We start from the raw sequence: 286,457 nt of genomic DNA, 5'->3' as shown, positions 1-286,457 counted from the left end.
AGCAAGCTGTCCAGGCCCTGAGGCAGCCCCAAAACATGATGCTCCCTCCACCATACTTTACAGTTGGGATGAGGTTTTGATGTTGGTGTGCTGTGCCTTTTTTTTCTCTCCACACATAGTGTTGTGTGTTACTTCCAAACAACTCAACTTTAGTTTAATCTGTCCACAGAATATTTTGCCAGTAGCGCTGTGGAACATCCATGTGCTCTTTTGCAAACTTCAGATGTGCAGCAATGGTTTTTTTTGGACAGCAGAGGCTTCTTCCATGGTGTCCTCCCAAGAACACCATTCTTGATTAGTGTTTTACATGTTGTATACTCGTCAACAGAGATGTTAGCATCTTCCAGAGATTTCTGTAAGTCTTTAGCTGACACTCTAGGATTCTTCTTAACCTCATGGAGCATTCTGCGCTGTGCTCTTGCAGTCATCTTTGCAGGACGGCCACTCCTAAGGAGAGTAGCAACAGTGCTGAAATTTCTCCATTTATAGACAATTTGTCTTGCCGTGGACTGACTTTTAGAGATACTTTTGTAACCCTTTCCAGCTTCATGCAAGGCAACAATTCTTAATCGTAGGTCTTCTGAGATCTCTTTTGTTTGAGGCATGGTTCACATCAGGTAACGCTTCTTGTGAATAGCAAACTCAAATTTTGTGAGTTTGTCATGGTGTAGGGCAGCTCTAACCAAAATCTCCAATCTCGTCTAATTGATTCAACTCCAGATTAGTTGACTCCTGACTCCAATTAGCTTTTGCAGAAGTCATTAGCCTAGGGGTTCACATACTTTTTCCAACCTACGCTGTGAATGTTTAAATTATGTATTCAAAGTAGACAAGAAAAACACAATTTGTGTGTTATTAGTTTAAGCACATTGTTTGTCTATTGTTGTGACTTAGATGATGATCACATTTTTGGTCAAATTTATGCAGAAATCCATTTAATTACAAAGGGTTCACATACTTTTTCTTGCCACTGTATGTACAGTATGTATGTACTGTATGTATGTATCAGTGGAGGCTGGTGGGAGTAGCTATAGGAGGACAGTCTTATTGTAATGGCTGGACTGGAATAAATGGAACGGAGTCAAATGTTGTTTCTGTATGTTTGATACCGTTCCAATTATTCCATTCCAGCCATTACAATGAGCCCGTCCTCCTATAGCTCCCACCACCAGCCTCCATTGGTATGTATGTACAGTTGAAGTCGGAAGTTTACATACACCTTAGCCAAATACATTTAAACTCAGTTTTTCACAATTCCTGACATGTAATCCGAGTAAAAGTTCCCTGTCGTAGGTCAGTTAGGATCACCCCGATATTTTAAGAATGTGAAATGTCAGAATAATAGTAGAGAGAATGATTTATTTCAGCTTTTATTTCTTTCATCACATTCCCAGTGGATCAGAAGTTTACATACACTCAATTAGTATTTGGTAGCATTGCATTTAAATTGTTTAACTTGGGTCATGTTTTGGGTAGCCTTCCACAAGCTTCCCACAATAAGTTGGGTGAATTTTGGCCCATTCCTCCTGACAGAGCTGGTGTAACTGAGTCAGGTTTGTAGGGCTCCTTGCTCGCACACACTTTTTCAGTTCTGCCCACAAGTGTTCTATAGGATTTAGGTCAGGGCTTTGTGATGGCCTCTCCAAAAACCTTGACTTTGTTGTCCTTAAGCCATTTTGCCACAACTTTGGAAGTATGCTTGGGGTCATTGTCCATTTGGAACACCCATTTGCGACCAAGCTTTAACTCCCTGACTGATGTCTTGAGATGTTGCTTCAATATATCCACATAATTTTCTTCCCTCATGAGGCCATCTATTTTGTGAAGTGCACCAGTCTCTCCTGCAGCAAAGCACCCCCACAACATGATGCTGCCACTCCAGTGCTTCACAGTTGGGATGGTGTTTGTCAGCTTGCAAGCCTCCCACTTTTTCCTCCAAACATAACGATGGTCATTATGGCCAAACAGTTCTATTTTTGTTTCATCAGACCAGAGGACAATTCTCCAAAAAGTACGATCTTTGTCCCCATGTGCAGTTGCAAACCATAGTCTGGCTTTTCTATGGCGGTTTTGGAGCAGTGGCTTCTTCCTTGCTGAGCGGCCTTTCAGGTTATGTCGATATAGGACTCGTTTTACTGTGGATATAGATACCGGTTTCCTCAAGCATCTTCACAAGGTCCTTTGCTGTTGGTCTGGTATTGATTTGCACTTTTCGCACCAAAGTATGTTCATCTCTAGGAGAGAGACTGCCTCTCCTTCCTGAGCGGTATGACGGCTGCGTGGTCCCATGGTGTTTATACTTGCGTACTATTGTTTGTACAGATGAATGTGGTACCTTCAGGTGTTTGGAAATTGCTCCCAAGGATGAACCAGATTTGTGGAGGTCTTGGTTGATTTCTTTTGATTTTCCCATGATGTCAAGCAAAGAGGCACTGAGTTTGAAGGTAGGCCTTGAAATACATCCACAGGACTCAAATGATGTCAATTAGCCTATCAGAAGCTTCTAAAGCCATGACATCATTTTCTGGAATTTTCCAAGCTGTTTAAAGGCACAGTCAACTTAGTGTATGGTAACGTCTGACCCACTGGAATTGTGATACAGTGAATTATAAGTGAAATAATCTGTCTGTAAACAATTGTTGTACTTGCCAAAACTATAGTTTGTTAACAAGAAATTTGTGGAGTGGTTGAAAAACTAGTTAATGACTCCAACCTAAGTGTATGTAAATTTCCGACTTCAACTGTATGTACTGTATATATGTATTCATGTATCACAGGAGGTTGGTGGCACCTTCATTGGGGAGGACCGGCTCGTGGTAATGGCTGGAGCAGAATAGTTGGAATGGTATCAAATACATCAAACACATGGTTTTATTATGAGTCGTCCTCCCCTAAGCAGCCTCCACTCTTATGTATATATATTGTTTTTAAAGCATTGGATTGGTGTAAACCTTTCTTTAAAATCCAAGTCACATCGAGATTGACTTTATAATTTAAACCTAACCTAAAGTAACCTATGACCTGACCCCCCACCTGTCCCCCGGCCCCCAGTGGCAAGAAGAGGCATCCCAAAAATCACACATAACTACAGTATATAACACAAATGGACCCTCCTATGCTCCGACACATGCTTTCTGTCCCTAACACTAAAACCAAAAATATTATAACAACTAAAGATGTATTTGTATAGAACTAAAACTAAATAAAAACCAGCAAATCAGGCCTAAAAACTGAAACTAAACTGAATTTAAAATAAAAAAACAAATAGAAATAATAACAAATATAAAAACACAAAACTACACAAAACACTAGGAACACTTGCTCTTTCCATGACAGACTGACCAGGTGAATCCAGGTGAATATGATCCCTTATTGATGTCACTTGTTAAATTCGCTTCAATCAGTGTAGATGAAGGGGAGGACACAGGTTAGAAAAGGATTGTTAAGCCATGAGACATGGATTGTGTATGTATGCCATTCAGAGGGTGAATGGGCAAGACACAAGATTTATGTGCCTTTGAACAGAGTATGGTAGTATATATTTAACCTTTATTTAACTAGGCAAGTCAGTTAAGAACAAATTCTTATTTCGGGGACGGGGGCCTGGGCTTAAAATAAATAAATAAATACAATGTAAAAATAGGACAAAACACACATCACAACATTAGAGACAACACAACACTACATAAAGAGAGACCTGAGACAACAACATAGCAAGGCAGTAACACATGACAACAGCATGGTAGCAACACAACATGACAACAACATGGTAGCAACACAACATGGTAGCAGCACAAATCATGGTACAAACATTATTGGGCACAGTCAACAGCACAAAGGTCAAGAAGGTAGAGACAACAATACATCACACAAAGCAGCCACAACTGTCAGTAAGTGTCCATGATTGAGTCTTTGAATGGAGAGATTGAAATAAAACTGTCCAGTTTGAGTGTTTGTTGCAGCTCGTTCCAGTCGCTAGCTGCAGCGAACTGAAAAGAGGAGTGACCCAGGGATATGTGTGCTTTGGGGACCTTTAACATAATGTGACTGGCAGAACAGGTGTTGTATGTGGAGGATGTGGGCTGCAGTAGATATCTCAGATAGTGGGGAGAGAGGCCGAAGGATGTTTTATAAATAAGCATCAACCAGTGGGTCTTGCGACGGGTATACAGAGATGACCAGATTACAGAGGAGTATAGAGTGCAGTGATGTGTCCTATTAGGAGCATTGGTGGCAAATCTGATGGCCGAATGGTAAAGAACATTAGCCGCTCGAGAGCACCCTTACCAGCCGATCTATAAATTATGTCTCCGTAATCTAGCATGGGTAGGATTGTCATCTGAATCAGGTTTAGTTTGGCAGCTGGGGTGAAAGAGGAGTGATTACAATGGAGGAAACCAAGTATAGATTTAACTTTAGCCTGCATCTTTGATATGTGCTGAGAGAAGGACAGTGCACCATCTAGCCATACTCCCAAGTACTTGTATGAGGTGACTACCTCAAGCTCTAAACCATCAGAGGTAGTAATAACACCTGTGGGAAGAGGGGCATTCTTCTTACCAAACCACATGACCTTTTGTTTTGAAGGTGTTCAGAACAAGGTTAAGGGTAGAGATAGCTTGTTGGACACTAAGAAAGCTTTGTTGAAGAGCATTTAACACAAAATCCGGGGAGGGGCCAGCTGAGTATAAGACTGTATCATCTGCATATAAATGGATGAGAGAGCTTCCTACTGCCTGAGCTATGTTGTTGATGTAAATTGGGAAGAGCGTGGGGCCTAGGGTTGAGCCTTGGGGTACTCCCTTGGTGACAGGCAGTGGCTGAGGCAGCAGATTTTCTGACGTTATACACTGCACTCTTTGAGAGAGGTAGTTAGCAAACCAGGCCAAATACCCTTCAGAGACACCAATACTCCTTAGCCGGCCCACAAGAATGGAATGGTCTACCGTATCAAAAGCTTTGGCCAAGTCAATAAAAATAGCAGCACAATATTGCTTAGAATCAAGGGCAATGGTGACATCATTCAGGACCTTTAAGGTTGCAGTGACACATCCATAACCTGAGCGGAAACCAGATTGCATACCCGAGAGAATACTATAGACATCAAGAAAGCCAGTCAGTTGATTATTGACTGTTTTTCCAACACTTTTGATAAACAGGGGAACATAGAAATAAGCCGATAACAGTTAGGATCAGCTTTATCTCCCCCTTTAAATAAAGAATGAACTGTGGCTTCCTTCCAAGCAATGGGAACCTCCCCAGAAAGAGAGACAGGCTTGGCGATGATAGGGGCAGCAACCTTGAAGAAGAAAGGGTCTAAACCATCTGACCCAGATGTTTTTTTGGGGTCAAGTTTAAGGATCTCCTTTAGCATCTCAGACTCAGTGACTGCAGGGAGAAACCTTGTTGCGGGGCAGGGGGAAATGATGGAATAGCATCGGGGATAGTCGCATTAGAAGGGGTGGGAGATGAGGAAATGTTGGACGGGCAAGGAGGAATGGCTGAGTCAAATAGGAATCCTGACTTAATGAAATGGTGATTAAAGAGCTCAGCCATGTTCTTCTTGTCAGTAATAACCACATCATCAACATTAAGGGACATGTGAGGAGGAGGGTTTATTTTCCAGGTCTTTAACCGTTTTCCAGAACTTCTTGGGGTTAGACCCACAGAGAGAGAACTGCTCCTTAAAGTAACTAACTTTGGCCTTCCGGATAGCCTGAGTGCACTTTATTTCTCATTTGCCTGAACGATAGCAAGTCAGCTTGAGTATGCGTGTGCCGAGCCTTTCGCCAAATGCAATTCTTGAGGTGGAGTAACTCTGCAAGATCACGGTCGAACCAGGGGTTGAACCTGCTTTTAATTCTCATTTTCTTAATGGGGGCGTGTTTGTTAACAATACCACTGAAAATATAAAAAAAGAAGGTTCAAGTGTCTTCGACAGAGGGGATCAAGCTGATTCTATACCATTACACAGAGGCCAGGTCATGAAGGAAGGCTTGCTCATTAAAGTTTTTTAGCAAGCGTCTGTGACAAATCAGGACAGGTCGTTTCACTGAGCAGCCATTACGAACACAGGCTGTAAAACAGTGATCATTCAGGTCATTACAGAAAACACCAGACTAATACCTATCAGGATTATTTGTGAGGATAACATCGAGGAGAGTAGCCTTTTCTGGGTGTTTGGAGTCATACCTTGTGGATTGGTGATCACCTGGGAAAGATTTAGGGAGTCCCATTGCTTTAGGACTCAGGTGGTTTAAGCATGTCCCAGTTTAGGTAACCTAGCAGGACAAATTCAGACTTAGTGTAAGGGGCCAGGAGAGAACTTAGGGCAGGTAGGGTACAGGCCGGTGCTGATGGGAGGAATATAGCACCCAGCAACAGTCAACAAAGAGTTATTTGAAAGTTTATTCCTTAAAACCAGCAAATCAAATTGTTTGGGGACAGACTTGGTAGAGACAACCGAACACTGAATGTGATCCTTGGTAAAGATTGCCAATCCCCCACCTTTGGAAGATCTGTCTTGCCGAGAAAGGTTATAACCAGAAAGGTTAACATCAGTATTCAAAAACACTTTTTCTGAACCACGTCTCAGTAATGGCCAACACATCTGGATTGAAGCTGTGAACCCACAATTTCAATTGATCCATTTGAGGTAATAAGCTTCTAGTGGTAGTGTGCAGAAAACCCAGGCTTTTATGAGAGCAGAAATCAGTGAAGCAGATATCAGAGCACAAGTCAGAATTGGGGCTAGCAACAGTAGATGTGCCAGGGTGTACATGCACATTTCCAGATATCATCAACAGTAATACAATCAAGGCACGGCTTAGTACAGGGAGAACTCTGCAGTGCTGATTTATGACATCTGAATGTATATCAGATGGCAACAAGATCATATTGTAGTAGGTGCCAGGTGCACTGGTTTGAAGGTGTCAAGAACTGCAACGCTGCTGGGTTTTTCACACTACCTTTTGCATCAAGAATGGTCCACCATCCAGCCAACTTGACTCAACTGTTGGTCCACCACTCAAAGGACACCCAGCCAACTTGACACAACTGTTGGAAGCATTGGAGTCAACATCCCTGTGGAACGCTTTCGACACGTTGTAGAGTCAGGCCATGCCCTGACGAATTGAGGCTGTTCTGAGGGCAAAGAGCGTGTAACTTAATATTAGGAAGGTGTTCCTAATGTTTTGTACACTGTGTATAATAACCTTATTGGAAATGAAGTCATGTTTATTTACTTGCATCTTTATTGATTCAGTTTGATTTTACCCAGGAGTGATCTTCATCAAGCCATTACAGTAACATAAATACAAACCGTTAAAATAAGTACAAAAACATTGGTGGCAATTTCCCCTCTAAAACAATACAGTAATTACATTGACATCACCAACAACAAAAAAAGAAACTAACAACGGCTTTGGATATAGTTGATATTGTTAGTAGTTGATTTTCGACATATTCTTACAATATATTTGAACCATGTAGTAGATCTAAACTAGCATTCATACAGTTAAGAAACATTCAAGAAAAGCTCATAATACTTGTCCGATTCACAAGAATAATAATAACAATTGTAATAGTAATAATTTGATTTCTTTAAATATTCACACGCAGTATCTTGGTATGCTGGAATAAACATGAACACATAAAAGCCAAACTATTCACATCTAATCGAGTCTACTTTCGGTCTGATCTCCTCAATAGGACATAGTGCAGTAAGTCTGAACCCTACCTAGGGAAGGCAATGTCTTCCTTTGTCTGGCTCTCTAACTCTTTGGGATGCATCCCATTTTGAAAACTGGCACCCTTGCTGATTTGAAAGGGCTGGGTGGGGGAAAGTTATTTCAGCCTTTCTCTGGCCCAAGCCTCTCATTCTTTCACTACTGTACTCTCACTTGCCTCCTATTTTTACATATGAAGTCAGTTTCAGCTCTGTCCTCACTTTTTTCACCTCATTCTTTCTGCTCACTCTTGTCACTTGGTCTTCTCCTCTCCTCCCACTCTTGGGTCATAAAAGCATGATCTGAAAGTATAAATAATGACAATATCCGAGTAAAGCCAGTGTGTTTCCCGTGTCTCTTTCGCAGACCCCGGAATAAACAGTCATTTTCAAGTAATTTTCTCTGCTGGTGGGGAGGTCTGACACAGCTCAATGCGGACCCCTTGTGTTCATCTTCAGTCACCGCGGACAGTTTGTAGTGCCAGAGAGCCAGCCCACTGGGCACATACTGGTTTAATCAATGTCGTTTCCACATCGTTTCAATGAAATGACGAAGAACCAATGTCGAAGAGACGTTGAAATGACATCTGTGCCTAGTGGGAGGTTCTCCAATATCCCTGAATCTACATGAAGAATCATTCAGAGTTCGACTACATTTCATCTCAAGCCACTTCAGGAAATGAGCTGAAATGGAACCAACCAAACAACTACCAATCAACTATACTACTATTCTCCTAATTTCCTCCTATTAAAAACCACTTTGGATTTTTCATCCACAATTTTCACTTTCCGACACTTTCTCATCACAATCCTCTCACACACCTTCTGAGAGAAACATCGGCCCAGAAATGGAAAAGACAAGCACATTCTGCAAAACATCGCCCGATTATCCTCTAAAATATGATTCTGTTTTCCCCGGCTTCATGTCCCATTATCATAGACATGCAGTTTGGCAAACTACCCTCCAGGTTGGTACCGAGCCTTCCAGAACAATAACATGGTTATTTGCATTCAAACTAGAATGTTCTCATCTTGGAACTTTTGGTGCCAATCTTGCTTCCATCTGAGTGTCACTGCTTCCCACCAAGAATGCCTGGTAAGCAATGGATACTTTATCATTGACAGGATTTAGTAGTTTAGTTTTAATATTCAGATATAGTGTACTTTGCTTGTAATGTAGTTTATATTGCATTCTATAATGTAGCCTTTCAGTTTGTTTTTCTGTTGTTTTCTTTAATACTGTATCGTATTCAATTATAGTTTGTGTTCATAGTCTAAACTCTAGTGTATTGTTCTCTGCTGTTCAGTTTGCATTGGTTGTTTTAACTGTACAATATGCAATGGTACAGTTTGCGTTGCAGTTCTGTTTTGTAGTTTAATATGTCTTTTGTTGTTTGTAATCAAGTTGATATTCAGTAGAATGGAGCCTCTCTAAATCTCAGTGGACTCTATCCTCTCCAGGCGTGAGGGCCCTGCCCAGTGTGGGGGCAGCTGGAGGAGGGAAGGGGGGCCTTTCTGGTCCTCACAGTGCGGGGGTGAGAGGCTGAGTGCAATGGGGGCAGGGAGAGAGACGGAGGGCAGGGGAGGGAGGGTTGACAGGGCTGGTGGTGGGGGAGGGGAGCTGGAAGATGAGGGGGAGGGGGTAAGTTTGGTCCCCAGCTGTCCCACCTGTTGCTCTAGAGCCTGGTTTTTCTGTAGAGTCTCCACATAGCTGACCTGGAGCTGCGCCTGGTATTTCAGCACACGCTCCTTCTCGTCAATCCAGGTGTGTCGCTCCTGGTCAAAACTGTGGGCTTGGAGCTCTCTCTGCTGACGTTCTAGACGTAAGGCCCCCTGGAGCTGTTCCAGCTGCTCACGCAGGTTCCCTGATTCCTCCCACTGGGCCTCCTGGCGCTGCTGCTGCTGCTGGGCCTCCTGACGCAAGTAGGCTTCCTGGCGAAGTTGAGCTTCCTTACGCAGTTGGGATTCCTGGTGGAGATGAGCCTCTTGACGGAGATGGGCCTCCTGGCGTGGCTGCATGTCACACCACTGGGCCTCTTCACGCTGCTGCCTCTCCTGTCTCTGTGTCTCTTGCCTCTGGGCTTTTGCCTCATCACTCTGAAAGCTGAGCAGGGCATCTGAGGTGTGGGTAAGGGGGGTGGATGAGGGCTCAGTGGGGGTGCGGAGGCAGTAGAGAGCCCCCCAGGGGGGGAGTAGCCCTCCTGCTGCTAGGGTTTGTGTTATTGTAGGATCAACCGCTCCGCCCAGCTCCCCCAGAGTTCGTTTAAGACCCAGAACCTCAGCCTCAAACACACCCAGCTTCTCCCTCAGGATAGACACCTGACAAAGAGAAGGAGGATTTAGTGTGCATTAGTGCTGTCTCTGAGATTTTTGTGGTTGGTTCACTGTTTTCAATTTTGATTATTTGGCTTGAATGCTGTAACACACAATAAAACAATTCGTAAAAGTCCCATGATGGTATTACTGCATATCACTTATTAACCATAATTTATTCATAGTACTTAAAAAAAACAACAGTTGTTGTACATATTACATTTGTTTTATTTGATTCCAAGTCATCATCTCATCTCTATAGAGTAGTGCTGAGAGATTCGTGCTTTTTGAGGTTGGTTCGGTATAAAAAAATATTTAAACATTTTAAAATAATCCCGGTTTTCAATTTTGGTTCAATTATTTGGGTTGAATACTGTAACAACACAGAATAAAACAATTAATATAAGTCCAATGATGGTAGTGACTGGGTTTCAAAATGTTGGAAACTTTCTGGTCAATTTCCCTGATTTTTCCAGAAATTGTCCATGGGAAGTTAAGCCCGGGCAATTCTAGGTTTTGTAGCATATTTTGGTTAAACTATCCCCAATTCAATGGAATTGCAACCCCCTGCATGCACAGTGCACTCTTCCATCACATGTACAGCTGATTCTCAAGATCTTGCACACTAATGAGATGCTATTGAGCCCACACCACTACTATTTATCTTACAAAGGAGTTGTTAAATCTTACTGCTTAACTATTTATCTGTACATGGAATTGTATTTGTTTTTATTACCATTTTTTTCCCTAATCTTTACAGGAAAATGCCACGGGCACTATCTGATGTGTGGAGACATTTCACTGCAGCTAATATTGAAGGAAAAGCTGTGTACATTTGCAAATACAGTGCCAAATCATATGTGAAGAATGCAACAAAGATGCATAAATGCATAAAGTTCCCTCAGCGCCCACAACAAGCAACCTCTGACAAAAGTCCCTCTACTTCTATTTCAGGTGAAAATTATGACCTTATCGATAGCAATAGTTCATGGTCCTCCTGGAATTAGAAGTTTTTTTGACTCACTGGAGGAACGTAGTCAGAGAAATGCTGATAAATGTCTTGCTCGAGCTGTGTATGCAACTATGCAACTCTGATGCTCACAGGCAATGTGTACTGGAAGAGATTTCTGAATGTTATTCGCCCAGCATACACCACTCCAACCAGACATGCCTTATCTACTCATTTGCTGGGTGCAGAGTTCAACAGAGTTCAAGTGAAGGTCAAGCAAATCATAGAGAAAGCAGACTATTACAATCATCTCTGATGGGTGGTCGATTGTTCGTTGGCAAGGAATAATTAACTACATCATCTCCACCACTCAACCAGTATTCTACAAGAGCACAGACACAAGGGACAACAGACACACCAGTCTCTACATTGCAGATGAGCTGAAGGCAGTCATCAATGACCTTGGACCACCGAAGATATTTGCACTGGTGAAAGACAATGCTACAAACATGAAGGCTGCTTGGTCTAAAGTGGAGGAGTCCTATCCTCACATCACACCCATTGGCTGTGCTGCTCATGGATTGAATCTGCTCAAGGACATCATGGCATTGAAAACAATGGATACACTCTACAAGAGAGCCAAGGAAATGGTTAGGTATGTGAAGGGTCATCAAGTTATAGCAGCAATCTACCTCACCAAGCAAAGTGAGAAGAATAAGAGCATCACATTGAAGTTGCCCAGCATCACCCGTTGGGGTGGTGTTGTCATCATGTTTGACAGTCTCCTGGAGGGGAAGGAGTCTCTCCAAGAAATGGCCATATCACAGTCTGCCGATATGGACAGCCCCATCAAGAGGATCCTCCTGGATGATTTATTTTGGAAGATAGTGGTAAGCAGCCCGAAACTCCTGAAACCTTTAGCAGTAGCCATTGCACGAATTGAGGGACACAATGCCATCCTGTCTGATGTTCAGACTCTGCTTGCAGATGTAAGAGAAGAATTCCGTACTGCCATGCCCACGTCACTGTTGCTCTAAGCAGAGGAAACTGCAGTTCTGAAATACATAAAAAAGCGTGAAGACTTATGCCTGAAGCCCATACACACCGCAGTGTACATGTTGGACCCCAAGTATGCTGGCAAGAGCATCCGGTCTGTTGCAGAGATCAACAAGGCCTATGGTGTCATCACTACTGTGTCTCGCCACCTTGGCCTGGATGAGGGCAAGGTTCTTGGCAGTCTGGCGAAGTACACTTCCAAGCAAGGGCTTTGGGGATGGAGATGCAATATGGCAGTCGTGCCAACATATCTCATCAGCAACCTGGTGGAAGGGACTTTGTGAATCTGAGGTTCTTTCTCCTGTTGCCTCCATCATCCTCCAAATCCCACCAACATCAGCTGCCCCCGAGCGCATCTGGTCCTTGTTTGGGAACACACACACCAAAGCAAGCAACAGGCTGACCAATACAAGTGTTGAAAAATTGGTGGCCACCCGGGCAAATTTGAGTCTTTTAGAGCCTGACAATGAGCCATCCTCAACAAGGTTGGAAAGCGACAGTGAAGATGAGGCTTCAGAGTCTGATGTTCAAGAGGTGGACATTGAGGATGTCCAGGGAGAAAACATGGACGCCTGAGAGGCAGACAACCCAAGCTTTAGTTTCTAGACTATCATTTTACAGATGTATGTTGAAAACGTTTTTGGGTGATGCAATGGATCATTGGGGATCATTCAATATTCCCTTTCTTTTGTTGTTCAGTGAAATCATCCCATGTGAAGAGTCAACTGATTTAATTAAAGTTAAATTCATAACTAAATCGTTTTTAAAATTTATATCGGAAAGATTTAATCATTTGCAATTATGTCTACTTATGAGAAGGTAAAATGTTTATGTTTCTGTCTCCATATGATATGGTAAATATATCCAATGCAAAAAACATCTATATTTAAATGGCATTAATATTAGTTTGCATATATTTCCGTTAATTCCCATATATTCCCGTTAATTCCCATATATTCCCGTTAATTCCCACGGAAAGTTTCCACCTCTGAATATTCCCCAAAATGTGCAACCCTAGTAGTGACTGCCCATTACTGGTTACTACCATCATTTATTCAGTTTTACTTAAATAAAATTGTTGTGTATAGTACATTTGTTTTATTCGTTGACTTTATTATATCATTCCAATTCATCATCTCATCTCTATAGAGCTGCTGCCTATTCTGTCTGACAAAATCACTGTTTTGTAGTTCTTCAAAGTAAATAAGGCATACTTTTAAGACTGCTGAATACCAACTATCAATCACTTAGAGCATGTATTTTCAGGTACAGACACTTCGCGAAGCAACAGCTGCTCTATATATCACCTCACGATCACACATTCTTCTGTCCCTCTCCGTGTCTGCACCACACGGACCTAATTTAGTAGGCGTAAATGAAACGCAGACCGGACAAGTAGATGCACAATGGATTATGGTTATTGTAAATAATTACGACGTTTTATGCACTAAACTACGTTGAATATTGTCCTGTTGGAAACAACAACTCCCTACTACATCACACTGTTAAGTTTGGATCTCATTTGTCACTGAAGGAACTGTGCCATGTGCACATTGAGCTCACAGAAAAATAAATAAATAAATGTAATTCAAATAATTGAACTGACGTCGGTCAATTAGTGTTTAATCCCTCAGCACTAGTGTGCATATACTGTATGTGTGTGTGTGGTCCGGTTTCATTTGGATCCCTACCTCTAAAACAACAGGGTATCCCATCTAGTGTCACGTATTTGTCTCATCAGAAATGTGACTTTCAGGTTTGTATGTGTATAGCTACCTCAGTCAGCGTCCTCCTCAGCTCTCCCTGGCAGCGCTCCAGCTCCAGGCTCTTGTTGGTGTAGGAGTCCTTGAGGCCCAGCATGACCTCCTCCCGGTCTCTCAGCTGAGCGTTGGCCTCTTTCAGCTGACCCCTGAGGGCCACCATCTCTCCCGCCCGCTGGGTCACCTCCACCTGGCTCTCCCTCAGCTGCTGCTTCAGCAGGGAGATCTCCCCTGCTTTCTGACATACCTGGTCCACACAGCAGGGAAAGCATATAGTATAGTAAGGTAGAGCTGCAGTGTTATGGGGCTGTTCATACCGATGCACCATGCACAAACACACACACACACACACACACACACACACACACACACACACACACACACACACACACACACACACACACACACACACACACACACACACACACACACACACACACACACACACACACACACACACACCACCACCCGACACACACCTCCCACTTGGTCTCCTCCAGGCGTGGCAGTATGTCGGCCTGTTCCTTCCTGAAGTCCAGACACTTCCTCTCCAGCTCTTCTCTCTGGGCCAGCAAGGCAGGCATCTCCTCCTGCAGGCGCCGCTTGTCCTGCGACAGACGGGTGATCTGGGCCTGCAGGGCATTCTGGGAGCGCTGGGCGCGGCGCGTCACCTGTACACAGAGGAAGAGATGAACAACATTTGGTGGATTCTTATTGGTTAATGCCGCTGTGGAATGTGTGGTCACCTGCTGCAGGCGGGAGGCATAGTTCTGTCGCAGCTCTTCCATCTGTCTCTCCCACACGCGCTGCTTCTCCTCAAAAACCTGGACGATGGCTGCCTCGCTCTGGTCCAAGTTACGATGCATGTGCTGCACCTGGGAGAGGGGAGGAGAGGAGAGAGAGCTCAGGAGAGGAGGGAAGGATTGTTGGCACTGACCGAAGCGATGATAATTGCTACATCCATGAAATCTACTCAAATAAATCCCCCTTGACCACAAAATGACCTTTCACCTCTCACCTCTTGCTCCTTCTCCCAGAGCCGGTCCTCCAGGTCTTGGATGACGTCATCAGAGGAAGGCGAGGGGCGAAGGGGTGCTGGGGTGTCCCCCAGGTGGCTCAGCCTCTGATAGGATGAGGAGCTCTTTCCTGAAGAGGAGTGGCCACTGTCCGAGGCACTCAGCCCATTCTGGAATAGTCTCACATAGATTTATATACAGTCCACACTGGACTGGTTCCAAACTGGATAGGTGCAGATACCCAGAGCAAGTAAAAACAATGTATATGAATTGCTGCTGGTAAACTGCACTACGCTAAAAGTATGTTAACGCTTATCAAATGTGAACTCATTCGGAGTCGACTGCAGTGTCTGTAATTATGTTCAAAAGAGCCTACCCACCTGGTAGCCTGGTTTCTCCAGCTTGTCCTGAGCAGCTGCAGCTCCAGCGGTGGTCCCCAGTCTGTTGATATGGCTGGTAGAAGCACTGAGAGTACCCAGGGCCGCTGGGGGCACATAGCCCGACCCAGAGCCTGTGTAGGTGGGCAGGCTGGTCAAGGAGTTTCTACCCGAATCTGACATCCCCCCCTGGACCTCTCCTGCTCCCTGACCCCCTCCTGCTCCCTCTGCCCGGCAGCTGCCTCTTCCTGGGCTGTCCTGGTCTAGAATGAGGGCCTCTGGAACTGCCCCTGGTTCTCCTCCCCCTGCTCCTCCTTCTCTACGCCCCCCCGCACCCCTACCCTCACCACTAGTGGTTTGGCCTATGAGGTTCTGCATGGAGTGAAAGCTTTTGGGAACCACTGGTTTGAAGGCAGAAGGACGAACCAGCCCGGAGTTGTTCTAGAGAGTTGAAGGGAAAGGGGGAGGAAGGAGAGAGAGATTTGGGTAAAGAGCGATACGGGTAGAGATGGTTATAAAGAAACAGGAGAGGAAACTGTTAGCAAAACAACACATTAAAGGGGAATAACAGCACATTTCTATGTTCCTAAACCCCCCTCGTTGTTGGACTGTCTGTCAAAGTGCGAACCTCTCTCACTCAGAGAGAGCGAGGTAGAGACAGAGCAATGTCACAGGGTTATACAGCCCCCACTCACTGCAGCGCTAGAGAAAACTTTGTGTAATAACGCAAATCTACGAAAAATATAAACGTTCTGTCAAGGCAAAAATAGTACATTTGGGAAGTCCAATCGATTGTGAGATATGTCATATATGTTTTATGTGATACATTTGGGTCGCTGGTTCACAATTGTACCTTTTCTGAGTTCTCTGCCAAGCAAAGAGGAAAGGCGCCGACCTAATCCCGCCTCACACTTTAAGCTTGCAACTCCATTGGACATAATTTAACCTGCCTGTCAACATTGTCCATCTTCCCTCTCTGACTGTAGGCCACATCCCTCGTTGCATGGTGTGATCAGATCATTACAGCAAAGTATATTTACTAAAATGAGCGGGAAAGACTACTGAGTGTGCAACATAACGTCCACTTCCTAGGATGACACATATGGGCTAAAAGGCTCAATCATGTAACAAATGCTTAATTACATTGTAACTTTTCTACAGTAGCCAGCTGACAACAAATATATCATTGGGAGAAAAAAATTGTGCAGATATAATAGATACAGTAGATACAATATGTGATTGATGCTCATTGGTGTAGATCAAATATGATTTATTTACATTTATTAGGAACCTACATTTACAAATTGGTAGAATAATGACAATAATTGACAAAAATTATGCAGGAGATTCCGTTTGCAAACAGGGACAAATTGCCTTCCTCGAGCAAGCAAGAGAATGTGAAAATGTAGGCTAATTTTATAAAATGAAAAAGTATTCTTACAGCCTATGTTTGCATCAAACATGCATCAAATACCCTACTCCTTCAAAGTCGTGCATTGTTTATTTATAGCATATGTGTTGAATAATGATCACTGCAAATCAACAGCAGCAGTGTTGCTCATTGGATTACCCCATATCATGGAATAGGCTATGTACAAGTTTGTAAAGACAAAAGGCAGACACATGGAATTATTTGATTTGGATGGATGGTTGACATGACAGAAAGCTAGGTGGATATTTTCTTATCTAAAATGTGGGTGAAACGCCTCCCAAGTGGCACAGCGGTCTAAGGCACTGCATTGCAGTGTTGCGCCACCACTACAGCCTGGAGTTTGATCCCAGACTGTGTCACAACCGGCCGGGATCGGGAGTCCCATAGGGCGACACACAATTGGTCCAGCGTCATCCGGGTTAGGGGAGGGTTTGGCCGGGGAGGCTTTACTTGGCTCATTGCGCTCTAGCGACTCCTTGTGGTGGGCCGGGCGCCTGCAGGCGGACTTCAGTCGTCAGTTGAACTGTGTTTTCTCCGACACATTGGTGCGGCTGACTTCCGGGTTAAGCGAGCGGGTGTTAAGAAGCACGGTTTGGCGGGTCATGTTCGGCAGGATGCATGACTTGACCTTCGCCTCTCCCGAGCCCGTTAGGGAGTTGCAGTGATGAGACAAGATCGTAATACCGGGAAATTGGGGAGAAAAAAACGAGGTAAATTACAAAAAATATATTAAAATAATAAATACAAATTAGGGTGAAACTTTGCTTCAGCTGTGTGGTTTCGCTTATGGGACTCGAGCCTGGATAGACTCGGAACTGGTAAAAACCTTATATATTCCAAGATTCTAACAAAATACACCAGCAACATAATTTAGGAGATAAAGGTTGTGATCAGTGTTTCTGATGAGATCGACAATTGTCTTCTATTGTGTTTGTGTGGCTACAATACCATCTTTAGTGCACAGCATTTTCTGATTGGTTTCCAAAGCATTGAAAAAGACAAATTAAATAGGCTACTACTGAGGGGTGTTGTGTTGGGTCGGGTGATGTGCTAAAGTCTGATTTAGGCTATTTTGAAAACTGCCGGTGTTGTGTTTATGAGGAGCCCCTCGTGCGTGTGTTGTTGCATGAGTTGGCTGCTGTTACCGCCTTGCTTGGCAGAGATCTCAGAAAAGGTAAAATAGTGAACCAGTGACCCAAATTATGACATAAAATGTATATGCCATATCTCACAATAGACTGGACTTGCCGAATGGAGTATTTTCCCTGTGACAGAACTAAGTTCTATCTAGAGCTGAAGTGAGCGTTTTCTCCGAGTGACCGAGGTGTGCACTTTGACTTTCGAAATGTGCCGTTATTCTCCTTTAAAGCCTTTACGTCAATGTCTTAAATCAGTAAACACTAGAAATCATTATGATGTACTATGGCAATATATATTTGTAAGACCTTTTCACCATGTCAAATTCTATTTCATCAGCTGTTATAAGATAGTCAAGTACTTATACAACAGTGTAATTATAAAGTCTTTATGTAACTGCAATGATATAAGGATACAGCAGAGTATGTGTGTCCCATGCAGGAATCAAACCCACACAACCCTGGTTTTGCTGTAATCTAATTGTAAACTAACTCACTATACCAATAAGCCACATGACCCTAGCTACAAACATACTTGTTTGAGAAAAGGAACATACCTGCTCTAGTTTGCCAGAGACAGGCAGGATTTTGGGTGGGTTGTGGTTTGGAGGGTTGTTGTGATTGTCTGTATTGGTCCCTCCAGTGTCTCTTTGTTGGTGGGGGGTCATCCCAGTACCAATATCATTCCCCCCCAGTCCCACCAAGTTACTGCATACATCCAGACTCACAACCCCTCCTCGTGGCTCTCTTTCCCTCTCTCTCTCAACCCTCTCTCTCGTCCTCTCTACCCTCTCCCGCTCTCTATCCCTCTCCCTCTCTACCCTGTCTCTATCCCTCTCTGTCCTCTCCTTTTCTCTTTCCCTCTCCCACTCCCTTTCTCTCTCCCTCTCTGCCCTCTCCCTCTCCCACTCTCTACTCTCCCTATCCTCTCTACTCTCCCTTTCCCTCCCTCCACTCTCCCGCTCCCTCCTTCCTGCTCCGTTTCCGTATCCCACCCCTGTATCCCCCCGGTCACAGTTGGATGCAGTTGTAGCGGTACGGTCCGTGTCAGAGTCCGGGGGCCGGTCTTTCCCAGTTGCGGTCCCAATACTAATACTTCCTCGTTCTTCACTAGACGCAGTTCCCTCGGAGGCTGTCGCTGGGGGTGGGGGGAGTCGTTCGGCGCTGCAGCTACGGTCGGCGGGGCAACGGCGAGACAGGGGCGGAGCGCGAGGCAGGGTGGTCCTAGTGCCCACGGACTTCATGGCAAACTCCTGTTCCCCTGCCACTCCACTACCCACACTGCCCATGACGAGGGGTCAGGGGTGAGGGGTTAGAGGGGACAGAGAGTCACTCAGCCTCACACACTGGGAAGCAGTGTGGGTCATCAAGGGCTAAAGGAGGCACTGGAGGCACACACACTGAGGCGGAGGAGGAGGAAGAGAGAGAGAGAGAGAAGTTAATAATGTGCTCTTCATAAGTACCCTCATGCAAATAGACTGTTCATCCAGATGGTAGCAGAAGGCAGAGGCAGTAATATTTACACTGACGTCTATGAAAGAGGTTGGATCATCTGTCTAAACAATTATACTACACAGTGAAATACAAGGTGTAAAAATATAACAGTTCCGGTCAAATGGTGTTGTAGTACATTGGTTCGTCCTTTAAAAGTTGCAGCCTACTGCAGCATAGCTTGCGTGGTGCCGCAGAATTCTATGGCAGGTTATTTAAGTGCCAACCACTGGTACCACTAGTTAGTGCTAGTTTGACCACAAGAGGGCATCTTTGAGATGCATTTGATAGCCTTCAATAGTGGCTGTACTAGAGAATTTAAAACCTTTTTTTGTAAGAACATAGTATATGGGAGTGATTTTAACAAATGTTGCTTAATTAATTTGCTTAATATTATGGTGTTTCTATTCCAAGAAAAATGAAAAAACCTCTGGGTTTTAGGATAGAATGGAAAATATGGCCCTGTACAATGTGACGGTCGGGAGTAGGCTACAGTATTTGGCTATTTAGCTGAAGAATCCCTGTGTTGTGCGGGCATGTGGGAGACTGGGGTTCAATTCCCCAACAGGGAGGAAGGAGTAGGCTGTCCTTGTAAATAAGAATTTGTTCTTAACTGAGTTGCCTAGTTAAATAAAGGTTACACTAAGAGCATAACATTTCTACACCCTAATTTTATAATTCTAGTCTAACCAATACCCAAACGGAGATTCAGTGAAAATAAAAATCGCATTGATTTATCAAGACCAGTCCCCATGCTTGTCTCAGAGCACCGCGAAACAGTGCTAAAATAGTTGTAGGCTATTGCTTCAAGTCCTATAGCTTCTAACTGTAATATGCTCTTTAAATAAATAAGACCTACACCACTTTTAACAGCACATTACTCAACACTAGTGAGACTCATGTCGCCTACGGTAGGCCTACAGTATATCGAAAAATATGACGTGACTCCCTGCCAATAATTACATAGAGGATTGGATGATTCTAAATTAAAACCAAAAGCTGCTTCATGGGTCTCCTGGTGGCGGCCGGCACGGGTATCTGTAGCAAAGCATTTTGCATTGCGATGCGGTGACTTAGACAGATGCGCCACTGGGGAGGCCCCATTCACAAAGTATCAAAATACAGAGAGGTGTTGGTCAAGGTATATTGTCATGCTAATAGCCCAAAATGGGTTATTATAATACTGTACATGGTGTCCAGGTCAGGATAACCAAAACATTTCTTTGTTATAGACTATCAGAAAGAATGTTGGTACTTATTTATTTCGATCCAAAGCCATGAATGAGCGAGTCACTCAGCTTCATGTAGGTGTCACTATATGTAGGTGCCACCAAGTTAATAAACAGATCACTGACCATTTCGAATCCCACCGTACCTTCTCCGCTGTGCAATCCGGTTTCTGAGCTGGTCACGGGTGCACCTCAGCCACGCTCAAGGTACTAAACGATATCATAACCGCCATCGATAAAAGACAGTACAGTGCAGCCATCTTCATCAACCTGGCCAAGGCTTTCGACTCTGTCAATCACTGTATTCTTATCGGCAGACTCAACAGCCTTGGTTTCTCTAATGACTGCATCGCCTGGTTCACCAACTACTTCTCAGATAGAGTTCAGTGTATCAAATCGGAGGGCCTGTTGTCCGGACCTCTGGCAGTCTCTATGGGGGTGCCACAGGGTTCAATTCTCAGGCCGACTCTTTTCTCTGTATATATCAACGATGTCGTTCTTGCTGCGGGTGATTCCCTGATCCACCTCTACGCAGACGACACCATGCTGTATACATCTGGCCCTTCTTTGGACACTGTGTTAACAAACCTCCAAACAAGCTTCAATGCCATACAACACTCCTTCCGTGGCCTCCAACTGCTCTTAAACGCTAGTAAAACTAAATGCATGCTTTTCAACCGATCGCTGCCCGCACCCGCCCGCCCGACTAGCATCACTACTCTGAACGGTTCTGACTTAGAATATGTGGACAACTACAAATACCTAGGTGTCTGGCTAGACTGTAAACTCTCCTTCCAGACTCATATTAAACATCTCCAATCCAAAATTAAATCTAGAATCGCCTTCCTATTTCGCAACAAAGCCTCCTTCACTCACGCCGCCAAACATACCCTCGTAAAACTGACTATCCTACCGATCTTTGACTTCGGCGATGTCATTTACAAAATAGCCTCCAACACTCTACTCAGCAAACTGGATGCAGTCTATCACATTGACATCCGTTTTGTCAACAAAGCCCTATATACCACCCACCACTGTATGTTCTCGTCGCCAGACCCACTGGCTCCAGGTCATCTATAAGTCTTTGCTAGGTAAAGCTCTGCCTTATCTCAACTCACTGGTCACGATAACAACACCCACCTGTAGCACGCGCTCCAGCAGGTATATCTCACTATTCATCCCCAAAGTTAACACCTCCTTTGGCCGCCTTTCCTTTCATTTCTCTGCTGCCAATGACTGGAACACATTGCAAAAATCTCTGAAGTTGGAGACTTTTATCTCCCTCACTAACTTTAAACATCAGCTATCTGAGCAGCTAACCGATCGCTGCAGCTGTACACAGCCCATCTGTAAATAACCCACCCAATCTACCTACCTCATCCCCATATTGTTTATATGTACTTTTTTGCTCTTTTGCACACAAGTATTTCTACTTGCACATCATCATCTGCACATCTATCACTCCAGTTTTAATTTGCTAAATTGTAATTACTTCGCTACTATGGCCTATTTATTACCTTACCTCCTCACGCCATTTGCACATACTGTATATAGCCTTTTTTTTCTATTGTGTGTACGTTTGTTTATTCCATGTGTAACTCTGTGTTGTTGTTTGTGTCGCACTGCTTTGCTTTATCTTGGCCAGGTCGCAGTTGTAAATGAGAACTTGTTCTCAACTGGCCTACCTGGTTAAATAAAGGTGAAATATATATATATATTTTTTTAAATGACTGTGCCATCAATTTGATAATATATAACAATATTTTGGAGGTAATTTTGTTTTCAAAAAAACTAAAGTGAGCGATTGTAATCTGAATAATGGCCAAAATAATATTTGTAAAGGCAAAAACATTTATTTCTGTTTTTAGAGGGAGAGAAACGCTGGGCCAATTGTGCGCTGCCCTATGGGACTCCCAATCACGGTTGGATGTGATACATAATAATAACACATTTTGTTGTATTATTTGTTTGGTCTTTTCTGGTGGATTAAACTGAAATTGCAACCAATCACGGCCGGTTGTGATACAGCCAACCTAACTAAGAAATACATTTGACGATAGAATTATCCCCCTACCCTCCTTCTAGGCAGGTCTATTGTCCAACTACTTGCTCATAGCCATAAAGGCACTGTAGTACGTGACCGTGTGTGTTTGAAAAAGTATTTTCCAGTAATCAACCATTTGTTTACCTTTATGAGACAACTCTGTTCCAATATTTCTGTAATTCAGTGATATTTATTCCCATAGTAATTCATTATGGATCCATAACTAAATAAACATCGGCTTCTGAAAGAGTATTTTTGATCATTATTTAATTAACGAAAGCATAAAGATGCCATTATTAGTTACATTGTTTTAGTTTGACTAAGAACAGACTGGCACTAAGAACAGCGGGAACGTTTCCCTAGTCAGCTCCATTACAGTGACCCTTACACTGTTGCTCTGTGCTACCCAGTGTGGCTGGGTGGGGATCCACCCCCCCCCCCCTCCCTTCCCCATGGGCTAGGTCCATCTTCTGTGCGCGGCACTGCGGTCCGTCCCATGCCCCCTGCCCTCGTGCCTGGAACCTTGCGTGCTTTCAGTAGATACAGCTGGAGAAATGCAAGGCAATCCCATTGTGCGTCACTCGGGAGCCATGACCAATATGACCAATATATATTGTCCTGCTAATAACAGGATTAATAATATATCAATGAGAATATCCAAGGGGCTTTTATATAGTTCAAAATGAATAATCATCGCTTTATTTAAAAAATAACAATATTTTGGAGATTATTTCATATAACGTAAAATGAGTGAGAAAAAAAGCCATTCTTGAACATCGGGTGACATTGTTACTAATTTGTAAATAAAGCCAGTTTGCTATTTAGAATTATTTATTTATATCACGTTTCAGGTAAGACCCAGATGCAGACAATGTCGAATTAACAACAGTTTATTAATCCAACAGGGGCAGGCAAAAGACAGGTCAAGGCAGGCAGGGGCGCAGTAATCCAGATAGGTGTGGCAAAGGTACAGGACGGCAGGCAGGCTCAGGGTCTGGGCAGGCAGAAAACTTGAAAACAGGAACAATCGAGAGATAGGAACAGAGGGCAAAACGCTGGTAGGCTTGACGAAACAAAACGAACTGGCAACAGACAAACAGAGAACACAGGTATGAATACACAGGGGATAATGGGGAAGATGGGCGACACCTGGAGGGGGGTGGAGACAATCCAAAAAAGGCGAAACAGATCAGGGTGTGACAATATCTGTTTTTAGAGGGAGAGAAACCAAAAATCTACAGTCGTCTCATGAGTCTCCCAGTCAAGGCCGGCACGGGTATTGAACCAGCATCAACACAGCTTGCACTGTTATGCAGTGTCTTAGACCGTTGCGCCACTCAGGTGCTGTACAACGTGACCGGTCGGGAGTGGGCTACACTACTACAGTAAGAGCAAAATAATTCTAATAAAATAAAATAATAAAAACCTTAGTGTAACTACAGTTTTAGTAAGTAATACCGAAGTCGTGCACAATTATCAGTTTCTATTTAGGTTTATGTCACCCATTCATTGTCAGTTAGAGAGACAGTAGGCCCCAAAAGCATAATCAGTGCTCTAACTCCCCATTGTGCTGGTCTGGAACAATGAAGTGGTGACGCAGGGTACCGTACTAAACCATAAATTACCTCTAAGTACCGCAGCATAATCGCAAATATTTTAGTGGAGCAACCACGGTATGCAACGTCCTATGTTTATTTTGCCTTTATTTAACCAGGTAAGACATTGAGAACACATTCTCTTTTACAATAACGACCTGACCAAGATTGAGCAATAAACTGTGCAGAAAAGCAAACATTCAGTTACTATTCAGGTTGTTTCTGAACTTATAAATGACTTACGTGTGCAACATGTGTGTGTGTGTGATATGGGTGTGTGTGTGCGTATGTTTGTGCAGCTTGAGTGGGCGATTAGGCCCTGCCTACAAGGCAGTGAGTGAGAGAGCGGCAAAAAGGTATGTGCTGTTATGAAGTGTGGTTGTGTGTGTGTAGGTACACAATTGTTGACAGCTACATCAGGTTACATCTGGCTACTCTTGCACCTTTCAATCTGCAATGAAATGTAGATGGCGCGATTGCTGCAAAAGGGTGTAGGAGTATAGGCCTATATAGCCTTTTCTTCTCACTAACTCTCCCCTGTCGTCAAGACATTACAGGCAGTAATGTGTGACGGTATACAGTATTCAACAGTGCCCTCAATGCATTGACATGACAGAGAAAGAGAAGAAGAGAAGAAAAAGAGAGAGAGAGAGAGAGAGAAAGAATGAGTCGCTCCTGCCAGATAGGCTATAACCCCCACTCCATGTCCTTCTACACTATTTAATTCCACTCGGGTAAGCTATAGTAGTAGCCTAACTAACACACTGTCTCTCTACTGACATGGTCTCCTCTACTCTCACCCATGATTCTATCCACATCTCTCATCCCTCCCACCTTCTCTCTCCATCCCAACGTGACTATATCAGGATTCGAATCGCACAACTGCGTTTCCTGAAACATGAACAGTTATTATTAGATTGAAATGATTATAGTTGAAGTCAAATAACACGTATTTGTCATTGTCTGAGACGCTTTGATGTAGCCTGGGATACCGTATCGAACCATTACATCCCGTATGCCCTGTCTATAACATAGCCTACTCACTGTTTTCACCACCACCGTTGGTTTCGAGACACGACGACCGTAACAGCCGTTTATCCGTTAAACATACCCTTGGCCCCGTTCCGGTCGGTTCTGAAGGATAATGAAATGTTGTCAGTGGATGTTTTTCCCCCGATAATAGTCGCAGTCGGTGTCGTATTGATGATGGAGGCAGCGGAAGACGCGACTATCAGCTGTAACCAAACAACCCAGACACGCCCCTTCTTCTGCACGACAGAAACGCCCCTTTTTGCGCCACTAAACCATACAGGAGCAAAGGATATAGGCTACTGTCGTCATCTATCAATCAAAAGTATTGGAAATAGCTGTAATCATATTTTCGACCACCTATAGTCCTATATATACAATTTGTCTGGGATGGCGCAGTCTAAGGAAATTGGCAATATATTCCTACCAGTATTATTGACTCTAGGTGCATAAAGTAATTTGTGGTGTAACAGTATGTTGAAGAGAGAAAGTCAGAGAAAGTCAAGAGAGAAGCTCACGTCAACACTGAGACATGGACAGTGTTCATCAAGATGTCATGGCTGTTAAGAGGCTGTCCATACTGCTACACGGTTGAGAGGTTTATTGCTGTGTTCATAACACCTCGTAAATGTACAAATACCAGCATACCACTGGGAATAATCCACTTGAAGGCCCCTCCAACTAGAAAGTAATGGGAAATTTGTGCCATCGCTGAGCCCCACCCATAGAGAATGATAGAGGCCTCTAGTGGCAAAAATGCAATTTTAGCATGGGCAGTGCCACTGAGGGCTTCCACCATGCTTCCGACATTTTAGTAGTGAACTGGGGAGGGATTTCTATGAGTTGTAGCCTCCATGCGCTGCCCATGCATTCACAGATGATATAATGCACACAACTTGCCCAAGCCTCCCCATTTCTCCTTCACCCAAATCCAGATAGCTGATGTTCTGAAAGAGCTGCAAAATCTGGACCCCTACAAATCAGCTGGGCAAGACAATCTGGACCTTCTCTTTCTAAAATTATCCGCTGCAATTGTTGCAACCCTTATTACTAGCCTGTTCAACCTCTCTTTCGTATCGTCTGAGATTACCAAAGATTGAAAAGCTGTCAAGGTCATCCCCCTCTTCAAAAGGGGAGACACTCTAGACCCAAACTGTTACAGACCTATATCTATCCTACCCTTTCTAAGGTCTTCGAAAGCCAAGTTAACAAACAGATCACCGACCATTTCGAATCCCACCGTACCTTCTCTGCTATACAATCTGGTTTCCGAGCTGGTCATGGGTGCACCTCAGCCACACTCAAGGTCCTAAACGATATCATAACCGCCATCGATAAAAGACAATACTGTGCAGCTGTCTTCATCGACCTGGCCAAGGCTTTCGACTCTGTCAATCACCACATTCTTATCGGCAGACTCTCCAGGCTTGGTTTCTCAAATGACTGCCTCGCCTGGTTCACTAACTAATTCTCAGACATAGTTCAGTGTGTCAAATCGGGGGGCCTGTTGTCCGGACCTCTGGCAGTCTCTATGGGGGTGCCACAGGGTTCAATTCTCGGGCCGACTCTTTTCTCTGTATACATCAATGATGTCGCTCTTGCTGCTGGTGATTCTCTGATCCACCTCTACTCAGACGACACCATTCTGTATTCTTCTGGCCCTTCTTTGGACACTGTGTTAACTAACCTCCATTACAACTCTCCTTCCGTGGCCTCCAACTGCTCTTAAATGCAAGTAAAACTAAATGCATGCTCTTCAACCGATCGCTGCCCGCACCTGCCCGTCCGTCTAGCATCACTACTCTGGATGGTTCTGACTTAGAATATGTGGACACCTACAAATACCTAGGTGTCTGGTTAGACTGTACACTCTCCTTCCAGACTCACATTAAGCATCTCCAATCCAAAATGAAATCTAGAATCGGATTCCTATTCTGCAACAAAGCATCCCTCACTCATGCTGCCAAACATACCCTCGTAAAACTGACTATCCTACCGATGCTTGACTTTGGCAATGTCATTTACAAAAAAGCCTCCAACACTCTGCTCAGCAAAATGGATGCAGTCTATCACAGTGCCATCCGTTTTGTCACCAAAGCCCAATATACTGCCCACCACTGTATGCTCTCGTTGGCTGGCCCTTGCTTCATATTCGTCACCAAACCCACTACTGGCTCCAGGTCATCTATAAGTCTTTGCTAGGTAAAGCCCCGCCTTATCTCAGCTCATTGGTCACCATAGCAGCACCCACCCGTAGCACCCGCTCCAGCAGGTATATTTCACTGGTCACCCCCAAAGCCAATTCCTGCTTTGGCCGCCTTTCCTCACAGTTCTCTGCTGCCAATGACTGGAATGAATTGCAAAAATCACTGAAGCTGGAGACTCACATCTCCCTCACTAACTTTAAGCATCAGCTGTCAGAGCAGCTTACAGATCATTGCACCTGTACATAGCCCATATGTAAATAGCCCATCCAACTACCTCATACCCAGAACTGCTTTGCTTTATCTTGGCTAGGTCGCAGTTGCAAATGAGAACTTGTTCTCAACTGGCCTACCTGGTTAAATAAAGGTGAAAATAATAAAAAAATACAAATAAATAAAGAGTCCTCTATATATCTCTATGGCTCCGACTCTCACATGCTGAACTCAGATATCACATACTAAGGGAACATCATTTTCAGCAGTTATGTGCAACAACAAAACATTATTTATAAAAAACAATATATTAATATGTTTTTTGAACATTTGTTTACGAGCATGATAGCTATTGCCATTAGCCTAAAAGCCGCTCTCAACGGGTTCAAAGCACATGAACGCACACAACTCGTTACTCGTTGCCAGTTTACAGTAATATTTTCTGAGTTTCCAACTTATGAACGCAGCATATGGATGGATAACCAGAAGCTGAGCGCATGAGGGACAGTTTTGCCACAGATAGAACAATGAGACAGATATTTCACCAGATGAAGCATTCGGTTGGCGTTTCCACTCACTACCAAATATGGTGGTGAGAGGAAGCCCAGTGGCTGGAAGTGGTAGAAGATGGAGTGAGATGGATTTTGGCCGACATTCTGCAAATTTTCTCATCAGTGAATACAGTTTTCTGTTTCCAGGCCGTCATTGTAAATAAGAATTTGTTCTTAACTGACTAGATAGTTAAAAAAGGTTAAATACAAAATAAAAAAATCCAAAACTAGAAAATGTTACAAACAGAGTGGATTAAGTTTTGTAGACTTTAACCTTTGCCAAATTCTCAAAAAATTGCGTTGTTTAGGAGTACAAGGGCAAATGTTGTTATTAAAGGACATCATGCTAATTAGAAGCATGCTGGAAACCTTGTGGATGTAGCCTAATGTAGCAGAACATTCTGATAACTCTATGGAGCCCTAATTGCTCTTGGACAGATTCTGCGTGTAAAACAGGCCGTGCCAAACTTTCTGGAGAATTGTACTTCAGGGTAACAGAGATTAATGGAGCCCCAAAGATGACAATCTCTCTCTCTCTCAAATGATACCAACACGTTGGAGTTGCCATGGAAACATGCTTCATCTGCTCTGTGATCATGTCAAGGAGATGAGGAAGGGGTTGCAATGCAGCAAGGAAGAGGAGAGGGAAGAGAGGGTGTATGTAAAGAAGAACGTATTGCCCAGTTTTATCTCCATCCCTAAAGACCTCAATATCTTTTATGTAATCAGAAATGAAGGTGGCACTGAAATGTGACATAACAGGTGTCATAAGTTGACAGGAAACAGAGAGATCAGTGATAACCTGAATCCCAGAAATGATGCATTGTCTGACTGCACCATGTGTGGAGGCTGCAATCTGCATGGTGCCTAAGGCAGATTGGAGATGCATCCTAGGATGTGGTTATGGATAAGAACAGAGCCAAGTTAATGTTCTGCTATAAAAAAACATATTGTGAGGTCAACATTGTTATATATGTAGCCTACAGTAAACAGAGGCTGTTAAGTGAAAAAGTGAAATCCCATAATTAACTTAATTTGTTTCGTATCGTGTTACAGTCTAACTACATAGGTTATTTTTTGGAAGTTTGAAGTTGATGTGCCTCATGGTTTGCACTGGTTGTGTCAGTGCCCTCTATAGCTGGCAGCTCTGCTGTTAGTGTACATGAAGCAAGGGTTATGGGACAAGAGGAAAATGTGGAGATGGCACGTGAAAGTGAAAAAACTGTCTCAGCATCCCCCTGTTACTGTGGAATTGCCCATATAGGTCATACAATATGTTAATGATACCTTTAAATATGTCATATACTGTCAATTTCCTTCAAGTCTGAGTCCTTTTAACACATTCACAAAATTAAAAATATTGTTTGTCAATTTGTTTGTCATTGATAAAAATAATCATCATGTTTTCCCATTCCATGACCATGACACTTAAAATATTCCGTGACACAACATTAACTGACCAACTATCAACATCTAATCTATATCTCAGGATGTATCTTAAGACATTTAGTCATGAAAAATATAGCATCCACACGAGATAGCGTTAGTTCTTCCTGAGTGTAACGCCCACTCCATCATAAAAGACACTCATCTCTCATTGGCAAAACCCACAATCCCTCTCATTGCATATTCTCCTCTCATCAGCGCTAATCTCTCTTTCTCCTTGTTCCTTTCTAGTCCGAGGATGCAGGCTGATCTGATGTCCAACCTCCTCTTTTCTGACTCTAGGAGCAGGGCTTTGGCCGCAAAATGACCATGTCTGTCCGTCAATCCATCTGTGGAGAAACCAGACCATTGTCAGAAATGTACAGTAACTATAAATACTCCCCAATGTATTTGATCTACCAGGTGGTGTGCGAGGCTCCAGCCTGGCTCGGTCTTTCTCCTAGTGGCTCAGTCTGGGGACCAGCTAAGGATGCTGAGGGAGGATCTGGAAGATTCTGTGGTGGTTCAGGGGGGGCTGGTGGTCCTCTGTGTTCCTGCAGACCTGAGCAGGAGAGAGGGGGTGGAGGAGATTGGGTTGTCCGGGAAGAGGTCACTCGATATCGATCATGTGCCGCTCATCAACACTGGTGAGATGCCTTCTTGCTCTCTTCCTGTTTTTACTCTCTGCTGCTGATTGCTGGTGAGAGAGTGGTTATAATCAATTAGTGTTGAACACGAACTACAGAAGTTCACATGCAACTTGAACTATCACACAAATCTTGCACAGGAGATTTGCATGGATATTGGGGTAACTCATCTCTGTTCTCCGTGCAGGCCTGCCTCCATTGGTGCTGTACTGTACAGGGAAGGCTGCCTGAGAGATGATGTTCAGAGACTTGGCTGAGGAGGAACAAGGTCTCAGGGTGCTCAATCATGCTCCAGGTGATAGCACAGGGACACAACTATAGAATTAAAAGTTAGTGGAATAGACATTACAAAGCAATACACATTACAAAGCAATGACTGGCAGCTAATGTTGGGTGTTAATAATAATAATCTGTCAGAATTAGCTGCAATTCTAATTATTGATTCCAGAGATATCATCTGATTCCATTTGGATTCCCTACCCAAATCCCTCTGCAACTGTGTCTTCCCGCAGGTCCTCTGGACATGGATATGCAGGCGGAGGCATGGCGGGGCTCAGGGGATGTGCATCTGCGTCTGTCCTGGACCTCCATGAATGCACAGGGACAGCTGCTGACCTGGCCTTATGCCATCCTACTTGACACCCCACCCAGTCAGAGAGTCAGAGAGAGAAAGAGAGAGAACATGAAAGGGCGATACAGAGAGAAAGTGCCAGGACATGGTGGAGGAAAGGAGAAAGTGGGTAATGGGTTAAAGTTAAGGACAAACTATTGTAATTATACTGTAATAATACAAATTGTTTCATCACAGTATTGATTTATTAGTTACAGTATCTGCTACTACTGTACTATGGTTGCATTTACTGCAAAATATACAGTGCATTCGGAAAGTATTCAGACCCCTTGACTTTTTCCATCAATCTACACACAATACCCCAGAATGACAAAGGAAAAAGACGTATTTAGAAATCTTTGGAAATGTATAAAAAAAAAAAAACTGAAATATCACATGTACATAAGTATTCAGACCCTTTACTCAGTTCTTTGTTGAAGCACCTTTGGCAGCGATTACAGTCTCAATCAATCACATTTATTTATAAAGCCCTTCTTACATCAGCTGATGGCACAAAATGCTGTACAGAAACCCAGCCTAAATCCCCAAACAGCAAGCAATGCAGGTTTAGAAGCACGGTGGTCAGGAAAAACTCCCTAGAAAGGCCAAAACCTAGGAAGAAACCTAGAGAGGAACCAGGCTATGAGGGGTGGCCAGTCCTCTTCTGGCTGTGCCGGGTGGAGATTATAATAGAACATGGCCAAGATGTTCAAATATTCATAAATGACCAGCATGGTCAAATAATAATAATCACAGTAGTTGTCGAGGGTGCAACAAGTCAGAACCTCAGGAGTAAATGTCAGTTGGCTTTTCATAGCCGATCATTGAGAGTATCTCTACCGCTCCTGCTGTCTCTAGAGATTTGAAAACAGCAGGTCTGGGACAGGTAGCATGTCCGGTAAACAGGTCAGGGTTCCATAGCCGAAGGCAGAACAGTTGAAACTGGAGCAGCAGCACAGCCAGGTGGACTGGGGACAGCAAGGAGTCATCATGGCAGGTAGTCCTGATGCATGGTCCTAGGGCTCAGGTCCTCAGAGAGAGAGAAAGAGAGAAAGAGAGAATTACTTAAATTCACACTGGACACCGAATAAGACAGGAGAAATACTCCAGATATAACAGACTGACCCTAGCCCCCCGACACATAAACTACTGCAGCATAAATACTGGAGGCTGAGACAGGAGGGGTCAGGAGACACTGTGGCCCCATCCGATGATACCCCCGGACAGGGCCAAACAGGCAGGATATAACCCCACCCACTTTGCCAAAGCACAGCCCCCACACCACTAGAGGGATATCTTCAACCACCAACTTACCATCCTGAGACAAGGCCGAGCATAGCCCACAAAGATCTCCGCCACGGCACAACCCAAGGGGGGGGAAATTAAGTTTGCAATCGCAACAAATAATCTGCTCAGACCCCAACCAAGGATCATCAAAAGCCGTGCAATAAATTCTCGGAAAACCCAAAGATTCCTAGATGCCCTTACAGACTTCCTCCACCTACCCAAGGACGCCAGAGTACAAAAATCAGTTAACCACCTAACTGAGGAACTCAATTTAACATTGTGTAATACACTAGATGCAGTCGCACCCCTAAAAACAAAAAACATTTGTCATAAGAAACTAGCTCCTTGGTATACAGAAAATACCCGAGCTCTGTAGCAAGCTTCCAGAAAATTGGAACGGAAATGGCACTACACCAAACTGGAATTCTTCCAACTAGCTTGGAAAGACAGTACCGTACATTATCGAAGAGCCCTCACTGCTGCTCGGTCCTCCTATTATTCCAACTTAATTGAGGAAAATAAGAATTATTCAAAATGTATTTTTGATATTGTCGCAAAGCGAACTAAATAGCAGCATTCCCCAAGAGAGGATGGCTTTCACTTGAGCAGTGATAAATTCCTGAACTTCTTTGACGAAAAGATCATGATCTTTGGAAAGCATATTTTGGACTCCTCTTTGAATCTGCGTATTCCTCCAAAGCTCAGTTGTACTGAGTCTGCAAAACACTGCCAGGACCTAGGATCAAGGCAGACACTCAAGTTTTTTAATACTATATCTCTTGACACATTGATGAAAATAATCTCGGCCTCTAAATCTTCAAGCTGCATACTGGACCCTATTCTAATTAAACTACTGAAAGAGCTGCTTCCTGTGCTTGGCCCTTCTATGTTGAACATAATAAACGGCTCTCTATCCACCGGATGTGTACCATACTCAATAAAAGTGTCAGTAATAAAGCCTCTCTTGAAAAAGTCAAACCTTGACCCAGAAAATATAAAATACAATCGGCCTATATTGAATCTCCCATTCCTCTCAAAAAAAAAAAACTAAAGTTGTTGCGCAGCAACTCTCTGCCTTCCTGAAGACAAACAATGTACACAAAACGCTTCAGTCTGGTTTTAGACCCCATCATAGCACTGAGACTGCACTTGTGAAGGTGGTAAAGGACCTTTTAATGGCGTCAGACCAAGGCTCTGCATCTGTCCTCGTGCTCCTAGACTTTAGTGCTGCTTTTGATGCCACAGATCACCACAATCCTTTGGCGAGATTGGAAACCCAAATTGGTCTACACGGACAAACACACTAAGTCGATGATGGCTCCGAAAGCCTTTTGGAGTGGGTGTGTAGACTTTTCCATGTGAATATTAAAGTCACAAAAATGTTAATATTATCTGCCATGACTACAAGGTCCGATGGGAATTCAGGGAACTCAGTACCTATAAAAAGTACCTATAAAAAGTGATTGAGTAGGCTGCATAGATTTCATGACTAGAAGCTCAAAAGACGAGAACGCAGACGTAAAAAAAAAAAAAAAAAATGTTTTGAAATTTGCTATCGTAAATGTTAGCAACACCTTTGCCTTTGCAGGATGCGTGTGCTGAGACTGAACCAATTAGAGCTCCTGTAGTCCTGAGAACATGGACTCTTCCTCTCTATGTTAAAGACTGGTTTAACATAGAAATACACAAAGCAGAATGGACATGGTTGAACCTGGTGGAGGTTATTCAGAGACTTGACTAATGCATGGTATAATTGACATTAAGACTTATGAGTAGACATTACTTCTGAATTTAGTTCTATAGGTCTATTAATTATATTTCTATGATTCTGACCAGGTTATATCAATATTATATATCTACACCAATGTAGTAATGATAAAATGTTTTATCAAGGTTTTTATCTAAAACCCAAGGTCACTATCCCAGGGCCAGGCTTACTGCTACTGCATGGTAGACAGTGAGAGATCCAGCTGGTGGGTCAGACTTAAGGACACTTTACACCAGTTGCAGGATGTAAAAAAACTAAAATAAAAAAATAATATTAAAAGCTGATGCACAAAACATTAAAGCATATCAGTATATCATTGCATCTAAATTATGCTCCTTTTTTCTCCTTTTAGTGGAACATTTTAATATATTCCCTGATTAGATGTTATACTCTATACCTCGCTATAGAATTACATAATTACTAATTATGTAACGTGATGTCTATGGTTACTATGTAACATGATGTCTATGGTTACTATATGACGTGATATCTATCAGGACTGTCAGGATTTGGCCAGGATTGTTCCGGTTTTGGCCACTAGATGCCCCCATTGTGCTTTTTTGACCCTTTAGTTTTCCCTTGTTTCCAGTTATTATTTGCACCTGTGCCTCGTTTCCCTTGAATGTATTTAAACCCTTAGTTTTCCTCAGTTCTTTGCTCTGTGTTTGAATGTTAGCACCCAGCCCTAGCGATGCTGTGAACATTTGTTGCTCCAGTTGGACTCTCGTGGTACTCTGTTATTGTTCTCGTTTATTTTTTTTTTGATTATCTTTTGAGGTTTTTTCCTGCTGTACCTACTACCTTGTGGATTTACCTTTTGAATTGGAGGATTACCTTTTTCTCTTGGAATTACTTTTGACGTTGTGGATTTATATTTTTGCCTGAAGAACTTTCCTTTTTACTTTATTAAAACACCGTCTCAAGTACTGCTGTGTCTGCCTCATCTTCTGGGTTCTGCCGCCTATTAGTGGCTCAGTTTGCTAAGGGACTGTTTCTCACACCGGAGACCCGAGTGCGTAACCGGGTCCTGACAGTAACATGATGTCTATGGTTAATACGCAACATGATGTCTATGGTTACTATGCAACATGATGTCTATGGTTACTATGCAACATGATGTCTATGGTTACTATGCAACATGATGTCTATGGTTACTATGCAACATGATGTCTATGGTTTCTATGCAACATGATGTCTATGGTTTCTATGCAACATGATGTCTATGGTTACTATGCAACATGTCTATGGTTACTATGCAACATGATGTCTATGGTTACTATGCAACATGATGTCTATGGTTTCTATGCAACATGATGTCTATGGTTACTATGCAACATGATGTCTATGGTTACTATGCAACATGTCTACGGTTACTATGCCACATGATGTCTATGGTTTCTATGCAACATGATGTCTATGGTTACTATGTAACATGATGTCTATGGTTACTATGTAACATGATGTCTATCGTTACTATGTCTCTCCATGGGAATGGAGAGGGGTTGAGTGGAGATATCCAGCTCGGAAGCCAGGGCAGCATCCATAAAGCTCTCAGAGTCGATGAGGACCCAGAGAGATTTCGACTGGTTCCCCCACAGCAACATGGCATGAAAAGGGATGTGAGTAAAGGGAGAGAAAGTTCTTCGTATGGCCCACCAGAATACTCGTTCCTACAGGTGAGCTTGGTTTTTTAATGGACAGGTGGAGATTAAATAACCAGTAGTCTCGCAATACAGATAGCTCTTAGTGTGAAGACTGTAAAGCCGTTCAGCTGGAGGCAGCCTAGCTTTGCCTAGTTGCATGGGCTCGGGAAGAGGTGAATCGGCAGCCATAGGAGACTCTCTGGGAAACTCAGGTAGCCTCGGGTTCTCTCGGCAACGGAGCCGTCGGGGACTTACGGGATACCTCGGAGGCGAGGTGGAATCCTTAGACGGACGAGTTAAATCGATTCTCCTCTTCTTCCTTTGTTCCAATAGTCGCCCATCGATCCGAATGGTCAAGGCAATGAGCGAGTCGAGATCTGTCGGTAGTTCCCGGGCAGCAAGCTTGTCCTTCCCTTCCTCCGAAACTCCATGCAGGAACATGTCAAACAGTGCTTCCGGGATCCAGGCACTCTCAGCTGCCAACGTGCGGAAATCCACTGCTTAGTCTGCCACACCGCGGAAGCCTTGCTGAAGCTGGAGTAACTTCTGTGCAGCCTCTCTCCCGGGCAATGGAACATCAAAAACCTTCTTTACCTCTGCCATGAACTCCTCCAGACTGTTGTTCCCATACTGCCGTAGCCCAGGTGAGAGCCATCCCAGACATTAGCGTGATGAGGTACGCTAACTTCGAGTGGTCCGAGGGGACGGAGGAGGGCTGCAGCTCGATGATGAGTGAACACTGAGCGAGAAATGCCCGACAGGTGCCCGAGCCTCCATCAAAGCGCTCCGGGGGAGGTAAGCGGGGTTCCCGGGAAACCACGGCGACGGTGCTGCTAACAGCCGGGTTACTGAGGGGTTGGGAGTTTACAGTCGTGGTAGGCTGCATAGTAGACAACGCACAGAATTGCTCCAGCAATGTGTTCAATGCTTGGTTGTGATGTTAAAGCCAAGGTCTGGAACCCTTCCATAAGACCACAAAGCAACTCCTCGTGCCTTCCAATGGTGCCTGCTTGGGAGGAGAGGGCATTGTGGAGCTGGTCCGAGTCTGCTGGGTCAGTCATGGCCAGTTCCTATCACGCTTCAGGTATGACCCAGATGCAGACAGTGCCGAAGAAACAAACATTTATTTCTATAACAGTGACAAGCAACCGACAGGTCAAAGGCAGGCATGGGTCAATAATCCAGAGAGGGTGCAAAGGGTCCAGAACGGCAGGCATTCTCAGGATCAGGGCACGCAGCGGTCAATAATCCAGTAAGGTGGGGTAAGGTACAGAACGGCAGGCAGACTCAGGGTCTGGGTAGGCAGAACGGTCAAAACCGGGAAGGATAAGAAAACAGGAGAACAGAACACAGGTATAAATACACAGGGGATAATGGGGAAGATGGGCGACACCTGGAGGGGGGTGGAGACAAGCATAAAGACAGGGGAAACAGATCAGGGTGTGACATGTAGTCCACAATCATCTCCTTTGTCTTGATCATGTTGAGGGAGAGGTTGTTGTTCTTGCACCACACGGTCAGGTCTCATTGTTGTCGGTGATCAGGCTTACCACTGTTGTGTCATCTGCAAACTTAATGATGGTGTTGGAGTCATGCCTGGCCGTGCAAACATGAATGAACAGGGAGTACAGGAGGGGACTGAGCACGCACCCCTGTGGGGCCCTCGTGTTTTGTTACCTACCATTACCACCTGGGGACGGCCCGTCAGGAAGTCCAGGATCCAGCTGCAGAGGGAGGTGTTTAGTGCCAGGGTCCTTAGCTTAGTGATGATCTTTGAGGGTACTATGGTGTTGAACGCTGAGCTGTAGTCAATACATTTTCACATAGGTGTTTCTTTTGTCCAGGTATGAAAAAGCAGTGTGGAGTGCAATATCATCTGTGGATCTGTTGGGGCGGTTTGCAAATTGGAGTGGGTCTAGGGTTTCTGGGATATTGGTGTTGATGTGAGCCATGACCAGCCTTTGAAAACACTTCATGGCAACAGATGTGAGTGCTACGGGTCAGTAGTCATTTAGGCAGATTACCTTAGTGTTCTTGGGCACAGAGACTATGGTGGTCTGCATAAAACATGTCGGAATTACAGACTCAGATAGGGAGAGGTTGAAAATGTCAGTGAAGACACTTGCAAATTGGTCAGTGCATGCTCGGGAATACACGTCGTGGTAATCCTTCTAGCCCTGCGGCCTTGTGAATGTTGACCTGTTTAAAGGTCTTACGCACATCGGCTACGGAGAGCGTGATCACACACTCGTCCGGAGCAGCTGATGCTCTCATGCATGTTTCAGTGTTACTTGCCTCGAAGCGAGCATAGAAGAAATGTAGCTCGTCTGGTAGGCTCGTGTCACTGGGCAGCTCTTGGCTGTGCTTCCCTTTGTTGTCTGTAATAGTTTGCAGGCCCTGCCACATCTGACGAGCGTCAGAGCCGGTGTAGTACGATTCGATCTTAGTCCTGTATTGACGTTATGCCTATTTGATGGTTCGTCGGAGGGCATAGCGAGATTTCTTGTAAGCTTCCGGGTTAGAGTCCCGCTCCTTGAAAGCGGCAGTTCTACCCTTTAGCTCAGTGCGGATGTTGCCTGTAATCCATGGCTTCTGGCTGGGGTATGTACGTACAGTCACTGGGAACGACGTCATCGATGTGCTTATGAAGCCAGTGACTGATGTGGTGTACTCCTCAATTCCATCGGAAGAATCCCAGAACATATTCCAGTCTGTGCTAGCAAAACAGTCCTGTAGCTTAGCATCTGCTTCATCTGACCACTTTTTTATTGACCGATTCACTGGTGCTTTCTACTTAAATGTTCACTATGCATGACTGATATCAGTAAACGTTGGCAAAGAAACAAAATTCAATTGTTTCCAGCAGCACATTTACATTTACTAATGCTCTGGATAACATGAAAACAGCCTAACCAGCTCTGCTAGGTTGAGTAAAATGGTCAGAGTGAGGTGGGCCTGGTAGGGCATAGGCCCACCCACTTGGGAGCCAGTAGTACCCACTCGGTAGCTAGGCCCAGCCAATCAGAATGAGTCAATCCCCACAAAAGGGCTTTATTGGACATAATTACTCCTGTTTAATCAGCTGTACAGGTGGCTGGTCTCTGACCATCTTGGCAGGCAGGGAAGATAGACCTTACACATGCAATGTCCCACCTACGCCATCCTGCAGAGAACCCACACAGACCTTGCAGTAAGACATGAACCACACGAGATGATCTGCAAGATTAAAATGCATCTTTATGACCCCACCTAGGTTCTGAAGACAGTTGGAGTAAAGGATGTTTAAGTAGAATGAGTAATATTTTCTACACACACACAGGGCCCTGAAGGACTAGCCAATAAGCATGAACAAAGCTATGGCGGCAGGTGTCAAGAAACAAACAGCAGTAGTGACCTCACATTATACAAATATGTCAGACAAATTAAGCCTTCAATTCCTACATCCATGACACGTCAATTCAAAATGTGTCACAAGCACCAAATACAAGTGTAGACCTTACCGTGAACTGCTTACTATCAAGCCCTTACCCAACAGTGCAGTTCAAGATAAAATATTTACCAAATAAGTAAATAACGAGGCAATCGGTACCGAGTCAATGTGCAGGGGTACAGGTTAGTTGAGGTCATTTGTACATATGTGAGGTGACTATGCATAGATACAGCACGTAGCAGAAGTGTACAAAACAGAGGGGGTGGGGTAAAGGTGTTCTGCCCTCTTCACAACTGCCTTTGTGTGTTAGGACCATGGTAGTTCCTTGGTGTCCACATTGCCAGCAAACTAGCGAGCTGCTCTGTCGATGTTAATGGGGGCTTGTTCGGTTCGCCTTTTCCTATAGTCCACGTTCAGCTCCTTTGTCTTGCTCACATTGAGGTTGTTGACCTCTTTATAGACGGTCTCATCATTGTCGGTGATCAGGCCTACCACTGGTGTTGTGGTGCATCTCAAACTTGGTGTTGGAGTTTTGTGTTACCACGCAGTTGTGGCCACGCCATCGTGGGTGAACAGGGAGTACAGGAGGTGACCAAGTAGAGACCCCTGAGGGTCCCCAGTGTTGAGGCTCAGTTTGGCAGTTATATTGTTGCCTAACCTTACCACCTGTGGGCAGCCAGTCAGGAAGTGCAGGAGCCAGTTACAGAGGGACATTTTTAGTCCCAGGGTCCTTAGCTTTTCCAGCCACACTGTAGCTGGGAAACCAGTCACCCTCAAATGGTACACCTTTAGCCCTTTGTCAGCTAAACTGGGGTGGAACTAGTGAAAGCGATGTCCAAAAGCACAGCCACTAGAATGCCTGAAACTTGATTTTCTAAAGTAACTGGATATTGAGGAATCTGCTTTTAAAACTGACGCACCCAATGGTGGTAGGATTCTGACCCATATTGCAACACACTACATGGAACAACCAAAGCCTTTATTTCTACAATGCTGGGTTCACATTTTAACGTGACTGCTTTATAGCAAATGTAGATATCCATCTTGGCCATTGTGTACTGTTTACGGAACTACGCCTTTCTTCTGAATCCCACTGAGGTCGTCACTCATTCATGTCAAACCTTGCCTCATTATTACAAACCTCAATTTTCCCTGAAGTTCTACCCATTGATATAAAATGCTGAGACCAGACCATTCCATGCAATTCACATTTTATTAATCCAAAGAGTGCAGTAGATCTTCATATTCGTTTGCTGGTCCTCTTGTATGAGATGCCAGCCAGAGTCATGGTCTGAAAAGAGAAAGCATCATTAATCAATAAATCCATGCCAGTACACTATGCTGACCAAACCGGAAGCGCTCATTCGCACATTGATTTTGTTCACCCACACAAGTGATCAGGACACGCAGGTTGAAATATCAAAACATAAATATCAAAACAGTAACATTCATTTGGGGGCAAACATTTAGCCAATTTGTCCTGGTACACAAACATTGGGTTGTTATTTTACCTGAAATGCAAAGTCTACTCTGACAATTAATCCACAGAAAACCGAAATTGTTTATCGTCATCTCGCCTCCTTTATATGGCGGTTGACAACCAACTTTACCACAACTGACCAGTGTGGACCTCAAAGTCAATCTTTCAATTACTCACATGGGTATACGCTCCTAGAAACCATTGAGGAGATGGGAGAGGCCAGACTTGCAGCACCACAAATAAAACCAATTTCTATTTTAGCACCTGGCCACGCAGACGCTTGCTGAGGTGCGCGAGCAGTGTTGGTGTACATTTATTTTGTGACGCCAGCGGTGGGGTCAGCATGTAATTAGAACATTGGTGGCAGCAAACTGTTGAATTGCATTAACGACACTGTTAAAGACTACCCATTTTGTTAATGGTATAAATTAACCCTGAAATAGTGTCGCTTCGTGAACCCCCAGCAATATGCCCCGGACTCACATTGACGAGGATGTTTGTGTCTATAAGTTCTGTGACGTATTCGATCCCATTAATTAAGGACGTCAGCTTGTTACCTTCCCTCATCACCACAGACTGAAACACAGGAGAGGTCAATGGTTAGATCTGAAAGCAGTGGTCACCAACTACAGTCAACTAGCACCAATTTAATAGGCCCAAGTTGGATGGCCATATATGGAGGAAAAAAATTGACAGTTGGTTATGAGATGTAAACTGCTATAATTTTGCAACTGTGAGCCCAGTCCCTGGAGAGCAGAGGAGATTCTCTGACAATGAAAGTCAGTCCTCCCACAACATCACTGGGACCTGAAATAACCATAGTAACCCCACATCAGCTCAACTTATAGTTTAGTTAGATACTGGCTGTATATGTAGAGAGATGGATAAATCCAGGCTACATGTATGAAACTCATGGTTGGGTTGTGACATGCGCCACCCACAGTGACTTTCTCCCCGGTCGGCGACTCGAGCTCCGTCTCCTGGCCAATGGTGAAGGAGTTGGTGAGGACCCTTGTCCCCGTGGTGACAGTCATCTTGAAGTGGTCTCCAGTCTGCTCAATCTCAGAGATGCTCTTGATGTCTTTGCCCTCCTGGATAAGCTCATCAGGGAGACCTACATGTTTGCGGCAGCGAGAGAGTCATATACACTGCGCTTTTTAGTATTACAGAAAGTTAATGAAGTGGGACATGAACACTGAATTATTACAGCTGAAGTAAAGATCTGATGCACTATAATATGGCAACAATGAACTGAATGCAAACATTGAATGCATTCCCAGCTAGCACATAACGTTCTGAGGACCATACATTTTAGGGCTTAGTTATTTTGCATACCACATTCTGGCAATGGTGCAGGACAGTTGTTTGGCTTTGGAACATTCTCATTAAGGAATTCAACAAAATGTTATTTTCTTGGCATTTCATTATTTGATCAGAATATTTCCTGAAAGTTCAAACATTTAATTGAAGGTAAAGTAATAGGAACATTAGGAATTTTACATTGGGAATGTTCTCAAGTTGTTAAGCTGACTAAATGTTCTCCTGTGGGAATTTCAGTACTTCAGCATAATGTTCTTTAGGTTCTCAGTTCCAGTTAAAGTCATGTTCTCAGAACACTAAAAACTTGCCATATGAAGGCAAAAAATTACTGAAACACACATTCTGTTTTCAGCTTCAACAATCACCATCATCTGTTAAGTGTGTTGACCACAGTAGTTGGCCACAACTGATCTTAATGAGTGCTCGTTCCTGTTGAAATAGTGTTTGAATAAACTACTTTTATCCACTTTCAATGAGTTACAAAACTAATGCATGACAACTCCATCCTTGAAGCACAGTGGATTAATTCAATGGATAGAGGACAGAAGAGCATAGGTTTAATCTCACTGATACAATAAATAATTAAAGCCTAAACAAATAATTTTCAAACAAACCCATCTGTGCTGGAAGCTCAAAATAGTTAGCCCAAACAAAGTGTTTAGTCTTAAATTAAACATTCAGTGAAAGTAAAAAATAAATAAAAAATCACTATAGGTTATTTTCTGTTAAGAGAACAAACACCTCCCAGGAGAACATAGTAAGATGTTCTCAGAACCTCCCTGGAACCTAAAAAATATTAAAATTAAAAAACATTCCTACATCTCACTTCTATTCTCAGAACATCCAAGGAAACTAGTGTGCTACCTGGGTTTGAGCATCAAAAGTAACCATTGCATTCGCAATCACCAATGAACATCATTACTGAAAGGACTACGACTTCTGAAATTAACACCCAAAGTCTAATCGAACTTACCAACAGCCTCCATGAAAGACTCAAAGTTCTCATGTGTCTCCATCTGGTATATCCCTGAGAAAGACATGGTGACTATAAGGCAGTGACGGTAGAGACAGCCACAGCTCCCTGCTTGTCTTTATACCCTCATCTATCCAGCCCTGCACTCATTAACTAACTAAAGGTGTCTACAATTGAGAACCCCTCCCCCTCATATCTTCCCTGCTACTTGCCTGTAGGCACAGATCTAGGATCAGCTTCCCAGCCAAGGGCAACTAATCTACATAGCAATGGTCAACTTTATTGTGCTCCCCTTCTCATCCTCTCTTCTTCTACTTTGGCGGTGTGAGTGATCATTGATCTGTTTTGATAAGCAAGGCCTCCTCGACTCCTTAGAAAAATGATAAGCAGTCTCGTCATTGTAATACAAGTGTATGGATCAATCAACACATTTCAAATTCAACTTGACTTTATCTCGCTATACACCTGTATTGAAATTAAACTAGGCTACATTGCACTTTGAGTTGATTGAGTTGAGAGGTGTATTTTGTCTCCCTGCACTATAAAAAAGTTGAATCAATGTACAATTGTAGTGTGTGTGTTTGTGTGACATCCGGTTTGGAGCGAGCGGTCGCATTTGCATTCGCTCTGCAGGTAGTATAACTTTTCATTACATTTCATTATAGTACAACGGTTTAATTTGTCCAACCTTAGCAATTTCTTCTTAACTAGCTACATAGCCGTCTGTGTATCAAAGATAATTGCGTAATTATCGTATTTCGTCGTCTATCGTAGTCCACACTGCTATCTGCCCAGCAGCTAGCAAACGTCCACCGTCTTCCGAATAGTAGTATAACTTTTCATTACATTTCATTATAGTACAACGGTCTGATTTTCATTTTCATTACAGTACAACGGTTTGATTTGTTTGATCTTAGCTAGCTACATAGCCTTCTTTGTATCAAACATAATTGCGTAGTTATTGAGGTTCGCTAGCCAGCTATTTTCGTCCTAACGTAACGCAACGTAGCCAACACTGCTAGCTAGCCAGCTTGCCACCGAATAGCAGCATTGTAGAAACGAGTGCATTACAACGGAACGACTTGATTAGTGTAGTGTTAGCTGGCTACACAGTTGTCTTTGCTATCTTTGATTTGTTTGATCTTAGCTAGCTACTTAGCTGGCTACATAGCCGTCTTTGTATCAAAGATAATTGTGTAGTTATCGAGGTTCGCTGAGGTTCGCTAGCCAGGTATTCTCGTCCTAACGTAACGTAAGGTAGTCAACCCTGCTAGCTAGCCAGCTAGCCACCGATTAGCAGCACTGTAGAAACGATTACATTACAACGGAACGACTTGATTTGTGTAGTGTTAGCTAGCTACATAGTTTTCTTTGCTAGCTTTGTATCTAAGATAATTGTGTAGCTTTGAGTAATTATCGGTTAGCTAGCCAGCTATTTTCGCCTGCCGCGCTGCCGTCCTCCTACCTAGCCAACACTGCTAGCTAACACTGCTAGCTAGCCAACTTCTACCGAATAGCAGCACTGTAGAAACTTACATTACAACGGAACGACTTGATTAGCGTAGTGTTAGCTAGTTGTCTTTGCTGTCCTTGTATCCATGATAATTGTGTAGTTTAGAGAAATTTAGAGAAATTGTCGAGGTCACCTAGCCAGCTTCACTTTCAACAACGCAGCTACTGCTAGCCAGGCTACTTCACCAGCCAGCAGTACTATATCATTTTAGTCAATAAGATCTTTTATTTTATTTATTTTTTGCAACGTAAGCTTAACTTTCTGAACATTCGAGACGTGTAGCCCACTTGTCATTCTAATCTCCTTTGCTTTAGCGTAGCCTCTTCTGTAGCCTGTCAACTATGCGTCTGTCTATCCCTGTTCTCTCCTCTCTGCACAGACCATACAAACGCTTCACACCGCGTGGCCGCGCCCACCCTAACCTGGTGGTCCCAGCCCGCACGACCCACGTGGAGTTCCAGGTCTCCGGTAGCCTCTGGAACTGCCGATCCGCGGCCAACAAGGCAGAGCTCATCTCAGCCTATGCGTCCCTCCAGTCCCTCGACTTCTTGGCACTGACGGAAACATGGCTCACCACAGATAACACTGCTACTCCTACTGCTCTCTCTTCGTCTGCCCACGTGTTCTCGCACACCCCGAGAGCTTCTGGTCAGCGGGGTGGTGGCACCGGGATCCTCATCTCTCCCAAGTGGTCATTCTCTCTTTCTCCCCTTACCCATCTGTCTATCGCCTCCTTTGAATTCCATGCTGTCACAGTTACCAGCCCTTTCAAGCTTAACATCCTTATCATTTATCGCCCTCCAGGTTCCCTTGGAGAGTTCATCAATGAGCTTGATGCCTTGATAAGCTCCTTTCCTGAGGACGGCTCACCTCTCACAGTTCTGGGTGACTTTAACCTCCCCATGTCTACCTTTGACTCATTCCTCTCTGCCTCCTTCTTTCCACTCCTCTCCTCTTTTGACCTCACCCTCTCACCTTCCCCCCCTACTCACAAGGCAGGCAATACGCTTGACCTCATCTTTACTAGATGCTGTTCTTCCACTAACCTCATTGCAACTCCCCTCCAAGTCTCCGACCACTACCTTGTATCCTTTTCCCTCTCGCTCTCATCCAACACTTCCCACACTGCCCCTACTCGGATGGTATCGCGCCGTCCCAACCTTCGCTCTCTCTCCCCCGCTACTCTCTCCTCTTCCATCCTATCATCTCTTCCCTCTGCCCAAACCTTCTCCAACCTATCTCCTGATTCTGCCTCCTCAACCCTCCTCTCCTCCCTTTCTGCATCCTTTGACTCTCTATGTCCCCTATCCTCCAGGCCGGCTCGGTCCTCCCCTCCCGCTCCGTGGCTCGACGACTCATTGCGAGCTCACAGAACAGGGCTCCGGGCAGCCGAGCGGAAATGGAGGAAAACTCGCCTCCCTGCGGACCTGGCATCCTTTCACTCCCTCTCTACATTTTCCTCTTCTGTCTCTGCTGCTAAAGCCACTTTCTACCACTCTAAATTCCAAGCATCTGCCTCTAACCCTAGGAAGCTCTTTGCCACCTTCTCCTCCCTCCTGAATCCTCCTCCCCCTCCCCCCCCTCCTCCCTCTCTGCAGACGACTTCGTCAACCATTTTGAAAAGAAGGTCGACGACATCCGATCCTCGTTTGCTAAGTCAAACGACACCGCTGGTTCTGGTCACACTGCCCTACCCTGTGCTTTGACCTCTTTCTCCCCTCTCTCTCCAGATGAAATCTCGCGTCTTGTGACGGCCGGCCGCCCAACAACCTGCCCGCTTGACCCTATCCCCTCCTCTCTTCTCCAGACCATTTCCGGAGACCTTCTCCCTTACCTCACCTCGCTCATCAACTCATCCCTGACCGCTGGCTACGTCCCTTCCGTCTTCAAGAGAGCGAGAGTTGCACCCCTTCTGAAAAAACCTACACTCGATCCCTCCGATGTCAACAACTACAGACCAGTATCCCTTCTTTCTTTTCTCTCCAAAACTCTTGAACGTGCCGTCCTTGGCCAGCTCTCCTGCTATCTCTCTCAGAATGACCTTCTTGATCCAAATCAGTCAGGTTTCAAGACTAGTCACTCAACTGAGACTGCTCTTCTCTGTATCACGGAGGCGCTCCGCACTGCTAAAGCTAACTCTCTCTCCTCTGCTCTCATCCTTCTAGACCTATCGGCTGCCTTCGATACTGTGAACCATCAGATCCTCCTCTCCACCCTCTCCGAGTTGGGCATCTCCGGCGCGGCCCACGCTTGGATTGCGTCCTACCTGACAGGTCGCTCCTACCAGGTGGCGTGGCGAGAATCTGTCTCCTCACCACGCGCTCTCACCACTGGTGTCCCCCAGGGCTCTGTTCTAGGCCCTCTCCTATTCTCGCTATACACCAAGTCACTTGGCTCTGTCATAACCTCACATGGTCTCTCCTATCATTGCTATGCAGACGACACACAATTAATCTTCTCCTTTCCCCCTTCTGATGACCAGGTGGCGAATCGCATCTCTGCATGTCTGGCAGACATATCAGTGTGGATGACGGATCACCACCTCAAGCTGAACCTCGGCAAGACGGAGCTGCTCTTCCTCCCGGGGAAGGACTGCCCGTTCCATGATCTCGCCATCACGGTTGACAACTCCATTGTGTCCTCCTCCCAGAGCGCTAAGAACCTTGGCGTGATCCTGGACAACACCCTGTCGTTCTCAACTAACATCAAGGCGGTGGCCCGTTCCTGTAGGTTCATGCTCTACAACATCCGCAGAGTACGACCCTGCCTCACACAGGAAGCGGCGCAGGTCCTAATCCAGGCACTTGTCATCTCCCGTCTGGATTACTGCAACTCGCTGTTGGCTGGGCTCCCTGCCTGTGCCATCAAACCCCTACAACTCATCCAGAACGCCGCAGCCCGTCTGGTGTTCAACCTTCCCAAGTTCTCTCACGTCACCCCGCTCCTCCGCTCTCTCCACTGGCTTCCAGTTGAAGTTCGCATCCGCTACAAGACCATGGTGCTTGCCTACGGAGCTGTGAGGGGAACGGCACCTCAGTACCTTCAGGCTCTGATCAGGCCCTACACCCAAACAAGGGCACTGCGTTCATCCACCTCTGGCCTGCTCGCCTCCCTACCACTGAGGAAGTACAGTTCCCGCTCAGCCCAGTCAAAACTGTTCGCTGCTCTGGCACCCCAATGGTGGAACAAACTCCCTCACGACGCCAGGACAGCGGAGTCAATCACCACCTTCCGGAGACACCTGAAACCCCACCTCTTCAAGGAATACCTAGGATAGGATAAAGCAATCCTTCTGCCCCCCACCCCCCTTAAAAGATTTAGATGCACTATTGTAAAGTGGCTGTTCCACTGGATGTCATTAGGTGAATGCACCAATTTGTAAGTCGCTCTGGATAAGAGCGTCTGCTAAATGACTTAAATGTAAATGTAAAATTGTAAGGTAGCAGACTGCAATATGATTGGTCTTATGCACATCGGCTACGGAGTGCGTGATCACACACTCGTCCGGAACAGCTGATGCTCTCATTCATGTTTCAGTGTTACTCGCCTCGAAGCGAGCATAGAAGTAATTTAGCTCGTCTGGTAGGCTCGTGTCACTGGGCAGCTCTTGGCTGTGCTTCCCTTTGTTGTCTGTAATAGTTTGCAAGCCCTGCCACATCTGACGAGCGTCAGAGCCGGTGTAGTACGATTCGATCTTAGTCCTGTATTGACATTTTGCCTGTTTGATGGTTCGTCAGAGGGCATAGCGCGATTTCAAGGAACGAGCTTAGAGTCTCGTTCCTTGAAAGCAGCAGCTCTACCCTTTAGCTCAGTGCGGAGGTTGCCTGTAATCCATGGCTTCTGGTTGGGGTATGTACGTACAGTCACTGTGGGAACGACGTTGTTGATGCACTTATTGATGAAGCCAGTGACTGATGTGGTGTACTCCTCAATGCCATCGGAAGAATTCCAGAATATACTCCAGTCTGTGTTAGCAAAACAGTCCTGTAGCTTAGCATCTGCTTCATCTGACCACTTTTTTATTGACCGAGTCACTGGTGCTTTCTGCTTTAGTTTTCACTTGTAAGCAGGAATCAGGAGGATAGAATTATGGTCAGATTTGCCAAATGGAGGGCGAGGGAGAGCTTTGTACTTGTCTCTGTGTGTGAAGTAAAAATGGTATAGAGTTTTTTCCCCCTCTGGTTGCACATTTAACATGTTTGTGGGAATGACGTAAAATGGACTTAAGTTTCCCTGCATTAAAGTCCCCGGCCACTAGGAGTGCCGCCGCTGGATGAGCGTTTTCCTGTTTGCTTATGGCCGTATACAGCTCATTGAGTGCGATCTTAGTGCCAGCATTGGTTTGTGGTGGTAAATAGACAGCTGCCAAGAAAATAGACGAAATCTCTCTTGGTAAATAGTGTGGTCTACAGCTTATCATGAGAAACTCAACCTCAGGCGAGCAAAACCTTGAAACTTCCTTCGATTTCGCGCACCAGCTGTTGTTTACAAATATACATAGACCGCCACCCCTTGTCTTACCAGAGGTGCCTGTTCTATCCTGCCGAAAAGCACCTTGTTCCGCACCTGCTGTTTTCGACTCTCTCATTTGATTGATTTGAGTGCTCAGGGTCCCATCTAGCTAAGAATTTAACTCCAATATTTGACGTACATGAAATGTCAAAGAGTGAAATTCTGAGCTAGTTCCCTTCCAGTGATGTTGCCTATATACTGAAGAAGGAGGTCAGTAAATGGGTGGGTGAAATAGGTGGGCTGTACATGGAACTACAAATAGGTAGGTTATTTTGTATCTCAGAGGGCTGCAGTGTGGACCAATCTTGGAAGGCCGAGTTGGAAGGTGACAATCAAATCAGCCAATCAGAGGGCAGCAGCTCTGGTGACATCATCCTCAGGCTCCTGGACTTAGCTGACCACAGCCTTCCTTATCGAGTCCACCAATGAGCTGCAAGTGATGCTAGGGTTCCATGGGGGTCACTTGAGAAATTAGTTGATAGGATTTGTAGTTCCTAAAAGTTACCTATTTGTAGCTACAAGGTAGCATGTCCGGTGAACAGGTCAGGGTTCCATAGCCGCAGGCAGAACAGTTGAAACTGGAGCAGCAGTACGACCAGGTGGACTGGGGACAGTCAGGAGTCATCAGGCGAGGTAGTCCTGAGACATCGTCCTAGGGCTCAGGTCCTCCGGGATGGGAGGGAGAGAGTATTAGAGGGAGCATACTTAAATCCACACAGGACACCAGATAAGACAGGAGAATTACACCAGATATAACAAACTGACTAGAGTGGTGGGGGGGGGCAAGGCTGAGCATAGCCCACAAAGATCTCCTCCACTGCACGAGCCAGAAGGGGCGCAAAACCGGACAGGAAGATCATGTTAGTGACTCAACCCACTCAAGTGACGCACCCCTCCTAGGGAAGGCATGAAGAGCACTAGTAAGCCAGTGACTCAACCCCCGTAATAGGGTCAGAGGCAGAGAATCGCAGTGGAGATAGGGGAGCCGGCCAGGCAGAGAGAGCAAAGGCTGTTTGACGCTCCAGTGCCTTGCCGTTCACCTTCGCACCCCTGGACCTGACTACACTCAATCATAGGACCTACTGAAGAGATGAGTCTAAAGTAAAGACTTAAAGGTCGAGGCAGAGTCTGCGTCTCTCACATGGATAGGCAGACCGTTCCATAACAATGGAGGTCTATTGGAGAACGCCCTGCCTCCAGCTGTTTGCTTAGAAATTCTAGGGACAATAAGGAGACCTGCGTCTTGCGATCATAGCGTACGTGTAGGTACGGCAGGACCAAATCGGAGAGATAGGTAGGAGCAAGCCTATGTATTGCTTTGTAGGTTAGCAGTAAAACCTTGATATCAGCCCTAGCCTTATCAGGAAGCCAGTATAGAGAGGCTAGCACTGGAGTAATTTGATACAGTTTTGGGGTTCTAGTCAAGATTCTAGCAGCCGTGTTTAGCACTAACTGAAGTTTATTTAGTGCTTTATCCAGGTAGCTGGAGAGTCAAGCATTTCAGTAGTCTAATCTAGAAGTAACTAAAGCTCGGATGAACTTTTCTACCACATTTTTGGACAAAAGATTACTGATTTTTGCAATGTTACAAAGATGGAAAAAAGTTGTCCTTGAAATATTCTTGATATGTTTGTCAAAAGAGAGATCAGGGTCCAGAGTAATGCCGAGGTCCTTCAAAGTTTTATTTGAGACGACTGTACAACCATCAAGATGAATTGTCAGATCCAACAGAGGATCTCTTTGTTTCTTGGGATCTAGAACTAGCATCTCTGTTTTGTCCGAGTTCAAAAGTAAAACATTTGCCGCCATCCACTTCCTTATGTCTGAAACACAGGCTTCCAGAGTAGGACATTTTGGGGCTTCACCATGTTTCATCGAAATGTACAGCTGTGTGTCGTCCGCTTAGCATTGAAAGAGGTAGAATATATAGTGAAAACAATAGTGGTCGTAAAACAGAACCTTGAGGCACACCAAAACTTACAATTGATTTGTCAGAGGACAAACCTTACACAGAGATGAACTGATATCTTTCCGACAGATAAGATCTAAACCAGGCAAGAACTTGTCCGTGTAGACCAATTAGGGTTTCCTATTTCTCCAACAAATTGTGGTGATCGGTGGTGTCAAAATCCGGTCTGGGAGCACGAGGACAGATGCAGAGCCTTGGTCTGACGCCATTAAAAGGTCATTTACCACCTTCATGAGTGCAGTCTCAGTGCTATGATGGGGTCTTAAACCAGACTGAAGCATTTCATATACATTATTTGTCTTCAGGAAGGCAGAGAGATGCTGGAAAATAATATAATTGTTTTGTTGTTAGAGGAATAGGATATTCAAAATCGGCCCGGGTCAATGTTTTGTTTTTTCAAGAGAGGCTTTATTACTGCCACTTTTAGAGAGTTTGGTACATATACGGAGGATATGGCAGTTCTGTGCAGACTCAGGACAACTGAGTTTTGGAGAAATACGCAGATTCAAAGAGGAGTCCGTAATTTGCTTTCTAATGATCATGATCTTTTCGTCGTTGAAGTTCATGAATTCATCACTGCTGATGTGAAATACATCCTCTCTTGGGGAATGCTGCTTTTTAGTTAGCTTTGCTACAGTTTCAAAAATACATTTAGGATTTAGGATTGTTCTTATTCTCCTCAATTAGGTTGGAAAAATAGGATGATCGCGCAGCTCTTCGATATTGCACAGTACTGTCTTTTCCAAGACTTCCAGTTCAGTGGAGCGCCATTTCCGTTAACATTTTCTGGAAGCTTGCTTCAGGGCTCTGATATTTTCTGTATACAAGGGAGCTAATTTCTTGTGTCGTGGCTGAATCAGAATTAGTTAGGTAACATTGATAAATAAGATGTTTTATTTACTTTCATATTATGCTTATGTGGGATACTTGTCAGTTAGAATGTCTTCTTTTGGACTCTAGGGTTGGCAGTTGCAGTTATCCCTTCTCAGCTAGGGCTTAGTCACATGGGGCCCAGAGAGGGGATAGGTCAGTCTTGTCTTCATACACTGCTCAAAAAAATAAAGGGAACACTTAAACAACACAATGTAACTCCAAGTCAATCACACTTTTGTGAAATCAAACTGTCCACTTAGGAAGCAACACTGATTGACAATAAATTTCACATGCTGTTGTGCAAATGGAATAGACAAAAGGTGGAAATTACAGGCAATTAGCAAGCCACCCCCAGTAAAGGAATGGTTCTGCAGGTGGTGACCACAGACCACTTATCAGTTCCTATGCTTCCTGGCTGATGTTTTGGTCACTTTTGAATGCTGGCGGTGCTTTCACTCTAGTGGTAGCATGAGACGGAGTCTACAACCCACACAAGTGGCTCAGGTAGTGCAGCTTATCCAGGATGGCACATCAATGCGAGCTGTGGCAAGAAGGTTTGCTGTGTCTGTCAGCGTAGTGTCCAGAGCATGGAGGCGCTACCAGGAGACAGGCCAGTACATCAGGAGACGTGGAGGAGGCCGTAGGAGGGCAACAACCCAGCAGCAGGACCGCTACCTCCGCCTTTGTGCAAGGAGGAGCAGGTGTAGCACTGCCAGAGCCCTGCAAAATGACCTCCAGCAGGCTACAAATGTGCATGTGTCTGCTCAAACGGTCAGAAACAGACTCCATGAGGGTGGTATGAGGACCCGACGTCCACAGGTGGGGGTTGTGCTTACAGCCCAACACCGTGCAGGACGTTTGGCATTTGCCAGAGAACACCCAGATTGGCAAATTCGCCACTGGCGCCCTGTGCTCTTCACAGATGAAAGCAGGTCTGGAGATCAGTCTGGAGATGCCGTGGAGAACGTTCTGCTGCCTGCCACATCCTCCAGCATGACCGATTTGGCGGTGAGTCAGTCATGGTGTGGGGTGGCATTCCTTTGGGGGCCGCACAGCCCTCCATGTGCTCGCCAGAGGTAGCCTGACTGCCATTAGGTACCGAGATGAGATCCTCAGACCCCTTGCGAGACCATATGCTGGTGCGGTTGGCCCTGGGTTCCTCCTAATGCAAGACAATGCTAGACCTCATGTGGCTGGAGTGTGTCAGCAGTTCCTGGAAGAGGAAGACATTGATGCTATGGACTGGCCCGCCCGTTCCCCAGACCTGAATCCAATTGAGCACATCTGGGACATCATGTCTCGCTCCATCCACCAACGCCACATTGCACCACAGACTGTCCAGGAGTTGGCGGATGCTTTAGTCCAGGTCTGCGGGGAGAACCCTCAGGAGACCATCCGCCACCTCATCAGGAGCATGCCCAGGCGTTGTAGGGTGGTCATACAGGCACGTGGAGTCCACACACACTACTGAGCCTCATTTTGACTTGTTTTAAGGACATTACATCAAAGTTGGATCAGCCTGTAGTGTGGTTTTGCACTTTAATTTTGAGTGTGACTCCAAATCCAGACCTCCATGAGTTGATAAATTTGATTTCCATTGATAATTTTTGTGTGATTTTGTTGTATGCACATTCAACTATGTAAAGAAAAAAGTATTTAATAAGAATATTTCATTCATTCAGATCTAGGATGTGTTATTTTAGTGTTCCCTTCCTTTTTTGAGCAGTGTATGTCAATGTATCTGTTAAACCATGTGATGCTATGAAGAATATCAGAAGGGGAGGAGGACAGAATGGAGGCTTGTCTTCTTATGGGAATGTGTCTGTCCCTATTCTATGTCCCCTCTGAGGTTGACCTTATCTTGACCTAGTATATGACCTAAGAGGCTCACTGTCTTTTCTGATCTTGTCCACGATGGGGTGTATTTGAGATGGGAGTATCTAGAATTGACAATTGATATATGCCATTGGATGAGGTAATGTTTTGGTCCTAATTGGTACCAAGAACGAGATTAGAATCTTGTCTAAAGAGACCAAACTGAACGATAATTTATAGCTAATGCTATCTGGATGGGATACTCCTATTTCAAGTAAAAGGTTATTTGTAATGTTCCCAAGATCTGTTATTCGTCATGTGAGTTGAGAGGGGTGTGTCTTGGCTATAAATGACACTAAGAATTGTTTTGTAAGGACTCTCAGAGAATTCATTTATAGACACTGAATTGATCTGAGAGTCAAAAAGGGCTATGGTGAAGCTCATATGTAATTAAAGATGGACTTTATAATATAACTCTGACTTTTGTCTGGTTTGCTCTCTCAATGTTTAGTAATACAGGAAATTACCATGACACTTGTGACAAATGTCTTTTGTTTTTTGGGGTGCGACTGCATCTATGGTATTATGCTAGGTTAAAATTAGTTCCTCAGTTAGGTGGTTAACCGATTTTTGTACTCCGACATCCTTGGGTAGGTGGAGAGAGTCTGGAAGGGCATCTAGGAATTGTTGGGTTGTCCGAGAATTTATAGCATGGCTTTTGATGATCCCTGGTTGGGGTCTGAGCAGATTATTTGTTGCAATTGCAAACGTAATAAGTCTTTTTTTGTTGACAATAAAAATGTGCTGTCGTAAATATTAGAAACACCTCTGCCTATGTGGGATAAGCGGGGGATATGGTCACTAGTGTAACCTGGAGGAGAGGCCTTATTTAACACAGTAAATCCATCAGGCTTGAACCATGTTTCAGTCAGGCCAATCACATCAACATTATGATTAGTGTTTAGTTCATTGACTATGACTGCCTTGCAAGTGAGGGACCTAACATTAAGTAGCCCTATTTTGCGATGTGAGATATCACAATCTCTTTCAATAATGACAACAATGGAGGAAGTCTTTACTCCAGTGAGATTGCTAAGGCGAACACCGCCATGTTTAGTTTTGCCCAACCTAGAATGAGGCACAGACACGATGTCAATGGGGATAGCTGAGCTGACGACACTGACAGTGCTAGTGGCAGACTCCACTAAGCTGGCAGGCTGGCTAACAGCCTGCTGCCTGGCCTGCCCTCTGTCTCATTGTTTAGCTAGAGGAGTTAGAGCCCTGTCTATGTTGATAGCTTAGATGAGAGCACCCCTCCAGCTAGGACGGAGTCCATCAATCCTTAGCTGGCCAGGCTTGTTCCTGTTTGTGGGTGAGTCCCAGAAAGAGGGCCAATTATCTACAAAGTATTTTTTGGGGATGCAGTAAACAGTTTTCAACCAGCGATCTATCTAAGAGACGGCTGCCGTTTTTTCCGCTTTATTTGTAACTCATATTGAACATTATGTTTCTGCCATCCTCTCGTATGACCACAAAGAGCTTCTAGATATCAGGACAGCGATTACTCACCCCGTACTGCAAGAAGATATTTTTTTCTTTAACGAGTCGGACGCAAAGGCACCCGACAAGGCCCTCACCCCAGTCATTCACAGGAGAAAGAGATGGAGATATCGAGGACGTAGGTCTGGGTGCCTTGTAAGGTGGGTAATGTGGGTAATCTGCCTTTACCATCGGTCCTATTAGCCAAAGTACAATCATTGGATAATAAAATAGACGAGCAACGAGCCCGTATAGTATATCCTACCAACGGGACTTTAAAAACGGTAATATCTTATATTATATTTCACGTGGCTGAACGACGACATGAATAACATACAGCTGGCAGGTTTTACGCTTTTCGGCAGGATAGAACAGGCGCCTCTGGTAAGACAAGGGGTGGCGGTCTATGTATATTTGTAAACAACAGCTGGTGCACGAAATCTAAGGAAGACTCAAGTTTTTGCTCGCCTGAGGTTGAGTTTTTCATGATAAGCTGTAGACCACACTATTTACCAAGAGAGTTTTCGTCAATGTTCTTCGTAGCTGTCAATTTACCACCACAAACCAATGCTGGCAGTAAGATCGCACTCAATGAGCTGTGTACGACCATTAGCAAACAGGAAAACGCTCATCCAGAGGTGGCACTCCTAGTGGCCGGGGACTTTAATGCAGGGAAATTTATGTCCGTTTTACGTCATTCCCACAAACATGTTAAATGTGCAACCAGAGGGGAAAAAAACTCTATTCCACCTTTACTTCACACACAGAGACAAGTACAAAGCTCTCCCTCGCCCTCCATTTGGCAAATCTGACCATAATTCTATCCTCCTGATTCCTGCTTACAAGTGAAAACTAAAGCAGAAAGCACCAGTGACTCGGTCAATAAAAAAGTGGTCAGAGGAAGCAGATGCTAAGCTACAGGACTGTTTTGCTAACACAGACTGGAATATGTTCTGGGATTCTTCCGATGGCATTGAGGAGTACACCACATCAGTCACTGGCTTCATCAATAAGTGCATCAACGACGTCGTTCCCACAGTGACTGTACGTACATACCCCAACCAGAAGCCTTGGATATCAGGCAACATCCTCACTGAGCTAAAGGGTAGAGCTGCCGCTTTCAAGGAACGAGACTCTAACCCGGAAGCTTACAAGAAATCTCGCTATGCCCTCTGACGAACCATCAAACAGGCAAAATGTCAATACAGGACTAAGATCAAATCGTACTACACCGGCTCTGACGCTCGTCAGATGTGGCAGGGCTTGCAAACTATTACAGACAACAAAGGGAAGCACAGCCATGAGCTGCCCAGTGACACGAGCCTACCAGACGAGCTAAATTACTTCTATGCTCGCTTCGAGGCGAGTAACACTGAAACATGCATGAGAGCATCAGCTGTTCCGGACGAGTGTGTGATCACGATCTCCGTAGCAGATGTGAGTAAGACCTGTAAACAGGTCAACATTCACAAGGCCGCAGGACGAGAAGGATTACCAGGACGTGTACTCCGAGCATGCGCTGAACAACTGGCAAGTGTGTTCACTTAACCAATTGATTAATAATCAGTGTTTATCTCTCAATTTGATGGACTTTGTTCACTCAACAAACTTTGCTCACAGTGAGCTGAATGTATAAAAACTTGTTGAGTCTAATTACAATTTCATATTTGTTTTTGGAAGTCAACACTGTATGTTGGTTCAGGTATATTCCCAGATGTGGAGCAAACTCACAAACCTATTGCAGCTTGTTGCCTAACAATTGTACATTGAATTGTTTTTTTTAAGACCTGTGCTAGTTGGACTTTTTGCATATGTTACTGAGATGGCTGTTCCGGGTATTATTGAGACTACCTAAATCAAATAGAAGTATTTCTTGGCAGTCATTGTGAGTGCAGTTTGGGGGTGATTAACGTTCTCTGGCAGGATTCCAATTTTTCAAGTTGAATTGTATGTTCACTCTATGTAAAATTAAAAGTTGAGTGAACATTATGTTGGTGCAGCTATATGCCAAACATTTTTGAAAACTCACAATCATATTGCAGTCTGCTGCCTTACAATTGTACATTGATTCAACTTTTTTATAGTGCTTTTTTAAAATACACCTCTAAACTCAATCAACTCAAAGTTGCCTAGTTTACCACCTGTTTAATTTCAATACAGGTGTATAGCAAGATAAAGTCAAGTTGAATTTGAAATGTGTTGATTGATCCATACACTTGTATTACAATGACGAGACTGCTTATCATTTTTCTAAGGAGTCGAGGAGGCCTTGCTTATCAAAACAGATCAATGATCACTCACACCGCCAAAGTAGAGGAAGAAAGGATGAGAAGGAGAGCACAATAAAGTTGACCATTGCTATGTAGATTAGTTGCCCTTGGCTGGGAAGCTGATCCTAGATCTGTGCCTACAGGCAAGTAGCAGGGAAGATATGAGGGGGAGGGGTTCTCAATTGTAGACACCTTTAGTTAGTTAATGAGTGTAGGGCTGGATAGATGAGGGTATAAAGACAAGCAGGGAGCTGTGGTTGTCTCTACCGTCACTGCCTTATAGTCACCATGTCTTTCTCAGGGATATACCAGATGGAGACACATGAGAACTTTGAGTCTTTCATGGAGGCTGTTGGTAAGTTTTGCTGTTAGGTTGTACGTTTGATTAGACTTTGGGTGTTAATTTCAGAAGTCGTAGTCCTTTCAGTAATGATGTTCAATGGTGATTGCGAATGCAATGGTTACTTCTGAGGCGCAAACCCAGGTAGCACACTAGTTTCCTTGGATGTTCTGAGAATAGAAGTGAGATGTAGGAATGTTTTTTAATTTTAATATTTTTTAGGTTCCAGGGAGGTTCTGAGCATCTTACTATGTTCTCCTGGGAGATGTTAGTTCTTTTAAAAACAAATTATAGGTAATTTTCTGTGTTATAACTTTCACTGAATGTTTAATTTAAGACTAAACACTGTTTGGGTTAACTATTTTGAACTTCCAGCACAGATGGGTTTGAAAATGATTTGTTTAGGCTTTAATTATTTATTTTATCAGTGAGATTAAATCTATGCTCTTCTGTCCTCTATCTATTGAATTAATCCACTGTGCTTCCAGGATGGAGTTGTCATGCATTAGTTTTGTAACTCATTGAAAGTGGATAAAAGTAGTCTATTCAAACACTATTTCAACAGGAACGAGCACTCATTAAGATCAGGTGTGGCCAACTACTGTGGTCAACACACTTAACAGATGATGGTGATTGTTGAAGCTGAAAACGGAATGTGTGTTTCAGTAATTCATTTTTTGCTTTCATATGGCAAGTTTTTAGTGTTCTGAGAACATGACTTTAACTGGAACTGAGAACTTAAAGAACATTATGCTGAAGTACTGAAATTCCCACAGGAGAACATTTAGTCAGCTGAACAACTTGAGAACATTCCCAATGTAAAATTCCTAATGTTCCTATTACTTTACCTTCAATTAAATGTTTGAACTTTCAGGGAATATTCTGATCAAATAATGAAATGCCAAGAAAATAACATTTTGTTGAATTCCTTAATGAGAATGTTCCAAAGCCAAGCAACTGTCCTGCACCATTGCCAGAATGTGGTATGCAAAATAACTAAGCCCTAAAACGTATGGTCCTCAGAACGTTATGTGCTAATTGGGAATGCATTCAATGTTTGCATTCAGTTCATTGTTGCCATATTAGAGTGCCTCAGAGCTTTACTTAAGTGTTCATGTCCCACTACATTAAATTTCTGTAATACTAAAAAGCGCAGTGTATATGACTCTCTCGCTGCCGCAAACATGTAGGTCTCCCTGATGAGCTTATCCAGGAGGGCAAAGACATTAAGAGCATCACTGAGATTGAGCAGACTGGAGACCACTTCAAGATGACTGTCACCACGGGGACAAGGGTCCTCACCAACTCCTTCACCATTGGCCAGGAGACGGAGCTCGAGTCGCCGACCGGGGAGAAAGTCACTGTGGGTGGCGCATGTCACAACCCAACCATGAGTTTTATACATGTAGCCTGGATTTATCCATATCTCTACATACAGCCAGTATCTAACTATAAGTTGCGCTGATGTGGGGTCACTATGGTTATTTCAGGTCCCAGTGACGTTGTGGGAGGACTGACTTTGTCAGAGAATCTCCTCTGCTCTCCAGGGACTGGGCTCAGTTGCAAAATTATAGCAGTTTACATCTCATAACCAACTGTCTCTTTTTTCTTCTCCATATATGGCCATCCAACTTGGGCCTGTTAAATTGGTGCTAGTTGACTGTAGTTGGTGACCACTGCTTTCAGATCTAACCATTGACCTCTCCTGTGTTTCAGTCTGTGGTGATGAGGGAAGGTAACAAGCTGACGTCCTTAATTAATGGGATCGAATACGTCACAGAACTTATAGACACAAACATCCTCGTCAACGTGAGTCCGGGGTATATGGCTGGGGGTTCACAAAGCGACATTATTTCAGGGTTCATTTATACCATTAACAAAATGGTTAGTCTTTAACAGTGTCGTGAATGCAATACAACAGTTTAATGCCACCAATGTTCTAATTACATGCTGACCCCACCGCTCGCGTCACAAATTAAATGTACACCCACACTGCTCGTGCACCTCAGCAAGCGTCTGCGTGGCCAGGTGCTAAAATAGAAATTGGTTTTATTTGTGATGCTCAGCGTGCTGCAAGTCTGGCCTCTCCCATCTCCTCAATGGTTTCTAGGAGCGTATACCCACGTGTGTGATTGAAAGATTGACTTTGAGGTCCACACTGGTCAGTTGTGCTAAAGTTGGTTGTCAACCGCCATATAAAGGAGGCGAGATGACGATAAACAAATTGGGTTCTGTGGATTAATTTTCAGAGTAGACTTTGCATTTCAGGTAAAATAACAACCCAATGTTTGTGTACCAGGACAAATTAGCTAAATGCTTTTTGCCCCAAAATGAATATAACTGTTTTGAAATTTCAACCTGCGTGTCCTGATCACTTGTGTGGGTGAACAAATTTATGTGTGAATGAGTGTGTATGGTCAGCATGGATTTATTGAGTAATGATGCTTTCTCTTTTCAGACCATGACTCTGGCTGGCATCTCATACAAGAGGACCAGCAAACGAATATGAAGATCTACTGCACTCTTTGGATTAATAAAATGTGAATTGCATGGAATGGTCTGGTCTCAACATTTCATATCAATGGGTAGAACTTCAGGGAAAATTGAGGTTTGTAATAATGAGGCAAGGTTTGACATGGATGAGTGACGACCTCAGTGGGATTCAGTAGAAAGGTGTAGTTCTGTAAACAGTACACAATGGCCAAGATGGATTTTCTACATTTGCTATAAAGCAGTCACGTTAAAATGGGAACCCAGCATTGTAGAAATGAAGGCTTTGGTTGTTCCATGTAGTGTGTTGCAATATGGGTCAGAATCCTACCACCATTGGGTGCGTCAGTTTTAAAAGCAGATTCCTCAATTTCCAGTTACTTTAGAAAATCAAGTTTCAGGCATTCTAGTGGCTGTGCTTTTGGACATTGCTTTTACTAGTTCCACCCCAGTTTAGCTGACAAAGGGCTAAAGGTGTACCAGCTCCAGTGTGGTTGGAAAGGCTAAGGACCCTGGGACTAAACACATCCCTCTGCAACTGGATCCTCCACTTCCTGACTGGCTGACCACAGGTGGTAAGGTTAGGCAAGAACACATCTGCCACACTGATACGTGGGCCCCTCAGGGGCCTCTACTTAGTCCCCTCCTGTACTCCCTGTTCACCCACGATGGTGTGGCCACAACTGCGTGGTAAAACAACTCCAACACCAAGTTTGAGGTGCACCACAACACCAGTGGTAGGCCTGATCACCGACAATGATGAGACGTCTATAAAGAGGTCAGACCTGGCAGTGTGGTGCAAGGACAACCTCAATGTGAGCAAGACAAAGGAGCTGATCGTGGACTACAGGAAAAGGCGAGCTAAACAAGTCCCCATTAACATCGACAGAGCAGATCGCGAGTTTCAAGTTCCTTAGTTCGTTGGTAATGTGGACACCATGGTCCAAACAAACCACGACAGTTGTGAAGAGGGCACAACGTCTTTCCTCCACCCCCTCTGTTGTACACTGCTGCTATTCGATGCATAGTCACTTCACATATGTACAAATTACCTCAACTAACCTGTACCCCTGCACATTGACTTGGTACCGATAGCTTGGTCATTGCCTTTTCAATATATTTATCTTCTTGAACTGCACTTTTGGGTAAGGGCTTGTAAGTAAGCATTTCACGGTAAGGTCTATACTTGCTGTATTTGGCGCTTGTGACAAAGTTTGATTTGACGTGTCATGGACGTAGGAATTGAAGGCTTGATTTGTCTGACATATTTGTATAATAATGTGAGGTCACTACTGCTGTTGGTTTCTTGACACCTGCCGCCATAGGTTCGTTCATGCTTATTGGCTAGTCCTTCAGGGCCCCCTTGTGTGTGTAGAAAATATTACTCATTCTACTTAAACATCCTTTACTTCAACTGTCTTCAGAACCTAGGTGGGGTCATAAAGATGCATTTTAATCTTGCAGATCATCCTGTGTGGGTCATGTCTTACCGCAAGGTCTTTGTGTGGGTTCTCTGCAGGATGGCGTAGGCCTTACACATCATGCAGTGTCCCACCTATCTTCCCTGCCTGCACTGGGGCACCCCTGCCTTCATTGTTACCATCCCCAGAGCAGTGTTAGAATGGTATAGTTTACTGTCAAAGTAATACTGAGCCATTTATACTGCACAAATGTAAACGCATTGTGTCTAGTCTTTTCATATACTGAAAAAAAGGATCCCAGAAATGTTCTCAAAGTGCACAAATTTGTATACATCCTTGTTAGTGAGCATGTCAAATTTCAATAAGATAATCCATTCACCTGACACGGGTGGCATATCAGGACAATAAAAGGCCACAAATGTGCAGTTTTGTCACAATGCCACATATCTCCAGTTGAGGGAGTGTGCAATTAGCATGTTGACTGCAGGACTGTCCACCAGAGCTGTTGCCAGAGAATGAAATGCTCATTTCTCTACCATAAGTCGCATCCAAAGTCATTTTAGAGAATTTGGCAGTACGTCCAACCGGCCTCACAACCGCAGACCACGTGTAACCACACCAGCCTAGGACCTCGACATCCGGCTTCTTCACCTGCAGGATGATCTGAGACCAACCACATGGACAGCTGATTAAACAGTATTTATGTCTGTAATAAAGCCCTTTTATGGGGATTGACTCATTCTGATTGGCTGGGCCTTGCTCCCGAGTGGGTAGTACTGGCTCCCAACTGGGTGGGCCTATGCCCTACCAGGCCCACCCTTGGCTGCGCCCCAGCCCAGTCATGTTAAATCCATAGATTAGGGCCTAATTAATTGACTAAATTCCTTATATGAACTGTAACTCATTCCCCACATCAGGGCTTTTTAGGATTTATGCTGGGGGGCTTCGGGAATGCAAACGTGGTATGTAAGGGACAGGTGGAGTATTATGCACTCGTGGTTAGAAAAGTGAAAGTGCATTTCAGGGAGGGAGTTGACTTGTGTGTCCTGCTCCATACTTTATTTTGTATCTCAGAGGGCTGCAGTGTGGACCAATCTTGGAAGGCCGAGGTGGAAGGTGACTATCAAATCAGCCAATCAGAGGGCAGCAGCTCTGGTGACATCATCCTCAGGCTCCTGGACTTAGCTGACCACAGCCTTCCTTATCGAGTCCACCAATGAGCTGCAAGTGATGCTAGGGTTCCATGGGGGTCACTTGAGAAATTGGTTGATAGGATTTGTAGTTCCTAAAAGTTACATATTTGTAGTTCCTTGTACAGCCCACTTATTTCACCCACCCATTTACTGACCTCCTTCTTCAGTATATAGGCAACATCACTGGAAGGGAACTAGCTCAGAATTTCACTCTTTGACATTTCATGTATGTCAAATATTGGAGTTAAATTCTTAGCTAGATGGGACCCTGAGCACTCAAATCAATCAAATGAGAGAGTCGAAAACAGCAGGTGCGGGACAAGGTGGCATGTCCGGTGAACAGGTCAGGGTTCCATAGCCGCAGGCAGAACAGTTGAAACTGGAGCTGCAGTACGACCAGGTGGACTGGGGACAGTCGGGAGTCATCAGGCGAGGTAGTCCTGAGACATGGTCCTAGGGCTCAGGTCCTCCGGGAGGGGAGGGAGAGAGAATTAGAGGGAGCATACTTAAAACTTCTTATGGCTGCAGGGGCAGTATTGAGTAGCTTGGATGAAAGGTGCACAGAGGTGCCCATATTAAACGGCCTGCTCCTCAGTCCCAGTTGCTAATATATGCATATTATTATTCATATTGGATAGAAAATACTCTGAAGTTTCTAAAACGGTTTGAATTATGTCTGTGAGTATTACAGAACTCCTATGGCAGGCAAAAACCTGAGAAGTTCCACTTCCTGTTAGAATTTTTTTCTGAGGTGGCAGATTTTCAACCAAGCTCTCAATGAAATTACAGCGAGATATGGATGAGTTTTCACTTCCTACGGCTTCCACTAGATGTCAACAGTCAACAGAACTTTGTCTGATGACTCTAATGTGAAGGGGGGCCTCTCTATACTGGCTTCCTGTTAAGGCTAGGGCTGATATCAAGGTTTTACTGCTAACCTACAAAGCAATACATAGGCTTGCTCCTACCTATCTCTCCGATTTGGTCCTGCCGTACCTACACGTGCGCTATGATCGCAAGACGCAGGTCTCCTTATTGTCCCTAGAATTTCTAAGCAAACAGCTGGAGGCAGGGCGTTCTCCAATAGACCTCCATTGTTATGGAACTGTCTGCATATCCATGTGAGAGACGCAGACTCGGCCTCGACCTTTAAGTCTTTACTTTAGACTCATCTCTTCAGTAGGTCCTATGATTGAGTGTAGTCTGGCCCAGGGGTGCGAAGTTGAACGGCAAGACACTGAAGCGTCAAACCGCTTTTGCTTTCTCTGCCTGGTAGGGCATAGGCCCACCCACTCGGGATCCAGGCCCAGCCAATCAGAATGAGTCAATCCCCACCAAAGGGCTTTATTACAGACATAAATACTGTTTAATCAGCTGTCCAGGTGGTTGGTCTCAGACCATCCTGCAGGTGAAGAAGCCGGATGTCGAGGTCCTAGGCTGGTGTGGTTACACGTGGTCTGCGGTTTTGAGGCCAGTTGGACGTACTGACAAATTCTCTAAAATGACGTTGGATGCGACTTATGGTAGAGAAATGAGCATTTCATTCTCTGGCAACAGCTCTGGTGGACAGTCCTGCAGTCAGCATGCTAATTGCACACTCCCTCAACTTGAGATATGTGGCATTGTGACAAAACTGCACATTTTAGTTGCCTTTTATTGTCCTGATATGCCACACGTGTCAGGTGAATGGATTATCTTATTAAAATGGGAAATGCTCACTAACAAGGATGTATACAAATGTGCAATTTGAGAACATTTCTGGGATCCTTTTTTTCAGCACATGAAAAGACTAGACACAATGCATTTACATTTGTGCAGTATAAATGGCTCAGTATTACTTTGACAGTAAACTATACCATTCTAACACTGCTCTGGGGATGGTAACAATGAAGGCAGGGGTGCCCCAGTGCAGGCAGGGAAGATAGGTTTGACACTGCATGATGTGTAAGGCCTACGCCATCCTGCAGAGCACCCACACAAAGACCTTGCGGTAAGACATGACCCACACAGGATGAATTGCAAGATTAAAATGCATCTTTATGACCCCACCTAGGTTCTGAAGACAGTTGAAGTAAAGGATGTTTAAGTAGAATGAGTAATATTTTCTACACACACGAGCCCTGAAGGACTAGCCAATAAGCATGAACGAACCTATGGCGGCAGGTGTCAAGAAACCAACAGCCAGCAGTAGTGACCTCACATTATTATACAAATATGTCAGACAAAGCAACCCATCAATTCCTACGTCCATGACACGTCAAAACAAACTTTGTCACAAGCGCCAAATACTTGTGTAGACCTTCCCGTGAAATGCTTACTATCAAGCCCAGTGTGGGGCCCCTCAGATCAGTGTGGCAGATGTGTTGTTGCCTAACCTTACCACCAGTGGTCAGCCAGTCAGGAAGTGCAGGATCCAGTTGCAGAGGGATGTGTTTAGTCCCAGGGTCCTTAGCTTTTCCAACCACAGTGTAGCTGGTACACCTTTAGCCCTTTGTCAGCTAAACTGGGGTGGAACTAGTGAAAGCAATGTCCAAAAGTACAGCCACTAGAATGCCTGACACTTGATTTTCAAAGTAACTGGAAATTGAGGAATCTGCTTTTAAAACTGACGCACCCAATGGTGGTAGGATTCTGACCCATATTGCAACACTACATGGAACAACCAAAGCCTTCATTTCTACAATGCTGGGTTCACATTTTAATGTGACTGCTTTATTGCAAATGTAGAAAATCCATCTTGGCCATTGTGTACTGTTTATGGAACTACACCTTTCTGAATCCCACTGAGGTCGTCACTCATCCATGTCAAACCTTGCCTCATTATTACAAACCTCAATTTTCCCTGAAGTTCTACCCATTGATATGAAATGTTGAGACCAGACCATTCCATGCAATTCACATTTTATTAATCCAAAGAGTGCAGTAGATCTTCATATTCGTTTGCTGGTCCTCTTGTATGAGATGCCAGCCAGAGTCATGGTCTGAAAAGAGAAAGCATCATTACTCAATAAATCCATGCTGACCAAACACTCATTCGCACATTGATTTTGTTCACCCACACAAGTGATCAGGACACGCAGGTTGAAATATCAAACAGTTACATTCATTTGGGGGCATAAAGCATTTCGCTAATTTGTCCTGGTACACAAAACATTGGGTTGTTATTTTACCTGAAATGCACAAGGTCTACTCTGACAATTAATCCACAGAAAACCAAATTTGTTTATCGTCATCTCGCCTCCTTTATATGGCGGTTGACAACCAACTTTACCACAACTGACCAGTGTGGACCTCAAAGTCAATCTTTCAATCACACACGTGGGTATATGCTCCTAGAAACCATTGAGATGGGAGAGGCCAGACTTGCAGCACGCTGAGCATCACAAATAAAACCAATTTCTATTTTAGCACCTGGCCACGCAGACGCTTGCTGAGGTGCACGAGCAGTGTGGGTGTACATTTATTTTGCACCGCGAGCGGTGGGGTGAGCATGTAATTAGAACATTGCAGAAACTATTGAATTGCATTCACGACACTGTTAAAGACTACCCATTTTGTTAATGGTATAAATGAACCCTGAAATAGTGTCCCTTCGTGAACCCCCAGCCATATGCCCCGGACTCACATTGACGAGGATGTTTGTGTCTATAAGTTCTGTGACGTATTCGATCCCATTAATTAAGGACGTCAGCTTGTTACCTTCCCTCATCACCACAGACTGAAACACAGGAGAGGTCAATGGTTAGATCTGAAAGCAGTGGTCACCAACTACAGTCAACTAGCACCAATTTAACAGGCCCAAGTTGGATGGCCATATATGGAGAAGAAAAAAGAGACAGTTGGTTATGAGATGTAAACTGCTATAATTTTGCAACTGAGCCCAGTCCCTGGAGAGCAGAGGAGATTCTCTGACAAAGAATGTCAGTCCTCCCACAACATCACTGGGACCTGAAATAACCATAGTGAACCCACATCAGCTCAACTTATAGTTTAGTTAGATACTGGCTGTATATGTAGAGAGATGGATAAATCCAGGCTACATGTATGAAACTCATGGTTGGGTTGTGACATGCGCCACCCACAGTGACTTTCTCCCCGGTCGGCGACTCGAGCTCCGTCTCCTGGCCAATGGTGAAGGAGTTGGTGAGGACCCTTGTCCCCGTGGTGACAGTCATCTTGAAGTGGTCTCCAGTCTGCTCAATCTCAGTGATGCTCTTAATGTCTTTGCCCTCCTGGATAAGCTCATCAGGGAGACCTACATGTTTGCGGCAGCGAGAGAGTCATATACACTGAGCTTTTTAGTATTACAGAAATTTAATGTAGTGGGACATGAACACTGAAGTAAAGCTCTGAGGCACTCTAATATGGCAACAATGAACTGAATGCAAACATTGAATGCATTCCCAGCTAGCACATAACGTTCTGAGGACCATACATTTTAGGGCTTGGTTATTTCGCATACCACATTCTGGCAATGGTGCAGGACAGTTGCTTGGCTTTGGAACATTCTCATTAAGGAATTCAACAAAATGTTATTTTCTTGGCATTTCATTATTTGATCAGAATATTCCCTGAAAGTTCAAACATTTAATTGAAGGTAAAGTAATAGGAACATTAGGAATTTTACATTGGGAATGTTCTCAAGTTGTTCAGCTGACTAAATGTTCTCCTGTGGGAATTTCAGTACTTCAGCTTAATAATGTTCTTTAGGTTCTCAGTTCCAGTTCAAGTCATAATCTCAGAACACTAAAAACTTGCATTATGAAAGCAAAAAATTACTGAAACACACATTCCGTTTTCAGCTTCAACAATCACCATCTGTTAAGTGTGTTGACCACAGTAGTTGGCCACACCTGATCTTAATGAGTGCTCGTTCCTGTTGAAATAGTGTTTGAATAGACTACTTTTATCCACTTTCAATGAGTTACAAAACTAATGCATGACAACTCCATCCTGGAAGCACAGTGAATTAATTCAATGGATAGAGGACAGAAGAGCATAGGTTTAATCTCACTGATACAATAAATAATTAAAGCCTAAACAAATCATTTTCAAACCCATCTGTGCTGGAAGCTCAAAATAGTTAACCCAAACAGTGTTTTTTAGTCTTAAATTAAACATTCAGTGAAAGTTATAAAAACACAGAAAATAACCTATAATTTGTTTTTAAAAGAACTAACACCTCCCAGGAGAACATAGTAAGATGCTCAGAACCTCCCTGGAACCTATAAATAAATCTAATTAAAAAACATTCCTACATCTCACTTCCATTCTCAGAACATCCAAGGAAACTAGTGTGCTACCTGGGTTTGCGCCTCAGAAGTAACCATTGCATTCGCAATCACCAATGAACATCATTACTGAAAGGACTACGACTTCTGAAATTAACACCCAAAGTCTAATCAAACGTACAACCCAACAGCAAAACTTACCAACAGCCTCCATGAAAGACTCAAAGTTCTCATGTGTCTCCATCTGGTATATCCCTGAGAAAGACATGGTGACTATAAGGCAGTGACGGTAGAGACAGCCACAGCTCCCTGCTTGTCTTTATACCCTCATCTATCCAGCCCTGCACTCATTAACTAACTAAAGGTGTCTACAATTGAGAACCCCTCCCCCTCATATCTTCCCTGCTACTTGCCTGTAGGCACAGATCTAGGATCAGCTTCCCAGCCAAGGGCAACTAATCTACATAGCAATGGTCAACTTTATTGTGCTCCCCTTCTCATCCTCTCTTCTTCTACTTCTACTTTGTGTGAGTGATCATTGATCTGTTTTGATAAGCAAGGCCTCCTCGACTCCTTAGAAAAATGACAAGCAGTCTCGTCATTGTAATACAAGTATATGGATCAATCAACACATTTCAAATTCAACTTGACTTTATCTCGCTATACACCTGTATTGAAATTAAACTAGGCTACATTGCACTTTGAGGTGATTGAGTTGAGAGGTGTATTTTGTCTACCTGCGCTATAAAAAAGTTGAATCAATGTACAATTGTAAGGCAGCGGACTGCAATATGATTGTGAGTTTTCAAAAATGTTTGGCATATAGCTGCACCAACATAATGTTCACTCAACTTTTAATTTTACATAGAGGGAACATACAATTCAACTTGAAAACCAGAGAACGTTAATCACCCCCAACCTGCACTGACAATTACTGGCAGGAAATACTTCTATTTGATTTAGCTAGTCTCAATAATAACTGGAACAGCCATCTCAGTAACAGATGCAAAAAGTCCAACTAATAACAGATTGGATTACTTTAGAAAAATGTATGTTACTTATGTTGGTGTAGCATAAGATATATCCTGTTTGGGATAGGGGGCAGCATTTTCACTTTGGATGAATCGCGTGCCCATAGTGAACTGCCTCCTACTCTGTCCCAGGTGCAAATATATGCATATTATTATTACTATTGGATAGAAAACACTCGGAAGTTTCTAAAACAGTTTGAATTATGTCTGTGAGTATAACAGAACTCATATGGCAGGCAAACTTCCAAACAGGAAGTGGAAATTCTGGGGCTGGTTGATGTTAAACTCATTGCCTATTCAATTCCCAGTAAGATATGGATCTGTTCACACTTCCTACGCCTTCCACTAGATGTCAACAGTCAGTAGAACGTGGAATGAAGCCTCTAGTGTGATGTGGGGCCGGATGGCAGCTATCTGAGTCAGTGGTCTGGCAGAATGCTAGTTCCTGGTCACGCGCACTAGTCATGATATGACCATGTGTTCCATTACTCTGTAGACAAAAACGAATGCTCCGGTTGGAACGTTATTGGATGTATATGATAACAACATCCTGAAGATTGATTCTCTACTTAATTTGACCAGTTTATTCGACCTAGAATATAACCTTTTGAAGTTTTCGTCCGAGTTTGCCTGGACCGGCGCCAGCGTTTGGACATGTGAACAAAAAGTGCTAGCAAAAGTAGCTAATTGGAATCTAGTAATGGACATTATCGAACAAAACTGGAACTAGAATTCCTGGCACTGCATTCTGATGAAAGATCATCAAAGGTAAGGGAATATTTATGACGTAATTTTGTATTTCTGTTGACTCCAACATGGCGGAGAAATGTTGTGTATTTCTGAGCGCCGTCTCAGATTATTGCATGGTATGCTTTTTCCTAAAGTTAAAAAAAATTCTGACACAGCGGTTGCATTAAGAACCAGTGTATCTTTAATTATATGTAAAACATGTATCTTTCATTAAAGTTTATGATGAGTATTTCTGTTATTTGACGTGGCTCTCTGTAATTACTCCGGATATTTTGGAGGCAATTCTGAACATGGTGCCAATGTAAACCGAGATTTGTGGATATAGATATGCACATTATCGAACAAAACATAAATGTATTGGGTAACATGATGTCCTATGAGTGTCATCTGATAAAGATTATCAAAGGTTAGTAATTAATCTTATCTCTATTTCTGCTTTTGTGACTCTATCTTTGGCTGGGGGAAATGGCTGTGTGTTTTTTTGGATTTGGTGGTGATCTAACATAAATATATGTTATGTTTTCGCTGTAAAACATTTTAAAAATTGGACACGATGGGTAGATTAACAAGTCCAATACAGCAAATGAAAGATACACATCTTGTGAATCCAGTCAACATGTCCAATTTTTTTAATGTTTTACAGCGAAAACACCACATATATTTATGTTAGCTCACCACCAAATACAAAAAAGGACAGACATTTTTCACAGCACAGGTAGCATTCACAAAGCCAACCTAACTAACCAAGAACCAACCAAACTAACCAAGAAACAACTTCATCAGATGACAGTCTTATAACATGTTATACAATAAATCTATGTTTTGTTCGAAAAAATGTGCATATTTGAGGTATAGATCAATTTTACATTGCAGCTACCATCACAGCTACCGTCAGAAATAGAACCGAAGCAGCCAGAGTAATTACAGACACCAACGTCAAATACATAAATAGTCATCATAAAACATTTCTGAAAAAATCGATGGTGTACAGCAAATTAAAGACAAACATCTTGTGAATCCAGCCAATATTTCCGATTTTTTTATTGTTTTACAGCGAAAACACAATATAGCATTATATTAGCTTACTACAATAGCCTACCACACTACCGCATTCATTCATCAAGGCACGTTAGCGATAGCAATAGGCACGTTAGCGATAGGGAATAAACCAGCAAACAATATAAATTTTCACTAACCTTCATAAACCTTCATCAGATGACAGTCCTATAACATCAGGTTATACATACACTTATGTTTTGTTCGAAAATGTGCATATTTAGAGCTGAAATCAGTGGTTATACATTGTGCTAACGTAGCATCTTTTTCCCAGAATGTGCGGATATTTTTATGACACTCCAACTATTCTGACCAAATAACTATTCATAAACGTTACTAGAAAATACATGTTGTATAGGAAATGATAGATACACTAGTTCTTAATGCAATCACCGTGTTAGAATTCTAAAAATAACTTAATTACGACATCCAGCTTAGGTATAGCGAGAGAGTACCCAAAATCTGGGCGCAAACGACTAGTACAACATGTTCGACAGATATATGAAATAGCATTATAAAATGGGTCCTACTTTTGATGATCTGTCATCAGAATGTTGTACAAGGGGTCCTTTGTCGAGAACAATCGTTGTTTTGGATTTAGAATGTCCTCTTCTCCAAGTCAATTAGCACGGAAAGATAGCAAAGTGGCGCTAAGCTCTCCTTTTCTGAACAAAGGCACACAACGCAACACGCCTAACGTCCCGAATAAATTTCAATAATCTAATAAAACTATATTGAAAAAACATACTTTACGATGATATTGTCACATGTATCAAATAAAATCAAAGCCGGAGATATTAGTCGTCCATAACGACAGCTTATCAGAAGGCAAATCCAGGTCCCTTGACGCGCTCTCCAGAAAACAGGAAACTGGTGACACGTCATGCCGAGAGCTATTATTCGACCCCAGATCAAGTTACACACTCCATTTCTTCTCTCACTGCCTGTCGACATCTATTGGAAGACGTATGAAGTGCATCTATTCTAATAAATATCAAGGACATTAATAGGCAGGCCCTAGAACAGTGCATCGATTTCAGATTTTCCACTTCCTGTCAGGAAGTTTGCTGCAAAAGGAGTTCTGTTTTACTCACAGATATAATTCAAACGGTTTTAGAAACTAGAGAGTGTTTTCTATCCAATAGTAATAATAATATGCATATTGTACAAGCAAGAATTGAGTACGAGGCCGTTTAAATTGGGCACGATTTTCCCCCAAAGTGAAACCAGCGCCCTCTGTCCTCAACAGGTTAAGTGAACACACTTGCCAGTTGTTCAGCGCATGCTCGGAGTACACGTCCTGGTAATCCTTCTCGTCCTGCGGCCTTGTGAATGTTGACCTGTTTAAAGGTCTTACGCACATCGGCTACGGAGAGCGTGATCACACACTCGTCCGGAACAGCTGATGCTCTCATGCATGTTTCAGTGTTACTCGCCTCGAAGCGATCATAGAAGTAATTTAGCTCGTCTGGTAGGCTCGTGTCACTGGGCAGCTCTTGGCTGTGCTTCCCTTTGTTGTCTGTAATAGTTTGCAAGCCCTGCCACATCCGACGAGCGTCAGAGCCGGTGTAGTTTGATTCAATCTTAGTCCTGTATTGACATTTTGCCTGTTTGATGGTTCGTCAGAGGGCATAGCGAGATTTCTTGTAAGCTTCCGGGTTAGAGTCTCGTTCCTTGAAAGCGGCAGCTCTACCCTTTAGCTCAGTGCGGATGTTGCCTGTAATCCATGGCTTCTGGTTGGGGTATGTACGTACAGTCACTGTGGGAACGACGTCGTCGATGCACTTATTGATGAAGCCAGTGACTGATGTGGTGTACTCCTCAATGCCATCGGAAGAATCCCAGAACATATTCCAGTATGTGTTAGCAAAACAGTCCTGTAGCTTAGCATCTGCTTCATCTGAACACTTTTTTATTGACCGAGTCACTGGTGCTTTCTGCTTTAGTTTTCACTTATAAGCAGGAATCAGGAGGATAGAATTATGGTAAGATTTTCCAAATGGAGGGTGAGGGAGAGCTTTGTACTTGTCTCTGTGTATGAAGTAAAGGTGGTATAGAGTTTTTTCCCCCTCTGGTTGCACATTTAACATGCTTGTGGGAATGAGGTAAAACGGACTTAAGTTTCCCTGCATTAATATCCCCGGCCACTAGGAGTGCCGCCCCTGGATGAGCGTTTTCCTGTTTGCTTATGGCCGTATACAGCTCATTGAGTGCGATCTTAGTGCCAGCATTGGTTTGTGGTGGTAAATAGACAGCTACGAAGAATATAGACAAAAATTCTCTTGGTAAGCCTGGCCAGCTGAGGATTGATGGACTCCATCCTAGCTGGAGGGGTGCTCTCATCGTATCTCAATCAATCAATCAATCAAGTTTATTTTATATAGCCCTTCGTACATCAGCTAATGTCTCGAAGTGCTGTACAGAGACCCAGCCTAAAACCCCAAACAGCTAGAATGCAGGTGTAGAAGCACGGTGGCTAGGAAAAACTCCCTAGAAAGGCCAAAACCTAGGAAGAAACCTAGAGAGGAACCAGGCTATGAGGGGTGGCCAGTCCTCTTCTGGCTGTGCCGGGTGGAGATTATAACAGAACTATGCCAAGATGTTCAAAAATGTTCATAAGTGACAAGCATGGTCAAATAATAATCATGAATAATATTCAGTTGGCTTTTCATAGCCGATCATTAAGAGTTGAAAAACAACAGGTCTGGGACAGGTGGCGGTTCCATAACCGCAGGCAGAACAGCAGCAAGGCCAGGCGGACTGGGGACAGCAAGGAGCCACCACGCCCGGCAGTCCCGACGTATGGTCCCAGGGCTCAGGTCCTCCGAGAGAAAGAAAGAGAGAAGGAGAAAATTAGAGAGAGCCAAGATTTTCAAAATGTTCATAAATGACAAGCATGGTCAAATAATAATCAGGAATAAATCTGTTGGCTTTTCATAGCCGATCATTAAGAGTTGAAAACAGCAGGTCTGGGACAGGTAGGGGTTCCGTAACCGCAGGCAGAACCGTTGAAACTGGAATAGCAGCAAGGCCAGGCGGACTGGGGGCAGCAGGGAGTCGTCATGCCCGGTAGTCCTGACGTATGGTCCTAGGGCTCAGGTTCTCAGAGAGAGAAAGAACGAGAGAATTAGAGAAAGCATACTTAAATTCACACAGGACACTGGATAAGACAGGAGAAGTACTCCAGGTATAACCAACTGACCCTAGCCCCCCGACACAAACTACTGAAGCATAAATACTGGAGGCTGAGACAGGAGCGGTCAGGAGACACTGTGGCCCCATCCGAAGATACCCCCGGACAGGGCCAAATAGGAAGGATATAACCCCACCCACTTTGCCAAAGCACAGCCCCCGCACCACTGGAGGGATATCTTCCACCACCAACTTATAATCCTGAGACAAGGCCGAGTATAGCCAACAAAGATCTCCACCACAGCACAAACCAAGGGGGGGCGCCAACCCAGACAGGAAGATCACGTCAGTAACTGTAACAGGGTTAGGGGCAGAGAATCCCAGTGGAGAGAGGGGAACCGGCCAGGCAGAGACAGCAAGGGCGGTTCGTTGCTCCAGAGCCTTTCCGTTCACCTTCACACTCCTGGGCCAGACTACACTCAATCATATGACCTACTGAAGAGATAAGTCTTCAGTAAAGACTTAAAGGTTGAGACCGAGTCTGCGTCTCTCACATGGGTAGGCAGACTGTTCCATAAAAATGGAGATCTAAAGGAGAAAGCCCTGCCTCCCGCTGTTTGCTTAGAAATTCTAGGGACATTTAGGAGGCCTGCGTCTTGTGACCGTAGCGTACGTATTGGTATGTACGGCAGGACCAACTCGGAAAGATAGGTAGGAGCAAGCCCATGTAACGCTTTATAGGTTAACAGTAAAACCTTGAAATCAGCCCTTGCCTTAACAGGAAGCCAGTGTAGGGAAGCTAGCACTGGAGTAATATGATCAAATTTCTTGGTTCTAGTCAGGATTCTAGCAGCCGTATTTAGCACTAACTGAAGTTTATTTAGTGCTTTATCCGGGTAGCCGGAAAGTAGAGCATTGCAGTAGTCTAACCTAGAAGTAACAAATGCATGGATTAATTTTTCTGCATCATTTTTGGACAGAAAATTTCTGATTTTTGCAATGTTACGTAGATGGAAAAAAGCTGTCCTTGAAACAGTCTTGATATGTTCGTCAAAAGAGAGATCAGGGTCAAGAGCAACGCCGAGGTCCTTCACAGTTTTATTTGAGACGACTTTACAACCATCAAGATGAATTGTCAGATTTAACAGAAGATCTCTTTGTTTCTTGGGACCTAGAACAAGCATCTCTGTTTTGTCCGAGTTTAAAAGTAGGAAGTTTTCAGCCATCCACTTCCTTATGTCTGAAACACAGGCTTCTAGCGAGGGCAATTTTGGGGCTTCACCATGTTTCATTGAAATGTTCAGCTGTGTGTCATCCGCATAGCAGTGAAAGTTAACATTATGTTTTCGAATAACATCCCCAAGAGGTAAAATATATAGTGAAAACAATAGTGGTCCTAAAACGGAACCTTGAGGAACACCGAAATGCACAGTTGATTTGTCAGAGGACAAACCATTCACAGAGACAAACTGATATCTTTCCGACAGGTAAGATCTAAACCAGGCCAGAACTGGTCCGTGTAGACCAATTTGGGTTTCCAGTCTCTCCAAAAGAATGTGGTGATCGATGGTGTCAAAGGCAGCACTAAGGTCTAGTAGCACGAGGACAGATGCAGAGCCTCGGTCTGACGCCACCAAAAGGTCATTTACCACCTTCACAAGTGCAGTCTCAGTGCTATGATGGGGTCTAAAACCAGACTGAAGCATTTTGTATACATTGTTTGTCTTCAGAAAGGCAGTGAGTTGCTGCGCAACAGCTTTTTCTAAAATTTTTGAGAGGAATGGAAGATTCGATATAGGCCGATAGTTTTTTATATTTTCCGGGTCAAGGTTTGGCTTTTTCAAGAGAGGCTTTATCACTGCCACTTTTAGTGAGTTTGGTACACATCCGGTGGATAGAGGGCCTTTTATTATGTTCAACATAGGAGGGCCAAGCACAGGAAGCAGCTCTTTCAATAGTTTAGTTGAATAGGGTCCAGTATGCAGCTTGAAGGTTTAGAGGCCATGATTATTTTCATCATTGTGTCAAGAGATATAGTACTAAAACACTTAAGTGTCTCTCCCGATCCCAGGCCTTGGCAGAGCTGTGCAGATCCAGGACAGCTAAGCCCTGGAGGAATACGCAGATTCAAAGAGGAGTCCGTAATTTGCTTTCTAATGGTCATGATCTTTTCCTCAAAGAAGTTCATGAATTTATTACTGCTGAAGTGAAAGCCATCCTCTCTTGGGGAATGCTGCTTTTTAGTTAGCTTTGCAACAGTATCAAAAAGAAATTTTGGATTGTTCTTATTTTCCTCGATTAAGTTGGAAAAGTAGGATGATCGAGCAGCAGTGAGGGCTCTTCGGTACTGCACGGTACTGTCTTTCCAAGCTAGTCGGAAGACTTCCAGTTTGGTGTGGCGCCATTTCCGTTCCAATTTCCTGGAAGCTTGCTTCAAAGCTCGGGTATTTTCTGTATACCAGGGAGCTAGTTTCTTATGACAAATGTTTTTCGTTTTTAGGGGTGCAACTGCATCTAGGGTATTGCGCAAGGTTAAATTGAGTTCCTCAGTTAAGTGGTTAACTGATTTTTGTCCTCCGACGTCCTTGGGTAGGCAGAAGGAGTCTGGAAGGGCATCAAGGAATTTTTGTGTTGTCTGAGAATTTATAGCACGACTTTTGATACTCCTTGGTTGGGGTCTGAGCAGATTATTTGTTGCGATTGCAAACATAATAAAATGGTGGTCCGATAGTCCAGGATTATGTGGGAAAACGTTAAGATCTACAACATTTATTCCATGGGACAAAACTAGGTCCAGAGTATGACTGTGGCAGTGAGTAGGTCCAGAGACATGTTGGACAAAACCCACTGAGTCGATGATGGCTCCGAAAGACTTTTGGAGTGGGTCTGTGGACTTCTCCATATGAATATTAAAATCACCAAAAATTAGAATATGATCTGCTATGACTACAAGGTCTGATAGGAATTCAGGGAACTCAGAGAGGAACGCTGTATATGGCCCAGGAGGCCTGTAAACAGTAGCTATAAAAAGTGATTGAGTAGGCTGCATAGATTTCATGACTAGAAGCTCAAAAGACGAAAACGTCATTTATTTTTTTTGTAAATTGAAATTTGCTATCATAAATGTTAGCAACACCTCCGCCTTTGCGGGATGCACGGGGGATATGGTCACTAGTGTAACCAGGAGGTGAGGCCTCATTTAACACAGTAAATTCATCAGGCTTAAGCCATGTTTCAGTCAGGCCAATCACATCAAGATTATGATCAGTGATTAGTTCATTGACTATGACTGCCTTTGAAGTGAGGGATCTAACATTAAGTAACCCTATTTTGAGATGTGAGGTATCATGATCTCTTTCAATAATGGCAGGAATGGAGGAGGTCTTTATCCTAATAAGATTGCTAAGGCGACCACCGCCATGTTTAGTTTTGCCCAACCTAGGTCGAGGCACAGACACAGTCTCAATGGGTATGGGTATGGCTGAGCTGACTACACTGACTGTGCTATTGGCAGACTCCACTAAGCTGGCAGGTTGGCTAACAGCCTGCTGCCTGGCCTGCACCCTATTTCATTGTGGGGCTAAAGGAGTTAGAGCCCTATCTATGTTGGTAGATAAGATGAGAGCACCCCTCCAGCTAGGATGGAGTCCGTCACTCCTCAGCAGGTCAGGCTTGGTCCTGTTTGTGGGTGAGTCCCAGAAAGAGGGCCAATTATCTACAAATTCTATCTTTTGGGAGGGGCAGAAAACAGTTTTCAACCAGCGATTGAGTGCTGAGACTCTGCTGTAGAGCTCATCACTCCCCCTAACTGGGAGAGGGCCAGAGACAATTACTCGATGCCGACATATCTTTCTAGCTGATTTACACGCTGAAGCTATGTTGCACTTGGTGACCTCTGACTGTTTCATCCTAACATCGTTGGTGCCGACGTGGATAACAATATCTCTATACTCTCTACACTCGCCAGATTTAGCTTTAGCCAGCACCATCTTTAGATTAGCCTTAACGTCGGTAGCCCTGCCCCCTGGTAAACAGTGTATGATCGCTGGGTGATTCGTTTTAAGTCTAATACTGCGGGTAATGGAGTCGCCAATGACTAGGGTTTTCAATTTGTCAGAGCTAACGATTGGAGCCTTCGGCGTCTCAGACCCCGTAGCGGGAGGAGTAGAGACAAGAGAAGACTCAGCCTCAGACTCTGACTCGCTACATAATGGGGAAAACCGGTTGAAAGTTTCTGTCGGCTGAATGAGCGACACCAGTTGAGCATTCCTACAGCATTTCCCTCCAGAAGCCATGAGAAAGTTGTCAGGCTGCGGGGACTGTGCGGGGGGGTTTATACTAACGTTACTATCTGTACTTACTGGTGGCACAGACGCTGTTTCTTCCTTTCCTACACTGAAATTACCCTTGCCTAACGATTGCGTCTGAAGCTGGGCTTGCAGCACAGCTATTCTCGCCGTAAGGCGATCGTTCTCCTGTATTATTATGAGTACAGCGACTGCAATTAGAAGACATCATGTTAATGTTACTACTTAGCTATCACATAGGCAGGGCGCGAACTCCTCTAGCTCCACAATGAGATAGAGGGCAGGCCAGGCAGCAGGCTGTTAGCCAGCCTGCCAGCTTAATGGAGTCTGCCACTAGCACTGTCAGTGTAGTCAGCTCAGTTATTCCCATTGAGATCGTGTCTGTGCCTCGATCTAGGTTGAGCAAAACTAAACATGGCGGTGTTTGCCTTAGCAATCTCACTGGAGTAAAGACTGCCTCCATTGTTGTCATTATTGAAAGAGATTGTGATATCTCACATCGCAAAATAGGGCTACTTAATGTTAGGTCCCTCACTTGCAAGGCAGTCATAGTCAATGAACTAAACACTGATATAATGTTGATGTGATTGGCCTGACTGAAAGATGGTTCAAGCCTGATGGATTTGCTGTGTTAAATGAGGCCTCTCCTCCAGGTTACACTAGTGACCATATCCCCCGCATATGCCACATAGGCAGAGGTGTTTCTAATATTTACGACAGCACATTTTTATTGTCAACAAAAAAAGACTACATTCTTGTCTTTTGAGCGCTTTTAGTCATGAAATCTATGCAACCTACTCAATCACTTTTTAGTGGGTTTTGTCCACCATGTCTCTGGACCTACTCATTGCCACAGTTATACCCTGGATCTAGTTTTGTCCCGTGGAATAAATATTGTGGATCTAAATGTTGTTCCTCATAATCCTGGACTATCGGACCACCATCTTATTACGTTTGCAATTGCAACAAACAATCTGCTCAGACCCCAACCAGGGATCATCAAAAGCCATGCTATAAATTCTCGGGCAACCCAACAATTCCTAGATGCCCTTCCAGACTCTCTCCACCTACCCAAGGATGTCGGAGTACAAAAATCGGTTAACCACCTAACTGAGGATCTAAATTTAACCTAGCATAATACCATAGATGCAGTCGCACCCCAAAAAACAAAAGACATTTGTCACAAGAAATGATCTCCCTTGTATACAGAAAATATCAGAGCCCTGAAGCAAGCTTCCAGAAAATGTTAACGGAAATGGCGCTCCACCGAACTGGAAGTCTTGGAAAAGACAGTACTGTGCAATATCGAAGAGCCCTCACTGCTAAGCGATCATCCTATTTTTCCAACCTAATTGAGGAGAATAAGAACAATCCTAAATGTATTTTTGATACTGTCGTAAAGCTAACTAAAAAGCAGCATTCCCCAAGAGGATGTATTTCACATCAGCAGTGATGAATTCCTGAACTTCTACGACAAAAAGATCATGATCATTAGAAAGAAAATTACGGACTCCTCTTTGAATCTGCGTATTTCTCAAAAGCTCAGTTGTCCTGAGTCTGCACAGAACTGCCAGGACTTAGGATCAATGGAGACACTCAAGTTTTTTAATCCTGTATCTCTTGACACATGCAAATAGTCATGGCCTCTTAACCGTCAAGGTGCATACTGGCCCCTATTCCAACTCGGTGGTTTAAAGAGCTACTTCCTGTGCTTGGCCCTCAAATGTTGAACATAATGGATGGCTCCCTGTCCTCCGTATATGTACCAAACTCTCTAAAAGTGGCAGTAATAAAGCATCTCTTGAAAAAACAAAACATTGACCGGCCGATTTTGAATATCCTATTCCTCGAACAAAAAAATAAATAATAATATTGCCCAGCATCTCTCTGCCTTCCTGAAGACAAATAATGTATATGAAATGCTTCAGTCTGGTTTCAGACCCCATCATAGCACTGAGACTACACTCCTGGAGGTGGTAAATGACCTTTTAATGGCGTCAGACCAAGGCTCTGCATCTGTCCTCGTGCTCCCAGACTGGGTTTTGACACCACCGATCACCACAATTTTGGGGAGAAATAGGAATCCCTAATTGGTCTACACGGACAAGTTCTTGCCTGGTTTAGATCTTATCTGTCGGAAAGATATCAGTTCATCTCTGTGGAAGGTTTGTCCTCTGACAAATCAATTGTAAGTTTTGGTGTGCCTCAAGGTTCCGTTTTAGGACCACTATTGTTTTCACTATATATATTCTACCTCTTTCACTGCTATGCGGACGACACACAGCTGTACATTTCGATGAAACATGGTGAAGGCCCAAAATGTCCTACCCTAGAAGGCTATGTTTCAGACATAAGGAAGTGGATGGCGGCAAATGTTTTACTTTTTACTTTTTGTAACATTGCAAAAATCAGTAATCTTTTGTCCAAAAATGATGTAGAAAAGCTAATCCGAGTTTTTGTTACTTCTAGATTAGACTACTGAAATGCTTGACTCTCCAACTACCTGGATAAAGCACTAAATAAACTTCAGTTAGTGCTAAACACGGCTGCTAGAATCTTGACTAGAACCCCAAAATTGTATCAAATTACTCCAGTGCTAGCCTCTCTATACTGGCTTCCTGATAAGGCTAGGGCTGATATCAAGGTTTTACTGCTAACCTACAAAGCAATACATAGGCTTGCTCCTACCTATCTCTCCAATTTGGTCCTGCCGTACCTACACGTACGCTATGATCGCAAGACGCAGGTCTCCTTATTGTCCCTAGAATTTCTAAGCATACAGCTGGAGGCAGGGCGTTCTCCAATAGACCTCCATTGTTATGGAATGGTCTGCCTATCCATGTGAGAGACGCAGACTCGGCCTCGACCTTTAAGTCTTTACTTTAGACTCATCTCTTCAGTAGGTCCTATGATTGAGTGTAGTCTGGCCCAGGGGTGCGAAGTTGAACGGCAAGACACTGGAGCGTCAAACCGCCTTTGCTCTCTCTGCCTTTCCGGCTCCCCTCTCTCCACAGGGATTCTCTGCCTCTGACCCTATTACGGGTGTTGAGTCACTGGCTTACTAGTCCTCTTCATGCCTTCCCTAGGAGTGGTGCGTCACTTGAGTGGGTTGAGTCACTAACATGATCTTCCTGTCTGGTTTTGCACCCCTTCTGGCTCGTGCAGTGGAGGAGATCTTTGTGAGCTATACTCAGCCTTGCCCCCCCCCCCCCCACCACTCTAGTCAGTTTGTTATATCTGGTGTAATTCTCCTGTCTTATCTGGTGTCCTGTGTGGATTTAACTTCTTATGGCTGCATCCCGCTACCGGGATCGATATGACAGCAGCCAGAGAAAGTGCAGGGCGCCAAATTCAAACAACAGAAATCTCATAATTCAAATTGCTCAAACATACATGTGTCTTATATAATTTTAAAGCTATTCTTGTTGTTAATCCCACCAAAGTGTCCGATTTCAAATATGCTTTTCAGCGAAAGCCCTACAAACGATTATGTTAGGTCACCATCAAACCACAATAAGCACAGCCATTTTTCCAGCAAAAGATAGCAGTCAGAAAAAGCAGAAATAGAGATAAAATTAACCACTAATCTTTGATTATCTTCATCAGATGACACTCATAGGACTTCATGTTACACAATACATGCATGTTTTGTTTGATAAAGTTCATATTTATAACAAAAAATCAGAGTTTACTTTGGCACGTTACATTCACTAGTTCCAAAAACATCAAGTGATTTTGCATAGCCACATCGTTTCAACAGGAATACTCATCATAAATGTAGATGATAATACAAATTATACACATGGAATTATAGATATACCTCTCCTTAATGCAACCGCTGTGTCAGATTTCAAAAAAACTTTACGGAAAAAGCAAATCATGCAATAATCTGAGACGGAGCTCAGAATAATAGCCAAATTAGGGGCCATGTTGGTGTCAACAGAAACCAGAAAATACATGATAAATGTTTCCTTACCTTTGATGAACTTCATCAGAATGCAGTCCTAGGAATCCCAGGTCCACAATAAATGCTTTTTCTTCGATAATGTCCGTTATTTATGTCCAATTAGCTACTTTGGTTAGCATCTTTGGTAAACAATTCCAAAGTCACAAAGCGCCTCCACTATAACGTGACGAAATGTCCAAAAGTTCCGTAACAGTCAGTAGAAACATGTCAAACGATGTACTGAATCAATCTTTAGAATGTTGTTAACATACATCTTGAAAAACGTTCCAACCGGAGAATTAGATTGACTTCAGAAGAGCGGTGGAACGGACGTCCTCCTCATGTGAAGGCGCATGGTGAATGCGTGATCAGCTCGTGGCAGTGATTACTCATTCCTGTCTCCTTCGGCCCTTCACATTAGAGTCATCAGACAAAGTTCTGTTGACTGTTGACATCTAGTTGAAGCCGTAGGAAGTGAAAACTCATCCATATCTCGCTGTAATTTCATTGAGAGCTTGGTTGAAAATCTGCCACCTCAGAAAAAAATCAAACAGGAAGTGGAACTTCTCAGGTTTTTGCCTGCCATATGAGTTCTGTTATACTCACAGACATAATTGAAACAGTTTTAGAAACTTCAGAGTATTTTCTATCCAATATGAATAATAATATGCATATATTAGCAACTGGGACTGAGGAGCAGGCCGTTTAATATGGGCACCTCTGTGCACCTTTCATCCAAGCTACTCAATACTGCCCCTGCAGCCATAAGAAGTTTTAAGTATGCTCCCTCTAATTCTCTCTCCCTCCCCTCCCGGAGGACCTGAGCCCTAGGACCATGTCTCAGGACTACCTCGCCTGATGACTCCCGACTGTCCCCAGTCCACCTGGTCGTACTGCAGCTCCAGTTTCAACTGTTCTGCCTGCGGCTATGGAACCCTGACCTGTTCACCGGACATGCCACCTTGTCCCGCACCTGCTGTTTTCGACTCTCTCATTTGATTGATTTGAGTGCTCAGGGTCCCATCTAGCTAAGAATTTAACTCCAATATTTGACATACATGAAATGTCAAAGAGTGAAATTCTGAGCTAGTTCCCTTCCAGTGATGTTGCCTATATACTGAAGAAGGAGGTCAGTAAATGGGTGGGTGAAATAAGTGGGCTGTACAAGGAACTACAAATATGTAACTTTTAGGAACTACAAATCCTATCAACCAATTTCTCAAGTGACCCCCATGGAACCCTAGCATCACTTGCAGCTCATTGGTGGACTCGATAAGGAAGGCTGTGGTCAGCTAAGTCCAGGAGCCTGAGGATGATGTCACCAGAGCTGCTGCCCTCTGATTGGCTGATTTGATAGTCACCTTCCACCTCGGCCTTCCAAGATTGGTCCACACTGCAGCCCTCTGAGATACAAAATAAATGATGGAGCAGGACACACAAGTCAACTCCCTCCCTGAATTGCACTTTCACTTTTCTAACCACGACTGCATAATACTCCACCTGTCCCTTACATACCACGTTTGCATTCCCGAAGCCCCCCAGCATAAATCCTAAAAAGCCATCATGTGGGGAATGAGTCTACTCTTTAGTCATTATAGACTAGATAGCAGATTTTGGTTCATTTTTATTTTTATTTTTTTATTTCACCTTTCACCTTAACCAGGTAGGCAAATTGAGAACACGTTCTCATTTACAATTGCAACCTGGCCAAGATAAAGCAAAACAGTTCGACACATACAACAACACATAGTTACACATGGAGTAAAACAAACATACAGTCAATAATACAGTGAAAATAAGTCTATATACAATATGAGCAAGTGAGGTGAGATAAGGGAGGTGAAGGCAAACAAAATATATATATAAATAAATAAATAAAATATATAAAAAGGCCATGGTGGCGAAGTAAATACAATATAGCAAGTAAAAAAATAACACTGGAATGGTTGGTTTGCAGTGGAAGAAGGTGCAAAGTAGAGATAGAAATAATGGGGTGCAAAGGAGCAAAATAAATAAATACAGTAGGTAAAGAGGTAGTTGTTTGGGCTAAATTATAGATGGGCTATGTACAGGTGCAGTAATCTATGAGCTGCTCTGACAGCTGGTGCTTAAAGCTAGTGAGGGAGATAAGTGTTTCCAGTTTCAGAGATTTTTGTAGTTCGTTCCAGTCATTGGCAGCAGAGAACTGGAAGGAGAGGCGTCCAAAGGAAGAATTGGTTTTGAGGGTGACCAGAGAGATATACCTGCTGGAGCGCGTGCTACGGGTGGGCGTTGCTATGGTGACCAGCGAGCTGAGATAAGGGGGGACTTTACCTAGCAGGGTCTTGTAGATGACCTGGAGCCAGTGGGTTTGGCGACGAGTGTGAAGCGAGGGCCAGCCAACGAGAGCGTACAGGTCGCAGTGGTGGGTAGTATATGGGGCTTTGGTGACAAAACGGATGGCACTGTGATAGACTGCATCCAATTTATTGAGTAGGGTTTTGGAGGCTATTTTGTAAATGACATCACCGAAGTCGAGGATTGGTAGGATGGTCAGTTTTACAAGGGTATGTTTGGCAGCATGAGTGAAGGATGCTTTGTTGCGGAATAGGAAGCCGATTCTAGATTTAACTTTGGATTGGAGATGCTTGATGTGAGTCTGGAAGGAGAGTTTACAGTCTAACCAGACACCTAGGTATTTGTAGTTGTCCACATATTCTAAGTCAGAGCCGTCCAGAGTAGTGATGCTGGACAGGCGGGCAGGTGCAGGCAGCGATCGGTTGAAGAGCATGCATTTAGTTTTACTTGTATTTAAGAGCAATTGGAGGCCACGGAAGGAGAGTTGTATGGCATTGAAGCTCGCCTGGAGGGTTGTTAACACAGTGTCAAGAGAAGGGCCAGAAGTATACAGAATAGTGTCGTCTGCGTAGAGGTGGATCAGAGACTCACCAGCAGCAAGAGCGACATCATTGATGTATACAGAGAAGAGAGTCGGTCCAAGAATTGAACCCTGTGGCACCCCCATAGAGACTGCCAGAGGTCCGGACAACAGACCCTCCGATTTGACACACTGAACTCGATCAGAGAAGTAGTTGGTGAACCAGGCGAGGCAATCATTAGAGAAACCAAGGCTGTCGAGTCTGCCGATGAGGATGTGGTGATTGACAGAGTCAAAAGCCTTGGCCAGGTCAATGAATATGGCTGCACAGTACTGTTTCCTATCGATAGCGGTTAAGATATCGTTTATGACCTTGAGCGTGGCTGAGGTGCACCCATGACCAGCTCTGAAACCAGATTGCATAGCGGAGAAGGTATGGTGGGATTCGAGATGGTCGGTAATCTGTTTGTTGACTTGGCTTTCGAAGACCTTAGAAAGGCAGGGTAGGATAGATATAGGTCTGTAGCAGTTTGGGTCTAGAGTGTCTCCCCCTTTGAAGAGGGGGATAACCGCAGCTGCTTTCCAATCTTTGGGAATCTCCGACGACACGAAAGAGAGGTTGAAAAGGCTGGTGATAGGGGTGGCAACAATTTCAGCAGATAGTTTTAGAAAGAAAGGGTCCAGATTTTGCAGCTCTTTCAGAACATCAGCTGACTGTATTTGGGAGAAAGAGAAATGGAGAAGGCTTGGGCGAGTAGCAGAAGGGAGGGCAGTGCTGTTGACCGGGGTAGGGGTAGCCAGGTGGAAAGCATGGCCAGCCGTAGAAAAATGCTTATTGAAATTCTCAATTATAATGGATTTGTCGGTGGTGACAGTATTTCCTATCTTCAGTGCAGTTGGAAGCTGGGAGGAGGTGTTCTTATTCTCCATGGACTTTACAGTGTCCCAGAACTTTTTTGAGTTTGTGTTGCAGGAAGCAAATTTCTGCTTGAAAAAGCTAGCCTTGGCTTTTCTAACTGCCTGTGTATACTGGTTTCTAGCTTCCCTGAAAAGTTGCATATCACGGGGGCTGTTCGATGCTAATGCAGAACGCCATAGGATGTTTTTCTGTTGGTTAAGGGCAGTCAGGTCAGGAGAGAACCAAGGGCTATATCTGTTCCTGGTTCTATTTCTTGAATGGGGCATGCTTATTCAAGATGGTGAGGAAGGCATTTAAAAAAAATATCCAGGCATCCTCTACTGACGGGATGAGATCAATATCCTTCCAGGATACCTCGGCCAGGTCGATTAGAAAGGCCTGCTCGCTGAAGTGTTTCAGGGAGCGTTTGACAGTGATGAGTGGAGGTCGTTTGATTGCTGACCCATTACGGATACAGGCAATGAGGCAGTGATCGCTGAGATCTTGGTTGAAAACAGCAGAGGTGTATTTGGAGGGCAAGTTGGTTAGGAGGATGTCTATGAGGGTACCCGTGTTTACGGAATTGGGGTGATACCTGGTAGGTTCATTGATAATTTGTGTGAGATTGAGGGCATCAAGCTTAGATTGTAGGATGGCTGGGGTGTTAAGCATGTTCCAATTTAGGTCGCCTAGCAGCACAAGCTCTGAAGATAGATGGGGGGCAATCAGTTCACATATGGTGTCCAGAGCACGGCTGGGGGCAGAGGGTGGTCTATAGCAGGCGGCAACAGTGAGAGACTTGTTTTTAGAGAGGTGGATTTTTAAAAGTAGGAGTTCAAATTGTTTCGGAACAGACCTGGATAGTAAAACAGAACTCTGCAGGCAATCCTTGCAGTAGATTGCAACACCGCCCCCTTTGGCCGTTCTATCTTGTCTGAAAATCTTGTAGTTAGGGATGAAAATGTCAGAATTTTTGGTGGTCTTCCTAAGCCAGGATTCAGACACGGCTAAAACATCTGGGTTGGCAGAGTGTGCTAAAGCAGTGAACAAAACAAACTTAGGGAGGAGGCTTCTAATGTTAACATGCATGAAACCAAGGCTATTACGGTTACAGAAGTCATCAAAAGAGAGCGCCTGGGGAATAGGAGTGGAGCTAGGTACTGCAGGGCCTGGATTCACCTCTACATCACCAGAGGAACAGAGGAGGAGTAGAATAAGGGTACGGCTAAAAACTATGAGAATTGGTCGTTTGGAACGTCTAGAACAGAGAGTAAAAGGAAGTTTCTGAGGGCGATAAAATAGCTTCAAGGAATAATGTACAGACAAACGTATGGTAGGATGTGAATACAGTGGAGGTAAACCTAGGTAATGGGTGATGATGAGAGAGATATAGTCTCTAGAAACATCATTGAAACCAGGTGATGTCATCGCATATGTGGGTGGTGGAACTGAGAGGTTGGATATATAGTGAGCAGGGCTAGAGGCTCTACAGTGAAATAAGCCAATAAACACTAACCAGAACAGCAATGGACAAGGCATATTTACATTAAGGAGAGGCATGCTTAATCGAGTGATCATAAAGGTCCAGTGAGTAGAGGTTGGTTGGGGGCACGGCGATCCAGACAGCTGGCCGGGTAGCTGGCTATCGGTAGCAAGATAACATAGGATGGAGGTCTGTTATTTTATTTTATTTTTATTTATTTTTTTGTCACTTCGTTCGTTTCCGTCGGTAGATTAGTGGGGTTCCGTGTGGTAGAGGGGATCGATCCAATTGGCAAAATAGATATAGTGACCCAGGGAAAAAAAATAAAAAATTGTCCGGTATATTTATTTAGATAGCAGCCGATAAGACAGCTAATAATTAGCAGATGGGTATTCAGAAACGTCGCAATGGAAAAGCCTGTTGAAACCACCTCGGACAATTACGTCGGCAGACCAGTCGTGATGGATCGGCGGGGCTCCGTGTCGGCAATAAAGGGTCCAGTCCAATTGGCAAAAGAGGTATTGTAGCCCAAGAATTCGCTGGTAGGCCTCTTCGGCTAGCCGGCAGATGGGCCTAGCTCGAGGCTAGCTCAAGGCTAACTGGTGCTTGTTTCGGGACAGAGGTATTAGCCAGTAGTAGCCACTTGGTTGCAGCTAGCTAGCGACGATGATCCGGTGTAATTGTCCAGAGCTTGCGTCAGGAATCCGGTGATGTGGTAGAGAAAAAGCAGTCCTATATGCTCTGGGTTGATATCGCGCCTGCAGACTGGCAGGTATTGGCCCGAGCTGAAGCTGGCTGGTGTCCGAGTTAAGGGTGAAGACCGCAGCAGTGGCTAACTGACTACAAGCTAGTAGCTAGTTATCTGGCTAGCTTCTGATTGGGGTTACGGTTCTAAAGTATAAAAAATAGCAGATCCGTACCACATTGGGTGAGGCGGGTTGCGGGAATGTATATTCAGTTCCAAGATGGAAAGTGAAATTAAAATATATACGAAATGTATACAAAAAATACGAGGACTATTTACGCGGGACAAGACAAGACAAACACACATCCGACTGCTACGCCTTCTTGGAAATTTGTTCATAGGAGTGGTCAATAGCGATAAAGAGGCAAATAACTATACTAAAGAAAAATATCAAATTAAAACACGACAATTTCAACAATTTAACAAAGTTACAGTTCATATAAGGAATTCAGTCAATTAATTAGGCCCTAATCTATGGATTTAACATGACTGGGCTGGGGCGCAGCCAAGGGTGGGCCTGGTAGGCCCATAGTAGGGTGGGCCCATAGGCCCACCCACTTGGGAGCCAGTACTACCCACTCGGGAGCAAGGCCCAGCCAATCAGAATGAGTCAATCCCCACAAAAGGGCTTTATTACAGACATAAATACTGTTTAATCAGCTGTCCAGGTGGCTGGTCTCAGACCATCCTGCAGGTGAAGAAGCCAGATGTCGAGGTCCTAGGCTGGTGTGGTTACACGTGGTCTGCGGTTGTGAGGCCGGTTGGACGTACTGCCAAATTCTCTAAAATGACGTTGGACGCGACTTATGGTAGAGAAATTAGCATTTCATTCTCTGGCAACAGCTCTGGTGGACAGTCCTGCAGTCAACATGCTAATTGCACACTCCCTCAACTTGAGATATGTGGCATTGTGACAAAACTGCACATTTTAGTGGCCTTTTATTGTCCTGATAATCCATTCACCTGACACGTGTGGCATATCTTATTAAAATGAGAAATGCTCACTAACAAGGATGTACACAAATTTGTGCACTTTGAGAACATTTCTGGGATCCTTTTTTTCAGCACATGAAAAGACTAGACACAATGCGTTTGCATTTGTGCAGTATAAATTGCTCAGTATTACTTTGACAGTAAACTATACCATTCTAACACTGCTCTGGGGATGGTAACAATGAAGGCAGGGGTGCCCCAGTGCAGGCAGGGAAGATAGGTGGGACACTGCATGATGTGTAAGGCTTACGCCATCCTGCAGAGAACCCACACAAAGACCTTGCGGTAAGACATGAACCACACAGGATGATCTGCAAGATTAAAATGCATCTTTATGACCCCACCTAGGTTCTGAAGACAGTTGGAGTAAAGGATGTTTAAGTAGAATGAGTAATATTTGACACACACACGGGGCCCTGAAGGACTAGCCAATAAGCATGAACGAACCTATGGCGGCAGGTGTCAAGAAACAAACAGCAGTAGTGACCTCACATTATACAAATATGTCAGACAAATCAAGCCTTCAATTCCTACGTCCATGACACGTCAAATCAAAATTGTTACAACCGCCAAATACAACAAGTGTAGGCCTTACCGTGAAATGCTTACTTACAAGCCCTTACCCAAAAGTGCAGTTCAAGAAGATAAATATATTTAAAAAGCAATGACCAGGCTATCGGTACCAAGTCAATGTGCAGGGGTACAGGTTAGTTGAGGTCATTTGTACATTTGTGAAGTGACTATGCATCGAATAGCAGCAGTGTACAACACAGAGGGGGTGGAGGAAAGACGTTGTGCCCTCTTCACAACTGTCGTGGTTTGTTTGGACCATGGTGTCCACATTACCAACGAACTAAGGAACTTGAAACTCGCGATCTGCTCTGTCGATGTTAATGGGGACTTGTTTAGCTTGCCTTTTCCTGTAGTCCACGATCAGCTCCTTTGTCTTGCTCACATTGAGGTTGTCCTTGCACCACACTGCCAGGTCTGACCTCTTTATAGACGGTCTCATCATTGTCGGTGATCAGGCGTATTACTGGTGTTGTGGTGCACCTCGAACTTGGTGTTGGAATTGTGTTTTACCACGCCATCGTGGGTGAACAGGGAGTACAGGAGGGGACTAAGTAGAGACCCCAGTGTGGGGCCCCTCAGATCAGTGTGGCAGATGTGTTGTTGCCTAACCTTACCACCTGTGGGCAGCCAGTCAGGAAGTGCAGGATCCAGTTGCAGAGGGATGTGTTTAGTCCCCGGGTCCTTAGCTTTTCCAACCACACTGTAGCTGGGAAACCAGTCACCCTCAAATGATACACCTTTAGCCCTTTGTCAGCTAAACTGGGGTGGAACTAGTGAAAGCAATGTCCAAAAGCACAGCCACTAGAATGCCTGACACTTGATTTTCAAAGTAACTGGAAATTGAGGAATCTGCTTTTAAAACTGACGCACCCAATGGTGGTAGGATTCTGACCCATATTGCAACACACTACATGGAACAACCAAAGCCTTCATTTCTACAATGCTGGGTTCACATTTTAACGTGACTGCTTTATAGCAAATGTAGAAAATCCATCTTGGCCATTGTGTACTGTTTACGGAACTACACCTTTCTGAATCCCACTGAGGTCGTCACTCATCCATGTCAAACCTTGCCTCATTATTACAAACCTCAATTTTCCCGGAAGTTCTACCCATTGATATGAAATGTTGAGACCAGACCATTCCATGCAATTCACATTTTATTAATCCAAAGAGTGCAGTAGATCTTCATATTCGTTTGCTGGTCCTCTTGTATGAGATGCCAGCCAGAGTCATGGTCTGAAAAGAGAAAGCATCATTACTCAATAAATCCATGCTGACCAAACACGCTCATTCGCACATTGATTTTGTTCACCCACACAAGTGATCAGGACACGCAGGTTGAAATATCAAACAGTTACATTCATTTGGGGGCATAAAGCATTTCGCTAATTTGTCCTGGTACACAAAACATTGGGTTGTTATCTTACCTGAAATGCACAAGGTCTACTCTGACAATTAATCCACAGAAAACCCAATTTGTTTATCGTCATCTCGCCTCCTTTATATGGCGGTTGACAACCAACTTTACCACAACTGACCAGTGTGGACCTCAAAGTCAATCTTTCAATCACACACGTGGGTATATGCTCCTAGAAACCATTGAGGAGATGGGAGAGGCCAGACTTGCAGCACGCTGAGCATCACGAATAAAACCAATTTCTATTTTAGCACCTGGCCACGCAGACACTTGCTGAGGTGCACGAGCAGTGTGGGTGTACATTTATTTTGTGACGCGAGCGGTGGGGTCAGCATGTAATTAGAACATTGGTGGCATTAAACTGTTGAATTGCATTCACGACACTGTTAAAGACTAACCATTTTGTTAATGGTATAAATGAACCCCGAAATAGTGTCGCTTTGTGAACCCCCAGCCATATGCCCCGGACTCACGTTGACGAGGATGTTTGTGTCTATAAGTTCTGTGACGTATTCGATCCCATTAATTAAGGACGTCAGCTTGTTACCTTCCCTCATCACCAGACTGAAACACAGGAGAGGTCAATGGTTAGATCTGAAAGCAGTCGTCACCAACTACAGTCAACTAGCACCAATTTAACAGGCCCAAGTTGGATGGCCATATATGGAGAAAAAAAAAGAGACAGTTGGTTATGAGATGTAAACTGCTATAATTTTGCAACTGTGAGCCCAGTCCCGGGAGAGCAGAGGAGATTCTGACAAAATATGTCAGTCCTCCCACAACATCACTGGGACCTGAAATAACCATAGTGACCCCACATCAGCTCAACTTATAGTTTAGTTAGATACTGGCTGTATATGTAGAGAGATGGATAAGTCCAGGCTACATGTATGAAACTCATGGTTGGGTTGTGACATGCGCCACCCACAGTGACTTTCTCCCCGGTCGGCGACTCGAGCTCCGTCTCCTGGCCAATGGTGAAGGAGTTGGTGAGGACCCTTGTCCCCGTGGTGACAGTCATCTTGAAGTGGTCTCCAGTCTGCTCAATCTCAGTGATGCTCTTAAGTAGCCCTATTTTGCGATGTGAGATATCACAATCTCTTTCAATAATGACAACAATGGAGGAAGTCTTTACTCCAGTGAGATTGCTAAGGCGAACACCGCCATGTTTAGTTTTGCCCAACCTAGATCGAGGGAAAAAGACACGATCTCAATGGGAATAACTGAGCTGACTACACTGACAGTGCTAGTGGCAGACTCCACTAAGCTGGCAGGCTGGCTAACAGCCTGCTGCCTGCCCTGCCCTCTATCTCATTGTGGAGCTAGAGGAGTTAGCGCCCTGCCTATGTGATAGATACGATGAGAGCACCCCTCCAGCTAGGATGAAGTCCATCAATCCTCAGCTGGCCAGGCTTACCAAGAGAATTTTTGTCTATATTCTTCGTAGCTGTCTATTTACCACCACAAACCAATGCTGGCACTAAGATCGCACTCAATGAGCTGTATACGGCCATAAGCAAACAGGAAAACGCTCATCCAGGGGCGGCACTCCTAGTGGCCGGGGACATTAATGCAGGGAAACTTAAGTCCGTTTTACCTCATTCCCACAAGCATGTTAAATGTGCAACCAGAGGGGGAAAAAACTCTATACCACCTTTACTTCATACACAGAGACAAGTACAAAGCTCTCCCCCACCCTCCATTTGGAAAATCTGACCATAATTCTATCCTCCTGATTCCTGCTTACAAGTGAAAACTAAAGCAGAAAGCACCAGTGACTCGGTCAATAAAAAAGTGTTCAGATGAAGCAGATGCTAAGCTACAGGACTGTTTTGCTAACACATACTGGAATATGTTCTGGGATTCTTCCGATGGCATTGAGGAGTGCACCACATCAGTCACTGGCTTCATCAATAAGTGCATCGACGACGTCGTTCCCACAGTGACTGTACGTACATACCCCAACCAGAAGCCATGGATTACAGGCAACATCCGCACTGAGCTAAAGGGTAGAGCTGCCGCTTTCAAGGAACGAGACTCTAACCCGGAAGCTTACAAGAAATCTCGCTATGCCCTCTGACAAACCATCAAACAGGCAAAACATCAATACAGGACTAAGATTGAATCAAACTACACCGGCTCTGACGCTCGTCGGATGTGGCAGGGCTTGCAAACTATTACAGACAACAAAGGGAAGTACAGCCAAGAGCTGCCCAGTGACACGAGCCTACCAGACGAGCTAAATTACTTCTATGCTCGCTTCGAGGCGAGTAACACTGAAACATGCATGAGAGCATCAGCTGTTCCGGACGAGTGTGTGATCACGCTCTCCTTAGCCGATGTGCGTAAGACCTTTAAACAGGTCAACATTCACAAGGCCGCAGGACGAGAAGGATTACCAGGACGTGTACTCCGAGCATGCGCTGAACAACTGGCAAGTGTGTTCACTTAACCTGTCTAGGCTGAGGGTGCCGCTAGCGGCACTCCACCCCCACCCCCACTGAAAAGGCAGAGCCGCAAAATTCAAAAAATATATATTTTTTTAAAATATTTAACTTTCACACATTAAAGTCCAATACAGCTAATGAAAGACACAGATCTTGTGAATCCAGCCAACATGTCCGATTTTTAAAATGTTTTACAGGGAAGACACAATATGTAAAGATGTACATCTATTACCTAAAAACACATTAGCATAATCCACCATCTTTTATTTGTCCACCAACACCAGTAGCTATCACCAATTCGGCTAAACTAAGATATTTATAGCCCCTAACCAACAAAAAAACTCATTAGATGACAGTCTGATAACATATTTATGGTATGGGATAGGTTTTGTTAGAAAAATGTGCATATTTCAGGTAGATGGCATAGGTTACAATTGCACCCACCGTCACAAATGGACTAGAATAACTACATAGAGCAACGTGTTTACCTACTTACTAATCATCAAACATTTCGTAAAAATACACAGCATACACTAATCGAAAGACACAGATCCTGTGAATACAGACAATATTTCAGATTTTCTAAGTGTCTTACAGCGAAAACACAATAAATCGTTATATTAGCATAGCACAGGTGCAAACATTACCCCAGCATTAATTCTAGCCAAAGTGAGCGATAACGTCAACATCGCCAAAATATATTATTTTTTTCACTAACCTTCTCAGAATTCTTCAGATGACACCCCTGTAACATCACATTACAACATGCATATACAGTTTGTTCGAAAATGTGCATATTTAGCCACCAAAATCATGGTTAGACAATGGGGAAAGTAGCCCAGCTGGTGAGAAAATGTCCGTGCGCCATATTAGACAGTGATCTACTCTTATACATAAATACTCATAAACGTGACTAAAAAATATAGGGTGGACATCGATTGATAGACAATTTAATTCTTAATACAATCGCGGAATTACATTTTTTAAATTACCCTTACCAATACAGTTTGCGCCAAGCGAAGCTACGTCAAAAAACATGGCGTCCTAAGCCACTAACATTTTTCGACAGAAACACGATTTATCATAATAAAAATGTCCTACTTTGAGCTGTTCTTCCATCAGTATCTTGGGCAAAGGATCCTTTCTTGGGTCTAATCGTCTTTTGGTGGAAAGCTGTCCTCTTGCCATGTGGAAATGCCAACTGCGTTCAGCATGAACTGGAAGCGTGCCCGGCGATTCACAGCGTTTCAGAAATAAATGTCCCAAAATCGCACTAAACGGATATAAATTGCTATAAAACGCTTTAAATTAACTACCTTATGATGTTTTTAACTCCTATAACGAGTCTTAACATGACCGGAGAAAGATTACTCCCAACACTAATGCTTGGAACAGGTGCGGGTCGGTGTCCTCCACGCGCATAACGCAGCTGCAAAAGACTTACTAGCTACAGGGTTTTTTAATTTATAGTGCCTGTGAACGCGCAATCGACCCCATTCAAATCGTCATCACGTAAAGGCATCCAGGGGAAGACGTAAGCAGTGTCCGTATACTCATAGCAATAACAGTGGCCTTTTAACTGACTCCAGATCAGGGGCCAAAATTTCTGAAATCTGACTCCATGTCAGGGAAATTGCTGTAGAATGGGTTCTGTTCCACTTAGAGACAAAATTTCAACTCCTATAGAAACTATAGACTGTTTTCTATCCAATAATAATAATAATATGCATATTGTACGATCAAGAGTTTTGTAGGAAGCCGTTTCAAAAATTACAAGATTACCATAAATAGTGACAACAGCGCCCCCAGCCTCAACAGGTTAACCAATTGATTAATAATCAGTGTTATTCTCTGAGTTTGTTGGACTTCAGAAGGAAAATAAATGTAGCTAATGGGTGAACGTTTGTTCACTCAACAAACTTTGCTCACAGTGAGCTGAATGTATAAAAACTTGTTGAGTCTAATTAAAATTTCATGTTTGTTTTTGGAAGTCAACACTGTATGTTGGTTCAGGTATATTCCCAGATGTGGAGCAAACTCGCAACCCTATTGCAGCTGGTTGCCTTACAATTGTACGTTGAATTGTTTTTTTTTAAAGATCTGTGCTTTTGCATGTACATTGATTGGTTGATTATCCTTTAACACCCACGACATTCCGCTAGCGGAACACCCACAACATTCCGCTGAAAAGGCAGCGCGCGAAATTCAAAAGTATTTTTTTGAAATATGTAACTTTCATACAATAACAAGTCCAATACAGCAAATGAAAAATAAACATCTTGTTAATCTAACCATCGTGTCCAATTTTTAAAATGTTTTACAGCGAAAACACAACATATATTTATGTTAGATCACCACCAAATCCAAAAAAACACACAGCCATTTCCCCCAGCCAAAGATAGAGTCACAAAAGCAGAAATAGAGATAAGATTAATCACTAACCTTTGATAATCTTTATCAGATGACACTCATAGGACATCATGTTACCCAATACATTTATGTTTTGTTCGATAATGTGCATATTTATATCCACAAATCTCGGTTTACATTGGCACCATGTTCAGAATTGCCTCCAAAATATCCGGAGTAATTACAGAGAGCCACGTCAAATAACAGAAATACTCATCATAAACTTTAATGAAAGATACATGTTTTACATATAATTAAAGATACACTGGTTCTTAATGCAACCGCTGTGTCAGAATTTTTTTTAACTTTAGGAAAAAGCATACCATGCAATAATCTGAGACGGCGCTCAGAAATACACAACATTTCTCCGCCATGTTGGAGTCAACAGAAATACGAAATTACGTCATAAATATTCCCTTACCTTTGATGATCTTTCATCAGAATGCAGTGCCAGGAATCCTAGTTCCAGTTTTGTTCGATAATGTCCATTACTAGATTCCAATTAGCTACTTTTGCTAGCACTTTTTGTTCACATGTCCAAACGCTGGCGCCGGTCCAGGCAAACTCGGACGAAAACTTCAAAAGGTTATATTCTAGGTCGAATAAACTGGTCAAATTAAGTAGAGAATCAATCTTCAGGATGTTGTTATCATATACATCCAATAACGTTCCAACCGGAGCATTCGTTTTTGTCTACAGAGTAATGGAACACATGGTCATATCATGACTAGCGCGCGTGACCAGGAACTAGCATTCTGCCAGACCACTGACTCAAATAGCTGCCATCCGGCCCCACATCACACTAGAGGCTTCATTCCACGTTCTACTGACTGTTGACATCTAGTGGAAGGCGTAGGAAGTGTGAACAGATCCATATCTTACTGGGAATTGAATAGGCAATGAGTTTAACATCAACCAGCCCCAGAATTTCCACTTCCTGTTTGGAAGTTTGCCTGCCATATGAGTTCTGTTATACTCACAGACATAATTCAAACAGTTTTAGAAACTTCCGAGTGTTTTCTATCCAATAGTAATAATAATATGCATATATTTGCACCTGGGACAGAGTAGGAGGCAGTTCACTATGGGCACGCGATTCATCCAAAGTGAAAATGCTGCCCCCTATCCCAAACAGGATATATCTTATGCTACACCAACATAAGTAACATACATTTTTCTAAAGTAATCCAATCTGTTATTAGTTGGACTTTTTGCATCTGTTACTGAGATGGCTGTTCCAGTTATTATTGAGACTAGCTAAATCAAATAGAAGTATTTCCTGCCAGTCATTGTCAGTGCAGGTTGGGGGTGATTAACGTTCTCTGGTTTTCAAGTTGAATTGTATGTTCCCTCTATGTAAAATTAAAAGTTGAGTGAACATTATGTTGGTGCAGCTATATGCCAAACATTTTTGAAAACTCACAATCATATTGCAGTCCGCTGCCTTACAATTGTACATTGATTCAACTTTTTTATAGTGCAGGTAGACAAAATACACCTCTCAACTCAATCACCTCAAAGTGCAATGTAGCCTAGTTTAATTTCAATACAGGTGTATAGCGAGATAAAGTCAAGTTGAATTTGAAATGTGTTGATTGATCCATATACTTGTATTACAATGACGAGACTGCTTGTCATTTTTCTAAGGAGTCGAGGAGGCCTTGCTTATCAAAACAGATCAATGATCACTCACACAAAGTAGAAGTAGAAGAAGAGAGGATGAGAAGGGGAGCACAATAAAGTTGACCATTGCTATGTAGATTCGTTGCCCTTGGCTGGGAAGCTTATCCTAGATCTGTGCCTACAGGCAAGTAGCAGGGAAGATATGAGGGGGAGGGGTTCTCAATTGTAGACACCTTTAGTTAGTTAATGAGTGCAGGGCTGGATAGATGAGGGTATAAAGACAAGCACGGAGCTGTGGATGTCTCTACCTTATAGTCACCATGTCTTTCTCAGGGATATACCAGATGGAGACACATGAGAACTTTGAGTCTTTCATGGAGGCTGTTGGTAGGTTTTGCTGTTGGGTTGTACGTTTGATTAGACTTTGGGTGTTAATTTCAGAAGTCGTAGTCCTTTCAGTAATGATGTTCATTGGTGATTGCGAATGCAATGGTTACTTCTGAGGCGCAAACCCAGGTAGCACACTAGTTTCCTTGGATGTTCTGAGAATGGAAGTGAGATGTAGGAATGTTTTTTAATTAGATTTATTTATAGGTTCCAGGGAGGTTCTGAGCATCTTACTATGTTCTCCTGGGAGGTGTTAGTTCTTTTAAAAACAAATTATAGGTTATTTTCTGTGTTTTTATAACTTTCACTGAATGTTTAATTTAAGACTAAAAAACACTGTTTGGGTTAACTATTTTGAGCTTCCAGCACAGATGGGTTTGAAAATGATTTGTTTAGGCTTTAATTATTTATTGTATCAGTGAGATTAAACCTATGCTCTTCTGTCCTCTATCCATTGAATTAATTCACTGTGCTTCCAGGATGGAGTTGTCATGCATTAGTTTTGTAACTCATTGAAAGTGGATAAAAGTAGTCTATTCAAACACTATTTCAACAGGAATGAGCACTCATTAAGATCAGGTGTGGCCAACTACTGTGGTCAACACACTTAACAGATGATCGTGATTGTTGAAGCTGAAAACGGAATGTGTGTTTCAGTAATTTTTTGCTTTCATAATGCAAGTTTTTAGTGTTCTGAGAACATGACTTGAACTGAGAACCTAAAGAACTTTATGCTGAAGTACTGAAATTCCCACAGGAGAACATTTAGTCAGCTGAACAACTTGAGAACATTCCCAACGTAAAATTCCTAATGTTCCTATTACTTTACCTTCAATTAAATGTTTGAACTTTCAGGGAATATTCTGATCAAATAATGAAATGCCAAGAAAATAACATTTTGTTGAATTCCTTAATGAGAATGTTCCAAAGCCAAGCAACTGTCCTGCACCATTGCCAGAATGTGGTATGCGAAATAACCAAGCCCTAAAATGTATGGTCCTCAGAACGTTATGTGCTAGCTGGGAATGCATTCAATGTTTGCATTCAGTTCATTGTTGCCATATTAGAGTGCCTCAGAGCTTTTCTTCAGTGTTCATGTCCCACTACATTAAATTTCTGTAATACTAAAAAGCTCAGTGTATATGACTCTCTCGCTGCCGCAAACATGTAGGTCTCCCTGATGAGCTTATCCAGGAGGGCAAAGACATTAAGAGCATCACTGAGATTGAGCAGACTGGAGACCACTTCAAGATGACTGTCACCACGGGGACAAGGGTCCTCACCAACTCCTTCACCATTGGCCAGGAGACGGAGCTCGAGTCGCCGACCGGGGAGAAAGTCACTGTGGGTGGCGCATGTCACAACCCAACCATGAGTTTCATACATGTAGCCTGGATTTATCCATCTCTCTACATATACAGCCAGTATCTAACTAAACTATAAGTTGAGCTGATGTGGGTTCACTATGGTTATTTCAGGTCCCAGTGATGTTGTGGGAGGACTGACATTCTTTGTCAGAGAATCTCCTCTGCTCTCCAGGGACTGGGCTCAGTTGCAAAATTATAGCAGTTTACATCTCATAACCAACTGTCTCTTTTTTCTTCTCCATATATGGCCATCCAACTTGGGCCTGTTAAATTGGTGCTAGTTGACTGTAGTTGGTGACCACTGCTTTCAGATCTAACCATTGACCTCTCCTGTGTTTCAGTCTGTGGTGATGAGGGAAGGTAACAAGCTGACGTCCTTAATTAATGGGGTCGAATACGTCACAGAACTTATAGACACAAACATCCTCGTCAACGTGAGTCCGGGGCATATGGCTGGGGGTTCACAAAGCGACACTATTTCGGGGTTCATTTATACCATTAACAAAATGGGTAGTCTTTAACAGTGTCGTGAATGCAATTCAATAGTTTCTGCAATGTTCTAATTACATGCTCACCCCACCGCTCGCGGTGCAAAATAAATGTACACCCACACTGCTCGTGCACCTCAGCAAGCGTCTGCGTGGCCAGGTGCTAAAATAGAAATTGGTTTTATTTGTGATGCTCAGCGTGCTGCAAGTCTGGCCTCTCCCATCTCCTCAATGGTTTCTAGGAGCATATACCCACGTGTGTGATTGAAAGATTGACTTTGAGGTCCACACTGGTCAGTTGTGGTAAAGTTGGTTGTCAACCGCCATTTAAAGGAGGCGAGATGACGATAAACAAATTGGGTTTTCTGTGGATTAATTGTCAGAGTAGACCTTGTGCATTTCAGGTAAAATAACAACCCAATGTTTTGTGTACCAGGACAAATTAGCGAAATGCTTTATGCCCCCAAATGAATGTAACTGTTTGATATTTCAACCTGCGTGTCCTGATCACTTGTGTGGGTGAACAAAATCAATGTGCGAATGAGCGTGTTTGGTCAGCATGGATTTATTGAGTAATGATGCTTTCTCTTTTCAGACCATGACTCTGGCTGGCATCTCATACAAGAGGACCAGCAAACGAATATGAAGATCTACTGCACTCTTTGGATTAATAAAATGTGAATTGCATGGAATGGTCTGGTCTCAACATTTCATATCAATGGGTAGAACTTCAGGGAAAATTGAGGTTTGTAATAATGAGGCAAGGTTTGACATGGATGAGTGACGACCTCAGTGGGATTCAGTAGAAAGGCGTAGTTCCGTACACAATGGCTAAGATGGATTTTCTACATTTGCTATAAAGCAGTCACGTTAAAATGTGAACCCAGCATTGTAGAAATGAAGGCTTTGGTGGTTCCATGTAGTGTGTTGCAATATGGGTCAGAATCCTACCACCATTGGGTGCGTCAGTTTTAAAAGCAGATTCCTCAATTTCCAGTTACTTTGAAAATCAAGTGTCAGGCATTCTAGTGGCTGTGCTTTTGGACATTGCTTTCACTAGTTCCACCCCAGTTTAGCTGACAAAGGGCTAAAGGTGTACCATTTGAGGGTGACTGGTTTCCCAGCTCCAGTGTGGTTGGAAAGGCTAAGGACCCTGGGACTAAACACATTCCTCTGCAACTGGATCCTGCACTTCCTGACTGGCTGCCCACAGGTGGTAAGGTTAGGCAACAACACTTCTGCCACACTGATACGTGGGCCCCTCAGGGGCCTCTACTTAGTCCCCTCCTGTACTCCCTGTTCACCCACGATGGTGTGGCCACAACTGCGTGGTAAAACAACTCCAACACCAAGTTTGAGGTGCACCACAACACCAGTAATACGCCTGATCACCGACAATGATGAGACCGTCTATAAAGAGGTCAGACCTGGCAGTGTGGTGCAAGGACAACCTCAATGTGAGCAAGACAAAGGAGCTGATCGTGGACTACAGGAAAAGGCGAGCTAAACAAGTCCCCATTAACATCGACAGAGCAGATCGTGAGTTTCAAGTTCCTTAGTTCGTTGGTAATGTGGACACCATGGTCCAAACAAACCACGACAGTTGTGAAGAGGGCACAACGTCTTTCCTCCACCCCCTCTGTGTTGTACACTGCTGCTATTCGATGCATAGTCACTTCACATATGTACAAATGACCTCAACTAACCTGTACCCCTGCACATTGACTTGGTACCGATAGCCTGGTCATTGCTTTTTAAATATATTTATCTTCTTGAACTGCACTTTTGGGTAAGGGCTTGTAAGTAAGCATTTCACGGTAAGGTACTTGTTGTATTTGGCACTTGTGACAAAGTTTGATTTAACGTGTCATGGATGTAGGAATTGAAGGGTTGATTTGTCTGATATATTTGTATAATGTGAGGTCACTAGTGCTGGCTGTTGGTTTCTTGACACCTGCCGCCATAGGTTCGTTCATGCTGTCATGAAGTTGGGTTGGGGGTAGGTTTATGACAGTCATAAATATCTCTTTCCCCCCTTTTCCTTCTCCCTACTATAACTGATGTGACAAGAAAACCCCTTGGCTAACAGAGGTTCTGGGAACATCAGTGGGGGGAAATGAACTATATTCTGGTAGCTGACCAACTGAACATATGCGGTGGTACTTAAGGTATATTATGTCAGTTCGGTTGCCCTCTGACACTTTCTCATCAATGATAGAATGACAAACTCTACTGTGGAAAGTCTAAACGTCAGAGGTATCGGATTCACATGGAATTGTTTAATTCAAATGTTTGAATATGACATTATTTGTGAAGAGGTGAAATGTAAGTTTAGCTTCCAAATGAGAGATCTGGACTTTCATAAGTGTTCCTCAGCTCACAGTGGCCCGCCCCTGTGAAGAGGCATGGGTTAAAAACTTTTCAGACACACCACTCTCCCTCCACTATAAAAGCCATGAACTAGAATATAACTTGAACGGCAAGACACTGGAGCGTCAAACCGCTTTTGCTTTCTCTGCCTGGTAGGGCATAGGCCCACCCACTTGGGAGCCAGTACTACCCACTCGGGAGCAAGGCCCAGCCAATCAGAATGAGTCAATCCCCACAAAAGGGCTTTATTACAGACATAAATACTGTTTAATCAGCTGTCCAGGTGGCTGGTCTCAGATCATCCTGCAGGTGAAGAAGCCAGATGTCGAGGTCCTAGGCTGGTGTGGTTACACATGGTCTGCGGTTGTGAGGCCGGTTGGACGTACTGCCAAATTCTCTAAAATGACGTTGGACGCGACTTATGGTAGAGAAATGCGCATTTCATTCTCTGGCAACAGCTCTGGTGGACAGTCCTGCAGTCAGCATGCTAATTGCACACTCCCTCAACTTGAGATATGTGGCATTGTGACAAAACTGCACATTTTAGTGGCCTTTTATTGTCCTGATAATCCATTCACCTGACACGTGTGGCATATCTTATTAAAATGAGAAATGCTCACTAACAAGGATGTACACAAATTTGTGCACTTTGAGAACATTTCTGGGATCCTTTTTTTCAGCACATGAAAAGACTAGACACAATGCGTTTGCATTTGTGCAGTATAAATGGCTCAGTATTACTTTGACAGTAAACTATACCATTCTAACACTGCTCTGAGGATGGTAACAATGAAGGCAGGGGTGCCCCAGTGCAGGCAGGGAAGATAGGTGGGACACTGCATGATGTGTAAGGCCTACACCATCCTGCAGAGAACCCACACAAAGACCTCGCGGTAAGACATGAACCACACAGGATGATCTGCAAGATTAAAATGCATCTTTATGACCCCACCTAGGTTCTGAAGACAGTTGGAGTAAAGGATGTTTAAGTAGAATGAGTAATATTTTCTACACACACAAGGGGGCCCTGAAGGACTAGCCAATAAGCATGAACGAACCTATGGCGGCAGGTGTCAAGAAACCAACAGCAGTAGTGACCTCACATTATTATACAAATATGTCAGACAAATCAAGCCTTCAATTCCTACGTCCATGACACGTCAAATCAAACTTTGTCACAAGCGCCAAATACAGCAAGTATAGACCTTACCGTGAAATGCTTACTTACAAGCCCTTACCCAAAAGTGCAGTTCAAGAAGATAAATATATTGAAAAGGCAATGACCAAGCTATCGGTACCAAGTCAATGTGCAGGGGTACAGGTTAGTTGAGGTAATTTGTACATATGTGAAGTGACTATGCATCGAATAGCAGCAGTGTACAACAGAGGGGGTGGAGGAAAGACGTTGTGCCCTCTTCACAACTGTCGTGGTTTGTTTGGACCATGGTGTCCACATTACCAACGAACTAAGGAACTTGAAACTCGCGATCTGCTCTGTCGATGTTAATGGGGACTTGTTTAGCTCGCCTTTTCCTGTAGTCCACGATCAGCTCCTTTGTCTTGCTCACATTGAGGTTGTCCTTGCACCACACTGCCAGGTCTGACCTCTTTATAGACGGTCTCATCATTGTCGGTGATCAGGCGTATTACTGGTGTTGTGGTGCACCTCAAACTTGGTGTTGGAGTTGTGTTTTACCACGCAGTTGTGGCCACGCCATCGGAGTACAGTACTGTTGTGGCCACAACAGGGAGTACAGGAGGGGACTAAGTAGAGGCCCCTGAGGGGCCCACGTATCAGTGTGGCAGATGTGTTGTTGCCTAACCTTACCACCTGTGGGCAGCCAGTCAGGAAGTGCAGGATCCAGTTGCAGAGGAATGTGTTTAGTCCCAGGGTCCTTAGCCTTTCCAACCACACTGGAGCTGGGAAACCAGTCACCCTCAAATGGTACACCTTTAGCCCTTTGTCAGCTAAACTGGGGTGGAACTAGTGAAAGCAATGTCCAAAAGCACAGCCACTAGAATGAAAATGAAGTGTCAGGCAAAAGTAACTGGAAATTGAGGAATCTGCTTTTAAAACTGACGCTCCCAACGGTGGTAGGATTCTGACCCATATTGCAACACACTACATGGAACCACCAAAGCCTTCATTTCTACAATGCTGGGTTCACATTTTAACGTGACTGCTTTATAGCAAATGTAGAAAAGCCATCTTGGCCATTGTGTACGGAACTACGGCTTTCTACTGAATCCCACTGAGGTCGTCACTCATCCATGTCAAACCTTGCCTCATTATTACAAACCTCAATTTTCCCTGAAGTTCTACCCATTGATATGAAATGTTGAGACCAGACCATTCCATGCAATTCACATTTTATTAATCCAAAGAGTGCAGTAGATCTTCATATTCGTTTGCTGGTCCTCTTGTATGAGATGCCAGCCAGAGTCATGGTCTGAAAAGAGAAAGCATCATTACTCAATAAATCCATGCTGACCAAACACGCTCATTCGCACATTGATTTTGTTCACCCACACAAGTGATCAGGACACGCAGGTTGAAATATCAAACAGTTACATTCATTTGGGGGCATAAAGCATTTCGCTAATTTGTCCTGGTACACAAAACATTGGGTTGTTATTTTACCTGAAATGCACAAGGTCTACTCTGACAATTAATCCACAGAAAACCCAATTTGTTTATCGTCATCTCGCCTCCTTTAAATGGCGGTTGACAACCAACTTTACCACAACTGACCAGTGTGGACCTCAAAGTCAATCTTTCAATCACACACGTGGGTATATGCTCCTAGAAACCATTGAGGAGATGGGAGAGGCCAGACTTGCAGCACGCTGAGCATCACGAATAAAACCAATTTCTATTTTAGCACCTGGCCACGCAGACACTTGCTGAGGTGCACGAGCAGTGTGGGTGTACATTTATTTTGCACCGCGAGCGGTGGGGTGAGCATGTAATTAGAACATTGCAGAAACTATTGAATTGCATTCACGACACTGTTAAAGACTACCCATTTTGTTAATGGTATAAATGAACCCTGAAATAGTGTCCCTTCGTGAACCCCCAGCCATATGCCCCGGACTCACATTGACGAGGATGTTTGTGTCTATAAGTTCTGTGACGTATTCGATCCCATTAATTAAGGACGTCAGCTTGTTACCTTCCCTCATCACCACAGACTGAAACACAGGAGAGGTCAATGGTTAGATCTGAAAGCAGTGGTCACCAACTACAGTCAACTAGCACCAATTTAACAGGCCCAAGTTGGATGGCCATATATGGAGAAGAAAAAAGAGACAGTTGGTTATGAGATGTAAACTGCTATAATTTTGCAACTGAGCCCAGTCCCTGGAGAGCAGAGGAGATTCTCTGACAAAGAATGTCAGTCCTCCCACAACATCACTGGGACCTGAAATAACCATAGTGAACCCACATCAGCTCAACTTATAGTTTAGTTAGATACTGGCTGTATATGTAGAGAGATGGATAAATCCAGGCTACATGTATGAAACTCATGGTTGGGTTGTGACATGCGCCACCCACAGTGACTTTCTCCCCGGTCGGCGACTCGAGCTCCGTCTCCTGGCCAATGGTGAAGGAGTTGGTGAGGACCCTTGTCCCCGTGGTGACAGTCATCTTGAAGTGGTCTCCAGTCTGCTCAATCTCAGTGATGCTCTTAATGTCTTTGCCCTCCTGGATAAGCTCATCAGGGAGACCTACATGTTTGCGGCAGCGAGAGAGTCATATACACTGAGCTTTTTAGTATTACAGAAATTTAATGTAGTGGGACATGAACACTGAAGTAAAGCTCTGAGGCACTCTAATATGGCAACAATGAACTGAATGCAAACATTGAATGCATTCCCAGCTAGCACATAACGTTCTGAGGACCATACATTTTAGGGCTTGGTTATTTCGCATACCACATTCTGGCAATGGTGCAGGACAGTTGCTTGGCTTTGGAACATTCTCATTAAGGAATTCAACAAAATGTTATTTTCTTGGCATTTCATTATTTGATCAGAATATTCCCTGAAAGTTCAAACATTTAATTGAAGGTAAAGTAATAGGAACATTAGGAATTTTACGTTGGGAATGTTCTCAAGTTGTTCAGCTGACTAAATGTTCTCCTGTGGGAATTTCAGTACTTCAGCATAAAGTTCTTTAGGTTCTCAGTTCAAGTCATGTTCTCAGAACACTAAAAACTTGCATTATGAAAGCAAAAAATTACTGAAACACACATTCCGTTTTCAGCTTCAACAATCACGATCATCTGTTAAGTGTGTTGACCACAGTAGTTGGCCACACCTGATCTTAATGAGTGCTCATTCCTGTTGAAATAGTGTTTGAATAGACTACTTTTATCCACTTTCAATGAGTTACAAAACTAATGCATGACAACTCCATCCTGGAAGCACAGTGAATTAATTCAATGGATAGAGGACAGAAGAGCATAGGTTTAATCTCACTGATACAATAAATAATTAAAGCCTAAACAAATCATTTTCAAACCCATCTGTGCTGGAAGCTCAAAATAGTTAACCCAAACAGTGTTTTTTAGTCTTAAATTAAACATTCAGTGAAAGTTATAAAAACACAGAAAATAACCTATAATTTGTTTTTAAAAGAACTAACACCTCCCAGGAGAACATAGTAAGATGCTCAGAACCTCCCTGGAACCTATAAATAAATCTAATTAAAAAACATTCCTACATCTCACTTCCATTCTCAGAACATCCAAGGAAACTAGTGTGCTACCTGGGTTTGCGCCTCAGAAGTAACCATTGCATTCGCAATCACCAATGAACATCATTACTGAAAGGACTACGACTTCTGAAATTAACACCCAAAGTCTAATCAAACGTACAACCCAACAGCAAAACCTACCAACAGCCTCCATGAAAGACTCAAAGTTCTCATGTGTCTCCATCTGGTATATCCCTGAGAAAGACATGGTGACTATAAGGTAGAGACATCCACAGCTCCGTGCTTGTCTTTATACCCTCATCTATCCAGCCCTGCACTCATTAACTAACTAAAGGTGTCTACAATTGAGAACCCCTCCCCCTCATATCTTCCCTGCTACTTGCCTGTAGGCACAGATCTAGGATAAGCTTCCCAGCCAAGGGCAACGAATCTACATAGCAATGGTCAACTTTATTGTGCTCCCCTTCTCATCCTCTCTTCTTCTACTTCTACTTTGTGTGAGTGATCATTGATCTGTTTTGATAAGCAAGGCCTCCTCGACTCCTTAGAAAAATGACAAGCAGTCTCGTCATTGTAATACAAGTATATGGATCAATCAACACATTTCAAATTCAACTTGACTTTATCTCGCTATACACCTGTATTGAAATTAAACTAGGCTACATTGCACTTTGAGGTGATTGAGTTGAGAGGTGTATTTTGTCTACCTGCACTATAAAAAAGTTGAATCAATGTACAATTGTAAGGCAGCGGACTGCAATATGATTGTGAGTTTTCAAAAATGTTTGGCATATAGCTGCACCAACATAATGTTCACTCAACTTTTAATTTTACATAGAGGGAACATACAATTCAACTTGAAAACCAGAGAACGTTAATCACCCCCAACCTGCACTGACAATGACTGGCAGGAAATACTTCTATTTGATTTAGCTAGTCTCAATAATAACTGGAACAGCCATCTCAGTAACAGATGCAAAAAGTCCAACTAATAACAGATTGGATTACTTTAGAAAAATGTATGTTACTTATGTTGGTGTAGCATAAGATATATCCTGTTTGGGATAGGGGGCAGCATTTTCACTTTGGATGAATCGCGTGCCCATAGTGAACTGCCTCCTACTCTGTCCCAGGTGCAAATATATGCATATTATTATTACTATTGGATAGAAAACACTCGGAAGTTTCTAAAACTGTTTGAATTATGTCTGTGAGTATAACAGAACTCATATGGCAGGCAAACTTCCAAACAGGAAGTGGAAATTCTGGGGCTGGTTGATGTTAAACTCATTGCCTATTCAATTCCCAGTAAGATATGGATCTGTTCACACTTCCTACGCCTTCCACTAGATGTCAACAGTCAGTAGAACGTGGAATGAAGCCTCTAGTGTGATGTGGGGCCGGATGGCAGCTATTTGAGTCAGTGGTCTGGCAGAATGCTAGTTCCTGGTCACGCGCGCTAGTCATGATATGACCATGTGTTCCATTACTCTGTAGACAAAAACGAATGCTCCGGTTGGAACGTTATTGGATGTATATGATAACAACATCCTGAAGATTGATTCTCTACTTAATTTGACCAGTTTATTCGACCTAGAATATAACCTTTTGAAGTTTTCGTCCGAGTTTGCCTGGACCGGCGCCAGCGTTTGGACATGTGAACAAAAAGTGCTAGCAAAAGTAGCTAATTGGAATCTAGTAATGGACATTATCGAACAAAACTGGAACTAGGATTCCTGGCACTGCATTCTGATGAAAGATCATCAAAGGTAAGGGAATATTTATGACGTAATTTCGTATTTCTGTTGACTCCAACATGGCGGAGAAATGTTGTGTATTTCTGAGCGCCGTCTCAGATTATTGCATGGTATGCTTTTTCCTAAAGTTAAAAAAAATTCTGACACAGCGGTTGCATTAAGAACCAGTGTATCTTTAATTATATGTAAAACATGTATCTTTCATTAAAGTTTATGATGAGTATTTCTGTTATTTGACGTGGCTCTCTGTAATTACTCCGGATATTTTGGAGGCAATTCTGAACATGGTGCCAATGTAAACCGAGATTTGTGGATATAAATATGCACATTATCGAACAAAACATAAATGTATTGGGTAACATGATGTCCTATGAGTGTCATCTGATAAAGATTATCAAAGGTTAGTGATTAATCTTATCTCTATTTCTGCTTTTGTGACTCTATCTTTGGCTGGGGGAAATGGCTGTGTGTTTTTTTGGATTTGGTGGTGATCTAACATAAATATATGTTGTGTTTTCGCTGTAAAACATTTTAAAAATTGGACACGATGGTTAGATTAACAAGATGTTTATTTTTCATTTGCTGTATTGGACTTGTTATTGTATGAAAGTTACATATTTCAAAAAAATACTTTTGAATTTCGCGCGCTGCCTTTTCAGCGGAATGTTGTGGGTGTTCCGCTAGCGGAATGTCGTGGGTGTTAAAGGATAATCAACCAATCAATGTACATGCAAAAGCACAGATCTTTAAAAAAAAAACAATTCAACGTACAATTGTAAGGCAACCAGCTGCAATAGGGTTGCGAGTTTGCTCCACATCTGGGAATATACCTGAACCAACATACAGTGTTGACTTCCAAAAACAAACATGAAATTTTAATTAGACTCAACAAGTTTTTATACATTCAGCTCACTGTGAGCAAAGTTTGTTGAGTGAACAAACGTTCACCCATTAGCTACATTTATTTTCCTTCTGAAGTCCAACAAACTCAGAGAATAACACTGATTATTAATCAATTGGTTAACCTGTTGAGGCTGGGGGCGCTGTTGTCACTATTTATGGTAATCTTGTAATTTTTGAAACGGCTTCCTACAAAACTCTTGATCGTACAATATGCATATTATTATTATTATTGGATAGAAAACAGTCTATAGTTTCTATAGGAGTTGAAATTTTGTCTCTAAGTGGAACAGAACCCATTCTACAGCAATTTCCCTGACATGGAGTCAGATTTCAGAAATTTTGGCCCCTGATCTGGAGTCAGTTAAAAGGCCACTGTTATTGCTATGAGTATACGGACACTGCTTACGTCTTCCCCTGGATGCCTTTACGTGATGACGATTTGAATGGGGTCGATTGCGCGTTCACAGGCACTATAAATTAAAAAACCCTGTAGCTAGTAAGTCTTTTGCAGCTGCGTTATGCGCGTGGAGGACACCGACCCGCACCTGTTCCAAGCATTAGTGTTGGGAGTAATCTTTCTCCGGTCATGTTAAGACTCGTTATAGGAGTTAAAAACATCATAAGGTAGTTAATTTAAAGCGTTTTATAGCAATTTATATCCGTTTAGTGCGATTTTGGGACATTTATTTCTGAAACGCTGTGAATCGCCGGGCACGCTTCCAGTTCATGCTGAACGCAGTTGGCATTTCCACATGGCAAGAGGACAGCTTTCCACCAAAAGACGATTAGACCCAAGAAAGGATCCTTTGCCCAAGATACTGATGGAAGAACAGCTCAAAGTAGGACATTTTTATTATGATAAATCGTGTTTCTGTCGAAAAATGTTAGTGGCTTAGGACGCCATGTTTTTTGACGTAGCTTCGCTTGGCGCAAACTGTATTGGTAAGGGTAATTTAAAAAATGTAATTCCGCGATTGTATTAAGAATTAAATTGTCTATCAATCGATGTCCACCCTATATTTTTTAGTCACGTTTATGAGTATTTATGTATAAGAGTAGATCACTGTCTAATATGGCGCACGGACATTTTCTCACCAGCTGGGCTACTTTCCCCATTGTCTAACCATGATTTTGGTGGCTAAATATGCACATTTTCGAACAAACTGTATATGCATGTTGTAATGTGATGTTACAGGGGTGTCATCTGAAGAATTCTGAGAAGGTTAGTGAAAAAAATAATATATTTTGGCGATGTTGACGTTATCGCTCACTTTGGCTAGAATTAATGCTGGGGTAATGTTTGCACCTGTGCTATGCTAATATAACGATTTATTGTGTTTTCGCTGTAAGACACTTAGAAAATCTGAAATATTGTCTGTATTCACAGGATCTGTGTCTTTCGATTAGTGTATGCTGTGTATTTTTACGAAATGTTTGATGATTAGTAAGTAGGTAAACACGTTGCTCTATGTAGTTATTCTAGTCCATTTGTGACGGTGGGTGCAATTGTAACCTATGCCATCTACCTGAAATATGCACATTTTTCTAACAAAACCTATCCCATACCATAAATATGTTATCAGACTGTCATCTAATGAGTTTTTTTGTTGGTTAGGGGCTATAAATATCTTAGTTTAGCCGAATTGGTGATAGCTACTGGTGTTGGTGGACAAATAAAAGATGGTGGATTATGCTAATGTGTTTTTAGGTAATAGATGTACATCTTTACATATTGTGTCTTCCCTGTAAAACATTTTAAAAATCGGACATGTTGGCTGGATTCACAAGATCTGTGTCTTTCATTAGCTGTATTGGACTTTAATGTGTGAAAGTTAAATATTTTAAAAAAATATATATTTTTTGAATTTTGCGGCTCTGCCTTTTCAGTGGGGGTGGGGGTGGAGTGCCGCCAGCGGCACCCTCAGCCTAGACAGGTTAAGTGAACACACTTGCCAGTTGTTCAGCGCATGCTCGGAGTACACGTCCTGGTAATCCTTCTCGTCCTGCGGCCTTGTGAATGTTGACCTGTTTAAAGGTCTTACGCACATCGGCTAAGGAGAGCGTGATCACACACTCGTCCGGAACAGCTGATGCTCTCATGCATGTTTCAGTGTTACTCGCCTCGAAGCGAGCATAGAAGTAATTTAGCTCGTCTGGTAGGCTCGTGTCACTGGGCAGCTCTTGGCTGTACTTCCCTTTGTTGTCTGTAATAGTTTGCAAGCCCTGCCACATCCGACGAGCGTCAGAGCCGGTGTAGTTTGATTCAATCTTAGTCCTGTATTGATGTTTTGCCTGTTTGATGGTTTGTCAGAGGGCATAGCGAGATTTCTTGTAAGCTTCCGGGTTAGAGTCTCGTTCCTTGAAAGCGGCAGCTCTACCCTTTAGCTCAGTGCGGATGTTGCCTGTAATCCATGGCTTCTGGTTGGGGTATGTACGTACAGTCACTGTGGGAACGACGTCGTCGATGCACTTATTGATGAAGCCAGTGACTGATGTGGTGCACTCCTCAATGCCATCGGAAGAATCCCAGAACATATTCCAGTATGTGTTAGCAAAACAGTCCTGTAGCTTAGCATCTGCTTCATCTGAACACTTTTTTATTGACCGAGTCACTGGTGCTTTCTGCTTTAGTTTTCACTTGTAAGCAGGAATCAGGAGGATAGAATTATGGTCAGATTTTCCAAATGGAGGGTGGGGGAGAGCTTTGTACTTGTCTCTGTGTATGAAGTAAAGGTGGTATAGAGTTTTTTCCCCCTCTGGTTGCACATTTAACATGCTTGTGGGAATGAGGTAAAACGGACTTAAGTTTCCCTGCATTAATGTCCCCGGCCACTAGGAGTGCCGCCCCTGGATGAGCGTTTTCCTGTTTGCTTATGGCCGTATACAGCTCATTGAGTGCGATCTTAGTGCCAGCATTGGTTTGTGGTGGTAAATAGACAGCTACGAAGAATATAGACAAAAATTCTCTTGGTAAGCCTGGCCAGCTGAGGATTGATGGACTTCATCCTAGCTGGAGGGGTGCTCTCATCGTATCTATCACATAGGCAGGGCGCTAACTCCTCTAGCTCCACAATGAGATAGAGGGCAGGGCAGGCAGCAGGCTGTTAGCCAGCCTGCCAGCTTAGTGGAGTCTGCCACTAGCACTGTCAGTGTAGTCAGCTCAGTTATTCCCATTGAGATCGTGTCTTTTTCCCTCGATCTAGGTTGGGCAAAACTAAACATGGCGGTGTTCGCCTTAGCAATCTCACTGGAGTAAAGACTGCCTCCATTGTTGTCATTATTGAAAGAGATTGTGATATCTCACATCGCAAAATAGGGCTACTTAATGTTAGGTCCCTCACTTGCAAGGCAGTCATAGTCAATGAACTAAACACTGATCATAATGTTGATGTGATTGGCCTGACTGAAAGATGGTTCAAGCCTGATGGATTTGCTGTGTTAAATGAGGCCTCTCCTCCAGGTTACACTAGTGACCATATCCCCCGCATATCCCACATAGGCAGAGGTGTTTCTAATATTTACGACAGCACATTTTTATTGTCAACAAAAAAAGACTACATTTTCGTCTTTTGAGCTTTTAGTCATGAAATCAATGCAACCTACTCAATCACTTTTTAGTGGGTTTTGTCCACGGTGTCTCTGGACCTACTCACTGCCACAGTTATACCCTGGATCTAGTTTTGTCCCGTGGAATAAATATTGTGGATCTAAATGTTGTTCCTCATAATCCTGGACTATCGGACCACCATCTTATTACGTTTGCAATTGCAACAAATAATCTGCTCAGACCCCAACCGGGGATCATCAAAAGCCATGCTATAAATTCTCGGGAAACCCAACAATTCCTAGATGCCCTTCCAGACTCTCTCCACCTACCCAAGGATGTCGGAGTACAAAAATCGGTTAACCACCTAACTGAGGATCTAAATTTAACCTAGCATAATACCCTAGATGCAGTCACACCCCAAAAAACAAAATACATTTGTCACAAGAAATGATCTCCCTTGTATACAGAAAATATCAGAGCCCTGAAGCAAGCTTCCAGAAAATGCTAACGGAAATGGCGCTCCCCCGAACTGGAAGTCTTGGAAACGACAGTACTGTGCAATATCGAAGAGCCCTCACTGCTGCGCGATCATCCCATTTTTCCAACCTAATTGAGGAGAATAAGAACAATCCTAAATGTATTTTTGATACTGTCGTAAAGCTAACTAAAAAGCAGCATTCCCCAAGAGAGGATGTATTTCACATCAGCAGTGATGAATTCCTGAACTTCTACGACAAAAAGATCATGATCATTAGAAAGCAAATTACGGACTCCTCTTTGAATCTGCGTATTTCTCAAAAGCTCAGTTGTCCTGAGTCTGCACAGAACTGCCAGGACTTAGGATCAATGGAGACACTCAAGTTTTTTTATCCTGTATCTCTTGACACATGCAAATAGTCATGGCCTCTAAACCGTCAAGGTGCATACTGGCCCCTATTCCAACTCAGTGGTTTAAAGCGCTACTTCCTGTGCTTGGCCCTCAAATGTTGAACATAATGGATGGCTCCCTATCCTCCGTATATGTACCAAACTCTCTAAAAGTGGCAGTAATAAAGCATCTCTTGAAAAAACAAAACATTGACCCGGCCGATTTTGAATATCCTATTCCTCTAACAACAAAACAATGATATTATTTTCCAGCATCTCTCTGCCTTCCTGAAGACAAATAATGTATATGAAATGCTTCAGTCTGGTTTCAGACCCCATCATAGCACTGAGACTGCACTCCTGAAGGTGGTAAATGACCTTTTAATGGCGTCAGACCAAGGCTCTGCATCTGTCCTCGTGCTCCCAGACCGGATTTTGACACCACCGATTACCACAATTTTGGGGAGAAATAGGAATCCCTAATTGGTCTACACGGACAAGTTCTTGCCTGGTTTAGATCTTATCTGTCGGAAAGATATCAGTTCATCTCTGTGGAAAGTTTGTCCTCTGACAAATCAATTGTAAGTTTTGGTGTGCCTCAAGGTTCCGTTTTAGGACCACTATTGTTTTCACTATATATATTCTACCTCTTTCACTGCTATGCGGACGACACACAGCTGTACATTTCGATGAAACATGGTGAAGCCCCAAAATGTCCTACCCTAGAAGCCTGTGTTTCAGACATAAGGAAGTGGATGGCGGCAAATGTTTTACTTTTTACTTTTTGTAACATTGCAAAAATCAGTAATCTTTTGTCCAAAAATGATGTAGAAAAGCTAATCCGAGTTTTTGTTACTTCTAGATTAGACTACTGAAATGCTTGACTCTCCAGCTACCTGGATAAAGCACTAAATAAACTTCAGTTAGTGCTAAACACGGCTGCTAGAATCTTGACTAGAACCCCAAAATTGTATAAAATTACTCCAGTGCTAGCCTCTCTATACTGGCTTCCTGATAAGGCTAGGGCTGATATCAAGGTTTTACTGCTAACCTACAAAGCAATACATAGGCTTGCTCCTACCTATCTCTCCAATTTGGTCCTGCCGTACCTACACGTACGCTATGATCGCAAGACGCAGGTCTCCTTATTGTCCCTAGAATTTCTAAGCATACAGCTGGAGGCAGGGCGTTCTCCAATAGACCTCCATTGTTATGGAATGGTCTGCCTATCCATGTGAGAGACGCAGACTCGGCCTCGACCTTTAAGTCTTTACTTTAGACTCATCTCTTCAGTAGGTCCTATGATTGAGTGTAGTCTGGCCCAGGGGTGCGAAGTTGAACGGCAAGACACTGGAGCGTCAAACCGCCTTTGCTCTCTTTGCCTTTCCGGCTCCCCTCTCTCCACAGGGATTCTCTGCATCTGACCCTATTACGGGGGTTGAGTCACTGGCTTACTAGTCCTCTTCATGCCTTCCCTAGGAGTGGTGCGTCACTTGAGTGGGTTGAGTCACTAACATGATCTTCCTGTCCGGTTTTGCGCCCCTTCTGGCTCGTGCAGTGGAGGAGATCTTTGTGAGCTATACTCAGCCTTGCCCCCCCCCCCCCCACCACTCTAGTCAGTTTGTTATATCTGGTGTAATTCTCCTGTCTTATCTGGTGTCCTGTGTGGATTTAACTTCTTATGGCTGCATCCCGCTACCGGGATCGATATGACAGCAGCCAGAGAAAGTGCAGGGCGCCAAATTCAAACAACAGAAATCTCATAATTCAAATTGCTCAAACATACATGTGTCTTATATAATTTTAAAGCTATTCTTGTTGTTAATCCCACCAAAGTGTCCGATTTCAAATATGCTTTTCCAGCGAAAGCCCTACAAACGATTATGTTAGGTCACCATCAAACCACAATAAGCACAGCCATTTTTCCAGCAAAAGATAGCAGTCAGAAAAAGCAGAAATAGAGATCAAATTAACCACTAATCTTTGATTATCTTCATCAGATGACACTCATAGGACTTCATGTTACACAATACATGCATGTTTTGTTTGATAAAGTTCATATTTATAACAAAAAATCTGAGTTTACTTTGGCGCGTTACATTCACTAGTTCCAAAAACATCAAGTGATTTTGCATAGCCACATCGTTTCAACAGGAATACTCATCATAAATGTAGATGGTAATACAAATTATACACATGGAATTATAGATATACCTCTCCTTAATGCAACCGCTGTGTCAGATTTCAAAAAAACTTTACGGAAAAAGCAAATCATGCAATAATCTGAGACGGAGCTCAGAATAATAGCCAAATTAGGGGCCATGTTGGTGTCAACAGAAACCAGAAAATACATGATAAATGTTTCCTTACCTTTGATGAACTTCATCAGAATGCAGTCCTAGGAATCCCAGGTCCACAATAAATGCTTTTTCTTCGATAATGTCCGTTATTTATGTCCAATTAGCTACTTTGGTTAGCATCTTTGGTAAACAATTCCAAAGTCACAAAGCGCCTCCACTATAACGTGACGAAATGTCCAAAAGTTCCGTAACAGTCAGTAGAAACATGTCAAACGATGTACTGAATCAATCTTTAGAATGTTGTTAACATACATCTTGAAAAACGTTCCAACCGGAGAATTAGATTGACTTCAGAAGAGCGGTGGAACGGACGTCCTCCTCATGTGAAGGCGCATGGTGAATGCGTGATCAGCTCGTGGCAGTGATTACTCATTCCTGTCTCCTTCGGCCCTTCACATTAGAGTCATCAGACAAAGTTCTGTTGACTGTTGACATCTAGTGGAAGCCGTAGGAAGTGAAAACTCATCCATATCTCGCTGTAATTTCATTGAGAGCTTGGTTGAAAATCTGCCACCTCAGAAAAAAATCAAACAGGAAGTGGAACTTCTCAGGTTTTTGCCTGCCATATGAGTTCTGTTATACTCACAGACATAATTGAAACAGTTTTAGAAACTTCAGAGTATTTTCTATCCAATATGAATAATAATATGCATATATTAGCAACTGGGACTGAGGAGCAGGCCGTTTAATATGGGCACCTCTGTGCACCTTTCATCCAAGCTACTCAATACTGCCCCTGCAGCCATAAGAAGTTTTAAGTATGCTCCCTCTAATACTCTCTCCCTCCCCTCCCGGAGGACCTGAGCCCTAGGACCATGTCTCAGGACTACCTCGCCTGATGACTCCCGACTGTCCCCAGTCCACCTGGTCGTACTGCAGCTCCAGTTTCAACTGTTCTGCCTGCAGCTATGGAACCCTGACCTGTTCACCGGACATGCCACCTTGTCCCGCACCTGCTGTTTTCGACTCTCTCTTTTGATTGATTTGAGTGCTCAGGGTCCCATCTAGCTAAGAATTTAACTCCAATATTTGACATACATGAAATGTCAAAGAGTGAAATTCTGAGCTAGTTCCCTTCCAGTGATGTTGCCTATATACTGAAGAAGGAGGTCAGTAAATGGGTGGGTGAAATAAGTGGGCTGTACAAGGAACTACAAATATGTAACTTTTAGGAACTACAAATCCTATCAACCAATTTCTCAAGTGACCCCCATGGAACCCTAGCATCACTTGCAGCTCATTGGTGGACTCGATAAGGAAGGCTGTGGTCAGCTAAGTCCAGGAGCCTGAGGATGATGTCACCAGAGCTGCTGCCCTCTGATTGGCTGATTTGATAGTCACCTTCCACCTCGGCCTTCCAAGATTGGTCCACACTGCAGCCCTCTGAGATACAAAATAAAGGATGGAGCAGGACACACAAGTCAACTCCCTCCCTGAATTGCACTTTCACTTTTCTAACCACGAGTGCATAATACTCCACCTGTCCCTTACATACCACGTTTGCATTCCCGAAGCCCCCCAGCATAAATCCTAAAAAGCCCTGATGTGGGGAATGAGTTACAGTTCATATAAGGAATTTAGTCAATTAATTAGGCCCTAATCTATGGATTTAACATGACTGGGCCAATCAGCCAATGAGCCAATCAGAATGAGTCAATCCCCACAAAAGGGCTTTATTACAGACCTAAATACTGTTTAATCAGCTGTCCAGGTGGCTGGTCTCAGACCATCCTGCAGGTGAAGAAGCCAGATGTCGAGGTCCTAGGCTGGTGTGGTTACACATGGTCTGCGGTTGTGAGGCCGGTTGGACGTACTGCCAAATTCTCTAAAATGACGTTGGACGCGACTTATGGTAGAGAAATGCGCATTTCATTCTCTGGCAACAGCTCTGGTGGACAGTCCTGCAGTCAGCATGCTAATTGCACACTCCCTCAACTTGAGATATGTGGCATTGTGACAAAACTGCACATTTTAGTGGCCTTTTATTGTCCTGATAATCCATTCACCTGACACGTGTGGCATATCTTACTAAAATGAGAAATGCTCACTAACAAGGATGTACACAAATTTGTGCACTTTGAGAACATTTCTGGGATCCTTTTTTTCAGCACATGAAAAGACTAGACACAATGCGTTTGCATTTGTGCAGTATAAATGGCTCAGTATTACTTTGACAGTAAACTATACCATTCTAACACTGCTCTGGGGATGGTAACAATGAAGGCAGGGGTGCCCCAGTGCAGGCAGGGAAGATAGGTGGGACACTGCATGATGTGTAATGCCTACGCCATCCTGCAGAGAACCCACACAAAGACCTTGCGGTAAGACATGAACCACACAGGATGATCTGCAAGATTAAAATGCATCTTCATGACCCCACCTAGGTTCTGAAGACAGTTGGAGTAAAGGATGTTTAAGTAGAATGAGTAATATTTTCTACACACACACGGGGCCCTGAAGGACTAGCCAATAAGCATGAACGAACCTATGGCGGCAGGTGTCAACAAACAGCAGTAGTGACCTCACATTATACAAATATGTCAAACAAATCAAGCTTTCAATTCCTACATCCATGACACTTCAAATCAAACTTGTTACAACCGCCAAATACAACAAGTGTAGACCTTACCGTGAAATGCTTACTTACAAGCCCTTACCCAAAAGTGCAGTTCAAGAAGATAAATATATTTAAAAAGCAATGACCAGGCTATCGGTACCAAGTCAATGTGCAGGGGTACAGGTTAGTTGAGGTCATTTGTACATTTGTGAAGTGACTATGCATCGAATAGCAGCAGTGTACAACAGAGGGGGTGGAGGAAAGACGTTGTGCCCTCTTCACAACTGTCGTGGTTTGTTTGGACCATGGTGTCCACATTACCAACGAACTAAGGAACTTGAAACTCGCGATCTGCTCTGTCGATGTTAATGGGGACTTGTTTAGCTCGCCTTTTCCTGTAGTCCACGATCAGCTCCTTTGTCTTGCTCACATTGAGGTTGTCCTTGCACCACACTGCCAGGTCTGACCTCTTTATAGACGGTCTCATCATTGTCGGTGATCAGGCCTACCACTGGTGCTGTGGTGCACCTCAAACTTGGTGTTGGAGTTGTGTTTTACCACGCAGTTGTGGCCACGCCATCGGAGTACAGTACTGTTGTGGCCACAACAGGGAGTACAGGAGGGGACTAAGTAGAGGCCCCTGAGGGGCCCACGTATCAGTGTGGCAGATGTGTTGTTGCCTAACCTTACCACCTGTGGGCAGCGTGTCAGGAAGTGCAGGATCCAGTTGCAGAGGGATGTGTTTAGTCCCTGGGTCCTTAGCTTTTCCAACCACAGTGTAGCTGGTACACCTTTAGCCCTTTGTCAGCTAAACTGGGGTGGAACTAGTGAAAGCAATGTCCAAAAGCACAGCCACTAGAATGCCTGACTTGATTTTCAAAAGTAACTGGAAATTGAGGGATCTGCTTTTAAAACTAACGCACCCAATGTGGTAGGATTCTGACCCATATTGCAACACACTACATGGAACAACCAAAGCCTTCATTTCTACAATGCTGGGTTCACATTTTAACGTGACTGCTTTATAGCAAATGTATTAAATCCATCTTGGCCATTGTGTACTGTTTACGGAACTACACCTTTCTGAATCCCACTGAGGTCGTCACTCATCCATGTCAAACCTTGCCTCATTATTACAAACCTCAATTTTCCCTGAAGTTCTACCCATTGATATGAAATGTTGAGACCAGACCATTCCATGCAATTCACATTTTATTAATCCAAAGAGTGCAGCAGATCTTCATATTCGTTTGCTGGTCCTCTTGTATGAGATGCCAGCCAGAGTCATGGTCTGAAAAGAGAAAGCATCATTACTCAATAAATCCATGCTGACCAAACACGCTCATTCGCACATTGATTTTGTTCACCCACACAAGTGATCAGGACACGCAGGTTGAAATATCAAACAGTTACATTCATTTGGGGGCATAAAGCATTTCGCTAATTTGTCCTGGTACACAAAACATTGGGTTGTTATTTTACCTGAAATGCACAAGGTCTACTCTGACAATTAATCCACAGAAAACCCAATTTGTTTATCGTCATCTCGCCTCCTTTAAATGGCGGTTGACAACCAACTTTACCACAACTGACCAGTGTGGACCTCAAAGTCAATCTTTCAATCACACACGTGGGTATATGCTCCTAGAAACCATTGAGGAGATGGGAGAGGCCAGACTTGCAGCACGCTGAGCATCACGAATAAAACCAATTTCTATTTTAGCACCTGGCCACGCAGACACTTGCTGAGGTGCACGAGCAGTGTGGGTGTACATTTATTTTGTGACGCGAGCGGTGGGGTCAGCATGTAATTAGAACATTGGTGGCATTAAACTGTTGAATTGCATTCACGACACTGTTAAAGACAACCCATTTTGTTAATGGTATAAATGAACCCCGAAATAGTGTCGCTTTGTGAACCCCCAGCCATATGCCCCGGACTCACGTTGACGAGGATGTTTGTGTCTATAAGTTCTGTGACGTATTCGATCCCATTAATTAAGGACGTCAGCTTGTTACCTTCCCTCATCACCACAGACTGAAACACAGGAGAGGTCAATGGTTAGATCTGAAAGCAGTGGTCACCAACTACAGTCAACTAGCACCAATATAACAGGCCCAAGTTGGATGGCCATATATGGAGAAAAAAAGAGACGGTTGGTTATGAGATGTAAACTGCTATAATTTTGCAACTGTGAGCCCAGTCCCTGGAGAGCAGAGGAGATTCTGACAAAATATGTCAGTCCTCCCACAACATCACTGGGACCTGAAATAACCATAGTGACCCCACATCAGCTCAACTTATACTTTAGTTAGATACTGGCTGTATATGTAGAGAGATGGATAAATCCAGGCTACATGTATGAAACTCATGGTTGGGTTGTGACATGCGCCACCCACAGTGACTTTCTCCCCGGTCGGCGACTCGAGCTCCGTCTCCTGGCCAATGGTGAAGGAGTTGGTGAGGACCCTTGTCCCCGTGGTGACAGTCATCTTGAAGTGGTCTCCAGTCTGCTCAATCTCAGTGATGCTCTTAATGTCTTTGCCCTCCTGGATAAGCTCATCAGGGAGACCTACATGTTTGCGGCAGCGAGAGAGTCATATACACTGCGCTTTTTAGTATTACAGAAATTTAATGTAGTGGGACATGAACACTGAAGTAAAGCTCTGAGGCACTCTAATATGGCAACAATGAACTGAATGCAAACATTGAATGCATTCCCAGCTAGCACATAACGTTCTGAGGACTATACATTTTAGGGCTTGGTTATTTTGCATACCACATTCTGGCAATGGTGCAGGACAGTTGCTTGGCTTTGGAACATTATCATTAAGGAATTCAACAAAATGTTATTTTCTTGGCATTTCATTATTTGATCAGAATATTCCCTGAAAGTTCAAACATTTAATTGAAGGTAAAGTAATAGGAACATTAGGAATTTTACATTGGGAATGTTCTCAAGTTGTTCAGCTGACTAAATGTTCTCCTGTGGGAATGAATTACTGAAACACAAATTCCGTTTTCAGCTTCAACAATCACCATCATCTGTTAAGTGTGTTGACCACAGTAGTTGGCCACACCTGATCTTAATGAGTGCTCGTTCCTGTTGAAATAGTGTTTGAATAGACTACTTTTATCCACTTTCAATGAGTTACAAAACTAATGCATGACAACTCCATCCTGGAAGCACAGTGGATTAATTCAATAGATAGAGGACAGAAGAGCATAGGTTTAATCTCACTGATAAAATAAATAATTAAAGCCTAAACAAATTATTTTCAAACCCATCTGTGCTGGAAGCTCAAAATAGTTAGCCCAAACAAAGTGTTTAGTCTTAAATTAAACATTCAGTGAAAGTTATTAAAAACAGAAAATAACCTATAATTTGTTGTTAAAAGAACTAACACCTGAAAGGACTACGACTTCTGAAATTAACACCCAAAGTCTAATCGAACTTACCAACAGCCTCCATGAAAGACTCAAAGTTCTCATGTGTCTCCATCTGGTATATCCCTGAGAAAGACATGGTGACTATAAGGCAGTGACGGTAGAGACAGCCACAGCTCCCTGCTTGTCTTTATACCCTCATCTATCCAGCCCTGCACTCATTAACTAACTAAAGGTGTCTACAATTGAGAACCCCTCCCCCTCATATCTTCCCTGCTACTTGCCTGTAGGCACAGATCTAGGATCAGCTTCCCAGCCAAGGGCAACTAATCTACATAGCAATGGTCAACTTTATTGTGCTCCCCTTCTCATCCTCTCTTCTTCTACTTTGGTGGTGTGAGTGATCATTGATCTGTTTTGATAAGCAAGGCCTCCTCGACTCCTTAGAAAAATGACAAGCAGTCTCGTCATTGTAATACAAGTATATGGATCAATAAACACATTTCAAATTCAACTTGACTTTATCTCGCTATACACCTGTATTGAAATTAAACTAGGCTACATTGCACTTTGAGGTGATTGAGTTGAGAGGTGTATTTTGTCTACCTGCACTATAAAAAAGTTGAATCAATGTACAATTGTAAGGCAGCAGACTGCAATATGATTGTGAGTTTGCAAAAATGTTTGGCATATAGCTGAACCAACATAATGTTCACTCAACTTTTCATTTTACATAGAGTGAACATACAATTCAACTTAAAAATTGGAATCCAGCCAGAGAACGTTAATCACCCCCAACCTGCACTGACAATGACTGCCAGGAAATACTTCTTATTGATTTAGGTAGTCTCAATAATACCCGGAACAGCCATCTCAGTAACAGATGCAAAAAGTCCAACTAATAACAGATTGGATTACTTTAGAAAAATGTACGTTACTTATGTTGGTGTAACATAAGATTAATCAACCAATCAATGTACATGCAAAAACACAGGTCTTAAAAAAAACAATTCAACGTACAATTGTAAGGCAACCAGCTGCAATACGGTTGTGAGTTTGCTCCGCATCTGGGAATATACCTGAACCAACATACAGTGTTGACTTCCAAAAACAAACATGAAATTGTAATTTGACTCAACAAGTTTTTATACATGATGTTTGTACTATGATGTTAAAATGCTTATTTACTCTGTTTCATCCCACTGCACAGTCTACAGTCTCATCAGCCCAGCCAGGCAATTTATGAACTTGATAAAAAGCATCTACACACTATAAAAAGCATCTACACATTATCTTACATTTCATTTAGTGTAAAGTTTAGTTTTCAACAGCGGAGATGTGTATAAACTTTGCTGTTTGTCTCTCCGACATTTGCAACATTGTTTCAATATTCAAATTCGATCTCAAGCTGTTCCATAGTAATGAACGTGTTGGGAGTCGGGACGAGACAGAAAGACAGTCAACTTTTCTCATCCAGTCGAAATAATGAATCAGCTGGCTTCATTTTATGTATATATACTAAGAAATGTAAATTGAAAAAAGGTCAAAAGAAACAAAGTGCGGCTAGTTTGCAGTCTTTCCAGCTTCAGTTTGAAGTGATTCTTTTAGCTGTGTCGTTGGCTAGTTCCTCTGACTGGCAGTGTCCTGACGAGAAAGCACAATTTCTATGCCAGGCGAAATCGCACCTCATTAGCTCATTGTTATGGATGCATCCAAATAAATGTCACTAGAAAACAGCTTAAACAAATGCAAATGCAGCTACTGTTGTTATTCTGGCTGCACTGTTTGACGTGATTGTACGTTAGCCGTAGTTGGCTAGCTAGCAAAGCATGGAATAAGAACGTTGCTAGCCAGTTTGGCAATGGAACATTTAGAACGAACGAACGACTGGGTCACGTCCATAGATACAGAACAAAAAGACATGAAAGACTGGGAACCGAACCGATACCAACTCTGGCAACCGAACCGATAGCATGAATGACCAGCCAGCTTGGGTAGCAACCCTAGATTTGTGTCGGGACTATATCTTGTGGAAGGATGAAATAGTATGAATAAATTCATAAAAATAAAGTTTTTAATGAGAATTTGTCAGTCATTATATAAATTTGTTGGTAACCCGTTGTATAAAATTGATACTGCCCTTGAAGTCGGTGTTTGGAGGATATATTGGCACGGTTTGCTCTCCCTCGACTTCGTTTCGAGCCTAACAACCCCCGTGCCAATATATCCTCCAAACACCGGCTTCTCGGGCATTATCAATTAAATAGGGTAGATGTCTCTGTGTGTTCTCTGATCTGCAGTATCTCATTTTGATCTGTGTGCTGAGACTGAACCAATAAGAGCTCCTGTAGTCATGAGAACATGGACACTGCCTCTCTATGAAAAACATAAAGCAGAATGGACATGGTTGAACCTTCTTGAGGTTATTCAGAGAGAATTGACTACTGCATGGAATAATTAACATTAAGCCACGAGTAGACAGAATATATTAATTCTGAAGTCTGTAGGTATATTTATGATGTATTTTGGCGTGTATGTGTCATGGCCCTTTGGTTTTTTGGCTGGTATACGTTACATGAATATTTTGACACACTAATTGTAAGTCGCTCTAGATAAGAGCATTTGCTAAATTACTTAAATGTAAATTTGTAAACATATGTTCTATAAATTATATTTCTATGATTCGGACCAAGTTACATCAGGATTACATAAATATTATATATCTACACCAATGTAGTAATGATAAAAGGTAGTAGTAATCATAAAAAGGTTTTATCTAAAACTAAACGTCACTATCCAAGGCTAACTGCTACTCCATAGTAGACAGAGAGAGATTCAGCTGGTGGACCAGACTTAAGGACACTTTAAAACAGTTGCAGGATGTAGTGCAGAATGTAAAGAAAACCTCAAAAGAACAAACAAATAATATTAAAAGCTGATTCACAAAACATTAAAGCATATCAGTATATCATTGCATCTAAATTATGCTCCTTTTTCAAATTTTTTTTGTGGAACATTTGAATATTTTCCCTGATTAGATGTTATACTCTATACCTCGCTATAGAATTACATAATTACTAATTATGTAACGTGATGTCTATGGTTACTATGTAACATGATGTCTATGGCTACTATGTAACATGTTTACGGTTGCTATGTAGCATGATGGGTGCATTCGTAAATTCACTCTGGCTATCTACTCCGATTTCAGAGCACTCTCGTCTGACTGCCAGAGTGCAGAATTCATTTAAACACTCGCCGAACATGACCGATGCCAGTAAACGTCTGGGGAAAAAATTTAATAAATTGTTGCCAGCAGCACATTTACAGTCACTAATGCTATGGATAACATGAAAACAGCCTAACCAGCTCTGCTAGGGCAAGTAAAATGGTAAGAGAGGTGTTCTCTCATTTGTGTCTGGAAGTAGCTAGCAAGCTAGCCAACTTTAGCCAGTTAGCTTGGGTGCTTGACTGCAGTTGTGAGGTCAGAACGCCCTGATCAACCCTACTCCTCGCCCAGAGCGTCCACGTGTTGCTCTAAACGCCCCCCGAGAGCGAAACGCTCTGAATTTATGGACAGACAATCTGACAACGCTCTGAATTTATTCCAATTTGTAAGTCGCTCTGGATAAGAGCGTCTGCTAAATGACTTAAATGTAAATGTAAATTTACAAACGACCCAGAGCGCACCCTGACACACTGGAGGCAATTTACGAACGCAACCGATGCCTATAGATACAACCTATTTTGGATATCAAATCACAATCAGCATTTACATTTTATGTTTATGGTTGGTTCATCATTGGACATTAAAAACTCTAAATTGCCTACTGGAGATTCGCTCAAAGGTTTGTGTGATTTGAGACCAAAATAATGAAAGCCAGTAAGGGAGAGTAAAGTCCACTGAATTGGAACTATTAGAACAGACACACTGCTTTTAAAAGCACGGGCCAAAACACTAAGCCTGGTGTTACAGAAAATATGAGAACTATACGACGCACAGCACTCATGTTTCAGATGTGGATGTTGTTGTGCACTGGACAAGTGGTCATTGTTTGAGTCAGCTGAGAGAGAAACATACATACACCACGCATACTCGCACAAGCTTTATTAACATACACATTTGGACTCTTTACACGTGTAATAACTATTACAGCTATTTCTGTACATACAGTATATAGCTACAATATTTAAGTATGCAATATAAAGGCAATCTACAGAAGAGTGCTCAGGGTCCTAGCTAAGAATTTAACTGCTGTGTTTTGATATACATTACGTGTCAAACACAGAGATAAATTCTGAGCTAGATCCCATCTAGTGAGGTTGAAAATATACTGAAGAAGGAGGTCAGTAAATGGGTGGGTGAAATAGGTGGGTGAACTATGAACTACATCTAGGTAACTTTGAACTACAAATCCTATCAACCAATCTCTCAAGTGACCCCCATGGAACCCTTGTCTCACTTGCAGCTCATTGGTGGACTCTATGAGGAGGCGTGTGGTCAGCCAAGTGCAGGAGCCTGAGGATGACGTCTGCAGAGTCGCTGCCCTCTGATTGGCCGATTTGATTGTCGCCTTCCTCCTCAGCAAGACAAGATTGGTCCGCACTGCAGCCCTCTGAGATACAAAATAAAGAATGAAGGAGGACACACAAGTCAGAAAGCACATAATTTTATCCGCCACTCTATTAGAACAATTTCAGTGGTATATAACCACAATGATCATCACAGAAATATAGAATTGATGTGCCCTCACCTGAGTCACAGCAGACACCCGGTGCGGCGCAGCGTGCTGTATCAGATCCACAGGGTCTCCCTCCCGCCTGGCAGGGGGTGGGCAGGTAGTTCTCCTCCATGCAATGTGCCGTCTCCGGAGAGCCCATCCAGCAGCCCACATCCTCCCCACAGCAGATACTGGGGCCAAAGCAGCGGCCCTGCTCCCCTGGCCCACAAGACATGCACTGCAAGGGGAGAGAAGGGACAGTCGGGTATGAGGTTGTTCCATCATTCCAAAAAAGAGATTCTTATCGACATTCTTGCTCCCTTTTACAGGAGGAAGACAACGGTTCATTGTCAATTCTCCCAATTCAGTCCTATTACAGAGCCTCACTTTGCTCCTACTCATCTTGATGCACCTCTAAGACAAATCCTACCTGTTATCTACACATTATATTTAAAGAGTTTAGATATAGATGGATTCTGTTGCAGCTCACCTTGCGCTGTGGAGCGTCCATTATGGACCTCTTGCCCCCGATGGGACAGTTGGAGATGTAGCAGGCTGAACAGACAGACAGGACGTAAAGTAGACACACGGACACGGCGGCTCCAGTCATCTCTACTGGGAGAATGATAGATGAGGAATAGAGAGAGCGAAAGGGATAAGAGGGCTGCAGACATGGACGGAGAGGAGTCCGAATAGTACGTCTAACATTCCCATTGCGCTGTCAACTGAAAACATCATACAAATCTGAAACACTGAAATCCAAACAAACTAACAAGGCATACAACCAGAGACAGACAACACCTATACACATATCCACAGAGACAAGCTCACTTGCTGATCTCCCGGTGTACAGCACAAGGCGAATGCGTTTGCTCGTTCCGGAGGGACTCCCAGGTGAATGTTGAAGTTCTGTATCTTCAGTGGCACCCAGACCTCTTATACACCCTCTCCGGGAGTGACACGGACCCCTGACAACCACTTAAGGTGTGTATTAATGAGCCTCTCTTACTCCCCCTTCCCCCTGATAGTGCTGGGCTGGGCAGAGGCCTGGCCAGTGGTACAGCCATACAGTGGCCTGGAGTGGTCCAAGCCATAGCGACAGTCATTAGTGGAGGGCCTGTGTCCGTGACCATGCATGTGAGAGAGGAGAGGGGTTAAGAATGAGACAGAGCAAAGGTGTTTAGTATGTAGATGGAGATGGGGAGGAGTGTTGAACCTAGACCTATGGCCTATTATTAGACAGATGAGAGCAGTGAGCAATGTTTTTCAGTGAGCAGTTTTCAGTGTTAGCTGACTATCTGACAGACTGGCAGACCACATCCTATATGTGTTCCAGATCAAGGACTGGGAAGCAGTATCATAAAGTGGTTGGATAAGACCTATCTGGACATATTTGTACCCCTTACTGAGATTCTCCACTAGGGGTTCTCTTATCAATGCACTTCATGATCTTATTGGCTAAGGACTACAAGAAGTACACTGATGTACACTACATCACATCATCTTCTAAATCAAATTCATCTTTGTTTGGTTTGCTAATTAAAAAGCAACAATATGCAGCTAGTGTAGTCAACAATTACATAAATATGATTACACAATCTTTGTCAAATGTGTACAGACACACGCACGCACACACAAACACACACACATGCACGCACACACACACTCCTGATATACCTGATATGTCACCTTTAATAAACTTGCTAATACCTAAAAGGATTTAGTACACATTGTCGAGGTCTTAGGTTAATTGATTAAATGAGCCCATTAACACAGACAATGCTAATCAGCTTCCTATTAAAGGCTTTTCACTCTTCCAATGAGATGAGCTCAATTAGTGCCTTCCGGATTAGTAATCGGGTTATTGATGGAGAAAGGCAGGGTCAAGATTTATGCAAATGTAGTTCACGCCAGACAATTGGTACATACACGTGTCATAAGATGACATCATAGTTTTCAACCTTTCAGAGACAGTAAACACTCCTCTTGTATGATGAGTCACTGTGACGTAAGACAAGAACAGGCTAGGTGTTGCTGCCAGAAACCTGTCTATATGCTTGTGTATAGGCCTGACTAAGAGACTGATGATGGCGCAGTTCAAGTATTTTTTATATGCATCCTTCCTCACTTTTGAAGTTGATTTGAAGAGGCTCATTTTAAGTGATGATGCAGAGAAGCTGGCGTTTGGAGGATATATTGGCACGGTGTTGTTACAAAGTATCGATTTAGCCAGTCAACTGAAAAAAAAGTGGTGTATGTTGCTATGACAACCAGCTCAATTTGCTGTCTGTCTCCTTCGGACACATTCGTATTATATGGGACGTCTAGGACAAAAAGGCTTCTCAACAAGCCATAAGCCATAAGACTCCTGAACAGGTAATCAAATGGCTACCCGGACTACTTGCATTGTGTGCCCCCTCCAACCCCCCACCCCTCTTTTTACACTGCTGCTACTCTCTGTTTATCATATATGCATAGTCACTTTAACTATACATTCATGTACATGCTACCTCAATTGGGCCGACCAACCAGTGCTCCCGCACATTGACTAACCGGGCTATCTGCATTGTGTCCCATCCACCACCCGCCAACCCCTCTTTTACGCTACTGCTGCTCTCTGTTCATCATATATACAGTGGGGAGAACAAGTATTTGACACACTGCCAATTTTGCAGGTTTTCCTACTTATAAAACATGTAGAGGTCTGTCATTTTTATCATAGGTACATTTCAACTGTGAGAGACGGAATCTAAAACAAAAATCCAGAAAATCACATTGTATGATTTTTAAGTAATTCATTTGCATTTTATTGCATGACATAAGTATTTGATCACCTACCAACCAGTAAGAATTCCGGCTCTCACAGACCTGTTAGTTTTTCTTTAAGAAGCCCTCCTGTTCTCCACTCATTACCTGTATTAACTGCACCTGTTTGAACTCGTTACCTGTATAAAAGACACCTGTCCACACACTCAATCAAACAGACTCCAACCTCTCCACAATGGCCAAGACCAGAGAGCTGTGTAAGGACATCAGGGATAAAATTGTAGACCTGCACAAGGCTGGGATGGGCTACAGGACAATAGGCAAGCAGCTTGGTGAGAAGGCAACAACTGTTGGCGCAATTATTAGAAAATGGAAGAAGTTCAAGATGACGGTCAATCACCCTCGGTCTGGGGCTCCATGCAAGATCTCACCTCGTGGGGCATCAATGATCATGAGGAAGGTAAGGGATCAGCCCAGAACTACACGGCAGGACCTGGTCAATGACCTGAAGAGAGCTAGGACCACAGTCTCAAAGACAACCATTAGTAACACACTACGCCGTCATGGATTTAAATCCTGCAGCGCACGCAAGGTCCCCCTGCTCAAGCCAGCGCATGTCCAGGCCCGTCTTAAGTTTGCCAATGGCCATCTGGATGATCCAGAGGAGGAATGGGAGAAGGTCATGTGGTCTGATGAGACAAAAATATAACTTTTTTCCCAACCGTGAAGCATGGAGGTGGAAACATCATTCTTTGGGGATGCTTTTCTGCAAAGGGGACAGGACGACTGCACCGTATTGAGGGGAGGATGGATGGGGCCATGTATCGCGAGATCTTGGCCAACAACCTCCTTCCCTCAGTAAGAGCATTGAAGATGGGTTGTGGCTGGGTCTTCCAGCATGACAACGACCCGAAACACACAGCCAGGGAAACTAAGGAGTGGCTCCGTAAGAAGCATCTCAAGGTCCTGGAGTGGCCTAGCCAGTCTCCAGACCTGAACCCAATAGAAAATCTTTGGAGGGAGCTGAAAGTCCGTATTGCCCAGCGACAGCCCCGAAACCTGAAGGATCTGGAGAAGGTCTGTATGGAGGAGTGGGCCAAAATCCCTGCTGCAGTGTGTGCAAACCTGGTCAAGAACTACAGGAAACGTATGATCTCTGTAATTGCAAACAAAGGTTTCTGTACCAAATATTAAGTTCTGCTTTTATGATGTATCAAATACTTATGTCATGCAATAAAATGCTAATGAATTACTTAAAAATCATACAATGTGATTTTCTGGATTTCCATTTCACAGTTGAAGTGTACCTATGATAAAAATTACAGACCTCTACATGCTTTGTAAGTAGGAAAACCTGCAAAATCGGCAGTGTATCAAATACTTGTTCTCCCCACTGTACATAGTCACTTTAACCATATGTACATACAACCTCAATCAGCCTGACTAACCGGTGTCTGTATGTAGCCTCGCTACTTTTATAGCCTTGCTACTGGAAATAGCCTGTCTTTTTACTGTTTTATTTCTTTACCTACCTATTGTTCACCTAATAACTTTTTTGCACTGTTGGTTAGAGCCTGTAAGTAAGCACTTCACTGTTGTATTCGGCGCACGTGACAAATAAACTTTGATTTGATTTGGAGATCGCAATTCAATATTGAGACACAACTTCAAACTGAAGCTGGAAAGACTGCAAACTAACAACACTTTGTTTCGTTTGACCTTTTTTCAATTTACATTTCTTTGTATATACTATATCCATAAAAATGATGCCAGCTGATTCATGACTTAGACTGATTGCGAAACGCTGCCTGCCACTCTCTCTCGTCCCGACTCCCGACCCCGACACATTCATGACTATGGAACAGTTGGAGATCGAATTTGAATATTGAAACAATGTTGCAAATGTCGGAGAGACAGACAGCAAAGTTCATACAAATCTAAAACTAAATGTTAGTCTAAAATAAATGTGAGAATTTCTAGTTGCTTTTTATAGTGGATATCAAGTTTGTAACTGCAATGCCTGGCTTGATTAGACAGTGGATTGCGCAATCAGATGGAACAGAGTAAATAGGCATTTGAACGTCATAGCCGTTGGTAACTTGTGGAATAGACACTGGCTGGAATGCGCTTTTAACCAATCAGGCTTCAGGATTAGACCTACCCGTTGTATAATACCTGGTAGACTACCAGTCAGACATACTGCTCAACAACTGAGCTCTTCTCCCGTGTTTCAGCGAGGTTCTCCAACGCCATGTGGCTGTATTGACTCACTACATGTTACACTGTCCTCATATGATTCAACTCAATCCTTCTGTTTATGCTGCAATACACCTCCCCATCACCCAAGTGGGTAAAGCAGACCAGGTGAACAAAGGAATACCTTGAAATACTCTAATATTCCCAGTCATTACATTAATACCCTAATATACAATATGTCAAAGCAGACAGAGCTTGACTTTGATTTAGTTTTGTGTCTATACAACATCTTGAAATCCTGAAGTCATGTCATCATGGCACTCAAACTTTCTAAATAGAAATGATAACCTAACCAAGAGCATTCATCAGCTTCACAAAACAAAATATTTATTCCTAATTCAATTAAATCATATATGCATAAATTGTCTTTCCAGCATAATTTTTTTTTTGCACATTTCCTGAAGCCATTATTGCACTAACTTCATAGCTACGTACAGTGGTATTACGTTCAACCCTGCAGGATGGGAAAAGCAGACATGTGAAAGTGACTCCCAGAACTGTTGGTGTTGACAGTCTAAAACTCCTCTCCCAGACTTGCATGCCTTTTAATGAATGCACAATATCTAAACAACGTTATACTACTATTGAGTTGTTAAAAACGAGCCTCATCCAGTCACCCCCAAAGCAGTGTAAATCCTTATTTTGTAGAGAAATGAAGATGTCTATCTAGGGTTTCCTTATTTTTCTGCAGGAAGGCACTAGGCTTGTTGACTTCCTCTCCCCTCCCTTCCTTCCTTCTCTCCGAAGGTACTCATCTGAAAAATGAGAACAAAGTGATTGTTCCTGTTCACTTTCTTAAGTCACTTCAAATGCTGTCCGTGGACGGGTAGCTCATTGTCAGGACAGCAGCAGGGCGAGAGCGGAGCAGAGTAGCCAGAGAGATAGGTACAGGAGCTGGTACCTCAGCCTAATACACAGCTACTGCACTACTGCAACAGTACAGAGGAGAGGACAGACAGGCTGAGCTACACTGAGCTGGTGAGTCCCTCAGATCCAACAGAGGACTAACAGGGTAGGATATGGCAGGGGGATGAGGAGGGGCTTTTGTTTTAATGTGTGAGTTGTGTTGTATTCACTGGGGATGCAAACTAGCATGGCAGACAGACAGAGAGCGACAGAGGGGTCTTTCCATGCTGTACCATGTTCTGTGTATAGTATTGTAATGTTGTATACTTCACATCATGATATTCTTTTGACACTTTGAACGCAATAACAAATTGAAGCTTAGAGTAGACTATTTGCTGTGTCTTTCTATGAACAAGGATTGATTTGTGATCGAATCTTTATCCTTTATGATGACCATCATCACCCCGTTCCCTATCCCTATGAACATTGGAAGATCTTACTGGTCTTTCTCTGTAGAACACAGGAGGTTGGTGAAACCTTAATTGGGGAGGACTAGCGCATGGTAAAGGCTGGAGCGGAATAGGTGGAATGGTATCAAATTAGTGGTGTAAAGTACTTAAGTAAAAATACTTTAAAATACTACTTAAGTCATTTTTTGGGGTATCTGTATTTTACTTTACTATTTATATTTTTGACAACTTTTACTTTTACTTACTACATTCCGAAAGAAAATAATGTACTTTTTACTCCATACATTTTCCCTAACAACCAAAAGTATATTTTGAATGCTTAGCAGGACAGGAATATGGTCTAATTCACACACTTATCCAGATAACATCCTTGGTTATCCCTACTGGCTCTTATCTAGCGGACTCACCAAACACGTGCTTCGTTTGTAAATTATGTCCGAGTGTTGGAGCGTGCCCCTGGCTATCCGTAAATAAAATAAAAACATGAAAAGGGTGCCCTCTGGTTTGCTTAATATAAGGAATAAAAAAGTATTTCTACTTTAACTTTTGCTTTTGATACTTAAGCATATTTTAGCAAGTACATTTACTTTTGATGCTTTAAGTAAATTTAAAACCAAATACTTTTAGACTTTTACTCATGTTGTATTATACTGGGTGACTTGACTTTTACTCAAGTATGACAATCCGGGTACTTTTTCCACCACTGTATCATGTGTTTGATGCCATTCCATTCGCTCCGTTCCATCCATTATTACGAGCCGTCCTCCTCTCAGCAACCCCCCACTGCTGTAGGATGATAACAGTTCACAGAAACATCCCTCACACTGTATTTACACAAATAGCCTTATTATGAACAGTATTGTCTCATCCTCTTTTAGCTAATCTGCAGAAGTTGATCAGTTCCCCGTCACATTGTCTGATTCACTCTATCACAGCTAATCTCATTTGTCTGTCTTCCATTCATAACCACAAAAACTCCAACATTAGCCTGATCATACACAGGCTACTCTTTAGTGTATGTAGTTGATTGGTTCTTCAGAGAGAATACAGGGTATGCAGACCTACAAATTGTCCATGTGTTTGGAACATGTGGATCTCTAAAGCACAGTAAGATATCATATATCGAGCACTAGCGGAGGACAAAAGGAGAAGTAACCTTCCACCCATCCGTGCAAAACAATGAACAGAGCAGATAGAGAGGGAGAAGTGTAAAGTGTGCAGGAGGGAGAGGTAAAAGTTAGTTCCTGCTTTCAGAGGGGCAGCAGGTAACCTAGTGGTTAGAGTGTTGGGCCAGTTACCGGAAGGTTGCTAGATCAAATCCCAGAGCTGCCAAGGTAAAAATCGTTCCTATGATAAACACATTGTAATAGTTTAAATAAATAACTGGTTTCCTCTCTGTATTTCCCCATGCAGGTAAATGATGGACACAGATGTCCTAGGTTTCAGACCAGACAGGAGGAGTCCTCTTAGGGAAGACCTGAGACCTGTCTCTCACCCCAGTCTTTACCTGAGCCAATCTCCACTCTACCTGAACTCCCCCAAACGCTCCCTCTCCCTGACCAGAGAGGCCTACAGCACCACCTTCAGCCCTCTGACTCACCATCTCCCTATGGGCCTTGAGGGTATTCATTACACCCAGAGCGAAGGCTCCCAAAAATGCAAAAGAACTCCACTCAAAATGGAGGGTTCCGAATCCCCCACTCCTGGAGACATGGAGGAGGTGGAGCGTCGAGGCAACACCAGGACTGTTGATTTCTCCCACCGTCCGTTCTCCCTCCCTTCTCATCCGCGTCTCTCTCCCTCTCCCATGCCAATCCCAGGTATGATCGACCTGACCCGGCTCCAGCTGCACAGCAGGGCTCGGTCCAGGTATGATCCACCTATGGACCTCGCAGTGCAGGTGAAACAGGAACCAATCAGCCCCTCACCTCTGTGGCCTCCCTCTCCTCTCCTCCTGCACCACCCTCCTCCCCCATTCTTTCCCTCTCTCCACCCCAGCCTCCTCCCCTTCCCCTTTTTCATGCCTGGGCCTGTCATGCACCTCTCTCCTGGAGCCTTCTACCCCAGAGAGGCCCTCAGACCTAGTCGGTGTGGCCCAGACGGAGGCCCCCGAGGTGGGATGACCAGCGCTGAGAAGCTAGGTCTCAACATCCACGTTGACGACAGCTACTATGTAGACGTAGGGGGAGACCAGAAGCGTTGGAAGTGCCGTATGTGTGAGAAGTCATACACCTCCAAGTATAACCTGGTCACACACATCCTGGGCCACAGCGGGCTCAAGCCTCACGGCTGCCACCTGTGTGGCAAGCTGTTCAAGCAGCTAAGCCACCTGCACACCCACCTTCTTACCCACCAGGGCACAAGGCCACACAAGTGCCAGGTGTGCCACAAAGCCTTCACCCAGACCAGCCACCTGAAGAGACACATGATGCAGCATAGTGATGTGAAGCCATACAGGTCAGTACTGGGATGAGCTTTGTCTAGACTGTCTGTTCTGTTTCACACATCCAGGAGATACTGTTTTGTTAGTCGAGTTGATAACTAAGAAAATGATTGAATTAACAAGGACCTTACATTACATGCCTTCCGTCTTTGACTCAAACTTACAGGAAAACTCCACCCTTATGATGCAAAATGCATCATGCCAGCAGTATTTATGAAAATGTGATTGCAGGCATGCAAAACATGTTGGGACTGTATCAACAATGGACTAACGAAACAAATACCAGAATATTGCTTTTGGGTGGAATTTCCCTTTAAGAAGATAAACTAAAGTTCAGGAATAGTTATAAATATGACTATTCGTGACTCTTGATTAGTTAGTGTCTACTTTCTGCTAGACAAATAATCAATTGCTATTCATCTCTCCTCTCCAGTTGTGGGGTGTGTGGGAGGGGCTTTGCCTATCCTAGTGAGCTGCGGGCCCATGAGCTGAAGCATGAGAAGGGCCAGGAGAACGTATGTGTAGAGTGTGGTCTAGACTTCCCCACTCTGGCCCAGCTCAAGAGACACCTGACGGCCCACAGAGGACCCACCCTCTACAGGTACATATACCCAGAAACACCAGCTGGGGTTTAAACCAGAAAATGTAAAAAAAATAAAAAAGTGGTTTAAACACATTGCCTCATACTTCTGTTACCCTTATTTCTGGTTGTGGGTACGGCAGCAAAAAATTAAATGCTGATTATAACAGGAAACTATTACTTGTTGTCTCCAGACCAAGACAACCAAGGAGCCAGGGACATTTATTGTCGCTTTCAAAATAAAAGTCCCAAAAGACTCAAAAGACTTACAGTACCTAACACTAAAATAAAAGTCCTTATAAACCGAAGGCTACACGTCTACTACTGTATACATCTAATACAGTATGATTATACAGTTATACAGTCTCTGGTATTAGCAAACGCTCCGATGAAGGCTCCAATTCCGAAATGTGTAAGCTTTTAATAAATAAGAAGTACAGTTATGACTGGACCTACATGTTCATCAAGTGGCTGAATATCTCTTTCACTTTCAGTTTGAACTTGAATTTAAACATGTTATTTAATGCATGCAACTTTCTGTTGACTCCCAAGGTAGTGGAAGGATTTAGCTTTTTTGGATAAATCCAGGCCACTTCAGAGTGTCTGTTTTCTGTTCAGGTGTAGTGAGTTTGTGTTTTGTGTCTAGGTGTAGTGTCTGTTTTCTGTTCAGGTGTAGTGAGTTTGTGTTTTGTGTCTAGGTGTAGTGTCTGTTTTCTGTCCAGGTGTAGTGAGTTTGTGTTTTGTGTCTAGGTGTAGTGTCTGTTTTCTGTCCAGGTGTAGTGAGTTTGTGTTTTGTGTCTAGGTGTAGTGTCTGTTTTCTGTCCAGGTGTAGTGAGTTTGTGTTTTGTGTCTAGGTGTAGTGTCTGTTTTCTGTCCAGGTGTAGTGAGTTTGTGTTTTGTGTCTAGGTGTAGTGTCTGTTTTCTGTCCAGGTGTAGTGAGTTTGTGTTTTGTGTCTAGGTGTAGTGTCTGTTTTCTGTCCAGGTGTAGTGAGTTTGTGTTTTGTGTCTAGGTGTAGTGTCTGTTTTCTGTCCAGGTGTAGTGAGTTTGTGTTTTGTGTCTAGGTGTAGTGTCTGTTTTCTGTCCAGGTGTAGTGAGTTTGTGTTTTGTGTCTAGGTGTAGTGTCTGTTTTCTGTATAGGTGTACTGAATGTCTGTTTTCTGTATAGGTGTACTGAATGTCTGTTTTCTGTATAGGTGTACTGAATGTCTGTTTTCTGTATAGGTGTACTGAATGTCTGTTTTCTGTATAGGTGTACTGAATGTCTGTTTTCTGTATAGGTGTAGTGAGTGCCAGAAGAGCTTCCAGTACCCCAGTCAACTGCAGAACCACATGATGAAGCACAAAGACATCCGGCCATACATCTGCAGCGAGTGTGGCATGGAGTTCATACAGTCCCATCACCTCAAACAGCACACACTCACACATAAAGTAAGGCTGGGTGGGGTCTTCATACTGTCCAAGTACTAATGTCCACTAGTGTCAACATGTGTGTTCGGAGGGAAATGTCTTTACAGGGCTAGGTTGTGTTGTGGAGATGAAGCGTTTACCTGTGGGTCAGTGGGTGTTAAGGTAGACTATACCTGTTGGTGACAGGGCACTTTGCCTACATCAGGAGCCTTTCCATTTGGTGACTTGAAATGGTTTTGGCTGTTATTGTTTTTCATTTGCTGTAGGGTATTCATGACAGTACGATGGCTTTTACACTACTGGGCATCATTGCACATCATTGTTTCTGCTTCAAACAGTATTTTAGTACTACATGGTGAAGCCAGGACAAAGAGCAGCTATCCTGAAAAACAGACAAATGAGGCTTAAGAGAGAGATGTGAGTGCTGGTTACAGTAACAGTAGCTGCATGTTTAGGCATTGTTTTAATGATACAAGGCATCCACTCTCTTGGTGTCATGCTAACATCTTGCTGCGATGTCTTGCTTGTCCCTGACGGACTTGCTTGTCAAGACGTAAGAAAATGTTCCACGATGATGGTTATTTCTCTGTCTCACTTTCTCTCTCTTTCTCTTTCTCTATATATCAGGGGGTGAAGGAGCACAAGTGTCGTATCTGTGGTCGTGAGTTCACCCTTCTGGCCAACATGAAGCGTCACATCCTGATCCATACTAACATCCGGGCCTACCAGTGCCACCTCTGCTTCAAGAGCTTTGTCCAGAAACAGACCCTCAAGGCCCACATGATCGTCCACTCTGACATCAAACCCTACAAATGCAAGGTGAGTGTTCTGATGGGGAATGTTCTTATGATATTTGAATTGCCACATGCAACAACTCCTTTTAAAGCCAGGGTATCTGAAGATAATACATCTTGTAGATGCATGTCAATAGTATCACAATTGGCTATCTGCCTTGCGTGCCTTTTACATCTCTGACCAATTTAACCTGCTTGGTTACTTGAACACAGATGGTTGAACATGTGTTTTGGCAGGGGTTCCCAAACGTTTTCACTTGGGGCCCCCCTTCCAGGATTAGGGACCCCCCCCAAAAAAACTGTTCACACCCCTCTTGTTGTTGGAGAGAATTTAGCAGGTATAAATCTTATTTAATGCAAAACTACACACTTTGTCATGGGGTGTAAAGAACATTTAGAAGTTTTAAAGCTAATGTTCTTGCAATTCTATACATTTTGCCATGTCTAATGTGTATTCATGTGATATTTGACCAAAAAATTACAACAATATCTATGGGCTAAAAAACCTAAATAAAAAAGCGTTAGCTGACATGGGCTAGTTGATCTGGACATTTCTGACAGGTTATAAATATCTCTCTATGGTATGCAATGACTGACATGACAAGAGGAACTGATGATGCACCACCCAATTTCGTATTGCAAGAGTAGGTTTAAAGCCGGACTGAGTTCCTTTAAAAATATATATAATACCCGAATAAGGGTATAGTAGGGTTGTAACTATAATGTAAAGTCTCTGTTGTGTTAAGTGGGACCACGTTTAAACTAATGAAGCCAACTGACACTCTGAAGCAACTCCACACTAGCAAATAGCAGATAGACAGGGGATTTGGCAGTGAGGTCCATCCTCGTCCATAGGAAGGATATCGCTGCACAAACTGCCTCTCTAACAATGGCCCCCAGCCTCCCGGGAGAATGGGCCACACAAATAGATTTCATCTCGCTTTCTCTGTTGCTGGAGGGAACGCTTCCTGTTTTCTCACGGTCCTCTTGGACAGTTTACAGTCCCTCTCTCCTCCTGAAGGAAAGGACCACCCTAATAAAAAAGAATGCAGAGGAAGGACAGCGCAGGAGTTGCCCTGTGTGTGTGTGTGTGTGTGTGTGTGTGTGTGTGTGTGTGTGTGTGTGTGTGTGTGTGTGTGTGTGTGTGTGTGTGTGTGTGTGTGTGTGTGTGTGTGGGTGTGTGAGCGCACACGCGCACATTCATTCATGAGTACGTCCAGCTCCGGTTACAGCTCTGAGTGCAGAGAGGATTAGTCATCTAACACATTAGTTGTTTGATAAAAACGAAAGTTTGATCAACGGGCACAGTTTAGACTACATGGCGTGCAGTTTTGCCCTTGAATGGTGTTTACTACACCATGAATTGCCACGGATGTGGTTCGGGGAATAAAGGAATTCACAAATTGTAATCAAGGAACGTGTACACGAATTATTTCAATAGTTGCTATTTTATTATTTATTTGAGGAGAAATTACAGCACATCTTGGTTTTGGTTTATCAACTTATCTGTCTGTTGCTTTCAAGCACGTACAAATCTTTCCTAAGACCCTGGTGAAGTCTTTTTAGGCCGAAAATAAATCTGTTCCATAATAGGTTTGTTCTTTAATACATATTGGTTTGTCCGTGAGCACATATTTGACTGCTTTCTTTGCTTTTACTTGTTTTCAGCTGTGTGGGAAGGAGTTTAACAGAATGCATAACCTGATGGGCCATATGCACCTGCACTCTGACAGTAGGCCCTTTAAGTGCCTCTACTGCCCCAGCAAGTTCACTCTGAAGGGAAATCTCACCCGCCACATGAAAGTCAAACATGGGATCATGGATAGGGGCCTGGATGCAAGAGGTAATTACTATAGGCTATGGAGGAATTCATTATATGGTTCCTCCCTTCCTGCATTGAGACTTCCTACAACATTCCTACCCTGAAGCTAAATCAGAATCAGCCAGTCAGTTTGTAACATGAGTCTCTGTCCCTCAGTGTCCAGGCGGCAGGGGCGCTTCTGCCTGTCGGCCCCTCTGGGCCTCCTGACCCGTTACAGCCAGGAAGAGCCCTTTGACCTCTCCCAGAAGCCCAGGCGGCCACGGCCCTGCCTGCGCCTCTCCCAGTCGGACGGGGAGAGCGTCCCGGGGAGCTCCTGTCAGGACGAGGATGAGGAGGAGAGCCTGTACAGGAGGAGCCAGTACAGCCCTGAGGTCTACCAACACCACACTGGGGGACAGGCCTACAGGTCTGAGACAACTAAACAGATGTATAGACAGGACATGGAGACTAGTGGACAGGTGTACCCGCCTGGGGCAGATGGTGAGGTTTATCAGCCTGTTTCAGAGCCAGGTGATGCAGATAAGCAGTTGTACCAATGTGTGACAGGTAGACAGGTGTATGACTCTGACTCAGAGCTAGGTGACCAGCTGTACCAACCTAACCTAGAATTAGGTGACCAGATGTATGAAACGGAGTCAGAGGCAGGTGAACACCACATAGGTGGCAAGCTGTGTTACCCACAGTCAGGTAATACAGGTGAACATACGTACCACTCAGATTCCGAGGTAGGTTGCCAGTCGTATCAGCCTGACCCAGACCAGCTAGAGATAGGTGACCAGGTGTACCATTCTGATCCAGGCGAGGAGATGATGGACACACCTGAACCATGTGAAAAAGACTACCACTCAGACCCTGGTGTCTTAACAAAAACCATAGGGACTGATGAGGAGGAAGAGGAGGATTTGGTGAGAGCTGGGAGCAGGGTAGAGGAAGAACAGAGAAAGCAGTTTAGACGTTATCTTAGCAGGGAAGAATACAGACGTGTAAGGAGTTATAACGATAGTAAGAGTTCCTCTTCTACAGAGTAGTGACAAGAGGAGTAAAAGTAGTGAATAGGCTACTGTGCTGAAGAGAAGAGGGTTGAGAGCTATTGTAAAAGGGCGGGGAAAGAATTGAGTAGTAACTCGAAAAAGCCACTGGCGTAGCACACGCTCCCGCAAGACCTCAGAGTTTGCTTTATAAGTGTTGTTTTAAATCTAGAAAAACATGCCAAATTGCTAACAAAATTAGCCCTGTAGCATTTAATATTGCTATAAAACAAAACAAAAATAAGTTTGGAATTTGTATGGCATATTTGAATAATCAAATGTTAGAATTAAACAATGAAGGCCTTTAAACACTTGCTGGACAATAATTGTAAAAATGAAAGGCCTTTTATGGTGTCTGACGGAGTTGAACCCAGTTAGTTGCATTTTACATCTTTCAATATGTAAAATGGCAACATTTTCTCACAGCCCAATTGGCAAAATGTGTAAAATAGCATGTGATTAATTAATAAGCTGTGAAGTGCATTGTATTTCAGGCTGGTTGAACGGACAATACATGTGCATGTGAAAAGATGTGTCTTAAAGAAAAGCTTAGTTGAAATCAGGGTGAAATTGTGCTGTAAATAAAATTCAATTGTTTTGAAAATATATTTTTTCTAAATTGTTACTTTTTAACTAGTACTTGTCAATCTATAATTAATTAGCATGGGATTGCAATGTGATAACAGTTATTTCTCTTTTTTTAATGCTAGTTTCAAATGCTCTTCTACTGGAAGCTTTAATAGGTCTGTAAATGATGTTGTTTGTTGTGTGATATAATGAACGAACAAATGAGAGACTTTGAAATGAATAAAAGTGCTGTAAGAATTAAGAATTTTTTTTGGGGGGGGGGGATTTGTGTAGAGGACAGTAATGAGAAGGCACACCACAGCCCACTAAGCACTGACCAACGGACACGTCTTATGGATGTCTTTTATTGGTCGTGTCTGGGCTGGCCGCCTTTTTTGGTGCGGTCCGGACTGGCCTTGATTTCAACATCCACAGACGTAGATTTTTGGTCTGGACCAGACCAAATCTGAACCAATTATAGACGTCCATGCTTGGTTCAGATTTGATCTGGTCCGGACCAACCTTAATTTGGCTCAAACATAGACATCTATGATTGGTTCAGATTAGGTCCAGTACTGAACCAATCATGCTCTACTGTACTGAACTGTGCCGTACTGTACTGTGCTGTTCAAACTTGTGAAACATAGTCTAAATGTCTATGATTCGTTCAGATTTCGACCAGCCTTGATTCATTCAGATTTTTACTTGTTTGGGGGCGGAGCTCATGATAATAATACCCAGCATGCTCTGCAAGATTGTGTGTAAGGTGTGTATTGTTGTGAAATTGCTAGATATTACTTGTTAGATATTACTGCACTGTTGGAGCTAGAAACACAAGCATTTAGCTATACCCGCAATAACATCTGCTAACCATTTGTATGTGACCAATAAAATGTGATTTGATTTGAAGTGTTTGTTTTTACATTTACATTTTGGTCATTCAGCAGACCCTCTTATCCAGAGCAATTTACAGTCAGTGCACTCAATTAAGGTAGATTAACAATAACATATCACAGTCATAGCAACAACAAATAATATTTCTGTAACCATTGCTGAGAAAGTTGTTGTAGTTGAAGTGGTCTGTTTGTTTATTCTGTAAATTGTATTACTTAGAAAACCATAGTTGCTGGTTTTAAAGCTTTTGAGAAAGCTATCATAAGTGCATGTAACAGATGAGGCCAATAATAAATAGCATATTTTGCAATCTTCAGTTGGCTCCTCTTTCCTATATTAAATGGATAACAAATATGATTATTATACAATGCTTACTTCATTAGGAATGTACGTGCAGTAGAAAATGTAACCACATTATCATTGACAAAAAAATACATATTTTCAATGTCTGTTAGTGATGTCTTTCCAACTGTCATTCAGAACCGAAAATGAATCTGATTTCAACATCCGGAGAATATGTATTTTCAACGCCTGGAAAATACTTTATTTTGCTTACTGGGAGGGTATGAAGCCTAACGAGTTGAGTATAGTAGTCTGACCGTAGTCCTTTCCAGTCTTGTCAACTCCATCTCTCTGTATGACTCTGCTAAAGCATTGTGTATAGGGCTGAATGGCCTGATGATGATTGCCTTTGATCTACTGTATACATCCAAATGTGCCTTCTATAGCAACTACTGCATGCCTGATGATAAGAGAGAAACATGACTTAACACTAGAATAATGAAAAGTGATTTTTAGGTCTCGCATTGGGTGCTAGTCTGTCTCAGCTTTAGCCAATTTACAGTAGTCTTTATTGGCCAGGCAATGATGTACCGTTGTCGACTGCAGAACCAGTGAGACGCCCATACTAGGAGGTCTACTTAAGAGACGAATTACAACGTATGAGCGTGCAAGACTCAGATCTCCTGTTCCCCCAGGGACTCATCCAACTGCCACGTTTCCTCCTCTCTAAAACCACACAGTACAGCACCAGAGATGATCACAATGACTTGCGAACGAGTTGACTTTCTTCTTGGAGAACAGAGATCTCTCGCTTCTCTCATAAAGGAGAGAAAGCGGAAGAGAGAACGTCTCTCCCCATACCTCTTTTACGTCCCGATCAAACGGTCGTTCACGAGACTCTGTGGGTGTCCCAGACAACACGCCTCCTGAACACTCACGTGATTCAGAATAATGCATTTTATTGTTGATTGTAGGAAAGGAGGAGTGTGTGCATTGTCCTTGTAGGTTTGATCTAAAGTGTTATTTTTGTGATTAAAGAGCAATTTGTCATCCACTGTGCTATTTGACTTGAAGGTCACTGACATGTTGATAATTTGACATTTGCATCAGCCAACCCACCATTTATGTCATTGCAGGTAAAGTGGTAGACAATACTTTTAAAATGAGAATACAATGTAGCAATGCTTCCCTATTCTATCAAGAGAGACCACCAAATCCCAGGTATGAAACTGCAAACGTCAAGAGGAACTTCTCACATCCTCCTCTTCTTCTCTTCTCTCCTCACCTAAATGTTTCAACCCAAACCGTCGGCTAAATGGCACGGAAAGGAAGCACAGAGAAGGGAAGAAGTTACCCCTACTAGGCACAGATCTACGATCAGCTCAACTTCCCCCTATCCGAACCTTAGTCGTGAGAGGGAAAATTCAAAACTGACTATAGATCAGCAGTTAAGGGCAACGTCTACTTGCTCCAGATAGAGCACAGAGAGAAGACCTCTCAATGAGGTAGTGGTGTTCACTCTCACACAGGTTCTGCTGAAGTGAAACCGTTGGGGGGAGTCAGGAATAAGGGACTCTGGTAAATTAGTCATTCACTCTGATGGGAAAATGTGTCCTGTGGCTGAAAAAAGGTTGGTGTGGCCGTTAGTGATTGGTCTGAAAAGGTTGTGCTTTTACAAATCAGGCAGTATGGTGTTAATCTAATGATGAACCAGGATCAATCACCATAACAAAGCTGTATTCAATTTCAAAGACAGATATATGTTGGTAAATGTATTGAACAATAACAGCTAGAGCTGCAGGCAGTTACTACAGAGCACCATTTTGTATCCCTCTACCTAATGTGTTATGGTTAGGATGTTATCTAAAATGGTTGATACAACCTCTTCTCTTTTCAAAAATATACTCTTCCTCTTGCTTATTCAATGTAAATTATACAGTTCCTTTCTTCTCCCCTGGTCAGGTCTGTCTGTTCTCATGGGGATGTTACTGTCCTTGCACCTCGGGTTTTAACTGTCATTAGAGCCCCAAACTGGGTTGTAATGTTGCAGACTCTAAATTGGGTTTTGTAGTCTTTATATTGTTGAACCAATCACAGACATCAATGTTTCACAAGTTTTAACAGCACAGTACAGCACAGTAGAGCACAACAGAGTACAGTACAGTAAAGAAAAGTAAACTATAGTTCAGTACAGTAGAGTAGAGTACAGTGCACTACATTAGAGCACAGCAGAGTACAGCCCTGTACAGTTTGTCTGTTCTAATCGGGATGTTTGTGTCCTTGCACCACAGTTTTAACTGTCATCAGAGTCCCAAACTGGGTTGTAGTCCAGCAGGCTCTAAACTAAACTCAGCAAAAAAAGAAACGTCCTCTCACTGTCAACTGCGTTTACTTTCACCAAACTTAACATGTGTAAATATGTATATGAACATATCAAGATTCAACAATGGAGACATAAACTGAGCAAGTTCCACAGACATGTGACTAACAGAAATGGAATCATGTGTCCCTGAACAAAGGGGGGGTCAAAATCAAAAGTAACAGTCAGTATCTGGTGTGGCCACCAGCTGCATTAAGTACTGCAGTGCATCTCCTCCTCATGGACTGCACCAGATTTGCCAGTTCTTGCTGTGAGATGTTACCCCACTTCTTCACCAAGGCACCTGCAAGTTCCCGGACATTTCTGGGGGGAATGGCCCTAACCCTCACCCTCCGATCCAACAGATCCCAGACGTGCTCAATGGGATTGAGATCCGGGATCTTCGCTGACCATGACAGAACACTGACATTCCTGTCTCGCAAGAAATCACGCACAGAACGAGCAGTATGGCTGGTGGCATTGTCATGCTGGAGAGTCATGTCAGGATGAGCCTGCAGGAAGGGTACCACATGAGGGAGGAGAATGTCTTCCCTGTAACGCACAGCGTTGGGATTGCCTGCAATGACAACAAGCTCAGTCCGATGATGCTGTGACACTCCGCCCCAGACCATGATGGACCCTCCACCTCCAAATCGATCCCGCTCCAGAGTACAGGCTTCGGTGTAATGCTTATTCCTTCGACGATAAACGCGAATCCGACCATCACCCCTGGTGAGACAAAACCGCGACTCATCGGTGAAGAGCACTTTTTGCCAGTCCTGTCTGGTCCAGCGACGGTGGGTTTGTGCCCACAGGCGACGTTGTTGTCGGTGATGTCTGGTGAGGACCTGCCTCATATCCTGAGTGTATGGCAGTGTGCAACACACTTAACCCAAATTGCTCATGTATGTCATCCAGAGCATCTACTAAAATATAGCAATAACGTATTAATCAGTAATCACCATGAATGGCTCAGTTGAACTGTACAAATTCAGCAGTGGTACATTTAGCAGGCGCTCTTATCCAGAGTGACTTACAGTAGCGAGTGCATACATTTTCATACTTTTTACAGTACAGTGTACACACAAATCAGGCTAAATCTATCTTAAAATAAAGAGGAACCGGTTTAAGGGATGAAAGACAGTTTGGTACTGAAAAATACTACTTCTGGATTCTTTATCTCCACCTCACAGTCACTGAGATAAAACATTTTTAGACGTGGTGGGTAAATTCTCATAACCTGGTAGAATATCAAACTGCAAGGATAAATCGTATCGTGTCTACCTGAATCAGTGCATAATGTGTAGAGATGGTGTTGTAGGGTCTTTATGTAAATGTTGTAAGACTAACTGGGGTGTGTGGCCTCTGCCTCTCTTCATTCACTATTTCCAGGAACACACAGCTGGAACTCAAAGCTCTCCCTGTAAAGTTGCACAGAGGCCATAATGTCTCGGGATGAGGGACAGAGTTATGTCTGCAGCAACTGTGTTGCTAAAACACTTCACTTCCTGTGTGTTCTCTTTGGCACGGTTCTCAGGTAGGGACTTCCTGTTTTGGTGGTCAGTGTACTAAAGGGTGCAGAAATTCTTCCCGCTTTTGTTTAATAAAAGAGACCCACCCAGGACATGACCTGTCACCTGCCTAGACCTTGGGCCAAGAAGTTCACATAATCACGGTCAAGGAGCGTCCCGTAGTAAACAAATAGATTACACTATGTTTTGAATATAAAAACAATGGTTCAAGGTGAAGGACTAAGATCTGACACAAATACATTAGAAGCTACTAGCAGCCATATGGTCTTTGGTTAGAAAGGCCTGGCCTATGCATTACCTTTGTATTGGTAAAGTAAGTCATTTAAAGGATTCAGAGAAGATTAAGCCATTAAAGGGGGCGTTATCTCTTACATTTGAAGTAGCTTATATTTGAGTGGTGGAGTCAGGGTGGGATGCATTTTTTTGTTATTAGTTACAGTAACTCTTATTGTGTCAATTGCAATACAGTTAGGGCAGTATATCCTACACTGGCTGTACGACTGGCACAGTGATTAGTCAAAATAATGATGCACTGCACACAGCAAAATGCACTTCAGAATTTGTAGCCTAGTGGGCCTGATAAAAATCAAGAAGAGGATGTGTTTGTCTCCCTCTTCTGTTTGCTCTGGGTTTGAGGAGCGGTGGAAGGTGCACTGAAATAAGTTGGTATTGATAACTGCACAACTACCTTTTGGCTCCTTTTTTGCAGGGGAAGCAAAAGAGTCTTGCCAGGGCAGCTGAGATCTGTGGGAGGAGAGCCTACTGTTTCTTCAGCTCATCCGCACCCACAGTACCTGAACAGATGACAGAGGGCAGGTTATGACATCAGGGTCGTATTCATTAAGGCACAACATTAAAAAAATAACTGTTTTGAATCGGAAAAGAATAATTTATTTAACCAGCAAATCAGTTAAGAACAAACTCTTATTTTACAATGACGGCCTACCCCGGCCAAACCCTCCCCTAACCCGGAAGATGCTGGGGCAATTGTGTGCCGCCCTATGGGACTCCCGATCACGGACGGTTGTGATACAGCCCGGGATCGAACCACGGCCTGTAGTGACGCCTCTAGCACTGAAATGCAATGCCTTAGACCGCTGCACCATTCCGCAGCCCAAAAACTGTGGAGCCCAAAAATGTGTGTAACTCTAAGGCGTACTGTATCTATTGGTGCCTAATGAATAAGACTCCCATAGTCGCCCATCCTAACATTACAATAGTGTGTATTTTTTTAAATCAAAGTTTACAGTGTTTCCCATTCCCTTCGATTCAGTAGGGTATTATCAAATATGGTTTATAAACTGTGGTTTTATCATAGAGAATGATTGAGGCCTGTAGTGGCCAAAAGGCCGTTTTAGCATGGGTAGCGCCATTCAGGGACTCCGCCATGCCTGAGTCATTTTAAAGTAGTCACCTGGGTGGGATTCCTATGGGTTGTAGCCTCAATGGCGCTGCCCATGCTGTCACAGACGCTATAATAGCACAGATATAAAGATTCGTTTTCTATCTATCTCTATTGGTTTTATGGATCAATGTTGCCCATTCCTGGAAGAACTGGAAGAGCCATAAATTAACTGGAGCGGAGCCATCATCAGTCTGAATGACTATGCAGTCTGCACATAATATCTAGACATTTGATACGACTTTTTGATATAATCAAATAAATAAAATCATTGATGGGTTTGATCAGACAGGCCTACCTATTACCAATGAATTTGCCACTGGGACAATTGACATTCACCATAACAGGCACTTGAGGCCGTACCAATAGATATAAAGGGTTTCATTCTAATGTTATGTTTGATATTTTTTATTAAACATACATAATTATAGTATTTAGAAAAAATAACTCCGTTTCAATTTCAGTATTATATATACTGTTTTTCATGGTGTTACGGTTCGCATTAAACATGTATTTGAGCAAGGCTCTCTCTCACGCAACATTGTTGCTCCCCTCCGTCATATATTGGTATCGTCCCAAGATGGCAGCCTACACTTTGACGCGTTGTTTAGGAGCTGTCAAAGTTATCCAGAAGTGTGGAAATCACAGTTTTATAGGTACAGTTTTTTAATACTAAAAAATAGGTATTTAAATCAGTAACGTTTTCTATCATTGATTGATTCACTGTTTGTCCGAACTATTTGTGTTTTGCCAGGCAAGTAGCTAGCAGGCTAGCCAGGTGGCTACCTAGCTAGCTACGTATAATGAACCCATTTTGACCTAGCCTAACTCCTAACAAGCTAAACTAAATAAGATGCATCTTATCCCGTTTGTTCAAAGTTTAACTTAGTATTTGCTTGTACTGTAATCGCATTGTGCGTGTTACCTTCAGAGTCCATTGTCTACTCTATGCAACGTGTGGTCATTCTTGTTTATGTCTTACAGCCAGAAGATGTCTACTTTCCACACCATACACAGACACCAAATTATGGGACGCAAGAGAGAAAGATCATCAAAATCTGGGTAAGACAGCTATCCAAAGAAACTCATTGCTAACAATTCTCTTTGTCCCTACCCAGCACAACAAATGAAAGGTGGGCTTCAACCATATCTGTCACATGTTAGCTGTTAAGTGAACATGACATCAGTTACATTTTAGTTTTGGGAGACACAGTGACGTGTGAAAATATTTGTTATTCTGTGCATAAGTAGTACTGAAGATGTAACGGTCAAGTCAGTGACAATGTCTGCACTAAATTAACACAGGGGGGCAGTGTTAGCTACACATGGACAGAGACGGTACTGTGTTATTAGTAGTGTAAAGTCTTTTGAAGATTTAAGTCGTACATTTAAACGGCAGAAAGTTTCAGCAAGTCGAGCTCTTGTGAAATGTGAAAGTAAAGCTGTGTATGAACATGTCATCCTACAGCGTTGTTGGCCGCCTTGATGGATAGGACGTACGACCGAAACTTCCCTGTCAGCTCCCTGTCAATATCACGTGTAAGAGCATGTTAGAGTACCGAGAGATTTCATCCTTGTAGCTTGTATGTATGTCAACCAGTTTCTGCTGTAGAAAACGACTTCATTGTCATATCTGGTACACCAATGCCATGTTGGGTAAGATATAAATAATACGACTAATACGATTTAGGTTCTGATCAAACTGTAGTCAACGGGATGAAATAATAACCATATCTCTGCGTGTTTTTCTTTTTCAGTTTGTTGACAACGTATCGTCAAGAGAAGAGGTTGAGCAAGCAGAGTACTATCTGTATAAGTAAGCCTAATTTGCATGCCCTGTTATGTTATTTTCTTTGTTAGGGTGTTCACTTCCTGGCCAGTCTTCTGACCTCTGTTTTCTTCCCAAAATTTTTTTATGGTGTGTTTATGTTCAGTCACATGCATGTTTGTTCTGTGCTTCGATGCTGTCTAAGAGCTTCCCTGTTCTCCCCTCCTCTGGAATCTGTTTCTTATGTGATTACAAGATTAACAAGAATATTGCGTTGCAAGCCTATGGGTTAAGCGGTTACGCTTGCCTTGACCTATGCTGCATAAAAGCGTCAGAAAAATGACATAACAGAAGTCATAAACATTCATGACTTGTTTGTTCTTGTTTTTTATGTCTGAACATCTCTCTTCTCGCTCCTGTAGATTTCGCCACAGCCCAAACTGTTGGTACCTCAGAGACTGGACTGTCCACAGCTGGGTCAGACAGTGTCTCAGATACGGGGCCAGAGACAAGGCCCTGCACACAGTCAAGAACAAGGTAGGACTACATTATGCTAAACAGAGCCATAGTCCACTCGGTATTAGATAGAATGAAAATGGTGAAAACAACTTGTGGTTAGCTGGGTTACCCCATTGGCTCATTTCAAAAACTTGACATTTTCTTGTCTGCTTGTTTTTGTCAATTGCAAATTCAACTACATTTTAAGAAAAGTACAACATGTCAAAAGATGACTTTTCAACATTACCTGCTCCTGTGCGTTCTCAATACTAAAACACCTAATATTGTAGGGCTTCGCTCATGCCCTTTTCACGACGGTGCTAGCAGTTATGCGAGTTAGTGAGTGCTAGCTAGCTACCGACTGGAACATTAAGCTACCAAAGGTCGTGATTTTTTCATCTGGTTACTTGTACATTGAAAAATACAGCACCGTGTTTTTTTTGTTTCTGTATAACAAAAACTGACGACGAAATTGGCTTTTTTTTTTTTTTTTTTTTTACAATGGGTATCAATGTTTTACCTAATTTGAGGGGATGGTCAAGAGGAATTCCTTGAATGACGTGAATATCAACTCTGAGTATAGAAACACAGTGTCACAAACTGTCCTCCATGTTGGCACCCAATGTTCCATGACCATAACATTCTCATTAATGTTCTACCTAGAATGGTAATTGTCCAATACAAGGTGCCTTTTGAAAATCCACATTCTAAAGAGTTTGACCTCAATGTCTGAGGTTGACTATGATATTGTGATTATGGAACGTTTTTAACCGTTCTCTGTTTCTGTATTTAGGTGCAATATGGAATGTTCCCAGATGTTTTCACGTTCAACATTCTGATAGATTCCTTCATAAAAGATGAAGACTTCAAAGGTAAAGAGTCTCTGACTTCTGAAACTGTAATATCTGTCAAACTGTAAAGTTATCCCAGAACCCCTTTGGAAAAACTCAGTTAAACAAAACTAAGCCAATGTACACACATATGACATGTAGCTTAAAACCTCACAAGGTTGTTCCTCTTCTGCAGGTGCCTGTTCTGTCGTGGAAGAGGTGATGCTTCAGGAGTCTTTTGATCTGCCCACAACACAGATCCTGTCCCTGTATGCACTTAGCAATTACCTTGCAACCAAACCAGAGCTCAGCGTAAGTAAAGTAGCATTCACTGCTCTGTACTTCATGTGTATCAACATGTCCGGAGAAGTTATCGTGCCAAAGAACATTTGGAGTGTCTGGATTCTGTAGAAAGTAGTGATTGTTGGTAACGTAAGGAGGGCGTATGTGTGTAGAGAAGATCACTATGATCCCAGCACAACACCATCCCCCTTGATAAATATGGATATTTACATATATATATTTTACATATTTTTAATATTTGAGTCACTTAGCAGATGCTCTTATCCAGAGCGACTAACATTAGTGCATTCATCTTAAGATAGCTAGGTGAGACAACTTATCACAATCGCAGCAAGTAGATTTTCCCTCAACAAAGTATTTATCACCAGTCAGTGCTAGTAGGAAAAGGCGAGTGCAAAATGTATGCATTTAAATTTAGCAGCCACAGTTACTGTGTTTCTGTGGAAGTCAGTCATTATGCTATTTTCAAATGTTGTCTGAAGCATAAGTGTATGTTTGTGTTGGTTGACTGTGCAGATGTCAGAGGAGAGGGCTCTGGGAGCATCGCTGCTGATATCTGGTCTGAAGCAGGACGGCTCTATAGGCCTCAGCGCTCAACTGCTGGGCTGTGCATTACTAGGTATGTAATTCCCCCAGTCAGACCATACTCCTGGTCCTAAAACAAGCCATAGCCTTTCCTCATATTCCTAACCATTTGTTGATAGCAGAAGGATGAGGATTTCTCAGGGAACCCTGCTTTATCCTCTTGTCAAACATTTAAATCAACCTCTCCAAACCGCATGGTCTGGTTGTCATGTTGTGCTGATCACATCTCTGATAGTTTCCACTTCCTGCTCCTCTCTCGTTCTCTCTGTCTGTCTCTAGGTAAGGTGGAGATGGCGGCAGGGATCCATGCTGTGTTCAGGGGCATGCCTCTGATGTGGACCCCAGGGTATCTGGGCCGGGCCCTGGCCGTCATGGAGAGAGTAGCTGCCGCTCCTGGAGATGGCAAACTATCAAAGGATGCTGTATGTACTCACCAACACCTGTCTTAGTCCTGTACTTTTTACAATTACTAAATCAGTATCTAACACGAACAAGATCATTAGTAACACATTATACACGTATAAGACGAACTCATTATAAAGCATTATCATGAATAAGAAGCCTGTACAGTTTAGCTGATTGTTTACAAAAATGCTGCAAATAACACAATGAGCATATGACACCAACCTGGTGGCAGTAGAGAGCTGTTACTATCCAGGTACAGGGTATGAGACGGTCTGAGGGTTTATCTCCAGGGCTTAGTGTTGAGACTGTTCTATCTGGGTTATTTATATCCAGACGCACATTAACTCACCCTGATGCAGTGCTCCTTTAGCCCTATCTAGTTCAGTAGTTCAACTCTGAGCAGAGTAATGTGATTTAGTGGAGTCTGGAGACCAGGGGGAATCTGTGAGACTTTGGGAACCAAACCAGGTTTGCCAGAAAGCAGGACAGTGTCAGAACTGATGGCTCTGTGTAGATCAGGAAATATTAATTGTGTGTGCCATTGTCTGCGTGTGTTTGTTTTCGCGTCCGTCTTTTGTCCTGATGGACAAATGAGGTGATGGACAATGAGGGGATGCTCATTGCTCCAGAGTTATCGTGTCGGTCTGTCAGTGCATGTCCGCCTGTCCCATTTGCGTCTGTGTGTTTCCTTAAACCTGTGCTGTGTGTGTGTGTGTGTGTGTGTTTCTCCTAGGTGGATTACCTGGCGGGTCTGTTGCAGGACCTGTCCTCTGCCTCAGACTCCTCCTCTGGAGAGGAAGACGAGTCAGGAGGAGAGGAGGGGAAGAAAGAGGAGGAGGTGGATGAGGACGACCAGGCAGAGAGAGATAAGCTACCCCTCTATGCCAGCAGGTTTAAGGTACTGGGCAAAGGGAAGATCAATCAAACAAGGGAAGAGCCTGTATATGGACTGCATGTATGTTGTGTTACAGATTTCTTGTTTTGATCAGTTGAATAAATTGCTATTAAGCACTCATCTACAACGACAGTTACACTTAGGGCTCGATTCAATTAGATTGGCGCCAGCCGACACCCGCATAGCATGTGTTTTGACGGTGTCAGAGGTGGAACCGCGTTGGAGCTGTTAAATCCACAAGCGGCTTCCGGTATAACTATCGCGGACAATGCCTTTGGCAGCACGGAGTCTCATTAGTAGGAATCCCATGTTTACCCATGTTTACCAGTTCGAATGTGTGATGTAATCTAGGCCTACACCTTGATTAGGCTAAAATAAATCCTCATCGTGATGATCACAAGAGCAGCTGCTCACCGGTTTGATAGCAATTACACCGTCTGACACCAGGCTAAACATCAGCTATGCGGGTGTCGGCTATCGCCGTTTAACACTTGATCTGATTGAATCTAGGCCTTAATAATGCCTCTTTTTCCATACACCCCATCGCTCACCACCTCATCTCCTCTGGCCATGTGTAGGATCTGAGCGGGCAGCTCCAGTCCAGGGGAAAGGTGGACCCTAGTCCCCTACAGGTGCTGGTCTCCAGCCTGGTCCAGCAGAGCCTAGCCTCAGCAGAGGGCCCTGACATGGAGCAGTACCAGAGAAAGGTGGGGGAGTGGGAGGCAGAGAGGCAGCAGCTCATCAGAAGGGAGAAAGAGATGAGGGAGAGGGCTGAGGAGGATAGACGGGCCCATCAGGCAGCCAAGGCAGCTGCAAAGCAGGGCTGAACAAACAGCTGGATTGACCCCTTCCACTGGAGCTCACTCTACAACGAGGGTGCGTCCCCTGCAGTTTCTACCACCACAAAGCATCAATACATAGTACTGGTGCTTTTTCATAAACTGTTGGGTCCGTACAACGTCTTCAGTGCTTAGACCGACACAAGAAGCGTGGGTCATATCTGAAATAATATCATATGTACGTGAAAAGCAAAAAATCAAGTATTTGTCTGTTGGACAAATGCCATTCCCAGATTAGCAATATACTGTAAACAAGATCAAAACTCCCCATAATGGAAGTTTGTCTATTAAATTACTGTGATCTTTAAATAATGATTCTTTACTTGATTATTTATACACAAATATAAACAAAGCAAAGACTTAGTTTGTAGTTATAACTTTTTAAGTGGTTTTACACGTAATACTCATAACCTCTGTTTTGTCCTTAGCTTTGTTTTCTTTCGATTTTTTTAAAAACTTTTCTTGAAAGTATATTGTATTTCCTGTTGTGGACATCAACATGATGTTATTGGTCTAGCTCCAGTCTAGTGATTGTTAAGCCTGATGGTCACTATGACCTCATGTAAGCCGAAAATAAGAAATGCGGGGGAAATCCTCCCACTCCTTTTCCTCTCGTCTATCAGAATGAGGTGTTTGTGAGCGTACATGCAGGCTGTGTGCGCTGGTGTGTGCGCGTGCATGTGTTTTCTCCCAGGGGAATGAATCCCCATGTTATACAATCCTAGGGGAACTGATGAATGATCTAGGGGAAAACAAAATGTGTCCTTTACGCAGGCATGAATACAGTTGCATTTCTTAGCCTTATCTGTAGGCCACAACCACAAAGAAAAGCACACTATCATAGATCCAGATCGTAGGTGTATTGCTTGGCCCTGTTTTAGAAGTTGAGAGGTCTTTCTGTGACGTCTGGAAAATTGTATTGTGTATCAAAACAGTGGCATAACGGTAAAGTATGAATTATGTATTGAGACTTCAGTAAACTGCAACATAGCCTACTCAAGTACAACAGGCGAAAAACATTTCTGGCTAAGTTATCCCTGTTGTTTTTTTTCATTTGGGGGGAGATAAGTCATCAATGGGGAAAAATAACTGTTGTGGCTCACATAATGTGTTCATTCCACATAATGCTATAACTATTGAGCATTCATGGCATGGGCTTGGGAAACTGCCTGTTATGTAGACTAAGCTGAATAGACAGCACAAATACGTTTAAGTCACAAACAAGAGCCATTGTTGTGTGGAGGCTCCATATTGACTCCCTAAGAGTTAGTCAGAACCTTTTATTTGCTAAAAATAGTTATATCCTACTAGATCTGCCATTTGCAAATTCCCATGGATCGGATCTGTTTTTATGTTATAAAACATACAACATTCCATCAGACAAGCAGTAACTGTATGTCATCTGATTGAAACACATTTTCCGATTATGACATCAACGATTGTTGGCTACTTAAAAAGTGTGAGAAAGTCTCTGACTTTAAGGTCCAATGCGGCCATTTTTATCTCCGTATCAAATAATTTCTGGGTAACAATAAAGTACCTTACTGTGATTATTTTGAATGAAAATGGTCATAAAGAAACAAAAATAGCTTCTTAGCAAAGATGCATTTCTTATGCAAGAATTTTGCTTAAGCAAGAATAAAGTACCTTAAAACTAAAAACTAGCTGTTATTGGCAGAGAGGTTTGGAACTCTCTTATTTGTCTACTAATTTACCGCCTGGTGATGTCACCAGGCAAGCCAAAGCTCCATCCCACCAAAACAGTCTTTTCAAACAGCTCTTACACTAAAAGGGCATTATCATTATGTTCACAATTTCATAGTATTATTCCAACCTCATAGTGTGTAGATGTATATTAAACACAGGAAATCACGTTTTTGACTGCACTGGGCCTTTAAGAAGAGTGTTCCATCACCCCTGTGAAACGACCGTTGTGTCCTCATAAATGCTTGATCAACAAATACTCATGTTATTCTATTCCTCCCCTGTGCTGCTGCTTCTTTTCTGGGATTACAAGTTTAAGCTTTGGGAACTCTTCTCTGTCTCTCTCGATTTATAGATGTGATATACAGATGTAATGGGAACGGGAACATTTTCTGCAGCTGGTGACATGACAACTTTTCCCAGTATGTTGCTGTGTCTAAGTTCTTTAAAACAGATTATAGGATAAGATGCTGCTAGGGTGTGTTTTTGTTGGCTCGGGAACTGGCAGCACTGGTGTCTCGGGATACTGGGTTTATTAATCGTCCGTCATTCATCAAAGAAAATGCTGCATATTTAACATTTTAAAGCCTGCAAAGAGATTAATGAAGGCAAATAAGATCAAACTGATTTGTCATGAGGGCTTGAGGATGTGCGTATTGCGGTGTGTTTTTACCGAATATTGCACTCAGTAGTACACACGAACTCTGCATTTACAAATGAGATTACTCTCATTGCTCTCATTTCTCTCCCTATTCCCCTTCTTCCAAAAACAGTAGTCTACATGCCCCTTGCAACAAGTGCTGTGTGTGAAAATAACATTTTGCTCTTTGCCAATAGTTTTAGGTGAGAAACATTATGCAAACCCAAAGGACAACTTGCTGTTGTTGCATATTTTATTTCAGACCAGGGAAAGAAGAAGGTGTGAGTGCAATGCTCAGTCACAATTGAGGTCATTTTAGAGAGAAGCACTGTCCAGGACAAGAATCTCCCGTCTACCTGTGAGGAGTTCTCTTCCTGAGAGCCCAGCCACCTAAAACACCATCTCTGAACAAAACGCTGACATGGAGAGAACACTGAGGCAATGTTCAGATGATGGTGGAAGACCTACAGTATCTTCTGACTTGTTCTGTGTGGGTTAAGTAGGACCTGACAGAAGTTCCTTTAGCCTCCAGACTTGACTTGAACATAACACATACCTGTGAAGTCCATTCAAATCAAACTGAATAGCCTACTGCTGCTAAACCTGTGTAGTTACAGCTTTAACGACTGGATACACAAACAATGCTGTTTAGAGAGAGCTTTGCTGCAGATACTGTCTGAGTGACCCTACAGTAAGTATGGGTTACTAGGTAGCACCCCGCTGCCCTCAGACTCTCTGGGGAATGAGACTTAACATGACACAGCGATCCTACTGCCCTCCTGATGTGGTAATGACGTACTTCTGGTCTTGGCAAGCCGGTAGGAGTGAAATAGCTGTCACCAGATCCCACTGCAACATTTGGAGTGGGGTAGGCATACGGTAGCAGTATGTGAACAAATGAACCTTTTTACAATTGAGGAAGTACAGTGCAATCAAAGCACTCAACCTGACAAAGAGTAGAACGAACAAATATAGTTAAGATGAATTAAAATCATAAAATAATAAAAATGTATTATAGACAAATTGGACATAATGAGCAGTGAGATATGGTCTTGAAAGGGAAGAGCTGGGTGTAGTGAAGGGACCATACTGAAAAGGCATACTTAACTTGATTAATGGGTCTATTAAACTAGAGAGGAAATGGTTTTATGTTACAGTACCAGTTAAAAGTTTGGACACGCCTACTAATTCAAGGGGTTTTCTTTTCTTTTTTACTATTTTCTACATTGGAGATTATAGTGAGGACATCAAAACTATGAAATGACACATATGGAATCACATAGTAACCAAAAAAGTGTTAAACAAATCAAAATATGTTTATGTTTTAGATTCTTCAAATGTAGCCAGCCTTTGCCTTGATGACCGCTTTGCACACTCTTGGCATTCTCTCAACCAGCTTCATGAGGAATGTTTTTCCAACAGTCTTGAAAGAGGTGCTTTTCCTTCACTCTGCAGTCCAACTCATCCCAAACAATCTCAACTGAGTTGAGGTTGGGTGATTTTGGAGGCCAGGTCATCTGATGCAGCACTCCATCACTCTCCTTGGTCAAATAGCCCTTACACAGCTTGGAGGTGTGTTTTGGGTCATTGTGGTGTTGGAAAACAAATGATAGTCCCATTAAGTGTCCGTTCACCTACTCTGTGTCTCACAAAGACATGGCGGTTGAAACCGAAAACCTAAAAATTGGACTCATCAGACCAATATGGACTTGGTCTTTTACCAAATCTTCTGTATACCACCCGTACCTTGTCACAACACAACAGATTGGCTCAAACGCATTACGAAGGAAAGAAATTCCACAAATTAACTTTTAACAAGGCTCACCTGTTAATTGAAATGCATTCCAGGTGACTACCTCATGAAGCTGGTTGAGAGAATGCCAAGTGTACAAAGCTGTCATCAAGGTAAAGGCTGGGTGCTTTGAAGAATCTCAAATATAAAATATATTTTGATTTGTTTTTTGGTTACTACATGATTCCATATGTGTTATTTAATCGTTTTGATGTCTTCACTGTTATTCTACAATGTAGAAAATAGTACAAATAAAGAAAAACCCTGGAATGAGTAGGTGTGTCCAAACTTTTGACTGGTACTGTATGTTTGACAATATACATGCGTTCTGCATCTTTTCAACCTAACAATCGCATTATGACTCATGGTACAGCAATGGCCTGCCTGGATTACTCAACAGTATCACTTGGAGGACCATGTTATATACACTGTACCAAGTACAAAAATGTTTATTCACAATATGAAACCCCAACAATTAGGCCATCTCACAGTATTGTCAGTTTTGAACTAAAACATATTGAACAAAGCACTTTACAGACAAAATTCTGGATTTTGTACATTGTTTCCTAAAACACCCAACCACAAACTTAATGGTCATCCTCAGGTTGATACCATAAGCACCTATTTCCACCCTGTTCCAGTGAGTGTTCTGGAACATCTCAACATGTTAAAGTGAGACCTAAATGTTCCAGAAGGCTGTCCTGAGGCACTATCCATGTTAATAATTGCTAACGCTACATGCACTTGTTTACACGTTTAATGATCCTCAGAAGGAACACTCAGTCCGCACAATATAAACTAGGGGGCCGAATCCTAGCTTCAAATCAAATGGTATTTGTCACATACGCCAGATACATCACAGGTGTAGATCTTACCGTGAAATGCTTACTTACGAGCCCTTAACCAACAATGCAGAATATTAAAAAGTAAGAAGAATTTGCAAAGGAAAACTAGTAACATAAAATAACAATAATGAGGTTATATACAAGGGGTACCGGTAGCAAGTCAATGTGCGAGGGTATGGGTTAGTTGAGGTAATTGAGGTAATATGTACATGTAGGTAGGGTTAGTGACTATGCATAGATATTAAACAGAGAAAAGCACTAGCATATGTAAAGAGTGTGATGGAATAGAGGTCCTGGATGGCACTACCCTCTGTAGCGCCTTGCGGTCAGATGCCGAGCAGTTACCATACCAAGCGGGGATGGCAACTGCTCGGCATCTGACCGTAAGGCGCTACAGAGGGTAGTGCGTACGGCCCAGTACATCACTGGGGCCAAGCTTCCTGACATCCAGGACCTATATAATAGGCGGTGTCAGAGGGAAGCCCATAAAATTGTCAGAGACTCCAGTCACCCAAGTTATAGACTGTTTTCTCTGCTACCGCACTGCGGTGCCGGAGCGCCAAGTCTAGGACCAAAAGGCTCCTTAACAGTTTCTACCCCCAAGCCATTAGACTGCTGAATAATTAATCAAATGGCCACCGGACTATTTACATTGACCCCCCCCCCTCCATTTGTTTTGTACACTGCTGCAACTCGCTGTTTATTATCTATGCATAGTCACTTTACCCCTAAATACATGTACAAATGACCTCAACTAACCTGTACCACCACACACTGACTCGGTACCAGTACCCCCTGTATATAGGCTCGTTATTGTGTTACTTTATTTTTTACTTTAGTTTATTTGGTAAATATTTTCTTAACTCTTCTTGAACTGCACTGTTGGTTAAGGGCTTGTAAGTAAGCCTTTCACGGTAAGGTCTACACTTGTTGTATTCGGTGCATGTGACAAATACAGTTTGATTTGATTTGATGCAACCCGTTAGGATGTTCTCGGTGGTGCAGCTGTATAACTCTTTTCAGCCTCCTGAAGGGAATAGGCCTTGTCGTGCCCTCTTCATGACTGTCTTGGTGTGTTTGGACCACTAGGTCCTTATTGATGTGGACACCAAGGAACTTGAAGCTCCTGACCCGCTCCACTACAGCCCCATCGATGTCAATGGGGGCGTGCTCGCCCCTCCTTTTCCTGTAGTCCACGATCAGCTCATTTGTCTTGCTCACATTGAGGGAGAGGTTGTGATCCCCATGTGAAACTCAATGATTATGTAAATCTCCCATTGACGTCAGTGCATGATTTACCTGTTGCCTGTGAATATCTCAAGGTAGAATTTAGACCCAGGTGAATAGTGAAATGGCTGCAACATCCCTTCAATAAAAGGAACTTGACGTGCAGAGCTCTGGACGAGGCATTATTATGCCACTATCATGGAATGAGATTGCATGTGACAGACGTGTGGATGTAACCTATAGTTTTACAAAGGTAAACAGTCTGGTGGGTGGGATAACAGAGGCCTTTGCTTTCTCATTGGCATAATTTATCAAACTCCCAGTGGTGCCAACCCAAACAGTTTACTTCTCATTCTCCCTGTGTCCAGCTTTGTTATGTTGCGTGAGCCATCGCACAAAACCTTCTACGGATGTTATCTACAAGTTTACCAAACTGTAGAGCAGACATACACAAAGCCTTCCTAAACTAGGATTGAAAACAAAGCCGTTGTAGAGAGTACAACCCAGGACAACACCCTCCACCTCATCTCCGTGTCTGTCTGTCTGGAGTTTGGGCTGTGTAGACAAAGATGGCTGGGGATTCCCATAGAACGATTATACATCAATACACTGAACCAAGCCTCATGCCTTTACTATATAAACTTAACTACCTTCACATAATAGCCCTGAGGCGTTTATGCGACACAGTGCAGTCTGTTGCCTAATACTATAATTTTTAACCATTAGACATGGATTTTATGCTCACTTAAAACGTTTAGTTTATTTGGTAAATAGTCCTAGAGAGCATCCAATAGTATTTAGTCTAGAATGGAGATAACAAATGTTGTCTCTCTCGCGCGCTTCTCTCCCAAACAAATGTGCATGTACCTACTCATGCAGAGAAAGGAATCATTGTATTCTGGTTCTCTACTGTAGGTAGCTGTAAAGGTATTGACATGCGCGGTGTTGTGAGGGATGAACGTCACCCTGAGCTAAGCTGAAGCTGGTGGTGTGCACAGTGCATGCCACGTGTTTTTTTCCCGCTCTAATTATCCTACTCGTCCTTAAAGTCAAGGTCAAGTCGATGTAAACTGTCCTTGAGGAATAATTATCTGAGAATACATTTGGGGTTATTACTCTGTCATTTGTTAGCCCTGCTTTTAACCGTCATCAATCAAACACTGCAGTAGGCTTAATAATGTTAGACATTTCCATACTGGAGGTTATCTGACTTTCGACAAACAAATCCTGGTGAAGATGAACCATTTTCAAGTCTACTTACAGTAACTTACAGTATTGCTGGGCCTTTCACATTTTTCATGGTTATACTGTTGAACTATAACACACTGTCAAATTATACATTTTTTCTCATCTTTAAAAACAAATCTTCATTAAAAAAACTTGACTATATCACAATGTAACTTATGGTTGTAATGTAACTGGTTGTCTGTCTGTCTGTCTGTCTGTCTGTCTGTCTGTCTGTCTGTCTGTCTGTCTCCAGTGCATTCGGAATTTTGCTAAATAAAAAATGTTACTCATCAATCTACACACAATACCCCATAATGGCAAAGCATGGTGGACAGTGCATGTCAGAACAAAAACCAAGCCATGAGGTCAAAGTAATTATCTGTAGAATTCCAAGACAGAATTGTGTAGAGGGACAAATCTGGGGGAGGGTACCAAAAAATGTATGCAGCATTGAAGGTCCCCAAGAACACAGTGGCCTCCATCATTCTTAAATGGAAGAAGTTTGGAACCACCAAGACTCTTCCTAGAGCTTGTAGCCCAGCCAAACTAAGCAATCGGGGGATAAGGGCCTTGGTCGGGGAGGTGACCAACAACCTGATGGTCACTCTGACAGTGCCCCAGAGTTCCTATGCGGAGAATTGCCAAGTCAACAAAGAGATCCGCTGTGCAATCCGGTTTCCGAGCCGGTCATGGGTGCACCTCAGCCACGCTCAAGGTACTAAACGATATCATAACCGCCATCGATAAAAGACATTACTGTGCAGCCGTCTTTATCGACCTGGCCAAGGCTTTCGACTCTGTCAATCACCATATTCTTATCGGCAGACTCAGTAGCCTCGGTTTTTCTGATGACTGCCTTGCCTAGTTCACCAACTACTTTGCAGATAGAGTTCAGTGTGTCAAATCGGAGGGCATGTTGTCCGGTCCTCTGGCAGTCTCTATGGAGGTACCACAGGGTTCAATTCTCGGGCCGACTCTTTTCTCTGTATATATCAATGATGTTGCTCTTGCTGCGGGCGATTCTCTGATCCACCTCTACGCAGACGACACCATTCTGTATACTTCTGGCCCTTCCTTGGACACTGTGCTATCTAACCTCCAAACGAGCTTCAATGCCATACAACACTCCTTCCGTGGCCTCCAACTGCTCTTAAACGCTAGTAAAACCAAATGCATGCTTTTCAACCGTTCGCTGCCTGCACCCGCACGCCCGACTAGCATCACCACCCTAGATGGTTCCGACCTAGAATATGTGGACATCTATAAGTACCTAGGTGTCTGGCTAGACTGCAAACTCTCCTTCCAGACTCATATCAAACATCTCCAATCCAAAATCAAATCTAGAGTCGGCTTTCTATTTCGCAACAAAGTCTCCTTCACTCACGCCGCCAAACTTACCCTAGTAAAACTGACTATCCTACCGATCCTCGACTTCGGCGATGTCATCTACAAAATAGCTTCCAATACTCTACTCAGCAAACTGGATGCAGTTTATCACAGTGCCATCCGTTTTGTTACTAAAGCACCTTATACCACCCACCACTGCAACCTGTATGCTCTAGTCGGCTGGCCCTCGCTACATGTTCGTCGTCAGACCCACTGGCTCCAGGTCATCTACAAGGCTATGCTAGGTAAAGCGCCGCCTTATCTCAGTTCACTGGTCACGTTGGCAACACCCACCCGTAGCACGCGCTCCAGCAGGTGTATCTCACTGATCATCCCTAAAGCCAAAACCTCATTTGGCCGCCTTTCCTTCCAGTTCTCTGCTGCCTGCGACTGGAATGAATTGCAAAAATCTCTGAAGTTGGAGACTTTTATCTCCCTCAACAACTTTAAACATCTGCTATCTGAGCAGCTAACCGATCGCTGCAGCTGTACATAGTCCATCGGTATATAGCCCACCCAATTTACCTACCTCATCCCCATACTGTTTTTGTTTATTTACTTTTCTGCTCTTTTGCACACCAGTATCTCTACATGCACATGATCATCTGATGATTTATCACTCCAGTGTTAAACTGCTAAATTGTAATTATTCGCTCCTATGGCCTATTTATTGCCTACCTCCTCATGCCTTTTGCACACATTGTATATAGATTCTCTTTTTTTCTTTTTTTTCTACTATGTTATTGACTTGTTTATTGTTTACTCCATGTGTAACTCTGTGTTGTTGTCTGTTCACACTGCTATACTTTATCTTGGCCAGGTCGCAGTTGCAAATGAGAACTTGTTCTCAACTAGCCTACCTGGTTAAATAAAGGTGAAATTAAAAAAATTAAAAACAAAAAGGTGGGACCTCCCAGAAGGACAACCATCTCTGCAGCATTCCACCAATCAGGACTTTATGGTAGTGCCCAGACAGAAGTCACTCCTTAGTAAAAGGCACATGACAGCCCGCTTGGAGTTTGTCATAAAGCACCTAAAGGATCTAGGCAACGCTGCCAAAGGTGCTTCAACAAAGTGCTGAGTAAAGGGTCTGAATACTTATGTTAAATGTTATATTTCAGTTTTACATTTTTCATCAATTTTCACAAAAAAATTACAACCTGTTTTTGATTTGTCATTATTGGGTATTGTGTGTAGATTGTTGAGGGGAAAAAACGGTTTAATTAATTTGAGAATAAGGCTGTAACGTAACAAAATGTGGAAAAAGTTAAGGGGTCTGAAAACACGTAACAAATATGCACTGTATATTAAGCTTTTTGTGCACATTCTTACCACAATTCTGTGAATAATTTGTCATCGTTACATATCTGACACACCTTGCTCATTTGGTTGTGTATTCTACATCACTATCAACATTTAAAGATATTATTAGGCATACTACAATAATATTTCATATAAGATATGGTCATGCAAAATTGAACCAATAAGACCCCATTGAGTTGTTTGGCGGCCATATTGGGAAAAGGCTTCTGTGCAGTTAATACGTGAATCCTGTGATGGCCCTGTATCTACAAATCTTTTTAAAAGCCTGTTCTAGCTGTATGTGTGAAATGTGGTACCACTATCAACAAAGTTACAATGCAAAAACATAGGTGTCTCAGGAATTCTATGGCTAAGCTTCCAGCATTCTAATGTCAAACAATAGTTGTAACTGCTGCTTTCAAAGTTGGTTAAATTACATAGCATTTGAAAGGTAATTTCATGACCTTTCAGAACCACTTGTCAAACAAAGATTACAATGTATCAGGGTTTCCTTTTTTAAGCAATGTATACAGGTAACTCTGATACAATATGTACCCCGGAGGTCTCCACTGTGTAGATTGTTTATCTCTGACTTTCTTAGGGAAAAGCATTGTCAGAAGTCTGGTTCACCTCCATTCAGAGACCATTATACCCCTTTCTACTCCTAGAGTCTGGGCTTAGAACACTTGACATCTTGACAACTGCAAACTACCAAGCTTCTTATTTGTTTCTGACTATTCTGTAACTGAAAACTACCAAGCTTCTTATTTGTTTCTGACTATTCTGTAACTGCAAACTACCAAGCTTCTTATTTGTTTCTGACTATTCTGTAACTGCAAACTACCAAGCTTCTTATTTGTTTCTGACTATTCTGTAACTGCAAACTACCAAGCTTCTTATTTGTTTCTGACTATTCTGTAACCTAAAGTCTGAAATGTAGGTAAGCTACATGCTGGATTAAGGCTATTAATCAGTGCTTGACGCGGGCAGGAGCTTACCGGAGCTGACTACCAGCACCTCAAATGTTCTACTGCTTGAGCTCCTGTTTCTCTTATACAATATTAGCTCAAAAGTATTGTGGAGTTCCTGCACCTAAATATAAATAGTAGGACAACCAAAATGAGTACCGGAACCTATCGCAGTCTAAGTCAAGCACTGCTATTAATAATAAATTAAATAAACATTGAAATAAATATAAAATATAATTCAACAAATCTAATCAAAAGTTATTTGCCGAGGTGAGCGCATTTAAAAGTAGGCAAGATGACATACCCAAATCTAACTGCCTGTAGCTCAGGATCTGAGGCAAGGATATGCATATTTTTGGCACCATTTGAATGTAAACACTTTGAAGTTTGTGGAAATGTGAAATTAACAAGAATTTAAGCTTTACGCCCATATCAGATATGTATATGTCCTGGGAAATTTTCTTGTTACTTAAAACGACATGCTAATCCCATTAGCGCACTGTTAGCTCAACCGTCCCTTGGGGGGACACCGATCCAGTAGAGGTTAACTACTTCTAAAGCTCAAATTAAATACAACAGACAACCATCAGATTCGTTTCCAACAGCCCCACAACCAACTAATTGGAATGTCCCCACCCCATGCCCTAACTAGCAATTTAAACCAGTCCAAACGGTGGTCCCGACCGAGCGCAAAAGAAGGGGGGGCAGGACTCTTAATGTTAGGATGGTATTTTTCAATGTGCTCATCACTCTGCCTGTCCTGTGTTCGCAATGCATCAGTGCAAGAACATATTGATTCATTATCATCCGTCAAAGTTCGCCACACCATTGCACTGTGCTTTCTCTCTCTTTAAACGTTCACTGCAATTTGATCTATGTTGTACTTTACATTCTGCAATTTTTTTGCACAGTTATTAAAATACAACGTTCACTGCAGTTTACAGCCTAACATATAATGTTGTACTCACTTAAAAACAAAAATGCAATTATTATCTAGGCTAGTCTAGATAATTGTATTTTCCCTAAAGAATATCAATAGGGGAGGTTTTTGTACTCACCTGGCCTCTTCACTGCCTATCAGCTATTACTCCTTGTTATTGTTGATTTATATAGAAAATTGGTGCAGCTTTGAAAGATTTTATGTGTGGTATGATTGCTAGTAACCTTATTGCAGATCTGGACAAACGATCCCCCTACCACTATTGTTACTATGAATGATAGATAGAGGGCAGGATAGACAGTTAGACTGGTAGACTATATTGACCTGTGGTATAGTTAGCAAGTGGAAAAGCATAGTGCATAAGGGAAGTTCCAAAACATCTTGATAGGGGAGGCGCATGCAAGCAGATGGAGAAATTTGGCTAGGATGGAAGAAATTATATAGTAAAACCTGAAAAATAGTGAATGTAAACCAGGAAAAAAAACGTACAATCCTCCCCTGTGCCCCCCAACAAACTACACAGCCCTCCCCAAAGCAAAAATAAAGTTAAGACAACCCTCCTCTAGTTTGGACACCCCCCAACCCCCCCAGTAATTTTCGAACTGTCCCTTACGGATACTTCAGCAAAATCAACTGAACTCTTAAACAACCGTTTTAAAGGCGTTCTAACTTCTGTTGTGAGTAGATCGGTTCAGCTCACATTCAGCATGAATATTTCAATCATGTTTGATACGTTTAATTTATGTAGATAATATGCCTAAAGCATCTACAGTAGTCTTTACTTGTAAAAAATGAAGGATAGCTTATAATGTGAATGAAGTATTTTTTTTAAATATATATATAATCTGGACATACTACAATGAGTAACAATACTGTGACCGGGAGGACCATGGTCCCGACAATACCTTCCATCATGTTTATTTTCGGAGTGGTGGGAAATGTCATCGCCATCGTGGTGCTCTGCAAGTCCAGGAAAGAGCAGAAGGAGACCACGTTCTACACGCTGGTTTGCGGTCTGGCGGTTACGGACCTTTTGGGGACCCTCCTGGCCAGTCCAGTCACCATCGCCACTTATGTGAAAGGATCTTGGCCAGGCGGGGACCCACTCTGCCAGTATTTCGGATTCATCCTCCTCTTCTTCTCTTTAGCGGGGCTCAGCATCATATGCGCAATGTCCGTCGAGAGATACTTGGCGATAAACCATGCGTATTTCTACAACGACTATGTGGATCAGAGACTGGCGGGGTTGACTCTTCTGGCTATCTACGTCTCCAATGCGCTTTTCTGCGCTCTGCCTAGTATGGGTCTGGGACAAGTCAAAAAGCAGTACCCACAAACCTGGTGCTTCATAGAGTGGCGGAGCAACGTGAGTACTGATGCCACCTTTTCGTACATGTACGCGGGATCCAGTTCGATTCTAATTCTGGCCACGGTGATCTGTAACGTTCTGGTGTGCGGGGCTTTGATCCGGATGCACCGGCAGTTCGTTCGGAGGATGTCGTTGGGGACAGACCCAGGGCGAAACACAGACCCAAGAAGGAGACGCAACTTCGGGAATCTGGCCGGCGCGGAGATCCAGATGGTGATTGTACTCATATGCACCTCAGCGGTGGTGCTCGTATGCTCCATTCCACTAGTTGTAAGTTTCTCTTCTCACTTTGTGAACCATTTTACACATTTTCCCAATCGCACAAAGACTATTTTAATTATTTACGCACAAGATACACATGTACACACGAGTTGATATTTTACGCACACTGCCTGTAAGTCTAATTCTAACATTAGAATAGTTTACTCATAGCTGATTTGCATAGTAGTGTAGGCCTTTATTGCATATTCTGCTTTGTATACTGCTCACATCAGTCTCCATAAGGACAGGTGTGCCTTCAGACAGCTAGATCCATAAAATGGTTAGCCATGATTTGTTGAGCAATTTGGCAATACATCACGCGCACGCACACACACACACACAAACACACACACACACACACACACACACACACACACACACACACACACACACACACACACACACACACACACACACACACACACACACACACACACACACACACACACACTTCAATTAGATTCAATTACATTTATCTTGCAGGTGTCAGAAAGCTGTATAAAATATAAATATCAAGGTCAATTCAATTCAGCTGGGCATAATAAAGTGATTCAATTCCATTAATTACCTCTCCCTTGCAGGTGCAGGTGTTTCTGAACCAGCTGTATAAGACTCCGGTGGAGCTGAGACTGGAAAAGAACCCAGATCTGCGGGCGATCCGCTTCGCTTCTTTCAACCCCATCCTGGACCCCTGGATCTACATCCTCCTCCGCAAGGCCATGCTCCTCAAGCTCATTGAGCAGATCAAGTGTCTGTTCTGTCAGATAGGAGCACGGCGGCAGCAGAGACAGAACTGCCACCAGCGCCCCTCCATCATCTCCTCTCGAGAGTCACCCTCACTGGTGTCCCGTGAGCTGAGGGAGGTGTCCAGCACCTCTCAGACCGTTCTCTACCTGCCCGAAGGAAGTGAGACGTACACAGGAAGCTGTCATCACACAGGAGAGCAGTTTGGATTCCGCACTTCCTCTGTCCAAGACCCCCGAAGTTCTTATTCATCCGGGCAGAGCAATACAGAGGACGGGAGCAGAGAAGCGACACATCTAACCAGGGACCTTTCTGGTGTGGCAGGAAAGACCACTCAGTCATGTGTGAAAGACCAGGCTCTTCATGTGTCGCTAAGCAATGAGACAGTACAGGAGAAATGCATATAAGTCTTGTTTATTTGGATTCCCAGAAGCAGTTACTTTCTCAACAGCTACTCTAGTACTCCTCAGTCCTCATATTATTGTGAGGTTTCTGTGAGTCAGAGGGATGCCACACTTACATTGAAGGGACTGTCTTCAGACTGTCCAAGATGCCTTCTCTGAGGTAGACAGCTTCTGCTCTCCTAAGGGACTTATTTGGTTGGTGGAAGTGTTAGTAGAAGCAGAAATAAACTGGGACCCAGGCCGACTCATTTGACATTCTCTCAAGATGAGGTATTGCACATTTAAACAACGTTGAGACGCTTTTGGGAAGCTAAGTAGAGGGAGGGAGAAGTTAGAACAACAGAGACACAACTGGGGGAGAGAGAGAGGATGTCTGCTCTGCTTTGATGTCAAGCTACCTTGACCAGAAACATCAATGTTTGTTTCTTTTCCAGTCTTCTTGCACTGGTCAGGGAGCAAGGTTGTCTCCATGGCCTAAAGGCCCATGACTGTACACTGTAGCTCAAGAGTTTAATCACTAGCTTCTTTCAATCATTGAGTAAACTTTGTATTTAGAGCCCAGGTTGCCAGTAAACAAAAATTATTCCAATGTACAGAAGCGTTATTTAGATTGAATGTAGCATGGGGCCTGAAATAACGTGCCGTGGTTGCCAGGACCAAGGAAAAATCCGTTCTCACAAATACCTTTGTCTTTAGAAGCTTTGCTGTTTAGAGAGATACATTTAGACTGTTTTGCATCACAGAATAGATTTAGACAGTTTATAGGGCAGTAATATGTGTGTAAAAAACATTATCCATGTGTTTGTCCTTCAGGTGAGAAGTATGACAAATTATCCAATTAGAATGTTTTTTAGAACGCCTTTGTCATGGAATGAGTTGTGCCAACATGCAGGATAGTTAGCCAAACACAGATTCTCAGTGACCCACCGCAATATTGTCATTGTCATAATTTTGTGACCTATGCAATTTCTTCTCTGTGAGAAGATGCAAGTTATTTAATCATGTCATGAAATGTTACATCAGTGTAACATAAATATGGCATATCAGTTCTAAAATATGATGTTCCGGTATATCTGTAAAAGACTTAAAATTACAGAGGTTTTTCATTATAAATTCACTGTGCTTGCGTTATATCCACCCTATAGAATATTCATGTAAGCAATACGTTCTGAAAAGGAATAAAATGGATGAACAGTTATTGAGACCCACATTTTGGCTTCAAAGATAAATGCATGACTCCATTTCCTTTGGACCACCAATGAGACCGTGAATGTGTGCATGTGCAAAACAACATGCACTTAGGTCAGTGTCTCAGGTAGTAGTAGTAGTAGTAGTAGTAGTAGTAGTAGTAGTAGTAGTAGTAGTAGTAGTAGTAGTAGTAGTAGTAGTAGTAGTAGTAGTAGTAGTAGTAGTAGTAGTAGTAGTAGTAGTAGTAGTAGTAGTAGTAGTAGTAGTAGTAGTAGTAGTAGTAGTAGTAGTAGTAGTAGTAGTAGTAGTAGTAGTAGTAGTAGTAGTAGTAGTAGTAGTAGTAGTAGTAGTAGTAGTAGTGTGTGTGTGTGTGTGTGTGTTATATTAAACTACATGTCATCTAAGAACAAGCGGAAATCATTTATGTAAGCACAGGAGGGTTTTCACACTCAAATTTGTGACAGAGTTCAGAGGTCATATTATGACACCTATAAGCACACAGATGCTACTGAAAGGTACAGGCCACTACTTTCCAAGTTTACACAAGCGTCATTGGGTAAACAAACCCTAACGAACTTGGGTCCAAGGCTGTTAACGATGAGTTCAGGTTCAAACACGCAAAATAATCCCAGATCTTCTTTTTGGTAACAGTATTTTTATTTTTTATTTTATTTATTTTACCAGGTAAGTTGACTGAGAACACGTTCTCATTTGCAGCAACGACCTGGGGAATAGTTACAGGGGAGAGGAGGGGGATGAATGAGCCAATTGCAAACTGGGGATTATTAGGTGACCATGATGGTTTGAGGGCCAGATTGGGAATTTAGCCAGGACACCAGGGTTAACACCCCTACGATAAGTGCCATGGGATCTTTAATGACCTCAGAGAGTCAGGACACCCGTTTAACGTCCCATCCGAAAGACGGCACCCTACACAGGGCAGTGTCCCCAATCACTGCCCTGAGGCATTGGGATATTTTTTAGACCAGAGGAAAGAGTGCCTCCTACTGGCCCTCCAACACCACTTCCAGCAGCATCTGGTCTCCCATCCAGGGACTGACCAGGACCAACCCTGCTTAGCTTCAGAAGCAAGCCAGCAGTGGTATGCAGGGTGGTATGCTGCTGGCTCAGGAGAGCACCTACAGATGAACAGGACAACAGACCACGTAATGATTATTATAGCAATATACATGGCAGAGATCAGAAACTATGGGATGGTAGAGAATATAAGCCTTTAGTGACGCGCAGAAGGCCTCTTTTGCAGGTGGTGGGTAGAAAAAACAAAAACAAATGTAATGTCGAGAGATGAAGACCAGGCAATGGTTGAAACCTTGTCAATATTACACGTTTGTCTGAGGGTAGGCTACAATGGCATTATTGATTGTAGGCATATGAATTCTGTAAATATTGAGTATTTCACTAATTGAGGCCCTTGTTCAGTGCTATAGCCACAGCTATAAAGTGTTCGCAGACCAGGGAAGGAGAAGAAGATTTCAGCAGCTGCAGTCTAGGAATTAGTCAACCGTCAGTTAAGCCTCACACAAACATCGGATTCACAATACAAGCTTAATTAATGGGGTTCAGAACAGTATTAAAAGCAGCACCTTCCCATGAAACACTTTGACCCTCGTTGTTATGTGAAAGAAACCACAGTAAATAGGAAAGTCTTAGCTGCTCAAGATGATCTGCATAGAATCTGAAAATGAAGCAGATCCGATATGATTAAAACAAAAGGGGTGGCAGGTAGCCTAGTGGTTAGAGCGTTGGACTTGTAACCGAAAGGTTGCACGATCGAATTCCCGAGCTGACAAGGTAAAAATCGGTCTTTCTTCCCCTGAACAAGGCAGTGTTCCTAGGCCGCCATTGAAAATAAGAATTTGTTCTTAACTGACTTGCCTAGTAAAATAAAATAAACTATGTACTAAATATTTGGCCTTAGCAAGATGGGAATGCACTTAGCTCCATACAAGAACAATATTAAGCAGTAGAGATGCACCCAAGGGAAGAGAGTGAACGTACAGGAGTACCCATTGAATGGAACACACACATTGAGGCCAACAGTGAGAATAAACAAATTAGACATGGCACTTACTCTTCAATGTCATTTGTTTTGGCATCGCCTTACATTATGGTAAACACCTCACATTGTTAACCCAAGAAACCAAAGGGCCCAAAATGGACGTCGTCTGTTAAGAATTCAAGAAAACAAAGGAATGGTAATATAAGAGGAAGGGAGTAAGACAGACATGGTAGAACCTGCTGATGAAAGCCATGAATAATTGATGTGTGTGTGTGTTGGCTTCGAAATGACATCCATGTTCCTCCCAATGACATCATTCCCAAAGGTCAATGGAGTTGAAAGGGGAATCGGTTAAGTTCATACAAATCCATTATAATTGACACTTTTACGGCTTAGGTGTCAGACCTCTTCAACCGAAATATCATAAAGCAATGAACAATGTTAATATTACAGTTAAGAGATTACACAGCACTTGTAATTACTATATAACTAATAACTAATTACTGACACCCACTTCCCCGTCCCAAAATTAGGGAAGTAGAGTGTCATAATTACAGAGTATACTTTTTTTTTTTTTTTTTTACAAAAGTTTGTCAGTTGACCTGTAGTTCAATACAAAGTGTAAAAGAAAATATATTGCACATACTTATGCACCACAGCGAGCGAAGAGGAGTGAGTAAGGCTGTATTAGACCTCCAGAAAAGTAAATCAATAGAGTCCTGTGACTAAAATACTGGAAACACACAAGCATTTCCCAGCTTCAAGCTAGTGTACCAGCCAACTCCAGTCTCCAGCGATTTCTGGAGACGCTCTCAGACTTTTACAAGAGACTAGATATTCTGGGATGCTGCTCTACTCAGTGGTCAAATGTCATATTAACTCTTGGGGCAGTGGACTGGACCATATTTAACATATAGTACCCATGTTGATGGTGGCGTTCCTGACTACGACGCCGACACCTGCCAGATCTCACAACGCCTGGATAGGTGTTTAACATATCAACTAACCACGTTATATGATTTAGCAACCTGCCTGACTGCTGCCAGACGATGATGTGGCACACAGCTACATTGCAGACTTTTCATTGCAAAGTTTGCAATGTAGTCAGGCAGGAACGCCACCGCTATCTTAGTGCCCATGGGCGTGTCCTGATCTTGTATATGGGAGTGCCCAGCATCCCATACCAAATCCTGGCCATGCCGAAGGCAAGACTGACCCCAGTCTTCCCAAATCCTAACTGTGTGTTTGCTCTGTTTTTGATTGCGGTGCCCCAGAAGACCAATACCTGTTCTACTGATGTGAAACTGTATTTCTGGGGGGAATCATATTCAAAATGGCTTCCCTCCCATCAGGTCTGTAATTGAGTGAGTGAGATAAATGGAAAGCATAGGAACCTTACTAAAAAAAGTGGATATGGGGAACTGGGTCTGGTAGAAGGTTCCCCCTGATAGACAGGATAAAACAACAACAACTAAAGCCATAAATTCAGCAGCTTCCAGACACCCTGAAATGGTTTAAGACAAGGATCAACTAGATTCAGTCGCAGGCTGATTGTTTTCTTGAGTGGATGGTCGGGGGGCCAAAACATAATAAAAAATTATTTGTAAACTGCAAATTGACCGCAAGATGCTTAAACAGATATCATATTTGACTAAAACATAGTCATTTTAAACCTGGCTTGAATACGATCACTTCTTTCGAATTATGCATGGGAATACTTGGATACAGATTACCTAAAGTAAAATCAATTGGAGCTGATTTTCTGGTGTTTTTAGAATATAACCATCCACGGGCCAAATTCGGCCCACCAGTTGGGGAACCCTGATTTAAGAGTTAACATGAACTCAAACATGAAACCAAAAGACAAAAGAGCACATTTCAGATTTTTTTTCTCCAAATATGAAAACAGGGAATTTGAATTTGATATGTAAAGATCTAGTGTGTGTTAATTTACTGTATGCACTATATGCTGTTTGTGAACTTGGTACAGTAAAGTAGCAAAATAGAAATGTACTGTTGTGAAATAATGATTAAATTAATTTGATCAAATGTCATCATTTGGATACAGCTCTGGCATCTCTGTCTTAGCCTGAAGCCAGCTGTGATGCCTTTCCACTGTTTGGGCCAACGGTTCTAATTGTCAGTGGCATGGATCAAAACAAATGTAAGCGCTTTACCAGAGGTTGGGAATGGTTGACAAGTGCACTTACTCACGCACACACTATATCCAATGTCGCCTCTAAGTGTATTTGCGAGGAGCAGGGACTTGCAAATACGTCAAGATCTAAGGGACTGCAGATGGGAGGTGAAGTCCTCCAATGTGGACCTTGCCAAAAAAGGTTATTGGCGAGGGAGAGCCTTTAAAAGGAGCCCTATTAGGGTCCTCTCTCTCCTTCTCTTCCAGGATTCTGGTCTCAATGAGTTTTACAGGAACTGTCATCTCCTCCAATGTGGTGGTTGCCTCTTAGATTGCATCCATCTATACTCGTTAGTGAGTGAAACCTCACCCTTCACTCAGATAGTGAGAAATACATGATAAGAATATACATTTAATTGTAAAATAAAGAAATAATAGAATAGTTGAATTGTAACTTATGTGAGAAGAATATAATGAACGCTCTGCGTGACCTTTTTCATTGTATTATCATGGTCATTATTATGAATAAAGAGGTACTTTCTCAGGAATGGACTTTGAGATTTGTCAGTTGAATATCTGTTACAGTTCACCCGGAACCCTCAATATATTTCCTGTTCTGTATTCACTGGTTAAGGATCAGGTTTAGGAGTCTGACAAATTGCTGTCTCATTTAAGAGAGGCTGAGACTTGTGGTACACACACTATTTAAAAAGAAAAACATTTAGATCCTCTGGGCTCAGTTGTGCTCTCCAGGCATTTATCATTATGATGTGAAATGTAAAATAAACAAATCCACAAATAAGTCAACCTGAATGTGACGAGCAAATGACGCAATAGGACTAGACAACCAGGTTGACTCACTTTGAGCCGATGTGAAGAACATGAAAATAAGAATACCTCGCTGACTTATAAGAAACCAGGGTTTGATCATCAGTAATGATATAAACATAATAAGGTTTAGTCATTATGAACTTTGCACTATTAACAAACACACTTTGTGTCAGCTGTTTCCTTATTCAACCATTTCAAAGTGCAAACATCTACACTTTGTACATTCACTTAGTGCCTTCTGAAAGTATACAGACCCCTTGACTTTGTCAACAACAAAAAATGACATTTACAGCCGTATTCTAAAATGAATTAAATAAATGTTTTCCCTCATCAAGCTACACACAATACCCCATAAAGAGAAAGCGAAATAAAAACAGAAATACCTTATTCACATACAGTGGCAAGAAAAAGTATGTGAACCCTTTGGAATTCCCTGGATTTCTGCACAAATTGGTCATAAAATCAGATCAGATGTTCAGATGTTCACAACAATAGACAAACACAGTCTGCTTAAACTAATAACACACAAACAATTATACATTTTCATGTCTTTGTTGAACACACTGTGTAAACATTCACAGTGCAGGGTGGGAAAAGTATGTGAACCCTTGGATTGAATAACTGGTTGACCCTCCTTTGGCAGCAATAAACTCAACCACGTTTCTGTAGTTACGGATCAGACCTGCACAACGGTCAGGAGGAATTTTGGACCATTCATCTTTACAAAACTGTTTCAGTTCAGCAATATTCTTGGGATGTCTGGTGTGAACTGCTCTCTTGATGTCATGCCACATCATCTCAATCGGGTTGAGGTCAGGACTCTGACTGGGCCACTCCAGAAGGCGTATTTTCTTCTGTTGAAGCCATTCTGTTGTTGATTTTACATATTTACATTCCCCTGCAAAATGTCTTGATAAAAATACCTTTTCCCATTGATGATAGCAAGCTGTCCAGGCCCTGAGGCAGCCCCAAACCATGATGCTCCCTCCAGCATACTTTACAGTTGGGATGAGGTTTTGATGTTGGTGTGCTGTCCCTTTTTTTTCTCTCCACACATAGTGTTGTGTGTTTCTTACAAACAAGTCAACTTTAGTTTAATCTGTCCACGGAATATTTTGCCAGAAGCGCTGTGGAAAATCCAGGTGCTCTTTTGCAAACTTCAGACGTGCAGCAATGTTTTTTTTGGACAGCAGTGGCTTCTTCCGTGGTGTCCTCCCATGAACATCATTCTTGTTTAGTGTTTTACATATCGTAGACTCGTCAACAGAGGTGTTAGCATGTTCCATAGATCTCTGTAATTCTTTAGCTGACACTCTAGGATTCTTCTTAACCTCAATGAGCATTCTGAATTGCGCTCTTGCAGTCATCTTTGCAGGACGGCCACTCTTAGGGAGAGTAGCAACAGTGCTGAACTTTCTCCATTTACAGACAATTTGTCTTACCCTGGACTGATGAACATCAAGGCTTTTAGAAATACTTTTTTAACCCTTTCCAGCTTCATGCAAGTCAACAATTCTTAATCTTAGGTCTTCTGAGATCTCTTTTGTTCGAGGCATGGTTCACATCAGGCAATGCTTCTTGAGAATAGCAAACTCAAATTTTGTGAGTGTTTTTTATAGGGCAGGGCAGCTCTAATCAACATCTCCAACCTTGTCACTTTGATTGGGCTCCAGGTCAGCTGACTCCTGACTCCAATTAGCTTTTGGAGAAGTCATTAACTTAGGGGTTCACAAACTTTTTCCAGCCTACACTGAATGTTTAAATGATGTATTCAATATAGACAAGAAAAATACAATCATTTGTGTGTTATTAGTTTAAGCACACTGTGTGTCTATTGTTGTGACAAAGATGAAGCTCAGATCAAATGTTATGATTAATTCATGCAGAAACTCAGGTAATTCCAAAGGGTTCACATACTTTTTCTTGCCACTGTAAGTATTCAGACCCTTTGCTGTGAGACTCGAAAATAGAGTTCAGGTGCATCCTGTTTCCATTGATCATCCTTGAGATGTTTCTTCAACTTGATTGAGTCTACTTGTGGTAGACTTAAATAGAAGAAGTTTGAAACCACCAAGACTCTTCCTATAGCTAGCCGCCCGGCCAAACTGAGCAATCGGGGAGAAGGACCTTGGTCAGGGAGGTGACCAAGAACCTATTGGTCACTCTGACAAAGCTCCAGAGTTCCTCTGTGGAGATGGGATAACCTTCCAGAAGGACAACAATCTCAGGAGCACTGCACCAATCAGGCCTTTACGGAAGTGGCCAGACGGAAGCCACTCTTCAGTAAAAGGCACATGACAGCCCGCTTGCAGTTTGCCAAAAGGCACCTAAAGACTCTCAGACTATGAGAAACAAGATTCTCTGGTCTGATGAAACCAAGATTGAACTTTTTGGCCTGAATGCCAAGCGTCACGTCTGGAGGAAACCTGGCACCATCCCTACGGTGAAGCATGGTGGTGGCACCATTATGCTGTGCAGATGTTTTTCAGCGAAAGGGACAGGGAGACTAGTCAGGATCAAGGCAAAGATGAACGGAGCAAAGTACACAGAGATTCTTGATAAAAACCTGCTCCAGAGTGCTCAGGACCTCAGACTGGGGCGAAGGTTCACCTTCCAACAGGACGACGACACTCAGCACACAGCCAAGACAACGCAGGAGTGGCTTTGGGACAAGTCTCAATGTCCTGGAGTGGTCCAGCCAGGGCACAGTTTTTAACCCGATCGAACATCTCTGAAGAGACCTAAAAAAAGCTGTGCTGCAAAGCTCCACCATCCAACCTGACAGAGCTTGAAAGGATCTGCAGAGAAGAATGGGCAAACTCCCAAAATACAGGTGTGACAAGCTTGTAGCGTCATACCCAAGAAGACTCTAGGCTGTAATCGCTGCCAAAGATGCTTCAACAAAGTACTGAGTAAAAGGTCTGAATACTTATGTAAAGGTCATATTTCAGATTTTTTTCAATAAATTACCAACATTTTCTAAAACCCTGTTTTTGCTTCGTCATTATGGGTTACTACTGTGTGTAAATTGAGGATTTTTATTTTGGAATAAGGCTGTAACATAACAAAATGTGGAAAACGTCAAGGGTTCTGAATACTTTCCAAATGCACTGTATATTTCCTTTCAGAACAATTCCTTTTCCAATTTGCAACGAACCTGTCCCAAAATAACAGTCTGGCTGTTAGGCATCCAAGTGGTTGGCTCATCATCTCCCTTTTCTTTTACACACACACACAAGCCATCTTTTGAAGATTTCAAATATAACTCATTGCACCGCGAGAGGAGTTTCTACTGGAATTGTGCTGGGGTATAAGACTGGGGTTTAATCCATTAGGTTCTATGAACACTCAAAACACTTGACTCAGAGTTGACCAAAATGATATCTTCCATGATATAGTACATATACAGTATCTGGATGTTAAACTAAAGGAGTAGTCTAAATAAAGGAACAGCAGTTGGTTCTCAGTTTGGACACATCTGGCTGTTTGAAATGGATCCATTGGTAGGCTATATAACCCTGCTACAAAGGTACTTCAAAAGTCCAGTACCTTTTGTACCTTATTGATGCTGACAAGCCAACTCTGACTATATTGGAGTAAAATTCCTCATATTTGTGCACTTAGTATCAAGTTTTTCAAAGAGCTTTGTCCTCTTGCAACATTTTCAGTAAGGAAAACAAACACAGGTAAAGTTCAGCCTGAGTTTTGACACACCATCTGTAGATAGGTTATTCTCCTTTCCTGCTGTGACAAAATATCTCCTCTTAATTCCCGCCACTTCATCCTGTATGGACTGTGGGAGTTGCCATGGTGTTTATTTTTTTGTCTTTTTAGCGACTAGCGGCTTTGTTATGATAAAGCTCCTTCTGGATTCTGATAGAAAATAAGCATATACAGCCATGGGAATCCAATTAAGTTGGGAGACTATTGACTAATGGAAAACTGGAGAAGACAGAACTTTCTCTGCAATGCAAAACACCACTCCCACCCTTCTATGGTGTGCCAGCTACTTATATTCCAATTCTACATGTTATGTCAAACATTTCCAAAACGGTGTCATGCACATGTAACAACTCTACCACATGCCTTTACACTAAAACACTGCTGACATGTATATATGAGAAGAGCCACTGAGTTTGGCTTCATCTATTATAAACAAAAGCTAGATACATTTCCTATTACATGGACTTCTAAACGTTATGTTCAGTGAATGGAAGAGGCCATACACATTGTGGCTTTGAGATGCTCTCCAAGTGGCCGTGCAGGAAAACCTCATGGACATCTGATCTGGCAAACTGACAGTGTCACCTGGCAGCTATAGAGGATCTGTGGGATTGGGCTCTTTGAAAGTAAGCAGTGTAATGATGTTTGGTTAACCACAAGTATCACTGTCTGTATACCAGCCCTAGGGAAACCATTTGAATGTATATTCAAACATATCAGTGATTTGTAGTTACTGTATTGAAACCAATTACTGGTTACTATAACAGTTAGTCCCATGTCATTTTCACATTTTATCCAGTAGTTTGAGTTGTGGGAAATATATTTATTTTTAGAACTGCTAAATATCTATTCAAACATGCTTTTCCCCCCTCCCTCATGCCTCTTTTGTCAAAATCACAATACTGTGACTAAAGAATCCTAAACCTTTTCTGCCTGATGCACTTTGAAGAATAAACAAGTGAATTATTCAGGGCTCTACGCTGACCTCTTTCTACAAGGTGCACCTAAATTGAAAAATGTAGGCGCACATGAAGAAATCTACGAGCATAATGAAGATCATTTTAGATATTAAAGCTAGAATTGTAAATTTTTCTAGGCACACTGGTGCTACTGAATTAATATTCCTAGGGCACAGCAAAATAGAGCCCTATTATTTCAGATGATTTGAATTGTAAACTACATTTATATCAGTAGGTCTCAAATGCTTTACATTGTGAGGAACGTAACCCCATCCATCCCCCAACATGTACCACCCGCTTGGAAGATGGCACGGCAGAAGGGTATTTTCCTTTCTTTTCAATTGATATAAGCCTACTCTATTATTTCAGATTATTTTTCAGATCCTCAAGAAACAAACATGAAGAAATGTGTCCCTCTACTGGTTGCAGAAAAAACCTTTCTTCAAACAAGTTTCAGTGATAAAACTGAATCCCAACCACAACAGGTTGGTGGCACGTTTATTGGGGAGAACGGACTCGTGGTAATGGCTGGAGCAGAATCAGTGGAACGCTTTCAAAATACATCAAACACGTGGTTTCCAGGTGTTTTGATGCCATTCCATTTGCTTGATCCGGCCATTATTATGAGCCGTTCTCCCCTCGGCAGCTTCCATTGATCCCAACACTTAATGGTTGCTGCTAGGGTTCTTGTCAGAGTTGAACAGTTCAACATTTTGATCTTCATTGTATAACCTAAAACTGACCAAAGAAGAGGATGAGAGGCCATCAAGTTGTTTTATGATTAATTTATTTCAAACTCAGCCTAGGAAGAGCTAGAGGCAGCCACTGCTGCCCTCTTAGGCTTAGGGACAGTTCCCTCACGGAATCCATTCCTGGAAAAGACAAGAGAAAACACATTTAATTAACGAGGAAGGAGGACAACGAATTGTAAACTACATTTATATCAGTAGGTCTGAAATGCTTTACATTGTGAGGAACGTAACCCCATCCATCCCCCAACATGTACCACCCGCTTGGAAGATGGCACGGCAGAAGGGTATTTGGGTATATTCCTTTCTTTTCAATTGATATAAGCCTACTCTGCATCTTAAAAATCTTCTGGATGTGTTATAAAGCAGTGTCCAACTTCAGTGTCATCCAGATCAAAACAACTTCTGTCTGGGTTAACACTATGACCAATGTGACGTCCCTCCATTGTTACATGGCCTCCCACTTGTCTTTATCTTTCTTGTTTCTGTTAGCTTTTATGCCCTTAATTGGGTATATATAGTCCGTTTCAGTGTTGTCTATAAGTCTACTAGAAATGAATCTAACATCACGTCTTAGAGCTGAGTATGTGATACGAGACTGGTCTTTCGCTAGCAACAATATCTGTTCGTGCCAGGTAACATTCAAGAAAGAACAGTGAAATAAGCCTTCCAACTTTGCAATATCAAAAGTCTCCAGTGATCACGTGATGTCAACAAGCATTCAAGTCTCTCACTAGCATGGCCTTGTCAAATCATGCCAGCCTAGTCACCATTTTATTGCCGAAAAACACATTTGACGAGTAGTTTACCTAACAGTCACTAACTAAACAAACAAATAAAAACAAATAAAACACCACCTACCTCATGGTATATCAAATAAACCCTAATACTATCTCAACATCAACAAAACGGAGGGTTCAACCCGGCACTGACATGTATCTGTGTAGACCACAACCAAATCCATCAAGGCAAACCTAGCTAGTGAAATCACAACTGTTACATTACATAGGGCCTTCTGTAAGGACATACACAGTCTCACGTGACTCTGCAGGTCAGAAAAGGGGGGGGAATCAGGTGCTTCTCTGCACAGCCAAAACGTTTAATCCAGTCTCACATTCAACAGACAAAAATGCAAGCAAACAACGGAGACATTGAGGTACATAATCATGCCTAAAGAACAGCTCGTCTTTGAATTCCGTGGGAAACATTGCCTTCTGTATGCATCTGATGTACATATGCAAACCACCCTTGAAATTCATTGCAAGAAGGATGTTGGACTCACCGGAATCTGCGGTAGACGACCCTCAGGTGTCTGATACGGCCAGTTCCGGTAGTGTTGCGTCGCTTGGCCTTGGCACTCCAGTTATCTGCACGGGTAAAATGATGAGTGTGTTAGAATCAACGAAGAGCAAAACTGCAGCTTGTCTAAACCCCGCGTGTGCGGACATCTTTAATTTCAGCTCTTTTCTTTTTGACATAACGTTATGCATCACCGAAAACACCTGACATGACCTGCGGCATACATCGATCCATCTAGCCTCACTGATGAGTCCCCATTGGTCACACCGATGGATGCGCTGATTGATCAATAACAACTAGCTAACCAGCTGCTAGACATTCAAGAACAGCATGACAGCAAGCCACTCACACTTTCTCTTGCGCTTTTCGGGGTAGCCACACTTTCCGCAGGAGGACTTCTGGAGGTGGTATGCCTTGGAGCCGCACCGACGACACAGGGCGTGCGTCTTGTTGCGACGTTTACCAAATGACGACGTTCCCTTCGTCTGGGAAACATAAAATATGTATGATAAGTAATAACAATTGGACAGTATAGTTCATTCCAAACGCAGCATGACACACAACTGCATAATGTCACATAGCTATGTCAGTTGGCTGGCTAACATGATGCTAGTGAAAACCAGTGAAACCTAGGCACGGCTTTCGCTTTTTTTACATGATGAAAAAAATGACATACTAATGAATGCCGTCTTTAAAATTGTTTATTTTATGGGGGCCAAAAATAATGGTTTGCCTTCATTTTGAGAATGATTTGGAAACTAGTTAACGTTACAGTTCATTCATCGGGTTGATAACTACTGATTATGAAACTGAACCCGTGAAATACTGGGGTCTGTGACACTTCATTGCTTTCATCTTCACAGCAATAATGCAGATGAGAAGGGAGAAAATGCATTAAAGCAGATGATTTGAGATTTTCAGTGTAATCTTGGTCCACTCTTACCATCTTCTTGTCGAAGTTCACACGATAGAGACCGGAACAAGGTTTTGTGTTGCACTAAATTCAGTCCGTACCGGTATGCTGTAGCAATACAAGAGCTGCCAATAATGTGTTCCGTTCACTAGCACGGAACATAACTAATTGATGTTGGTCGTTGAAATTTAAATACAAAATACTGTAATACAACATGTATTGTATATTATAATTTTTATTTTCAGATAATGTTATCCCATCATGCCAGATGCTAATTTTGCCTCGAGAGACAGGAACAACAGCGAATACTGTTGAGGCTACTGCCAACTTTGATAATTTTCATCTCCCTTGTTCACGTGCTTACTACTTGTTTCTCTTTATGCATATTTCTCTGGACTTTCATCATGACTACATGAAGTTGATGGAGCGATTTAGGAGGTACTTAAATGTTTTTTCAATCCTATATAGTCACCAGGGAGTCATCATAAATGATATCAATTGACTGGAAGAATATAACGTAAATGCCTTTAGTTCTACTGTCGTATTCCATCACAGCACAAAATATAAACATGTTTAATTCCATTGTTTGTAAACAAAGTAATTGTAAATACTTTATTGCCTCAAAACATTTAAACTACAATTTGTATATCATGTATGTAAAAAAAACTTGCATAGCTCTGTCAATTAATTTGAGTGGTTACATTTCTCCAGCTCCATCTCTCAGCGGTTTACCAAAACAGTGGCAGGTTGTCTGATTTGTTATTGTTTGAACCATATATCTCCTCTTTAAGTTGTAGAACCCTCATCAGCTTGTAGGTTAGAACTGTCGTTTTTCTCGATTTTCACAGGGGCTTTCTCAACTGATCAGGTGACAACCCAGCAGTGGTAGTAATTTTTTATGAGCTCAGTGGCTGTTGCTGTTTCAGGTGGGGAACTACAGCAGGAGAGGGCTGCCCGAACCACCTCAAGCCACCCTGCAGTCTGCTCTACCCAGGAGTCTGTACGTCTCTGGCCCCATCCTGCTGTCACCGGCTGGTCACTACGGTGGCACTACAGGTCAGTTTAATCGTGTTTCACCGGTACACACTGGAATCAGTTACAGTTACAAGGTAGTAAATAAATTAAAGATGTCCCCGAAAAAAGAAAAAAAAAACAATGCCAAGGGCAGTGGTGGAACCGAAGAGGTGGATGACGAGAGCTCAGAGGATCAGGAGCCAGAGCCCAAGACGAAGCGTAAGAGGGTCACTGGCACAGAGGATGCTGGAGCTGGCAGGGGGAAGAGGAAGAAATCAAAAGCTCCAGAAGAAGGGTACCACTCTGACACCTCTGAGCCTGATGTAAAAAAGCAGCAAGAAAAAGGGGGAGAACAAAGAAAAATAAGAAGAAAGCTGAGAAGGACAGCGAGGAGGAGTATGAGGTGAGAAGCAGTGAGTCTAAGAGTACAGATGATGAAGATCACAGTGATACCATCAATAACAAGAAAAAGAGAGCAGAGAGGCTCCCTGGTGTGATTGAGGCCACCAGTAGGGGAACCAAGAAGAATAAAGACCTCCAGCAGAAAGACATGGGGTCAAAGGACAAAAAAACTAAAGACGACGACAAAAAATCCAAAAAAGACAAGAAAGAGGGCGAACAACCTCGCGAACAGGGGGACGAAGAAGGGGATGGCAAAAAGAAGAAGAAAAAGGCCAAGAAAGGCTCAGGGGGGGACAGTGATGAGGACACCAAAAAGGTGAAAGGCAAAAAAAAGAAGCTGGTTGAGAACTACGTGGAGATCTATGAGAATGAACTACGAAACTATGAGCCAGATTCCATGGAGAACTATGAGGATGAGTACCACAAGAAGAAAGGTATGACACATTATATTGTACATTGTACTGTGTAACTAGAATGTGACACACAGATCAGGAACAGAAGCAGGTCACAGCATCAAACATAACGGTAGTAAATGGGCACAAACAATAAATGGAAGAACATACAAAATACAGACCTCATAGTATTATTAGCTGGCTAGCTTCAAGCATGATTGCCAGAAATATAATAGGTCTACTACACAGAAAATATTTGCGTCCTTAACTATTTCTCAATGCATGAGCTCCCCCCTTTATAGGTTGACTGCATTTGATTAATACAATGGCTGTATCGTTGCTGGTTCCTGGTGTAATAGCTTCATTGTTGAACTTAATTTTCTGGGTAATACAACACTTAAAGTATTCACAGGTATGAGGTAGGCCTATGTCTGCATCTCAAATGTAACATGACACCTATCAATAACAACGGCTTGTTTAACTTAATGAAAAGGACCCGACAATGTTATTACATTTTTGGGGTGTCTACCTAGAATACTTACAACTAGTTGTAGACTTTCTTTATTTTTCACAGTACTGTTTTAGTCACTCACTCACACACACACACACACACACACACACACACACACACACACACACACACACACACACACACACACACACACACACACACACACACACACACACACACACACACACACACACACACTATATTTCATTCTCGGTCTGTCTGTGTTTTGTCTGTCTGTCTGTGCCTCTAACTTTGCCATATCATACACCCCTGCAGTGTATGAGGTGGTGACCATCACTGGAGATGAGAGGGGGGCGGGCACCGATGCCAACGTGTTTATCACTCTCTTCGGGGAATATGGCATCACTCCGAAGATGCACCTGGCTAGCAAGTGAGTCCCTTTGTGGACTGTCTTAGATATTATATAAAATTTAATTTTTGAATAAATAAAAGTAGTAAATTATCAGTTTGTATTTTAATCTAATTAACATTGGTGTTGTTAGCTTAACTGAGACAACATGAAAAGCTCTACAGAAATCTGAACTGTAATCTAATTAGAGCCAATCCTCTCATTACACTAACATACATTAAATTGCAAAACAAATATTGATTGTTTCTGTTGGTTTGAGGTTTAACACTTGTTCTTTATCCTTTTCCAATTTTATCCAATTTCACAGCACGGAAAAGAGGTATTTCAGGGGTAATCTTTTACTATTGGGTCACATTTTATCCTGTATTTTTGTTTGTTGAAAATACATAATTAGTATTTTGAGCAGAACTGTCATCTGGGGTACATAAGAGGAAAAAAATGTATCTCTCTCGGACAAGGTGACTTTAATCAATATATTCGGCTCTATTTATTCTCATATTTGAAAATGATAATTAGCATCAAAGTAGACATCATGAAAGACTACAAATCCCTGCACGTCATCTCTAGTTGAAACCCTTGCTAAACAGGTATTATGTCAATTTAAAACTTGAATAAGTCAGTTCACAGAATTGTCAATTTAAAGATATGCAGCCAATTTATTCACTACTACATTTAGCTAACATTAGATAGTTAATCCAGAGATTCTTACCTTTGCCTCAATTCGGCGGTCTCGTCTAGATCACCATGGTATTTGTAGTTCTTAATGATAGCCACATTAGCAGCTAATTCGCATTTCATTTTTGGGGGGTAAATACACTACCGGTCAAAAGTTTTAGAACACTTACTCATTCAAGGGATTTTCTTTATTTTATACATTTTATACATTGTAGAATAATAGTGAAGACATAAAAACTATGAAATAACACATACAGAATCATGTAGTAACAAAAAAAGTGTTTAACAAATCAAAATGTATTTTATATTTGAGATTCTTCAAATAGTCACCCTTTGCCTTGATGACAGCTTTGCACACTCTTGGCATTCTCTCAACCAGCTTCACCTAGAATAATTTTCTAACAGTCCTGATGGAGTTCCCACATATGCTGAGCACTTGTTGGTTGCTTTTCCTTCACTCTGCGGTTAGACTCATCAAAAAAACATCTCAATTTGGTTGAGGTCAGGGGTTTGTGGAGGTCATCTGATGCAGCACACCATTTCTATCCTTCTTGGTCAAATAGCCCTTATACAGCCTGGAGTTGTGTTGGGTCATTATCCTGTTGAAAAACAAATGATAGTCCCACTAAGCCCAAACCAGATGGGATGGCGTATCGCTGCAGAATGCTGTGGTAGCCATGCTGGTTAAGTGTGCCCTGGATTCTAAATAAATCACAGACAGTGTCACCAGAAAAGCGCCCTCACACCATAACACCTCCTCCATGCTTCACGGTAGGAACTACACATGCAGAGATCATCCGTTCACCCATACTGCGTCTCACAAAGACACTACGGTTGGAACCAAAAATCTCCAATTTGGACTCCAGACCAAATGACCGATTTCCACCGGTCTAATGTTCATTGCTTGTGTTTCTTGGCCCAAGCAAGTCTCTTTTTCTTATTGGTGTCCTTTAGTAGTGGTTTCTTTTCAGCAATTCGACCACACAGTATCCTCTGAACAGTTGATGTTGAGATTTGTCTGTTACTTGAACTCTGTGAAGAATCTATTTGGGCTGCAATTTCTGAGGCTGGTAATTCTAATGAACGTATCCTCTGCAGCAGAAGTAACTCTGGGTCTTCTATTCCTGTGGCGGTCCTCATGAGAGCCACTTTCCTCATGTTTTTATTTTTTATTTTATTTTAATTTTCTCCCCTTTTATCCCCAATTTTCGTGGTATCCAATCGCTAGTAATTCCTATCTTGTCTCATCGCTACAACTCCCGTACGGGCTCGGGAGAGACGGAGGTCGAAAGCCATGCGTCCTCCGAAGCACAACCCAACCAAGCCGCACTGCTTCTTTAACACAGCGCGCCTCCAACCCGGAAGCCAGCTGCACCAATGTGTCAGAGGAAACACCGTGCACCTGGCCCCCTTGGTTAGCGCGCACTGCGCCCAGCCCGCCACAGGAGTCGCTGGAGCGCGATGAGACAAGGAAATCCCTACCGGCCAAACCCTCCCTAACCCGGACGACGCTAGCCCAATTGTGCGTCGCCCCACGGACCTCCCGGTCGCGGCCGGCTGCGACAGAGCCTGGGGGCGAACCCAGAGACTCTGGTGGCGCAGTTAGCACTGCGATGCAGTGCCCTAGACCACTGCGCCACCCGGGAGGCCAGTTTCCTCATGGTTTTTGCGACTGCACTTGAAGAAACGGTCAAAGTTCTTGACATTTTCCGTATTGACTTCATGTCTTAAAGTATTGATGGACTGTCATTTCTCTTTGCTTATTTGAGCTGTTCTTGTCATAATATGGACTTGTTCTTTTACCAGATAGGGCTATCTTCTGTATACCCCCTACCTTGTCACAACACAACTGATTGGTTCAAACACATTAAGAACGAAATAAATTCCACAAATTAACTTTTAAGAAGGCACACCTGTTAATTGAAATGCATTCTAGATGACTACCTCATGAATCTGGTTGAGAGAATTCCAAGAGTGTACAATGTTGTCATCAAGGCAAAGGGTGGCTATTTGAAGAATCTCAAATAAATTTTGATTTGTTTAACACTTTTTTGGTTACCACATGATTCCATATGTGTCATTTCATAGTTTGGATGTCTTCACTATTATTCTCCAATGTAGAAAATAGTCCAAATAAAGGAAAACCCTTGAATGAGTAGGTGTTCTTAAACTTTTGACCAGTAGTGTATATTGATAAAGGTCACCTCGTCCTAGAGAGATTTACACGGTTTTCAAAATGCCACACCAGGGTAAGCCTACATGAAACACAGGCCTTATTTTAAATGGTTAAGAGTTTATAAAATAAAATAATTGTATTATTAATAAAAATAATACAATTATTTTAAGTGTTTATAAAATTAATGGTGGAAAAACTATTGGAACCCTTTCCTTATTTGACTGCTAGGTTTTATGGGTATTATGAATCATACTGTGGTATTCTATGGCTCATACTTATTGAAGAGATTTGGTTTGAACGGCAAATCATTTCTATAAGGTAAATGCAATGAAAACATAGTAAGACAAGTGTGTTTGGTAATATGATTAGTGTTTCTCCTGCTTATGTTGCAGTAGTGTTTTTAGTGTTTAGTGTTTTTGTTGGGTGTGAAAATTCAATATTTTGGAATATAAATAGAATTTCACCCGATTGTGTGTCTAAATTGCATTATTCTCAAAGTTTGCTTCAAAGGATGCTTTCTTGATGACATGCCTGTTTTTGTTCAAGAATAATTCTCTACTACCTTAATTGCAGTTGAAGCATTATGCATAAGACCTTAAAATACAGCGAGGAGTTGGGAAGTTCTTTATGAATTTTCTGTGTAGTCTCATACCTTTTATCCTACTTGTATTCCCATTTCAGGAGTAGAACAGCCTTTGAGAAGAACAAAACAGACGTCTTTAGGATCAAAACTCATAACGTTGGGCCTTTGAAGAAGATACGGTATGACAGCTCCTCTGCCTTTACAGAAGACTGGATATGTGTGTAGATGTACATTTTCAACACTATTGTAGAGCAGTGGTTCGAAATGTAAATTTTTTTGTGACCCACCAAGTAGACAAAGACAATATTTCTAGCCCAAACCCTGACTTAGGTTGCAACTTAATAGAGACTTGCTATCACCCACCATTTGGGAAACTGCACTAGAGACCTGTTGTACTTTTACCTTTCCTTCAGGATTTAGTATGATTTGGTACAGTATATATAGTGTACAAAACATTAGGAACACTTTCCAAATATTGACTTGCACCCCCTTTTGCACTCAGAACAGCCTCAGTTTGTCGGGGCATGGACTTTACAAGGTGTTGAAAGCGTTCCACATGTTGGGTCAAGTTGGCTGGATGTCCTTTGGGTGGTGGACCATTCATGATACACACGAGAAACTGTTGAGCGTGAAAAACCCAGCAGCGTTGCAATTCTTGACACACTCAAACCGGTGCACTTGGCACCTAATGCCATACCCCATTCAAAGGCACTTCAATCTTTTGTGCTGGCCATTTTCCCTCTGAATGGCACACATAACACAATCCATGTCTCAATTGTCTCAAGGCTCTCTTTAACCTGTCTCCTCCCCTTCATCTACATGGATTGAAGTGGATTTAACAAGTGACATCAATAAGGGATCAAAGCTTTCACCTGGATTCACCTGGTCAGTCTATGTCATGGAAAGAGCAGGTGTTTTTAATGTATTGTACACTCAGTGTATATGTGTAATTGATTCATTGATTGACTGATTGATTGATATGTCTCCTGTAGGATAGAACATGATAACACAGGTTTGAATGCCAGCTGGTTCTTGGACAGAGTGGTGGTGACAGATATTACCAGACCTCACATGAGGTTCTACTTCACCTGTAATAACTGGCTCAGTAAGGTGGAGGGGGACAACCTGTTTGTCAGGGACCTGCTGGGCAGTCTCGACCCCATGGACTTGCCCAAATGTAGGTATCATGTCCGCCATCTTGGATTTGATTGTGTTGGATGCAGCATGTGGAAGGTCCTTGGCTGAGATTTTGGCATAATACATGTAAAACAAGTTACAATCTGATTTAGTTGTATTATGGTTCATCAAAAGTGTGTTTTTCTCTGGTAGATAATAAGTATGTAGTGAGCGTGTTCACAGCAGATGTAAAAGGCAGTGGAACAGACGCTGATGTCTTCATTAACATCTTTGGAGAGTTTGGTGACACCGGTGAGTTTCATTCCAGACAATAGGTCATTTTAATGGTTAGTTATGAGTGATTGAGAAACTAAAATGTGATATCTTGTAGGTTACTGATTTACAGTTTAGGATTCGGGCCCATAGTACTCAAACATGCTCTGTGTGTTACATTTGACCCTTTTCAAAGGTGAGAGGCGGTTGGACAATAAGAAGGATAACTTTGAGAAAGGCACGGAGGACAAGTTCACTTTAGAAGCTCCCCACCTCGGCAGAATTAGGAAGATTACCCTGGGTCACAACAACAAAGGCTCTTCCGCTGGATGGTTTGTGGACAAGGTACAGTACAGTTAAAGCAAGACTATGCTATGGCTATATGAACAGTTTTAATCTGGAGGCTCATTAGGATATAAACTCATAAAATGAAGGAACCAATGTTGCCAGCGGACCTGGATTCAAAAACTATTTCAGGTATTTTAACAACTTTTCAATACATTGCAAAACAAGTATTCAGATAACCTTTATTTGAAGAAGAAAAAAAACAAGTAGTTGAATATTGGAATGTATTTGGAAATACACATGGGAAAAATACACTAACTCAAATACACTCCCATGCATTTAACCCAGGTAGTTTTTAATACAATTTGGTCAACTATTTGGTTTTTAAAAATAACCATTCAAATACTCAACTAAAATACTTGTTTTGGGTTGGGTATTTGAAAATACTCAAATACCAGTATCACTGGGGAAGCCAAGCCAGGGGAAAAAGGCCATATTGCAACCTATGTGTTGTGATAATTGTGTTGTTTGCTCTATAAACTATTAGTTGATATGCCTTGCGACCATGATATATGCCTAAGGCCAAGACAATAAGACACAGTGGCAGGATAAATTCAACCACACCTTTGTTTTATCACAAAGCCGGAGAGCAACCACTGTCCGGTGAAGTCCACAAAGCATATTGCACGTAACAAACAGTCACATGACCTACAGCATGGTCAAGAAAGTTAATGTTTCCGACATTTTCCGACTACTACGCAACTATTGATTTAGAACCAAGGAGAGTTATTGTAAGTCGCAAAGTTAAACAGGAGCTGCCTCCACTATTCCAGCACCATTTCAACTTCAACATTTCAACATCATCAAATCACCTATTCTTAGTCTAACAGTGACAACTAAAATATACCAAAAAACGATTTAGTCCAATCAACGTAAGCTAAATATGATTTGGCTGTCCATGGTTCTGATTTGTGTATGTGTGTGTGTGTGTGTTCCTGCAAGTAGAAAAATCATGTTGACTCACCCTGCTTGTAGAGAAACGCCAATGCCATCCTCCTCTCTTTCATGTTGAAGAAACAGTCTATGACTGTCATATAGTACATGCTTTTATTTACTACCTGGCTAAAATGCTTGCTCGCTAGCCTAACTTCCTTCCATGGGCAACATTAGCTAGTTAACATTAACCTTCTACATCTAGCTACATAGTGAACTTCCATCCTCTCAGTTCAGGGGCACAATTCATTTTATGGTTGAATCAGAATCACCATTATAATCATTCACAAGTATGGAGAATTAATTAAAACCACAAGTTCAAATCCCTATCTCCATCCATGGCTAATTTAGGAAAGGGGCAATTTTAGCTAGCTAGCTGGCTAGCCACCGAAGAACAACAACACAACCCAATTTGTAAGTCGCTCTGGATAAGAGCGTCTGCTAAATGACTTAAATGTAAATGTAACGAGATGCAACAATTCAAATTGATTCTAGGAGTGAAGCCAAATCCAAACTGGCTTCCCTTGACACTTTCTTTTGGTGCGCTGGGACCATACACAGTTGAGCTCACTCAGTTTTGCTCAACACTGATTGGTTATTATATTATATTTGTTTTTATTAAGGGAGACCAAATGCTCAATGGCTTCCTTGCATTCAATGCTTATTTTATGAATACATCCCACTGTAAAAATACACTGAATAATTATTTTAAATAACAAATAATCAAATACATATGTATTTGAAGCCATATCTGGTTGCCTGAACTGTTAAGACAATGTTTGTTTTAGACGGAGGCTGCTGAAATGCAAGATGAAGGAACAATCCATCCATATCATTCCATATCCTGCCCTATTCTATGTTTTACTGTATGTGAGCCCCTGTTGTCTCTGGAGAGGTATTTAAGACATGTGATCCTCATCTCCTCCTCTCCTCCCCTACCTGTCATCTCATCTGAGACTGGTGTCCCATCACCTCCAACACATTCCAGTTACAGTGTGGAACCATGAGATGAGTTCACACACACACAAACACACACACACACAGGCACGCCAGAGGGACATCCTACCCAACCTGTAGTAAAGGGACACCAGGCCTCATTAAGGGATTATATTTCCAGTAGAGGGACAGTCTGTAGATGTGATGGTGATTGCCACACACACTGACACCAAAGATCACCAAGATAGACATGATTTTATTCAGGGCTAATTCAAGAAACCACAACGTGCACCTTGAAAATGTGTTCTTTTAATGTGTGGTCCTGTTTATATCCTGTACTCAGACCCATGAATGTGTCACCCTGTGGACTCCTGAAATGGAGGGTTGATATAGGTGCTTGTTTGTCCTCCTCCTTCCCAGAAGGACATTTGTCAAGTGTAAAGGTTTTGACCAGGGGTAACCAGGATGGGCTTTGAACCAGGAATCATGCAGTTACAGACACTGTGCCAATAGGGTTAGACCCCTTGGCAGACGGGAGGGAGGCCAGGAAAGGGGCTTGAACACAAACTGTATATTGCCCCTGGTCCTGTCCCTGCAGGTGCTTCTGGATGACATGGGAAACAAGTCTCTGTATGAGTTCCCCATCAACCGCTGGTTCGCCATCGATGAGGATGATGGGAAGATTCAGAGGGACATCCTAGTTGGAGGCAGTGAGCCCACAGGTGGGGAAAGACCAGACGACACTGTATATGACCCCCGAAACAGCAAAAAGACACATTACACTATTACATTACAGTATATTCAGTATTCGGTTCATTAAGCAGATATTCTTATATATAGATTTACTTTAAGTAGCAAGTAAAAGGGGTCTGAGCAGCAACAACATAAAATAAGGATCATATGCAAATTCCTCTGGCTATAGGAGGTGCGTGTAGACATTCACATTGCAGTTGTCTCCACATTCAGTGTAATGACACCTACTATGATTCATTATTTCAAAAAGGAAACAAACAGTAAATGTACAATATCTCAGACCCTCCTGACATTCATTCTAGTTTCCACACTATCAATGTTTTGATTTGGTTCATTTTCCTGTTCACTCCTCTCTGAGTGGGTGTTCTGAAGCGGAGACGTGAGTGTCTGATTAGCTGACACGTAACTGTACCCGCCAGGTATTGTGTACCACGTCCAGGTGGTGACAGGGAAGATCCGAGGAGCTGGCACCAACTCCAACATCCACATGCTGATGCACGGCACCAAGGGCCTGAAGAACAGCGGCAAGGTATAGTCATACATCAAGTAGCATGTCATTTTATAACGAATTGCATTTCCCTAGTCCAACGTGGCTACTTCCCTCATTTTCGTCATTCATATTCATTAGAAGTCAAAATCAAATCAAATTCTATTTGTCACATACACATGGTTAGCAGATGTTAATGCGAGTGTAGCGAAATGCTTGCGCTTCTAGTTCCGACAATGCAGTAATAACCAACAAGTAATCTAACCTAACAATTCCACAACTACTACCTTATACACACAAGTGTAAAGGGATAAAGAATATGTACATAAAGATATATGAATGAGTGATGGTACAGAACGGCATAGGCAAGATGCAGTAGATGGTATAGAGTACAGTATATACATATGAGATGAGTAATGTAGGGTATGTAAACTTAAAGTGGCATAGTTTAAAGTGGCTAGTGATACATGTATTACATAAAGATGGCAAGATGCAGTGAATGAGTGATGGTACAGAACGGCATAGGCAAGATGCAGTAGATGATATAGAGTACAGTATATACATATGAGATGAGTAATGTAGGGTATGTAAACATTATATTAAGTGGCATTGTTTAAAGTGGCTAGTGGTACATTTTTACATAATTTCCATCAATTCCCATTATTAAAGTGGCTGGAGTTGAGTCAGTATGTTGGCAGCGGCCGCTAAATGTTAGTGGTGGCTGTTTAACAGTCTGATGGCCTTGAGATAGAAGCTGTTTTTCAGTCTCTCGGTCCCTGCTTTGATGCACCTGTACTGACTTCGCCTTCTGGATGATAGCGGGGTGAACAGGCAGTGGCTTGGGTGGTTGTTGTCCTTGATGATCTTTATGGCCTTCCTGTGACATCGGGTGGTGTAGGTTTCCTGGAGGGCAGGTAGTTTGCCCCCGGTGATGCGTTGTGCAGACCTCACTACCCTCTGGAGAGCCTTACGGTTGTGGGCGGAGCAGATGTCGTACCAGGCGGTGATACAGCCCGACAGGATGCTCTCGATTGTGCATCTGTAGAAGTTTGTGAGTGCTTTTGGTGACAAGCCGAATTTCTTCAGCCTCCTGAGGTTGAAGAGGCGCTGCTGCGCCTTCTTCACAACGCTGTCTGTGTGTGTGGACCAATTCAGTTTGACCCTGAGGTGTACACCGAGGAACTTAAAACTTTTCACCTTCTCCACTACTGTCCCGTCGATGTGGATGGGGGGGTGCTCCCTCTGCTGTTTCCTGAAGTCCACAATCATCTCCTTTGTTTTGTTGACGTTGAGTGTGAGGTTATTTTCCTGACACCACACTCCGAGGGCCCTCACCTCCTCCCTGTAGGCCGTCTCGTCGTTGTTGGTAATCAAGCCTACCACTGTAGTGTCATCCGCAAACTTGATGATTGAGTTGGAGGCGTGTATGGCCACGCAGTCGTGGGTGAACAAGGAGTACAGGAGAGGGCTCAGAACGCACCCTTGTGGGGCCCCAGTGTTGAGGATCAGCGGGGTGGAGATGTTGTTACCTACCCTCACCACCTGGGGGCGGCCCGTCAGGAAGTCCAGGACCCAGTTGCACAGGGCGGGGTCGAGACCCAGGGTCTCGAGCTTGATGACAAGTTTGGAGGGTACTATGGTGTTAAATGCTGAGCTGTAGTCGATGAACAGCATTCTCACATGGGTATTCCTCTTGTCCAGATGGGTTAGGGCAGTGTGCAGTGTGGTTGCGATTGCGTCGTCTGTGGACCTATTGGGTCGGTAAGCAAATTGGAGTGGGTCTAGGATGTCCGGTAGGGTGGAGGTGATATGGTCCTTGACTAGTCTCTCAAAGCACTTCATGATGACGGAAGTGAGTGCTACGGGGCGGTAGTCGTTTAGCTCAGTTACCTTAGCTTTCTTGGGAACAGGAACAATGGTGGCCCTCTTGAAGCATGTGGGAACAGCAGACTGGGATAAGGATTGATTGAATATGTCCGTAAACACACCAGCCAGCTGGTCTGCGCATGCTCTGAGGACGCGGCTGGGAATGCCGTCTGGGCCTGCAGCATTGCGAGGGTTAACACGTTTAAATGTTTTACTCACCTCGGCTGCAGTGAAGGAGAGCCCGCAGGTTTTGGTAGCGGGCCGTGTCAGTGGCACTGTATTGTCCTCAAAGCGAGCAAAAAAGTTATTTAGCCTGTCTGGGAGCAAGACATCCTTGTCCGCGACGGGGCTGGTTTTCATAGGTGAAAGCAACGTGGTGTTTGTCTGTATAGTGATTGTACACGGTCTCTTCCACAGATCTTCTTGCAGGGGGGTAAGTTTGAGCGTGGTCTGACGGACATCTTTAACGTGGAGATATCGGCCCTCCTCAGCCCCCTCAGCCGAGTCACCATCGGACACGACAATGGAGGAGTCAGCTCTGGCTGGTACTGCGAGAAGGTGCGAGTACACACATACACACGCACACACACACACACTAATATAAATAAATTACTTCCTTACATGTTTAACATCCCAATCTATTTCCAGTAAACATATGACAGTGAGTCTTTTGTGTGTGTTTATGTTCCAGATAGTGGTGTTCTGCCCGTTCACAGGGATCGAGCAGACCTTCCCTTGCAGTAAATGGCTGGATGAGGGTGAAGGTGATGGACTGATAGAGAGAGAGCTCTATGAGATGGTCTCACTAAGGCAGAGGAAACAGAAGAGTAAGCAACATTACTTGAATTCTCATTACATCTTGGATGTGATATCTTTAATACTCTCGCCTAGCTATTCTTAAACATTTTACCCCATTGCATGTGTAACAGATAGAAAAAAGCTGCTTATAATCTGTGTAGGGTGCCCCAGGGCCGCAAATATACAGTTCCAATTTCCATTCTCATATCAGTGGAATGTAAACATCTTATAACTTTTGTTTCTAACATGGAAACTGTTAAAATACTGACTCTCAAACTGAGTTTGCAAAACAAATTCTATATAATCTGTATTCTATATAATCTGTATCTGTGGTTTGTCTGTTGAGTTTGGAGAATACTTCTCAGTTTGTCTGGTTCCCTTCAGAGCACCCCTGGTCTCTGTGGATCTGGACGTCAGATCTGCCTGGCGCAGGAACAGACGCATCCGTTTACTTCCAGATCTATGGGGAGAAGGGCAAGTCAGACGAGATGAGACTGGACAACAAAGCAGACAACTTTGAACAGGGCCAGCTGGATAAGTTCATGGTGTGTAGATGGATGGACTGACAGATGGGTGGACTAAAAAGACAGACAGACAGACAGACAGACAGACAGACAGACAGACAGATAGACAGACAGACAGACAGACAGACAGATGAATTACTGAGTAACGATGGATGTGTACTGTTCTTGTTTTCAACACACAGGTTGAGCTACCTGACTTGGGGAAGCTTACAAAATGTCGCATCTGGCATGAAAAGAGAAGCCCTTTTGCAGGGTGGCATTTGAGCAAGGTGAGCAAATGAAAACATTAAGAAGAAAAAATCCACAAAAAAGCTTGAGGTTCAGATTCTCTCTATCTGTGCCACACCCTATTCCCTATATAATGCACTGCATTTGACAAGAGCACATGTGATAAGAGATTTGCCCTCTTGACTGTCTTGGTGTTTCCGCAGGCATCTCTGATGAAAACTTTGACGAAGGAGAAGTTTAAGTTCCCCTGTGAGCGCTGGCTGGATACTAACGAGGATGACAACGAGTTAGTTAGAGAGATGCCTGCCACTGGAGACCTGATTGCTGAACCCCTGCCCTGTAAGTTCACAAAGGATCATCTACTGCATTGTTTCACCCTATACAAACATACTAGCGTTGTTAAGTGAATGCTGTTGTGTTGTTGTAGTGATAAAGTACCGTGTGACCGTGTGCACGGGGAAGTTTGGCGGCAGCGGGACGGACGCCACTGTCTTCCTCAATCTGATTGGTGACCTGGGGGACACAGGCGAACGTACGCTGATCAACTGCAAAAACAACGTCAACAAGTTTGAGAAAGGCAACGTGAGTCCAGGAGACCCACGCTAGGCCTCTTGGAACATATCTAAGGACTGCACTATAGGCTGTTTACTCAAATGATAAATTAACAGGATTTCCCACATACCTTAGCTGTGATCGATTCACCAAGACAGTTTACATAAATGTCTTCCTCATATATCTCTCTATCTCTCTCACTCTCTGATTCAGATGGATGAGTTCATTATTGAGGCGGTGTCAATCGTGCAGGTGCGGCGAGTGCGTATCGGGCACAACGGGCGGGGCGGAGGTTGTGGCTGGTACTTGGAGAAAGTGATGGTCAGGGAAGAGGGACAGGCTGAGTCTCAGGTTGTAGAGTTCCCCTGCGGCAGGTGAGACATGGGACAGGAAGTTTGTGGAACAGATGACTTAGGGACAGCCAGGTATCTCCTAGGACAGGTATGGAATGTATGTAACATCTATGACCTTGGGGAAGATGATTGAATAGGTGCCAGGTGATCAGAGAATAGGGTCAGGTTGAGATAACAGCAGGTCATTTGGGTAAGAGTTAAGACGGCCATGTTTTCCCTGACAATCTCAGGTGGCTAGATCGGAATGAGGATGACGGACAGATTGTTCGGGAGTTGGTGCCATTTTCAGACGGACAGCGTCTTTACAGTAAGTGTTTGTGGGAAAATATATTCATATTTTTGTCATTTAGCAGGCACTTTTATCCAGAGCGACTTACAATGGTGAGTGCAAACACTTGTATTTTTTCCCCTGTGGGAATTGAACCCAGAACCCTGTTTTTGCAAGTGCCATGCTCTACCAGCTGAGCCACACGAGAGCTGTCAACTCACTGAGAAGTTTGTTGAAGTTGTTGTACGGAGACCACACTACTGTATTTACTATATTTTTTTCACTGCCACGTGAGTGAATAAACACACCTGAACTCCAACTTGTAGTTCTGCATTTCAGATGTTAGCTATCATGTGTCGGTGAAGACAGGCAGCGTCAGTGGAGGCAGCTCGAACTCCACGGTTTTTGTGAAGCTGTATGGGGAGAAGGAAGACACCAGTAAGATGATGCTGGTGGTCTCTGACAACAACCTGCGCAACTACTTTGAGGTGGGCCGGGTGGATGTGTTCACTGTGGAGACGTTTGACATTGGACAGGTACAGTAACAGTAGAATTCTTGGTTTTAGTGTTTGGGTTAGAGGCTACTAGAGTTGGACGGTATCCAGAGATACTGTTTCTGTACCATACCGGGGTATACGGTATTAACGAATGTGCACACAAGGGGCGCAACCCACTCACCCCTCCCAAAAACAAACATTTAAGGAAACAGGGATCTTGATCCAGGAGGGGATTGAATATCTCTGCTGTAACCAAGAAGCTTGATCTTGACATCTAGCCACTTAGCTAGCAAGTTAGCAAACCAAATGCATAGCTGGAGCCCTGAGAAGGATATCATTTATTTCGAAAACATTTTTTTTAAGGTATTGAAAATCATACCCTCGGTGTACGGTATAAACGGTATGTCGCCCAAGCCTAGAGGCGATGCCTTTATTTCTGCCAAAGTGTAATCTCTCAAAAATGAAAGATGTATATACACAAGCATTGTATACCTTATTCATACAAGGCTGAATCGTTAAGATACATTCACATAAGTCAGACTTTAATAAAATGTATGTATTGATGTTAACCCGAGATACATACAAAATGTAATATTTGGTGAATATGAGTAGAAAAATAAATGTTGTTTTTTTTGTACACCAGATCAACCGTCTGATGATTGGCCACAACAACGAGGGGATGAATGCTGGTTGGTTCCTGGACAGTGTCCAGATCATGGTGCCGACCAGTGGGAATCAGTACATGTTCCCCAGCCACCGCTGGCTCTGTACGGACGAGGCAGACGGCAAGACCGAGGTGGTGATCTACCCTAGCGAGATCCTGGACATTAAACAATGTAAACACACCTATTACCATACAACCTTATACACACCCATTTAATTATAAACAGACACACACCTATAGATGTTTCCTGCTTTATTTTTTAATATACTGTACAGGGAATCCAATCAATCTCTCAGGATATCCACACAGATATGGAAAATTTAACTAACTTGAATCCAAAGATTTGGATTGGGGCGCATAGAGACTATATATATATATATTAGTTGTGTTCTTCTGTAATATCATGATTTTTTTGTTTAATCTTGTTTTGCAGTGATGAACTATGAGATAACAGTGGTGACAGGTGATGTGAGCTTTGCTGGAACCAACGCTAACGTTTTCATCCAGATCTACGGCAGTAAGGGCAAGACAGAGGTCGTCAATCTGGCCAGCAGGTCCAACAACTATGAGAGAGCAACTACTGAGATCTTCAAGGTCATTATTGTCATATTTCATGTCAAGCCTTTATTTCTGAGAATCTATGTGAATCTATTTGAGACATACTGACATTATTATAGCATACAATATCGTTATAGACACAGTAATATTACAAACGGGTAAGTAAATGGTTTGAAAATATGAAAAGATAACACCTATGAAGTGTGTGTCTTCACCGGGAATAGTATTAAATATTATAGTCTGATAGGGATCAGGGTACACTCTTAGAAATGAGGGTACGGTATTGTTCCCTGGGATACAAAAGGTAAAAATACACACATTGTACCTTCAGAGGTACACATATGATCTAGGGCTGGGAATTGCCAGGGACCTCACGATACAATATTATCATGGTACGATATGTATTGCGATTCAATACTGTGATTTTTATTGCGATTCCATGGTCCAAACATATTGCTCACCATACGTCTGCTGCAGAGGGATAAGAGAAAGCTATGAGAAAACTAGTTTTGATCAGTCATGGAAATAAAAGAGCTGAAAACAAATTGGTTCTCTATTTAAAAAGAAGATAGAGAAAGAGCTATGTAGGAAAAATCTTCGAGTTTTGGTGCAGGTACAGCCAACTAGCGCAAAAATTATATTGTGATATTGTCAAAACGATCTGATCCGATATATCGTCAAAAATAATATCCTGATATGTAGCTGTTTAGATTTTTCCCCCCATTACTAGTATGATCTCACATGGTACTGTTCAGTACATTTTAGGGTACATGTGCAAAACAATAGTATAATGGTACATTTGTGTATCCAATAATTTGAATATAAAAGCTACAATCATCACTCTCCCAACGCACTGTGAAGGTACATTTCTGTTTCCCAGGGTACAAACTTATTTTGTGTACCTTCACCTCTTGATTGTATTGATCTGTACCTTTGCTTAGCAGAAAAGCAATGTATTGAAGAAAGGTACATATTTGTACCCACCATAAATTACAATGATGCCACCTAAGAGGAACTAACGGTTTTGTCACTGGGGTGGTATCCTAAAAAGGCACATTTGTACCATAATCATTATCATATTTCCCAGCATGCTCTACTGCAGAAAAAAGAAGGAAGGGAAGCGCTGCTAGGGTACATGATAGAAGGTGCTCTTTGGTAAAAGCGGTAAATAGGTCATCAAAAAGAAAGGAGGACCAAGACACTCTTCATATAATTAATTAAAATGCCTTTATTTGTAAGTCATGTTCAATGGAACAAATATGTAATTACTCTGACACGTTTCGGCTGCATGGCCTTTGGATTCGTGGAAACGGGAGGGAATAAGCAGGAAATCCAGGATCCTTGAACCAGAATCTCTGGAAAATCTGCCAATTTTGGGAAAGTTACCGGAATTTTGCAACACCTACTTGTAGGCCTGAAGTGGCATGTTAACCATGACGTTTGGCCACTGTATTAAGGTAAAATTAAGCCTCAAAATAAGGCCTTACGAGATGTAGTGTATGTAGTGTATTGTCATGAAGAGTTTAATTGCAATGATAACATTTGCCGAGGAACTCACGTGGTGAAGGTCACAGGACAGAAAATGAAAGAATTTAACAACCATGTATCTGTCAGTTACAAATGCAGTCATAGGTGGTAACTTTAGAATTGACTCAAAGGCAAGGCACACTGGGAAATAATATTTGCGTGGCTTAGTGGGGACGTTCAGTTAGTTATTTTTGGCCACCCGTGAGTGGAAGTGTTGTACCAGTTTAAGTGGTCTATAGTAGAGGTACAGTTTTGCTATTTTCAAGGAAGAAATGGCTTCCCTATAAATGAACCTTTTCTTAAAGCACCCTTTTGTATCTGTGGACTATATGTAAGAAAGGTACTGTAAGGTATCTGAGGTATGAACTGGGGTACAATTATGTACCTAAACTCAGAAAAAAAGAAACGTCCCCTTTTCAGGACCCTGTCTTTCAAAGATAATTAATAAAAATCCAAATAACTTCACAGATCTTCATTGTAAAGGGTTTAAACACTGGAATTGTTCAATGAACCATAAACAATTAATGAACATGCACCTGTAGAACGGTCATTAAGACACTAACAGCTTACAGACGGTAGGCAATTAAGGTCACAGTTATGAAAACTTAGGACACTAAAGAGGCCTTTCTACTGACTCTGAAAAACACCAAAAGAAAGATGCCCAGGTTCCCTGCTCATCTGCGTGAACGTGCCTTAGGCATGCTGCAAGGAGGCATGAGGACTGCAGATGTGGCCAGGGCAATAAATTGCCATGTCCGTACTGTGAGACGCCTAAGACAGCGCTACAGGGAGACAGGACGGACAGCTGATCATCCTCGCAGTGGCAGACCACGTGTAACAACACCTGCACAGGATGGGTACATCCAAACATCACACCTACAGGACAGGTACAGGATGGCAACAACAACTGCCCGAGTTACACCAGGAACGTACAATCCCTCCATCAGTGCTCAGACTGTCCGCAATTGGCTGAGAGAGGCTGGACTGAGGGCTTGTAGGCCTGTTGTAAGGCAGGTCCTCACCAGACATCACCGGCAACAACGTCACCTATGGGCACAAACCCACCGTCGCTGGACCAGACAGGACTGGCAAAAAGTGCTCTTCACTGACGAGTCGTGGTTTTGTCTCACCAGGGGTGATGGTCAGATTCGCATTTATTGTCAAAGGAATGAGCATTACACCGAGGCCTGTTCTCTGAAGTGGGATCAATTTGGAGGTGGAGGGTTCGTCATGGTCTGGGGCGGTGGGTCAGCATCATCGGACTGAGCTTGTTGTAATTGCAGGCAATCTCAACGCTGTGCGTTACAAGGAAAACATCCTCCTCCCTCATGTGTTACTCTTCCTGCAGGCTCATCCTGACATGACCCTCCAGCATGACAATGCCACCAGCCATACTGCTCGTTCTGTGCGTGATTTCTTGCAAGACAGGAATGTCAGTGTTCTGCCATGGCCAGAGCCCGGATCTCAATCCCATTGAGCACGTCTGGGACCTGTTGGATCAGAGGGTGAGGGTTAGGGCCGTTCCCTCCAGAAATGTCTGGGAACTTGCAGGTGCTTTGGTGGAAGAGTGGGGTAACATCTCACAGCAAGAACTGGCAAATCTGGTGCAGTCCATGAGGAGGAGATACACTGCAGTACTTAATGCAGCTGGTGGCCACACCAGATACTGACTGTTACTCTTTGATTTTGACCCCCCCCCCTTTGTTCAGGGACACATGATTCCATTTCTGTTAGTCACATGTCTGTGGAACTTGTTCAGTTTATGTCTCAGTTGTTGAATCTTGTTATGTTCATACAAATATTTACACATGTTAAGTTTGCTGAAAATAAACGCAGTTGACAGTGAGAGGACATTTCTTTTTTTGCTGAGTTTATAACTATAGGTACAAATTAAGTAACTTACAGGGTACCACCTCAGTGACAAGAGTTTGTACCCCTTTAAGAACAAATCTTAACCTTTTTTTCTGAGAGTGTGCGGGATAAGCAACCCTGCAGTTACATGGCAAGTCTTTTTTTGCTATAAAGGTCTAGCCATATTGGTAGAGGGTGGATACCGAGAGGTTACATTCTGAGAGGCCACAGTGTAACGAAGTCTGGCTTCTGTCCTGACAACTGTGCTGTAGATAGAAGCCAGCGACGTAGGAAAGATCTTCAAGGTGCGTATCGGCCATGACGATGCGGGGATCGGCTCCGGCTGGTTCCTAGAGAAGGTATTCGTCAAACACCTAATCATGGGCATGGTGACCAAGGCGAAGAAAAAGGATGACAAGAAGAAGAAGAAGAAAAAGAAGGTCAATCAAATCTTTTTTCAGTTTCCTGTACTTTGTAATATCAGACTTTCTCAATAACGCTCTATTCTATTCTCAGGAGGCGGAGGAGGAGGAGACAGAGCAGGTGATGCAGGAGATAGTGCAGACGTATGTGTTCCCCTGCTCCCGCTGGCTGAGCCGGGGGGAGGAGGATGGGGAGCTGGTGGTGGAACTGCTTCCTGAGGATACAGACGAGCTGGAAGGTACTGGACCAGGGAGAGGAGAGAAGAGGATGTATTTTTTGTTGTTTTGCAGCAAGTAGACAAATAATAGAGTCACAAACAAACACATTAACTTATGGATCAAACTAAATCTGACTTACCAATCCTTTGTATTGTCTGACAGAGAACACCTATGAAGTGTGCGTCTTCACCGGGGACATGCTGGGGGCTGGGACTGACGCCAATGTCTACATCAATATTTATGGGGAGAACGGGGACACAGGGGAGCGCCTCCTCCGGAAGTCAGGCAACCTCAACAAATTTGAGGCAGGGCAGGTGAGAGAGGAGTCACACTACATGGGGAGAAAATAAACACTTACAGGAAACCAGTTAGTCTTACAGGAAACCAATTGTTCTTACAGGAAAACAATTGGGCTTACAGGAAAACAACGTGTCCATTGAAGTTAAGCGGTGCTTTACTTAGCAAACACTGGTCTACAAAGTATATACTGTAGTTGGTATGGGGAGACCGGACTTTGGCCTACTTCTGCATGATTCCAGGTATTCTTGTAGCTTGGGTACCTGACTTTGTGTGCGTTCTGCAATGCTACAATGTTGCTTTAATGAACTGTCACCCAGGCAAGTGCTCTTGTACCTGGAATGCCCACAATGCCCTCATTAGCTTTACATATCCCTTGGGAAATCAATAATCAGACCCTCACTAGACACAAAACACATATTCAGCAATATGAGCTTCCATGCAGACTGTTGCTCTGAGTGTTTCTCTAGGATTACATTAGGTCCATTAGGCCATCTGTGACTAAGAGGAGCTGGAAGCAGTCGCCAAAGTCACTGAACCTGTCACCCTGTCTGTCGCTACATTGACAAACCTGATAGCGTGCATCCTCTTATTCAAAGTAGCGTAGGTATATGTTTACTAATCACTAAATGTGAACTAGTGAATTATTGAGCTTAAGTTTTGGCTCTTTGGAGCAAGGAGAAGTACACGTCCACAAACAATGAGTTTTATTTATTGCATCAGCCTAGAGAGGGACCTCTTGTCATGAATCAGTGACACACTTTTATAAGACCTTATTTACCGAATGAGTAGATAGTGTGCTATGCGTGAAATATGAGATGGTTTTGAGACTCTTTTTATGGAAGATGACAGACTTTTATTCAAGCTGTTTTGGCACCTCTAATCATCTGGTGAATACATGTTACGAACCCCTTCTTACTAAAACAGTACAAGGACAGCTGGAGAACCCTTTATGGTTCTAGGTAGCAAAACAAAATCTGTTGTAAGAGTAAAGTATCCCCAAAAGTATCTCTGTCAATGTTGCTGTCGTCATACAGGAGGATGTGTTCACCATAACAGCCATTGAGCTGGGCCCCCTGAGGAAGCTACGCATTCGTCAGGACAACGCAGCGTCTTACTCCTCTTGGTACCTGGATCGCGTGGAGATAGTGGACACCAAGGATGACACCACGTAAGTCACTTTTGGGTGCATCCTAACAGTCTGAGGAGAGGAGGCTACTTTAAACTATTGATATTTACCCACACAGGAGTCACTTCCTCTCGTTCATTCCATATTGTAGCTACACTCACAAATTATCTTATCACTATCCTAGATATGATAGAATACTCACTCTCATGGTTGAACATAAAGTGTATCTGTGTGCAACAACAAAGTGTGTGACTGAATATGGTTCTCTTTCAAATAATAGTTTGGCGTCTCACTATGGGAATTTGCTCGATAGCTAATTCAATACAGAAGAATCCAATCAGTACCCGACCATGGACACCATGATAGCTGCCAGGAGAGATTATAGGGTGGATCCCGCTACTGGAGCCGCAACCTCCCAGAGTCTTTGATGCAGACTTGAAAGCCACATATGGGTCCCTCTGTTCTCTTGGCCCCCTTACCAACCCGGCCATGCTGCTGCAGGCCTACCTGCAGACTCTGTTGCCTTGGCTGCAGGAGGACACAGAGGAGCGCCTCCGGGAAGGGATGTAGTGTCTCGCCTGCTTTCCCTGCTCCAGAGGGATGTTGCCTGCGCCACCCACCTGCACCCGAACAACAGTGGGGTCCTTTCTCCTGCCCCATCGCCTCACGCTGAGGGACAACAGCAGGGAGGGGCACAGCGTGCGGTGGAGCAACAACCTGTCAACCGTCACCACCATAGGGACAAGACCCCTGACACACCCCTTCCCGGCCTCGGCTGCTTCGCCCGGCCTCAAAGGGCAAAGTGGGAGGAGGGTGTGGAGTCCCCTTGGGTGTTGTCCACAATACCCTAGGGGTACCGACTCCAATTCCGGTGCCGGCTCCCGTCCTTCAGGGGCCTTCGTGTCACCACGGTGGCCTACCCCTTGAAGAAGAAAACCCTGCGGCTGGAGATCTCCTCACTCCTGGACAAGGGTGTCATCCACATGATCGAGACATCAGAATGGCTAGGTGGGTCCTACTCCACTTATTTTGCGGTCCCAGAAAGAGACGGAGGGTTGCGAGCAATTCTGGACATCCGCAACCTCGATGGGTACTTGAAGAAGGTACTGAGGTTCTACGTGCTGTCCCCAGCCCGCGTGTTGCAGGCCGTCCAGGGACCGGTGGTTTGTGATCCTGCACCTGAGGGTTGCGTAATTCCATGTTCCTGTTCACCCAGCTCATTGGCAGTACCTCCGATTCGCTTTCGAAGGGACGGCTTACGTATTCATGGTTCTTCCCTTCGGCCTCTCCTTGGCACCCCACACTTTCACAAAGTGCATGGACGCTGTCCTGGCACCTCTCACGACCCGAGGATTTGATGATCCTAAATTACCTGGACGATTGGCTGATTTGTGCTCCGACCAGGACTAAGGTCCTGTCAGAGAGAGACATGCTCCTGACCCACATCGGTCGGTCTAGGCATTACTGTAAACGACATGAGTTGTCTGATGCCCACCCAGAATGTAGCCTTCATTGGCATGGAACTGGACTCAGTCCTCATGAGAGCGCGCCTGCCCAACAGAAGGATTCAGGCTATCTTATCTTAGCTCAACCACTTTCGCCAGGGGCGGGTGGTATCCGCCCTGACCGCTTGCTCCATCTCCGGCCTCTTCAACGGTGGTTCAACTCCCACCGGCTGCACCCGAAGCGCCACCGCCAGCTGTGGGTGACCGCACAGTGCCTCAGGGCATTGTTGAGGTGGTTCTGTCGCTCCTTTCTCTCAGGTGGGGTGGAGATGCTGAGGATGTGCAGCCGGGAGCTGGTCAGCACACACGTCTCCCAGATTGGCTGGGGGGGTGTGACCAAGGGCAGGTCGGCCAGCGGCTGTTGGCTACCCCCTTGGAGCGACAGGCACATCAATACACTAGAGCTCCGAGGTGTACTGCCGGCCCTGCCGTCTTTCCTTCCACATCTGAAGGAAAGACATGTCCTGGTGAGATCGGAAAACACCACAGTGGTGGCTTACATCAACCATCAGGGTGGACTGAGGTCCCACTACCTCCATCTTATGGCACTGGAGCTTCTTTTCTGGGCTCAGGGACATCTAGTGTCTCGCACGTACCTGGCATCCTGAATGTGTCAGCAGATATGCTCTTGAGGGAGGGCCCGCCACCTTGGGGCTGGAGCCTACATCCCCAGGTGGTGCAGCATCTGTGGGACAAGTTCGGGAGGGCGCAGGTGGACCTGTTTGGACATGTTGGAGCCACCAGGGCCTCTGGGCTTGGATGTTCTGGCTCACGATTGGCCAGGGCTGGAGCTTTAGGCATTCTCCCCTTTCCCCTGATCCAGGCTGTGCTGGACAGGACCAGGATGGCGGAGCATCGTCTGCTGCTGGTGGCCCCATACTTGCCCAGACGATCCTGGTTTAGCCTTCTGTCCCTGTTGTCTTTGACACCTTGGCAACTGCTCCTGAGACCTGACCTGCTGTTTCAGTCCGGGGGAACTCTGTGGCATCCGAGAGCGCACCGCCTCAGTCTGTGTGCTTGGCCGCTGAACGGCACCAATGATCCATGTTAGGACTACAGGAAGGCGTAATGAACACCGTGCAGCGAGCAAGGGTACAGGCTACAACTGCGGCATACCAGTTGCGCTGGCGGTTGTTCTGCTCTTGGTGCACTGGTATTGAGGTTATGCTTTCTTGGTAGCGATTACTTCCATGAAGAGGGTGGGAGGAGTATATCTCTCCACCCAACCCTTCATTCTTCCCGAAGGTTCTGTCAGACATGCATGTGAACATCCCTTTTATCCTGTCTGCTTGCGACCCCTCGGCAGTGGCGGGAGAGTCTGGGCCTTCCTCCGGCATGCTGTGCCCTGTGTGGGCACTGGCTGCCTATGCGGAGCGGACACAGTCAGTGAGAACAACATACCAGCTCTTTGTCTACTATTGTGAGAGAGCCCTGTGGGCTGGGCTATCAAAGCAGAGGCTCTCTCACTGGATCGTGGACACAATTACGACAGCATACTGCTTGGCTGGCAGGCCAGTGCTGGGATCTGTGGTGGCACATTCAACACGAGGTGTGGCTGCGTCCTGGGCTCTACTGAGAAGAGTGCCCCTCGCTGATTTCTGTGCTGCGGCCAGCTGGGTTTCCTCTTGCACCTTTGCTAGGTACTTTCAGGTAAATATGTTACCTCCCTCGGCGGTTGGTTCAGCAGTCCTGGGGACTGTGCTGGGATCCCCTTTCCACATTGACGGCCCCTGCGTCTCGGTCCCGGTCCAGGTCCCTCTACCACCAACTAAGCCAGGTCCCTCTACCACCAACTAAGTCTGGTACAGATATAACAATATATCGGAGTCATCCAATATAGTGAAACATAACAAAGGTTACGTATGTAACCATGGTTATGTGAGCTATATGGATCACTCAAATCCTCTACGGTGCTAGAGGCGCCTCAAAAATTATGTAGAGAACGTGTGTCGCGGCCATGGGGTCTATATATAGGGGCGGACCCCAGCCGTGACACAGGTCTTCACGGGAGTAAATCTGTAAATCCTCAACTTGGATGCATCCCTCCGCTGCAGAATGATACCAATATATTGGAGTGATCCATATAGCGCACATAACCGTGGTTACATACGTCACCTTCGTCTCTCCCCATCAAAACAGTCCCTTTTAGCGTCGCTGCCCCCATAGGCACAGGCACTACAATATTGAGCTTGGCCACTTCCCGCCTGTAGACATCGATACGCCTCTTTTTCTGATCTGGCGAAGATGCTCTGCTCAGGGCGTTGGAGAGCCTTGAACCTAGGGATTGGGCTTCCTCGTCCCCTTCTTCCTTGTCGGGGAAGAGACAGCTAATGTTGTAGCCATCTTTCTCATCGAAAACGAGCTGCTAGGTCGTCAAACAGCAGCTGAAGGTCTGCGGGGAATCCATCCATTACCTCGGCCCAGAAGTGATGGAATTTGGGTTGTGGGGCCGCCTCGCTGTGAGGGGTATTGTGGAGGGCCTGCTCTGTGCAGTCTCCGTTTGAGGCCGGTTCTCGGCAACTCCCTACAATGCACGCAGGACTCAGGTTCACCCCCAAGCAGGCGATACGCGAGGAGTGTGTATCCTTACCTACTATCATGGCCCCACATGGACACAGGTGTGCGGGTGCTGGGGCAGGAGCCCTGCTCGGTTCACCCTGTGAAGGGGTTGCGGGTCCCTTGCCACGAGAAAGAACACAAAGGTTGTGTACTCGGGCAAAGCATAAGCTAGCTAGCGTACGCCTCGTGGTTAATAGCCTAGCTAGTTAACACAATGTTAGCCAAAGAAAAGTGTTGTGCAGCATAGTCCTTTGGCGAACAAAGAGCCTGTCTTGACCGTCCAGCTGTGGAGCTGGGTCGGTCGGTCTAGTCAAGGCTAAGAGTAAACGTACGTTGAACTAAACCAGAGAGAAAAGCTAACAATTATACTGTCTGAGCAGATAGGAAGAGTTAGTGGTGGTTAGCTAGTCGGGTTAGCGAAGCCTTGCGGCGTGCTCTAAACAAGTCTCAGTAGCTAGCCATGTGACGCTAGCTACAACCGAGCAGATTCAAACAGTTAAACAGCAAGACAGGGATCAAGTCGTGCTGAGGAGAGCTTAGAGAGTGTAGTGATCTTCGCAAGGAAGAGAGTGAGAATGACCAGAGGGCGGGCACGTGGCCACTTATAATCAGAGAGGGGCTCCCCTCATTGGCCATTCGACCTCTGTCTGTGAGAGACGTTGTGTGATTGGATTCTTCCGTAGTGAATTAGCTATCAAGCAAATTCCCATAAGAGACACCTCACTCTATTATTATAGAACTGGAGTTACGCAAGTAATGTTAAGTATCTGTCTTGACACAGGTACTACTTCCCATGTAACCGTTGGCTGGCGGTGGATGAGGATGATGGACAGATCGCCAGGGAGCTGGTGCCCGTGGATGAGGCCTTCATGAAGAGGGACGATGATGAAGAGGGGACAGGTGCAGCCACCCTGGGGCTTGAGCAGAAAGGTAAGAGCCGCGACCAGTGTGGGTGTTTTTGCTGTTGACAACTCCTCATTGGTTAACATGAAAGTTGTTTTGATGATTCATATTTATTAGTGTCTATAATGACTTTAATAACAGTATTATGAACAGTCAATAACAGATCGCTCTCTTGTTATGTTTGCTTGTTTTCCTACAGCTATGTCCACAACTCTAACCCTGAAAATTAAGACAGGAGAGAAGAAACATGCTGGAACGGATGCCAATGTTTTTGCTATCCTTTATGGAGAAAAAGATGATACAGGTGCTATGAAATACAGTACAAGTTCCATTATAGTGGCATTATAATGTGGGCCAGTGTTATTATTATTATTTTTTATCTTCGTTTTTTTGGTGGGCTGGGCGGGTGGTTATAGCTAATTTAAATGCATTTTTTCAAAAAGGCATTACATGGGTCAAAATGTAAACATGTTTGTGAACTACTAATATTCCTATCCCTGAACTCATGACTGTGTCTATTCCAGGGATAATCAACCTGAAGGCGTGTAAGACCCATAAGAACAAGTTTGAGCAGGGCATGGTGGATGAATTCACTGTGGAGGCTGTGGACCTGGGAGAGCTGGAAAAGCTACGCATCGGCCATGACAACTCAGGTGAGACCACGGGTTCATCCTTCCACTCATATCCACCAATTAACAAAGTTGAAAAGAATACAAACATCCCTATGAAACCCCTGACCTCATGACCACTGTGTCTGTGTCTGGTGCCAAGGTGGCTCTCCTGGTTGGTTTCTGGACTGGGTGGAGATCGACGCCCCCTCTCAGGGCCAGAGACTCCGTTTCCCATGTGGCCGTTGGCTAGATAACGGAGAGGATGACGGTGCCATAGTGAGAGACCTGTACCCCAACGAGCTCCAGACTGAACTCTACGTGCCATGTAAGTCATGCTCTTTAACATTTAAACAGGTATGGAGTATGATACTATGTTTTTACAACACTTTCCAGGGATCCTTGCAATGTACTTTGCTGTCAAGAATTGTTTGCTTGGGTGTGCACCCTGTTGTTCCAGTGCCAAGCACTAAATAACCTACAGTATTCAACTAATCCACTGTTCCACTGAGGAGATGAATAAGCCGTATGCTCTGTAGCTGTGACACTTTAGGACTGGGGTCGGTGACTACTGATCTGTCATAGTGACATCAAACCATCTCATTTCGCTTTTCAGTTGTCCCCTATGAGATCAAGATGTACACAAGTGATGTGTTTGGTGCTGGGACAGATGCAGATGTGTTTATAGTTCTTTACGGCTGGAAGGGCCTCTGCACCCAGCAGAAACACCTGTGTGTCAACAAGAGAGAGAGAAGGCTGTTCTTCGAGAGAGGAGCTGAGGATATGTTTATCGTGGAGGTGTGTGTGTGAGCGTATATGACTGTTCCTGTCTTAAACCATACAAATTATATACTTTTACATTTGAGAAAATAAGTGTTTACATACAGTATATGTCAAGGAAATGTAAATGTGGATGGCATTTAATCTAATGTGCTATCTGATATACAGTACTAGTCAAAAGTTTGGACATACCTACTCATTCAAGGGTTTTTCTTTATTTTTACTATTTTCTACATTGTAGAATAACAGTGAAGACATCAGAACTATGAAATAACACATATGGAATCATGTAGTAACAAAAAAAGTGTTAAACAAATCAAAATATATTTTAGATTTTAGATTCTTGAAAGTAGCCACCCTTTGCCTTGATGGCAGCTTTGCGTGCACTTTGCATTCTCTCAACCAGCTTCACCTGGAATGCTTTTTCAACAGTCTTGAAGGAGTTCCCACATATGCTGAGCACTTGTTGGCTGCTTTTCCTTCACTCTGCAGTCCAACTCATTCCAAACCATCTCAATTGGGTTGAGGTCGGGTGATTGTGGAAGCCAGGTCATCTGATGCAGCGCTCCTTCACTCTACTTCTTTGTCAAATAGCCCTTACACAGCCTGGAGGTGTATTGGGTCATTGTCCTGTTGAAAAACAAATGATAGTCCCATTGAGCGCAAACCAGATGTGATGGCGTATTGCTGCAGAATGCTGTGGTAGCCATGCTGGTTAAGTGTGCCTTGAATTTAAAATAATTCACAGACAGTGTCACCAGCAAAGCACCCCTACATCATCACACATCCTCCTCCATGCTTCACGGTTCGGAACAACACATGCGGAGATCATCCGTTCACCTTCTCTGCCTCTCACAAAGACACGGCGGTTGGAACCAAAAATCTCACATTTGGACTCATCAGACCAAAGGACAGACATGTCTCATGTTTCTTGGCCCAAGAAAGTCTCTTATTAATATTGGTGTCCTTTAGTAGTGGTTTCTTTACAGCAGTTCAACTATGAAGGCCAGATTCACTCAGTTTTCTCTGAACAGTTGATGTTGAGATGTCTTTTACTTGAACTCTGTGAATTATTTATTTGGGATGCAATTTCTGAGGCTGGTAACTCTAATGAACTTATCCTCTGCAGCAGAGGTAACTCTGGGTCTTCCTGTGGCGGTCCTCATGAGAGCCAGTTAGCGCTTGATGTTTTTTGCGGCTGGACTTGAAGAAACTTTCAAAGTTCTTGAAATTTTCCACATTGACTGGCCTTAAAGTTTTAAAGTAATGATGGACTGTCGTTTCTCTTTGCTTATTTGAGCTGTTCTTGCCATAATATGGACTTGGTCTTTTACCAAATAGGGCTATCTTCTGCATACCACCCCTACCTTGTCACAACAACACTGATTGGCTCAAACGCATTAAGAAGGAAAGAAATTCCACTAATTAACTTTTAATAAGGCACACCTGTTAATTGAAATGCATTCCAGGTGACTGCCTCTTGTAGGGGGTTGAGAGAATGCCAATCGTGTGCAAAGCTGTCGTCAGTGCAAAGGGTGGCTACTTTGATATTAAATATCTTTTGATTTGTTGAACACTATTTTGGTTACTGCATGATTCAAGATGTGTTATTTCATAGTTTTGATGTCTTCACTATTATTCTACAATGTAGAAAATAGTGAAAATAAAGAAAAATCCTGGAATGAGTAGGTGTGTCCAAACTTTTGACTGGTACTGTATGTGCCTGTAGTTGGAGGATGTGGGTGATGTCATTGAGAAGATCCGTATTGGCCACGACAACAGGGGCACCAACCCCGGCTGGCACCTTGACAGAGTGGAGATCAGACGCCTACTCAGGAAGGGAAAGGTACTGAAGAACCGTGTCTCATTCCTTCTCCCCTGTCCTCGTTCCTTCTCCCCTGTCCTCGTTCACTCATGAATGGGCTGTGTCTTATTTTGTCCCATTCACTCTCTCTGCTTCTCATCTCTGAGATGACAGGAGAGTGAGGTTTGGCAATAGCGTCACCTACAGTAATCTTCACCCCATTGTGTTCATCTATTCAGTCCAATCAGATAATGAAAGTATAATCCTTTAAACTAATCAAAACCCTTCCAACATGGCTGCCCTCAGGGTTCGGAGACGACCATCTTACCGTGTGAGCGCTGGTTGGCCAAGTCAGATGACGATGGGGAGACGGTGAGAGAGCTCGTTCCCTCTGATATTATCACAGAGAAACTGCTGAAGGAAGGGAAACTGAAACACACAGAGATGGAGGTGGAGGATGCCCTTGAAAGTAGGTCCCTAGCTGCCTATACATGGTCATATGAGAGATATCCTCCCTCCTGTTCTGTTACATTGAATTTACATTAATGACTACCTTTAATGTTCTTCAGCTCACACCTATAAGGTGTCTGTGAGAACGGGTGACATGTACAGAGGAGGGACCGACGCCAAAGTGTTTCTCACCATCTACGGAGACCTGGGAGACACGGGGGAACGCAAACTCAGCAAGTCTGAGAGCAACAGCAACAAGTTTGAAAGAGGGGCAGTATGTGTGTTATTGTTTGGTAACACTTTACATTAAGTTGCAAAGATACCATATATACCGAACAAAAATATAAACGCAACATGTAAAGTGTTGGTCCCATGTTTCATGAGAAATAAAAGATCCCAGAGTTTTCCAAATGCACAAAAAGCTTATTTATCTCAAATGTTGTGCACAAATTTGATTACATCCCTGTTAGTGAGCATTTCTCCTTGGCCAAGATAATCCATCCACCTGACAGGTGTGGCATATCAAGGAGCTGATTAAACAGTATGATCATTACACAGGTGCACCTTGTGCTGGGGACAATAAAAGGCCACTCAGAAATGTGTAGTTTTGTCACACAACACAATGCAACAGATGTGTCAAGTTTTGGGGGAGTGTGCAATTGGCATGCTGACTGCAGGAACGTCCACCAGAGCTGTTGCCAGATAATTTAATGTTCATTTCTCTACCATAAGCTGCCTCCAATGTCGTTTTAGAGAATTTGGCAGTACGTCCAACTGGCCTCACAACCGCAGACCACGTGTAACCACGTCAGCCCAGGACCTCCACATCCGGCTTCTTCACCTGCATGATCGTCTGAGACCAGTCACCCGGACAGCTGATGAAACTGGGGGTTTGCACAAACTGTCAGAAACCGTCTCAGGGAAGCTCCTCTGTGTGCTTGTTGTCCTCACCAGAGGCTTGACCTGACTGCAGTTCAGCATCATAACCGATGTCAGTGGGCAAATGGTCACCTTTGATGGCCGCTGGCACGCTGGAGAAGTATGCTCTTCACGGATGAATCCCGGTTTCAACTGTACCAGGTAGATGGCAAACATCATGTACACAATTCCTGGAAGCTGAAAATGTCCCAGTTCTTCCATGGCCTGCATACTCACCAGACATTTCACCCATTGAGCATGTTTGGGATGCTCTGGATCGCCGTGTACGACAGTGTGTTCCAGTTCCCACCAATATCCAGCAACTTCGCACAGCCATTCAAGAGGAGGGGGACAACATTCCGAAGCCCACTATCAACAGCCTGATCAACTCTATGCGAAAGAGATGTGTCTCGCTGCATAAAGCAAATGGTGGTCACACCAGATACTGACTGGTTTTCTGATCCACACCCCTACCTTTTTTTGAAGATATCTGCAACCAACAAATGCATATCTTTATTCCCAGTCATGTGAAATCCATAGATTAGGGCTTAATTCATGTATTTAAATCAATTGATTTCATTATGTGAACTGTAACTCAGTAAAATCTTAGAAATTGTTGCATGTTCCGTTTATATTTTTGTTCAGTGTAGTTTACCATGTAGTTCCATGGGATACTAACACTGTGTATTAATGGTAACTAATTAATGTAATGGAGGACTGGTCCCTAATTCCCTCAAGCCTCTCTCAGTCCATCGTAGTCACTAAGAGCAGACCGGTTAATTTGACTTCACTACATGGGGTCCTTTCTTCTTCTCTCTCCCAGGTGGATAAGTTCTCCATCGAGGCGGTGGATCTTGGCCAGGTGTTTAAGATCCATATCCGCCACGACAACTCCGAATTTATGGGTGCGGACTGGTACCTGGACCAGGTAGAGGTGTTGGACATGGAAACAGAGGAGGTATATATGTTCCTGTGTGAGCGTTGGCTTTCCAAGAAGAAGGAGGACAAACGCATCGAGAGAACCTTCTACATCAAGGTACAGCAGCAGGGTTTATATTAGACTTTTTCCCAGGCGGAATGTAAAGCCCCCCCCCCCCCCCAAAGCAATACCCAGAGCTTCTGGCATTATTCTAGTCTCATCATAACTGTTGGCATCATTGTGATGTTCTTTAGTGGATTGTTTTGGCACTTCCCAGGATTATGAGGGTGAGAGGAACGTTGATCCAAACAAGAAGAGCACCCAGGCCAAGATAGGGCTGGACAGGAATGCAAACAAGAAGAAGAAGAAGAAGGCGGTCGTAGAGGAGGGTCCAGGTAAGCGAGCACATCGTTTGCAACGTTGCTTCATTAAACTCTGGGAGCATGTAAACACTGTGTGGGTGTTCTCTTTCCTTCCTGCTGGCCAGTCATCCCCTACCACTTCACCGTGTCTACTGCTATGGACCCTGACGCCAGCACCACAGCCAGGGTTTATGTCATCGTCATGGGACCCAATGACATTGAGACGGAGCGTCTGTGGCTGGACCTGCCTGAGGGGAAGAAGAGCTTCGCTGCTGGGACCATGGAGAACTTCCAGTGTTACGGAACTGATGTGGGAGAGATCAAGAGGGTGGAGGTAAGGATGAGGACGCTACTCACTAGGCTTGTCAAGCTAGAATGGAAGCTGTTCATTACCCATGTAGGGTTAGGATTAAGCTAAGAATAAGGTTGATATTTGGATATTTGATTTTAATAGGGTACCAGCTTTTGTGGTTGCCTCTACATCTCTCTCTTCCTCGCTTCCTATATTTATCTCTTTCTCTCCCTCTTGCTCTTTCTCTCCCCCCTCCAGCTAGGTCATAATGGGGCAACCCCAGAGAGCTGCTGGTTGGTGGACGAGCTGTCGGTTGCTGTGCCGACCAAAGGCATCAAGTACATCTTCCAGTGTAAGTGCTGGTTGGCCAAGGACAGAGGCGACGGTCTCACCGGCAGACTGTTCAACGTACTAGATGCCAACAGTATCAATATCGTCCGGAAGGTAAGTTTGTTGGGACAATAACACACTGAATACCACTATGTGACAGAGAGGTATTTTCAATGTGAATGGATGTTTATATGCATATATACATACCTGTGCTTGGGATGCTCCTTCGTGGTGAGGGCTTCCTTGAAAGAGATTCTGCTATCTCAATGGGGCTTAAATACAGGTCACATGTATGTTTCCCCTCCAGATCATCTATGTGGCCACGGTCATCACAGGCGACACCCAGGATGCAGGGACGGACACCAACATCTTCCTGTCTGTGTTTGGAGCCAATGGGAGCACAGAGGAGATGCTGCTGCCCAAGAATGAGGACAGGTGACATCACACTGTCATTCAATAGAATGACTCTGGTGTTGACTGGGTTGACTTGTATTGGGCTGTACCAACATTAGGGGGCCAACATCGGGGGATGTGCATGTGATGATATTATGGGGTACCCTACCCTAGCCTGTTAAACTCTGAACAGTTGTTTCGGGCCATGGACTGGGCCGGCAAGTTTTTTCACCGGCTCACATAAAGGCCATAAATAATACGCTATGGTCATATTCATGGAGTATGCAATGTAGGTCAAGTCACCAAAAGTACAAACATTTAGTATGCATGGAAAGGGTACACCCTGGTAGTCATTGTAAAGCAACGCATTTCCTTCTCCATCCACATTTCCTTGTATGCATCCTCCACATGCGCCGTTGATCTAGCTCATCGTTTACAATAGGAAACGTGAATGGGAAAATACGTTTTAAGGTTCCTCACATGTCTGTGTCTTACTTCAACAACACAAACTTGAAAGCCTTGATTGCCACGGTCATTTTAAGATGTCAGGCTTGAAATTCCGTTCAGCCATTTTAGCACAGTGACTCACTACCCAAACTAGACGCAACTGGTTTCAAGTGGCCAAGAGATGTCATGTGATCTCCTACTGCGATCTAGTGGACGAACTGGGAATCAGACAGGGGATGTATTTACAGCAATGAATGGATAGAGACTTCAGCTCTCTCCTCATATGTTAAATCATTCCTATAAGACGATAAATGAAGGCATGGCAAGTTGCACAAGCCCTGCACTTTTAAAAAAGGCTGTGTTCCTATGGGAATTTGCGCATGTTTCGAGGCCAAAATAACTGACAAATGTATTTTCTTTATATAAAAAAAATACTTCTGGAACAGTAATTGATGACATGTTTTATTTCAAACCTAGACTTTCAAATCTCTTATTCTCCAACATGGGGACAATTGGGGGGCACTGTACAAAAAAACTGTACATTTCAGTAATTCTTTTGTCACATTGTTTCTGACACTTTTATCAGAATCCCACAGTCCTTACCTTTCTAACAGTATGTGTTTGTAGGACTTACAGTTTTGAAACTGAAATGTACTCTGTGAGGGTAGTATAGAGTATTATGCGTCGTTTAGAAAATGCCACCAGAGGGGGTCAGAGTTTAAGAGGCTAGTTTTTCTTGGACACGATTATTCGAACCATTGGAGCCCTTGTCCTTATCTAGCCATGTCTTCCTCCACAGGTTTGAGAGAGGTCAAGAGGACACGTTTAACCTGGAGATAGATGACATCGCTCCTCTGAAGAAGATCAGGGTTCGCATCGACGGCTCTGGGAGTCGCCCTGACTGGTTCCTCGACAGGGTTGGCACTCAAACTTACCGTGCTCATAGGGGCCGATTCAGACTTAGGAAATGTACGTCTTTCCTATACGTGCCTTTCATACGCACTTCTCAGTATTTAGTATTAACACTTACCTTATTCAGTCGTGTATCGCACTCCGCAGCTGTGGCTACCTTGCGCGCTCTGAATAAATTACATTCAACTGCCGAAAACCCTCCCACTTGCTGGTCAACAGATTTTCTCGTGGAGTTTTCATCTAATAGGGTTTTCAGTACATTTATCATAAGCCATCCCTTTAAATACGGTGTACCTTTTTAGTTTGAATTTTGTCAACAGACTCACTAGAATATAGCGAGAGAACGGGTTCAGAATATTAGGGGATCAATGAAAGAAAGCCATCTAAATATATGCCTATTCGTCTGTGTAATGCTCTAGGTGTCGGGGTGTTTGTGGAATCAGACGCAGGAACAGCAGAGCTTCAATAGGTTGAGTTTAATTCCCAACTCGTCAACAAACAATGTCCAAACCGGACTACTGGGTGTCAAATAAACACCTGTCTTCAAACATGAAGACAAAACCAGTACACACACACGAACCACTCCCGAAATCCAAAGAAACAGACGAACAATCCCGCACAAAGAAGCAGACAGGCTGGCTGACTAATAAAGCCACCCTGATTACCAATTCCCTCAAACCAGGTGATAACCATAAACACATAAGGAGGGGGAGGAAAAAGAGTCAGTAGCAGCTAGTAGGCCGGTGACGACGACCGCCGAGCGCCACCCGAACGGGAAGGAGAGCCTGCCTCGGTTGAAGTCGTGACAGTCTGTTTCAGCACCAATTGGTAGATTTTAAAAATACCCTGATCTTGTAGATCATTTAGGTTTAGGAAAGTATTTATGAATCATAAAAAAAACTGGTTTGTAGAGCCTTAAAGCACGAAATAAAGAAAACGGTGGTTTGCCACATTCAGCTCATCAACCCATGGTAATGTTGGAAGTTTAGTGTACATCGAATTATAATAGGGGAAATAGTGTAAAATAGTAGGCTATACCATCATCTATTGCCTGCACTAACCATTATTGCGCCAATGGGTCGGGTTCAGACTGTTACGGCTTGGTCTGCTCTCCACTCCATAATGATTTAATTAGCCTACATGTGATCCTCAGCAAATGAAGGTAAACAAAACAATGTAATTATATGGAATGATAATGTAGGCTAAAGCCTACCAACTGAAGGGAACCAACAGTAAATTGGCTGTTGAATATGTGTGGTTATTAGGCCTAGTGACAGTCGATACTGATAGTGGATCATATTTAACATGATAGAAATAGGAAACAGAGAAAGTCGGGGTAGCCTATAATTAAGACATTTGAGAGTGCCCATCCCTGCAAGTTAAAAGGCTGTACAATTTAAATTCTGCATAATGACACAACATTTCATCAACTTTACTGTGGGAAAGTTGATATGTTGCAATGCTTCAGTTTGCTGCCATATGACTGGTTACACATTTGTCTCCTCCAGCGATTATACGGTAAAATCAATCAATTGAATATATTTATAAAGCCCTTTTTACATCAGCAGATGTCACAAAGTGATTATACAGAAACCCAGCCTAAAACCCCAAACAGAAAGCAATGCAGATGTAGAAGCACGGTGGCTAGGAAAAACTCTCTAGAAAGGCTGGAACCTAGGAAGAAACCTAGAGAGGAACCATGCTCTGAGGGGTGGCCAGTCCTCTTCTGGCTGTGCCGGGTAGAGATTATACGAGTACATGGCCATTAAGGCCAGATCGTTCTTCAAGATGTCCAAACGTTCATAGATGACCAGCATGGTCAAATAATAATCACAGTGGTTGTAGAGGGTGCAACAAATAGATGTAAAATAAGTATAATTTATATTTACAATTCCCTTATCCAAACAGATTACTCATTTACCTAGCTCTTATTAAGTTGTAATGCAGAATGGTTCGATTTCTTTTTTTATTAACCCCTTTTTCGCCACAATTTCGTGGTATCGATGCAACTCCTGTACAGACTCGGGGGAGGTGACGCTCGAGAGTCGTGCATCCTCCGAAACACGACCCAGCCAAGCCGCACTGCTTCTTAACCCGGAAGCCAGCCGCACCAATATGTCAGAGGAAACACCGCACACCTGGCAACCGTGTCAGCATACATGTGCTCGCCACAGGAGTCCCGGCCAGCCAAACCCTCCCCTAACCCGGACGATGCTGGGCCAACTGTATGCCGCCCAACGGGTCTCCCATCGAGGCCAGCTGGACTCAAACCAGGATCTCTAGTGGCACAGCTAGCACTGTGATGCAGTGCCTTAGACCACTGCGCCACTCAGGAGGCCCTCTGAATGGTTGGATTTCTATTTGGAAAAATAAAGTAGAACGCTTTTTCCACTTGGAATAGGCAGGTTCGCTAGACCTTGTTCATGGTTTCCTCACTCGTAAAGGTGGTGGAATTATTAGGGAATTAAGTCAAGGTCAGAAGGCATATCCGTAGACCAGCGTTTCCCAAACTCGGTCCTGGGGACCCCAAGGTGTGCACGTGTAACAGTATAACTTTAGTCCGTCCCCTCGCCCCGATGCGAACCAGGGACCCTCTGCACACATCAACAACTGACACCCACGAAGCATCGTTACCCATCGCTCCACAAAGGCCGCGATCCTTGCAGAGCAAGGGGAACCACTACTTCAAGGTCTCAAAGCAAGTGACGTCACCGATTGAAAGGCTATTAGCGCACACCACCGCTAACTAGCTAGCCATTTCACATCCGTTACACGTTTTGTTTTTTGCAACCAAAGCTTGATGATTAGTTTATTATTTGAATCAGCTGTGTAGTGCTAGGGCAAAAACTTAAACTTGTACCCCTTGGAATCCAGAGGGCCGAGTTTGGGAAACGCTGCCATAGACACACTTCCGCCACACCTTCATTTATTTGATCTCCACCCCAAATGAATAGCGGGTAAATAGCATCCTATTCTCATGCTTAAGTTCAAGGTCAGAATATGCTTAGAGAGAAAAGAATTACGCTCCATTTACACGCGCTTAACTCAGGTCGGAGTTTATTCTGTTTATTTCAGCCTTATCTCAAAACAGTTTCTATAAATTGCCCTGAGGGTCTGCAAATAGATTAACATGTTAATATAAATGTCTGGTATGTATGGCATACTGTACGTGTCCTCTAGATCGTGATGCATAACCTGACTACAGAGGAGGTGTCTGTGTTTACCAATGAGAACTGGCTGTCGAAGACCAAAGGGCCCAAAAGGACTAAGATCTGTGAGCTGGCAGCGGTGGTGGATGAGGAGGAGATGGTGGAGAGGACCACCTACATCATCCAGGTCCAGACCAGCGACATCGGAGGTGGGTCACAACAGCTCCACATGAGAACAAAAATCCACATGGGAAAAACTCCTGCACCCCCTAGTTCTACCTTTTTTCCCCCCACCATCTTTAATATCCCTTTTCCTCCTCTCTTCCAGGCGCGGGCACTGATGCCAACGTGTTCCTGATAGTGTTTGGGGAGAACGGAGACACTGGTACGCTGGCACTAAAGGAGGGCGGTAGCAGAAACAAGTTTGAGCGGAAGTCAAAAGACGTGTTCCGCTTCCCAGACATCCTCAGCCTGGGAGAGCTTTCCAAGATCCGCGTATGGCATGACAACAAGGGTGAGGAACAGGTCTTCATGTGCCATGCCACATAGTTTTATCACAAACGGTAATGACGGTGATGGCGGTGGCCAAGCGGACTGAAACAGGACACAGGAGAGCTTTCTTTCTCACTGTTGATTGATAGATCTCTTGGCAACTGCAGTTCTGTACACAGGATTTACAGCACGGGAAAACTAAACTAAGTCTTTTAGTGGCTGATTGGAGTAGAGGCAAGAATATAAGCCTTAAACCTGTGTTTCTCTCAGGTCCTGCTCCGGGTTGGCACCTGGAGTACATTGATGTGAAAGATGAGACCATGGACCAGAATTTCCGTTTCCCATGTGGCCGCTGGCTGGCCAAGAATGTGGACGACGGGCAGATCATGACAGAGCTGGCCTGTGCCAACAACGACATCCTAGACTTCAGTGACAAGACCAGTGAGTTCACATCTGACCCTGATGTAGACTAGTGAGCCAAGAAAACCCTAGAGAAATAGATTGTTCCATGATAAGTGGATGACCGCTATATTAGATTTACCATTTGGAATGTCCGGTTAATTGATACTCCATATAAATGAATATCACCATATAAATGAATGTAGTCTACCAGAGCAGTTTACATTTCCTTTCAATCCCTACACCTAACATCTAGGCTATTGTAGATTGTAGATCTATTATTATATTTTACACGGCAGGCACTTATGTTATGAATAAATTAAGTTAGAATTTAAGATGTTGCATGTTTTTATTCTTTCTCCAGAATATGAAATTGCCACTACAACAGCTAACACTGATGGCGCAGACACCAAGGAGAATGTGTGGATCGTGCTGGAAGGAAAGAGGGGACGTTCAAAGGAGTTTGTGCTGGAGAATAGTTCAAAGAAAAAGAGGTTCCTTTGGTAGGTTCTCAAAGAAACACTTCAAGCCATTCTCTTGTTATTGGTTCCCCTAAAGAATCTTCTCTTCTCTTTCAAGTGCTCTGGTGTTCTACCTTTTCTCTTGATCTTACTGTTTTCAGCAGGCCATTAATTTCAGGACAGTGAAGTTCATACTGTGCTTAGAAGAATCATTATTTTACAGATATCAAAGAAGGGAGAGTAAAATCCTGTGGATGTCTCTTTTCAGTGGAGCCACAGACACATTTGAGTTTTCCTCCAAGCATGTGGGTGACATAGCTGGCATCTGTGTGGGGCACACGACTAAAGACAGCAAGAAGGTGAAGGGTGAGGCCTTCTGGCACGTCCTGGAAGTTGTGGTGACAGAGAAGGGACTTGGAAACAAGTGAGTGAAAACTTCTGGGGAACAAAGACAGGTATTTTTATCATCATGTCTAAACGCATGTCATTATGCTTCTCTTTCTGTTCCTGTCCAGGTATTTATTCCACTGTGATGCCCAGATCCCTCTAGCAGCCAAACGGGACAAGTTTCTGACCTTCGAATGCTTTAAGACCATTGAGAGCTTTGCCAGCAAGGTCCGCAGCCTCGTGCCCGTCAAATACGAGATAATCGTCATCACCGGCGACGTCAAAAGGGCCGGAACTGACTCTAACGTTTACATCACCATATATGGCTCCAATGGGGATTCTGGAAAGCGTGCCTTAAAGCAGAAGTTCCGAAACCTTTTTGAGCGGGGACAAACAGATCGTTTCATTCTGGAGATGTTGGATTTAGGGGAGCTGCTGAGGGTCAAAGTGGAGCATGATGGCTCAAGCCACTACTCTGGTTGGTACCTGGAGTGTGTAGAGGTTACCAACACAGCCAACTCGGTGACCACTATCTTCCTGTGTGGGAAGTGGTTGGACCCTCAGAAGGCAGATGGGCAGATACAAAGAGTGCTCTACCCCAAATACTGACAAGTATCCATGTTAACCCTTCTAAGCCGGGGAGGGGGGGGCCTTACTGCTATTAGCCCATAGAAACGCATTGAATAAGAGATTCATACATGGGGAAAAAATAAATCAAAAGGAAGTTTGTTTTAAAGTGGCTGTCCTATATCCGAGAGATATAACAAAGATCAGGATTTATTTTTTATTTTTTTAAATGTACCCATATTTAACTCACTTTTTTTATACACTTAAAACTACTTCCAAATATACTGTTCCATGAATTGTTTTAACTGGTACTGGGCTACCTTCAGACAAGTCTTGTGATGCTTGTGGGCGTCCTAGCCAAACTGTTCAGACGATACAGACAGAAGTTGGCAGATCGGTGGTACCGACTTCAGATGAGTCACGTGACCGTTGTGTTCGTGAGAGTCATCTTTCCATAGAGTGGTCATATTAGTTTGGATGCCAAACCGTTCGGACGCTACAAAGGTTTTCGTGAGAAGACCGATTTTCGAGATGTCTCATGGTCTGACAAACACAGCTGTAGCTCGGCCACCCCGCAGATGCGGAAGGTCACCATTGTAGGAGGCGGTAGATTATCAGCCCATGCAATAACCATATCTCTAGTTTAAACAGACAGATTTTTATTGGGATTTGTTTATTATGCTAATTAGATTTCTCAAGGAGGTGTGGACATCAACTCTAGGGTTTAAAACCTCTATGGGATCGTTGTCCCTCCACCGGGACGGTTGAGTTAACGTGCGCTAATGTGATTAGCATGACTTTGTAAGTAACAAGAAAATGTCCCAGGACATAGACATGTCTTCTATGGGCAGAAAGCTTAAATTCTTGTTAATCTAACTGCACTGTCCAATTTACAGTAGCTATTACAGTGAAAAAATACCATGCTATTGTTTGAGGAGTGCACAACAACAAAACTTTTATCACGGAGACTGGTTTGATACATTCACCTCTGAAGGTAAATAATGTACTTACATTCAGTAATCTTGCTCTGATTTGTCATCCTGGGGGTCCCAGAGATAAAATGTAGCATGGATTGTAGATTCCCTACAAATGTCCCTACATTTATATTCAAATGTAGGGACTTTTCAAGTTTGAACCCCTTCTGTTTCTGTTTTATTATGGCGTTTCTATTGCATTTCAAAGATAATGGAGAAAAAAAAACTTTTTTTGTTTGTATTATCTTTTACCAGATCTAATGTGTTATATTTTCCTACATTAATTTCACATTTCCATAAACTTCAAAGTGTTTTCTTTCAAATGGTATCAAGAATGTGCATATCCTTGCTTTAGGTCCTGAGCTACATGCAGTTAGATTTAGTATGTCATTTTAGGCAAAAATTGGAAAAAAGGGTCCGATCCTTAAGAGGTTTTAAGGGACTTGGGACCGGCTATTTATGTATTGGTGGTGGTGGGGGGGGTTCTGGAGTACTTTTCAATCAGATTTTTTTTTGTATGACTTAATATTTTACTTTGTGAAACATAAACAGAGAGCATAGGTGATAACTATATAGAAACAAATGATAAGCATATTCATAACATGTGATTGTATTCACTCATGCTGGACTAGATACACCACTGTTGACATGTATTTCATGCACAGGCTCTGTGTGTCCCATTTAGCCTAATTGTCAGGGATTATTGCTGATATTTAGATTTTATACTTGCTTTGTGTTTATAAACGTTTGTACCGATTCTTGTGTCATTAAGTTAAGTTTTTACAAGAAAAATTGAATAATCCTTAATCAGGTACTTTCAGCATTTTGGGCAGTTTATTTGAAAAACACATACAAAAAGATCATATACAAGACAATAAATAAAAAAAGGAGACAGAACAGTTTGGGTTAAGCTATGCAACTTTTTGCATCATCATTAGTAATAAATACAGTACAAAATCCACCAAAAGTAAATCTAAAGATTTTCCACAATATTCACTGATCCATGTTATTCTTCATTATCATTTAGCTATTGCTTTTCATATTATTGATACATACTTTGTCTATAAAATACTCCAGCTCATAAAACATTGCGCGTTTACAGCAAAACAGCAGTGTGTTGTACAAAGATGGCCACTTCCCTTTAATCACTGGCAGGTTAGTTTAATCAACAGTTTGTCAGCAGCAAAGAAACATCTGTAATATTCAAGAAGGTACAGCCTTATATTAAACACGTCTACAGCTACGCCCATGTACACATATGAAAACCTGAGAAGGACATGCATTAGAAAGCTTGTGCTTTAGGATTCTACTGTTCATTCCCCTTCACCAGCTTGAGTTCAAATACTATGGCTACTGTCCAGTAACGCAGTATACCGTCTGTGGAGGACAGAGGGCAAGTCAGGAGTTTTTCCTGACCAGGTGACCTGACCAGGAAAAACTCTTGGCCCTAGACATGGGGTAAGGTCAGCGACAGCAGGAAAAATTAAAATAAGACCAGTCAGCTTCATTCCAATCGGATATATGTAGGATTAATAAATTGTTATTATTAAGAAAATGCACACAGAAAACAGGTGGTTAGCTTATTATACCCAGGTGTAAAACCACACTAGAGTATTACACCAGAAATAAATAAGATGCAATAGCACAAGTTTATCATGTTCGCCACCACTCGAACCTAACTACACAAACACAGCATTTGCCAGCAATACAAAGTACCTAATAATGGAGTTATTCATTCATATGGGAGGAGTTAATATAGCTGGGCCAGAGAAACGTATGGTCTGAATGGAGACACCCAACATTCAGATATGGTGAAATATACAAACGAGGTAAATCAAAACGAATGATAACAAACTGAGAAACTGGTAATGATCAGGGATAAATATGAAAAATAAAATAGTATCATATTTCCTCTATGCCAGGAAGGGGTATAGCCATGCTAGGAGGTTTACATGCGAAAACATTTGCACCTAGTCACAGTCTGTCCACTCGATCAAAGCAGGGGGAAGGGGGGGATCTTCGATATGACATTGAATGGAATGTAAATCAAGATCAACAGCACCACGTTGGCTAGAGACAGCTCACATTACACCCTTCCAAATTACATGTTCTCCTTATGAAAAACACAACTTGCATGCAAAGCATCCCCACCAACCAATGCATAATGAGGTATTATTATTTATTTTTTTACATTGTGTTATTTCTAAATAAATAGATTGATTCAGTTGCAAAATCGAGAGAGAAAATACATGAAATATGCCACCACAATAGCTACGGTTAGTAATAAATTATGATTGTTAAATACTTAAGGCATTTCAACTCACAGCATCCTATGTGAAGTAGCAACCCTCCTTGTTTGTCTGTCTAGTTTTTTTGGATGGAGGGTTTGGACAAAGGTAAATAAAAAACGCAACACAGTCAAGTCAACCTCCAAAAGTACACAAGGAAGCATGAAGATACGTGTAACCGAACACAGACGCATAAGCTAGAACAAGGAGACCCCACACCACCAAATCTACTTCAGGCAACTCCATATTTTAGTGCATTTACAAAACACAAGCTACATTAATAAATATGTTTGTTTTTTTTGCAGCATTGGAGCCATGTCTTCAAAATTGTAAAAAAATGGACAAGGACTTGGCTTTACTTGGTCCAATGTCCAAATTGGCATGAGCGCTCAAAACAAATTGATAGTAAGAAAACCAAAATGAAGAAAAAAATTTAAACAAATCAAAAAAATGTAAATAGTAAGAATAATTGTTTGGTATTTTCAAACGAATGGCTTTTTCTCCCTTTAACCCTCGTTCAAGTGAACTACACCAACATGATTCATGCACGATATAGAGAAAACAGCTTCCATCACTGATCAGTTTACAGTGGTTCTAGCAATACCATACACAACTACCATCATGGGGGACCATCTTACACATTCTAGGACACAGAACAAAGGCCAACTAGTTGGATATATCCCAGGAACACCAGCTGTATTCCTGTATCGAACAACGGGAGCAACTGAGATTGAAATTAAGGGAACCGAAACAGAGGTTGTTTGCTATGCACTGTATAACTCACATGTGCTTGTTCTGTAGGCAATAAGGTACTGGTATATGTTAGAAAAGGATTACATTGTATTCACTCTAAAGACAAGCTTCAGACACTGCATCCCCAGCCTTTAAGATCGTGCTATGGACGAGGCTGTGAGTAGAAATTGCTCATAAGCGCAGTTCTTGAAATCAGCTTACCCCTGCCTCCAATCCTAATCTTAGTCATTAGGAGAGGAGACGCAGCAGTGACCAAAGATCAGCGTCTAGGGGAAACTTCATCCTGCTCCGTGGATGAGTAAGAGAGTCATACTGTTTATGGTTCACATGCAGAGAGACTGCAGACTTTCTACTGCTCCACAATCACAAGACAGCCCAAGCCTGCCATAGAGCATGCATATCTGGGACCTCTGTTCTAGACTATAGAGGCCCCACTACAGCACAATACAGACCACTGAAGCCATGCCTGGTTAGCATCTCTAGCATCCACTGTGATGGCGGAGACTCTACTGTACTGGAAACCCACAGAATGTTTGGCCTTTGTACATAGCTAGCACTTCCTCATTGCCTGTACGCCTATTCCCCTTTGTTAAATAGGAGTATTTTCCCCCACCTTATTTCTCAAAATGGGATTTTTGCTTGCTACACAACACGGTCACTCTGTTGTAAATACTGGCGATCAATTACAAGACTACTACACTCCATTACACCATAAGCATTAGGCCACAGAAGCTCATTTCAAGAAACATCCCCTTACTGATTTCATATCTTGTCATGTTTTGCACAGATGTGCTGTAGTTAGAGCTCAGCGGTTGGGTTTCATCACACGGAGGAAGACCAATACACATCAGCGGTCGAACATAGGCCTATATATAAACCCTCAGCAACACAATACACACACATGCTAGGGGGTTTGATAGAGAATCATCTTTGAGTAGGTGTATGGAGAAGCGAATGCTACTGTGCACAACCCGATGGAGACTCATCAAGCCCCAGCACCTGTCTATATAATCTGCCACCCTTCTGCCTCTCTCCATCCATCGGCCTGTTTTATTTCTCTATTGTTTGATCAGTGTGGTTTCTTAATCCCTCCCTCCCCCGCTCCCTCGTCCCCTTTCATTCATTGTCTTCTTCGACTGGCTCAGAAGGCAGGCTCATAAGTGATGCGGGTGGGAAGGGGGACGTTTGGCAGCGCTCCTCCTAGGGATGCTATGGGTTATTACAGGAAGGGGCAGGGAGAGGAGGCATCAGCTGTCTGGTGTCAACTGGGTCTCAATGTCCACCCGGCATATGGGGCATTTCCTACTGGTGGCCAGCCATTGGTCTACACACGCCTGGTGGAAGAGGTGCATGCAGGGTAATCTCCTGTTGGTGGAGGAAGATGTCGAAGAGCGTTAATACGAATGACCATAGATACACAGAGATCTGCAAACTGTACTATGTGTTGGCACCAAACCTTCCATGACACCAAACGTTCATTAGCATTTTGACTAGACCCACCTGACATCCTCTCTATCCTCCAGCATTGATAGACAGATAGTACACTTCTCATCTGTATCCAATTCCTCGTCCTCCAGCCCTAGCTTCAGGTCCTGGGGTATTCTCTGGAAAATAGAATATACAACAACAGCGACAATTCCCATTAGCAATGTATCTCTCATTTTCATTCGCAAAGTATTGATAGTTCACATGAAAATAGTTATGGTTGAAGTCCTCATAATGTAGTTCTGATATATGACTAACGGCTGTCCTGAAAAACCCTGTATAGAACCATCGTCCTAACACGGCATACAGTACGCTGCAGAAGGCACAATTTAAAAAGTGTCTTTCGGGTTCCTGTCTCATTGGATCATTCAAATGTAATGCTCATGATTCTTTCACATACTGTACAGTAGATTCAAATCAGACTTGCACAGCTTTATAATAATTGGTCCTTTCACTTCCAAGATGAGTCATCCTTGGTCTTAAATCGGGTACACTCCGGACCAGATAGTCTGAATAAGTCTGTTTGGAGTGGAAGCAGACAGTATTCTTCGCAGAGATAATGTGGCTAACAATAACCTAAAATGAGATGGCAATGTTCGCCTGTGTCATTCTACTCTATGGTACTCTATTATATTTACTACCGCAGTACATCCGTTACCAACACAACTTATGAGGGCATAGTCTTACCTTCTTGTATTTGTGAGGGAAGGTGAACCTTTCAATAGTGGTCTGGATGGCCCCTCGGTTCACACTGCCCAACCTGTCCTCCAGCTGCAGTAGCTCCTACAGGCAACATATGGGGAAAGACCATTAACTATCTTCTTTCAGTACGATAAAAAGAACAAAACAAAATAAAACTATGTTTTTTGGATTCGGAAGCATCTGGAGCACAGAACTAGCGGAAATTAGAAGATCATTCCCACATGAGGCTGTACACAGCATTGTTCACACAGAGGCAGGGACGGATGTGTGAGAGTGTATGTGTGACGGGGTTGATGGGACTTGGCCGTGTGACTGGGATGACTACCTCGTAGCTCTCTCTCACAGCGGATGCATGGCGAGAGGGGTTGAGGCCCTGCAGGGCCAGCAGGTGTAACTGAGGATACGGGTAGTTTCTGATCTCATGGACAACCTAGAGAAAACATACAGAGAGACAGTAAGGGAGTAATCTGGATACATTCTCCTCAACTCGTCTCTGAGAAAACATCTTTGCATTTCATACTGCTTCCTGCCTGCCATCCCTGAATCCTGTCTATCCAATGATCTATGGTGTGAATACCAAATCAAACACTCCAGGTGGTTTAGCCCATATGGACACCAGCAGCGCAGATCATGAAACGTCACTTTAAATGGGGCTGTCCATTCTGATCATTTAAATTCCATGACAAAAATTGTTGTGATGTCCTCACCACTTGGGTGGAGGTGCTGTTCCTGGGGAAGTGATGCATCCGGGGAGAGGTCAGGTAGTGTTGAAAGTGCTGGGGAAGTGGGCGGACGTGGTATTGGTGGGGGGGCAGCCCCGCGTCCACACTCAGGTCCCTGACCAACCACACAGGACAGGAGGAAAGAAGAGAGAAGAACCAATTAAACACTGGGCCCATTTCACAGACCCATCAACATTGATTGACATTGGATTACATCATGCCCGTGGGAGGGGACTCAAATTTGAAATGAAGGTTATCCATTGTTCAGGAGTAATGTATTAGACTTGACTATGAAGCCACACTAATTGTATGAGAGCAAGCTAGTGTGTTATTTACCAGTCTGTGCCTTCGGCCAGGTAGCGAGGCTGCTGGCCAACAGGCTGTGGGAGGACATGGAGGGCAGGAACAAACTCGTACCCCAGCCGCAGTCTGTGGGGCTGGTGGGGCATTCTCTCTGGGGTGCGTCTGCTGACACAGGACAACCAAAGGTTTCTGTACACATTAAATTCCTTGCAATCTGTTGTGTGGTTCCACAGACGCCATGGAAATGTGGACTCAACTTAAAAGCACTTTTGAAGTATGAAAACACATGCCAAACTTTGGGGTTAACTACTCCTTTACCAGGGGCACATTATTAAACTGTACAGATTTTGGGGGTTGCATCAAAATATAGCTGTTCGTACAGAACATGACATTTCTAAAGCTTATGGAGGTTCCCTTGTTATTACAGGAGTGGCGTGCATAGCCAGAAACCAAGTCCCCATACCTTGAAGGTGGCATGATGCGGCGGTTCTGGGCTTCTAGGATCTGCTGTTGGAGGAGGTATTGCTGGTGTAAGGCCTGAGGTAGGAAAGTGGGGACCAAGAGGTCCTGGAACTGGGGTGTGGGGGGTAAGGGGTTGAGGGGCGAGTGGAGCTGGGGAGGATGCTGGTGGCCAGAGGGAGCCAGGTGGGGGTTTATGCCCGACTGGGGCTGACCTGGGTGGGGCATGGGGAAGTCAATGGGCAGCGGGGCATGGGGGCCTAGCTGGAAGTGCCGGCAAGAGGTAGCATGGCTATGCTGCTGCCGGTTAAAGAGGGATCCTGTGGAAACATCAAGAGGGAGTTAGACACCTGAGAGAGAAACGGTAGTTTAGAATAAATTGTGTATGAGACGTGGAGTGTGTGTTTGTGTGATGTAATTGTGTTTCTGTAGGTTGATCTTTACAAAAGCCCCAAATCTTACCTATGGTGAAGCAACACATTCAATCTGCATGGAAAATGTAAATTTTTCCAAACATGAATGGTCTTTTATGGCATCATGTCACATTTGACCCTCTGTTTGGAACCTCACCTCTGGACATCTGACTCTTCGGCAATGGGCGCAGCCAGGACTGTGCATTTAAATTGTGTATTCAAGTGGTTTCTAAATTAGGCTGTGTAATATATGAGAACGACCTTGAATCCATTTGATAGAAGTGCACAACTGCTGTCAGAAGTGTTTCTAGATCTACTGTGTGACATTCTGCTGATCAACCACTAATCCACAGGACAAAAAAAAAAAACATCTATCCCTAAGAGTTTTTTATTGTAATATAACTGTTTCTCCATTACAAATCACTGAGGATTTTACCAATGTGATGACTGCTGTGAGTGAGTCCTTTTTCTGAGAACGTTCTCACCTGTTGAACTGTGGGTAAACAAGGCTATATTATATAGTACAACACTGTGAATGTTTATGTTGTGCTCCCGAGTGGCACAGCGGTCTAAGGCACTTCATCTCAGTGCTAGAGGCGTCACTACAGACCCTGGTTTGATTCCAGGCTGTATCACAACCTGCTGTAATTGGGAGTCCTGTAGGGCGGCGCACGATTGGCCCGGCGTCGTTAGGGTTTGGCCGGGGCATGCTGTCATTGTAAATAAGAATATGTTCTTAACTGACTTGCCCAGTTAAATAAAGGTTAAACGAAAAATAAGTGTATCACTACCCATATGTCTCTATCAGCAAAATGTTAAGGCTTTATAGGCCTAGGCTACATAAAGCCTACAACGTATTTGTCTATCTCCCACCAGAAATCAGTATCGATTTACATACTGCCTATGTCTCTTTCTATCACTCAGACACAGAGTGCTACCCGAAGCTTTCCCATATGTAGATTCCTTGGTTCAGGGGAAATAGCTTGAATGCATTGCATGCCATCTCAGTACTTTTTCCCCTCTTCTTAACCACAGCTATTTGGCAGCTGAAGAGAACAGGCTGCTGTTGAGGCTCGAGAGGGAGAACCAGATGCTACCAATGTACTACAGTGCACTGTCTTGGTTTTAATACTGTGTGTGTGTGTGTGAGTGTGTATGTATATATATATGGATAGACAGGGCTGACAATTCTAATGGAAATAACATTGATTGTGAAAAGGAATGGCTTTCAATTTACGTGAAGTAGGCCTAGGCTACATTGCGACATTGATGCCAATATGACAAAATATATTTGAAAGGGTAGAACACACAATTCATAGGACAATACTTCATAGTCTGTGATATGTTCTCCATGGCGGCAAAGTTTAGTTTGGACTCGAGCAGCAAGAGAAGTCATGGAAAAAGACCATCAAATGAAATCTATCCACTGAGAGATATGCAGCCTAGCACCAACATTTTGGGGCCAACCTACATCGAGTCCTTTGTGTCACCTTCAGTTGCTAGGCTCTTTTCTAATATGAACATACTAAAGTGTTGGTGGACGAGTGGATAGCACATTCAGATGAAAACAGGTGAAACACCTACAGTTGAGAAATAGGCAAATGTCTACATTGCATTTGGATCATTAAGTTGGAGTAGATTTGAAGGTGCAGTGCCACGAAATGCCTAGGAAAATAGTCACGAGTCTAATCTTGACAACTTTTCAGAAACATCCGATTGTGGTGGTGGGTTTTTGAAATATCACATTCAGCTCGTAACCAGTCACTAATGAATGAGAAGGAGTTAGGCCTGCTAAATTAGCATTTGATCCAAGGATCAGAGGCGCACTGCACTTTCAATTGTCTCAGTAGTAGAATCGCCATTAATGACAGGGGATAGACTCATTCAGGCCTTGTGATGAGAAATGCAAGGAAATCGTCTATCTTTGTCACAGCGGGAGAGGTGGGTGGGGTGGAGGTGGGCAGGTAGGGACGAGGGGAGGGATAAAGACAACAAATGGAAATCAGCAAGAAGCACACTGAAGGTTAGGAAAAATACTATATTCTTTATTGGAAAATATTAGTATATGTGGAATTTGTGTTTTGGTTGTTGTAATAATAATAATATAAATACCATGCAACAAAAATAAACAACATAGACTGAAGGCAAGGCTCACCATGCTCCATGAAAGGGTTAAAAAGAACAAAAGCAGCATCCAATGAGCAGACGTGGTTGGCTACAGCACAGTACAGCAGGGTACATCTTTACCACAGAAAAATTACATTGGAATTTACTATTCAATGTAAAAATAAAAAATAAACTAAATCATATGAATCATAACATGACCATGCATTGAAAGTACTATTACCAGAACAAAGGGTAAAGAGCGACCACAACCAAACAATAAAAGACGTTATTACTCAACTAGAGGATTTACTGTAGCAGTGCAGGAGATAGGCATCCCTGTGAAATGGATAGCATTTTGCACTTTTATTAGTGGTTCATTAGGAAGTGATTAACCACCAGTGAGTATCTACTACTCTTAGAATTAGTTTTTTGCTCCTTCTCAAGAAGAACAAAGTGTTACACAATTCGAGACGTTTATGGCAGGTTGTTGGAAAGAGGTACGGTGTACCAGTATTTAATCAATTTTGATGTGTTGTCCATTTTTTATCACTCAGATGACCACACTAGGGATAATCCTAATTGTGTGTGTGTCATAATATAAAAAAGTATAGGTTTTACATGTCATGTAAGAATGCCAATAGGAGCATTTTCTACCATTACTTAGCCAGATTTGTACAATGCACTTTCCATGGAGAAAATGTACCAAATTCTGGTCTTCAGTAAAGCAGTGTAGAAATCGAAACAATTGCAAAATGTATCCACTTTACAGGAATTTACAGCATGTTGTATATCAAGACTGGATGGGCGGTACACAATTACATTTATTTGATTCTCTAAAAGAGCTACAAATGGGTTAACAATACAGCTACTTTACAGAAAAAGACAACAGGTGTTAGCAATTTTGTTTTTTCACAACAATGAATTGTGGGTGAATGGTACATTCTTGGGGGCGTTTAAACAAAATAATAGCAATGTCTTCTGATGGAAATAGGAAATGAAGAAGGGATTCACAATACAGCTAAATACAGAGAACAGGCCACGCCACACCACACAGCAGCAGATGATCATTAGCTACAGAATGGGGGGGACGACAAAGATCTGATAAATGCAGAATGTAGAGCCAGCCTCGATACTATGAAACAGGAAATAAGAACAGAAATAAAAGCACAATGTGAAATCATTGATGCCAGTGTATGAATTTAGTTTATACGCTACACTGTAGCCTAAATAGTTTATGAAACGGTATGTTTTGGTATTGAATCAACGGGAAATGACTTGTGCAAAAATCACCTGGTGGATAGCTTGTTTTAAATATTGGAAAAACAACCTACCTAGCTGCGACGTGTTTAAAGAGCTTGCTTAAATTTGAAATATGTCAATTTTGCCTGTTTGTAAACTACTATAGTTGCGATATACAATTGTGTAGATTACCGTAGCTAATTGAATTTGTCGCAAAACCCTCTCGGCAAGCAGTAAAGATGATCTCCAAATGACATCATCCTGGGATTAAATAGGTTATCCAGTAACCTAACCTGCAGAGAACGCGCTAGCTAGCTAACCTTCAAACATGTTTCACGCATTACTCTCTGTGGTCTGACATTACACCACTGCCATTAATGTTAATTGGTAAAGTATTTCTTAAAATGGAACTGACTAGCTAGCTACAATATATAACGTCCAAAAATAGCGAAACGTTTAGCTAGCATTAGCTAAATAGCATTGGTCAACGCGCTAACTAGCTACAGTAGTTAGCTGTCAACAGCTAGCGTTATCTACATCTCGATTTGAGAAAAAAATATATATATACTGTATAGGCAAATAGGACCAGACCCATACTACCAAGATGGGTAGTATGGTCTTGCAATTGTTAATCAAATGTAACGCTGGTCAACAACACGTTGGAATGGATTCTAAAGAGATTTGCGAGCAGCTCCAGTGGTATTAAAATGAACATAGCACATGACATGTAAGTGTTAAAGATTAATAAATATAAATACCTCTATTTCTTACTGAGCCAAATACAGGAAGAACCAGATATCCGACATGCACTAAAACCATCCTTGGATCCTTTTCTTGCCGCTGGGTTTTTGAGAGACAAATAGCCCATGCGGATGATCCGTTTCAATCTTTCTACATTCAAGCGGATCTAGCAAGCACTGTGCTGGCAGGCAGCTGCTTCGGTGACAAAGCGTCGATGGCTCGGTGTTTTCTGAAGGAACATTTAGGAAATGTAAAGTACCATAAATAGCCACTAGGTTGCGCCATAACCCCTGTAGAATGTTTTTTCAGCCAGAGTTATTCATAGATAAGTGAACTCCGCTGCAGTAGATGGCAGTAATGCTTTGAAATTACAGCCTGTCATCACGGATGACATAAAAAGAAGAAGAAGGGGTTCGTTTTCGGCCATTCGCACACCCTCCAAGTACAGCTAGCTGGTCTTTGCAGGTGGTGGAGGAAAAGTCACATTCGAAATGTTATCTGTGCGAGTTGCAGCGGCTCTGGCCAGGAGCCTGCCCAGACGGGCTGGATTTGTGAGTATTGCATTGATTTGGATGTTGAATAGAAGACATTAAGTATTGCACAATTTAAAAAATGTCAATGTGAACGCAGTGGGTATGTGAAGGGTACATACAGGCCGCCACCTTCACGCGCTCGTCCCAGAAAGACATGTCCAAGAAAGGACACGCATGCCACTCGACGTACCTTCTTAATAGTCATTTGATAACGTTAATTCGCTAGGTTTACTGTTTTTATAACTCGTTCATTTCACATTTCGTTTGGATTTGCACGTTCAATGCGAACTTGAACTAACGTCACGGCCCCATGTAAAATGGCTGTGCTAGCAAGCTGACTAGTTTAGCATGCTATCAGCTAGTTAGCTAGTTTCTGAAGGTCAGGATTGCTTGACATGCAGAATGCTCCCTTCGCGCGCACACTACAAGTTTCTGTAAGTATATATTTAGCTGTAGTGTCTAGCCTATGCTTTGAAAATGTCGATTTTCTATTTTTTTTTATTGGTTGCTTAGTTGGATTTATATTTTTCATAGGCTAGTTGTCAAAGGAGTACTTGCGCACAACCTAGCTAGCTATTAGCTAACGTCACTTGGGCTGACGCCTAGCGCTTATGCCATGTTTTGATTGTAACGTATTCCAGTTTATTGTGCTATTTCTTTGCCGTTCAATTACACTTGTTTTTAACAATAACCGAAAATGCTTTCATTAATTGTAGGTGTCCAAGAATGTTGCCGCCGCCTGCGTAGGAGTGAATCACCTCCACACACACAGACCATGTCTTGCTGCGAAGACCGGTAAGTATAGAGAGAATGGGGACTCAAGGAATGACCTTCTGTTCTTGGATCAGAAATCCTGTTTTGCCTCAAGTTCCACTTGTTATGAGCAGGGCACATTAGATTTAGATGACATTTGAAAACAATGACATAATTTTGCCATCTTAATTTGCCCATGTATAAACTGAGATTACGCTATGGTGATATTATATGAACAAAAATGAGAATCGTTCTTTTTTGTCACATGCGCCGAGTACCGCAGGTGTAGACCTTACCATGAAATTATTACTTACAAGCCCTTAACCAAAAATGCAATTTGAAGAAAAGTATTTACAAAATAAAGTAAAGCATAAAAGAACAACAATAATGAGGCTATATATGTGCGGGGCTACAGGTTAGTCTGTAATATCTACATGTAGGTGGAGTTAGTGACTATGCATAGATGATAAACCAGCGAGTAGTGCGCACTACCCTCTGTTGCACCTTGCGCTCGGTGGCTGAGCAGTTGCCATACCGGGCGGTGATGCAACCGGTTTGGATAATCTTGACGGTGCAGCTGTGACTTTGAGCATCTGAGGACCCATGCCCAGTCTCCTGAGAGGGAATACGTGTTGCTGTGCCCTCTTTACGACTGTTTTGGTGTGCTTGGACCATGAGTTTGTTGATGTGGACACCAAGTAACTTGATGCTCTCAACCTGCTCCACTACAGCCCCATCGATGAGAATGGGGGCGTGCTTGGCCCTCATTTACCTGTAGTCCATGATTTCAAATCAAGTTTATTTTATATAGCCCTTCGTACATCAGCTAATATCTCAAAGTGTTGTACAGAAACCCAGCCTAAAACCCCAAACAGCAAGCAATGCAGGTGTTTTTATCACATTGAGGGAGAGGTTGTTGTCCTGGCACCACACTTCCAGGTCTCTAACCTCCCTATAGGCTGTCTCATCGTTGTTGATGATCAGGCCTACCACTGTTGTGTCGTCGGAAAACTTAATGATGGTGTTGGAGTAGTGCTTGGCCACGCAGTAATGGGTGAAAAGAGTACAGGAGGGGACTAAGCATGCACCCCTGAGGGGCCTCTGTGTTGAGGATCAGCGTGGCAGATGTGGTGTTGCGTATCCTTACCACCTGGGAGTGGCCCATCAAAGTCCAGGATCCTGTTGCAGAGGGAGGTGTTTAGTCCCAGAGTCCTTAGCCTAGTGATGAGCTTTGAGGGTGCTATGGTGTTGACTAAAGCTCAGCGTTCGATGTGGGAAAGGGCAGTGTTAAGTACAATAGAGACTGCGTCATCTGTGGATCTGTTTGGGCGGTATGCAAATTGGAGTGGGTCTAGGGCTGTTTAATGGTCTTTCTCACATAGGCTACGGCGAATGTGATCACTCAGCGCCCGGAACAGCTGCTGGCTTGCCTCAAAGCGCGCATAGAAATCATTTAGCTTGCCCGGTAGGCTTGTGTCACTGGGCAGCTCGACCAGTTTTAATGTAAACTTATGTTTTGTGTGTTTTTTTATTTTAGGCACTGCCGAGGTGTCCTCCATCTTGGAGGAGAAGATCCTGGGTGCTGACACCAGTGCTGATCTGGAAGAGACTGGTCGTGTGCTGTCCATTGGTGACGGTATCGCCAGAGTGTATGGTCTCAGGAATGTTCAGGCTGAGGAGATGGTGGAGTTCTCCTCTGGGCTCAAGGTGCAGATCTAGGAGGAATTTAGTTTATGAATCCTAACTGAACCATTTTTAAACTTAATAGATTAAGCTTTTCTATCTACTGTCGTCAATCAGTATATTTTAACAAAACATCTTCTGTCCTCTTTTCTAGGGTATGTCTCTGAACTTGGAGCCTGACAATGTTGGTGTTGTGGTGTTCGGTAATGACAAGCTGATCAAAGAGGGTGACATTGTGAAGAGGACTGGCGCCATCGTGGACGTGCCAGTGGGTGAGGAGCTGCTGGGTCGTGTGGTGGATGCTCTGGGCAATGCCATCGACGGAAAGGTGAGGGCAGATTTATGTAGTTAACTTATGGCTGCTAACGGGATCGATATGACAGCAGCCAGAGAAAGTGCAGGGCGCCAAATTCAAACAACAGAAATCTCATAATTAAAATTCCTCAAACATACATGTGTCTTATACCATTTTAAAGGTAATCTTGTTGTTAATCCCACCAAAGTGTCTGACTTCAAATAGGATTTTCAGCGAAAGCACCACAAACGATTGTTATGTCATCGCCAAATCAGACTAACAGTCATTTTTCCAGCCAAAGACAGGAGTCACAAAAAGCAGAAATAGAGATAAAATGAATCACTAACCTTTGATCTTCATCAGATGACACTCATAGGACTTCATGTTACACAATACTGTTTACTGCAAAACACAATATTCTATAATCTGAAAACTGCGTTCAGCCACAAAAGCAAGCCATACAGTTACCTGCCAAATTGTGCAGTCAACAAAACTCATAAAAAGCATTATAAATCTTCACTTTGCTGATCTTCGTCGGAATGGACTCCCAGGACTCCCACTTCAACAAGAAATGTTCGTTTTGTTCGGTAATGTCCATTTATGTCCAAATAGCTACTTTTGTTAGCGCGTTTGGTAAACAAATCCAAAGTCACGAAGCGCGTTCACTAAAAGCTGACGAAATGTCCAAAAGTTCCGTAACAGTCAGTAGAACATGTCAAACGATGTATTGAATCAATCTTTAGAATATTTTTAACAAATCTTGAATAACGTTCCAACCGGAGAATTACATTGACTTCAGATGAGCGACGGAACAGAGCTCCCTCATGTGAAGGTGCATGGTCAGGTCACGGCACACCTGACCAATTTCCTTCTCATTCGGCCCCCCTTCAGACTGACATCTAGTGGAAGCCGTGGGAAGTGCAAACTCATCCATATCTCGCTGTGATTTCAATAGGATCTTGGTTGAAAATCGACCAGCCTCAGAATTTCCACTTCCTGTTTGGATTTTTTCTCAGGTTTTTGCCTGCCATATGAGTTCTGTTATACTCACAGACATCAGAGTGTTTCCTATCCAATATGATACAATATGAATCACTCCTTTATTGGGGGTGTCTTGCTAATTGCCTATAATTTCTACCTTTTGTCTATTCCATTTGCACATCAGCATGTGAAATGTATTGTCAATCAGTGTTGCTTCCTTAGTGGACAGTTTGATTTCACAGAAGTGTGATTGACTTGGAGTTACATTGTGTTTAAGTGTTCCCTTTATTTTTTTGAGCAGTGTATATATATATATATATATATATCACACACACAAAAACAACACTGAATAGCGATAAGCACAGGCAAAATCATCCTAGAGGAAAACCTTGTTCAGTCTGCTTTCCACCAGACACTGGGAGACAAATTTACCTTTCAGCAGGACAATAACCTAAAACACCAGGACAAATGTACATGAGTTGTTTACCAAGATGACGTTGAATATTCCTGAGTGGCCTAGTTAGTTTTGACTTAAATCGACTTGAAAATGTATGGCAAGACTTGAAAATAGTTTTCTAGCAATGATCAACAACCGACTTGACAAAGCTTGAAGAAATGAAAAGAAATGTGCAGGCATTGTACCAAGTTTAGACTTAACCAGAGACTGACAGCTGTAATTGCTTACAAAGATTCTAACATTAGCTGTGTTTGAATACCCATATCGCTTGTCTACCGGAAGTTGATGCTGTTTCTGTGTTACTACTTGCTTGTTAGCATAACAAATGACTAGCAAGACATCTTACGACTTCACAATGTCCATTGAGAATGCACAACTATACCCCTAAGAATGACATGAATAATCAAGTCCATACACGTTGGGTGGGTAGTTAGATGGCGTATGGTTAAAATACGGGCAAGTTTGATGTAGTAGCCAACTAACATTAGGTAGCTAGCTAACTAATTTAATGATATGCTGTTTGTAAGGGAAGCGTAGCTAACAAATTATCAGCTAACGTAATGTAGCTTATTTGAAAAGTAATTTATTACATTGCTCTATTTAAAAAAATTAAAACATTTGTTAAAGCAATATATTTGTATACAGTTTCCTTGGACTTGGGCTGCATATTTTCATCAATTTTCTTACAATCTGAAAATGGTAAGCCACGCTCATTTTCTGAAGATTTGCATTATGGACCCTAATAGCACAGAAATGGTCCACTGCATGTATACTTTGTATTTTGGCGAATGTAGTATGACATCCAGGAACTTTTGGCATACTATGACCAATAAGCATACTACGTACTCTATTAACGTCACACATAGTGCGGCTAGTATGAGTATTCGAACACAGCTAGTGAACATAGCTATTGACTCAGGGGTGTGAATACTTAAATGAGATTTCTGTATTTCATTTTTTTGTAAATTTGCCAACATTTCTAAGCGTGTTTGTGTGGATGAGTGATGGTAAAATCTATTTAATCCATTTTGAATTCAGGCAGTGGCGCAACAATGTGCAATAGAGGGATATGAATACGTTCTGAAGGCATGGACATTATATGAATAGGAAAGGTGTACAGACGTAGTTGTATAGGATGAGGTAGGAACAGGAAGACCATATCTGTCGGCGCACTCTTGAAAACATTCATAGTTAAAAACATAACATAACGATTGTTCATTTTAAGAATTCATGGAGTTGTATTTTTGTACCCGGACTTCTTGGATGCCATACAACAAAAAGGATCTCCCACCTGATCCTTTCAGATCTAGGGTCCTTGGGTTGCGACTACAGGTTTACTACGGTCTGGGCATATCGGGTCTGATCAGAGTAGCGTTAACCCTTCTTTGTCCCTCAGGGTCCTCTTGGGTCGAGCATCCGTAGGCGTGTGGGTCTGAAGGCCCCTGGCATCATCCCCCGTATCTCTGTGAAGGAGCCCATGCAGACGGGTATCAAGGCCGTGGACAGCCTGGTGCCCATTGGCCGTGGACAGCGTGAGCTGATCATCGGTGACCGGCAGACTGGGTAAACAAATGGCCAGGTGCCATCTATCCCTCAGTCAGGCTATTTGGGGATTACGAATCTGCATGTTCAATGTGTCATAAACAATTGTGAATGTTAATGTTCTACTATGCAAGCTTAATTTGCCTTTACCTGGAGAGTAGTAGACAGCACTTCAACCATTTTCTATTGCCTTTCATTCAACTTTAAAGCCATGCAGTTATATTTGTAGTAATTATTTGCTTACTCTGACACTAGAACTGTAATTGAATACAAATTCCCTCTATTCTAACAGCAAAACTGCTATTGCCATTGACACCATTATCAACCAGAAGCGTTTCAACGAAGGCAAAGATGAGAAGAAGAAGCTGTACTGTATCTACGTTGCCATTGGCCAGAAGAGATCCACTGTGGCCCAGCTGGTTAAGAGGCTGACTGACGCTGATGCTATGAAATACACCATTGTGGTGTCTGCTACAGCCTCTGATGCTGCTCCCCTGCAGTACCTGGCCCCATACTCTGGCTGCTCCATGGGAGAGTTCTTCAGAGACAACGGCAAGCACGGCCTCATCATCTACGATGATTTGTCCAAGCAGGTGAGAAGGGGGAAGTCGGGGCTGAGTAGAGTCTTGAGTGTGATGCTGCTTCATGAATAAAAAATTAAAGGAAACAGGCTCTGTTAATCTACCCATGTTTAACAGCTGTATTCGCATCCCTCCTAAATCCATCCAGGCTGTAGCCTACCGTCAGATGTCCCTGCTGCTGCGTCGTCCCCCTGGTCGCGAGGCCTACCCCGGTGACGTGTTCTACCTACACTCCCGTCTGCTGGAAAGAGCTGCCAAGATGCATGACAACTTCGGAGGCGGCTCCCTGACCGCTCTGCCCGTCATTGAGACCCAGGCCGGAGACGTGTCTGCCTACATCCCTACCAACGTCATCTCCATCACTGACGGACAGGTGGGTGCGGTGTGGAGAGATGTCATTTCATTATTGGCTCCACTTGCCTTTTCCTCCAGTCGACTTGTCAAAGTTTAATGTAATCCCTAAACAGAAGTGTGCTCTCTCCCCTGCAGATCTTCTTGGAGACTGAGTTATTCTACAAAGGTATCCGCCCAGCCATCAACGTGGGTCTGTCTGTGTCTAGAGTTGGATCAGCTGCCCAGACCAAGGCCATGAAGCAGGTGTGACCTGGGGCTCTATAGGGGACTGATATTATACATCAGATAAATGCAGATCAACTTTTTATTTCATTGCAGTTCACCAGTTTACCCCAGAGTATTTTCTCACTTGGAATCAGTCACCTAAATCCATAATACGATTGTGGTCCTTTACTGTGTGTAGGTGGCTGGTACCATGAAGTTAGAGTTGGCCCAATACCGTGAGGTGGCTGCCTTTGCCCAGTTCGGCTCTGACCTGGACGCTGCCACCCAGCAGCTGCTCAACAGGGGTGTCCGCCTCACTGAGTTGCTCAAACAAGGACAGTACTGTGAGTGTCACCACCCAGCGTGCTAATAACGTTTAACATTTTGTATGTTGTCAACCAGGGCCACTCCTTAGTTTGGGGAAACGACATGTCTTTTTATTTTACTTTCTCTCCCTCCCCCAGGCCCAATGGCCATTGAGGAGCAGGTGACAGTCATCTACGCCGGTGTCAGGGGTCACTTGGACAAGATGGACCCTTCCAAGATCACCAGGTTTGAGAAGGCCTTCCTTGTACACGTCCTCAGCCAGCACCAGGACCTGCTCACCACCATCAGGTAACAGGACCGTCTGAGTAATCAGTAAAAATCTATGGTTGATGTTAATCATGAATGTTGATATGAATTTAATTTGAAGTAATGAGACTCGTTTTATTCCAGGACTGATGGCATGATCTCACCGACAGCTGACGCCAAACTGAAGGAGATTGTGTTGTCCTTCCTGTCCAGCTTTGAGTAATGAGAGTAACCGCTCCTGATCCTTCAGTGTGCTTACTGTCTGTTGCATTGTCCTAATATTATATGTATGTGAAACACTGAAGGCCAGAACCTCCATGTACAGCTTTCTCCTAAGAAGAAATAAAATTGTACAACCCTAGAGAGCTGTGGCAAAATTTGACTGTTTGTGGTAGACTGTGCCGGTCCAGCAGATTATCCAGTTGAAGGGAATAAAATGTCATGTGAAAAATTATTCCTGCGCTCTGTTCTAATGCAGTTTCTGTTTCAGTTTATCCCACTGTGGTTCTTTATATACTCAAACTACTCTAAATATCTTGTGACTTTGTTCATGAATTTCATGAGTTAAAATAAACTTTTGGTGGTCTCAAAATTACAGGATATCAAAATCGTCACTTTTGCATCACAAGAAACGTAGAACACTCAACCATAAAGCATTTCATTAGTGGGAAAAAATGTATGGCATTGATTGTGTTTAGCAACTGTTGTAATGTCTGTTGGGAAATACCTGTCGCTGTCAGAGCTCAAGTGTCCAGTTTCTGTAAAGCTGGAATGGTGGGTGTAACTCATTTGATATGATGGAAATAACGGTATCCACACTTATTGTAAAACAGACATGATTACGAGAGTTTTATCTAGTACAGCTTCTCACCCATACATCTAGACCAATATGGCCCTTTGCCTTTTGAAACAATGACAACCCCAGTAAGTCTGCACATGATTGTCAAAATGTTATTACTCTTAGTAATACAATTTTGATCTTGCATTTTATATAAGACAACTCTGAAAATTATGGGTTATTCATTTTGGAGTTAGTTTTACTTGTCAAATCCTTGGCTAAGGTCAGACTTAAGGTCATCCATTTACCTCCCCACTGTAATGTTAGTTTTTCCACTAGAGGTAGTTGGTCTGGTTGACCACATGCAAGCGGACATTCATCTGAATTACATGAGAATTCTAGTCGTTTTTTTCACAACTGTTATACCCAATTAGTGTATTTAACAGCATTTTCCCAGCTGATTCTTTTAAACACTGTGCATTGCTTGGCAAGTGTGAGAGCAGTGTGTCAAGAGTATTGTTAATGAAGACATGTCTGGGTCAAAAGTCTCTTTTGTAGCCTGGTGAGAAGGGCTAGGATCAGAACAAGCTGTGATAAAGACATGGTTACGTTATATATCAAAGTGAAACACTTGAGTGATCACAATTTGAAACTGAGCGAGTCCAACCTGAACAGAGGAATGAGAACTCCAAACATCAAGTGGAAATTGACTAGTTAAATAAACCATATGAATGTACACGTGCATACGTGCCTTATGTGTTTAGCACCCTTTTAGCATCCGTCTGTGGTAGTCAAAACCACATTTCACCTCTGCACATTTCATGCGTACTTGCTTAACCATGACAACTGGTTCATCTGGTAGAGAGGAATAGTAGTGTTGTATTTTTTACCCTGAAGTTCTCAGCTGTTTGGACCCTTTATTAAATCAAATAAACAATACCAGCTTGTACAGTCACTTAGTTTACAAATTCAAAAGTCACATGAACATAAATGTATTTCACATGAACATCGGATGGTGAACATTACATTTCTTTCTATTCAATAGATTTTTTTATGTAGTATCTCACCCTTTGTAGTCTCATGAGAACTTTGAAACAGAGGAATTAAAGGACCAATCTGCAGAGTGGCGATCCCATGACTGTTTTGGTAAAAAGCTGATCAAGAGGGCTGGAGAAATGTTACCACTCTCAAATTCATAGAAAGAGCTATGGATACTGGAAGGACTGACCATCCATGATTTTAAAATTATAGTTTTAACCATGTTTTGAGGCTGTACAGTGTTTGTTTAAATGTATGGTGCTTACAAACATTGGAGTAAAACAACTTAATATTTGGGGTTCTGATGGAGAACGACCAATAAACCTAGCTCATGAAGCTTTTATAAGTTATATTCTTCAAGAATAAATGGGTACATATTCATTTATAAGTATAAAAATTATTGAAACAACTGCGGATTGACACTTTCCTTTGAATATGATGAATATCATCTCTTTGTTTTCATTCTCCATTAGTTCACCCATTAGTATTTATTATAAACCTGTAGCTTTGTAAGAGATGCGGCCCTCTAGAACATCAGATACTGATTCATAGACTAATAGAAAATGATTGAAAGGAACAAAATGAGTTAAGAGTTGGAGAGAGCAGGCCGGCATACTGAAAGCCTTTAGCTTACACAGATACAGTTGAAGTCGGAAGTTTACATACACTTATGTTGGAGTCATTAAAACTCGTTTCTCCACAAATTTCTCGTCAACAAACTGTAGTTTTGGCAAGTCGGTTAGGACATCTACTTTGTACATGACACAAGTCATTTTTCCAACAATTGTTTACAGACGGATATTTCACTTATAATTCACTGTATCAGAATTCCAGTGGGTCAGAAGTTTACATACACTAAATTGACTGTGTCTTTGAACAGCTTGGAAAATTCCAGAAAATGGTGTCATGGCTTTAGAAGCTTCTGATAGGCAAATTGACATAATTTGAGTCAATTGGAGGTGTACCTGTGGATGTATTTCAAGGCCTACCTTCAAACTCAGTGCTCTTTGCTTAACATCATGGGGAAATCAAAAGAAATCATCCAAGACCCCAGAAAATAAATTGTAGACCTCCACAAGTCTGGTTCATCCTTGGGAGCAATTTCCAATCGGCTGAAGGTACCACGTTCATCTGTACAAATAATAGTACGCAAGTATAAACACCATGGGACCACGCAGCCGTCATACCGCTCAGGAAGGAGACTGTCTCCTAGAGATGAACGTACTTTGTTGCGAAAAGTGCAAATCAATCCCAGAACAACAGCAAAGGACCTTGTGAAGATGCTGGAGGAAACAGGTACAAAAGTATCTATATCCACAAAAAAACTAGTCCTATATCGACATAACCTGAAAGGGCGCTCATCAAGGAAGAAGCCACTGCTCCAAAACCGCCATAGAAAAGCCAGACTACGGTTTGCAACTGCACATTGGGACAAAGATCGTAATTTTTGGAGAAATGTCCTCTGGTCTGATGAAACAAAAATAGAACTGTTTGGCCATAATGACCATCGTTATGTTTGGAGGAAAAAATGGGATGCTTGCAAGCTGAAGAACACCATCCCAACCGTGAAGCACGTGGGTGGCAGCATCATGTTGTGGGGGTGCTTTGCTGCAGGAGGGACTGGTGCACTTCACAGAATAGACAGCATCATGAGGAAGGACAATTATGTGGATATATTGAAGCAACATCTCAAGACAGTCAGGAAGTTAAAGCTTGGTCGCAAATGGGTCTTCCTAATGGACAATGACCCCAAGCATACTTCCAAAGTTGTGGCAAAATGGCTTAAGTCAAGGTATTGGAGTGGCCATCACAAAGCCCTGACCTCAATCCTATCGACAATTTGTGGGCAGAACTGAAAAAGCACGTGCGAGCAAGGAGGCCTACAAACCTGACTCAGTTACACCAGCTCTGTCAGGAGGAATGGGCCAAAATTCACCCAACTTATTGTGGGAAGCATGTGGAAGGCTACCCGAAACGTTTGAGCCAAGTTAAACAATTTAATGGCAATGCTACCAAATACTAATTGAGTGCATGTAAACTTCTGACCCACTGGGAATCTGAAAGTGGTGATCCTAACTGACCTAAAACAGGGAATTTTTACTAGGATTAAATGTCAGGAATTGTATAAAACTGAGTTTAAATGTATTTGGCTAAGGTGTATGTAAACTTCCGACTTCAACTGTAGTATAAATGGTAGTACCTCACTGTTTGAGCAGTTGCTGGCCAGCAACTAAGCAATGACAGCAGTTGTTAGTGAAAGGACTATGGTGCATGTTACATAAGAATGTGTTTAATTTGAAGATGATTTAATTACCATTTGCATGTCCATAATGTCTATGGGTGTGGCTGAAAGGTGAGGACACCCACAACAGCTGAGTGTGAGACAGAACACAAATATGTAGTTCCAGACTTGTGGTGAGTACGCCTCTATATTTTCATCTGAAGTCTGTACTTTGGCTCTTGAGGAACATTAGGAAAGGAATATGGTCCTTGTGTTTAGACCCCACCCCGCCTTACCTCCTGGGCATCTGGGCCCCACCTAACTCTTACTTCAAAAAGAGATCCTTTACGTCAATGGGACATCCTGGTAAAAAAAAACAGCTATTTGACAGTTATGGTTTTGGACTTTCTGTATGGGTGGCTTCTCACGATCTCACTAAACAACGCACACACTTCTACAGTTCACAAAATGTGTCTCAGACACAGTACTATTCACTGTAGCAAAGTACCAAAATGGAATTCCATCTTCATTTGTGTCACATAGCTAGCATTTTGTTTTCCGAAAAGCTCAAAACACCGTTTTTACAACAGTACATCTGCATACAAATGTCAAAAAGTTAATTTGTGTATTTGTCACCATGATTTCTACACTTGGACACATTTGTAAGGAGTTTCCAGGGAGCTTTGAGCAAGTGTCAGCAACAATCTGGCAAAGGCAGAATTTAAAAAATATATACAGCACATAGTACATCATTTCAGAGCTCAGTAAGTCTCCTGACTTTCATTTAAGTTTTGGAACAGTCGTGGTATTTCATTCACAGGTGTAAGGCTTATTATTGGCCAGGCTACACACATGGACACTCATTACTCACTGTAACAAACGTGAATTTCATTCATTTCAGACACAATCCTCAAACCAATGCAATCACAACCGTTCCAACAAGCGCAGACCTCGCACCACAATTGCACACAAAGACCAGAAATTGAATACACGGACCGTTAGCTCAACACACATGGGCAAGATCATTGGCTCTGAGAGGACTTAGCATCTGTCTACTGGGCTCAGGCAACATGATATCTCCACGACAGTCAATGCAAATGACCTGAAATGCATGGAAATAAATAACCATAGTCCTCTGTAGTGGATGGCAAGTAGTTGTAGCTAGCTTAACATGCTACTTGTCCTCAATGCGTTGTCCATGTTGTAGTCAGAGCTTCATTCTGTGCTTCCGTAGTGGATCCCATTTGCAGGGTTGTCCTGTAGACTGTGGTGGGACGTCTCCTCTTGTATCTCTACTGGATCAACAGGCGTCTTGAAGAAATCGGACACATAGAACACCTGTGTTGGGAGAGGAGAGGACAGCATTTCTTATACAATGGAGACTGAAACTGAGGAAACGACTTGCAGTGATACAGTATAAACATGAATGATGTTGTCTCTAAAGGAATGGTAATACATGGTTTGTTCATATGTAATTCCATGCAGAAACATAAGGTGCCCACTATTATGCATTTAACTAGCTACCTGTGTCAACGGGAACAATGAACTACAACAGTGGCTATCAACTTACTTTACGTGTTTACCCTAATCGGCTGGGTCTGTTGTCAATCTGGCAGGGCCAGTGCCCAGGCCTACCCGTGTCTATAACCTATAGCAGTGGTTCCCAACATTTTTTTAACCATGGAACATGATGGGAAATACAATTCGGCGGCCCACCTAAAATGTTCCTACTAATGTATTTAGTGGTAATCACTGCCATCTCCTCTGATCCATACTGCAAATCATCTATTTTCTGTGACAACCTTTTTTACAGATTAAATAGCGATCTGCGCCAGAAAATAGTAAAACAGTTCTTCAGATTTGAATGGTTTGGGCTACAGACAAGCGTTTCTTTGCACGGTAAAAGTGCAGCCACGGACTCAAAGCCATGCTCTGTTTGTTTCTACGGCAGTATAGCTAAGCCCAGAGCCATATATTAAGACATAAATGATTCTGACTAAGCCTAATCAGACTTGCCTGTACTAATGGTTTTCACAGACAAAGTAAAATGATACATATGTAACACCAGCCTGAGCGCACTGGACTTTAAACAACGATACAGACGTAACCATGTGCCATTTCATGTATTGTCTGACAGGCAGTCGTGCTCCCAAATCAAAATTCCATGTGCATTCCACAGGCCACGTTTATAAGTGAGTGTTAAACAGTTTTGTGGCACACATGAGAGTTCCTCAAGGCAAACTGGTTGGGAACCGTTGGCCTATAAGCTAGCTACCCACCGTGAGTATTGCAACTATCGCCCCCAGCAGGAGGCCAGTAAATACATCATTCCAGTGGTGTTTGTAGTCTGAGACGCGTGACAGCCCCACGTAGATGGACGTTGCGATCAGGAAGAACTGGATGGTGGGTCTGAGGAGCCTGGCCCACTCTGTCTGCAGTCTGGCCTGGACGTACAGCTAAAAGAGAGAGGGAAGAAGGACACCATCAACATCACGAAAGGGAGCTATTGCTTAGGGACAGAGAAATAACTGAACTGTTGTAGCATCACTGTATGTAACAATGAGCACAGCATGCCCACTGCTATACTTACTGCTAGAAACAGCATACAGTACATAGAGAAGGATGAGTGACCAGAAAAAAAGGAAAGTCTGTAAAACAGAAGACAAAAAAAAGATTAGGGGAAACTGGGTTTACAGCATCGCAAACATCTTTCGAGCTTGCATTTGCCAGTAGAGTTCAAAGTTTTTCAGTGTCGATTTTGTAGCAATATCTTCTCTTGGGATGTAACCCTAGGAAACCTCTACTGTACCTGGCCTCATCCACCATGTTTTTCTCCCCGGTGCAGGTGAAGTTCTCGATGTAGCCTCCAGCAATGCAGTTGATACGGTCCCACATAGGCTTACACACAGCCAGGAAGTGGGGACGCAGGCGACCAATCGAGTACTTGGCAATGTCCGTCAGGGATTGGCTAGCAGCAGCCCCGAACAGGAAGCTGCCCACTGCTTTGTAGATGCGCGCCACGTAGTTAATCCCCAAGGATGATTTGGTCTTTATATGAGTCATATAGACGCCAAGGCACTCACCACTGACTACCTGTAAAAGCAAGAGAAGTCATCTTTAACTGAGGTGAATCGAATATATTGACATATTGTCTCAAATTATTGTACTTTTACCATAAACATTTAAAACACAAATATCTGATATTTTGATGATATTCTGAAGAGAACATCTGAGAACAGAGCGAAGGTAATGACTTACCACAATCAGTGTGAAAGGGATCATGACTCCACCCAGTAACTGGTAGGATATGGTGTCCTCTTTCAGGGGGTATCTGATGGACTCATCCTTACAGAAGAAACCCCTTTTGAAGGGATGGTGCAGAGGGGTGAGGATCACAAAGGGCAGCCCAACTGGAGAGAGAGAGCGAGAAATAAAGATAGAGATAATCAGAAATAGTCTCCTAGCTCAACCTAGCCTTTGTAAACATACTTTTAAGGTTCTGCTGTAATTCTTTAAAACACGCTGTTGACCAAACCTTCACAGGAGAAAGGAACTTGGTAGGCAAAACCTGATGAAAATCAATATGCAAATAAGGCGTGCTTGTTCATGTTTTCACTTGATTTGATTATACCATTCTCTCCTGCTCTGACCTCCCTCTCACCTTGCCAAATAGCCCACTCAGTACCAAGGTAAGAAATAAAGGTAAAAGTCAATTCAATAAAGGAGGGACACCACACTTTCTTAAATAATAGAGTCTAGAAAGTAAGTGGACAGCACATCAACCCCCATAAGTGGCCAAAAACAATAGGAACATCAGAGAACACCTGTTTCTAAAATGAATGAGCCTTACTACTCTGAAACAGATTGGCAACCATGCTAGCTAGTCGAGGAGTCAGCGCAGGATGTTTCAGTTAAGGTTAGCTGACCTAACTAACGATAACATGATTTGATGGAGATGCTGGTGTAAAAGAGGTCACGTTGCTTGCTTAGTGAGTACCACTACCTCCTGATTCAGCTCACACCGAGGATCGAACCCAGGAGTTCTACCTTGCTAGCACGTGACCGCGTTCCTGAAGCGTCTTACCAGTCGGTGGCTGGCGAAAAGTGGGGGGACACTTCAAGCTGAGGAGTAAGTTTCACACATCCCCATGTGCTACACTGGCATGGATGTCTAAATGCTTCTGACACTCAGTCAGACTCACTCAGGCACACAGTCCAATTCACCTGTAACAGAGTGGATTGCTCTCTTACGCTACACTGCTCTCATCTGCTTTCTCACACTCCACAACATGTTCACAACAATTAGGCCTTCACCAAGAGAAATATGGAAAATCCAGGTCTAACTATACAATAGGATACCAATGAAGAATTCCATGTCCTGATATCTCGTTCAGTCTCTCGAGGTAAGCCATCTCTCTTGCATAATTTATTTGTACCTAGCAGAAGGCTACATATACTATGACCCACTATTCCCAATTCACAGTGTCGGTCTTCATCAGCTTCAAAGTTCAACTAAGTTTGTTGTAAGTTCGAACTAGGTTTGTTGTTTCTTATAATACCCTTCTATTCACCCCGCTTCCTATCTTCACAGCTGAAGTAACTTCATTTGCTATTTGAATCATTCAGGTTACACAACCAGACTTGCTCTATCTTGATTCTGGCCAGTAAAGCACATTCAACCACTGTCGGCAGATTCCAGCCTAAATTAGTTAACTACACTCTTAGAGAAAAAGGTGCTCTCTAAAACCTTAAAGGGTTCTTTGGCTGTCCCCATACTAGAACCCTTTTGGCATCCATGTAGAACTATTTTCTACAGTGGGTTCTACATGGAACCTAACAGGGTTCCTCCTTAAACCAAAAAGGTTTCTACCTGGAACCAAAAATGGTAATCTTATGGTGAAATCCGAAGAACCCTTGTGGAACCCTTTTTTCTAAGAGTGTAGCAGTCACAGGTCTTTGACTAGAGCCTGTCCTGTTGGGGAGTATGGACACAATGTGCCATCCTTCGTTGAACATTCTGAGTGCTTCTAATTGATCACAAAAGGTGGGGAAAATCCAGATATATTTTTTAAGTGCTACACTAGATACTTACTCCAAGTTGCACTTAGGCACAGATTTAGGATCAGTTTAGCCTTAGTCTTAAAACACTGATCTAGGCCAGGGTCTGGCTCATGGTCTCGAACAAGACCATCATTTTTGTAGTCTCTCAACTCACGTGGTTAGCGGCACTAAGTACCTTGACAAGACTTGTCGGAGTTATCTGACTAAGTAGGGGTGAGACAACACGAAAATGAAAGAGAACCTTGCTTTTTAAAATGTGGAAACCGGAGGGACAACATTATTTTTATGATGTTTTGAAGATGGTTGGCTTGGGTCTTGTTTTTTTCACAGAGTTCCGGTTTTGATTCGATCTCTGCTCGACTGAAGCCTGCCTGTGGCATAAACAAATTAGTTTTTCTCATAATAGTAGTGTTGTACTGTCTTTCATCACACGAAATCACAAAATCCTGCACCATCTTTAGTTACACTAAAATATGTCGCAAAAAATACCCAAAACTCAAAAACCCAGTGCTTTGGTGTGATGACCCTTTCGCCAAATCCCTATATTAGAGTAAGTCTATTGAGACCCAGAGCCAGACCCAGACCACGTTTAGATAAACGATCAAGACTAGATCTCCGCAGTCCAGGGATATGAAATGTACCCCAATTTGAGAATTACTCACATACACTTCAGAAAACACACTATGGATAATGGCATAATCATGTTGTGGTCAAATGTAATAACTGAACCCAAGATCTACCCCTCTGACTCTGTTGTTTAATATGCAACCAGAAGAATACATTCAAATCAACAAATACACCTTGTGGGCCTGAATGATCGAATACAATATAGGCTATAGGTTATAAGCTAAGTTATAGCTAAAACTAGAACACAAAGTTATTACCTGGTCAAGACACGGTCAGGACAAACTCGTGGCCCTAGTTCTTATAATATACATCCATACTGTGTGTTGTATGCTATTATAAACCGGGTGGTTAGAGCCCTGAATGCTGACTGGCTGAAAGCCTTGGTAAAACAAAAAAGTCATTTTTACTGTCTGTTCTATTTACGTTGGTAACCAGTTTATAATAGCAATCAGGCACTTCGAGGGGTTTGTGGTATATTGCCAATATACCACGGCTAAGGGCTGTATCCAGGCATTCAGCGTTGCGTCGTGTCTAAGAACAGCCCTTAGCCGTGGTATATTGGCAATACCTCCCCTGCCTTATTGTTTAATTATAACAGTGTTATTGACCACAACATCTCTAGTAGTGGGTGAGGATTGGAATATAACACCCATTCATTCAGAGACTTAGACACTTACTGTTAGATAAAAGTAACCCATGCATAATGTATCCTAACTACAATAGTCGTAATAAAGAGATACCTCCAATAGAACGGGTGTATAGGCTACAGTAGACTAGTGCAGAATAACTTCTCATAGAATAGGAACTCTATAAGGCTTGACACTGCCAACAACGTGGTAAATACGTAGGTTACATACCGAGGATAAAGCAGGTTACGTCGAGAAGGACGAGAGCGATTCTACCAGTCTCAAACATCTTGTGTCTCTGGACTTTTGTCTTTGACAATGCCGTAGACTCCGGAGTGTCCGGCGTCTGTCTGCTTTTTTCGGCGAGATGAGAGACAGCCTATCGGTGGAACATGCCTCGCTATTTGTTCAAAACAACAAAACAAACATAAAAAAGAAAATCAATATTGTAGGGCTTACTAACCAAAAACAGGTAAAACAAAAAAAAAGTATCAAGGGGGCTACTGTCTAATCAACAATCAACTATTCCTAAAACCACGTTTTCATTTCATTACCTTTTAGAATCCGCACAACCCAACTTCATAATATAACGGATTCTTAAGCAAAAACAAAAGACGCTCATAAACTCCTGGACCTTCCAGTAAAATACACCAGTGATAAGACAGGCAGGCCTCTGGCTGTGATTATGATAGGGAGGTGGGATCAGGTGAAGAGCCTATCGCGTGCTTGCTAGGAAATACGACAGCCGTCGCCCGATGTTCGACTCGCTCCACCCCTCCCTCTAGCTATGCAAAGTAGAGGTTACATCATTGCAGGAAACTCCACTGCTTGATTGTGGGAAACGTGTTCAAAGGAACAAAACCAACTATTATCAATTCATTTACTATGATTATATTGACCCTTAGAAGGATGATGAAAATAAAGGTGACAATAGAGATGAAACAATCTGTCTATAGCCTATGTGGCAAGTATACCTTTTTATTGAGGTTCTACCAAGCCAAAGTGTTCTATCCTGTGTCGAAACATGTCTGACTATGGATTACTGGCAGGGGTGAGTACACACCAGGTATCTCTGTGCCTCCTGCAAAAACAACACAACAAGAAACAACACACACTCACACACTGACACACACAGGAAGAGACAGAGAGATGTGGTTTTGAAATATTGACTCTCCCAATGTATTAATGCAAGACCAGAAACACCAGAAACACTGAAATACCTGCAATTGCTCATCTATGCCCAAATCATATAAAAGGCTAGGATGGTGCATGCAATCAGCATTCTTTTAACTACTTGATCCTTCTATCCAAGTTATGGGCTCCAGGTCGGTTGGTTGGTTGGGTCCCAGCCAGTTCCTCTTGGTTTGTGGGTAAAGCTTGGGTTGTGGCTACTAACATGGTTTTATCTATTAGATGGGTAACACAGAATGTTTGGGAACCCACTGTGCTTAAGTATCCAAATGTGGTCATTTGTTTGCCAAGATATTTTATTCAGTGTCCACCAGTTTTAAGAAGAGGGAAGTACCGTAGGCCTAAATATGAATATGCTTAGACAGTCTGTTTCTCTAAAGTCATATTTCAATTCATATAACTAAAACCTTTAAAGCATTATGACCTTGTATTACATTGTCACGCCCTCATGTGATTTGGGTTGGGCATTCTATGTTTTGTTTTCTATGTTTCTTTATTTATGTTTTGGCCGGGTATGGTTCTCAATCAGGGACAGCTGTCTATCGTTGTCCCTGATTGGGAATCATACTTAGGTAGCCCTTTTTCCCTCCTTTCAGTGTGGGTAGTTATCTTTGTTAGTGGCACTTAGCCCTGTAAGCGTTGTTACGTTCCCCAGTTTCTGTGTTCTGTTTTGTATTTGAGTGTGTGTTTCAGGAGATGGCTTCCTGAAGTACTCCCCAACCAGCTGATTGGTCAACCCCAGGCTAATTGGTGATTGGAGCTGACCCCGCCCCCTCGTCAAGAAGCAGCTGACACTAATCACCATTGCCACCTGAAGATAAAAGCCAGTGTTCTGCCCCAGGAGATTGAGAGAGAGGAGAGAGAAGAGAGATGAGATTTGGAGTAGAGATTTAGAGGTTGAGAGAGAATTGAATATTTTGGAAAGATCGAGAGAAATTAGATTGTGATATAGTGTTGGTTGTGTATCAGAAAGTGTGGTATGTACTGTTGTTGTTGGTAGCAGTTTTGCTATGTCCTGTGTTTGTGAGTGTTTGTGAAATCATTAATAATTACTCTGTTTCATTTGTTCCCAGGGGGGAAGGAGAAGGCACTTTGGGAGTGCTTAGGCAAGAGGCCCGCGGGCATACATATACCCGTAGTATATTTACTGTCTAGGCACACTAGGTAAGACCTGGGCGGACCACCCCCTGTATTTTGGTTAGGGCACCAAGTGGTGCTAAGTTAGGTAAGTTAAGTGGGTAGGCAGGTTAGATAGGAGAGGGGGAACTTTGATATTTACTTTCTTTGCTTTGGTTCCGTCCAGCCCCTTTTCCCCATATTACCGTGTAAGAAAATAAATCCTAGTAAACGGTAAATTCTGCTTTTGTGTCATCCTTACTCGCACCTACAGTCCATACCTCTTGCACTTCAGAGAGTTGAGTTGTAGCAGGGAGTTGCGTTCCCTCTTCCCAGAGGCGTGCGTAACATAATGGGGGCTCATCCGGGATACCATTAAACCCACCGGACCCTGCTGCACTGAGCTCTCTGTGGTTAGTGATTGAGGTGTGATGGTAGGTTGTGAGTTTGGATGACTTGTTTAGTTTGTGTTTTCAGTAAATTGTTGTGTACAAGATGGCTGCCTCAGCCATCTCCAAGTTCATTGAAGCGCCCTCTATTGATTGTTTGGTGAGGTTTCGAAAAGTAGACCTTATAGCTATAGCTGACCATTATGGATTTGTTATCCCTGAGAAAGCCCTAAAGGCTGAGCTTTTGGTGCTAGTCAGGGAGGGTTTAGTGAGAGAAAGAATTCTCTCATTGAAAGGAGAGGAGACGGGTAGACTTTCCGATGCCAAGTCGGAGGACAGGGCAGAGGAAGGGGTTGCTCGTACCCCCTTTACATTGCCTCGATTCGATCCTTTATCTTCTGCTTCAGGTCGTTCAGACGGGACCGCTAGGCTGAAGGTGAGGCTGGCCCGGTTAGAAATGGAGCAAAAAGATAAGGAGAGACAGATGCATTTTGATCTTGAAATTAGGAAAATAGAAGCCGACAAGGAGGTGAGGATCCGACAACTGGAGATAGAAGCTGGCTCCAGTACGACTCCAAAAGCTGCTCATCATCAAGCCCACTTTGATGTAAGTAAAAATATAGCTTTAGTCCCTCCATTCCGAGAGTCGGAAGTTGATTCCTATTTCTCTGCGTTTGAGCGTGTGGCCGCTGCGCTGCATTGGCCACTCGAGGTTTGGCCGCTCCTGTTACAATGTAAATTGTCTGGGAAAGCCCAGGAAGTAGTAGCTGCTCTCTCGCTGGAAGACAGTTTACACTATGATACAGTTAAAACTACCGTGTTGCGGGCTTATGAGTTGGTGCCTGAAGCTTATAGACAGCGCTTCAGGAACCACAAGAAACCCTCTCACCGTACTTTTGTTGAGTTTGCTAGGGACAAAGAGTCTCTGTTTAATCGATGGTGTTCAGCCAGCAAAGCTAACACCTTTGCTGATATTCGGGAGTTGATGCTGTTGGAGGATTTTAAAAGTAACCTCCCTGATAGAATTGTAGTTCATTTAAATGAACAGAAAGTGGTGACATTGGCCCAGGCAGCAGTGTTGGCAGATGAGTACGCTTTGACACACAAGACTGTCTTTGGTGCACCTCGTTTTGAAGGTAGACTGATTACGTCATCAGTGCCTCATTCAGGTCGCTTTTCCTCTGACAAGCCTTTTCATGAGATCCGAGAATGTTTTTACTGTCACCAAAAGGGTCACGTGATTGCGGACTGCCCAGTTTTGAAAAATAAACCGAAACAGTCCCAGTCACTGTCCCCAAAAAGGAAAAGTTTGGGTTTAGTCAAGTCTTTGGCTCGTCCGTTGGTCCGAGGTATTGATTCAGCATTTGAGAAACCGGATCCTGTTTATGCTCCGTTTATTTCTGCCGGTTGTGTTTCCTTAACTGGAGAACAAGCTGATCAAAAGCCAATTAAAATCTTACGAGACACCGGGGCGGCGCAGTCAGTAATTATTACTGATGCTTTACCCTGGTCTCCTGAAACGTATTGTGGCTCGCATGTTATATTACAGGGGATAGAGACAAAAACAGTACCTGTACCATTACACTGGGTCCACTTAGTGTCAGATTTGGTATCAGGACGTTTCCGTGTTGGTGTAGTGTCTACACTGCCAGTAAAAGGAGTCACATTGCTATTAGGGAATGATATTGCTGGTGGTAACGTTACTCCTGTGTTAGAGGTAGTAGACAACCCAGAAATCAAAATTGCAGATGAGAAATTGGTTCAAGCATTTCCACATGTTTTTCCTGCTTGTGTCTTAACGAGGGCACAATCTCGCAAGCTTGGAGATGTGGTGGATTTGGCTAGTTCCATTTTTGAGAATGTTGAAGTAGAAGACAATGCACCGAGTATTCCTTCTGCAAGTCCGACAGTTTTTACTCCTGTAAAAACTAAGGAAGGGGACTGCGAAATCGCACCCCAATTACATGACATTCTTTTGTCTGTCACCCCTGAGAAGGTGATTGAATGTCAAAAAGGAGACACCAGTCTTCGTAAGTGTTTTGCTTCGGTAATTTCCATTGAAGAAGCTAAAACTAAAGAAACTGCCTACTTTATGGAAGCAGGAGTTTTGATGCGTAAATGGGCAGCTCATGACACCGTTAATGACTGGAGTGAAGTGTGTCAAGTGGTTGTTCCTACACCGTTCCGACAGCAGGTGCTGTCACTCGCCCATGACCAGGCGTGGTCTGGACATTTGGGGATCACAAAGACTTATAACCGGGTCCTTCGTCATTTTTTTTGGCCAGGTTTGAAGTCTGACGTGGTCCAATTTTGTAAAACATGTCACGTATGTCAACTCACTGGGAAAGCCAATCAAACAGTTCCTAGAGCACCGCTCTACCCGATTCCTGTGGTGGGGGAACCGTTTGAAAGAGTGATAGTTGATTGTGTAGGTCCGTTGCCGAAAACCAGGTCAGGTAACCAGTTCCTACTAACAATAATGTGCAGTGCTACTCGATACCCAGAGGCTATTCCTCTCCGTACTATTACGGCTAAGACTGTGGTGAAGGCACTGGTGAAGTTCTTCTCTACGTTTGGACTCCCTAAAGTAATCCAAACTGATCAGGGATCCAACTTCATGTCCAAAATGTTTTCAAATGTGTTAAAGACATTGTGTATTTCCCATCAGGTCTCAAGTCCGTATCATCCAGAGAGTCAAGGGGCTCTCGAACGCTGGCATCAGACGCTGAAGGCAATGCTACGCAAGTATTGTATGGATACCAGTACCGATTGGAATGAGGGGGTGCCCTTTGTCCTATTTGCTATTAGGGAAACGATACAAGAGTCCTTAGGGTTTAGCCCTGCTGACCTTGTGTTTGGACATACCCCAAGGGGTCCGCTGAAAGTGTTGAAGGAGCATATCTTATCTCCTACACCCAGTAGCGCCCCTAAAAATGTGTTGGATTATGTCAGTAAGATGCGGGAGAGACTGCACGCCGCATGTGCGTTAGCCCAAAAGTCTCTTTCCTCTTCGCAAAAACGCATGAAGGTGCATTATGACAAAAAGGCTGTTGGCCGTTCTTTTGCACCAGGGGATCAAGTTTTAGTTTTGTTGCCAATTCCTGGCTCATCTCTGTCAGCACGTTTTTCTGGACCATATTTGGTGGAAAAGAAACTCAGTGACACAAACTATGTGATAAAGACCCCAGATCGAAGGCGTTCTTCCCGTGTGTGTCATGTTAACATGCTAAAAGAATATTATGTACGTGACTCTCCACACAGCTCCTCAAGTAAGCCGGTCCAGCCCGCCGTCTCCAGTGTGGCTGCGGTGGTGCTGAAGCCTGGCTGGGACCTAGAGGAGGATAAGGAGGATGGGTTGGAGTTACGCCATACGTTACAGCAGTGTGAACGCCTATGTAATTCAGAGATGCTGAAGAAGTTACCCTCTCAAATGGAACATTTGGATAACGATCAAACTAAGGACCTTATCCTATTGATAAACAGTTTTCTCAGTGTGTTTCAGGACGTTCCAAGTCGCACGTCCATCTTGGAACATGACGTGGATGTGGGCAACGCTGCTCCTATACGTCAGCATCCGTACCGGGTTAATACAAAGAAAAGGGAGGTAATGAAAAGTGAGGTAGCTTATTTATTACAGAATGACATGGCAAAACCCAGTAACAGCTCCTGGAGTTCCCCATGTATTCTTGTTCCTAAGCCTGACGGTACGTCCCGCTTATGCACGGACTATCGTCGAGTAAATGCAGTTACAAAGTCTGATTCTTTTCCTCTACCTCGATTAGATGACTGCATTGATAGAATTGGCTCTGCTGCTTACGTTAGTAAGTTAGATTTGTTAAAAGGTTATTGGCAGGTGCCTCTGACCTCTAGAGCTTCTGACATATCGGCTTTTGTTACGCCTGATAACTTTGTACAATACACTGTGATGCCCTTTGGCATGTGTAATGCACCTGCTACTTTTCAGCGTCTAGTTAACATTGTGTTTGCAGATGTGCCAAATTGTACTGCATACCTTGATGATGTGGTGATACATTCGTCTACTTGGTCTGATCATCTCTCCACTTTGAAAAGTGTGTTTCAGCGGTTGGAGAATGCTTCTTTAACCCTCAATTTGGCCAAGTGTGAGTTTGGGAAGGCTACGGTGACTTACTTAGGGAAACAAGTGGGACGAGGTCAAGTGCGCCCAGTAACTGGCAAGGTGGAGGCAATTGTTGCTTTTCCTGCTCCCACGACTCGACGCCAGTTGCGCAGATTCCTAGGGATGGTAGGGTACTATCGTACATTCTGTAAGAATTTCTCGACGGTAGTAGCTCCCCTTTCATCTCTGCTTAGTCCCAAGGTACCATTTAGGTGGTCCAAGGACTGTAACCATGCGTTTGAGTCCGCTAAAGCGCTACTTTGTAGTGCCCCAGTGCTTGCCGCCCCCAACTTTGACAAACCTTTTAAGTTGGAGGTTGACGCTAGTATAGTGGGGGTGGGTGCGGTTCTCTTACAGGAAGATGAAGACGGAGTGGATCGGCCCGTCAGTTTCTTCTCCCGTAAGTTCAACTCGTGTCAGTCAAGGTACTCCACAATTGAACAAGAGACGCTAGCTTTATTGCTAGCCTTACAGTTCTTTGAGGTATATGTGGGATCCAGTGCCTTTCCTGTAATGGTCTTCACGGACCATAATCCTTTAGTGTTCTTAAAGCAAATGTACAATCAGAACCGCCGCCTTATGCGGTGGGCTCTGATTGTACAAGGATATAATGTACAGATAGCCTATGTGAAGGGCTCAGCGAATGTGGTTGCTGACGCTCTATCACGGGTTTACTAACTGGGGAAGCGTTGGTTTTTGTTATTACAAACTGTATGTTTGCAATTTTTGTGGTGGGCGTGTTACGTTCCCCAGTTTCTGTGTTCTGTTTTGTATTTGAGTGTGTGTTTCAGGAGATGGCTTCCTGAAGTACTCCCCAACCAGCTGATTGGTCAACCCCAGGCTAATTGGTGATTGGAGCTGACCCCGCCCCCTCGTCAAGAAGCAGCTGACACTAATCACCATTGCCACCTGAAGATAAAAGCCAGTGTTCTGCCCCAGGAGATTGAGAGAGAGAGGAGAGAGAAGAGAGATGAGATTTGGGATTTGGGATTTGGGATTTGGGATTTGGAGTAGAGATTTAGAGGTTGAGAGAGAATTGAATATTTTGGAAAGATCGAGAGAAATTAGATTGTGATATAGTGTTGGTTGTGTATCAGAAAGTGTGGTATGTACTGTTGTTGTTGGTAGCAGTTTTGCTATGTCCTGTGTTTGTGAAATCATTAATAATTACTCTGTTTCATTTGTTCCCAGGGGGGAAGGAGAAGGCACTTTGGGAGTGCTTAGGCAAGAGGCCCGCGGGCATACATATACCCGTAGTATATTTACTGTCTAGGCACACTAGGTAAGACCTGGGCGGACCACCCCCTGTATTTTGGTTAGGGCACCAAGTGGTGCTAAGTTAGGTAAGTTAAGTGGGTAGGCAGGTTAGATAGGAGAGGGGGAACTTTGATATTTACTTTCTTTGCTTTGGTTCCGTCCAGCCCCTTTTCCCCATATTACCGTGTAAGAAAATAAATCCTAGTAAACGGTAAATTCTGCTTTTGTGTCATCCTTACTCGCACCTACAGTCCATACCTCTTGCACTTCAGAGAGTTGAGTTGTAGCAGGGAGTTGCGTTCCCTCTTCTCAGAGGCGTGCGTAACAAGCGTCACGGTTGTGTTCTTCGTTTGTTGTTTTGTTGGCGACATTTTCTAAATTATAAAGGAATATGACCGCTCACTACGCTGCGCTTTGGTCTTCCTTTAACGACCACCGTGACATACATATTCACACACAGTTATAAAGCCAAAAATATTACTTTCATTGAGTTGAGAGTCCATAGCAGGCATAATCTGAAGCTGACAGTCTCAATACAACAAAGACAGTAAAATATTATTCTGACCTCCCTGCTTTCAGACTCAGTACAGGAAGGAAGATGGCAATAGAGGACATATAATGAGTTAGTATGCCTACTTAACATCACCATTTTTTAAAAATGTAATCAAGTTTCTGTCATGTCATGACAAAGTTCATGTCTCATCCCTATACTCTCCCTCATCAGGCCCTGTGTTAAGTCTGTAGAAGGAGAAAGACATTGTTCTCTCAACAAAACCCAGAGGATGTCTCTCCTCTCCAGGTGTCAGATGCTCCTGGATCTCCTGTGGGAAGAATAGCTCCCCAGGTGGCTGTGAGAGACCTCGCTCATGGCCTTGGTCTGCATACACATCTTATACTTGTCTGGCGGCAGCTCGTCTGCACACTGCTTCTCATACCACAGGTGGAAGAGGCCTCGGGAGGGAGAGCGAATCACCATCAGTGTAACGATCGTCGTCATATTCCTCCTCGGATGAGGAGGAGCATGGATCAGACCAACACGCAGCGAGGTATGTGGACATAATGATTTATTAGACAAAACGACGAAACACAAAATAACACTTTAGAAAAACAAAATAACAAAACGAACTAAACAGACCTAAACTTACGAACTTACATGAAACGAAGAACACACGAACAGGAACAGACAAACCGAAAACAGTCCCGTGTGGTAACATGTACTGACACGGAAGACAACCACCCACAACAAACAATGTGAAACAACCTACCTTAATATGACTCTCAATTAGAGGAAACGCCAAACACCTGCCTCTAATTGAGAGCCATACCAGGCAACCCATTAACCCAACATAGAAAACACATAACATAGACTACCCACCCAAAACTCACGCCCTGACCAATTAAACACATACCAAACAACAGAAAACAGGTCAGGAACGTGACAATCAGCTTGCTGTGCAGGTACTTTCTGTACAGGTGAACATCCTCCAAACCTCAGCCTTTGGTGTTCCGGTCAAACCCACCTGTGCAGATCACAGATACAAATTGACAAAATAAATCAGTCAGTCAGTCAGTCAATGAAAAAACATATTGTTATCACATAAAGAACCCAGTGTAATGTATTATGCCTTTTTGGCTGCATTTACACAGGTATCCTGTGTGAACACAGCTTTGGAAGGGATTTCCACACCCAGATGTCGTAAGGAGACTGACCAGTTGTTATTGAATAGAAGAGAGGGGCTGTGATTATTGTAGATAAGAGATGGATTGTGCTGGCTGAAGAACAATGGGTGGAACACTATCACCTAAAGTTAGAAAAACAAAGTTAGGGACTGCATCACAGTGTTGTGGCGTTACTTCAGACTGTGTCATTACCGGCCGTGACCGGGAGTCCCATAGGGCGGCGCACAATTGGCCCAGCGTTGTCCGGGTCAGGGGAGGGTTTGGCCGGGGGGCTTTACTTGGCTCAGCGTGCTCTAGCGACTCCTTGTGGTTGGCCGGGCGCAAGCAGACTGACTTTGGTCGTCAGTTGAATGGTGTTTCCTCCTCCTTGGTGCAGCTGGCTTCCAGGTTAAGTGAGCGGGTGTTAAAAAACACGCTTTGGCAGATCATATTTCGGAGTACGCATGAGTCGACTTTCGTCTCTCCCGAGCTCCAGTGGGGAGTTGCAGCAATGAGACAAGATCGGAATCCATTAGAAATTGACAGATCCATTGACAGAAATACTGACAGACAGATTGATAGATCGTTACCCTTTTTGAAAAAAAAGGTGCTTTCTAGAACCTAAATAGGTTTTTTGGCTGTCCCCATAGGAGAACCCTTTGAATAACCCTTTTAAGTTGCAGGTAGAATCCTTTTAGGTTTCATGTAGAACCCTTTCCACAGAGGGTTCTACCTGGAAGCAAAAAAGGCATCTACCAGGAAACAAAAAGGGTTCTCCAATGGGGACAACTGAAGAACCCTTTTGGAACCCTTTCTTCAAAGAGTGTAGGAGCCCCCATTCCTCACCGGGATCTGCATTGAGTCTGCAGGATGTAAAGAAGTCCAGGGTAAAATGGATGTCGACGTCGCAGAAGAAGAGCAGCACATTGTGGCTCCGCCTCCAGGCCCGCATGCCCAACTCAAAGCCCCGCCGACGAGATAACCCCTTGTTCAGCTGGATCAGCGTGAAGTTCTGGGAACTGGGCCTCCCTGGTGGGAGGGGAGTGAGTGGGAGAGTTCTGCTGAGGTCATCTAAATCAAGGATGGGACCCTTTTTTTCAATTTTTGCCTAAAATTACATACCCAAATCTAACTGCTTTTAGCTCAGGACCTGAAGAAAGGATATGCATATTATTGATACCATTTGAAAGGAAACACTTTGAAGTTTGTGGAAATGTGAAATTCATGTGGGATAATATAACACATTAGATCTGGTAAAGGATAATACAAAGAAAAAAACGTGTTTAAAAATAAATAAATTGTACAATCATCTTTGAAATGCAAGAGAAAGGCCATAATATATTATTCCAGCCCAGGCACAATTTAGATTTTGGCCATTGGTGGCGGCAGTGTATGTGCAAAGTTTTAGACTGATCCAATGAACCATTGTATATATGTTACAAATATTGTATCAAGACTGCCCAAATATGCTGCACATATCAGATATGTCTATGTCCTGGGAAATGTTCCTGTTACTTACAACCTTATGCTAATCACATTAGCCTACGATTGAACTTAAAAACACTTCCCCATATTCACATACTGTACACTAGCCCTGTCTGTGGTCAAACAACTGCTGCTGCTCTCTTTTCACTCCAGTCCTTCTGGTAATCCTTCCTGTATCTGTATGGATATTCAACAATCAGGAGATGAGATATGATTCTAATTCCTCTCCTTCTAGTCTCCCAGCACCAGAGAGGCTCTGCAGTACTCCCTGGTTCCTAACGCTTGAGAGGACGTGCTGATTAAAAAACATGAACTGTTATATCACACTGAAGTTGTATACTATATATACAAAAGTATGTGGACACCACTTTCAGCCACACCAGTTGCTGACAGGTGTATAGAACCGAGCACACAGCCATGCAATCTCCATACACAAACATCGGCAGTAGAATGGCCTCGCTGAAGAGCCTAGTGACTTTCAACGTGGCACCGTCATAGTATGCCACCTTTCCAACAAGTCAGCTCGTCAAATTGCCTGCTAGAGCTTCCCCGGTCAACAAATGCTGTTATTGTGAAGTGGAAACGTCTAGGAGCAACAACGGCTCAGCTGCGAGGTGGTAGACCACACAAGCTCACAGAATGGGACCGCCGAGTGCTGAGGCACGTAGCGCGTAAAAATCATCTGTCCTCGGTTGCAACACTCACTACCGAGTTCTAAACTGCCTCTGGAAGCAACGTCTGCACAATAACTGTTCATCTGGAGCTTCACAAAATGGGTTTCCATGGCCGAGCAGCTGCAAACAAGCCTAAGATCACCATGTGCAATGCCAAGCATCGGGTGGAGTGGTGTCAAGCTCGCCTCCATTGGACAGGAGCAGTGGAAACTCGTTCTCTGGAGTGATGAATCACGCTTCACCATCTGGCAGTCCGATGGACGAATCTGGGTTTGGCGGATGCCAGGAGAATGCTACCTGCTCCAATGCATAGTGCCAACTGTAAAGTTTGGTGGAGGAGGAATAATGATCTGGGGCTGTTTTTCATGGTTTGGGCGAGGCCCCTTCGTTCCAGTGAAGGGAAATATTAAAGCTACAGCATACAATTACATTCCAGACAATTCTGTGCTTGCAACTTTGTGGTGGCAGTTTGGGGAACGCCCTTTCCTATTTCAGCATGACAATTCCCCCGTACACAAAGTGAGGTCCATACAGAAAGGGTTTGTGGAGATTGGTGTAGAAAAACTTGACTGGCCTGCACAGAGCCCTGATCTCAACCCTATCGAACACCTTTGGGATGAGTTGAAACACCGACTGCGAGCCAGGCCTAATTGCCCAACATCAGTGCCCGACCATTTGCGCTGCATGAGGCAAGTGGTGGTCACACCAGATACTGTCTGGTTTTCTGATCTACGCCCCTACCTTGTTTTAAGGTATCTGTGACCAACAGGTACATATCTGTATTCCCAGTCATGTGAAATCCGTAGATTAGGGCCGAATTAATTTATTAATGACTGATTTCCTTATATGAACTGTAACTCAGTGAAATCTGAACATGTGGCAAGTTGGGTTTATATTTTTGTTCAGTATATTTACATTATTACAGTATTCAGAAAATAAGATGATTAAGTTCACAGGATCCAGCTCTACGGTGGAATGTTTGTGTGTGGGTGCATGTGTGGGTGTGTTTTGTTAGTCAACGTTGACTCACACCACACTTCGCCCTTTATAGGCCAGATAGAGGCTGAACTCATGAAAGATCAAATCAAATCAAATGTATTTGTCACATGCGCCGAATACAACAGGTATTACAACGGCATTTCACCTTACAGTGAAATGCTCACTTACAAGCCCTTAAGCAACAATGCAGTTTTAAGAAATATAAGTGTTAAGTTAAAAATAGATAAGTAAAAAAGAGCAAATAACAAATAATTAACGAGCAGCAGTAAAATAACAATAGCGAGACTATATACAGGGGGGTACCGGTACAGAGTCAATGTGCGGGGGCACAGGTTAGTCGAGGTAGTTGAGGTAATATGTACATGTAGGTAGAGTTAAAGTGACTATGCATAGATAATAAACAGAGAGTAGCAGCAGCGTCAAATTGGGAGGGGGGGGGGGGGGGGGCAATGCAAATAGCCTGGGTTGCCATTTGATTAGCTGTTCAGGAGTCTTATGGCTTGGGGGGTAGAAGCTGTTAAGAAGCCTGTGACCATTTTTAGGGCTTTCCTCTGACGCCGCCTGGTATAGAGGTCCTGGATGGCAGGAAGCTTGGCCTGGGCCATACGCACTACCCTCTGTAGTGCCTTACAGTCGGAGCCAGTCAGGATGCTCTCGAGACACCCTTGGAGAGTGGGGTCACGGCCAGGGTCAGCCATTATCAAAGCGACCCTGGAGCAATTAGGGTTGCAGTACCTTGCTCACTTTGTGTATGTGGGTCTTTTTATGTCATCAGCTGAATTAGTAAAAACTCCATACTCTTGTTATGCTGATACTGTACAGTGCGGTACATTTATGATTAAAAAGCTCCGGTTATTATGCGTATGCTTGCAATCTTGTTGAGCTGAGCTTTGCATTGAAACACTATAACAATTTGTAAATGCAGTGATATTGGCTTTGATCCTGTTGTAGGACAGCCACCAAAGAGATGAACATATGGCTCTAATTTGGATGAAGGTATGCATCTTTATCCAATGAAGGGATCTGAACTGGAATACCATATCTACACACGTATAACCAAAACGATACTGAGATTCCTATTTAACTAACACATGTCTCAGATTCACAGTTTGGTATTAGCGTTCAGATATTACTCAGAGACAAACAAGTCTGCAATCCGCAAACCCTCAATAACTCAATACTTCTTCTTTAATATGAAACTGTGTATACTTTACTCACCAGCTCTCCATCTCCCGGGATCGCCACATAGCAGAGATAAGACAGATCCAACATCATTTAATAATCTCCATGCATCTCCCTCAAGGGTAAGCTAACTTACTGCAGAGCCCAGAGCTGCCCTCATATTAGCCTGCAACAGAGCTCTCTCTCTCTCTCTCTCCCTTGCTCATACTCTGTCTCTCTCTCTCATTAGGACCCCTGAGAGACAAAGAGCGAGCTGAAATGGCCCTGTCCGGCTGAGCACACTGCTGCTGAGTGCACCCTCGGTCTCAGCCTTCCTCTACCCTGACTCCCCCCTCCCTCTCATCTCTCGTTCTCACCACGAGAGCCGTGTTTTTTAGTGTGGGGGGGTGTATCAATAGTCTAAAGTGGCTTCCTTTCCTACCCAGTTCATTCACCTCCCCCTTATGATACCAATGAAAGGAGATTGGGAAAGGAGATAAGGAGAGAGGACTATTTGGACACAACCTGAGCTCCCATCTCTAAGATCTCAAACTCCTTGTCCTCATTTTGAAACCCCCCTTTTTAAATATTCAGTCTCTCTGACTGTGAAGTCTAATTAGTAGTGGGAAATGGGGAAATGACTTCCGAATATTCTGACACCCTATACTAAAATTCTTACTAGATAATTGGTAGCTGTATAATCAAGTGGGATGAAAACTTACATGCAGTATCTACATTCCAATTGAGTTCTACTGGATGAAACATATTTGTCAGAGAGTGATTATTGTTTAATTTTGATAAGACCATTATTAAAGAGTTTTTGTTCAAATAAAGACATTCAGATTTAGAGATGACCTGTAGGATAGGAAAGTAGCAGAGCTGCATATCACCACAAGTGGCCTACAGAAATAAGACTTCAGATGTTACTCTTCGGTTTTACCAGAGGGTGGTGCTCAGTTCCCACACACAAATGCACTCGCACACACACACAAAATAGTCAAGACATAAACAACTTGTAAAGTAACAAACTGAGATGAAGGGGAAACCCCTCCATTTATTAAAGTCATATTTATTGATGCACACCAAAAACGTGGAATGTGGCTGGTGTGGGAAAAAGCAAATCTCTGTAGGTGCTGTAGGGGGTGCTATATTTAAAGATGGAATGCGCATCTGGGAAACAGCGCCACTGTTCACCCCGGCACCTTTGTTATTGTTTTTGTTTTGTGGATGAAACGGAGGTGAGAGCTTCGAACAGAGTGCAGCATTTTTTTGCAGCACATATTCTGCTGTTCTAACGTGCGTGCAATGTCTGAGAGGGGGAAAAAAAGTGTTCCTTGTTGTAATATCCCAAACAGACTTGGGCAGTAACTGCTATTAATAACTGGTTACCAACATAATTAGAAGAGTAAACAATTATTTTTGCGTCATACCCATGGCATATTGTCTGATATACACATGGCTGAAATACTGTTTCAGCCAATCAGCATCCAGGAATCAAACTCTATAAACTCTACCCGGGTTTATAATTGTCTTCATCCCATGGTCAATACTGTGCTGTACTTCCGTGGCACAGTCACACATTACATAAGTGCAATCAAACAAAGCGATGATTCATTCAGTCCATTCTCAATACAGAGACTATAGGGGAGTGTTAATGTGCTTTTGTGCTCAATATAGGCAGTGCTTACTTGGTCTGTGTTCAACTGGTAAAACCGTTTTAAAATACAGATTACTCCACAGAAATGGGTGAAAAGGAGCCCATTGAACGCCACCGTCAAGAAATGTAAAAACATATTATTCAAAAAGTATACAATGTATTCCATGTGACTGAGTTGTTCTTGAGATAGAATCACACAAAAACAGTGAAACTCTCTAAACTCTACTGTAACTTGACTGAAATGTGAAGAACCCTTTGCTTTGTGAAAGCCACGTCACAGCTTTACTACACCAGTAATACGAAAGAAAACAGCAGGTGTAGTGCCTTTGATTTCTTAGATGTCTCAATCCATCAATGTGATTGGCTAGGGTGTCAAAACCAGGCTGTCTGCATATCTCAGGTCCACAATAGACTACTGAGCTAAAGCCTAGGTGTTAATGCTGGGAGCTAAAACAAGTCTTCAGGTGGTTCTAAAACATGCGCGCATGGTTTACCAAACCACCTGCGCTCCACAAATATGTTGTTGAGAATAGTCTTTAACTACACTTGCTGTACTGTAGAATGGTAATAGGTTTCCTAAAAACTCGTCAGAGTGTTAGAGTGCAAAACATCAACGTCTACATTCTGAAAAAAATAACACGTTTCTGTCATTAAACCAGAAAAAGAAATTGTGAGAGGGTCATGTACATTATTCACATTCCCTTGAGCCATGTACAACAATAGAAAACAAACATGGTATACATATGTTATGAACAAGAACTATGACAAGTGATCCAAACAGACTCCTCTGTGTGACATAGAACACACACAACACACAGGTAAACACAACATGCCGGTAGAACATCCCTGTGTGTTTTCTCAGCCCCATGGTTCTGATAGTGCCACTCGTCTTCACACGTTGATGTCAACCGGCCTGTTCCTCCGCTCTCCCAACTGGAGAGTCTGGAGGTTTTCCCTCTTTCTGACTTTGGAACTAGCGTGCAACTCTGAGGCAGTAAGGGAGAGAAAGAGACGGAAAGAGAGAAGGTTGAGAAAGAGCAATAGGACAACAGAAGAGAGGGAGAAGGAAAGACAGAGAGTGGCAGAAAGACAAGAGCGGAGAGAGGGTGAGTGAGAGGAAAGGGGAAAGCGAGACAGAGGAAGAGTTAGACAGTCAGAGACAAAGAGAAAGAAAGAGTGACATGTGGGTATGGAGATATTATGTCAGACAGAGTGTAAAACCTCGTCCCCATGCTATTGCACACAGCACAAATAAGCCTGGGATACCAATGATTCAAAGTTGGCCTTAGTGGGAGTGACCATAGAATTCTATAGAAGTGACCATACTGAGTAAAGTATTAGTCATCATTTAATTTGAACGAATCACACGACTGCGTGGCGTGACTCCAAATGGAGGCAAGACACGTATGGAAGACACGTACGAGAGAGAGTTAGGTGGAAGGTGCTGTGGGAGATGATTGGTTGGTAGATTAAGCCAATGCCTATGCGCTAGGAGTTTCTCCTGGCCTTTCTATTTGCTAACAAAAGCCAAGTTTGATGCTTTGGTCCACCAGACTCTTCGTGCATTAAGGCGGAAGTGTCTGGGAACAAGATTAGACAGAGTGTGGTGTAGACTCCTGTCTGCAGCTCTGTGTTGGTTGCTAGGTAACAGCAGTTCTTATAGTCCTCTCCAGGTGGTAGCTAGGTTACACCATTTTCCCAGTAATCTGTGGATGGTTTCTAGGATACACCAGATAACAGCGTCCACTTTCTGTTGGTTGCTAGGTTACACCAGATAACAGTGTTCTCTTCCTGTTAGAGCTAGGTTACATCGGCTTGCAGAGCCCCCTCCGTGCTGGATGCTATGGTTACACCAGTTCGTCCAGTAGTGTTCCTATGCTGTGGCGCTGTTCTGGGGGTCCTGCGATAAGTTTGTTACACATGGGGCACACACAGCGCACCTCCAGCCATTTCACCAGACACCTGAGAAACACACCGAAATTGTATAATTTGTTAAACATTACAAGTAATTCTAATTGTTGACATCACAAAGGATACATCTGCAAAAGTCAGTACAATTGACGACATCACAAAGGATACATTTATAATATTGAGTATAATTGATGACATCACAGAGCAACCTGGTTCCATTTTATATTATTCTGTATGTAAATCCGACACACTCAATTTAGTATGATAAGTATTCATTTGTGGACGTCCATCACGTATTTCGGATGAATTACAATTTGTATTATATGTTACGAAACTTGCAAAACTTACTATATGCAAAACTTACTATATGTTACACATTTGCAAGACGTATGATATGTTTACGAATTCTAGCTAGGTGACTAAAGTTAGCTATCTGGCTAATGTTAGCTAGGCTAGGGGTTAGGGGTTAGGGTTAGGGTTACGGTTAAGTTTAGGAGTTAGAGTTAAGGTTAGGGTAAGTGTTAGCTAAAAAGGTTATGTTAGGGTTAGGGGAAGGGTTAGCTAACATGCTAAGTAGTTGCAAAGTAGCTAAAAAGTAGTAAGTAGTTGAAAAGTTGCTAATTAGCTAAAAAAGCTGTCCGTAATGAGTTTCAAATTTGCAACCTTTGGGTTGCTAGACGTTCGAAGTATAATCTCCCCCATCAAACGACCGTACGTTCGTTTTTGCCTTAAGTAACCATCTGTCTTATGTAAACATACTAAACGTAACATATCATACTAATTTGAGTGTCCCGGATTTACATTTACTATGTTATGTCTAGTCTATGAGACCAGGCTGCACATAGGGTGCACCTGTAAAATTCAGTCTAATGGATGACATCACAAAGGGTGCATTTGAAAAATGATGTGTAATTAATTACATCACAAAGGGAATCCCAGAAAAAGAGAGAATATCTGAGAAATAAAAACAATGTTTCACATCAAAGGGCTTGAAATGGGATACACTAAAGCAGGGATGGGCAACTTTGACGGCGGTGGGGGCCACAAAATATCTGAACTTATTATGAGGGGCCGCAGTTGCTCGCTGATCTGCGTACCCACATCATAATTTTTAGGATATCTGAGTGAGACTGACAAACAAAAATTAATGCGGCCCCCCAGCCGGTAATTCAACCATGATAACAAGTTCAAATACCTGGCCGCTAAACTAACTTAGCAATCAAAAAAATGTTAGCTGACATGGGCTAATTGACTGACTGTCAGTGACTGACATAAGAAGAGAAAAACTGCTGATGCACAACCAAATTTCACCTTGTGTATTCTACTATTCTAACTCACAACAGTATGTTGAGACTGACTGAGTTCCAAATTTTAGGGAAATTGATCCGAGGGACCTCCAAAAAGGGGCGGGCCGCCAGTTGCCCATCCCTGCCCTAAAGCAATCGTTACCAGAGATACCTGTCTAGTCAGGCAAGTACTGTCTTCCTGTGACCTGGAAACATTTAATAACTGTTGGTATGTCAGTGGATTCACTCCATTCAAAACCCACAAGAGCTGTGTGCTGACTGTAGAAATGAATGGATGTTGACCTCCTGCCTCCCAATTTGGTACTCACTTCCTGTGAAAGGCATGTTGGCATGACAACACACCCAGCTCGTCTTTGACTTTGAAGTCTTCCAGGCAGACAGCACACGTCTGCTGTGAGAGTGACACGGACAGAGGAGAGGAGAGACAGGATAGAACAGGTTTAGAAAGCAAGAGACCGAGAACAAGAGAACGAGGGGCAGAGAGTGGCGCAAGGGAAGAAAGAGGAGACAGAAAAAAAGGGTAGGCAGAAAGAGAGAGCGAGATAGAAAAAAAGGGTGAGAGAAGAGAGGTGGAGAGGTGTCGAGGTTGAGGTGGCATCAGGTATATGTTTGATTATGTCCCTCTATTAAGATTTAGACAAACCTCATCATACCTATTCACAATCAATAGCATAAGGTGGATATAGTATTCTTACCCCATGGAGATTCAACTTCTTAGGATCTCCTTTTAAAACAACCTCTCTGTAGCCAAACCTCTCACCCTGGGCTTGGTGTCGTAGTTTACTGTGGGCGAACAAACACACAAAGACCAACCATTTAGAGATGGCCTACTGTATATCATTAGCAATAGTATTTTGTACAAGCATTCCCAGTCCCCTAGAGACACAGAACTCAAATCAATCACTGTTATTTTATTGGTGCTTTTATTGGTTGGAGCAGTAAAGGTTCAATCCCATCCGGTCGAAAATTAATTACACTGGTTTTTATTTCAAATGATGGGCTCCCGAGTGGCACAGCGGTCCAAGGCACTGCATCTCAGTGCTAGAGGCATCACTACAGCCCTGGTTCGATTCCAGGCTGTATCACAACCGGCCATGATTGGGGGCGGCGCACAATTGGCCCAGCGTCGTCCGGGTTAGGGTTTGGCCGGGGTAGGACTCCCGATTGAAACACTGGCCCATGCATCCTGTAGTTTGACTGTGTGGCTTTAGACTCTAGCCATGAAGGTAAATTAGGTCCTGAGAAATATCTAAGACCCCTCATGCACCCTTTCCCCCAGTTCACTACATTATTTTAGTCCTGGGATAACTCCATGCATATAAAGCAAGTATCCTCACAATGTTGTATATGGCGCAATGTTAGGAGTAATCAACAATAACAATAAACTGATCAAAACAACTGCTGTAGTGTTTTGCTGGGCTGTTTACATGCAGGCACGTGTACCAGTGTAAAAAACACAGCCATGACAATGATCCACAAAATAACCATCATAACAGACACAGTTAACTAAATGGTAAAGATCTGAGTTGGAAAAAGTGTCTGTGTGTGTGGTAAACAATTTGGCTTTGACAATGTGATCCGTTAGCTACAGGTAAATATTTACATGGCCATACAGAGAATCACATACCCAATCAGAATTCTTATGAGTTCAAATTCAAAATGGCAGTTAAGTAACAGTCTTTTCTCTCACACTTTCTCAAAAAGTATTAACACAGTTTTCAGAACAATATCAAAACTTCTTTATTGACTACCCTCTCTCCCTCCCTTTCTCCTCTGGTGTGTAGAACTACGAACTACACGGAACAAAAATATAAACGCAACATGTAAAGTGTTAGTCCCATGTTTCATGAGCTGAAATAAAAGATCCCAGAATTTTCCATACGCACAAAAAGCTTGATTCTCTCAAATGTTGTGCACAAATATACTTTAGTCTTCCACCATAAAACAATACAGAAAATACAATACCGTTATGTTGAACCCTGCTCCCCTTGCTCCAGTGACGTCTTTCCTTACACTGTGGCAGGCAGCTTCCTGCCGCCTTATTTCCTGTCCTTCGGACACAATCATCCCCTCGGCTTACAAATCAGGGAGGTCATTGTCAACAGAAGAAAAGGTCACTCTCTCTCTCTCTCCTCACCCCTGTATTCACTTGGTGACCTTGTCACCGCTCTCTCTCACTCTCTCTTCTTCTCTCTCTCTATGAAAAGGTATCACAGAGGTGAGCATGTGGACCACTCTGTGCAGCTGCAGCATGTCTGTGTACATGTCTGGCCTCCCACTCTCGCCCCCATCTGCTGTTTGCTGCCAACAGGCTCTCTGACCCACTATTCTATTCTGATCTAGTCTATTCCCCCCTGTACAAAGTTCACCTGATGAAGTAGCAGCAGAAGATGAGGCTGAGGATGAAGACAAAGATGCCTGTTCCAAAGATGACCATGTAGATGTTGAGGGGCAGGTCCTGGAAGGTTATGGGAGGCATGGTGCACGACTTGTCGGAGTAGACCAGGCCCAGACCACAGAAGCACCCTACACAGGGGGTGGGAACAGGGTTGAGAACATGGAAGCACTTTCAGCACAGTCACAGTGAAAAGGATTACGAGGCGACATGTACAGTGCCAAGAGTTCAGAGGCATGTCGAAGAGGGAATAAATGCAGGGTTTAGACTACCTACGCACACACAACTGGGAAGAACCTGCCATCCCAGCTAAGGGTCAGGGTTGCCAGTGCTGCAGCTGTGTCCGCCTCTGATACAAGTCAAGCAGAGAAACTACAGATACACACAGAGAGAGAGAGAGAGAGAGAGAGAGAGAGAGAGAGAGAGAGAGAGAGAGAGAGAGAGAGAGAGAGATGTCTTTATTGTTTTGAAACTTCTGTATGTGTAATGTTTACTGTTAATTCGTTTTGTTTGTTTCACTTTTGTGTATTGTCTACCTCATTTGCTTTGGCAATGTTAACACATGTTTCCCATGCCAATAAAGCCCCTTGAATTGAATTGAGAGAGAGAGAGAGAGAGAGAGCGAGAGAGCGAGAGAGCGAGAGAGCGAGAGAGCGAGAGAGCGAGAGAGCGAGAGAGCGAGAGAGCGAGAGAGCGAGAGAGCGAGAGAGCGAGAGAGCGAGAGAGCGAGAGAGCGAGAGAGCGAGAGAGAGAGAGAGAGAAAAACACACAGGCACACACCTTACTGTCTCTCAAAAAGATTACAATGAAACACATCATGGCTAAAACGTGACAGTTTCCAGACATCTCCGCTCCATAATGGTACAGTAGACCTTGAGCTGTTCCATTCCCAGACTGAAACAAGGTTTTTCTACCAAGTTTTTATTGGAGGCAAAGTTAAGAGACTTGCTACATAACTACATAGATAATACACAACACAGTGGTATCTAGGCAACTGGTCTATTTTATACAAGGCATAACCTGATGTCTAAGACTCACAATAGGACATTTGATAAAGCAGAGAACAGAAGAGATAATGTCATTGATAAACAGGCAATTTAAGCTGCTCAATTAATTAAAATTCCTTTCTTGTTTTGCCATAAAATAAACCATGTTAATAAGTGAATATACAATCTGACTATCTGATTTATCAACAATGAAAAATGAGTCTTGGCACACATGAATGTCAAGAGTTTGAAGGAAGATATGAATTTGCTCAAAACAAATGAGGATGTAGTGCGCTTGCCCGGTAAGTGCTCTGGCCTTTCCCCCTTAATTGCTACAGTGAGGTTTCCTTTAACAGAAACACAAAGACCTTTACAATGCCCCCATTCCTCACAATAACCCCTCACTACTTACACACCTACTCGTCAAAGACACACATCTACATAGAAATAAGTAATGAGAATTTCTTTATTATATTTTTATGCACATCTTCTCACCAATTAAATCCATGCAGAGAAGGTTGGTCCACCCATGTGTGTGTGTGCGTGTGTGTTCTCTGCAGCTTCTCAAGTGTGTGTTGTATGTAGTATTCAAGCCAGTCAATGACCAGCTCAAAAGGTAGCGGGGTGAGAGGTGGGGAAGTTAGACAGGAGGAAGGGGAAGACAGGAGTAACTGTGGGGGAGAGAGGAAGGTTGACCATGGAGAATGAATAAGACATGGACAGGCTGACAGAGAGGTCTTTGTGTGAGCCAGGTCACATGACCCCTGTCTGCAAGTCTGAACTAGAGCCACTTCAATTCACATCACGCAATAGGTAAATATTCATTCAGCCTAATTGTGTGCAGAATCGGTTTTAGCAGTTTAATTAATCAGGGATTTCATTTTGTTCCTTGAATTGGATTAATTGACCTAACTGACCTAATTGACCTCTGATATTTAGAATAACTCTTCAACGAAAGAATACAACAATGAAATCTCTCTCTCTACCCCCCCCCCCCCCCTCTCTCTCGTAGTACTTCCATGGATTGGAATCAATATCCATGCCTCTTGGCTTCATTTACTCAGAATGAGAGGCGATCCTTCATTTACTGAAAGGTTTGGTGTTTCAGGTTTATTTTCTCCTGTCAGATTACTCGACTCTGCTGGAAGCAATCAATACCAGACACTGTGATGTCTGTCTAATCCTCCACACACACTCCCTTACTCACTCACTCGTACACCAGCTCCAGTGTCTCCTCTACAGCTGAACTCTAGGTGGACTAGGCTTAGTCTCGTGAACGAGACCATGTTGGTTGTCTTTGTTTTTGGTTAGTCTCGTGACAACGTTTCTGTGTAGTCATAGCAGTCTCATCGTGTGTGGACATGTCAAAGGAGAGTGGAGAATGTTAGGGAACAGTAAGAAACTGGAGAGATAGTTATAGGTTGCTCTAGTTCTGAACAGACACAAAGTGACTCATCCAGCCGTTGTACATTACATCTCTATGAATAATGACACACACACACATTACTAACAGAGAATGAAAGGATATATCATTAGTGTGTGTGTGTGTGGAGAGAAAAAGCTGTGAATACAGGGCTACGGTCTTATTCCTCTGTTTAGGGAATGTATATTAGAAATGGCCCTCTGTGTGTGTGTGTGTGTGTGTGTTTATAATCAGAGGTTGCTTCATGAAGGGTGGGGTGGGGGAGTAAAGAGAGAGAAAGAGAGGGACAGAGAGAGATAAAGCTCTAAACAGATAGTGTTCTTGTCTGTGTATTCATATCTGTTCACAGTTGATAACATCACTTGTGACTCCTCCGCAGACTTGAATGTGGGTCATATATGAATGCCTCTCTCTCTGTGTGTGTGTGTGTGTGAGTCTGTGTGTGTACACACTAGCTAAATTACTGTTTCATGAGAGGAGCCCACCATGACCACTGACCTATTTTGCCACTCTCCAGAGGCACCCCATTGCCATGGCACCAGAGCCAGCGGATGCAGAGAGAACTCTGCTTTAACAGTCTCATTCTAAAACTGTCCCCCTGCTCCAACAGAACTTCTCCTCTATTCTAACGTTCTAAATCTAGAACTGTGCCCTAGTTGGCACTGATGTCCTCATTCTGAACTGAGCGGATTTCTCAATGAGCCATAAGTGTGCAAGACACCATTTACATTTTCATAAACGGCAAAAGCTTGGGTGCTGGGTGGTAATGACTTTTGTACATTTCATGAGAGGTTTAAGAACTACACTGACACAAAGTATGTACTGCTGCCTCCTACAATCGAAGCTTCAATCCAAATATTAATCAGCTCATATGGACACAAGCACTCGTCTGTGCTGCTGGTTTTCAAGAAAAATAAACGGACGACAACAAACACCAATAACCAAAACGCAGGTCAGTCTGTGTAGAGGAAATGTTAGACACTATACAGACACAAGCATAGACACATGGTGGATGTCAAAGTTCCATCCTCTGGACCTGCTCTTAGAAATCTTCCGATCATAACTATTCTCATTTAGGGGGCATGTTAGAATTTCTAACAAGCCACTGATGGTGAATACTAGTAGCTACGTGTAATGGTATCAGTCAATTGAATAGCATATGTTTTTTCTGTATCCTATCGTTCCTGGTCGTATGTAACATGTTGTGCACAGATGCATTGTAGGCCTGTCGTTGTATGTAATTCTAATCTCCTGACCTACAGAATGAGGATACACTAGCCTCTTTGCCAGTCTGTTTCCCCTTCCAGCTCTTTTGTCATTGTCATGTTATTATGGCTCTGGAGATCCAGTACTAGTCTGGATGATACCGAACTCAACATCCTCTGACTTCTCTCTTGCCGTGTACCCTGTGTGTCACGTCAGCCAGGCTAATACAATACCTCTTACTGTATAGGGTCCTGAAGAGAGGCCTTAACTGGAGCTCTTACTGAGTGTGGAACTTCGCCTCCAGGAATTCAATCAGTAAATGTCACGAAAAGCCATGGCAAGTCCACGGGAAACAACTCTGATATTGTCAGGAGTGTTTGGCATGATATTCAGAGCAGACCAAACGAGCCTGACATACATGTTCTTAGTGTGCACCCTGACGGAGCCTTTACATGAGAATCATGTAAAAAAAATATATACATATATTTTAAAATGGTCAACTAGGCATGACATTCAGTCCACGTCAAGATATCTCAGAATAACATGTGCACACCAATATATAGTTATATATTTTATAAATGATTAAATTAGAAAGATCATTTTATGGAAAAAATGTACAAATACTTGAACTAGCCAAACACTGGATGGACCAGTGAGAGTCTGAATAAAAGGTGTGAATTCCAAGCATCTTCATTCTCCAACCAAACCACTTTGAATTTCACCACAGTTAATTCTTAAAACATCAAGGAGATTACCTGAAAGTTGCAGAGCTGTGGCAAGGATCATGAACAAGCAAGCAAACAGCATTAATAAGAAAGCAATTAGATTACATGACAAATAATAAAGGGGTTAATTATTGAAAAAGCAATAGCATGTCAAACCCAACTTGAGTGGCCCCCTAAGAGCTTTAGTCGATAGCAAGTGCACTGCATAAATATAATATGAGTGTGTGAATAAATAATTGATTGATTAAACATGTAAAATGACTACCAGTTTAGAGCTGCAATATGTAACCTTTTGTGGGACCTGACCAAATTCACATAGAAATGTGAGTTATAGATCAGTCATTCCAGTGGAGGCTCCTCAGAGAAGGAATGGGAGTACCATCCCCCTCAGTGAATTTCATAAACATTTTAATTGTAAAACATTAAAAAAATATACTAAATATAATCACCACCAAATAATTGATTAAAACACTATTTTGCAAAGAAGATCTTCAGTAGCCTCAACAGCACTCTGTAGGGTTGCGCCATGGTGTAGCCAGAGGACAGCTAGATTCCGTCCTCCTCTGGATACATTGACTTCAATACACCCCCCTTCCATAGACTTACACAGTAACTTCCGGAGGACCTCCTCCAACCTATCAGAGCTCTTTCAGCATAAACTGACATGTTGTCTACCCAATCAAAGTTTCAGAGAATTAATCTAGTACTGAAAGCATAAACTACAGCTAGCTAGCACTGCAGTGTATACAATGTGGTGAGTAGTTGACTCAGAGAAAGACAATAGTTGAACAGCTTTAAACAAACACATTTCTTCCAAAATTGAGAAACAAGAAAGTCATTTTTTTTTTTTACTTTCACTTACTTAGCTAGCAAATGCAGCTAGCTAGTTTAGCCTATCGAAACCCTGCTCAAATAGATGGATGCTATGTTAGCTAGCTAGCTGCCTATGACTTTCCAACACAACACTGGAACTCTTCCAAGTCAAGGTAAGCTAATGTATTGCCACCGGGGCCCGCTGGTGTAACTGCTTATTGACTGTATACTAACGTTACTGCAAGATTGTAGCAGGTTTACTAACATGTCAGTTATATTAGCTATGCTGACTATGACGTTACTTTAGCAAATATGGTGACAATGATGTAGGCTGTGTGTAGCGGTTTAGCCTGGTCACATACAGCTGATGTGTTGTGCATCAGTCCACCAGTGAAAGGAAGAGGTGAGAGGGGGAGAGTGCATAGATGCGACAAGGAATACAACATGGCTGCTATGAAAGTGAACTGTGTTTACGCTTGATCAGGGGTGTATTCATTCCGCCGATTCTATTTAAAAAATGTTTTTAAAACAGAAGCAAACGGAACAAAACAGGGATAAACATACCTGAATTTGTCCAATAAAAACTTGTTTGCAACTGTTGGACTAATGATTACACCCTATATCAGCTAGATGCAGGCAAAAGTGTGCAAGGCGGTATTGAATGTCACGGTTTGTCCATGCATCACTGTATGTGACCTCAAATTTGTCTGTCGACCTGTGTGCACCTACATTGTAAACTTTCCTGTAGTATCCTAAACCTATCGCTGTTATATTGAACTGGGTGAATGTACAATGAATGAGAGTCATCCAATATGCTGTAATAGAAATAAGGCCATGCTCATTAAAAGAAAAATCATCCTCCCTCATCTTAAATGGCACTGACCGCCACTGTGTCATTCTCATGGAAAGCAAGTCTAAGAAGCAGTAGATCTGTTATGTGTGCTATTTCTATGCTTTCCATTCTTACATTTCATTTTTGCATCTTTTACTTTCGGTTTTGTTCACCAGCTTCAAACGGCTGAAAATACAATATCTTTGGTTATGGAAAATATATGTCATAGCGGTTTAAAATGGTACAATGATTCTCTACACTATACTTGCTTGCTTTTTTAAATACATTTAAATTAGGTGAACTACAATCAGGAAATGGCGGAGCGATTTCTGCATAGAAATGTTGCATACATGTTGCAATTTAAATGTAACCAATCCTACTGGAAAGCCATAGGATTCCATTGTGACCCAAATAGCCTATTGTGGACCAGGGCTTCAATTACCCTAACTCAATTTCAACAATTTAAAATAGGCTGCTAAAATCATTCCAAACCAGATTACAAGGTTTTGGGACCATGAGGAAGCGTGGGAGTGGGAGGGACGGGAGAGCACGTCTACACAGTTCCAGGGAACGTAGGCTAATTCAATGTTTTTTTAAACGACAGTGCCTTGTATTACAAAAGAATATTGCAATCTCATTAATTATTGTCAAATCCAAATGTCTACCCCAAATAGAATGCAGTTTCTTTTCTGATTTTACAAAATAGTCTAATAAACCCTTGAAATAATTGTGGCATACCTAGGTCTTCGCATTAAACACAGAGTTCGGTCAACATCAGATGCCCAGTGATAGGCTACATAATGAAATTAACGCTCACCGTTACACCACTGAAACGGGTGCATTAATGCACAGGAGGTGGTCCTGGATGAGAATGGATTCGTGTTCATCAACAAACGGTTTATATTGCGAAGTGGCGGTGGGGCCTATCCGTATCTGCAGTTGGCTGTTTTCAAATCACCTTATGATTCGGTATTCAGGCAAAAAGAGAACATTTGAACCTAGATCCAATAAAAACACACTATTGCGCTAAATGCCGGCTATCTGTAATGTCGTTGGCGTAAAAAAAAAAAAAAGTTCAATGGTGCAACCATGTACGCGGCAGTTCATCATTGAGATGGTGTTGTTGCCATCTACGAAAATAAATCCACCCTTCTCCAGTTCAATTAAATAGGTTTACAGTGATTTATCCTTCATGAATTGGATATTTCGCCAAGCGTCTTCAATCTGACACAGCATCTGTGGAGTGGAGAACACTGGATCACTTATTCCGACCCCCCCCCCCCCCCCCCCCCGCGATAGACATCAAACGCGATAGACATCAAGATGGTCCAATCGCTACATGCCCTGGTCCGGTTGGGAACCACGGTTGGAACCCCGTCTGTTGGCATCGTTGTGTTGTGACGGGATCGCAGCAATGTTATAAGATTGTGTGAGAAGGTTGCAATCATAACATTAAGATCAATTACTGCCGACAGCAATCTCATGTCAAAGTAGGCCTACTTCCCATAAGTGAAACAAACCACCATGCAGTGAGTGAAGTTCTGAGGCTAGGGCTTCATACAGCCTACAGGAAAATCAGAATTTCACGTGGTGCAATTATGCAGATAATACAAAAGTGATCATAACAATTTCCATAAACACTTCTAAAACTAAACTCAGCAAAAAAAGAAACATCCTCACTGTCAACTGTGTTTATTTTCAGCAAACTTAACATGTAAATATTTGTATGAACATAACAAGATTCAACAACTGAGACATAAATTGAACAAGTTCCACAGACGTGTGACTAACAGAAATTGAATAATGTCCCTGAACAAAGGGGAGGGGGGGGGGGGGGGGGGTAATAGTCAGTATCTGGTGTGACCACCAGCTGCATTAAGTACTGCAGTGCATCTCCTCATGGACTGCAATATATTTGCCAGTTCGAGCTGTGAGATGTTACCACACTCTCACCAAGGCATCTGCAAGTTGGGGGGGAATGGCCCTAGCCCTAGCCCTCACCCTCCGATCCAACAGGTCCCAGACGTACTCAATGGGATTGAGATCCAGGCTCTTTGCTGGCCATGGCAGAACACTGACATCTCACAGGAAATCATGCACAGAACGAGCAGTATGGCTGGTGGCATTGTCATGCTGTCAGGATGAGCCTTGCGGAAGGGTACCACATGAGGGAGGAGGATGTCTTCCCTGTAACACACAGCATTGAGATTGCCTCCAATGACAACAAGCTCAGTCCGATGAGGCTGTGACACACCGCCCCAGACCATGACGGACCCTCCACCTCCAAATCGATCCCGCTCCAGAGTGCAGGCCTCAGTGTAACGCTCATTCCTTCGACGATAAACGCGAATCCGACCATCACCCCTGGTGAGACAAAACCGTGACTCATCAATGAAGAACACTTTTTGCCAGTACTGTCTGGTCCAGCGACGGTGGGTTTGTGCCAAAAGGCGACGTTGTTGCCAGTGATGTCTGGTGAGGACCTGCCTTACAACAGGCCTATAAGCCCTCAGTCCAGCCTTTCTCAGCCTATTGTGTACAGTCTGAACACTGATGGAGGGATTGTGCGTTCCTGGTGTATCTCGGGCAGTTGTTGTTGCCATCCAGTACCTGTCCCGCAGGTGTGATGTTCAGATGTACCGATCCTGTGCAGGTGTTGTTACACGTGGTCTGCCACTGCGAGGATGATCAGCTGTCCGTCCTGTCTCCCTGTAGCGCTGTCTTAGGCGTCTCACAGTAGGGAAATTGCAATATATTGCCCTGGCCACATCTGCAGTCCTCATGCCTCCTTGCAGCATACCTCAGCGTCTGTGGAGTGGGGGAAGTTTAGGTTGGGGTCCCACTGGAAACGGTTAACCTCAGGATGACACTGGATCCCATAGAATGGGTAAGTCCTCCCTGGAAGAAACACACTCCAAACTCAACACAGTAGCTCACATTACCTTACGACTAACAAGCTCTCCCTGTCTCACGTCAGAATTAGACGTTCATCCATGTTTCTCAAACGTCAAATTTCAAAGTGTTTAGGGTTAAGTTTAGGCACTAACTCTGAAATCTTGAGGTTAGGCATTGACTCCGCATGGTTAAGGTAAGGGTTAAGGTTTGGGATAAGCTTAAAACAAAAATATCAAAAACAACTTTCTATTGCTGGATTCAAACTTGCAACCTTTGGAATCAGAGGCAGATGCTTACGCCCATCCGCCATACACAATGCCCGAGCAAAACCGGAAACTATTTGAAGGTGACAGCGCTCACTGTTGCCCCTAGTGGCAATGATTCGACATCATCTCCCGACGTCCTCAGACATAGATGTAGGTCAAATACTGATTTGTATCACAGGTGACCTGGCTGCTTATGCTCATTCCTTTAGATGTCCTTCCTGGTGAGCCATTAGAGCAATACTGTTATTACACTATTATATCGTAATACTAACAATTCATTTGTGCAGCATAGTTCGTACAGATTATGCAGCCCACATTGATTTACATTGCTTTATCTAAAAAAAACTACGTATGATCTGTTAAAGGCCTATTTAAAAAACTGTAGTTGTACTTGTAGTTGATTCCCTTCCATGGTTGAGACAAAGATGGCACCATTCTTAGCCTTGTTTGTGGACAAGAAATGTTGCAGGTTCTCATTTTCCTTGAATGTCTGTAAGAAAAGGCTATAAGCAAGGCAGTTGATAGTCAAAACCAGTCATATTGTAATCAAAAGAGATACTAAGAAAAAGTATTCATTTAAAGTCTGATTACACCTACATGGTCACTCCATAATGGTGAACATTCTCTGTTAAAGCTTCTTGGGATAATGCCTATCTGACATCACTGGGGAACCCCTTGTACATTCGACTGGAATGGGCTTCTGCGGGGAAAGGGGAACGAAACATTCAAATATATTTTTTGAATTGCAACCATGGGGAGAGAATTCATCAGTCCTCTCGAATCAGCCCAGAAGAAGCATAAATGCACTTTATGAAGATGGAAACTGTTTTGCAATGAGTGTTGGGAGTTGTCAGGGTGTAGTTTATGTCGAGCTTCACTGAGATCCTGGCATAAGACTACTCTTTGTTCTGTCTTGATCAGAAGCATCTCTAAACTTGAAGCTTGTATTCCC

The 286,457-nt window shown here is 43.2% G+C and overlaps 15 protein-coding genes, 2 long non-coding RNA genes and 2 pseudogenes across 30 annotated transcripts; 8 read left to right on the top strand and 11 right to left on the bottom strand.

Moving 5' to 3' along the window:
* Window positions 1-7,230: 7,230 nt before the first annotated feature.
* Window positions 7,231-25,390, bottom strand: LOC129853827 (leucine zipper putative tumor suppressor 2-like). 5 transcript variants are annotated; one of them, XM_055920250.1, is made up of 8 exons: window positions 25,169-25,390; window positions 20,612-20,695; window positions 18,323-19,165; window positions 15,201-15,638; window positions 14,823-14,990; window positions 14,284-14,679; window positions 13,821-14,051; window positions 7,231-10,045 (listed from the first exon to the last, which is right to left on the bottom strand). In XM_055920250.1, exons 3-8 carry the CDS (start codon window positions 19,052-19,054, stop codon window positions 9,158-9,160), a joined length of 2,853 nt encoding a protein of 950 aa, XP_055776225.1. In that variant the 5' UTR covers window positions 19,055-19,165; window positions 20,612-20,695; window positions 25,169-25,390; the 3' UTR covers window positions 7,231-9,157. The 5 variants fall into 5 exon arrangements, with proteins under 5 accessions (XP_055776225.1, XP_055776227.1, XP_055776224.1 ...); XM_055920252.1 differs by lacking the exon at window positions 20,612-20,695 and having other exon boundaries at window positions 14,284-14,475; window positions 14,551-14,679; XM_055920249.1 differs by having other exon boundaries at window positions 20,632-25,390.
* A 14,740-nt stretch (window positions 25,391-40,130) lies between these two features.
* LOC129852796 (fatty acid binding protein 1-B.1-like) lies at window positions 40,131-42,809 on the bottom strand. The gene is made up of 4 exons (XM_055918450.1): window positions 42,705-42,809; window positions 41,353-41,525; window positions 40,895-40,987; window positions 40,131-40,222 (listed from the first exon to the last, which is right to left on the bottom strand). Exons 1-4 carry the CDS (start codon window positions 42,769-42,771, stop codon window positions 40,172-40,174), a joined length of 384 nt encoding a protein of 127 aa, XP_055774425.1. The 5' UTR covers window positions 42,772-42,809; the 3' UTR covers window positions 40,131-40,171.
* A 14,591-nt stretch (window positions 42,810-57,400) lies between these two features.
* Window positions 57,401-60,085, top strand: LOC129852795 (fatty acid binding protein 1-B.1-like; annotated as a pseudogene).
* Window positions 60,086-65,528: 5,443 nt separating this feature from the next.
* Window positions 65,529-68,221, bottom strand: LOC129852794 (fatty acid binding protein 1-B.1-like; annotated as a pseudogene).
* A 22,567-nt stretch (window positions 68,222-90,788) lies between these two features.
* Window positions 90,789-91,623, bottom strand: LOC129852793 (uncharacterized). The gene is made up of 2 exons (XR_008759049.1): window positions 91,535-91,623; window positions 90,789-90,880 (listed from the first exon to the last, which is right to left on the bottom strand). It is a non-coding gene; the product is annotated as an uncharacterized LOC129852793 (long non-coding RNA).
* A 6,202-nt stretch (window positions 91,624-97,825) lies between these two features.
* Window positions 97,826-100,469, top strand: LOC129852791 (fatty acid binding protein 1-B.1-like). Its single transcript, XM_055918448.1, has 4 exons — window positions 97,826-97,927; window positions 99,099-99,271; window positions 99,636-99,728; window positions 100,378-100,469. The coding sequence occupies exons 1-4, from the start codon at window positions 97,861-97,863 to the stop codon at window positions 100,426-100,428; spliced, it is 384 nt and encodes a 127-aa protein (XP_055774423.1). The 5' UTR covers window positions 97,826-97,860; the 3' UTR covers window positions 100,429-100,469.
* A 4,041-nt stretch (window positions 100,470-104,510) lies between these two features.
* LOC129852790 (fatty acid binding protein 1-B.1-like) lies at window positions 104,511-107,154 on the bottom strand. The gene is made up of 4 exons (XM_055918447.1): window positions 107,053-107,154; window positions 105,709-105,881; window positions 105,252-105,344; window positions 104,511-104,602 (listed from the first exon to the last, which is right to left on the bottom strand). The coding sequence occupies exons 1-4, from the start codon at window positions 107,117-107,119 to the stop codon at window positions 104,552-104,554; spliced, it is 384 nt and encodes a 127-aa protein (XP_055774422.1). The 5' UTR covers window positions 107,120-107,154; the 3' UTR covers window positions 104,511-104,551.
* A 12,908-nt stretch (window positions 107,155-120,062) lies between these two features.
* On the bottom strand, window positions 120,063-122,430 carry LOC129852789 (fatty acid binding protein 1-B.1-like). The gene is made up of 4 exons (XM_055918446.1): window positions 122,324-122,430; window positions 121,264-121,436; window positions 120,809-120,901; window positions 120,063-120,154 (listed from the first exon to the last, which is right to left on the bottom strand). The coding sequence occupies exons 1-4, from the start codon at window positions 122,388-122,390 to the stop codon at window positions 120,104-120,106; spliced, it is 384 nt and encodes a 127-aa protein (XP_055774421.1). The 5' UTR covers window positions 122,391-122,430; the 3' UTR covers window positions 120,063-120,103.
* Window positions 122,431-126,344: 3,914 nt separating this feature from the next.
* Window positions 126,345-127,932, bottom strand: LOC129853826 (isotocin-neurophysin IT 2). 2 transcript variants are annotated; one of them, XM_055920247.1, is made up of 4 exons: window positions 127,804-127,932; window positions 127,463-127,587; window positions 127,006-127,210; window positions 126,345-126,867 (listed from the first exon to the last, which is right to left on the bottom strand). In XM_055920247.1, exons 2-4 carry the CDS (start codon window positions 127,580-127,582, stop codon window positions 126,722-126,724), a joined length of 471 nt encoding a protein of 156 aa, XP_055776222.1. In that variant the 5' UTR covers window positions 127,583-127,587; window positions 127,804-127,932; the 3' UTR covers window positions 126,345-126,721. The 2 variants fall into 2 exon arrangements, with proteins under 2 accessions (XP_055776222.1, XP_055776221.1); XM_055920246.1 differs by having other exon boundaries at window positions 127,463-127,584; window positions 127,804-127,911.
* A 4,859-nt stretch (window positions 127,933-132,791) lies between these two features.
* On the top strand, window positions 132,792-143,162 carry LOC129853825 (zinc finger protein 366-like). Its single transcript, XM_055920245.1, has 7 exons — window positions 132,792-132,972; window positions 134,724-135,767; window positions 136,187-136,354; window positions 137,612-137,762; window positions 138,369-138,560; window positions 140,204-140,378; window positions 140,514-143,162. Exons 2-7 carry the CDS (start codon window positions 134,728-134,730, stop codon window positions 141,383-141,385), a joined length of 2,598 nt encoding a protein of 865 aa, XP_055776220.1. The 5' UTR covers window positions 132,792-132,972; window positions 134,724-134,727; the 3' UTR covers window positions 141,386-143,162.
* Window positions 143,163-148,970: 5,808 nt separating this feature from the next.
* mrps27 (mitochondrial ribosomal protein S27) lies at window positions 148,971-156,094 on the top strand. Its single transcript, XM_055920244.1, has 11 exons — window positions 148,971-149,077; window positions 149,406-149,483; window positions 149,890-149,960; window positions 150,179-150,237; window positions 150,612-150,726; window positions 151,481-151,559; window positions 151,714-151,829; window positions 152,337-152,439; window positions 152,685-152,827; window positions 153,544-153,708; window positions 154,284-156,094. The coding sequence occupies exons 1-11, from the start codon at window positions 149,002-149,004 to the stop codon at window positions 154,530-154,532; spliced, it is 1,254 nt and encodes a 417-aa protein (XP_055776219.1). The 5' UTR covers window positions 148,971-149,001; the 3' UTR covers window positions 154,533-156,094.
* An 11,248-nt stretch (window positions 156,095-167,342) lies between these two features.
* On the top strand, window positions 167,343-170,486 carry ptger4a (prostaglandin E receptor 4 (subtype EP4) a). Its single transcript, XM_055918445.1, has 2 exons — window positions 167,343-168,214; window positions 168,787-170,486. Exons 1-2 carry the CDS (start codon window positions 167,435-167,437, stop codon window positions 169,354-169,356), a joined length of 1,350 nt encoding a protein of 449 aa, XP_055774420.1. The 5' UTR covers window positions 167,343-167,434; the 3' UTR covers window positions 169,357-170,486.
* A 10,495-nt stretch (window positions 170,487-180,981) lies between these two features.
* On the bottom strand, window positions 180,982-183,302 carry LOC129853822 (60S ribosomal protein L37). Its single transcript, XM_055920243.1, has 4 exons — window positions 183,203-183,302; window positions 182,609-182,744; window positions 182,243-182,327; window positions 180,982-181,083 (listed from the first exon to the last, which is right to left on the bottom strand). The coding sequence occupies exons 1-4, from the start codon at window positions 183,203-183,205 to the stop codon at window positions 181,014-181,016; spliced, it is 294 nt and encodes a 97-aa protein (XP_055776218.1). The 5' UTR covers window positions 183,206-183,302; the 3' UTR covers window positions 180,982-181,013.
* A 7-nt stretch (window positions 183,303-183,309) lies between these two features.
* On the top strand, window positions 183,310-226,259 carry LOC129853816 (lipoxygenase homology domain-containing protein 1-like). 2 transcript variants are annotated; one of them, XM_055920231.1, is made up of 45 exons: window positions 183,310-183,610; window positions 184,099-185,022; window positions 185,768-185,882; window positions 186,169-186,180; window positions 189,394-189,474; window positions 190,288-190,472; window positions 190,625-190,723; window positions 190,881-191,029; window positions 193,497-193,620; window positions 194,071-194,180; window positions 196,422-196,562; window positions 196,696-196,831; window positions 197,187-197,347; window positions 197,509-197,595; window positions 197,758-197,893; window positions 197,982-198,136; window positions 198,320-198,480; window positions 198,690-198,766; window positions 199,067-199,263; window positions 199,868-200,060; window positions 200,322-200,482; window positions 204,097-204,264; window positions 204,341-204,485; window positions 204,628-204,779; window positions 205,800-205,933; window positions 210,737-210,885; window positions 211,058-211,162; window positions 211,383-211,511; window positions 211,630-211,794; window positions 212,083-212,264; window positions 213,976-214,092; window positions 214,357-214,519; window positions 214,620-214,774; window positions 216,242-216,454; window positions 216,615-216,732; window positions 216,825-217,033; window positions 217,250-217,435; window positions 217,629-217,756; window positions 218,961-219,078; window positions 222,254-222,431; window positions 222,551-222,736; window positions 222,985-223,155; window positions 223,478-223,616; window positions 223,843-223,998; window positions 224,090-226,259. In XM_055920231.1, exons 2-45 carry the CDS (start codon window positions 184,737-184,739, stop codon window positions 224,568-224,570), a joined length of 6,813 nt encoding a protein of 2,270 aa, XP_055776206.1. In that variant the 5' UTR covers window positions 183,310-183,610; window positions 184,099-184,736; the 3' UTR covers window positions 224,571-226,259. The 2 variants fall into 2 exon arrangements, with proteins under 2 accessions (XP_055776206.1, XP_055776205.1); XM_055920230.1 differs by lacking the exons at window positions 183,310-183,610; window positions 184,099-185,022; window positions 185,768-185,882; window positions 186,169-186,180; window positions 189,394-189,474 and having other exon boundaries at window positions 189,482-190,472.
* A 55-nt stretch (window positions 226,260-226,314) lies between these two features.
* LOC129853818 (E3 ubiquitin-protein ligase RNF165-like) lies at window positions 226,315-236,942 on the bottom strand. 2 transcript variants are annotated; one of them, XM_055920233.1, is made up of 8 exons: window positions 236,731-236,942; window positions 232,219-232,534; window positions 231,789-231,920; window positions 231,438-231,567; window positions 231,056-231,160; window positions 230,716-230,811; window positions 230,044-230,147; window positions 226,315-229,908 (listed from the first exon to the last, which is right to left on the bottom strand). In XM_055920233.1, exons 1-8 carry the CDS (start codon window positions 236,789-236,791, stop codon window positions 229,791-229,793), a joined length of 1,062 nt encoding a protein of 353 aa, XP_055776208.1. In that variant the 5' UTR covers window positions 236,792-236,942; the 3' UTR covers window positions 226,315-229,790. The 2 variants fall into 2 exon arrangements, with proteins under 2 accessions (XP_055776208.1, XP_055776209.1); XM_055920234.1 differs by having other exon boundaries at window positions 231,789-231,917.
* A 179-nt stretch (window positions 236,943-237,121) lies between these two features.
* LOC129853817 (ATP synthase subunit alpha, mitochondrial-like) lies at window positions 237,122-245,264 on the top strand. The gene is made up of 11 exons (XM_055920232.1): window positions 237,122-237,264; window positions 237,963-238,041; window positions 239,537-239,706; window positions 239,837-240,010; window positions 242,812-242,978; window positions 243,250-243,550; window positions 243,687-243,911; window positions 244,028-244,135; window positions 244,296-244,440; window positions 244,561-244,711; window positions 244,814-245,264. The coding sequence occupies exons 1-11, from the start codon at window positions 237,205-237,207 to the stop codon at window positions 244,890-244,892; spliced, it is 1,659 nt and encodes a 552-aa protein (XP_055776207.1). The 5' UTR covers window positions 237,122-237,204; the 3' UTR covers window positions 244,893-245,264.
* A 3,491-nt stretch (window positions 245,265-248,755) lies between these two features.
* LOC129853819 (phospholipid phosphatase 1-like) lies at window positions 248,756-255,691 on the bottom strand. Of its 2 annotated transcripts, XM_055920236.1 has the most exons (7): window positions 255,575-255,691; window positions 255,252-255,420; window positions 251,965-252,116; window positions 251,516-251,799; window positions 251,297-251,354; window positions 250,986-251,162; window positions 248,756-250,044 (listed from the first exon to the last, which is right to left on the bottom strand). In XM_055920236.1, the coding sequence occupies exons 2-7, from the start codon at window positions 255,307-255,309 to the stop codon at window positions 249,922-249,924; spliced, it is 852 nt and encodes a 283-aa protein (XP_055776211.1). In that variant the 5' UTR covers window positions 255,310-255,420; window positions 255,575-255,691; the 3' UTR covers window positions 248,756-249,921. The 2 variants fall into 2 exon arrangements, with proteins under 2 accessions (XP_055776211.1, XP_055776210.1); XM_055920235.1 differs by having other exon boundaries at window positions 255,252-255,691.
* A 135-nt stretch (window positions 255,692-255,826) lies between these two features.
* Window positions 255,827-269,999, top strand: LOC129853823 (uncharacterized). The gene is made up of 3 exons (XR_008759186.1): window positions 255,827-256,071; window positions 269,150-269,232; window positions 269,340-269,999. It is a non-coding gene; the product is annotated as an uncharacterized LOC129853823 (long non-coding RNA).
* A 103-nt stretch (window positions 270,000-270,102) lies between these two features.
* Window positions 270,103-283,617, bottom strand: LOC129853820 (RING finger protein 122-like). 6 transcript variants are annotated; one of them, XR_008759185.1, is made up of 6 exons: window positions 283,162-283,617; window positions 276,334-276,490; window positions 274,660-274,747; window positions 274,273-274,355; window positions 271,249-272,708; window positions 270,103-271,204 (listed from the first exon to the last, which is right to left on the bottom strand). XR_008759185.1 is itself a non-coding variant. In XM_055920239.1 (6 exons), the coding sequence occupies exons 2-6, from the start codon at window positions 276,661-276,663 to the stop codon at window positions 272,594-272,596; spliced, it is 471 nt and encodes a 156-aa protein (XP_055776214.1). In that variant the 5' UTR covers window positions 276,664-276,731; window positions 283,162-283,617; the 3' UTR covers window positions 270,103-272,593. The 6 variants fall into 6 exon arrangements, 5 of the variants coding, with proteins under 5 accessions (XP_055776214.1, XP_055776212.1, XP_055776213.1 ...); XM_055920239.1 differs by adding an exon at window positions 276,636-276,731 and having other exon boundaries at window positions 270,103-272,708; XM_055920237.1 differs by having other exon boundaries at window positions 270,103-272,708.
* Between the last annotated feature and the right edge of the window lie 2,840 nt (window positions 283,618-286,457).

The sequence above is a fragment of the Salvelinus fontinalis genome, chromosome 4 (assembly GCF_029448725.1).
Source record: "Salvelinus fontinalis isolate EN_2023a chromosome 4, ASM2944872v1, whole genome shotgun sequence".
Classification (NCBI taxonomy): domain Eukaryota; kingdom Metazoa; phylum Chordata; class Actinopteri; order Salmoniformes; family Salmonidae; genus Salvelinus; species Salvelinus fontinalis.
Note: the sequence above shows the minus strand (reverse complement) of the source record. Positions and strands in the feature narration are given on the sequence as shown.

Bases quoted from the DNA above. Each gene is read 5' to 3' on its own strand.
- LOC129853827 (XM_055920249.1), bottom strand. From the start codon at position 19,054: ATGGGCAGTGTGGGTAGTGGAGTGGCAGGGGAACAGGAGTTTGCCATG. The intron at 14,991-15,200 runs GTGGGTAGGCTC...AGACTATTCCAG, and splicing joins TGGAGAAACCAGGCTACCAG to AATGGGCTGAGTGCCTCGGA. The intron at 14,052-14,283 runs GTGTGTGTCGGG...TGTGTGGACCAG, and splicing joins TGGAGGAGACCAAGTGGGAG to GTATGTCAGAAAGCAGGGGA.
- LOC129852796 (XM_055918450.1), bottom strand. From the start codon at position 42,771: ATGTCTTTCTCAGGGATATACCAGATGGAGACACATGAGAACTTTGAG. The intron at 41,526-42,704 runs GTAAGTTCGATT...GCAAACATGTAG, and splicing joins GTCTTTCATGGAGGCTGTTG to GTCTCCCTGATGAGCTTATC. The intron at 40,223-40,894 runs GTGAGTCCGGGG...TTCTCTTTTCAG, and splicing joins ACACAAACATCCTCGTCAAT to ACCATGACTCTGGCTGGCAT.
- LOC129852791 (XM_055918448.1), top strand. From the start codon at position 97,861: ATGTCTTTCTCAGGGATATACCAGATGGAGACACATGAGAACTTTGAG. The intron at 97,928-99,098 runs GTAGGTTTTGCT...GCAAACATGTAG, and splicing joins GTCTTTCATGGAGGCTGTTG to GTCTCCCTGATGAGCTTATC. The intron at 99,272-99,635 runs GTGGGTGGCGCA...CCTGTGTTTCAG, and splicing joins CGACCGGGGAGAAAGTCACT to TCTGTGGTGATGAGGGAAGG.
- LOC129852790 (XM_055918447.1), bottom strand. From the start codon at position 107,119: ATGTCTTTCTCAGGGATATACCAGATGGAGACACATGAGAACTTTGAG. The intron at 105,882-107,052 runs GTAGGTTTTGCT...GCAAACATGTAG, and splicing joins GTCTTTCATGGAGGCTGTTG to GTCTCCCTGATGAGCTTATC. The intron at 104,603-105,251 runs GTGAGTCCGGGG...TTCTCTTTTCAG, and splicing joins ACACAAACATCCTCGTCAAT to ACCATGACTCTGGCTGGCAT.
- LOC129852789 (XM_055918446.1), bottom strand. From the start codon at position 122,390: ATGTCTTTCTCAGGGATATACCAGATGGAGACACATGAGAACTTTGAG. The intron at 121,437-122,323 runs GTAAGTTCGATT...GCAAACATGTAG, and splicing joins GTCTTTCATGGAGGCTGTTG to GTCTCCCTGATGAGCTTATC. The intron at 120,902-121,263 runs GTGGGTGGCGCA...CCTGTGTTTCAG, and splicing joins CGACCGGGGAGAAAGTCACT to TCTGTGGTGATGAGGGAAGG.
- LOC129853826 (XM_055920247.1), bottom strand. From the start codon at position 127,582: ATGACTGGAGCCGCCGTGTCCGTGTGTCTACTTTACGTCCTGTCTGTC. The intron at 127,211-127,462 runs GTGAGCTGCAAC...CTCCCCTTGCAG, and splicing joins TGGACGCTCCACAGCGCAAG to TGCATGTCTTGTGGGCCAGG. The intron at 126,868-127,005 runs GTGAGGGCACAT...TTTGTATCTCAG, and splicing joins GGGTGTCTGCTGTGACTCAG to AGGGCTGCAGTGCGGACCAA.
- LOC129853825 (XM_055920245.1), top strand. From the start codon at position 134,728: ATGATGGACACAGATGTCCTAGGTTTCAGACCAGACAGGAGGAGTCCT. The intron at 136,355-137,611 runs GTACATATACCC...TTTTCTGTATAG, and splicing joins AGAGGACCCACCCTCTACAG to GTGTAGTGAGTGCCAGAAGA. The intron at 137,763-138,368 runs GTAAGGCTGGGT...TCTATATATCAG, and splicing joins AGCACACACTCACACATAAA to GGGGTGAAGGAGCACAAGTG.
- mrps27 (XM_055920244.1), top strand. From the start codon at position 149,002: ATGGCAGCCTACACTTTGACGCGTTGTTTAGGAGCTGTCAAAGTTATC. The intron at 149,078-149,405 runs GTACAGTTTTTT...TATGTCTTACAG, and splicing joins TGGAAATCACAGTTTTATAG to CCAGAAGATGTCTACTTTCC. The intron at 153,709-154,283 runs GTACTGGGCAAA...GGCCATGTGTAG, and splicing joins TCTATGCCAGCAGGTTTAAG to GATCTGAGCGGGCAGCTCCA.
- ptger4a (XM_055918445.1), top strand. From the start codon at position 167,435: ATGAGTAACAATACTGTGACCGGGAGGACCATGGTCCCGACAATACCT. The intron at 168,215-168,786 runs GTAAGTTTCTCT...TCTCCCTTGCAG, and splicing joins TATGCTCCATTCCACTAGTT to GTGCAGGTGTTTCTGAACCA.
- LOC129853822 (XM_055920243.1), bottom strand. The intron at 182,328-182,608 runs GTGAGTGGCTTG...TTACCCGTGCAG, and splicing joins CGAAAAGCGCAAGAGAAAGT to ATAACTGGAGTGCCAAGGCC. The intron at 181,084-182,242 runs GTGAGTCCAACA...TGTCTTTTCCAG, and splicing joins GTCGTCTACCGCAGATTCCG to GAATGGATTCCGTGAGGGAA.
- LOC129853816 (XM_055920231.1), top strand. From the start codon at position 184,737: ATGGGGTCAAAGGACAAAAAAACTAAAGACGACGACAAAAAATCCAAA. The intron at 191,030-193,496 runs GTACAGTACAGT...CTGTCCCTGCAG, and splicing joins CTGGATGGTTTGTGGACAAG to GTGCTTCTGGATGACATGGG. The intron at 197,894-197,981 runs GTAAGTTCACAA...GTGTTGTTGTAG, and splicing joins GATTGCTGAACCCCTGCCCT to TGATAAAGTACCGTGTGACC.
- LOC129853818 (XM_055920233.1), bottom strand. From the start codon at position 236,791: ATGGTTTTAGTGCATGTCGGATATCTGGTTCTTCCTGTATTTGGCTCA. The intron at 230,812-231,055 runs GTAGTCATCCCA...TGTTGCCTGTAG, and splicing joins CTGTGAGAGAGAGCTACGAG to GAGCTACTGCAGCTGGAGGA. The intron at 229,909-230,043 runs GTGGGTCTAGTC...CTCCACCAACAG, and splicing joins GAGGATAGAGAGGATGTCAG to GAGATTACCCTGCATGCACC.
- LOC129853817 (XM_055920232.1), top strand. From the start codon at position 237,205: ATGTTATCTGTGCGAGTTGCAGCGGCTCTGGCCAGGAGCCTGCCCAGA. The intron at 243,912-244,027 runs GTGGGTGCGGTG...TCTCCCCTGCAG, and splicing joins TCTCCATCACTGACGGACAG to ATCTTCTTGGAGACTGAGTT. The intron at 244,712-244,813 runs GTAACAGGACCG...GTTTTATTCCAG, and splicing joins GACCTGCTCACCACCATCAG to GACTGATGGCATGATCTCAC.
- LOC129853819 (XM_055920235.1), bottom strand. From the start codon at position 255,309: ATGTTTGAGACTGGTAGAATCGCTCTCGTCCTTCTCGACGTAACCTGC. The intron at 252,117-255,251 runs GTATGTAACCTA...CTCTCTCTCCAG, and splicing joins CGTAACCTGCTTTATCCTCG to TTGGGCTGCCCTTTGTGATC. The intron at 251,800-251,964 runs GTAAGTCATTAC...TTGCTTTTACAG, and splicing joins TCCCTTTCACACTGATTGTG to GTAGTCAGTGGTGAGTGCCT.
- LOC129853820 (XM_055920237.1), bottom strand. From the start codon at position 283,231: ATGAACACGAATCCATTCTCATCCAGGACCACCTCCTGTGCATTAATG. The intron at 274,356-274,659 runs GTAAGAATACTA...TCACTCTCACAG, and splicing joins AGAAGTTGAATCTCCATGGG to CAGACGTGTGCTGTCTGCCT. The intron at 272,709-274,272 runs GTGAGTACCAAA...TGTGTTTCTCAG, and splicing joins CAACATGCCTTTCACAGGAA to GTGTCTGGTGAAATGGCTGG.